Source organism: Acanthopagrus latus, chromosome 4 (assembly GCF_904848185.1).
Source record: "Acanthopagrus latus isolate v.2019 chromosome 4, fAcaLat1.1, whole genome shotgun sequence".
NCBI classification, from domain to species: Eukaryota; Metazoa; Chordata; class Actinopteri; order Spariformes; family Sparidae; genus Acanthopagrus; species Acanthopagrus latus.
In genome coordinates this window covers 26,960,825-27,199,032 of record NC_051042.1, presented here as the reverse complement: position 1 = coordinate 27,199,032, position 238,208 = coordinate 26,960,825, and the positions used below count along the sequence as shown (strand labels likewise).

At 41.5% G+C, this 238,208-nt stretch overlaps 16 protein-coding genes and 3 long non-coding RNA genes across 30 annotated transcripts; 7 read left to right on the top strand and 12 right to left on the bottom strand.

The window, feature by feature from the left end:
- Positions 1-7,915: 7,915 nt before the first annotated feature.
- On the bottom strand, positions 7,916-19,156 carry slc7a9 (solute carrier family 7 member 9). 3 transcript variants are annotated; one of them, XM_037096292.1, is made up of 13 exons: positions 18,475-19,156; positions 15,595-15,720; positions 14,524-14,671; positions 13,260-13,502; positions 12,304-12,429; positions 12,089-12,188; positions 11,701-11,745; positions 10,987-11,110; positions 10,743-10,846; positions 10,387-10,483; positions 10,020-10,169; positions 8,582-8,756; positions 7,916-8,397 (listed from the first exon to the last, which is right to left on the bottom strand). In XM_037096292.1, the coding sequence occupies exons 2-13, from the start codon at positions 15,709-15,711 to the stop codon at positions 8,300-8,302; spliced, it is 1,527 nt and encodes a 508-aa protein (XP_036952187.1). In that variant the 5' UTR covers positions 15,712-15,720; positions 18,475-19,156; the 3' UTR covers positions 7,916-8,299. The 3 variants fall into 3 exon arrangements, with proteins under 3 accessions (XP_036952187.1, XP_036952185.1, XP_036952186.1); XM_037096290.1 differs by lacking the exon at positions 18,475-19,156 and adding an exon at positions 16,521-16,644 and having other exon boundaries at positions 15,595-15,717; XM_037096291.1 differs by lacking the exon at positions 18,475-19,156 and adding an exon at positions 16,521-16,632.
- A 504-nt stretch (positions 19,157-19,660) lies between these two features.
- Positions 19,661-23,881, top strand: nudt19 (nudix (nucleoside diphosphate linked moiety X)-type motif 19). Its single transcript, XM_037096294.1, has 3 exons — positions 19,661-20,596; positions 21,924-22,128; positions 22,350-23,881. The coding sequence occupies exons 1-3, from the start codon at positions 19,817-19,819 to the stop codon at positions 22,568-22,570; spliced, it is 1,206 nt and encodes a 401-aa protein (XP_036952189.1). The 5' UTR covers positions 19,661-19,816; the 3' UTR covers positions 22,571-23,881.
- A 5,044-nt stretch (positions 23,882-28,925) lies between these two features.
- Positions 28,926-30,967, bottom strand: LOC119018255 (regulator of G-protein signaling 9-binding protein). Its single transcript, XM_037095772.1, has one exon. The coding sequence runs from the start codon at positions 30,053-30,055 to the stop codon at positions 29,312-29,314; it is 744 nt and encodes a 247-aa protein (XP_036951667.1). The 5' UTR covers positions 30,056-30,967; the 3' UTR covers positions 28,926-29,311.
- An 11,222-nt stretch (positions 30,968-42,189) lies between these two features.
- Positions 42,190-55,283, top strand: zdhhc7 (zinc finger DHHC-type palmitoyltransferase 7). The gene is made up of 8 exons (XM_037094308.1): positions 42,190-42,349; positions 43,563-43,663; positions 48,569-48,919; positions 49,777-49,901; positions 50,060-50,156; positions 50,863-50,944; positions 51,500-51,630; positions 51,820-55,283. Exons 3-8 carry the CDS (start codon positions 48,575-48,577, stop codon positions 52,000-52,002), a joined length of 963 nt encoding a protein of 320 aa, XP_036950203.1. The 5' UTR covers positions 42,190-42,349; positions 43,563-43,663; positions 48,569-48,574; the 3' UTR covers positions 52,003-55,283.
- Positions 55,284-56,084: 801 nt separating this feature from the next.
- Positions 56,085-65,391, top strand: terfa (telomeric repeat binding factor a). 2 transcript variants are annotated; one of them, XM_037094306.1, is made up of 17 exons: positions 56,085-56,376; positions 57,280-57,375; positions 57,846-57,976; positions 58,131-58,217; positions 58,476-58,616; positions 58,890-59,014; positions 59,520-60,047; positions 60,698-60,775; positions 61,233-61,377; positions 61,470-61,516; positions 61,850-62,003; positions 62,098-62,144; positions 62,284-62,406; positions 62,499-62,639; positions 64,094-64,176; positions 64,281-64,327; positions 64,726-65,391. In XM_037094306.1, exons 1-17 carry the CDS (start codon positions 56,226-56,228, stop codon positions 64,882-64,884), a joined length of 2,283 nt encoding a protein of 760 aa, XP_036950201.1. In that variant the 5' UTR covers positions 56,085-56,225; the 3' UTR covers positions 64,885-65,391. The 2 variants fall into 2 exon arrangements, with proteins under 2 accessions (XP_036950201.1, XP_036950202.1); XM_037094307.1 differs by lacking the exon at positions 60,698-60,775.
- Positions 65,392-65,455: 64 nt separating this feature from the next.
- On the bottom strand, positions 65,456-67,768 carry nip7 (NIP7 nucleolar pre-rRNA processing protein). The gene is made up of 5 exons (XM_037094309.1): positions 67,596-67,768; positions 67,399-67,485; positions 67,170-67,308; positions 66,156-66,296; positions 65,456-65,956 (listed from the first exon to the last, which is right to left on the bottom strand). The coding sequence occupies exons 1-5, from the start codon at positions 67,649-67,651 to the stop codon at positions 65,837-65,839; spliced, it is 543 nt and encodes a 180-aa protein (XP_036950204.1). The 5' UTR covers positions 67,652-67,768; the 3' UTR covers positions 65,456-65,836.
- cdc42se2 (CDC42 small effector 2) lies at positions 67,749-75,109 on the top strand. The gene is made up of 5 exons (XM_037094310.1): positions 67,749-67,862; positions 69,951-70,197; positions 71,099-71,200; positions 71,287-71,365; positions 72,368-75,109. Exons 2-4 carry the CDS (start codon positions 70,144-70,146, stop codon positions 71,359-71,361), a joined length of 231 nt encoding a protein of 76 aa, XP_036950205.1. The 5' UTR covers positions 67,749-67,862; positions 69,951-70,143; the 3' UTR covers positions 71,362-71,365; positions 72,368-75,109.
- A 1,789-nt stretch (positions 75,110-76,898) lies between these two features.
- Positions 76,899-84,621, bottom strand: irf1a (interferon regulatory factor 1a). The gene is made up of 7 exons (XM_037094318.1): positions 83,166-84,621; positions 82,947-83,046; positions 79,409-79,588; positions 79,149-79,310; positions 79,007-79,059; positions 78,777-78,867; positions 76,899-78,038 (listed from the first exon to the last, which is right to left on the bottom strand). Exons 1-7 carry the CDS (start codon positions 83,253-83,255, stop codon positions 77,923-77,925), a joined length of 792 nt encoding a protein of 263 aa, XP_036950213.1. The 5' UTR covers positions 83,256-84,621; the 3' UTR covers positions 76,899-77,922.
- Positions 84,622-85,062: 441 nt separating this feature from the next.
- On the bottom strand, positions 85,063-89,817 carry LOC119017580. Of its 2 annotated transcripts, none has more exons than XM_037094317.1 (10): positions 89,652-89,817; positions 89,483-89,556; positions 89,298-89,388; positions 88,913-89,061; positions 88,640-88,788; positions 88,391-88,550; positions 87,028-87,121; positions 86,816-86,894; positions 86,645-86,718; positions 85,063-86,541 (listed from the first exon to the last, which is right to left on the bottom strand). In XM_037094317.1, exons 1-10 carry the CDS (start codon positions 89,663-89,665, stop codon positions 85,575-85,577), a joined length of 1,851 nt encoding a protein of 616 aa, XP_036950212.1. In that variant the 5' UTR covers positions 89,666-89,817; the 3' UTR covers positions 85,063-85,574. The 2 variants fall into 2 exon arrangements, with proteins under 2 accessions (XP_036950212.1, XP_036950211.1); XM_037094316.1 differs by having other exon boundaries at positions 89,280-89,388; positions 89,652-89,815.
- A 522-nt stretch (positions 89,818-90,339) lies between these two features.
- LOC119017577 lies at positions 90,340-97,471 on the bottom strand. Its single transcript, XM_037094311.1, has 10 exons — positions 97,150-97,471; positions 96,983-97,047; positions 96,772-96,880; positions 96,366-96,514; positions 96,093-96,241; positions 95,841-96,003; positions 95,319-95,412; positions 95,089-95,167; positions 94,917-94,990; positions 90,340-94,831 (listed from the first exon to the last, which is right to left on the bottom strand). Exons 1-10 carry the CDS (start codon positions 97,161-97,163, stop codon positions 92,074-92,076), a joined length of 3,654 nt encoding a protein of 1,217 aa, XP_036950206.1. The 5' UTR covers positions 97,164-97,471; the 3' UTR covers positions 90,340-92,073.
- Positions 97,472-97,607: 136 nt separating this feature from the next.
- Positions 97,608-102,993, top strand: LOC119017579. Its single transcript, XM_037094315.1, has 5 exons — positions 97,608-98,165; positions 98,300-98,461; positions 98,846-98,954; positions 99,871-100,169; positions 100,260-102,993. Exons 1-5 carry the CDS (start codon positions 98,044-98,046, stop codon positions 102,007-102,009), a joined length of 2,442 nt encoding a protein of 813 aa, XP_036950210.1. The 5' UTR covers positions 97,608-98,043; the 3' UTR covers positions 102,010-102,993.
- A 157-nt stretch (positions 102,994-103,150) lies between these two features.
- Positions 103,151-107,968, bottom strand: LOC119017584. Its single transcript, XR_005074481.1, has 3 exons — positions 107,832-107,968; positions 106,463-106,555; positions 103,151-103,702 (listed from the first exon to the last, which is right to left on the bottom strand). It is a non-coding gene; the product is annotated as an uncharacterized LOC119017584 (long non-coding RNA).
- Positions 107,969-108,871: 903 nt separating this feature from the next.
- Positions 108,872-120,753, top strand: LOC119017578. 2 transcript variants are annotated; one of them, XM_037094314.1, is made up of 5 exons: positions 108,872-109,036; positions 109,396-109,414; positions 112,833-114,416; positions 114,904-115,043; positions 115,139-120,753. In XM_037094314.1, the coding sequence occupies exons 3-5, from the start codon at positions 114,411-114,413 to the stop codon at positions 117,906-117,908; spliced, it is 2,916 nt and encodes a 971-aa protein (XP_036950209.1). In that variant the 5' UTR covers positions 108,872-109,036; positions 109,396-109,414; positions 112,833-114,410; the 3' UTR covers positions 117,909-120,753. The 2 variants fall into 2 exon arrangements, with proteins under 2 accessions (XP_036950209.1, XP_036950208.1); XM_037094313.1 differs by having other exon boundaries at positions 109,396-109,578.
- A 151-nt stretch (positions 120,754-120,904) lies between these two features.
- LOC119017582 lies at positions 120,905-125,129 on the bottom strand. The gene is made up of 7 exons (XM_037094319.1): positions 125,010-125,129; positions 123,129-123,242; positions 122,802-122,915; positions 122,337-122,393; positions 121,953-122,114; positions 121,264-121,377; positions 120,905-121,152 (listed from the first exon to the last, which is right to left on the bottom strand). The coding sequence occupies exons 2-7, from the start codon at positions 123,240-123,242 to the stop codon at positions 121,105-121,107; spliced, it is 609 nt and encodes a 202-aa protein (XP_036950214.1). The 5' UTR covers positions 125,010-125,129; the 3' UTR covers positions 120,905-121,104.
- Positions 125,130-126,973: 1,844 nt separating this feature from the next.
- lpin1 (lipin 1) lies at positions 126,974-155,785 on the bottom strand. 3 transcript variants are annotated; one of them, XM_037096172.1, is made up of 24 exons: positions 155,425-155,785; positions 144,812-145,012; positions 144,237-144,332; positions 139,914-140,010; positions 139,601-139,823; positions 137,595-137,669; positions 137,309-137,401; positions 137,043-137,157; positions 136,684-136,921; positions 136,150-136,302; positions 135,935-136,028; positions 135,428-135,627; positions 135,134-135,227; positions 134,741-134,810; positions 133,844-133,930; positions 133,294-133,386; positions 133,145-133,209; positions 132,912-133,050; positions 132,478-132,626; positions 132,228-132,314; positions 131,915-132,067; positions 131,556-131,670; positions 131,342-131,445; positions 126,974-131,243 (listed from the first exon to the last, which is right to left on the bottom strand). In XM_037096172.1, the coding sequence occupies exons 1-24, from the start codon at positions 155,500-155,502 to the stop codon at positions 131,066-131,068; spliced, it is 2,997 nt and encodes a 998-aa protein (XP_036952067.1). In that variant the 5' UTR covers positions 155,503-155,785; the 3' UTR covers positions 126,974-131,065. The 3 variants fall into 3 exon arrangements, with proteins under 3 accessions (XP_036952067.1, XP_036952069.1, XP_036952068.1); XM_037096174.1 differs by lacking the exon at positions 155,425-155,785 and adding an exon at positions 148,398-148,583; XM_037096173.1 differs by lacking the exon at positions 133,844-133,930 and having other exon boundaries at positions 155,425-155,781.
- Positions 155,786-156,624: 839 nt separating this feature from the next.
- greb1 (growth regulating estrogen receptor binding 1) lies at positions 156,625-179,768 on the bottom strand. 4 transcript variants are annotated; one of them, XM_037095151.1, is made up of 35 exons: positions 179,644-179,727; positions 174,088-174,165; positions 173,402-173,562; positions 172,871-172,978; positions 172,259-172,435; positions 171,743-171,925; positions 170,477-170,590; positions 170,141-170,281; positions 168,993-169,154; positions 168,724-168,846; positions 167,632-167,817; positions 167,313-167,449; positions 166,793-167,069; positions 166,569-166,697; positions 166,290-166,484; positions 165,642-165,839; positions 165,342-165,525; positions 165,040-165,223; positions 164,812-164,948; positions 164,356-164,707; positions 164,140-164,255; positions 163,700-163,905; positions 163,044-163,605; positions 162,510-162,666; positions 162,312-162,414; positions 161,985-162,140; positions 161,735-161,871; positions 161,477-161,638; positions 160,286-160,490; positions 159,989-160,151; positions 159,730-159,848; positions 159,098-159,330; positions 158,537-158,737; positions 158,250-158,388; positions 156,625-158,009 (listed from the first exon to the last, which is right to left on the bottom strand). In XM_037095151.1, the coding sequence occupies exons 3-35, from the start codon at positions 173,553-173,555 to the stop codon at positions 157,846-157,848; spliced, it is 5,964 nt and encodes a 1,987-aa protein (XP_036951046.1). In that variant the 5' UTR covers positions 173,556-173,562; positions 174,088-174,165; positions 179,644-179,727; the 3' UTR covers positions 156,625-157,845. The 4 variants fall into 4 exon arrangements, with proteins under 4 accessions (XP_036951046.1, XP_036951045.1, XP_036951047.1 ...); XM_037095150.1 differs by lacking the exon at positions 179,644-179,727 and adding an exon at positions 174,739-174,795; XM_037095152.1 differs by lacking the exon at positions 174,088-174,165 and having other exon boundaries at positions 170,141-170,278; positions 179,644-179,768.
- Positions 179,769-179,831: 63 nt separating this feature from the next.
- Positions 179,832-194,962, top strand: LOC119017947. The gene is made up of 3 exons (XR_005074612.1): positions 179,832-179,969; positions 181,489-181,580; positions 193,899-194,962. It is a non-coding gene; the product is annotated as an uncharacterized LOC119017947 (long non-coding RNA).
- A 9,194-nt stretch (positions 194,963-204,156) lies between these two features.
- On the bottom strand, positions 204,157-209,024 carry LOC119017946. Of its 2 annotated transcripts, XR_005074611.1 has the most exons (4): positions 207,571-209,024; positions 207,247-207,391; positions 205,920-207,120; positions 204,157-204,696 (listed from the first exon to the last, which is right to left on the bottom strand). It is a non-coding gene; the product is annotated as an uncharacterized LOC119017946 (long non-coding RNA). The 2 variants fall into 2 exon arrangements; XR_005074610.1 differs by having other exon boundaries at positions 207,247-209,024.
- A 1,288-nt stretch (positions 209,025-210,312) lies between these two features.
- Positions 210,313-220,287, bottom strand: LOC119018070. Its single transcript, XM_037095423.1, has 7 exons — positions 219,754-220,287; positions 217,244-217,436; positions 216,728-216,826; positions 216,038-216,136; positions 213,931-214,029; positions 210,896-210,964; positions 210,313-210,429 (listed from the first exon to the last, which is right to left on the bottom strand). The coding sequence occupies exons 1-7, from the start codon at positions 219,789-219,791 to the stop codon at positions 210,313-210,315; spliced, it is 714 nt and encodes a 237-aa protein (XP_036951318.1). The 5' UTR covers positions 219,792-220,287.
- Positions 220,288-238,208: the final 17,921 nt, after the last annotated feature.

Sequence of the window (238,208 nt, the reverse complement as noted above, 5' to 3'; positions counted from 1 at the left end):
TTCTTATCTATTGCCGACCCCAGATAGGCGGGATGGGCTGTCATTGACTGGATTACAAGCAACATGTCACATCTTGTGGATTTGCCCTGAAAGAGGATTGCCTAGTTCAGTCCATTAACTGTGAAAACAGCGTTATTGATCAGAATAAACAGGCTATTTAGATTAGATATCGCTTTTATGGCTGTTTGGTGATATTTACAAAAACAATCCGGAAAGGAAAACAGCTGATGCAGTCTGACTTAAATCATTTCATGTGCAGTCTCTCATGTCGTTGTTCTGTCTGCATCCCTGTAAAAAAAAAAGAAAGAAACTCGGCAATCCATAGTCATGTACCGGTTATGCTTTTTGTTTTATCAATGTGTTGTTTTCTACAGCACGAATGCTCATTTGCAGACGAGGGAGACCATTTTTGAAGATGAGGCTGAGAGATCATAACTTGTCCGTGAGGAAGCAGTGGCTGCTGGTCTAACATTTAAAGTACAAACAGGCAGGATAAACATCAGAGTGGACCCTGCCAGGCAGCCAGTGAAGGCTGTCTGCACTCCATCGTTCAACGGCAAATTATCCCCCCCTCACTCAATTAATCCCTCTCATTCTCTTTTCTCATTGTCTCGTTTTTCCTTTCTATCACCATGAAAACGTTCTTTCTTTACCCATCTCCGCCTGTGCACCTCTTCCTCCTCTTTTTCCATAGAAAAACATACCACAAAATATGCACACACACACACACACCAACAAGCCAGCCTCCCACTGTGTGCAGCATGTGCAGCGGAGCCACCCGTGCATCGGGCGAAGAGCCAGCAGAAACCAGCCTCCCGACCATCTCCCCCCCGCGTGCTGATCAAAGAGCCGCTAAACAGCCAGAAACTACAGCGAGCGCGAGGGGCGAGCATGCACAGCAGCACAATTAGCAAGCAGTTGTGCATATATGTGCATACAAATGTTTGTGGAGCAGAAGCACAAGCATGCAAATACCTTTACTTGGGTCAAATATCTTGCTCACACACACACACACACAATATATATGCATTGAACCGGGTTTCACCTGTGAGTGACGGCATCACCCACTGATCTCTAAGTTGCTCAATTAAAGTTACTGAAGAGCCTCAACAGGGCGAGGAGGAGGAGGAGGAGGGGGAGGAGGAGGATCAAAGGGAATACAGAGAAAATCCTGGCAGGAGCAAGAGATAGAGAGAGAGAGGAAGAGTATGTGTAAGATAAGAGAGAGCAAAAAGGCAGGGAAGAGGTTAACAAGAAGGCAGTCAAGGAGATGGATAGTAGAGGAAGAGAGACACTAAAAAAGAAATAGAAGGGACGGCAGTGAAAAAGTCACCCTGATGTTTGGGTCATCTGTCGTAATTAATTGTTTCTCCACTTAGTGAGTCATTGCCGAAGTCGTTTTTATTGTAAAACCGTTGTAAGCTGGCGCGGCTTGTGAGAAAAACAGGGGTCAACTCGTGTCATAAACAATTCATCAGCAGCTCTATCCCTCCGCCTCGGGCTCAGCGCGTCCACACCTGGAAACGGTTCAAACGTGCAGCAAACAAACAAATCCACATTTTTATAAAAGTGTCTAACTGCGACTGTATGTGTGAGTGTGTTTGTGTGTCGGAGAGAGAAAAGGCCCCTCAGTGTGCCAAATGGTTTGGATCTCTGAAAAAGTGTAATTCCTTGAGTGCCAGTTGAGACAATCGCATAAAAAGGTATTTTAAATTAAGTTAAGTGCTTACTTTTACTTTGTAAATAGAGTGTCAGACATTTTCATGATAGAAATATGAAAAGGCTCACAATAACACCAGCATCTAACAAAGGTTTCATCATTGTCACAATTCCAGTTTTATGCAAGTCTGGCGAGAGCAGTGAATATGTGGCCTTCGGAAAGTCTTTCTCATACAATGTACAAGAATTATATTGAAGCATTGTAAGTTTTGCATTAGAATAGAACACATTTGGTTCCCACAAACTGAAAATTGAGTTCAGAAGCAATGAAACACCAATGCTTTATTCAGTCGTCCAATACAGCCTGGCTTGTTGTAATCCCACCATGACCCCACCCATTGGTTTGTTTACCACCATCATGAAGCTTCGAGTTTAGCATTTGGTCGCCGCCATCTTGGGGATTTTTAGCCACAAGTGACCATATTTGGACGAGAGGGGATATACTGATTGGGTTAGACCGAGAACCAGAGAACTTGTCAATGACAAGTCAGCCATGCCCCAAAGCATACTGTCATTATCATCTGTTTAATTCTTAATAGGACCATAAATTACAAAATGAACATCATTCAGTATTGGTGAAGAATGTACACGTTTTTCTGAGGTCATAAATCAACTGAGAAGAGGTGTCATTTTCTCATAAGCTTACATGAACCTAGAAGAGTTGCCACAGGTTGGCCTTCACATAAAATGCAGGTTGAGGGCACTTTTGCAGCTCCACTCATCAGTCCTCAGTTCATGTTTGATATAGTCAGTGGGTAAGACCAGTAGCTTATGGTCCCAAATGTTAGATAATACTTGCAAACTTCAACCAACATCATATGGAAGTCGGCATTTTATGTTATTTGGCACACCCCACAGTTTTTTGAGTGCATCACCACTGTCGTAAATGCAAATCCCAGGTCTGTAACAACGTGTCGAATGTAAAGTGGGTGCTGGCTACAAACAAAACTCATTATATCATAACATGTTATGTGTTGAAAACATGTATGTAGAAGTAAGCACGTATACAAGGCAGTGATCTGACCCTCTCATTGAAGTTACACAGTGCAGAAACAAATGATTCGTGGCAGAGTGGCTGACACATAGACACCATTCATCCTATTACAAGACACTGTTCCAACGAAATGATTTTGGAGCTCTTATCATTAGGGGAAAAAATGTTGCTTTAAGATGGATTTTGCAGTGTAACTGGCATGACTGAGTCGATTCAATGGCTCAAGACTCCTCTTTCTGCTTGTGTCAATGTTATTTTACAGCATTACCCCATGAACACTACAAGTGACATTATCCAGCGAAAGTCACATGGTGTGACTTTAAGAAAATGAGCAGCAGGCCTACGTTGTGGCTGGGATAAAGAGTAAGACAAACAGGCGTTCATAATGGCAAGTGAGAGGCTGTCAAACAAAGTTATTAATGCGACATTTGTGGGAGAACAGTCATTTGAAACATAATAATTCAAATGAAGAGCATTTTTTCATAATGTTCCTAACACTAAAGGCAATGCCGGGACATTTCTGGGAGCGGTGCCAGGTGGGGGTGAGCCACAAATCTGGGGAATGTGTCAGGGAAAAATGGATGTGGATCCTCTACTGTAAAAAGGATCACAGAGTACATGAAACAGCTCTGCCTCACTTCACTGCCACTGCTTATTCAAGTGTGCCCTCCAATGGAGGAAAACAGGTCATGTTGACAAAACAGACTCTTCTGCTGGTGCTCAAGTGAGACTCGGCTCTCTTCCCCACCTGTGTTTGGGCTCTTTTTCATATGATATTTCTCACTTGATTTCATCTGCCACCCGGTGCCAAAATCAGTGAGCTGAGTGCCTTTTTCTCTCTCAAATGATGGGCACTTCAAACCAATAAGTCTAATTTAATATTACAAAACACTCCACGGAGCAAACAGTGAAGAAGTCAAGTCAAATATCAAGGATGTCAGATAAACCCTGAGGCGGCCCAGGAAATTAAAAAACCAAAACTTTTCGCAAATTGAAATCAGCAGCAAATTCTTCTCCCTCTCTGAGGTCTTGAAGCATCATTTCTGATAATCCAAAAACAATCAGAACTGGGACTTCATTTTCTGGCATATGTTCATTAGTGACATATTATAATGCAGGTTTTGGAAAGGTCGCTGAATGATTGCGAGGTTCTAATCCGAATGCTAATTCAGTCGCTGATTGGAAAAGTGCAGTAATGTGATGCTAATGATATGCAGATGAGCTCTCATCAGAGCTGTCTACCCATTAATGAGATGATATTTGAGTGTACTGTACGTGTGTGTATGCGTGAGTGTGACTGTGTGTGTGTGAGTGTGCGTGCACGTGCAGGCTGCATGCATATGTACAGGGCGTGTGTTTGTGCTGGAGCGCGCGTTCACTTCCATCAGAGTATTTAGCATATTAATGTTCAATCAATCTGCCACCGCACTAATGCAGAGTTTGATTAAGACATGTCATAGCTGGTAATAAACAGAGACAAATGCACTTCACAGATGATATCACAGCCGGCTTATCTGCTTCAAGGAAAGTTTTGATATGAGGTTAGCATGTAAAAAAAACCAACAAAAAAAAAACTTCTATGTTAAGAATTGGTGGCAGGTTAGCATTAGCTACTGTATGTGCTGTAAAGCTCTTTTGATTACATATTGTACACACAGAAGTGTGTTTACAGGTCTGCAGAACTGAGAACTGAGAGAACTGCAGTATGTGTGAGAAAAAAGTAGTATGAAGCCTGTTGTGGCTCCAGAGGATGTATGGCATGTAATCGGATAAATTGTCTCAAGTAATGTCACTTTGTGGCTTAATTGCATTTTGGGTATTGTAGGCACCAGATTTTGAAAAGGAAGAAGAATGTGTAATAAAAAAGTGTCATTTCTGGCTCCGCTGCATTGATTCTTAATCGTTTGTTTTAACTCTCCATAAAGAGTCCGACAGCGTTATAGGAGTGCAATGTTGAACCAGGCGACTGCTTTTTAAAACCTGGTGCCTACATTACCAAAAGTGCAATTTAGCCACCCAGTGACATCACTGGAGGTAACTGATCAGATTACATGCATAATAATAATACTGTTTTTCTCATATTCTGTACACTCCAAGACCTTTAAACAAACACTGACGTGTGAAATTGATGGCTCCCCTTTAATTCACTGGCCCAAAAAAAGCAAACAACTGCCCAGAGAGTGTGGTGCTTGCTTGGATGTCAGCCAACAGAAATCCAAAGTAGCTCAACAGTGCAGTCTCATGTGCCTAGTTTGACTGCCTTATGTGCCTATACACTGCTACATGATTTATGCTATGCAATTTATAATATAAAGTATTATGAATATTTAAGAAAGTATTATATAACATTTCTAAAGGTTCATCTAAGGCAGTGGTGGAAATGAGCTAAATAGTTCATGCCCAATGGCTCATAGGGAACCAATCTAAATGCAGATGGTGTCATTATTCATTAGCTATTACACTGTACAGTCAACATTTACTTCATAATGATACATTAAAGTGACAAAAAAGAATGTGCCCTTTGCCAGTTTAAGTAGAAATGATTATTTGTACATTACTTGTGTATTTCCAAAGTAATAATTACTTAATAATTCTCTTCTACTACATTTAAGTGGTTGGATTTTACTTTTTAATCCACTACATTTATTTGACAGATATATACAGTATAAATTCTAATTTTAGATTTAAAAAAAACACAAAAACATTTGGTTTGTAAGCTCATACTCACTCTGCCATGATTCAGATGTCTCTCAGTTGTTAGCAGTTCCACCAGATTTCCTCTCTAATCTTCTCAGATGACTTGATTCGAATAACGGATTGAGGCAAACAATCAAGTTAGCCTATATTTTGTTTTTTTGTAAAAGCAAACATTAGAGAAAAATCCCCAAAATGGAAAATGAATGTTTTTACTACTACTTTTCTACTTTTATCCCCCATGAATCATCTCATCGTGACCCTTAAGATTAACCAGATAACCATTGTAGACGGGCTGTGACCCCCTGGTTTGAAAATCATTTGGAACATTGCTGTATTAGAGGGGCATTAAACTAGTTCCACCTCAAAAATGCTACTCACACATTGATGAAAATGAAATCATGCCATATAAAAAGATCTGCAAATCACACAGGCCATTTTTAGTACAGAGAATGTGATTTACATTGCTGATAATACCACTTTGCTTTTACATAAATAGGATGGAGAATGCATGATTTAGCTGTAGTGGAGACATTTTACATTGTTGTCTTGGTGCGCCTTCTACCACTGATCCAAAGTAACAAAATGTCAAGATGGATCTGAGTGCTTTTGACAATGGCAGCGCAGTAGGACACTATTTGTATTCAGTTTAGCAGGCTTATATTCATGACATGGAACTTGACTGTGAACTGCTACATCCGCCCCCACCCCGACCATCAGCAGCGAGATAAATGTGGCCTCATTTGTCAAACGTATCGCCAGGCACACTCAGGCCACAGAACCACAAGTCACATTTCAATGTGATATAAGGGAGTTTGGTTTGGATGTCTGAATGGAGAAGAATTATATCTTATCTCTATGAATAAGTCACTGATCTCATTCTGTATTGTCATCAATTCCCTGAACTCCCAGACACTGGACTGAGAGTTGTCTTGCATCATCTCAAAGCACCAACACCACACGAAGCCAAAACTGAAGACTTTATTTTTTGTACATTCAGAGTGGACCCAAGTGGAAAATGTTGTTCTTTCATCCTGAGAACCACTGCCCATTAAAGAGTGATGAAACAGAGAGCAATTGCTCATCTCCACTAAATTTCAGAGAGCCAAAAAATATAGGAGGAGGGTTTTGATGTAAGCCAGAGGCAGGGGGGAGTCATGCATTCTGCCAGCATACATTCAGTCTTAACGTGAGACCTGTTGAGCTGTTTCTGCAGGACAACGGCATCCTGCGATTAAAGAACCATGTTACATTTCAGCCGAGCCAAAACGCACCAGGCCACACAACCGACATGCTGCTTCTACAGACCGTTCCAACCTAATTTGGCGGACATCACTAAAACAGCAATTCTGAAAATGTCCTCTCATTGAGCACAGCCAGTGCAGGTTTACTGGCACCTCCTGTAGGAAGCCGTCACTTCACCAGAGGAGGGAGTGCACAGGGGAGATCTGGTGAGACTGTGTGCCACCAGAGGGCAACAAAGGCCTGCATTCTTTATCGTGGTGAGCTACGAGTGACATTATTCCCTTAACTTAGATTAATTTAGACGTAAGCTGTTTACCACTGTTACAGCTCCCACTGCTGCCATTAATCACAATAACATTAAAGTAGTGTGATGTTACCGACAATAATATCAAATATAAATACCATTAATGTATAATTAATGCATGATATATTAATGATGGGCATAAAAACATATGTTAATGATAAACATAGTCCCTCCATGCCTTTTAAGTTCCATTTATCGATACTGTACTGACATCTAGTGGACACTTATGACATCGAGACTGACTCATATAATCCTCTTACTAACAACTGTGGCTACAAATATAATCAGCCATAACTGCTTGCTTCAGGCTTCACAAATAGCTCAAGAATTTAAATGAAGAGACCACCATGCAGATGAGCAGTGCACATATTTCACACTACTCTTGTGGTAAATTTGAAATTAGCAAAGTTACATTCTGACATTCTGTACAGAATTCCTGTATTTTACCTGTAAAAACCGTATCTGTAAGTTCTACCAAACTCATCTACCTTTCCCGTCCAATGCAAATATATTTCACAACATGTCATAATCACACACCATTCGCCACACTTGGTTGTGTTGTTTGTGACTTTATGATATACAAGAATGCACAGTTTCACAAAAGAGTCAGAGAAAAAGCAGTCTGAACAGGAAAACACAGGAATCACAAATTTCTTAATTTCGTTAACCACCGACAAACACGATGCAGCACCGTTCCAGTGTGTTCCAGTGTGAACGACAAGACGGATGGCATCGTCAAACAACATGCAGACGTGATCATACACACAACCTCAAGAACAACAAAGATAAACATGTTTCCACATCGTGTTGCATGATCTGATGCCGAGCCTTCATGATGTTTCCCACAATCCGTTTCCCTTTGCCCAAGTGCAGATTCATACAGATCTATATCATCCAGAAGCTCTACATCGCGTCATCTTTAGCCCAGTAAAAAAAAAAAAACATTATTGCACATTAGCTACATGAAGATAGCTTACATTTTTTATTTCATTTTTTTCATTTTATAAAAAGGTTGTGTAGTAAACTACTGACTAACATCTTTTTCAATTGTAGGGGAACAATAACTAAAGGTATGTTTGTGTGAGTGATTTATTTTCCGTGAGGGGAGAGACATCATGACAATATGGTCAGTCCAGCTCTTCCGTAACATACTGCAACTACAGGACACATTTCAGAAACACAAATCCTCTTTTTTCATCAATGAACCCAAATGACAAACAGTTTAATCTCACCCTTGTGCACAGGATCATGAACACAGTGCACTCCCCGTTTACCGTTATCGTGCAGCTATTCAACAGAGGTGAGCTCTGATGTTTAGCTTAGAGCTGCTCTGAGCGGCACATTCACGGTCTGCTGTTTTCAGTCGCCTCTGTCCCCTCCCACTCAGCTTGCTCAGAAGGAACCACTTCCATCAGCAGCTGGAGATGCATCGTGATGGGTCCTACACGGAGGTCAGAGGTCACATCAGTGCCGCTCAAGCTGGTTAACTGTGAGGTCAGCACTCACACTGTATTTCAATAATTTGTTTCCAACCTTTTGAGCAACATAGCCGTGTTGAGCACATTTTTTAAAAAATCATATTATACTGAAGAACATTTCAATAAAGGAAATAAGAATGAACTTACTCATGAGTCTGCGTGCCCAGTCAACCTTCCGGTAGATAAAAGGATAGTAGAAGAGTAGCCCACTGAAGATGAAGATGGTACAGTAGAGGTGCTCTATCTGTGGCTCTTCAATAATGGGAGCCAGGACTAAGTAGCAGGACACTACCAGCATCAGACCTGGTATGACAATCGGTACCTTCACGTACCGAATCACACAGTTACACAAAGTCCACTGTTTACCTCTGCATCGTGATCACAACTCCAAGGGAATTCCCTTAAAAACTATACAACATTATAGTCAGATAGTGGCAGGGTTTTATACAGTTCAGCGTGGAGTTTCACATGGACACTTTCATACTTTCTGCCACAAACAAACAAACAAATGATCATGCTAATAGTCAAACGTGGTCATTTACAGCAAACAGACTCAAAATAAAATCAAAATATGAACTGAATCGGGTAAAACAAAAAGACAGTGTGTTCACAAAAGCTCAGTTAAAGTCCAAAATGAATCCATGTTCTCTGGACTTTCTATTTCCGTTCTTTTGTATTTCAGAATGGATACTTCCCTTTTAGAGACAGATTAATAATTTTGGACATAAAATGTTTTCAAAGTTGCTGAAATATAATTCATGCCACGAATTAAACTGCCCAACAGTTAATACATCTTTCCATCCATTATCTGAAACTGTGAGAGCCGAGCCCAGCTGACAATGGGTGAAGGCGGAGTTCACTCTGGATAGAACACCAGTTCATCACAGGGCTGACAAACAACCATTCGACAAGGACAATTTTGTGTAAGCGATTAATCTAGTTTATGCATGTCTTTGGATTGTGGGAGAAAACCCACACAGGCACAGGGAGAACATGCAAACTGCCCACATTTAATACAAGTAGGTCTTAAATGATTGGTAGATAAATCAGTTGGTCGCTGACAGAAAATAAAAGAATTCGATGTGTGTTTCATGCATTAACATCTAAAAGTTACAGCTTCACAACTGTGATAAACATAAGATATTTCAAAACTAGTCCGACCTTAAAAAAATACATCAGTATAATCTTGCTTTTCCACTTGTACATGCGTGAAATTAATCTAATAAATATAACAGTCACAGGGGCCATTTTTCACTTGTGTAACATTTCATTTTCCATGCAGGGATTTTACTTTACTTACTAGAATTTGCATTTTTACTTTAGTAAAGAATCTGAACACTATATTTTATATCTAACATCATCTGCTACCTAATCAGTTAATACAACTTTGAATTCATTCTGTGGGAGTCATTTTTGTGCTTTTTTAATCAAAGAACTACAAGGTTTTGCATTTAAGTCAAGTAGGACGCAACCACTGCGTGTCATTCGGGACAAAGGACATGCAGGTGTATGTGGTGACTGGGACACCAACAAGGCATCAGACTGCTCAATCAAAACTGAGAACTACTCCGTCAGCAGGCCTCACCTTTACTGGTCTATGCATCTCCTTCCGGGTGAAGCGCATGACTATGAGAGCAAGTGCCGCCATACCGTAAAATGCCCACTGGGCAAAGCTGAAGTAGTTAATGAGGGTGTTGATGTCTGCTGGGATAATGTAGAAAATGCCCAAAAAACCCTAAAACAAGGAGAAAACAAACTAGTTAGCTAAACAAATATCTTGTGAGCACGGTGGATAGATTCTTTATCTTTGAGATTATAATATTGAGGAGATATATTTATTTTAGGTCCACCCGCTGTACTTCTTAGCAGCTTGGAATTACCGAACTTACTCAACATGCATTGCACGATCACCTAAAGTCCAGATTTAAATTCAGTTAGCATGCAGGACTCACGTTGAATATGAGAGCAGGGGCTGGAGTGCAGCGCCTCACACTAACATAGGACAAGATTTTCACCATGTGTCCCTCTCTACCAGCCACATACGCCAGTCTGTGAGAAGAGAAAGACAGGGTTTCATGTTGAGTTCCTTCTTGAGTTCCTTTTCGTTCCCGACTCTTTCTTCTTGCCTGTCAAACTCCTTCTGCACCAGCATTCTCACTTTCCCTTTCAAATGTCTTGTTTATTTGCGACTTCTCCCTCAAACACACAAATGTGCACACCAAGCAGCTTTTGCACACACGTTCAGTTGGAAAACTGTCTTCTTTAGCTTCCGTGTCTCACATATGATGTGACAGTTGTCTTCTTTTACCTGCCGGCGGTGAAGCAGCTTCCGTTGGCAGAGCCGAATGTGGAAAAGACAACAAAGAGAGGAACGATCCATGACATAGGATAGAGGACTCTGTCTCCAAAGGTCTAAGGAGGCACAAACAAAGCCATCAGAAGAGACAGGGGAGCGGAGTAAAATACTGAAACGTTACCGACGTTTAATCTAAAATTCTCTGAGGTAAACAAAAAATTTTGCACATGCTGCAGCAACTGTCTACTCTTCTTACCACAGCTACGGCTGGAGACAGCAGCAGTTCAGTGGGAGTCAGAACAGTGAAGTAGGCGACGTTGACCATCACATAGCACACAGTCACCAGAGGGATCCCAATCATAATCGCCAGTGGCAGGTTCCTGAGATCAATTGACAGGAAATCATATCTTATATCATACACATTTTAACAGAAAATATAAGTGTATAGAACTAATTTGCCACAACAAAGTCATCCTGAAGAAAATGTAAAGCAGATCGAATTACTTTTTTGTGTAGACATTTGTAATGAAATGTTGTTCATTATCATTATGGGTAAGTTGCCAAAATGTTCACTAAGTTTTCGTTAATTTGTCTACCATAGTGGCATCCAAGAGGGCAGCCGTCATCAAGATCCACGATCAGCGGCTGGTGAGTCCGTGAGTGAGAACAGCTTGATGCAGACACTAAATCTGATTAGCTTAAATTCAATACAGAGCTATCAAGTTTGGTATTGGATGAGGCTTGATTGGATTAAAGGTGAATATTTAACCTTGGTAGAGGTACGCGCTCTACAGAGTGCCATATAAATCATCTGTTAGAAGACTTAGGAGGCTCAGCACTCTCGTTTGCTGAATGCACCTTTATGATCTTGAACGTGTTTTAAGGGTGTGCAGCCTACTTTCTCAGACACGCTGCTCTGACTTTGCATTAGGACCTATTATGAAATGACAAATGGTTTAGTTTGTCTTACCTGTATGGGTCTTTCAGCTCTTCTGTGATGAAATTCAGTTGATTCCTAAGAAATAAAGAAAAAAATGTAATGAGATCTGTGTCCTCGATCAAGTGTGGTCGGCAGAATTGGCTCCACCTCAACATTAACTGTAATGATGTAGCTATAACGACTGGATTATACTGCATATGACACAGTAGCTTTACATTAGTAGGGGCCCTTCTGCCTCCTGAGTACTTCTACTGAAAGGCTGAGTCGGGTCACAATGTTCCTTATATTAGGTCAGTTCAGCAGGAAAGGATGAAAGACAAGGAAAACCCCAATGCATTGCCTTAGAGAAGAGCATGGTCGACCATAACCATCCCATTAAGAGTAAAGTAAAGTGAAGTAATAGTAATAGAACAGTTACCATCCATCATACGCCCAGAGCCCATTATAAAACGCAAGTCCGACTGCTCCAACAGATGGCGATGGGCCATCAAATGCATTTGACAGAGTCTCAGTTTTTCCTGGACACAAATACACAACAATAAACTGTATATCCTTATTTTCAATCGATTCATCAAAAAACAACCATTTTTAATGTAGGGTATTAAAGAGCACTGATAGTGCCAGCAGGCCCACCTTGTGCCAACATGAAGATGCCAGCTCCTACTAGGACAAAAATGATGAAAAGTTTGGCCGCAGTGAAGAAGTTCTGCACGTAGTTTGCCAGTTTGACGCTCAAGCAATTGACGATACTGATCAAAACTGAGAAGAAGCAAGAAATGTGGTGATACACAGAACAACGTTAGAATGTTTGACATTTCAAATGAATTCCACTCCTAAAAGAAGAGTGATTATTTACATATTGTGCTTTTATGACTTTTATTTATTATTTTTTTATTATTAATTGTTGTACAAATGTAGCCTATAGTATTAGTTATCATAACCTGTAGTCCTCGAACAAGCTATGACTTACAGTATATATGATCACAAGATAAGCGCTCAAATATGCACATTACAAGTTTATTTTAAAACAGTTGGTTTTTCTCGGATAAACTCATGAAAACCTGCGTTCATTTATTTGCCACTAGGGGACAGTAGAAACACATTCACACTACAAATGTAGAAACATTAGAATTTATTTAGAGCTGTTTCTGGCCCTTTTAGCTGCTAAATGCTCCACTATCTTCCCGGGTTATTTCCTAACTTTGTCTATCTGCTTCTTGTTTGCTACCAAACAGTGTGCGGTGGATTTGGCAGAGCCTTTCACTGAAAACAATTTCCTGCAGCTGCATCCTGTTAATTCAGAACCATTCTCCGTATGATCTTTAAATGATTAACTGGTTTTACACGTGTTTACTTGAGTTGTTGAACAGCTAATTCAAAAGATTTTCCAGTGATGATTTACAGAAACTGCTTGAGTTCCTGTTCACACACACAAATGAGAAGGAAAGAACAACGTGGCCGGTCCATTTTTACAACTGTAATGTGGGACTTGATCAATGCCTAACAATGGCAACTAGGCTGCAGTAGTGTAATTTAGTGTAATTTACTGCTTTTTACCATTAACTGACAAGGACTCATGCAAAACTTACATATAGCTGCTGCTGACAGACACTTGGTAACAACAAGGGGAGGAGTGCAGCCGGAGTAGAAAGGAGCAGAGGCATATTCTGCAAAGCTCAGTGTGATGATGGCGAAGGAGGAAGGCTTCAGTACCATGACAGAGGTCCAGGTGTAAAGATAGGCCACGACAGAACCAAAGGCCTCCATTAAATAGGGATACTCCCCTCCTGACTTGGTGATCATGGTGCCAAGCTCAACATAGCACAGTGCTCCTGAGTAGCCGTGCACAAAAAAAAAAACACATACACAAAGAGACGAGGAGGGATTTCAAAAAGATTCATTATGAAATTCCTTCTGGTAGAAAGTTCAAGGAAAGTTCAGCGGCAGGAAAAATATCATCTTAAAAGTTGCATAGCATATTTTTTTCTAAGATGTTGAGTGAAATGTCAATAATACAATATTTTCAGCCAGGTGTAATTTTCTGCCAATTCAACCCACCAGTGTTCCCAGTGTTTTGGACGAACCTTGCTTTGGTGCCAGCCGGTGGTGCCAGCTGGATTGAAGTCACACTAAAACCCAACATATCTGCGACCTATAACTTCTGATGAAGAAATGCCTCCGAAAGATGAAAGACAGCTATTCAGACAGTAGGTTTTACAACTTTTTTTTTTTCCGATATGACTGACAGGGCTTATAATGTTGTGATCAAACTGTTTTCCGCTGATGAGACTGCAATGCCACGACGAAAAGGAGCCTTTCCTAAACAAAGTTGGGAAGAACATCCACATCAATAAAAAGACGTTAACCTATTCCCCGAAAGGCGTTCATTCATTTTCTGCAGGTGTTTCATCAGAAGTCATACAGCGTAGATATGATGTTGGGTTTTAGTGTGTATCTCCATGCCTCTCCCACTGGCTTTAATACAGCTGGCACTGAAACAAGACCCTGTGACATGATCCTTTCTTCTTTTTAGAGGTTCCATGTGTTCTTGTGCTGATGCCCTTTCTGACCGCTACATATGTTCAACACTTAACTAGTGCTTTTATCGAAGGGTTCTCTGTAGAACCTCTCATGGGGGGCTTTAGTTAAGACCTTTCACAGAGGGTTTTAGCTATAACACTTTATGTTGGGTTCCAGGTAGAACCCTCTGAAATAGGGTTTCATATGGGGACGCACAAGCCGAAGAACCCTTAATGGTTCTAGTCAGCACCTTTGCGTATAAGAATATACTTAAGTGTGTAAGTAAGCGTCTCTTTGTTGGTCCCAGAGTTATTTTCATGTCCTTGCTCTCACCGATAGTGGACAACACACCACAGGTAGCCCAGATGCTGAGGCAGGGTCCCACAGCTCCAGAGTACAGCAGAACAGCCTTCGGAGATATGAAAATGCCTGAACCAATCATGGTTCCCACAATCAGACAGACGCCACTAAACAGACCAACCTGAGAACACACGGCAAAAAAAAGGTAGGTGTTGTGTCAATGCATCACATTTTAATTGTGTTAAAGTCTATATACAGTGGAATTTAGCCAGAGGAAATCACAGGTGGTGTTCCTCAAGGGTCTTTCTTTGGACCTCTTCTATTCAACATCTCATGCTCCCATTGGCTCAGATTACAGAAAATTATAATATGCCCAACCACATTTACACAGATAACATCCAACTCTGCATTACAGGGTAAACACATGACAACAAGTCAATATATTTGCTGAAAGTGACAGGATTTTCTCTCCAAACAGAGATTGCACAAACTCCGTCTGGCAGTCCTACGTTTCCTGTCAGTACAGGCTGCCGTTGGCCGCTTGCCCACTTTTGGTTTTCAGGAAAAAGTATCAAGAACAACTCAATTTCTTTAGTGTTCGTCTGACTTTATATGTAGCACTGCCCAGAGGATCAAGTGGAAAGGCTGTTAATGTTTGTCTCATCTGAGCACATGAAAACTTAACGACCACTGTCTAGTGATTCTCTCCCACCTCAAACTGGAATGGATCCAAATTCACGAGTGTCACAGACATCTTTTGATTCCATTCAAAATAAACATGTATATTTCACCTTTTGCAGTACATTGAGGGAAAATTAGGTAGCTCAATTTTTTGGTGGGGGGGGGGGGGTTGGAATGTCATAATAATCCTAATTTATCCAGATAAACCTTTTCAGTTCCCCTAAATTCACTTTAGAGCTTAGGGAGCTTAGGGGGGCTGGACAGCAATACTGAGTGCATCACTGTGGAGTTAACAGGAGGAGACAGTTGTCGCGGTACAGCCTGGTACTCACTTCCAGCCCCCATTACTTTAAAAAGGCACAGACGGTAGGATCCTATGGTGCGAACATCTAATGAGGCTTTTTCTCAGGAACAGACACTCACATCTTTTTGAAGCACCGTCGCCTTCTCAGGTCGCTTGTCTTTAGTCCGACCGTTCACGCTGCGGCCGGTGGAGCCGTTGTGAGACTCCTTCCTCTTCCTGATGCTTCCTTCATCCATGTCAGTCTGCTGGTACACCAACAGAAATATATATGCACACATTTCACACCAGTTAATCTCTGTTGTGTTGTGTCCAAGGTCATCAGGGTATTGCAGGGAGTATGTGTCTTGATATTGGCAGTAAAGATTTCTATCATCCAGCAAAAACTACGCGGCAAAACAACTGAGTGAAAAACACGCCCCAAACCAAGAGTGTTTACGTTGTTAATCCTATAATCTGATTGTATTACCAGAAAAGACCATGATCTGGCTCTGTTGCATGAATTTTGACTTTGACTTTGCACAGTGTTCCTTTGGATGAAGACACTGCGGGACAGTGGTTCTGAGCCACATATCAGGCCTCTTCAAGTCATCTTTTATACACTTACTGTCAAGGGGATCAGCTCAAAGACTCAGTCTCTAGACAGACTTCATGACTGAAAGGTAGCTAAACTTCTTTATTCTGTTTTAGTGTGGATTATAAATTTGTTGTGAGAGGACCACCATAAATTCCAAGAAGTCAGGCACCTTGTGTAAACTGTTGTTTGTGTGGAGATTTTAAGTCAAACCATGGCAGATTTCTCTACTATCTCTGCTAAACAGGCAAACATAGTCACTTATTGAATTTTTGACTTACACACAATACACTCGTCCACATGATAATGTTTAACTTCAGTGTGAAGGCACATGCAATAAACATAAAAAACTCATTCTGTCCTGTTCGCTAAATACCTTTTAACGACAGAATCTGATGGCTACTTTGCTAACGTTCAACTTGTGTCATGACAATAAACAAATAAATAAATATTTCAACAGATTTTTTCACTTACATGAGTCAGACAAAAACCACCTCAGTGATGCTCCATGAACCTTTAACGTTGCTACTTTTGACCACAGCTGCAGTGATATGGCCCCTCAAAAATTAGTGAGCCACGTTACATGTAGCAGAGCAAGAATGCCAGATGCAAATGAAAACCTGGGGCTCCCTGCCACTGAGCCCACTCCTCCACTGGGAGGTTCCCACATCTGATTGGACATCCCAGCCCTTGTAGAGAAGGAGGTGGGTAAGGACAGAAAAGTGGAGTGTTCCTGAGATAGTTTAGTTTCTGGGAAAGAGCTCAAAGGTCTCATGTACAACTAGCTAGCTAGAAAAAAAGCAGAGGGCTTTTTAATCTCTGTTGTGAACTATACCACATTCACAAATTCTAATATATATATATATAGAATTAGAGTCTGTATATAGTCTAAAACACTGATCTATCACAATCATTTCATCTGTTGCTCAGGCAACGGTCCAGCAGAATCCCACGAAGACGCTTGATGGGCTCACAAAGTTAGATGTGGCTGATCCAGTAGGAGACACTGTATCATTTTCTTTATAGCTTCTAGTTTCTACACTATTGACACTTTCAGGGCAGTGTCAGTTTTCTTTAGAAACCCCCGAAAGACTTCCTCCTGTCTTGAGTTTACCTGTGACCTCCCTCACAATGCCTCTTTGATAAGGATACATGACACCCCTGCATGTGTATGTGTGTTACATTCCCTCTCTACTCTGCCCCTCCTTCTCCTGCAGAGTCTCCCTCTGTCCGACAAACTTACATTTTGCACTGTAATGTTTCTACCCTGAGCCGTCCTGTGCATCGGTGTGTCATCACGTTTCGTCAGTCGTATTGAAATGTCAGGCTTCTGCTTTGCTGACCAAAGCCTCCCCTTGCATGTGCATAAGTGGGGATAAGCTCCGGCAGAGTTATTGTTGCAGATTATTCGAGCCTTCAAAACGTTAAACATTAGAGGAGGTTAAAGAAAGATGTACACTAAAATGTTAAGATCTGTGCATTAGTTTCTGTAGCACATGTATGTGAGGCATGCTTTAGGTTGAATTTCTTAATCTTAAAATCAAAAGTAGGAATAATTTACATAATGTAATGTGTAGCTCTTTTTTCATTTTACCGACGTTTCAATTTGTGTTTATGCGCTTAATTTCAAAGATGACATCCTCAACAAAACATTACAGGACATTAATGAATGTTCAAGTTTTACTTTCTGCTCCACAGCTGATTTATAACACTGACTTCCTCCTGTGTCCGGTGGCTGAAATACTACGGATGTGTTTTTGTTTCTTTTTCTTTCTTTTTTTTTATGAAAAGAATTGGAATAGTTGTTACAGACAGACAGCCTCGCCTGCTCATGGTAATCTGCTAACACAAGAACACATTGGTGTATGAACTCAGTCACCCCGAGAGCGAGAACTTCTGACTAATAACACGGCGCAAGTTTCACACACATTCACTGGGGCTTAGGATCATGCATTTACAGCAACACTTTCGGTGAGCCTGTGTGTTTTTAGTGCTGCATATCAACCAAGTGAGGATGAAAATCTCCCCTAAAAACTGGATGGAGATCTCTGAGAAGGCGAGAATCAGTCACAGACTACACAACAACAACAACAACAACAACAACAACAACAAGATGACAATACCACAGCAACCCTTGTTGTTAAAAAAGAAGGAATATAGCATAAAAAGCAATATTCTATAATAAAAAAGAAGAAATGAACGTAATAAAATCATATAGATATGAGGTAGTTATTCAAGAGTTAGACAGTGCTCAGGGTAGTAAATGTGCAAGTAAGCAAAATCCAATAAGTAAAGAACAATACAGGCTGACAGAAGGAATATAAATGTTCGATATCTGAATCATTTACAGAAACATAATGTGGAGTGGATTAGGTTGTAAATGAATGACAACATTCAAATGAATTAAGAGAACTTTATGTTATAATACCTTTTAACTGCACAGGAAATGGGTTTATTTATAGTTTGTTCCACCATGCCAGGCTTCGCTCCACTGTGTGGTGGAAGTTATTCCATACACAGACGCAATCGCACTTTGCTGAGTGAACGCGAGAGCGAGGGAGGAGTATCAGACGGCACCGAGCACAAAGATTCAACAGTATGATCATCTATCGCCCCACACACACAGCAAAGCAAGTTTCTCACTACCAAGCGAAACATAATCAAGGTCACCAGCTCACTTCAGGTCAGACCAACACTCACACAAGCTTGTGTAAAGTAATGATGTGAAAGGTAATTAATATGAGGTAATTACACCTTTTTTTCTACACAGTGTAAAAATGTTTTACATGCCTTATGTGTTACATCAATATATAGATATAATATATAAGTATAAGAAGCCTGGACACACTTTTAAGGTCCAAAGAAATTAGCAGTTTTAATGATATATACAAAATAATATAAACAGGAATTTAAATGTTTTATTGATGAGTATAAGTCCCATCCAACATGTCATACAAATACAATGCTGATTTGAATCATTATTATTATTATTATTATTATTATTATTATTATTATTATTATTATTATTATTATTATTATGTTATTCTGTATACTGTGACATATTTCCAAGACTGTTATTGGTCTGTGTGAATCTCATTCTCTTATAGATCAGAAAGCAGAGAATAATTGTTATAAGTGGAGATTGTTTAGAAACAGGAGTTGTTTTGCACTTTTAAGTGAAAATCGATCATAATCATTAATCGATTTTTTGGAGGAAACATAATAAAATTCATGTGGGGCCTGTGGATCATTCAGCCAAATGACACCATGTTGTAATACCTTAGGCTTTACTGAGTTGTGTGGTGGAGTTATTGTGCTTCCCTGTAGAGAAGTGAACAAACAATAGGTTTTATTTTGCATCATCTAATAGAATAATTAAACAGTAAAATTATCAATTTCATTCCATTGCAAATCAGAAAGCAGAGAATTGACATGACTGACAGGTTATCGGTGGAGATTATTTAGAAACAGGAGTTGTTTTTGCATTTTTACAAGTAAAAATCGATCGACTGATTAATCAATTATTAATCATTCATACATTTTTTTAGGAAACCCACGTGGGTCCTTTGGGTCCTTCAGCCTGTAGGTGGCGGTAAGTAGCAGCTCGTGTCAGCTGTGCTCGTGCCCTTCCAGAACACACGTCACTTCCACCAAAAACAAATGTCGCGAGGCAGCCCGGTAGTAGAGCACCCTGTGAGTGTAACTTTCACAAACACTGAGTGAAAATTCATTGAATAAAACAAACACCACGACTGCGTGTTAGCTGTAGGATGAACACCACGCTGAAGCACTGGAAGGAGGCGGCCACGCTCATCTTAGCCGCCGGCCACAGGCTCGGCGCGGACAGCCTGTCGTCAAGGACACCGCTGTCCGCCGCTCCAGGTGCACCGCTGGCCGGCAGCCATGGGCGCTCTCACCTGCCGCACAGCTCCCGCTTCGATTACGACGTCCTGCTGCTCAAACGAAGCAGCAAAAGTGGCTTCATGCCCAACGCGTACGTGTTCCCCGGCGGCATGGTGGACGCCTCGGACTTCTCCAGTGAGTGGCTGGACATCTTCAAGTCTTTCACCAACTCTCCCAGCTTCGGGTTGAAAGGTGTGAAGCAGCCGGTGGAGAGCAGACCTCCCATCTTCGCCACAGACCGGCTGAAGCTGGGCTCCCCTATCCCGGGGGAGGTCGCCTTCCGGATCTGCGCGCTGAGGGAGACGTTCGAGGAGTCTGGAGTGCTGCTGGTGGTGTCCAAACAGGTGGAGGAAGGCTTGCTGGAAAGCATCCAAGACAGTAAAGTGCCACACAGCACGGTAAACGATCTGTGCAGCAGTGAACTCACCAGGTGGAGGACTCTGGTGAACCAGAGCCCCTCCAACTTCATCAGGATGTGCAGAGAGCTGGAGGTGTTGCCCAACATCTGGGCTTTACACGAGTGGGGCAACTGGCTGACTCCCAAAGGTCGATACGGTGTGACGAGGTTTGACACAGCCTTCTTCATCTGCTGCCTGCAGGAGATCCCCCACACCCTGCAGGACGAGAGGGAGATAGTGCGCTTCCAGGTGATCAATCAATCAATCAATCATTCAATCAATGTGTTCCAACAGCACACTCAAAATCTGCCAGTAAAGTAAATGGACACATAAGTGTGCAGTAAGAAATCAGATATGATCACTAGAGCTGAAAAAACTCTTTAATTAAACAGTCAGTAGAAGTATAATAAACCACTCTGGTGAGTGATTAATCAGTCACTTTTTTCCTTATAAAAGTGTAAAACAACTCCAGTTTCTAAATATTCTCCACTTATAACCTGTCAATCATGATAACCGTCTGCTTTCTGATGATATCTTCCAACAGTCTCAGAATTATATCCCAGTGTTAATTATTTATTGTTATTACTACAAATAACAGTCAGCAAATATACAGAACAACAAAAATCAACCATAAGGAATGAAAACAGAAGGGTTTTTATTTTGGGGGGTTGAGCAGAGTTTTTTCTTATACTTCCCAAAATAATTTGTTCTGATAGGCATGAAACTCTCCCATCCTGGGGGAGGTCAGTGAAGGCAACATTAGTCTATACTTAAAATATACGGTTTTGTATATTTTTCATTAGTCTCTACAACAGAAGACATGACATAAAGGCGGGAAGATAAGGGAGGATACAGGTAAATAACATGCAGGATTTTGAAATATAGAGATAAACTGTAGAGGAAATGTGTGGTGACTAGCTGATGTAGAGAAACAGCTGCATGGAACCAGTTGGGGCATAAAAGTATTTGAGTCAGTCTTATAAGTAAAAAATCATTTAAATTTAGAGGCAGTGTTTCCACTGTATCATTTGTTCACCAGAGAGCAGTGACAATGTTTGATCCTTAAAACTTCAGCATCCATCGATCACATGTTTTGGAAACATTCAAAGAGATCACAGATAGAAATTGTGTGTTTTACATGTTTGTTTTAGACAACAAAAGTTCTACTTACTATATTATATCATTATCAGACATTTTGAGCCCCCAAATATCTTTTATTGAATGTGATATCCATTTTAACAGCCATGTGAAAATGTCACTTTAGATTTATTTCTTTTTTCTAACATTTTACAGACAAAACTGTGAATCGATTAATAGATCAAATTGAATCCCTATTGGATATTATTGTTAGTTACAGCCGTAGTAGTCATGCTAATGATTGAAGGGGCTCAAAGGTGGTGTGAAAAGTTTTAAAAATGGATATAAGTTAGGTGAGTTGACAAACAACTCTCGTCGACTGTCCAGTACAAGGAGGACAGATTAGGTTGACACAGCTAGTGTTGTAAAGAACAGTTCAAAACATAACTCATTCCTTGAAATCAGAACTGATGGGCACCATCCCAAATTACTGTTTCAGTGGTCCACACCCTCTGAGGTCCTGCAGAGCTACCAGGCACGCGAGTTGTGGATCGCCCCTCCACAGTTCTACGAGCTCAGCCGCATGTGCCGCTTCCCTCAGCTGAACGACCTCCACAACTTCTCCAGCCGGCGCACCACGGAGGGCTGTGAGCAATGGCTGCCCGTCATCATAAACGATCCACACTACATATCGCTGCTGCCAGGTGCTGAACATCTGTCTCATCTATTGCACATCCAAACCTGCAGTGAAGCCGACCAGGCTGTCCGTTAAGTAAAATATGTATTTAGTGAAACACAGCTGAAAGAACACCTGCTTTCTTGACCGTCCCGTTACCCACGTTACCACTCATTTTTTTGCATAACATGAAGGCTTTTTATAAATTAACCATGTCTGTCTGCTTTTTTCTGTTGCTGTCTTTTCCAGGTGACAAACTTTATCCACTGGACACTTCAGGTGAGGCTGAGGCGGATAAGAGCCCAGACCCTCCGCAGGAGCATCATCAGCATTCTGGACTGCACCGCATGTTGATCCCAGATCCGTACAGTTTAAGTCTACAGGTCACCATCACGCCCAAGTACAACCATGTGCTGCCTGTCGCTGGACAAGCCTTAGAGAGCAAAGCTGACTCAAACAGTCAGCTTTGACTTGCCCGACCTATAGTACAAGCCCCACAACACCTCTGTTTGTGATAATGTCAGATAATATCTTCCTTTTATAGCAGATATGAGGGCCGCACAATTAATCAAAATCACAATACGACTAAGTGCAATATCCATATTGCAAGAACTGCAGTTGTTTTATAAAGGAAATGTGTCTCAAAACAATGTTTCAATGAAATGTTGTCATGCTGCAGAGATGCTCTGACCTACAAATGTTGTTCTACAGATGTAATAAAACATGTTTGTCACTTTTTGACCATAACGTGCAGCACTGGCAGACATTTTGAATCGTCATAGCAGGGGAAGCACAGGTGGTACTGATAGCATTTGAAATGGCTGTGTTCTGCTTGTGTGTCACTGTAGAGCAACAGTCATACCACAAACTGAAATATGCTCACCCAGGAAAATCAGGTTGGGCCGTCTAGTCAGTCACAACAGCTCCTGTAGCTTTTCTCAGTTTTCTCTCACCTGACACCGACACACACAATTTTGTTCAATAAAAAGGGTTTGAGATAGAGAATAAAGCTAACAACAGGACAGTAAGTTCCCATAGTTTATTTAGTTTAAAAAGACATATTTGTGCCGCTTAACTGTAGTCTCCTAACTGTCTGCAAACCATTTTTATTTTGTGAAAAACCACACTCATTGACTCATCATGGTGTGTCCAGGGCATTAGCCATGACAGTGTAACCATGAGCCAGTGTGCATAACATCAGGACGCAGCTAACTGGAATTCAGCCATCATTTATGTGATAAATCACACTTTTGATTTTCCCACTGTAACATGTCAGAGTGTGCAAGCCTGGATCTCTTCCAAGGAAAACGGCCTCATCTGAACATGACTGTATTAATGCCTGTTAAGATTTGTTATTTTACATTATTTTTGTTTTGAGACTTTAGTGTCACAGTCACTGCCATCCAGTTTAGAGATCTGTGTCTCTACCAGCATCGCTTCATCGTTTTTTAATATAATTAACAAATGTGTTGTGAATGCCAATGGCCTTATAGTACGCAGGACTGAAAGTTTTCCAGGTTTTAGTGAAGCATCTCTGTTTGCAGCACGTGTGAAGTGAGGAGGCCACAGAAGGAGGTCCATCAGACTTGAAGTGGTTCAGGAACTTTGTTTTGGTGTCGGCTGCTGAGTTCTGTGATTTGAGATTGATCCTTAAAACTGTAACTGTCTAAAAATTTGACTTGAAATCTGACTTTTTATAATAGTTTATTATGTCTATTATGAGCAACACTATTAAGCAGTGAGTTCTATGTGGAAATAAATATTAAATTGTTTTATACGTACTGGCTGGACCTTGTCTTTGTATTTTGTTTTGCTCCACACTATAAAGAAAAAACCTGCAGTAGCCATTTTATTTTGACCAAATTTAGCTTGTAAGTAACCATAGTAACAGGCTGAGTACTAAATATATTAAAAGGATAGTGAGACAACACCTGCAGCTAAATGGTGTGTGTGTGTGTGTGTGTGTGTGTGTGTGTGTGTGTGTGTGTGTGTGTGTGTGTGTGTGTGTGTGTGCGTGTGTGTGTGTGTGTGTGTGTGTGTGTGTGTGTGTGTATGTCGATGATTGCACTCCAGCTGAGAGTCCCTCTCAGTTGGAGTGCGTATGTCAGTGGTGGAGGCACTGCAGGACCTCCACCCTTACTCCTTTGGGTGACTTCCCTGCTCGCAGCGGTGTCCTTCGTGGCAAACTGATAACTCGTGAAAAATCATCCCTGTCATATGGTTCTTACCCTGTGTCTGACATTTAGGGATGAATTAATTATTAAAAGGATCAATTTTATTCATTATTAATAGGCTCTTTAAAAAGATGCTGTCTCAAACTGCTTCAAGTTTTCTGAAAATGGAGCCCTTGGAAAACTTCTGCCGGGGGGGAGAGATATTCAGAAACCCTGATTTTTTTTGACTTGTCTTGTTCTGATTGGCCACCGTGGCCTTGAGGTGGAGGTTATATCACTACCTGTTGCTTTGATGTACGGTTCACAGTCTGCGTTTTGCATTCTGTGGGTGTGGGCGGGTGTTTTTTTGGACAGGTCAGCAGCTGGGCATGTTATTTATCATGGCTAGTGAACACAATGGACATTTCCCTGTGTAGAATTATGCTTACTTGTAATCGCTTGGATTAGTCTTGTGCCCCAGTTTAAAACACAGAATGAGGACGTGCCTCTATATCCTGGTTGTTTACTATGATTTTTAATCGGTCAATGTGGAGAAATGATCAGTAGCAGTACCATAAAAACAAAAGCAGCAGACTCGATGGACGACCACCTGCTCACTCTGTAGATATTAAAAGCTTACTCTAATGAGGACATAATTATGAACATTACATTTTTGATAGATCCCCCTAAATCCTACACACTAGACCTTTAAGAAAATCAAGTAGATCCAGTGTAATGCAAACTGGTCAGTGCTGATCTTCAACTGTGAAAATCAAAAGAGCAAAATATTTTAAAACAAACTAATTATATATTTAAGGAGTCCAATTTCTGGCCATCATTTCCTCATCTTTTTACACTTTAGATGTTCAGGTCCATATATAGACTGATCAAATCAATTGATCTTGTGTGTGTATTATGACATCGCTCCTGTTTTAGCCAGGTAAGGTACCGTTATGTCTCCCCGACCTGATCTCAGCTTGATGACAGAACAGGAGAGCACCACTCAGTCTAGTTTCCATCGTTTTTTCTTTTTGACACATGTCATCTGCCAGCCTGGAGGAGGATTCTGAGCTTTCGTCCCCCCTCGACACCACCAACACCACCACCGTCGCCCTTCTGTCCTCACACCACACACATCTCCTTCTGCTCCGAGTGCTGTGTGTGTGGGATGGCGGCGTGGCAGAAAGGGGGTGAGTCGAGATAACGCCGCTCAACCTCCTGTGCTGTTTGCGCTGGATAGTCCGTTGAGGGTTTCTATGGCAACTCACAGCCTTGGAAACCCACCATCTTCGTCCAGATGAGGCGATGATGCAGCGGTCTGTCTCCACCAGAGCTGCGGCTCGCCTCCCTGTGAACCAGCCTGTGTGGTTTATGGGGTTGTTCCAAGAGATGGAGTGAGGCAGATAAATGGTTCTGTCATGCATACATTCAAATAAAATAAAAAACACCTCCAAACAGCTGTGGAGAGGGAGTGGACTTACTCACCTGTGAGGGGGGGGGGGGGGGTCAGTCTTCATACCTAATGAAGCACATGCTCTAAAACTTTGATGCCGAGGCTATTTTGAGGAGCAGCTTACATAACAGAGATTGCAGCAAAAAAAAAAAAAAATCCTTTTTAACAGTCTCAAAGTTGCACCGAGGTAGACTTTGTGTGTGAACATCCCCCCACCTTTTGGAGGAAAGCGCAGCGGGGTTTTTTTTTAGGAGGTTTCACCCAGTCCACTATTTTAAACTCCCCTTCCCTTTTTCCTCCCCATGATTAATTAATCGCCCTCATATTTTTGGAATCTCCGGATGACAATGTAAGTCTGTCGTGGATTCTCGAGAGGTTTCATGACTCATTGTTAGCAGAGAGCTCGGCGCCTCTGTGAGATGACAACAAGGAGAAACAAGATGTCAGAAAAGCCTGCCATGTGAATCGGGTGTGAGCGCAGCACGCCACTGATTTTTAGTTCTCCTTTTTTTTCGTGCATCAAAGTCCTGCCAAAAAATATGCACGGCTCAGTGGCCTCAGTGCTTTTAGGGAGTCTAGTTCTCTTTTGCGTTTCAGCTTTTTTTTTTTTTCACAGCATTCTATTAATGTTCCTAACCTCTAGGGGCTGAAGAAGACGCAGACAAACTGCAGTCAGAGTATAAAACACAGTGGGAAACAGGAAAAGGGCATTTAAGTAGCCTGCTGAATGAACATTTAATGTCCCAAATGACTGCTATCTCAACTTGAATATTTTACACTAAGATAGGTAGAGATATAATGTCGCTGCACATCCATTACTCCCACAAGGAGTTCTTAAAAGAAGAAGGTGACTGTAATTATATTTGATCCTTTTAGATCCTTACAAACCAGCAGCCTGCAACGACTGGCAACTGGACAGTCTTTAAATGCCAGCGGTCTACTGGCTGCATACAATTACTGGCTAACCTCCTCGAGGAGTGGTGGGAGGTCAGAGTCGATTTAGAGCTCATCTGACGTGAAACCATCAAGCTCTGAGCAGCTGTAGCACACTTTTTTTTAAAAAAAAATCAGGTTTCACGTCTGAGACGATAACTCAGCATTTGTACAAAATGATTCTCAGAATTGCTGATGTATTCAATGATAGCGGACCCGGTTGCGTATTCATCCTCCTGAGATCACTCTGTCCAGCTGCAGAAGCATCTTACAGTAACATCTCAGCACTGACAGTTTAAGGAGTATTTGTCAGCAGCACGAAAAGCCCTTTTGTACTATCGTCTCAATCTCACTTTCACATTTTCACCTCAACAGATTTCTACAGACAGATCTTCTCTTTCTCATTCTGCTTTTTAATTCAGCTCCTGGCGCAGACCTTGTAAACAGTCGAGCAGAGCTGTTCTTTTTCATGAATTCCTTCACAATAAGGGGCCATAAACTGAATAAATTATGGAGAACGTACTGGTTTTCTTATCTTGTCCTCTGCTGCTGCTGATCCCTGAGAGCTCCAGAAGCAAACACTATGTATGACCTCAGTGGAACATAAAAAGTCTAATCTTATCTTATCTTATCTTATCTCATCTTATCTTATCTCATCTTATCTCTTCTTAACTTATCTTATTCACTGATGGTTTCATCAATTCCAGTTTAAATCAAATTAAGACTATGTTACATCCACAGAGGGATTTGTGCCAAATAAATCATAGAGTTTTGCTGAAGAAATAAAGTAGAAGTTTGAACATTGACAGTTATTTTGGAACAGAGTTTTAAACATGTTCCATGAGCTTTACTCAACCCACAGTTGTCAGTTGTCCTCAGGTGAAGGGAAGGTGGGAGTAAAGTGACGTGAATCAAAGTGACACCCATATTTCTGGCACACTAAATTACCTGCCCACTGAAGCTGCATTTCTTTTCTTTTTTTTTAGGTCAGTCTTTCTAAACCTGTGATCGTCCAATGCAGAGCATAATCATTCACTTTGCTTCTTGCATCCTATATCATACAATCACACAGGGATTTTCTCAGTTAAAAGCAGCCACACTGTTGCAAAACGAGCAACTCTCCGTCAACGTTCTAAGATTGAGATGTCAGACTTCATGAAACCACACGTGATCCAGGAAAACCGTCCCACCATGGAGTCTCTGCCACCAGTGAGGCTTTGGCTCTTGCAGCTTTGAGCTCACCTACAGTATGTACCGTTCCAGAAATACCCTCAAAGACTCTTAAAACTAAAACCATTAGGGAGTTAAAGGCATCTGTGCTCGTCTTGTTTCCATTTTCAACCCAACCACTATTTTAACACCAAGGTGCTTATGTGCAAGACAATAATCCTCTGCGTCAAAAAAAAAAACCCACAATCCTCTGTGTACATCTGACGTACCGTATGTATGTCAAGCACATTAATATCGGCCCTCATCTCAAACCATTAGCTTTAACTCACAGGCCTCGCATTGCATTCATCAATCCGTGCAATAACAACAACAACAACAACAACAACAACAACAGCAACAAAAAAAGCTTGGAGCTACTTCTGCAAACCGCAAGCCCGTTCTCGAGTGTGTTGCAAAATTTTATTATAATAAATATACTTATGTATGTACATTATCTGACACAGCCGTCTGTATAAACCCCTCTATTCACACGTTGCGATGCATACATTCAACACTGTTTGCAACAAAAAAAAAAGAAAGAAAAGAAAAACCCTGAAAAGGAAGATGAACAGGCTTACAGTGAGAGGGTGCACTGATAAAAAGAAAAAAAAAAAACAAGAAAAGACTGTGGACAGTCTCTCAGGTTCCAAGGCTCCCATGAAGCACACTGTGATTCAAAGCGATGAAGTAAAGATGCAGGCCTTCTACAATCTGTCTGCGCAGATCTGATATTAAAAACTGTGCTAAAAGGAGTGTGGAACAGTGAGGAGCGTTAAAACTGCAACACTGGCTCTAATGGGCCCCCCATATAACAGGACCCTATACTTCTCTCACTATGGATTCACTGCGGATTGTAACCCCCCCTGCTCGCTTTGCTCAGAGCACATCTGACTGTGCTGGATTGAAATTCATAAACTGAAAGCATCAATCAGCAGAACATCAGGGGGAATACTTAAGTGTAGGCTACATTTACGCTTGAGCTTTTCCACTAATCCACTTGGATTACGTGTTGCTTGTATCATCCTGATGGCCAGACACTGTCACGTAATTTCATGACTTTTTTTTTTTTTTCCTCCATTTTTCTCCCCCACTCTTCCAAAAATACCACACACCCCCCTTGGCCTCTCATAAACACGTGGCTAACGTCCATTCTCACGCACACTGGCCTAAATTATACTTCTTTTTTTTTTTTTAACTTAACTTTTTTTTTAATTTTTTTTTTTTTTTTAATCTAGTGCAACTCCCTTCAACTCCACCGAATACATTCACAAAATCCGAGAAATAATTAATAACTTTCGTGTGTCCGCAATTTTTTCAGCCCCTCGTGCCCACAGTTCTCTGCCGGCTCTGAAGCCGCCGTGGCGCGCTCCGGCTGGGCGGCCGCGCAGGAGGGTGTCCATCGGGGGGGCGGGGAGGTGGGCTGCTGCTGGTGCTGCTGGTGCTGGTTCTGCTGGCTAGACACTTCAGGACATGTTGACGACCAGGTATCCCAGAACCACAGCGACGGTGATGATGACTAAGAAGACGAGCACGGCGCAGACGGAGGCGAAACCGGCGTCCCGGTTGCCGCCGCCTCCTTCCTCCTCCTTGGGCTCCTCTTCGCAGATGGAGATGACGCCGACCGAGGAGTTCCCCACGCTCATGTTGGACTTGAGCTCCGCGCCCGCCTCCTGCTTCGCCTCCACGGCCCACGGCGCCACCTGCACCTTCATCTCCATCTCCTCCATCATCTGGGTCACCTGGGAGATCTCGGACTGCAGGTCCCGCAGGTCGGCCGTGTCGATGTTGCTGTCCGCCTCGTACTTCATGTTCTGCACGCTCATGGCCCGAGCCGCCACGGTGGTGGTGCTGCCGGTCATGCCCGTCTGGATGAGGTGTCTCGTCGGCACCTTGAGGGGGAAATCCTGCCCTATCTCCAGGGACCTCTTCATGTCCACCTCCAGGAGCTCCATGCTGCTCGAGAACAGCACCCATAGGCGCTCGTACTCGGCCCGGTCCTCCTTGCTGATGCTCTTGTCTTTGAGCAGAGAGGTCAGTTTAGTCCTGTTGGCCACGGCCAGCTCCTGGGCCTTTTTGCGGGTCCTCTTCAGCTCCTCTCGCAGGTTCTGCGAGTCCGAGGTGCTTCCCAGAGCGATCACCAGGTGCCTGTAGCAGGCGGTCACTTTGTTCAAAGCGTCCAGCATTGTTTTGCACTCGTCTTTCCCCATGGCTGCTTGGCAAAAATAATCAACCTCCCCGTCGAGAAAGAAAATATGAAATGATAAAACAAAAAAGGGAAGCCTGGAGAGAAATGGCGAGCTGTCGGTGACGGCGCCTCAGCCACTGTCCTTTAGTTTAGTTTCCACAGGAGCACACCCCCACCTCTGCAAATCCCCTCAACGCACTAGTCAGAGCAAATTCCTCTCTATCCATGCTCCTTCCTGTCTGCAAGCAGGCACAGAGAGCGGCTTAGAAAATTAATGCGTCCGTAAATGGCTTTGGGCTCTACCTTTGCGCTCCCAGCCTCGGGATCAGACAGCGCCGGAGCTCCTCTCCTGCAGAGCGCGGAGGCTGACTGGATGTGAAACAATCCAACCTCTCTCTCTCTCCCCCTCACACACCCACCCCACTTTTCTTTTTTTTGTGTGTATGAGATTAAGATCCAGATTCAGCCACAGGTGTCATCCGGCCGGGGTGCAGCAGCTTCTGGAGAGTGGAGAGAGAGAGAGACTCTTTTGTTGTTGTTGTTGTTGTTGTTGTTGTTCCAGCCAGAAAACAAGTCCGTCAGCGGTCAGAGATGACGCGCGGATGGGAAAGATGGAGATCTGTAAAAGGGAGTTTTTAAAAAAAAAAAAGAGAGAGAGAGAGAGACGAACGGCGTCAAAAGCGTCCGGAACAGGGAGCCAAAGGAGCCATTGTGTTTTGATTCGGCTTTTGTTTATCTGTAAGTAGGGACGGGTGGGGGAGCTGTCCACTTCAGCACCCAATCGATGATGTTTAAATAGCACTAAGCGCCTTCAGTGGTCACATGTGCGCACTGTGACGGAGCAGCCGAAGCAGCCGCGCTCCTATTGGTCTGCTCCGCGCAGGGCGTGTGGTCGAAATTCCGCCATTGGCTGCCTCGTCCTCGAAGTGGGCGGGGCCCGTGAGCTCGAACGGCGGAGAGGTTGTCGGATCACAAAGCCCCTAACCCCTGTCCGCCACTATACCTGCCATTTGTCATCAGGAATCCCTGCTGATGATGTCAGACACTTTTTTTTTCTGGCAGACAAGTGCAGCGATGGCTGACGACGTCACAGCATCACTCCTGTGAATCCTTACGCATGTGCGTGTTTTCTGATGGTTTGAACACACCTGCCCAATGAGGGTGCAGTAAAGAAGTCAAGGGTAATAACTGTGCCAGATGTGTGCCAGCCCCCTCACCACTCACTTCCTCTTCCGCTGGGGGAAGTTTTTTACACAGTGTGTTTCGTGGTGCCAGTCAGGGAATCGTGGATAGTGTGTTCTCTACCTAGTTGGCTGCTCCCAGCTGTGTTGAGAGGCGAGAGGCGGGCGGATGAGGCTGCGCCGCTGTTTGCTTGGTTTTGCTCTTTTTGCATTATTGAAGCGGATGAAGGGGCCTAATGATCCGTCGACTGCAGCGTGAAAGCTAATGGATTGAAATGCAGAGGATGCCAGAGGAAGGGGCTCGTTGTTTGCTGTGGCAAGTTGGGGGGGGGGGGGGGGGGGGGGAGGATGGGGGTGCTATATGTGTTATTCTCACACATGTCCCTCACATCTGATGCATCATGACCTCTGCACTGACCCTCAATCATTTGTTTTCTCACTGTGTCTGTGTATTTCAGCTGCCGGCAGCCGTGCCGATGACGTCTTGACTAGCAAACATGTTGGCTGAGTCAGATGTTTTTGTTAAGATCCTGGCAGAACAGATCTTCTCTTTTTTTTTCCCCCCCACCTCTTGAATATGTTTCCATGGCAACCTCTTCACCTCTCGGCGAGCGCTCTTGAGTTATTTTTTTTCTTCCACAAGGTGTTCAGCTTAGCGACGACGCGGTGAGTCGTCAGCACTCGCTCTCACCGTCTCTCGCGTCGTAACCGCAGCTCAAGAGAGGACAAAGAGAGATTCATGAATTCCCTCCCTTTATTTTTCTGCGTGTCATGTGAACAAGGCGCTGATGATCTCTTCATGTTTATCGTAAGGGAAACAAAGCACGGTGTTAGGCCTGCAGTCCCCGAGAATCGCGGTCTTTCAGCTCAAGTCCTCAAGGCCAAGAAGACACGTGGCCTGCAAACTTACAAATCTGCTCAGTTTCCTCTTTATCACCTTGACATGGAACCGCTGACTAAACAGAGACAGAAATGCAGGATTACCTTGTAAAACTGGCCGTCTGTCTGCCTGCATTCCCATAATACGATTTCTGATAGGCTCTTCTCTTAGATTCAAGTGTCAGGGTGAGTCAGAGGCAACCGCGGTCTGATTGCTCTCACAGTCGATCCATCGCGGCAGACGCAATGTGATTTCCTGTGTTGCGGATTGCTGTTACACGGAGAGGAGTAATGAGGCGGGGAGAAGCTCCAGATGTTGATGTCGCATATTGGCGCGGTTGTGATCAAGAAGGCAACGCAGCCGAGGTTAAAGGAAGTGGAGGCCGAGAACAGCTGCACCACATAAATTCAGTAATAACAGACATGTCAACTTTGAATGTGTCTGGGGGTTTGTATTTTTTTGCAAGAAAGTGACAACGTGGGATCAATTTAGTCGCAAAGCAAGAGCAGGAAGTACAATATTTTTTGTAGATCTGGATTAAATCATTTCCAAACAATAAATCTCGATACAAAGCCGGTTAAATCAGTCATGAAAACGCAAAATCGAGTATGACAGCGAACATGTTTGCGGTTGTTGCGCACGATGACACGTTCCACTGACATGGCAGCCTTTGCGAGCGCCGTCTGACATCAGCCTGCCGCTTAAAAAACATCTAGTCCACTGCTGTGACGTTATAAAAATGGGGTCAGCTTTGCTCAGGCAGCCAAACGCTCCATGAGTGTCACATTTTAAAGTGGTGTGAGCCCCAGCTTGCTGAGCAGATCTGGCCATTAACCTTCAGCCCCGCTGGCGTAAAAAGGTGTCAAAATACCTTTCATAGCACCAGCATCCTAGATTATCGTATATGATACCTCACACATGCCAAATGATGATCTCTCCATACACCAGTGGCAGAGAGAGAGAGGGATGGTTAGCTGAGTTACTGTAGTTTTGCCTGACAAACAGACTCATTATCTGAATGAGGTTTGTGCAAGTTCGACTCCAAGCTTCCGACCGCGACGCTGACAGATCGGAAGCCTGACCGCGCTGTAAAATCGATAAACCCATGGTGCTGAAGTAGCGAACTGATTTGGGTTTCTCCCTCAGTCTTTGATTCCGTAATATTCTTTAAACTTTATATCAGTAATACTGAATTCCATGCTACATTCTCACATATATGCTCCATAAAGTAGTTCATTATCGAAGCGACAGCAACGTGCAGTCACAGAACAGCGAGAGGATCTTGGAGACACACTGCTGCCATTCAGTAACATCTGTGCTGATTAAGCCATGACTGAAGTTATTGATTTAAGGTTAGAGGTTCAAATTTATGTTTAGGGTTGTCCCCACAGTTAAAAATGACCAGTGTTGGTTGTGGAAGTTACCCAGAGCATGGAATTAAAGCACAAGTTAAGCAAAAACATCCGCAGACTCGAGAGGACTGAAGAGAAAACACTTGGTCTGAAGCAGCTGACAAACGGTGCTATGAAATTATCCACACACGACTGTAATCCAGATTAGCAACTTCCTGAAGGTCCCGGGCTAAGCAGTATAATGCCCACTAATGTATCTTTTAATGGATTCTGTTTTCTCTCTCTCGTGCATTTTCATCATATGGAATCAATGGTTTTACGCAGGAAATGGAGCCTGCTGGCACTCACATTTAACGTGAGATGACGGTCAAGAGGGGACGGACAGAAAGGTTTTCCCCCCACAGTTTGATCATTCCCTAAGCAAACAGCAAACACATCACAACTCTTGACTGACCTCTGTCAGCCCCCTAGATAATCCCAGTAAAAAGCTCCTGCACAGACATCCTTATCCTTTCATACTGCCAACTGAAGGCGGTGGGGAAATGTACTTTACCCCTTGAATGTAACATTACAGAGATGAGAGGGGGGGGAAGAAGACAGAGAACCGGAGTCTGTGAGTGCTGAATTCACTGGGAGTTGACCTGCAATTAAACACAAAAACACTCACACTTGATGTTTACCATTACCGCTAGTAGACAGCTAAGTTGGGGATAGTGTATGTGTAGTAAGTACACAACTCAACAATATATTTAAAGTCATTTTTAGACACTTCCATGCAGAATTCCTACACATTATGTCTTCAAATACAGCAAACCACTTTCGTTACGTTGCTCTGTGTGTGATTGTATGTGATAAATAAAGACTCTCCTTCTTCTTCAAGTCATCAGTGGCTGAAAGTACGAAGAAACATTCCACAGTAAATGAAGAACTATCTACTGTACACTGGCAGAAATAGTGCAAAATATACTTGATTCAAAGTCAGTACACTCAGTCTTTCAAGCCATTTCATAACAATCATTGGACCAAATCCAGTTCTGCGGCCAGCGCCTTTGAGAAAACTGACCCGAGCGTTCCTAAACATGCATGTTTTTAGAAGGAAACAAAATTGAAGCACCCAGAGTAAACCCACATAAACTCCTGGGAGAAGAAACCTCCACATAAAAAGGCCTCAGTCAGTGAGATCACGTACCCTTCTTGCTGCAAGGCATTAGTTAAGCGCTAACCACTGAGCCACTGTGTGGTCAAAACACCATCTCGTAAAATCCTCTTAAAAACCCTTCTTTTGACTCCTCCAAGTTTGACAACTCACTCAGTGATGCCCACATCTGAGATAACGTGTCCGGAACAGGATTAGCACTCTGTGTAAGCCCTAATCTTACATGATAACGGAGAGCTAACTTGATGTGTTGCAAGAGTAGAAGAGATCCGCTAAAAGCCAAAGATTACTTGGCTCGGCCTCAGATTTATTTGGAAGCGGCGTGTTTTAAGTGGTTTGGGGCGGCCGGGTTAGCAGAGAGTATCAGGCGCGAGGGAGCCCAGAGATGGAGGCTGTTTGTGAAGTACGAGGAAGATGCAGTCGGTTAGAAACAGGCTGAACACCGAGGGGAGAGGGCGAGAGAGAGAGAGAGAGGAAGTCTGTCTTTGTTGAATTATTGATGGACCCATCCACTATGTGGTCTCTTACACAGCACAGCATGCAGCAGAGGGGTAAACCGTGAGTCACGCCTCTACTCCATGAAGGTCCAGACTTAGGAGGCTGTCCACTGAACCATGACTTACACACACGCGCGCACACACACACACACACACACAATAGTGCTCCTCTCTCGGCTCCTTATGAAAAGAGAAAGGTAAGGTTACTCTAAAAGCCCTCATATAAACTTTGCATTGATCTTGGCAAATATGATGCAGCACTCAGGAAGGGTGTGTGTGTGTGTGTGTGTGTGTGTGTGTGTGTGTGTGTGTGTGTGTATAGCTGATGAAACCTGATGATGATGAAACCATAATAAGTCATCCTTTGCCAACAGAGACATGCAGTCGTCAGCAGCAGTGATGTTTCTTAAAACCAGGATTCTTTGAAAATTTGCTAGATGCGAGTTAGATAAGAAGAACGTTTCAGCTGTTAGCCTGCGAGATAAGTTTAGCATTAAAGACTGGAAAGGAGGGTAAACAAGTGAACTAGCTCTATAAAATTGGCCTACAAGCCCCTTTTAAAGCTCACTGTATCACACATTATATCTTGCTAATTTGATCCAAAACACAGAGTGGAAATTACAATTTGCCTTTCTGCCTCGGTAGCTGTTTCTCCCTGTCTCCTGTCTTTGTGCAAGTTATGTGAAGCTAAGCTAACAGACAGCTTGCTGTATAGCCTTATATCAAACAGGCAGATATGACAGCGGTATCAATGTTCTCATCTAACTCTCTGCAAGAACGTAATTAAGCACATTTTCCATTGTGTCAAACTTTGTCTAAATCACATTCTCTTTCAGTCCGAGAGGCAGGGGAGTAAAAATAAGCCTTGATTCTTTGGTCCAGGAGTTGAACTGAATCAGCTGGCACTGAAGCGTGAACGTCACTCGCTCGAAGCAGAGTGGAGGCTTTCTCGCGTGCTTCGGGATATGGTACACTTTCCATTCTAAACTGAGATGAGCCAAAATGATCCGTGGCATCTGCTGGGCCAAGGCTTAGCTCTAATCCCATCACATCAAGGCAAACTCCAGAGGAACCCCAAGGGAGGTTTGGGGCGAGAGTGAAAGCGATATTTTTGGGGGGAATAACGTCAAACAAACAGGCTGACGTGCGTACTGTTGTTTGTTTTTTGTATGGTGCAGGTTGGGATCAGCCTTGTGACCTGCCTCCTTTTGTCGCCAACCTTTGGCGTGACTCTCCGCTTTTCTAGTCTCTATAAAAACACAGTGAGGCAAAGCAGTTTGCCGCGTGTTGTGTGGAGTGTGTTTGAGTTAAAGGGGTGCTTGTTTGTCTGCTGGCTCTGCTACCCAAAGCCTTAATGTAATCCTTTGTACCTGCCCCTTTCAGAAAAAGGAGGACACGTCGAGTGGATTAAAAAAGATGTCCCTCTCAAAAGACATTCAACTCCACCAAATAAAAACACACAGGAGGAGCATTCTATAGTTAGGGTTGATTAGTGACCTTTAAACGACCCCGAGCTCTTTTCTGAAAAATGTATGTGAAGCTCATTGTGCTCTGGCCAAGCATCCTCCAGCTGTAGGTGTGTACAGTGCAACCAAATGAATAAGGAAAGCTGATGACTTCCAGGGAAGAAGGTCTAGGCCTTGACTGTTTTCCTCTTGCAGTTTGAAAAAAAAAAAAAAAAAAAGCCAACAGATTGCCCTGCTCAGAAAATCCCCTCTAAAAGGCTTCTACGCTGGATTTGCGCGGGTGAGGTGAAGGTAGATGCAGCAGAGATAAGCCTCAGCGTCGGGTTAGAGGCCATTCCATCATGGCCCCGGTCTCTGTCATTCTTCATGTCACTGCGGACGACACTCAAGCCGACGCTCGAGACTCTGGCGCCTCTCTTCCAGACTTCCTGACAAATCTGCTATTTCCCTCATGTCTGTCTGTCTGAAGAGGAGAATGTGCATGAATGTGTTATTGTTTGGATATTCACAGACAGATGGTGATGTACAGTCACCGTAGGGAGGTCAGTTGTGCGGAATGTGAATTAGCAGAATTAGGCCTCAATAGCCAGCGCGTCATGTGACGTTTGGACTAAATGTCACTGTAATAATACTGTAAATACTTCCACGTAGCATCCTGTGAATGCATTTACCCATCATGCATCTCACCCAACTGAAACGGTTTTCCTCTTTCTCCGTCCTCCTCCCCGCTGACCCTTTTTTTTATATATACCACAGATAAAGTGATGCCAGGTAGTTTAATTCAAAAACACCAAAGTCATTTCTTTTGAGGAGCTTCACTCTTTAAGAATTCATGAAGACGGTTCTGCTTCCGCTGCTTTTCCTTTTTTAACAAGACATTTTCCACAGGTCATAAGTCTCCACAGGCCTCCGCAGGCTGACGTCTCTCTGGTACTTTTGTCTCACAGCATTAAATACAGTGGGGGGGTTGGACCACTTGAACTATTGCTTTCAGAAAATTGCTGGTGTTTAAAGTTAAAAATGAAATGACAGTGATAATTGAATATGTATGTCATGCAATCCGGTTTCCTAACTTTAATTGCAAACTGCTGTCAACTGTAGCTGCCATTAGCTAGTTAGCTCTGGGAAGTGTTGGTGTTTAGGGCCAGGGCTTGCTGGTTAGCATGTTAAACATACTTTGTAACTCAGTAGTTACATGTTGCATCTTTGACAATCTAGCGCTTACACTTTATTTAAATGATACTTTCCTTAACTATGGAGCACAGTGACTCGTAAAAATAAAAAATATGAATAACACATTTGTGAGTTATGTATGAATTTTGGTTTATTATCAATAGAGTGTGTGAAGGAATAACAGTTTTAACATTACTACAAATAATGTTGCAACGTATGTTTAGCATGCTAACCAGCTAGCCATGGCCCATCCTGGTCCAAAGCTCCAGAGCTGTGAACACCAACACTCCAAGCTCCATGTCTAGGCCACTAGCTGCAAGGCTACCTGAGCTAACTTGCTCACGGCAACGGCAGCACTTAGCGGCTTCTCAGATGATATGCATTCAACAGGTAACTAATTCTAGCATTTTGTACCATCACATGTAAATAAAGAGCTATTTGATCTCCTCAGTGTGACTATCTTTAATTTATCTGATTTCAATGCATCAGGGACGTGTTGATATGTGAGGTTATTCTTAAAAACCTGTAACATCTTAATGTGTTGTTCTAGTGTATCCGCAGGTGTGGAGAGGTCACTGCTCAGCTGTGGCTAAATTTGGGCCGGGGTGGCCTACAGGTTAGAGAGGTGATCTTGTCACTGAAGGATCAGCGGCTCAATCCCCAGATAAATCTAGATTTGGAAAGTGAAAGGAAGCGCTGGCCACTGGAGTGGCCAACAGATCAGACTGTGGGTGAACGTAGCAGCTTCCAGGTGTGAACTTGTAACTGTGTTATTCTCAACTAATAAAAAACAAAAACAGTATTTCCCAGGGCAAATGGAAATAAGGTGCTCTCCACTGACTGACAGATATCTGTGCTAAAGAGGCTAACATTAGAGTTGCGCTATCCTGTCACGATCGCTTCCATTTGCTCATTTTCTGCTTGTTTTTCTGTCTCGTTCATACTCCAAATGCGTTTCTCTCTCTCCTCCCGTCTCCTCCCCTCTCTGATATAAGCAAAGCCCCACATCTTCTTTTCTCCCCCTTTTATTCCTGCCGCAACACACACACACACATACACACTGACAAGGGGGACCGGCAACAGTCACATCGCACACTTGCCCCAAACCACTCTGCTCTCCACTCCACTTTGCTTCACTTCATTTCACTCCAAAAGCCCCGCATGTCAACAAAGGGTGGCGGTGGCGGGGGTGACTGTTCCAAAATAATAACGCACATGGGAACCCAAGGCCCCCGGAGGTAGATTTTTATTTGTTACATGAGCACTTAGCATTCATTATTTAATCGGATACAAGGCTACTGATTACATCAAGAGACAAAATCAAATGCCCCTGCTTGCTGTTCACAGTCCTTACTGCACATGGTGGTACATCCCCATAGGAGATGTAGCCTACATGAGGTGGGGGAAGCCCTGAGGAGGACGCAGCAGACGGTTTACATGCAGCCGCTGTGACTGCGCTTTTTGGCAGCCAGTCAGATGCTTATCTAAGCATAATGGACAGAGAGAGAGAGAGAGAGAAGCAGTGCTGGAAATGGAAAGGGCTTCAGTCGCCTGATTCAGCCTTTAAGCTGCTTTAGAGGATTGCTGGGTATTTTTTTCTCTCCCTCCCTCTAAAACAGACAGCTGATATCGGCTCTGAACCAGAACAGGAGAGGGCAGAAGCCCTGAGCTTTCACTGCGCAGCTGCAGACACAGGGCAGGGAAGGGACAAGCTGCTTTGTCTTGGCTTTATAATCCACTCTTGGGAGACACGTGACAGCAGAGACTGCTGCCAGGAAGGTCCCGGCTGCTCCCTGCTGGGGACATGCTGCTACAAGTGGGTGTCTGTCCCCAGCTGACCACTGGCCAGGACCGGCTAAACATTTTACTTAGTCCCCACAATGTGCTTTTTCCTCAGCTGTCAATCCCAAAACTTCCCTGAACCCAAAGTGTCACGTGCATTAAAGTTTTAGGGTCCTAGAGAGCAGGACAGTTTGTTCCTTGGTCCTCCACTTGGTTTTTTTTGTGTGTGTGTGTGTGAAGTTCAAGGTCACGGTGACTGTGGCAAGATCAAGAGGATTCAGTAAGAGCGAGACTCAGACCAGGCGAGCACGGTAAAATATTCATCCCTATTCTATACCTGATTATCCTGGACAAGTTAAACTCACTGGAGAAGTTCAAGTACAGATTGATTTTTTCTAAAAGTGTCCATGAAATCTTAAAGAGACTGAATTAATGTAGACACAACATTCACTGTGAAGGTTTATCTACCATCAGTTTGTGAATACTGATTCATTACAACATAACCAGCATTTTACTGCTGCAGCTGCTACACACACATTCATACATATATTTGACTTCAGAAACCAAACCACCAACCCTCCAAGTGGTGGAGGAAGGCTCTACCTCCTGAGCCACAGCCATTTAGTCCAGTGGGCTCCCGTCTTAGGGGGTTAGGCCCCTCCTCAGGACAACCAGATACATCTTTGAGGTCATGCCTTTGGATTATTGAAATGAAACATTGTGCAGAAATATTTCAGTTTTGTGTCAGCACTCACAGAAAAGGACCACGTGAAGATAACAGACGATAGATCAAGATTAGAACAACAACTACTAGGTTTTTTACATTTATAGTTCCTTACTTATACTAGTTTTATAAGAATTACTTATAACTTAAAACAATTCCAAACTAATGAAATGCATTAGAAATCTACTGAATAAAACGATGCATAACTTTTGTTTGGGGTCTCAGCTGTAGCACAGGGATGAACAAAGATGATTCCTATATGCTAATATCCTGAATATGTGTATTGAGAATTATTTCTAACCTCAGTACACCACCATGTAGGTTAACATACTGTCTGTGAAATACTATATTTCAGACGAAATCAACATATCATGTTCAGATGTTAAATGGAAACATCAGCTACTTCAAAACCTGTTGGACCTTTAACTGTTAGAGTCAGAAGAGAAGAATAAGATCTAAAGTTTCTGATGATGTTATGATGATTTTTACAGATTCAGTAGTTCGGTGTGTTGGACCCCGAACAATAAATGAACAGAAGTCAGATGCTCACTGTTTTTTATTGCCTGAGCATGACCATAAGGGGGCAATGTTGCTCTATATTAGTGATTCACATTTATTTCAAACCATCTCCACATATGTTCAGACACAACAACACCTTCATTATAACAGTGGTACTAGCTGATCTAGACTAGATTCATTCTAATGTGATGCTTTCATTTTAATCAGAAGTTGCCTCTCAGTGTGAAGTCTTGGGTCAGTACATTACTGAGGTCTTGGGTGAGCAGCTGAGCGTCCATCAGTTTGATGAAAGGTGAGTCCATCAACATCATGTACAGCAAGCTGTTCACCTGATGGAACTGTTGGATGAGAGTTCATCATGTCTACACTGGGTTTTGTTTCTGCAGATTTCAGACTGCAGTTGGTGTGATGGCCCGGGTCTGAGAGGAGTGCCGGTGAACTTCTCTCAGGAAGTAGAAGTTCCAGATGTGAGAGCTGGCATGCTGAGCTGGTGGGAAGGTTTGTTCTTTGTTTTCTAACACAGCTCTAGAGAGTCACGTTGAGGGAAACAATACTTTTGAGTGTCTCACGAGGCTGTGTGGGAGTCTTTATCATGCATTTGAAAATGTAAAGGGGCTAGATGGCAAAAAGATTCATGGTTTGCAGATTGAGATAAAAAATGATGTCTTTGACAACAGCGAGACTGAAGATCCTGGAGCCTCTTTGAAGAGACATAAAACTGAACCAGAGTTCAGAGGTGGAATGTGAAAAACCTGCAAAAACCAAGGTCAGGTCGGGAGAAGTATTCTTTTCAACCATGAGGATAAATAAGGTCAGATGTTGCACCCAAGTATTTGTCTTAGATATTAAATATTAATGACTAAACAATATTTAGCAGATGCTTTTGTTCAAAGCAACTTACAGTAATTCATACATATATTCATGGCGATGGCTGCCATGCAAGGTGCCGACCTACAGGAGCACGTCAGGAGCAGTTGGGGGTTCAGTATCTTGCCCAAGGACTCTTCAACATGCAGACCAAGGAAATCAAACCAGCAACCACAAGATCACACGAGTAACAGAAATACCAATTCATCAAGACTGTGTGGGTGTGGTTTGATTAAGTTTAACTGACAATGATAAAATAAGATGCATATACATCCACAGCTACATGTATGGATGCACAGGCCCACCTTATAAAATCAGATATGCGTGCAAATATCCATGCACCCTCAGGAGCCTTTAACAAACTATAGATTATGTTAAGTAGTATTTATATAAGTTTACTTGCATTGTGTTTAGCCAGTAGCACCAACGAGTGGAGGACTGTGATTCTGGCATCTCTGTAGTTGCAATTCTGTCACAATCCACGAGGTGGGGCTGTTTGAGCAAATATTACTTCCCCGAGTATTCACGAAGAGTGACGGAAACAGCCGAGGTGAATCCCGGAAGCTCAGTCGTTAGGTTACTGGACACTGTCAGCCCCGTTGTTAGAGCGATGTGTTGCCGCTGAGGGAAGGGCTACGTCGGAGCTGGAATTTAGCACGAACGGGACAACAAAATGTACGAGGAGGACGTCCCCTGTAAAACGAATAGGGAATATTAAGGTATGTCATTTAGCTGTCACCCGGGAGGCTCTGCTTTTGCACTCGTCGCCCGTTTACAGTGTTAGCATGCTAGCTGTGTTAGCTAACGTGACTGTTAGTGGCTAGTTAGCAGTCGAGATTTGCCATCCTGTACGGATACATGTGAACTGTCAGGCTAGCGAGCTACTCCCTCTCTCTCTTTCTCTCTCTCTCTCTTTGTGAGTGTGTGTGTGTGTGTGTGTGTGTGTGTGTGTGTGTGTGTGTGTGTGTGTGTGTGTGTGTGGACAGTGTTCAGTTCCAGTCACGACCTTTACAGTTATCATTGCAGGGGATAAGAGGAAGGGCTCTAATCTCAGTCACACCTCCTTTAAGTTAATAATCTGATGATGATGGACTGTCTGGGTAAATCTTAGTGTTATGTGGTCGTTTTTTTAGCTTTGACAGTCTTTATAACCAACGTTAACCTCTTCCATGGATGTGAAAATGACAGCTGTATTTCAGTGTACACAGAAAAATGTACATTCTTCTGTAGGTCCCTCCTGTTGGTTTGAGCTTCATTAGTATTTAAGTCAATCCTGCAGGTGGTGGGTTGTGTTTGTCAGTACATGTCAGTAATTTGCTGCATGTCTGTATTAGCCCTTGACAGTTTGGACAAAACCGTTGGATATGACTGATTCAGTCATGTCAGTGAGGGGAAATCTTTGAGGCTCAAAAGAGTGATAGCAGAAAGTACTTGCAGTGTCACCACATTGCTATGAATAGCCATCATGATTGGGTGTGTTTTCCTGGGAGCAAAAAACGGGAAGACGAGCAAAGTCGAGGAAATCACACAGAGTCATCACAAAGTCATTCAGCTGAGGAGGAAGCAGTCTTCAAGATGTGTTAAATTACGGTAACCATGTTTATACTTGGTTGCTGGTTTATATAGTTTTATATAGACATACTTCAACAGGGCTCCAATAAATGCTCCCTTCACAGCGATTTTGATGTTAGGGTTTTGTTGGAACTGTCTCAGAGAGGTATCGATCCAACTGTATGATCATTTTTGGGGCTGTAGTTTGTGGTGCTTTTGAATTGTGTTGCATTTTATTCAGAGGCGTTTCGCCCGGTGTAATTCTTTAGTGTGTAATACACAGATAAACTCTCACTTGAGTGTTTGTATATTGATAATTCATTCTGAGCAAAAAGGTAAAATACATTTTGTCGGTGTGTCTTTTTTTTTTTTTTTTTCCAGGTGTCAGCCTCTATCTTCCAGTCTGCATATGTACTTCATCCTGAATGCTGGTCCAGGAGGAACCCTCCACAGCATGTTATTGTAAAGAGAGAACATATTAGGTATGTCTCCCCACACTTTTCTCTATTTGCATGTCTTTTATTCTCACAGAGCAAGAATGTGTAACAGTTGCAAACAGAGCTCAAGGGACTCACCTCATTTTGTCTCTGTATTTCTTATGCAACAGCTGGAAGAGTGACATTCCACATGTTGACTTCCACTTGCTAAAAGGTGGTTTTGTAGGGAGGTGCTAAGCTGTGGATTGTGACTAAACCATCTATTCCAGCATTTCAAGTCCTTTCCAACCTGGCTGAAAGTTTTGTAAACTTAAAATTGATGATGTATAGTAATGGATGTTTGCTGATTTCTGATATGCCATAGTTTATTCCACCTAAGTGAATCAAGTAAAATCAAGTCTCTCCAGAAGTGGAATTAGAATTTTATTATGCCAACTCTTTTGTGATGGTAGATACAATATTTTTTTTAAATGTACACAATTAATGGGCAAAACAGCTCCTTTGTCAACAGTTTGCAGTGCGTACCCAGCGTCATCTTATTGGCAGATCACAGCAGCAAAGGGGTTAATTTGGGGCAAGTATTTCATTTGAAAGCTATTCTTTGTCAACACTTAAGTCTCGAGCTGTTGTCAGTCACAAGGTATAGAAAACAAGTCTTTAAGATTGTTGGATGAAACAATGGAATGGCTTGTGTTTTTAGAGACACTTGTTAATAGAGCTGGAACAGCTGACTTGAAACAAAGGATTTTATCTAGTTGTGTGTGTTGTAGATTGACTTTTTACAGACTAGGTCATGAAAATAATATGTGTTGATTGTGTTCGTAGTTTTAATGACAATTTCGATTCTTTGTAATTTACTCAGTTTTGACAACATTCCCATCAAGAGGCGGTTTTATTTTTGTCCACTCACTGTTCTCAGTTGGATGGACATTAGGTTGGCCATTAAGCTGGTCGACAATCTGAAAATGTGACAGTGAAACATAAAATCACTCAGTAGATCGAAACCCATTTTTATTTCAGGGCTATTTTTGGATTTAGCTATTGTCTCGTCTAATTCTCTTGGACAGTAGATGCCAGCCCTCGCTATGACTTAGCATTTGATGACCCTGCAAAGTGATCTGAGCAGCAGGATGACACTGAGGTGACTGCAGGTTATGCATGCCAGAGAAAGAGAAGAAGAGAGATAAGGAAAGAAGGAAGGGGGAAGGAGAGAAGGACCGGTGGCTCTTGTGCTGCGCCCTCTGACCGGGAAGGGCAGACAGCTGGACAAACAGCTGGTGTGGTTTTAATGGACCTCCCTTTCATTGACCACAACACAATCAATACACCTTAAACTGGCCAAGAGCATTTTCTGTCCTCTTAAGGACAATGCTAACGCTCTTTTGTGTTTAACAGAAAGCCGTATACCATTCAGCTCTGGTGTTATGTGGTAAACAACACTGAAATTGAACTAAATACACTTACTAAAAATCAAATTGACAGAGGCGCCCTGTGGCACGTTCGCACAACGCTTCTACAAATAGCCTTGCCGACCTGTGTTCTCTTGTCAGGTCACATTCGTCTCCATCTCCATGATATTACTTGACATATTTCATTGCCATGTTTTTTAATCACAGACTGGGAGTGATAACGTAAGAGGATTTTTCTTCAAGAAAAAATAACATCTTCCAGCATCTGCGACTGTGAATATCAGACGTCATTTTAACTATAATCCTGACATGTGCGGCGCTGCCTTGACAGTAGATGATTGTACTGATAGAGCCTCTTGTGTCCAGTATTTCCCAACCTCAAAAACTGAATGCTTGCAGTTTTTCCCTCTCACTGCAGCATGCTGCACTGATGAATTACCACAAAGTGAACATGTGAGCCAGATCAGTCAGTCACTACCTTTTTCTGAGCTTACTCTTTTGATGTTCGAAATTTAGGCTGCATGGTTGTTCTGTGGTTTACACGCTACCTACTTTCTGACAGGTATCTGTGTTTCCACTGTTAAATGGTGTTTGGTTGGGCATTTTTGACAGCCAGGGCAGCTTGAGTATAAACTAAATGAACTGAAAAAATACTAGGCTTTACAGAGCCAGTACCAGTTCATCAAACATGCTTTGATTTGCTATGATCCCAATCAGCATGAGACCTCCCTCATCTTGTTATACGCGCAATGGAGAACAAACCTGCTGCTCATAATCATAAGGAGATTTTAGTATATGTTTTATATTAATAATAGAGTATAACATAATACCAGACTTCCTGTCATGAGGATCACATTCACCGGAAACACTGAATCATCCACGATCCCTCGAAATGTTATTTGCATGAAAGTGGAAGACCTGTATTTTATTTGTTATTGCACATACACGCCTACGTTTGCACCTACAAATTACATTATTAGCACCGCAGTATTTACTTTGTATTTTGTATTAGCTGTTGTATGACGACAAATATTTAAAGTTATATTAAAAGCTACACAGTGTTTGTGCAGTGCAACCTCAGTTACGCCCTTTTAAAGTCAATTGCACAGATTTAAAGTCACTCTCAATTACGTTTACTTGGAGAACTGTCACCAGTCCTTGCCAGACTTTACCCACACCGATTTACTGCTCTAAGATTAAATGCAACTGTGTTCAAAATTAGGTCCTACATTTGTTTTCAAAATCTGTCTCACTGTATTAAAATCAATTATATTGTAATATCATATAGATTTTATTTGTATAGAATACCCTTTTCAGTCTTAGTCAATAAAACCACACTATTGCCTGAACTTGACTCCTAACTGGATCATCTGACTGTCAAGAAGACATCATTCCTTGTTTGGGGTTTCATTTCAACTCTGCAGGGCAAAACACCTCTTGTCTTTGTTGGCATTTCCATTTTGCAAGCAACTTCAATGACACCCACTGACATGGAAAGTTTGGGATGCAAGCAGAAACCAACAGCAGTGTGGTGTTTGGAAGGCTGCCTGGCTGGCTTGTCAGCTAAAGACTGAAAGCTTAGCTCTGCACCAGCCATCTCACTGGAAATGTCTCATTTGATTTAAGCACTTAGCGAAAGGAAGCAGTCTTTTGCTTCAACGCATTACATCAGAGTCTGCCAGGACACCACACCAACAAATGCAATAAGCACCCCTACCTAACAGCTTGAGTCAATTGTATGGCTTAATAATGGCTGAATAATGAATGTCTGTTAAGATGTTACAGCACATAAAAAACAGGATTCCTCGATGCAGTTTTTTTTTTGTTTTTTTTTTACTGTTTCACCAGCTGTCATCTCAGGGATGGACAGCTGTATGTATGTGTCACTGGTTGATTAAGACAGTGTCATGAGTCCCAGCTGGTCGTGCAATATATGTCCACAGCACGTTTATACCATCTTTCCTGTATGAGCTCATCACAGGAATCTCATGGCTGTGTCAATCCATCCTCCATTTAGCTACAGCCTTTTTTAATGTTGAATATGCAGCAAAAGCCTCGTTCATGCTTATTGTCAATAGCAATTAATCAATCAGTAAATCATTTTGTCTATGAAATAGTGTGGCCAAAGTGACCTGTTCAAATTGCTTCATTTGTCCAACCAGCAGTCTTAAACCCAGAGACTCCTCGTTTACTGATGTCAAAGAAAAGCAGCAGATTCATAGATTACAGATCCTTGAACCAGCAAATGTTTGACAGTTTTTGTTTGCAAAATAAAGAAGCAATTAATTGATTACCAAAAGTAGTTGCAGCCGATCGTAGCAGCTCTAAATTTGAGCACTTCTTTAAAACAGATATAAGTGAAATCTCGCTGTGTGGTTTGTTTATCCAAGTTGCACTTTCTCTGCAGTAAGGGAAATACTGATCATTAATCTGGCTCTGTCAGAGGTGTTTATTGAGCAAATACACATAATAACGCTAAATCCACTGAAATAAATGAACTGATGTCTTTCAGTTTATTAAAGTAGTTCCTGACTTAAGTGGTGAGGAAGAATTAATGTTTTCTGGTGTATTATATAACAAAATTGATTTAAAAAAAAAAAAAACAGGCCAATTCACCACTGTGTTAGACTTTGTTAATATTTGTAGATGGCTCTGATCTGACTTCCTTCCAATCTAACAGTAAATTGCAAGTTGAGTTACAACAACAGGACCTTAAATCATAGATTATTAGGTATCTTTTGGTGCCTTGTGAGTCACAGCCAGCAGAGGGTAAAACTGGGTCTACAGATTATTATTAGCTGTATTCCTCACATGCACCTCAGCCTGAGGATCAGTTTCCTGAAGGTATCAGGGCAGCCATTGATTTATCTCAAGCTGTGGACACTGGTCTCAGGCTGGCCCTGAACGTTCTCTTGTGACCTTGACATGAAAACGGAGGAAGAAACTCCAATGACTCATGTCTCTGAATAACAGCAGCGAGGCTCGAGTCCAAGGTTGACTCACCCTTCTTCAAACATTTTCCATGCCCCACCAGGAGGTGATATTGGTTGGTTTTCTATCCAACTATCCAACTATCTGGTTTAAAATGACACAGGACACACTTCCATAAGATTTAAAAAAAACAAAAAACATATTCGGGGTCCTTGAGTGACGTTTTCTAGTGGCTTTTGTGAGCCTGCGTCATTTCCTTTGTCATCAGGACAAAATATTCTCTTGATCAATTCAGTTGTTACTGTGTGCTCTCTCTGAAAAGACCTCCAACACAAGTGCTGTGACTCATTTAGTTCATGAAGAAAAGGTCAATGTCGGATGATTTAGCTGGCTTTTTTGTGCTGTTTAGGGTACTTTCAGAGACTCTTGATAAATGTTATTGGCTGTTTGTGCAGTTTGTATGAAAATCATTTTACCTAACATAGTTGTATAGATTATTTTTACCTAAGGAAGGAATCACCAGTGTATATCTGTGTCCTTTTTTATTGTGAGGAGATGGAGACAGTAGGCCTAAATTTAGTTTTACTTTGAATGTTTCCCCTCTCCCTAGGGCAGGATGCAGTCTTCAAACCACCGACTGCGAGATATGGAGCAGCACCACCCACTGCTGTCGACAGGGGCAGATGTGGAGACAGGGAGCCTGGCAGCTGGAGTGATGGTCGGGGGTCCCCACGCGGGCCATGCTGCAGGAAACCGCACGCTGTGGTTCATTCAGGACAGTTGTGGGATGGTGTGCGCGGGCATGACCTGGTTCCTGGTGCTGTACGCTGAATTCGTAGTGAACTTTGTCATGCTGCTGCCCAGCAAGAGCTTCTGGTACTCGCTGCTGAACGGTGCCACCTTCAACTCGCTGGCTGTGCTGGCATTGGCCTCACATCTGCGCACCATGTTGACTGATCCGGTAGGCAAATTAAGGAGAGTAAGAAAAGAACTATAAACAACAACCGATTGGTGAAAAAGTTACTTTTTCTCCTTAAAGTTCAATTATGTTTTAACTTTGTAGTGTGTAACGTTGTTCCACTGGCAGCTGCTTTTTCATCCCCTTGTATTGTATGAAGCTGTCTTTTCAAACCAATCCTTAAATGCTGTATCTACTGGGGTGTGTGATGACACGTTGAAAAGTGAGTGCGACAGGGATTCTTCTCCACTGTGTTACTGATACTTTATGACTGCTCTTTGGTAAACTCCGCCAATTGATGCTTCAGGCGGTTGTAGGTCAAATATTGTTAGTGCTGCTGCTCCAACACTGACTCATTCCCGCTCAAAGAAACTAGATGTGTGATGACAGCTCCACTGGTGCTTACTAGCCTGACAGCCCAGCCTGAACAATTGCTCCATTTCAAATCCCAAAATAGTACACAGAAGGTTGAGCAGTAGTGTGTCAAACGGGGGGGGTTGACTATGCATGAAAAGGTCTCAAGTTTATTTGTGAATTTCGCTTTTGTAGGCTCCCAGACTGAAGAGATTGCATTAGTTAAAATCTGCCGCACCATTTGCCAGGCTGAAAAATAACATGCAGACCAAGTGTTTCTGTAAATTCAGTCAAAACATCTAATCTTACCTAACACCCAACTACAAGTAATTATTATGTCCAAGAAGTGGATGTTTTAAGCCTTTTTCAGAAGCCTAGGAACAAAAAGAAAGTGGTTAAATTGCTGCATACACAAAGAAGCACAGCTTGACTTAATGAGCCGTGATGCCATAATTAATTTATATGACTGAAGGCATTTGTCGGTGTCTGTCTTCCATCCTTCTTAGGGTGCAGTTCCTAAGGGCAATGCAACCAAGGAGTACATGGAGAGCTTACAGCTGAAGCCTGGTGAGGTCATCTACAAGTGCCCAAAGTGCTGCAGCATTAAGCCTGAGAGGGCACACCACTGCAGGTCAGTCTAAATGTGGTGGCCAGTTTTACACAGAATTACATTGTGACATGTTAAGCTAGCTCTCGAGCTGTGCTTTTAAAAACATCTGTAGAAGCGTATGTGATGTAAACAGGGACAGTACAGTTGATGACACATTAACGTCTCTCTCCTGCCTGCAGTATTTGTAAAAGATGCATCCGGAAGATGGATCACCACTGTCCCTGGGTCAATAACTGCGTAGGAGAAAAGAATCAGAGATTCTTTGTACTTTTCACTGTAAGTACACACATCGAGTTGTCCAGCTGATTTTCCATCTCCATCCATACCATATTATCATCACTAGGTTGTTGCTGCTGATTACATGCATCCAGACACAAATGTTTTCCTGGGTGTATACATGTTAACAAACATTAATTTCGTTATGCTTGTATAATGAAAAATAAATGACCTTGATACATTGTGTTTGGACCACAAAATTCAACTTGAGGGTAAATGTGTTGTTGTTGAAAATTGTGCCGCCAGTATTTCATGATGAAACAACCAGCTGAGGTTCACAGCTTAGCACTGATGCTGTGCACACTCGACACAGGCCTACTTCAAATGTTCTCTCATAGTCATTTATGGCTCTCATGACAGCATCAGCACTTTTTTATGGCTTCATATGCTGACTGGAACTTTTTAGATGACAGAAACGTAAAGCCGTCCTATATTGCTGAGCAGTGCAAGGTCACCTGTGTGATGACATGTTAGTTTTCTCTCCTGACAGATGACCATAGAGAGGTTCACAAGTAAAAAAAAAACAAAACAAAACAAATATGTTGAAACACAGCATCGTACACTTACCAGTTTTATAACAATTGCAACCTGAACTAGCCTACCTTAACACAGCATCTGCAAACCAACCCTGGGATGTCATGGAATGGCTCTTTTCTGTCGCCTTATCTCATTATCTCTGTCCTTTGTTCTGTTTTCCTTTCTGTAGATGTACATAGCATTGATTTCTGCCCATGCCCTGGGCCTCAGTGGGATGCACTTCTTCACCTGTATTAAAGTCCAGTGGAATGGTAAGGACGCAAAGCGTGTGTCATGTGTGTCATCACTGAATGGCGGAGAGATGTAGTTTGTGAGTCAGAAAATACAGATATTTATACAAGAGACTGAATCTGCTCAGAGAGTTTAAATGAGGTAGAGTAGAAAAAGGAAAAAGTTAATGATTCCCGTCTTAAGAACAGCTGCTCTGCGCGGGTCATTGGAATCGTGCTGCACTGTCATCACAGAGCTGCCATTGATCTTCCCCGTTCCCTTGTGGATCTCTGTAGGAATGAACCAGAAAATGAAGATAGTATTTCTTCTTAGAAGAAAGTCTTAGAACTCCAGCTTCTAGTCCCATCTAGAAGATGATGATGTGACTTAGCGAGGAAATATTTCCCAGCAGTTTGTTTTCAGTGCTCACCAGGCTTGCTAGGATTTTAACCAATAGTCTATTTTTTGCTTTTAGGCTCTTAAAGGGAAGAATTCATCCTCTTCAAAATGCAGTGTTACTTTAGTTGGTGTTTCACTTGACATTTCACTTGTTTAGTACAAAATAAAAACCTTTCTTCCTCCCTTCCTGTGACCAGAGTGCAGTGACTTCTCCCCAGGGGTGTCGGTGCTGCTGCTGATCTTCCTCTGTCTCGAAGCAGTCCTCTTCCTCACTTTCACAGCTGTCATGTTTGGTACACAGATCCACTCCATCTGCAATGATGAGACGGTCAGTATCCAGTATCCGCATGTCTCTCTGTTGTCTAATACAGTAAATGTTATATATATGTTCTCACTCTGGTTTTAATGTACCGGTAATTGTGTGTCTTAGCATGCTAATAATGAGCCAACGCAACAGACAACAGCAACAATTTGATAAGAAATCGTTCATTTACAGAGTGGTTTGAATGTCTTGCAGGAGATTGAACGTCTTAAAAATGAGAAGCCTACATGGGAGCGTCGCATGAGATGGGACGGAATGAAAACTGTGTTTGGCGGGCCGCCCTCCCTTTTGTGGTGCAACCCATTCACAGGCCTGCGTCTGCGGCGTCTGTTGCTGTTGACCCACGGTCGCCGCAGCGGATCAGAGTTCTCTGTCTGAGAGGAGGGCAGACTGATGCTGAGGCTGCTCACCAACACTCGACCGTCGCTAATGCAGGACTTCTTGTACGCCCTCCTTAGCTGGAGCTAATATGGACCACTGCTCCCTGAGGCTGTCCTTCATGTGTGGGTGACAGGGGGTACAAGCTGCTTCAGTTGGGCCCCAGCGCATCGCAACCCCCACTGAAAGTTAGTACTGTCACTTGCGAATGCTGATGTGAACCCGACAGCTTTGGTCTGCTAATTAAGTGGACTGTTGTCACTAATGTGAGCAGCTTTTTTGGTTTGTTTGTGTGTTTTTAGGTGAAGCATGCAGTATGTAACTCAAGTGAGTCTTTAATTCCTCGTGAGACCATCCGAGGTGCAGTTTGAACTCAACTCGTGCACCTTCAGTCAACATCTTCAGCAGTTGTTTTTTTTTCTTTGCTGCGCACATGAGATTCAAGAGTTGAGAGTGAATTTTTTTTTGAGGCAGAATCAGCTACATGTCTCTCATCATCACTGGACCCAGACAAGAGGATCTCGATGGGAAAATGCTTGAAAACTGCTCAAATGGACCCAGACAAGGGAATGGACAGTCAAGGACATGCGCTACTTACATGGCCCTTGAGAAAAGGTTTGAATATGGAGCACAGTGGACATCAGACATGGGACTGCGCTACCTTGATTTGCATGTATAACAGCTCAATCAGTCAGCATCTCGGCCAGGAAATGAGGCTTTCACTATCTTCAAATGAACACAAGCCTCATTCTTATTCAAGAGGACTGAGTGGCTATCTGTTCATCTCCTGTTTGTCACTCCTTGGGCTGAATTGGGTAGAAACTTATTTTCCCCTTTTTAAATTTCATCACTTTACCTTTCACGATCATGACCGCTCCTCAAAAGTTGACGATAATGACTCACTGGAGATGACTGCTGTTATTCTGATTCTTCATTTAGATTAACAAAAAAACAAAAAACAAAAAAAAACACCCATTTTGTATTAGTTGTATGTATGTGTCCATAATTTGCCATTTTATGACTCCTACATGCTGCTCCAAGTCTCATTCTGTGCAAACCGTCAGTGTTCCTCCCCCCCGGACCACTCATATGCCTCTCTGTGTTTTCATAACAAAGTGATTCAGGTTGAACAACTCTGGCTGCTGAAAAGACTGATTGTTTTCAAGTTTGAATGGTCATTCACTTTTTATTTTTCAGCGTGGAAGACTGGACCATCACTCTGACTGGAAGGCCACCTCTGTGTATAATAGGAATCCTTATGCAAGAACAGCTGGATTACACTTCATAGCATTTAAACTCTCAGAAAACAACCTTACAAACCCCTCGAGACAGAGCCAAGTCTCAGACACGGCGGCTTTTCATGCTCCACATTTTGAGAAGGAGAACTTAAAACACTAGCACAGCCTCTTCTGGCTCGTTGTGAGCTCATTCTGACCCACAGAGCCAAGCGCTATTGTGCAGTCAGCCTGTAGAATTAAAAAGGAACTGCTTCTCTGAAAGGGGCTGAGGTACCGGGCTCATTGTACAAGCTTTAATACTGAACAAAGTCTCGGGGAACTCAGCAAATGCTTGCAAAGCCTTTCCTACTTTACTCCAGAAATTTCAGGCCTGCAACATCTAGTGGTAGGACGGTAGCAGAAACTCTCCCAGTGTTATCAGAACATGTATTCATGCCTTTAAAATCATTCTGTCAAGTGAATTTATCAGCTTGGAAGTATTTTTTGCAGTTGTTGCTATATTTATCAAAGTGTTTTTTCCATTCTGTGACAACTTGTCTCCTATTTTTTACATAATCAACAGGCCTGTTTTGCACTGGAATAATGTGGCTTTTTGAATCTCGAGTTCAGGGTTTAAAGTCAAGTCCTGACCGATGGGCTGGTATTGTCGAAATATTGTCAAATCAAGATTCTCAAAGTCATATTGTTATCGCGTGTTGGACAATATACTGCTGTTTGTTCTCACCTGTGGTTGCCAGGAGAAGGAACTCCGTCTCCACTGTTTACACTAAATGATTATATCTGATGCTCTATGGCTATAATGTTTTAGAAACATGCTGTCATTAGAATGTAAAACTTCTCTACTTTGGGACAAAGGGACATAGCACTAAAAGCTAACTGTTATCAGGGGATTTTATTAATGCTGGCGTCTCGTGTCTCCTTTATTCTGCTGGACTGCACCTGCTTAGCAAGAGAATACTATCTCTTTAAAACAATGTCATATTTTCTCTGAATATAGCAAATCCCTTATCCTAACATGCTCGATGTATTGCTTAATTTCTGAGGTGCAAAATGAAGAGGAGTCAAGTTTTAGCCAAACACGCAATCATATCCAAGCTGTTTATCATACATGTGTATAAAACAGGAAGATTTATGCTCTTAAGTTTGGCAGGTGCACACATGTGTTGCCATTCATGCAAAAGCTATCATCAGGAAATAGTTGCAGGTTATGGTGGATAGATTGCATCAGGAGCCAGTAAGAGGCATAGAGTCTAATAAACACAAAATATCATAGAGTAGAAGAAAATATCTGAAGAAGGAAAACATTGCTAAACCTTGAGTTGTATTTGTAGGAAGCAGCAGAATATCGGAGCTAATTATGGATTGACAAATATTGCTGTGTTGTTGACTGAGTGTAAGTATTTGGTGTTGGCTGGTCTAGTATTGCACTGGCAATATTTTGGGATTTGGTTGATGTATTTCACAAATGGATAGTCCTGTAAGATGTCCATACTCGAATGCTGTGATCCTTTCCTCTTATATTGGTTTTCTCTCACAGGGTATGCAGTTTTACATTCACGCTCATCAACAGAATCAACGAATGATGAAGTTTAAATGGTTATACCGGTATTGTCCCCATTTTCTGCTGTACGACGTAAAAAGAATACAATCACCGTGGGGACAGGATTGTGTGAGACTGCAAAAACATGTGTGGCTCAATACAACACTATTCTGTCAAACACTTTTTCTAACTCCAGTTGGCATTAAAAGGAGATTTAGGCAGAAAATGCAGGACAAATAACATTTTGTGAAGTATAAAATGATTCTCAAAAGGATGGATGTTTGACCACAGAGTTACCACTAACATTGTCACACACAGTCAAGAAAGGTTTTGTTTCCTCAAGAACAAAAGTCCTTCAGCTTTATAAACAAAATATAAGGGTTGCTATTAACAATATATAAATGGAATGTTTTATTAAGTTTTTTTATTATTAATGTGTCATAATCTTATAATGTCATATCTTTAATGTCATTCTTTTACAAAATAAACTTGATTAAATTAAAGCTACAAATTGTGATTGATTGTCTGCCGTATGTAAATACTGTCTCTGCTGCTGTGCTTTGTTTCTAGATCATTTTAACAAGTGTTGTGGTGGTATTCACAAAACGTGAATGAGTAGATGGCAGTTCAGTAGGTTTGTCAGTTACAAAGGATAGGCAAACAGAGAGTGAGATACAGTTAGATGCAGTGGGGAATTGAAATTGGGGAAGCGAGAAAAGGTGTTGTTTCAGCATCAAAGGAAAAAAAAAATTAAGTAAAGAAGAACGGAAAGTGATATTCTGACCAAATGCCATGCAGATGCCCTCCTACGTAAGTCACAAAACAGGAACATAACAGTAAGGTAGTTGTTCATCCCTGCTGCATCCCTCCCAAGACACAGACATGCTATGGAGTAGAAGATGTCTGATTAACACTATTATAATTATGTGTAACAGTATAACACAATTCAAACATTAACGACAGTACTCCCTTAATTGCACCACTAGGTGGGAGTATAGTGTTGTCTGCAAGTTGTGCGACCAGCTATACACTCAGAAAAGAAGTATTAGTATTGGTGATGAGCAATCCCTGCACTTGGACTCTCAGGTAACTCTCTCCTCCAAATCTGTATCTCCTCGGATTCGCAGGTTTTGATTCTTCATCATCAACATCATTCGTAGATATTCCACAATTGTAAACGTTATTTACTCACGTGGTGGCACAGAGCTGGCTTGAAGGGCTGCCTGAACAGTCAAACTCGGAAGAATAAAACCCTCCTTTTCAGAAGTCGTGACTCCGGCTCTCCTGCGCTCGCGCGGGGCACATAACAGGTCCATGGTGGGCCCGTTCTGATAATCAGACGAAGAAGAAGAAGAAGAAGAAGAAGAAGAAGAAGAAGAAGAAGAAGAAGAAGAAGAAGAAGAAGAAGAAGAAGAAGAAGAAGAAGAAGAATCTGTGTTGTGAACATGGCGGCAAACGAAAGTGTAAACAGTCAGCCAACGGACGTCGAAACTATCGTTAACCGCTGGCTTGTTGATTATTATGTGTCTCTGGCGCTGGAGTTGTTCCAAAAGGAGCTTTACGAGGACTTCCGTGACATCAGAGCTGTGATAGAGAGTAAGTAACAAACCGCCACTCACTTATTACCGCCAAGCTAGTTTTGGACTTTGTTTAGCTAACTCACTCAACTTGTTGTGTCCGACAGACTTTGGTGATAGCAGACTGTTTTATCTACTGCATGTTACGTGTCCTAAATAACTGGCCAGTTTTGAATTGTGCACCATGCTCGTTACCGACAGCGTTGTTCTCCTGCAGATAGCTAAATTAGCTTAGCCGTAGCTTTAGCCCCCGTTCGCGACTGTCAGCTGAGTGGAAGACAGTCCAGGTCCCGTTGAAGGGAAGAGGCTGTGACTGGACACGCGTACATTTGTTGAATAAATAAGTGTCTGCTTTTGTAAAACCGCAACGTAGTGTTTAGAGTGGGTACTTCCGATAAAGTGTATAGTTCACCCGTGTGTCTCCGAGGCATCCGTAGTTTATTGGATCGAGTGAGTGGCCTGACATTTGCATAGATTCATTTGTAAATATTTCTAAAGGCTGTTTTTAAGCAAAGCATTTCAGTGGACTACACTAAAATATGTGTTAATACAAGCCACGTTAAAGCTAATCAAATTGAACACAGTCACCAGTGAGTGAGAATTCTATACTTTAAGGTGCGCAGTTATTTATGTATAATTTAAACAAAGTAGATAAACAAACTCGGTTCGCTTTCATAACTGAATAAACAAGTTGACCTTAAAGGACAACACATTACATATTCTTTTAATTTGTTTACATGTGGCGGACCCTGTCACCTTTAGAGTGTTGTAGGGAGATTCTTTTCCTCTGAGAACATCTTATTTATTCAGTTCATTAATATTGTAAATATCAAGATTCTAGCTTTTTAATTTCTTCTACAAAGTGCCCCTTTAAGTTTGTTTGTTGTTCCAGGTTTATTTATTGTTATTGTTATTGTTTCAGGTGTTCTGGATCTTCCTGTTGAGAAAACCGATGACTTGCATGTGAAGATTCAACTCCTAAAGTTCCTCTCCCGGATAAATGAAGGCGAAAATCTCAGTGAGAAGAACATGAATGCATTCATCATGACACATCACATCTTTAAAAAATGCTTATTGTTTGGGGGGCTAGTTTAGTTGCATCTGTGTGTGTACTTCTATGTCTGTGCATAGGATAAACATTAAAACATGCACCATGCCAAAAATCCAGTACAAAGAAATTCTAAGATTTTCTATTTCCAGAATTGACAATTAAAACAGAGTTATTCTTGGACCATATTAAGTTGTTGAACACAAAATGCAACAAATAAAGCAATAAAAGATGCATGAGCAGAAATGATGACTCCTCACAATCCCACAGTACCAAATTGTTATTTTGATTCCAAACAAATGTTTCACTACAAATGAAATGATCTATTATTGCAGCCCAACTGTAAGAACTCAACGCTTTTCTGAAATCAGTGCTTGAGCATACATGAATACTGCTTTCATATTGTGACCCAAAAGCAATGACTTTTTCTTTGTCAACAGACGCGGCATTTGGTCCTGAAAAGTCTACAAGTCCTCTGGAATCAGCCTTAAGTTTTCTGGAAGCAATTAACCGGGAAACCTCTATTCCACAGCAAGATTTTGAGAATGTATGCACTTCACTTAAAGAAATGGTATGTTTTGATTTATATTTAAATATGTTTTTTGTATAATTTTTGTTGTTATTCATTTACATTCAAATTGTACATTCGGCTGGGATGTCTGCTGACACAAGGACATACGCTTGCTTTCAGATTTGCTTTAACTACTTTTTTTCCCTGTCTTCAGATTGTGGTGATTTTCATAAAGAACAATAAGTTTGACGAAGCAAAAATGGTTCTTAACACGCACTTTCCAAAACAAATGATTGGCAAGGTGAGTTCAGTAATTAAAGTAGCATGTTGATACCGATAACCAATAACCAATCCATCGCATATAGATGTTGATAACCATATTAGTAGCTAAGCACCAGTGAAGTTTGTAAACATTAATCACAGCCTGAAGGTATTATGTGGATCAGGTATAAATTAGTCCTTTTCAGTTTGATTTTTAATTTAACATATGTCACTTCATTGCTGTGTTTTGTGTGCATAGCATGTGTTTCACATTGTTGAATGTCTGTGTTCTCTCTAGAAAGCTATATTCATGGGTCTCATCAGAAAGAAGAGTAAAACGCATGAAGTCATCGAGCAGAGTAACTTCCAACGGTTCAGAAACGAGATATTGGCCTTTTGCAGAAGGCTCTGCCCAGATCATACTCCCTTTCTCCTCAAGGTGTGTTATGTGTTAAGCCCAATTTAAAGGCTTGTTGCTTTGGAACTTTTCCTTTTTCTTTTAAGTTTTCTCTATGTTTTCAAGGTATTTAATTTCAATGAATGATTTAATTTGATATGTGTTTGAGATGTTATTGCACTACCAAGCTCACCTAATGAGTCCCCTTAAGACATTTTCACAAGGGCTCAATGAAAAAAAAAACTAGTCTCTGTTGATTTGTTGTTGAGGTACTTGTTTTTATAATAGTGATTTTGGTTTCTGTATATGTAACAGGCAGCAAAAATGCTGAAAGACAAAAGACTCTCAGGGGCAGATGAGGATGCAGCTGGTCCTGATGTGCAGGAAGAACCTGGTCCGTCCTCTTCTCCGCAAACAGTCAACATCCAGGTTACACTACGGTATGCTCTCTCTGCCTCTCAGCTCGTTTCAAACAAAGCTTATCACTGCTGTTAAAGCACTTACTTGCCAAAGATCGATGAAAGGTTTATGTCGACTGACATAACATGATGTGACACACTCCCACTCATCACCTGACTGAATAACACTGAGTTGAAATTGGCCGTTTTTGAGTTTTTCAAACACATCATCTGGCTAACAACAGACCTTTATTTTTTAGTATCCAAACTATCTGTTTTCCATTGTCTGGACAGATCAAAGGAAACAGGGATTTCCCCTTAATTGTTAGCTTGACTATTACTCAGATAGACACCATAAGCAGCCAGTCCAACCATTTGCATCACTTGTAAAACCACATATTACTGTACTGTATATTTTTTTGCACAGTATTTTTTCATATTTGATTAAAAAAAAAAATAATCCAGTAAATTTTGACTTACTTACTCTACACTCTTATTCTCTGACCTAAACACCCTAACCTTTTCTTGTCTGTATCTTATTTTCCAGTAATTATGTAATTAGCCCGAGGACCAGGCTGGAGGCAGCCTACAGGGATTTGGCTCCAGAGTTGGAGGAGAGAACATTTGCTCAGCTGGAGGTAGAAGTGGAGAGAGAGGAACAGGCTCGAATTGAAGGTATATCCCTGTGCCTTTCATCCGCTCCCACAAAAGACACCAGTCGGGACACAGAGCAGGATGGGTTATTTCAGAGAGCCTCGGGTAGCCCCATGGAGGCTTCCCCAGCAGACCAGCCACCACAAACGGACGTTGTTCCTGAAACGCAGGCAGGTTCACGTTCCAAGATACCTTCAGTGCAGAAGAACAGGCAGCTTTCCACTTTGGCACGACTGGTGGTCGAGCCAGACAGCCAACAGAGCACACCAGCTTCTCAGGAGCTTGAGAATGAAGTCGGGACAGAGGAGCTACAGTCACCAGCTGTACCCAGTGAAAAACTGCTGCAGAGCCCATTAACAGACAGTGAGATTGCTGTACCCACACGAAAACGACGCAGGCGGTCCGATCGACTGCGCAGCGGGTAAATACATATCTCTCTTTAAAAGGTTATCCTAGAACACATCTGTCATTTTTACATGAAGTGAGGATCAAACAGATGACAATGGAAATGCAATAGGCGATATTTATTTCTTATATTTCACACTTAAAAATAAATAAATGTTGCACAGTGCATCTCCACTGCACAGGCCTCTTCCTGTTAGCCCGCAGTTAATGGCGATGAAGGGGGTTTTTTTTTTTTGACTGTAGTAGTGTCTCAAGGGGTACACAGACAGGCAGTATCTTTTACCTGAGGGCATGAGTAAGCCACAAGCTAACAGTCTTTCAGAGGTGCAAGATGTAACATAATGCAACCATACATTGTGATAAGATGACCCATTTAGATTTTTTTTTTAAAAAAACAGGGGTTACAGAAGCAAAAACAGTATTTTACTTAACATACATTTTTAAAAACAGAAATTAATTGACAATTTTTGGCTCTTAACTACATTACACTGCTAATAAAGTTTGTTTTTCCTACACAGACTGATAATGATACACAGTACACATTTATGGACAAAAGTATATTTTACACCAGCCCTTGTACAGCAGTGTTTCATATTAAGTCAGCTGCTCATGGTCCTGTATTGACCGGTGAGTATACAGCACTGAAACTACTTATTTGCCATGCAGAGCCTCAACAAGTATTGCAGAGTTGTCAGCAGACGGAGAAGACGAGACCCCCGTACTGTCCAGAAGTTCAGTCCACCGGTAAGACCAAATGTACAATATCACCACGCATAGGGCTGTCACATGTGTTAATACCGTGTCTTAATGTTAAGGGTTCGGTTGGTCAGACTGTAGGATAGTGGCGTCTGCAGGCCTGTCATGATAATAACGTGATTGATTATTTTAACAATGATAACTTATTGGTCTTCAGTAGGCTATACTTATGCTATTATATTATTGCCTTAAAATGACAATAATGCAGTTTTAATTAATTCTGGGACAATAGCCCAGCAACACTTTGGGTTCAAATTGGCGGCAGCTACCAGGTTAGTTATCGTTAGAGCCCGACCAATACACATTTTTTGCAGTGTTACTCACTGTAAGGTAAGTTGGAATTAAAGTGGGTAGCTTAAAGCATCAGTTAAAATATGGCCATCGAATCCACTGATCTGTCTTTTCCCGGACGATGCTTGGCTAAGTTTCAGCTCTCATCATGCAGAAACTCAAGGCAGTTGTCATCCGACAGCGAGGAGGACCTGCAGGAGTCACCATCTTCCTACAGAGCTCCAGGGAAGACACCTTGTAAACAACTGGCCAACGATCCTCTGAGCAAGAGTTTTACCTCAACCCCAGAAAGAATATCAGTAATATTTTATCAAATATAATGATATAAAATAATTAAGTCTGTGAATCTAGTTGTGAAATGTTGTTTTATAATCTTTTTTTTTTCTCGAAGGATCGCATAGGAGGAGCACCTCCTAAAACTCAGGCCTCAGGAAAAAGGTGAATAAAACAAGACTTGCCTTTGTAATATTCAAGTAACAGATCTGTCAGGTAGCATTACATACTGGCAGAAGTCTTGAGTTGGCTATATTCACAAGTTACGTCATGGGAACAAATAGGAGTGTCACAATGTGTTCAATCACAACCACGATCCATGATCTATAATGTAAATCAACGATTCTCCTGAAAAGTAAATTGTGGACACCTACAAAATCGATCACAATCTAAAATTGTCAGATTGCCCACCCTTGGGAACACAACATTTTGTCAAGCTATTGTCAAAAAATCACTAATTTTCTAAACAGTGCATGTCTGTCAACTCTCGACACACAGAAACTCCACTAAATCCAATCAGAGGTCATCCAATAATGAGGAAGATCAACAGCTGCCAGTGGCTCCCTGTAAAACCCCAGTACAGAAACCTCGTAAACAACTGGCCAGCAATCCTCTGAGCAAGAGTCATACCTCAACCCCAGAAAGAATATCGGTAATATTTTATCAAATATAATGATATAAAATAACTAAGTTGTGAAATGTTTTTTAATGTTTTTTTGTTTGTTTGTTTGTTTTTTTTCTTAAAGGATCGCATAGGAGGAGCACCACCTAAAACTCAGGCCTCAGGAAGAAGGTGAGTAAAACAAGACTTGCCTTTGTAATAATCAAGTAACGGATCTGTCAGGTAGCATTACATACTCGCAGAAGTCTTGAACTGGCTATAGTTCGCTAATTTTCTCACCTGTGCTTGACTGTCAACGCTCGACACACAGCAACTCCACTGAATCCAATCAGATGCCATCTGATAATGAGGAAGATCAACAGCCACCAGTGGCTCCCTGTAAAACCCCAGTGCAGAAACCTCGTAGAGACCTGGCTAACAATCCTCCCAGCAGGCAAGTCCAAACAATACATTCATTTGACGTCACTATGTTGGTTAACAGTTCAAGGACTAACATTATTTATTCAACCTTACATTTTTATGCAGGGAGTCTGATAATACAGATGAGGTCTGTATCACAGATTCTTCTTTGGACAGCTCCCCCAATCCGTTCCCTCGTCAACATCGCCCTCGAAGGAGCTCCACCCCTCAAAAGGACTCTGCTAAAGGTCCTTCTACTTCAAAATGGTGAGTGAAGATCACACCAGCAGCTGCTTTAACTAAGCTGTTGTGTATGAATACTAGCAGTAAAAACCAAAACAGACAATACTTTTAAAGAGCTTGCCGGAACTTTAGAATAGAGGTCAACCGATACCGGATCTTTTGGGCTCTAGGGTTATGTTAAACATTGGAACAGCTGATCTTACCGAAGGCTGATAAGTGTGGCATTCAAATCATATTTAGTCTCACATAGCCAGACCCCTCTCATCTGATCCGTTTTCAGTTTATGTTGTCCCGAATATATAACACGACACCATCACCTTGTCCTGGATAGGGACAGGTCTCTATAGGCAGCCAGGCAGGCAGGAACAGAAACCATTCTGTTAAAATACTCTACTTGTTATCTCCTCCAAATAATCCAACCATGTAACTGTCCATCTATTCATGAAATAAAGTCACACTTTAGGATCCTCCTTACCCCGGGAATATGCACGAACATTAATGTTTGCAAGAGTGGTATGTAACATTGTAACAGGATGTGCAACAGAATGTAATCCACTAAATCATGTTTCTAGATCTTGTGACTTGATGTCAAACAGACAGCTACTGCTAGCTTTTCAACTCAAATTAAAGACTGTGTCCTGCACGTCTCTGAAGTTCCTCTATTATAGTAACAGCACTAAGCCAGAGTTTCACTGTAACTTTTCACAGAGAGGGTGGATGGCCTAGAGGAAGAGATGACCTTAATGTTCAGTTCAACTGTTCTAATAAGGTTTAATAAAAATAAAGTAATAAGAATGTTCAATGAATTAATTAATAATATTTCACACATGAATATGGATGATTATGTTGTAGATTTCACCAACAAAAATACTCTCCATTTTAATTATATTTATATATATTTTATTTTTTAAATTTCGGTTTTATCCTACTCCCAGCTATAATTATTTCAGCTTTAGAAGATCCACTATCAGTCGACCACAATTCTACAATATGATTTTTGTCAAATTGAGTAAGTCAAAAGTTCCTGTGTATTTGCATTCCTACCAGTAGTCATTTTGTTCTTTCCTTCAAGTTTCATTATAAACAATTAGGGCTGCACAGTTAATCCCAAAATAATTTCAATCGCTATAAGTGCAAGAACTGCCATTATTTGTAGAAAACAGTGTTTTAAAGACCTGTGCTTGACCTACAAAGCTTGTTCGCCAGATGTAAGAAAACATGTTTGTTTGGAAACTCTACAGCATCATGATTTTACAAGGTTTTCAATGACAATGAAAATTGTGATCAACCATGAATTATATCGCAATAGCACTTAAGCGTGCATCCCTACAAGTTTTACAAACCCACATCAAAGTGACCTGTTTATTTAAACAGCATGCCCTTGATTATTTAAAATGCAGCTCTTTGTTTTTGTTATTCACAGCTTTTTTTGAATTAGCATTATGAAGCATGAAAATAACTTTTTCTTTTGTTCACAGGAAAACGCTGTTCAATAATGCTAAGGAGAGTAAGGAAACATGGGATGAGGAGGACTGTTTGTTCATCTCTGAAAAGAATAGCGGTAATATTTTATCTTATCAAATGTCTGCTTCTTACTAATCCTTTATACATCTAGTTTAAAAAATGTTCAACGAGTAATGTATCCTTTTTTTCCCCCCCTGGAAGGATCACACAACGAGAGCAACATTTCAAACTCAGGCCACAGGAAGAGGGTAAGTGTGACAAGACTTAGATTTGTAATATCTAAAAGTCAAAAAAGAAGAAACAGATTTGTTGGGGTGCTTGCATTTTTGTCAGATCTCCTTAAAGTTGGCTACACTCACGAGTTATTGGAATATCAAACTACAATCAGAAAACACTGACGTAGAAAGGATAGCTTGAGTTTGGTTTGCTTCTGGCCTCCAAAAAGACTTGTGCTTTCATAGCTTTCATATGTCAGACAGTGTTAGCAGCTGATCAAAGTTCCATGCAAGCAGACTTCTCAGTATAGTCAGCTGAACTATCATGCATCAACGCTGACAAAAATAAAATGAAGTTATGTTGTCTGTCTTGTGCTGGTGTGCTGAAATAGCAGAAAACTAAGTGACCTCATGTTCCTGTTATATTGCAGAGGTGGACTGAGAGTGAGACACAGCAGCTGAAAGAAGGGGTCCGAAAATTCGGAGAGGGCAACTGGAGTAAGATTAAGTCCTATTACACCTTCGAGAATCGAACAAATATCAACCTTAAGGACCGGTGGCGCACACTGAAAAAGCTGAAAATGGTCTGAGAGGACTCCAAAAGGACAAGGCACTTTTTCTTTTCTTTTCATTTTTTTTTTACCACTTTTTGTACATTCAATGGTAGATTCTGTGTTTTTAAACCTTGACCATGTTTCTGTGTCTGAGTGATTTAATGGGGCAACAATTTTGGAAATTGGAAACACCTTTCACAGTTTACCTTGATTAAAAAAAAAAAAAAATGCAGCTTCTGCAAATTAAATGTAACACTTGGCCATCTTGCAGTTCAGCAATATTTCAGGTAGTTTCTACTGACAAGGTCTGTGTGTAGGGAAGTTGCGGAAGCATTTTCAGTTGTATTTTTACAGCATTGTCACCCAGAGGGATTACTTTGCAACATGCGTCATGGTTGCTTCACTCAACAGATTTAAAAAAGTCTTGTCGCCATGAGGCACTTAGACACAAATGTTGGAAAATGGAGTCCGGGTTGAAAAATATTAAAGGTAACTCCTTTATCATGTTCAAAGTTCATTAAATTGAAGTTCATTAAAAAACTGGATTGGTGTCTGATAATCATATTCACTGTAGCCCTGCATACAGTAGCAAGCTCACAAAGACACATTTTTACAAAGACAATGTGGATTTATTTGAAGGGTGACATTTACAAAAGAGAAACACAGAAAAGCATTCCCCTTCATTTTGACAAGATTTGACTTGGAGCCTGAGTGAAGGTATCGGGAGGTGTCGTAACAAGAGAATCCTTCAGACAGCATATAAGCAGTATCCCAAGGTGAGTCCAGAGAGGTCTTTGTTGCAGTCCTTAGACTGTAAATTGGAAATATGGACCAACTGTAGCATCTGCTGTTGAGATGCCCTAGACCAGACACTTCAATCCAACCATTTCTATTAAAACAAACCGCAGCGGTGAATTTCAGTGAATGTTCCTGGGCATTAAATGTGTCAAGAAAAGGGGCATGTGACAGTCCAGCTGTTGATGCATCTTTATGTCAATGTGTCCTCATTCCTAATGTACTCTCCCACATCGGCCTGGTGGAACACGACGATGGACATGGGATCCACTCGCCGACACTCCTGAGTGGACTTGGCTGCCACGCCAAAACCCTGAGAAATAAAACACAGTTTCAGAAATCCCATCAGTGAACACGGACAGAGATGACAATCTGTCATACAATCTAAAATGAAATGTGTCCTCCAGAGTTACACTAGCAAATAAATTGTTCTGAGCTTTTTCAAAGAGCTCGTTTTGATATAAGCACTTGACATAGCAATGTGTGTGGTGTCATCAGTTTTCAAAACTTACCAGGGGCACATCTGCCATAGAGTAGACCACGACACCCTGGTACTGATTCGTGTTCTCAGTGATTCTGCCAAGGCCAGACTTTAGCACGTGATTCCCATAGAGGTAAGACTGCTCTGCTCCGGGTTTCACCCATACCTTGAACTGATGACAGGACAGAAGCCTTCAAGTTATACACATGTGCATGAATTTTCCTGACTTAATGATAGACATGTAATGCTTCCACTTTTATTTTTTTATGAATGAAAACAGGGGGCTGGCTGTATGCACAAGTGCTACTGCCCATAGGATCAGTGTTTTGTTATCATGGGTTAATGTAATTGATCAAAAAGCAATGCAGCATAGACTGAATAACAATGGAAGTAATATTTAATGATCATGTTTTAAAATAGCCATAATTTATATCTATACATATAGGATAGCTTCAAAATGACCCAAGCTTGCTTTGACTGTAGCAGGTTTAAACGTGCAGGGCCCAACTCAAACGGAGAATAAATTTTAACTCAGATTGAGTGACATCAATATTCAATATCAGAGCTTTAGCTCTAGTTGTTTTTGAGTCAGCGACTGGCCTACTATACTAAGTCAAATTGTGTGCAGTAAAAGTCCTATTATGCTGACATTCTCGGCCGTATGGCTTCTAAAGACATTAATGGCAGATACCACCTGCATACAGATTCTCACTATTGGTAATTACTGCTAAATCTGACAATGTGTTGCCATATAGAGGTCAGAGGTTGTCATTTCTTTGTACCAACAAATATGTCAGTGGAAACCTGCATATACAGCTAGAGAGTGGCATCTTCCAATATACCATCTAGCAAGCAGGTCCTGTGTCAGCACAGGTGACGCTGCTCTTCCTGTAAGGTTTTAAAAGTCATATCAGATAAATAAATTTTAAAAAATATGTGCATCTCTTGATGCTACCTCCACTGATACGAGCAAAGGAGAGAGGAGAGAATGCAAATGATGGCGGCAGAGACATAAAGAAGAGCAATGGGATGCACCCATGGTCACCTTTGCATAGGGAGCCAAGAAGTCCAGAGCTGTGATGTGCAGGCGGAACTTGGTGGTCTTTGTGAACTTCCCAAAACATGTTCCCACTGACACGAGCTTGTCCCGGGAAATGTTTGTGGCCAACTTAAGAATTTTTTCACTGTGGGGTGGAAAACGAGGACACGTTCATTTCTGGAAGTGGAATAACTTGACAGATAGAGCTCGTGTATTTAAATGTATGCCACATTACCTCATGTAGTACACACGGTCGTTCTGTAGCCTGAAACAGTAGGTACCGTCAGGTCGGTCCACGAGAAGCTTGATGTTTTCCCCGATGCTGTTGAGGGGAGAAGACACGGCTCACACGTCAAGCTAACAGGTATGCTAACAAGTTCCATAGCATTTGAATCTTAGCAGGCGAACAAAATGTCCTCCGGGTTTACTTACTATTTTGACAGCTTCTCAAACATCGTCTTCGTCTCTTCTTCTGTTAGTGGCCTCATTGTGCCTGTTAAAAAACAAGTTTTTTTCTTGTATCGGCGTGTAGTTGTGCTCTCCAGTGAGAAACGTGAAAACGTGGGTCAACACGGAAGTAGTCACACTCTGGAGCGGAAGTCGTGTGACGTAATCAGCGAGCTCACTTCCTGGTTTATTGCATTCTTTAGCGTTCAGTCGATCGTTCGTTTTTTACTCCGGCAAACCGGCCGCCATCTGGTAAGTTTTTCCACTTATAATTATAACAACTCTTCGAATTATGTTCACTATACAGCCAGGAAACAGTTACTACAATGTTAATTTGTGTTACGTGTCGTTTTTGATGAGCTTTGAAGTCGGACTTTCGAAAACGGGTTCAGTTAGCCCGGTTAGCTGGTGCTAGCTGTCACTGGGAGAGAAAAAACACACACACACGGACCTGCCGCTATTAGCGAGCTAGTGAACGTTAGCTTGTGGGCTAACTCTGCTAGGAGCGGATAATGCTAACACTGGTTCGCCCCGCTCCACTAAAGTAATTCCCTCTAAATTAACTGTGAAACACTTGAATTGTGTCCATAACTACATTGAATTAAGCCAAATTTGTGATTGTGAGCCCGGACTCGCCCTGTGAGGAGTCTTTGCCGCAGCGGTGCGAAGTTACGTAACGTCCATTTGTTTGTAAATACCGATTAGGTTTCGTGTGATCCGAGGTAGAACAACCTAAACCTTTAAGGATTTCAGCAGTCATTAAAACCAGCATTTAGCACACCTATCACTCACATCGTGTTATGATTCACCTGCGCGGAGTGCACTGTAACACTTCAATGTCAGCCAGGGGCACCAATTAGAAAATCTACATTGTCAGCGAGCTCTTTGTATTTGGCAGATCACTTGATCCTCCTGTCACTGTCCTGTCCTGACTGCAGTAATGGCTGGAGGGAAAAAAAAACTGATGCAAGTAAAGTTATCCACAGCAAAGCCATTTTATTCACTGACATGATACATCTCAGGCTGTCTGGTCCTGCTGCTCTGTCAGAATTCACTGCGGTGCCTCTGCTCCTGATAAAGTTTGGGATAACCTTAAAATCCAATAAATTCCTTTCTCAGCCCGTTGTCTACAGACATTATGTCTGGGGAGCTTCAATGATTAGGCGATCAATCCATTAGTCGATCGTAGGAATATGAGTTGATCATTGGTTAATCATATCAGTCATTTTTGCATTAAAAATGTCAAATATTTGCCGGTTCTAGCTTCCTAAACGTGAACGATTTGCAGCTCTTGTCATTAATTGATAGTAAATCATGAGAATTTGGGTTCTGAACTGTTGGAAAATTGTGATGAGCATTTATCAGTCACATTTTCAACTTTTTCGACAGTGTGTAGACTAAACGGTCAATCCTGAAAATCACCAGCAGATCTGTGGTTAATAAAGATAATCCCTATGTGCAGCCCTGTGTCCTCGCCAGCAGCACACATTACACTTCTTTAAAATAAAAGTCATCTTGAGTCACCATTAGCAGATTCTGTTCCCCTTATGAGCAAGTCCGTCTCACATATAATATAGAGTCTGTAGCAGTCATGAAACTTAAAATGTTCGGTAGTGAAAGCATTGGTATTTCCAGTCATGTTGTCAGATGATACTCTAAATACTTTTGCTTGTCTGTCCCATTTACTGAAGAGATATGTGTTGGCTCCAGGGCGATATTAATTAAAACAGATACCTTGTTGAGGCCACAGTGTTAATAACAGTAGGATGAGTATTGAAGCATCTGCTGATCAGTAACCCAGCAAGCCTGGGGTTATAATCACAAAGCTCAGTTCTTTACCACAAGAGATTGTGTAGTAAAGTGAGCGAAAACGCGTTGATCGCGAGCACAGCCGGTGTTTTATAGTAGGTGATGCCCAGGATCCCTGACTGGAACATGCTGACCTAATTTCTTCCATTTTGACGTTTCAACTTTTGACTCCTACAACATTCCAAAATACACAAAAGTTTTGCATTTGTACAGCTCTTATTCAGTTTTTCACATTGTATATGTACACAAATGTTGGCCTTTGGTTTGACGCCATTACCTGTGGCTCTCGGCAGATGACAGTGACATGCCAGGCACAAAACCGGCCACTAAATCAACCAGCATTAACCACATGACACTGCTTTTGAATTCAAGAATGTGTCCACATGTCATTAAATCAAATCCATGATCTCTTCACACGGAAAACTATGTTTAGACATTAAGGATAAGCCAGACAGTAATAACCAGTTTGCCACGGTGTATCAGTATTCAATGGAAAAATAATGTTTTCCTGCATCTTTTATGTGTTGACAGGAGTGCTCTGCCCTGTGTTAGATGAACAGTTCTCGTGCCAACTGTTAACCCAGGATAAACCAGTGGTTTGTGCCTGTCATCAGTTTCCGGCGTGTGTTTGTGGCTCTGCTGCTAAGACTGAACAGGAAGACAGACAAAGAGAGACGTCTGAACTGAGAGAGGAAACTGCTGTGGCTTCTTTGTCGGCCTCAGAATGACTGAGTTCTGGGTTTGTTTCAGCTGCTGCATTGCAGAGCAGCCACAACCTGTGAGTATGAGATTATCATGGAAGAGCAATTAATCGACTCAAATCTTTAGTCTAGTTGCCTTGTTTAATGTTGAAGTCGGTATTAACATAAAACACAAACAGAGCAGTATTCTCTCTCTCCCATGTATCTTCCACTTTACACTCAAGTTTTGACAATAGTGAATATTCACATTTTTAAAAAATGAAAGCAACTTTATGTAGGAACTGGCATTTTGTACGATTTTGCACCCCCTAAAGTTTCTCTCTGCCACACCTTTGCCATGAATCCAAATCCCACGTCATTAACAGCTTCTCAGACATGACGCAGGGATCCTTCCCTCTCACTGAAGTTACACACTGCAGAAACAAGTGATGGGGGGGCGGTGTGGCAGAGACAAATCCACCATTCACCCTATTAAAAGACACTAAACCATCAAAAGGATTTTGAAGCTTTTTAAGGGGAAAAGGTTTCTTAATGTTCTTTAAGTGTTTTTTTTTTTTGGTTGTTTTTTAAATACTGTGGTGGGGACGCAACTGACAAAGTATGTCTACATCCTCTTTTTATTGGAGATTAAATAGAAAGTGTCAGCCTTTAGTTAACCACATCCCACTCTCAGTCACAGCACTTGCTTTCAATAATGAATAAATAAATATTATTCTGGCAGCAAAAAGAAGGATTGTGCCAAGTTGTAGTCAGCCAGTTTATCTACTAACAGATAAGATGAAAGGTTTCATGAATGTGGAGCGAATGATAAGAAGAAACAGAAGAGAAAAGAGAAAGCTCTGTTTCAGCTGCTCTTAACTTGATTAGTAAGATTGCATTTAACACATTTTGGGTGAAAGAAAAAAAAAAACACAATTTCGTGTAAAATAAAAAAAAAAGAAAGAAAGAAATTAAGTTTGTTTATGCATTTGTTTTCAGAAACGGCGGCGACGAATCGATCGCTCCATGATCGGGGAGCCAACAAACTTCGTTCACACAACACATGTAGGCTCAGGGGACATGGGTCTGGGACTGGCATCGGTGGGTTTTATTTTGTCCTCTTTACAGAATATTCTACCAACAGAGTATAGAAAACCAGCTAACGCGTACGCCTTGATGTTTGTTAGGTGGACCTTGTTCAGGCCCAGATGAAATCTAAAGGGGGCTACGCGCACGGAGGGTCTGAAGGCTCCCAGTTGTAACGAGGTGAGAACCACTTTTCATCTGTTGTTGTTGTTGTTCTTCATGTTCATCCACAGAATTTCCACTCCCCCAAAGCCATACGAGCCCAGCTTGAATGCGTTTTATGCAAATAGTTGCTTATGACTGGTTAGAGGTCACGTTTGTGCAGGGACATTTGATTACCCATAGATTTTATGTAAAACTGTCTGAACATGCAAAAAGTGTTCCTCTGCCAAATGTAATCGAGCAGCATTCATGGTGAACACAGATAAGCAGCTTGCAGTATGGGAGGGGTTCATATAGAAAGACAGACTTTTACCTCCATAGAAATATAGTTAAATCCTCACTACTTTTGTTCTTGATGAGGAAGAACATGCATTTTTAAATCCAAAGCCTTCCCTGTTAACATCTATGACTAAAAGTCCCTGACTTACCACCCAGCCAGTGTCGATATATGATGAAAAATCGTGTGTATGCACAGCAACAGGCTTGTCTTGAGTGGCTGTGAAGTAAAACCCGTAAAAGGCCACACAGCACATATTGTTGCTGTGCACCTGCGTGTACTCTTGTTTTAGGAGGGGAGTTCCTGACTTCGTCCATGAAGGAATTGACTTACGGTCACTGCTGATTCGCTTTGTTGTGCTGATAACCACTTTCTATTTCATAATGACACCAACTCAGCTGTCAATACTGTTCAATTGTATTGCTTTGATTTCTATTTTTGGTTTTCTTATTGCTAACGCAGCCTTTTGGCCCGTGTGGTTGCTTTCTAGTGGCTTGTTATGTGCTGAAGTTTTTTTTCCCCTTTCCTTCAGTGTCTAATATTGTTTCTTGTGCATTTAAACCATCTTTGAATTTAAAAAGGCCACGTTAGGGTAAGAAAGGGCCAGAGTCAGAGCTCTCAAATGCTGAAAGTGAATCCCTTCAGCTGAATACTTTGACTAAACTGGCTCAAATTTGAGTTGTACCAACACTTCATCAGTGGCAGCTGAGATCCTAACATTTGTTCCACTTTTCCCCCTACAGCCCTTCACAGTCTTGTGGAAACTACTGTTGTTGATATGAGGAAGCATTTTCAAAAAAGCAGTTCTGTCTGTAATGGACGCAGGACCAAAAGATGAAACTACTGCTTTTCCATAATGTTGTATATATTTTTATTTTCCATTCCTTTTTTTTTTTTAATGAAAGCACTGCTATCCATTTGCTGCCATACTGTTGCACTGTAAAGAGTAACTGTTAGGAGTAGATAAGAGGGTTTAGAAAGCTCATAATCTCAGTCAGACGTATGCTTGTGTGTATGCATGAGGAAAATAGTTTCAAAAATATTTGCTGTTGTAGCCCATTTGGATGCCTGTATTTATTATCTGATTTGTTAACGGACCTCATGGTGGCTGGGCCACGCTGGAGATTTGGAACATTCAGTTTCCTCCTTTATTTCTCAGAGGTTTATCAAAGGACAGGTAGAGGTAGCAAGGCAAAAAGCGACATGTTCATTGTTTTATTCTGAGAAATACTCATGATTGTCTGAGTTGCTTTCAGGGTCGAAGATTGCTGTCTCGTAATAAACTTGAAATGAGTAGAGTACACTGGATCATACGTTGTACACTCACACTTGCTTAGGAATTTTTTCGCATTGATTTCAACTGTTTTTTTTTTATACTCATTTAGATTGAAACATATAGAATTTTAATAAACTATGAACTTCCTAATCTGCCTTCTGAAGTCATGTTCATTATTTGTTTTTTATTAGTGTTTTCTGGCAGCTTGATGCTGCAAATGCTGAGCTTTGTAATGAGTCAAGATTCACATTTCTGTTGTGTTTTTTTTTTTTTTTTTTTTTACATGGCTTGTGTACCAACTGTTCCAAGAATTCCACTTGGAAGTAACCAAATGGCTGTTGCAAATGCTGCTGCGAATGTGGGTCAGGTTTTTTTTTTCTTATTAGAGTCAGCGGTGTTCTTAAATATGTAGTTTACCTATCTTCTTTTGATAGCTGAAACCGCTGTTCCTTTTTTTTTTTCTGAGCACAGTTTGCGTTGCACACTCTGTCCTGTCATGACTTCTTGGAGTATTTCTCAACATAAAATCATTGTAACGGTCTTTTTTTGGCTGATTAGCCCACAGAGATGATTTTGTCCCTCCTGTCTCAGTAGTTTCAAAAAGGGATGCACAATATCGGATATTTGTCTATTTTTTTCCCGCTCCGTTTGTCAGATATATGCACATATCCGTTTCCACCCACTTGCAAAGAACACCTTCATGCAGTGGGGTCAATGCATTACTTTGAACCAAATGATAAAATTATCAGGACAAAATGAAATATAGTCAGTGGTTCATCTTATTGACAGAAATGTTCCTTTTGAGCAGACGTTATACTTTGTAGGCCATTAAAGATGACTTGCAGATATCGTGCATCTCTAGTTTTGACACCACCTAATACGACCCACCTTCGTAGCAGTGTTTGTGATTCTGTCGCTTCATTGTTAAAAGATTTTTCCATGTTGCTGTTAATATTATTGTGTTTTAAAACAAAATGACTAAAGGTATTAAACCCCCCCCCCGACCCACTTTTGACATCAGATTAATTAAATCCCAGTTTGTCTGTTTGTGCAAAAGTTTATCCTCCTCCTCAAGGAGAGCTTTTTTTCTTCCCCCTCTCTTGTAGCTCTTATTATCTGATCACACTTGTTATCAGTTGTGTCAGTGATCGGACCCGAGTTAATGTTCTCCCTTTTTTTATTGGCTGGCTGGTACATTTTCGTCCCTCAGTATGTCATTTGTAGTCCAAATTTTCTGATCCAGGCTCCATTGAAAATCCCTTTGCAGATGGTGACGGAGCAGCTGCAGTATGATCGGTGCTCATGTGCACGCTGCTCATCGCTACGAACAGTGATTGTAAATCAATAAGGTCAAAGGTGCCAATCAAACCAGCAGGCCTGGATCTTTTATGACATGTGTTTTTCTTTTTTTTCTTTTTTTTTCTGTTCCATCGACATCGTATCATTTACTATTCCAACAAAAGAATGTGGTTGTATTATAAAGTCAAGCAAAAGTCTGTGTCAATTGGTGTTAACGAGTGCTATTGTCAAAGTTATTTATGATACGAGAATGAAATATTCGGTGTGTGTACCAGGCGATGTGAAACATATTATGGATATAGTCTCACTTGTGTTATTTTATCATTTATAGCCTTAAAACAGCCACTTTCCCCAACATCCACTGACTGACTCAATCATGTGATCCACCAGGCTAAAAAAATGTTGTCCGTCAACGGAGCTTAACTGTTCCTCTCTCAGTGTTTCTGTAGTGATTCCTGTGTGAAAAGAGATCCACATGTGTAGACTAGTTTGTTATTTCCAGCTCTGGGCTAAATGCTGTAGTATGTGCAGACATACTGGGATTGCAGTATATTATGTGACCAGCAGGCTGTGCTAGTGGACTGGTTGAATGTGACTTAAAAAAAAAGTTTCCTTCTGGGATTCCTGTCATAGGACTTATTTTATGATGATATTGTAAATATGTAACATAAAAGCAATGGATCCATGGTTTATATGTATTGAGGGTCATACATATTTTTGCTCACTTTTCTGTATAACGATACTGGAGAAGCAGAGTTGGTCCAGTGTTTTTTGTTTCTTTTTTTTGTTTTGTTTTTGTTTTTCCCCAGGAACTGCTTGATGTGTAGTTCCCACTTTAAGGGAAATTCATCTGTCTATTTTTTTTTTCAGAATAAAAAATGAGAAATAAATGTTTAATGTTGATGTTTGACCAACTGTGTGTTCCATGTCTTCACTTCAGGCCGAAACCCCACATCTGCGGGGTGAGGGAGGGGGTGGGGGGCTCTGGAGGGAAGCAGAAATGAAGCCTAGAAATAAATATAAATAATCCTTAACTTGAGTAAAAATATCAAAACAACTCAGAAAAACTCCACTGCAACTAAAGGTCCAGGTTTCAAAATCATACATAGGTAAAAATCGTTTTTCTGCTACTCATTCAGTGTTTTTATTGATTTATTATTTTTCAATCAAATAATTAGAATGTTAATCTTGAGGGTCCAAACAAGACACAGCAACAGCCACTGATTTAATCTTGACAGTGTGCAGTGGTGGAACAATTATTCAAATTGCGTACCAAGTAAAAGTACATACTTTTTAGTATCAGTGAGTAAAACCAGCCCCTGTCAGTGTTCTGTTATAATTTATGGCTTATGAATGAATGTGTAAGCAATACTTAAATGTTGTATCTAAGTTGGTCTACGTGAAGCAAATATTTAACTGTTTCATACACTACTGGGTAGTTATATTCTGTCATGACCCAGCTCAAGAGGTCACAACTATAAAGGGAGACGCGTCCGTTGTTAACATAGCAGCAAAGTGAAGAGTGAAGCATGTGTGTGCAGGTGTACTCAAATTTACACAATAAAACTCTCACGAGTGACCTGCAAGTGAGATGGTGCAGATTAGAGACACTCCTCCAACAGTTAACTAATGCTCCTCATGACCCTCTGGAGCATCACAATTATAAAAATGAATATATTTTTCATGTAAAATCTTAATCTGAAATGTTGCAATAGCTGTAAAATTTTTGAAGTAGGCAGGAAAATGTTACACTATTTGCTTCTGAAATGTAAAATAAATACACCCCAGCAAAGTAAAAGTACCTTAAAAGTGTATTTTGTGCACCTGGGTTAAATGGACATTGTTACTTTTCCCTCACTGACAGTTTTATCTTAATCTTATCATTCATTTGTTTGTATATGATCGCTGTTTATCCTGAAAAGTAACTATACCTTTCAAAGGGATGCAATGGAGTAGAAAGTACAATATTTGGCTGTAGTGGAGTAGACGTGGAAAGCAACAAGAAACTGAATAAGGCAAAGTAAGCGCTGCACAAATGGACTTAGCTTCATCAAAGGTCAGGTGTGTGTCATTGTTAGACATGTAGTCGTGCAACTCAGGAAAGGCTCTGATGTTATCAAAGACTGTGTTGCATTCAGGTGTGCCATGCTGACACACTGGAAAGGCATCATGACACTTCAAACAAGCAGAGCTACATCTAGTGATATTTTGACTTGTTATTACAGGTCAAACTGTCACGGCCTTAAACCATGAAGAGAGCCTGCAAAGACCAGCACGAGTCACTGGTATAGTTTTCAAAGAATGGCTTGTATTAAATCAAATTAAATTACATTTCATTGTATATTAACCACGCATTCAGTGGTTTCAAAGGTCCATTCAATTTCCGTTTACAACAGTGTTGTACGGCAATAAAATATAACTTTTAGTCCCTTTATGCTTTATGCTAATGCTGAATTAGGAAAAGAAGCTACTTCATCATGGGTTTTGTTTTTATTTGGCAGAGGACACTTGTGTATCTCTTATCCGAACGCTGCAGGGTGATCAGGCAGCGGCCAGAGTGGAAAACCTATAAAACATGTAATATGCTGGGGGGCCCTTTGAAGATCTGTTTGTCCTGGGCTCAGGTAAGTCCATCGGCACCCTGGGTTGATGGGTACCAATGATGTTCCGAGCGGTTTTAACAACCACATTAGACGGTACACATGGTCGAAAAATATCTTTATTAACATGTTAAAACAATAAATGCAAGTTTTAAAGTCAGTAAATAACTAAGAGCCACTATACAGGTCAGCTTATGTTTTTTACTCAAGACATCAGTTCAGTGGAGGACTGTGGGGATCTTCTTTATTCCCCAGTAGTTATTAAAGTTTATGTAATCAAGTAAGATGAACGAGGAGTCAGTCTTCTCACACAGTCAATGACATTGATATTTTTACAGTATGTTGATACATGTGCATTACATATGAGGGCAAATACAATCCGATATTGATCAACAGATTGGACCTCTGTTATTATTAATTGGGTGGTCGAGCAAGCTATAAAAACATAAAACGTGCACAATACAGGTTACACAAAACAAACTGCACCATCTTGTTGTCTTAAAAATTAAAAACACTTTCTTTTTTGATGAAATCCTTAAAGCTGATACAAAAAAAAGCTGCAAAAGGTATAGGAATCAAACATGTGACAGAAATATGTGTGTCCTGTATATATATTTATATATTGCAACATAAGTCAGCTTACTGTGTTTTGTGGTGAACATTGAGGGTTTTTTAATATCACACAAAAAGAACATAAACCTACAAACCTTCATGTTGCCTAAACATCCAGTAAAGCTCAGAGAAATAAGTGATGCTGCACTGAAGCGAAATGAGATCTGTTGACTCTGGAAGCTGCGCTGTGAGCTTTGTGTCGTATCAGTGAGTTTGAGCCGCTGAACCACAGTGAACCCAAGTGATGATGACAGAGGTGAAGCTTGGCTTGGAACAGGATCTTCATCTTGATCAGCGTGCTCAGCAGAGACAGTGACCGTCCGTCTGACTGGCTGACTGACTGACGGAGCAATATTCTCCGTCCGCTCCCCCTCTCCTGTTTCTCCTTTTCAGCGGTCAGCTCAGCAGACAGACGGCAGGAGAGGGGAAACAGCCAAGGGTTAGCAAGAAAGACCTGAAGGGAAGTATAAGGGCAGCGTGCAGAGCAGGAGGGTGAGGGGTTGGTGCACAGCTACAACATCAGTGTTTGCTGATGTGTGGACCAATCAGAGAGCTCCTTGATGTAGTTTGGACCAAACAGATCGTTGCAGTCTGTGTGCAGAGAGTACGGGTTATCGTCGGCAGCACCTGAGGAGCAAGGAAACACACATGGAGCACAAAACACACATGTAAATATGAATTGACAGAAACAGAAAGGAACCTCCAAACTTTTGTCCGTCCAAAGTATGTGATTATTCACACAGACAAACCATCTAACCAGGTCAGTGACGAAAGATGTGCTTATTTCCCACAATAACTCTCTTTCTGAGATCTTCACATTTTGACTTGAATTAGAACCAGAATTTTTGGAATAACAGTTGATTGTTGAGTCTCCTCCCAAGATCATCAAAAACTTTGGTTTGGTCAGTTCGGGTTTGACTGCGACCGGCGATCTGTCTCCAGGAATTTACATTTTGGTGCATTAAAGTTCTGACATATTGCACCATAATACAATAATGACACAATTCTGATGCAATCTGCCAGGTTTTTCCTCAGTGAATCAAGTATTGAAAGAAGTCATAAAAGTGTGAGGATTAAACTTCAAACGTACACCTCTTTGTTCAGCTGAAATCTAGCTGCTCAGCTAAAAGCAGTCTAAATATCGTCTTTTCAAATCAAGTTAGGATGTTGGGGCTTTCCGGAGATCTGGACATGCCATATGGACCCAATTAATGTTGTTTTTTACGTCCCCATCTATGTCAGAGAATGCTGCAACACTGTTTTACTGTGAGCCCCCAAAGATGTATGGTGGACCTTTAAGGAGTCGAACACAGTCCTTACAAACACAGACACACAAACTATAGATTTATACGTATAGTGTCATACAGTGCCACTGGTTCCACAGCGTGTTTGTTCTCCATCCTCTCTGCTCCCCAGTCTGGTTCCAGAGGTCAGCATTGCTTAAGTGGTCCATCAACTACAGGAAACAAAAAACCCACAGTCAGACAGACGGCGCCAAAACTGCATCCCACGAATGTGCAACTGATCTCTGAGCAGTGAAAAGAGCATGATGTTTCGTGTTTAGTCAGTGGGACTGTACAATAAAGGTCTGATACCTTAAACACAGCCTCGTTCTGCTCCAGGTCCTCTGGTTTGGCCTCCCACATCCCTGTACAACAACAAGAGCTATCATCCTTACCAGGACACACAGGCATCAATCAGAAGAACAACTAAAAGACTCGACAACAAGCATCTCACCGTGTGTCTGAGTGCTGCTGAATGTGTCTCCTGCGGGGGCCTCCACCTTCTGTGCTGTGTCTGATGTGGGTCTGGTGGTGGTGGGCTGCCACGCGTGCGCGGTGTACGCGTCATCACCTGAACTGGTCTGTCTTTCTCGAGGCCTGCTGAAAAACCGCAGCCCTGAGAGAGGACAGGACAGCGCCGTCACTCGAGGTCTGCCACGTGTCAGGACATGTTCACCTCTGAAGTGATGGACCCAACACGAAGGCGTCGCTTACCTCTCCTGCGTCTGTGTGTTTGCGTGCTGGGCATCATCCTGTAGACTCTGTAGGCGTTGCTGCCTCTCTTCCTGCTGTGCTCCTGCAGCTCACAGATGTCAGGCAGGGAATTCAAGGCACAGCGGAAGTTTGCCTTCCATGTCTTGGGATCTGGCTTGTCTTTGCCGGGACGGTACCGCCCTGAAGTGGACAAGCAGAAAGGCAAGAGTCACATAATAACTCAAAGAAACCGTAGGAGCATGTAGACCAGAAACTCTGGAGTTCTGCAAGGTAAAATAACAGTGGAGTCTGGACTATCTCTGTAGAGATCCTTTATATAATGTTGTGACACTTTGAATGACTATCTCAGCCTGTCATTAACAGTCACAGTTGCTCTCAAGGTTTCCATTGCAGCTTGTGATGTGACTGAGTCGATCTTCTGGACCGATTCCAAAATTTTTGTACGTACAAGTCATTTACACACCCAAATACGTACGAACATTCGGCTCAGCTTTAATTAAATAACGTAATGACTCTTCTTTCTGAGCAGTCTTTGCCCACTTATTGTACGTTTAAAGAGTCAGCGTTTTCAAGCTCTGATGACAGCATCACAGCTGAATGTGGGTTTATGTGGTTAGACTTAGGTTTTGTTGCAGCTGTCAGGGCGCCAAACAGTGGCATCACTGTGGCCCGGAGTAAACCTGTGCGTCACTGCAGCGAGGTGAGAAGCTAAGCCACTGGAGGTCAGCAAAAAAACAAGATGTTCAGGGTCCACAGCTCTCCAAAAACATAAGATTTTTTTTAGAAATCATTTAAAAAGTAAACATGAAGAAAGTTTCCTTGGAACAGCTGTGTTTTCATAGGTATCTGCATTATCCCCTTCATAGGGCCTTTCCAACTGGAAGCCTGCGGGGTAGGTGTTTCCTTTTAACAACCTCATTGTGACCAGTTCACTATTTATGCCTGTTGCCAAGCACAGAAATACCCTCTCAGTAAATAAACAGATAACCCCAGCTTTGTAAGCTGGGGAATTTGGAGACAAACTGGAAACTACTTCCAACATTGAAGGTGCATATTTTCTTGTATTTATGTAAACAGCAAGAGAAAAAGAGTGCATTGTTCAACATGTTTAAATTGCTAGCTCGGACCTAGTGAATGTAAAAGTCTGGGCCCTTGGCTGTGAGTTGCACAATAAAAACTAATAAGATGTCAAATAATCTGTATGGAAATGATCGCCTTTGTTACCAAGTGCGCTTCTTTGGAAGAGACACGGAACCTGATAAGAGAACTGCTCAAAAAAAAAAACAGGAATCTAATCGAATCAGACCTCCACTTGTCACTCAGTCGTACATATCTCTTTGTTTTAATATTCACACACTACTGGTAAAACTTGAAAGGTACTTCCTCCTTTGAAAAGAACGTTATCTATCACCAGCTGTCAGACCATTCATCGTCCACTGTACTGTCAGGTGACTCCATCCAGAGTCCTTTCTCATATCTAGTGTGATCTGGGTCTCAGCCAGCCCTCTGGATATAATTGCCAGCCTCAGTCATAAAATCAACGGAGCTTTAAAGCTAATGGATCACTTACAGCGCACAACTTCCACCTCCCAGAGTCATTAATGATGTGAGGAGCCATCTTCAGTTTTGTGTCAAAGAGCATTAGAATTTTTTTTTTTTTTTTGCACAGGGTGCTTCAGTGGACAGTTCAGATATATATTATCTTCTATTTTACTGTTGGGTTTGTTCTATTAAATTCATTAAGTGTTACCAGTTATTGTCTTGAATGCTGAGCTGAGTTTTGGAACGTAGCCATTCCAAACAGTTTGCATTTGTCATATAGTCATGTGTCTGTTGAATAGGTTTTCTGTAGACCTCTTGAAGAGCCGTCCAGCTGTACTTTGACAGCAACACGATCTGAACTGGAGCTTTCCCATGATGTGATGCAGTCACCAAGCATGACTTTCCCAAGACTGGAGTGAGTGTGTGTGTGTGTGTGTGTGTGTGTGTGTGTGTGTGTGTGTGTGTGTGTGTGTGTGTGTGTTGGTTAGAGAGCATTGTCACATTATTATTATATTAAAGGGGCATTATGTGGTTTTGGATAAGAAATTCACAACACAGAATTGTAATGTTGACAACATTATACAAACTCGGGCATATTTGTGTTTTCCGTAACTGAATAAACAAGCTGTTCTCAGAGGAAAATATGTTTGAAGCTAGAGAGGTGGCAGGGTCCGCCACATATAAACAAAGTAAAACAGTATGAAATTGTCCTTTAAGGTCAGTTTGTTTATTCAGTCAGAACACAAAGAGCATTTGTTTATTTAGTTTATAAATATAGTTTATAGGCATGGAAAAGTCAATGAAGAGCTTCTGATTGAAAATTCAAAAATAAATTAGAATCAAGTGTTTAATGTTCCATATTTTGTGGATTCCGGACATTAAGTAATGCAAAAAAAAAAAAAAAAGCAAATCAGATCATTCAGTTTCTTTGTTTATGATTGAAAACAGGTTTCAAAGATCACGTTTTTACTATGACAAGATGTCAATTAAATGAACTGAAAGGAATGCTTTAAATAATTTGCACTTGATTGTACTTGATTACATATCATGTGAACGTTGCTTGTAAATGCCAACCTGGTTTGTTTTTAAATGTGAGGTGTACTAACAGGTTTGTTTCTTTCAGTTCAGCATAGAGCTTTCATTGCAGGGAGTTGCCCTGATTGAAGTGAGAGCACATAAATATAATATGTTATAAGTGGCATTAGCTGCTGTTATTAAAAGGTTGTCGTGCATTTCTCATGGCCTAGCTGCAACCTGGGAATGTGGTAAATCTAGAAAAACGTGGACTGAACTCGTGGCGGCTCTTCACTGGAACTACTTGAGCTTAGCAGGAAACTGGTCTGCAGGTAGATGCGATCGGGGTGGTTGAAATCGTTGGCCAAAAATGCGATGAAAAAAATCCCAGCTGCCACTGTCCTTCTGCATTTCAACTTCACAGTTAGAAACTTTATTTTCTGACTAAATGTCATTGGATTTAATGCTTTCTCCTGAATGAAGTCATCCACTAATGCCGATTGTTTTGCGGGTGTTTTAACCTTTACTGACAGACCCCTGGCCTCAATTGAACCACTGATGTTATGAACACATCCTGTAAAAGTCAAAAGTCAAAAGAACCTGAAAATGAGGCACAGACTCTTAGAGACAGCGAGAGGTGCTCAGTCCGTTGTGTTGTTGGGCTGAGTGATCATTCAGTATTATTGTAGTCAGAGGCGTGTGACGTTTCCTTTGTACATGTATGAAAACATTCCAGTGGAATACATTTAAATACACAAATACTGGTGAATACATTTGGCACATTCTGATAAAAGATATCGTACCATGATAGTTCAACCATGCCGACCAGTCCAGTGATGAGGCTCTGACCCCAGAAGCCCATTCTGTCAGTTTACTGGGGACCACAAAGCTTTTCTCTGCTGTGGTTTTACTCCACAGAGCATCAGTGTTACACAACGTATCAGGCAAAGTGCCTCATACTAAAAACACATTTTGCTCCTACCAGTGTGCATGGCCCAGCTCCTGAAGAGTGTAGCATCTCGGTCAATACTCCAGCCGTGTCGGGCGGCATGTTTCCACGGGATTTGGAAGATTTGCGCTGACTGTTGAATAAAGCGCAATAAGATGATTCATGCTTTATTCTTTGTGCATTTCCCATAGTGCAACCTTCTTGCCCCCAGCTGTGTGTGTGCATGTGAGGGTGAGATGGAGAGGGTCTAACCTGGTCCAGCCAGCTGACTCCTGGATACCTCCCAGACTGAATCTGCTCCTCCAGCCACGGCCTCAGCCTCAGCCGGCCCGGTTGTTGCATGCTGCAGTCCAAAGCTTCAGGTGAGCAGGAAGGTGTTGGGTATAGACGTGTCACCAGCTACGCGGGAGCCAGTGATAGCAGTACACTTCTCTGGAGCTCAGATTTAATCATAGGTGAAGCCGGGGCACCCTTCATGCTTCACCGCATTCGTCCAATCACAGACTTCTCAGTTATTAAAATCTCCCTCCTCCTCCCAAAAGCCTTCCTCACTTCTAAAGTGGCTCCTCCAATTACAGGAAGTATTGTATACTGTATGTTGGTTTCCTCATGAGCGAGATGGAGGTGGAGTATGATGGAGTGGAGAGTGGTGAAGGTCCTGCTGCAGGTTTTTAATATTTCTCCTGAAACTGAACATGCTGAGGACGGACACTATTGTGGCACTGGTACAATCAAACATTTGAATGTGCGGCATTTAATCCGACCATGCACACGTCATCATTCTGGTTACTGTCAATGGTGATAATGTGGTTTCTCATGTGGTTCCGTGTGAAGTCACTGTGGCAGAGGTGGGAGACACTGTGTGTTCATGTAAAGCCACCAGGTGGAAGCAGAGTTATCACTGTTATGTGACAGGCGCCGCTGCAGCACCTGTTGCAACAGGTTCCTTCTGGTTCCTACTTACTTGTGAAATTCATACACAATGGCCCTTTAAACTTGCGAGCCTTCTGTTGACACTGTTCACACACAGTCGCATTATCAGATAAGTGTTAGATGAGACTATGTGCTATATGTTAAAGTACAGTATTTGTGCACAATAATGGAGTCTGCCAAACTACTTCTACTCAAGCACAATTTTGAGGCATTATTTCAGTTTGATTTTACTTTGTACTTCTGCTCCGTCACATTTGGAGGCAAATATTTTACTTTTACTCACTACATTGCCCATGCTGCATTTTCTAATCAATCTATCTTATAGACAACTAAATAGAAACCATACTGATCAGCCAGGCTGACAATTAGTATACTGTGTACACATGCATGATATGAACAATAAACTTTTACTTGGAGTACATTCAGTATCAGATGCTTTAAGACTTTTGCTTGCGTGTGATCCATATGGGCGACTTTCATTTTTACCAAAGTAATACTGTAACACAATTTCCTTACTTTGACTCAAGTATGACCTTTAGGTACCTGTTATGACACTGTATATTATATACACTGTCACTGCAGCTGTTGTGAAATATTGTATTCATTTTAGTGGCACTGAAACAGTGCACTGCTTGAAGTCATTCTCATGGTAAACTACACATAAATAACACAAATAACACATTTTAGATGATTATAAGCTACATTCTGAATCATATAAATAATAATGAATAATTTATACAATTGTGTATTTCTATTAACATGTTAAAGAAGGTGCTGTATTATTTGTGTTATTATAGACTGCAACATACAGTTTTACAATTGTCACATTGATATTCATAGAATTTATTTAGTAAATCAGTAGCTCAGTGTCTGAGTCAAAAAAGTCACACCTCTCTGGCCCTGCACATTCATTTTGCTGCGTGCTGTTCTTCACTCTTCCTCAAATTATGTCTGACACCAGTGACCAGTTTCAACAGAAAACACTTCAAATTACGGAAGGATGTGTTTGGTCTTTCGCAAGTTCCACATAATGACTACTGCGTGGGATCAATTTTATCTTGCCATTCGGTTGCGTTTGAAGTTATCTGCAGATGTACATGAGATATATTTTGTTACAACAATACAACTGAAATCAACAGAAATTGCTCCTTATGCATGGAAACAAGGAGAGCCCCAGCAGTGATGTCTCCCTGAAGCAAACAAAACTCGGGGAAAATCCACATCGAACCACTTTTATTTGACATATTGTTATTATTACATATGTATTGCCAAAACAATGGGCTCTAAAGTAACAGGTGTTTCAGTTCACTTAACAAGAATACAACCATTACTTAACTTATTCACACAAATACAAGTTCCTTTTAAGCTACACCTTTTTTGCTGTGAGGAGAATAACGTACTGTGTGACGCAGTTTTCCTTGGCAGTGACTCAGCACTTCCAGAGAAGAGCTATGAGGAAGTGATTTCACAACAATGAGCTGCCACAGCCTGCATGACAGCAGGTTGTGGTTGCTCGTCTCTGGCGAGTTTACAGTTGATCATGATGCATTTCTTCTTTAAAAAAAAGTCTCAGCGGTGGCAGAATTGGGCAAATGTGCCATGTCCTCGGTGAAACATGACTCCACCCCCAGTCCGATCTGTCCTCTTCCTCACTCGTATTTTCAACATATCTCAACATTGTTTATAATACATAAGCCCCCCAAAAATGAGTTCATCAAAACTTCAGCGTTACACACTTTGATAGCCGCCTTCTGTGAACGTTGGCATTGACTGGCCGGCAGATAACAAAGAGAGGAGAGGTCTTTCCAGATCAGGGAGACACTTTGCACCCTGGAAATTATCAAAGAAACCTGGACCAGCTGGGTTTAAGGATATTTCAGGCATCTCACTGATTGATTCCTCTGGATATTTGTCCAGATGTTCCTCTTCCTCATCGCTCCGCTGCTCTGTGAACAAAATGTCGGGCTGCCCCACCAGATTTTGAAATGCCTGATAGTCGTCGTTCACTGGAGGGAAGCTGTGTGAAACTGCGGGCACGCAGCCGTAGCAGGGATTTTCATCGCACTTAATGGCCACTTCATGTGTTCCATTTAACTTTGCAGCATCGCTGACCGCCTCATCAGACCTCTCACACCCGTTCTCAACCCTGAATGCAGGATCACATGGCGCAATTGGGTTGGTGCTGCTAGAGCTGGAGGACAAACTGGAGTCTTCTGCACAGGAAAATCTCTCAGAATCTAAACTGCACTGCTGATAGGACATGTCCATTGGAATAAGAGATGAAGCCGCTGGGGGGAAAGTAATAAGCGGACAAGCTGGAATCTGTTGGTCAGAGCTCTCCAGCGGAGCCGAACCTCCCACATCCAGAGTCGGATGTGGGAGGTTTGGGATGAGGATGGAGTAGGTTTTGTTGTCAAAGCCAGATGATCCAGAATTCACGTCATCAGCTCTGACATCACAAAGGTTGTAGGGAGAGGAGATCAGATCGATGGCTGGGTTCATTTCTTGAAATGGGCTGGTGGTCAAAGGTGATATGGGGCTTATATTGGGGAAGGCTTTACGAAGGGCTTCCTCAACACCGGCAACAATGTCAACAGGCTCCGTGTTAGCGTAGCTGGTACAAGAGGAGCCAGTGCTGATTCCACTGCTTTGCTGAGGGCTCCCGCTGCTGCCGTCATGCAGTGACCCCTTTGACCTGAACAGAGAAAAACTTGTTACTTGAACTGCCAATGTAATCACACAGAACCCCTTAAGTAAATGCACTGTATCGTTGATGCTGCTGATGCCGCCATACTGACCATGATTTGGTGTCGTCTGGAATAAGAGGCTCAACAGAGATAGTGGATAAGAGAGGTCCGACCGGCTTCAAGACCTGCAGAGAGGAGGATGAAAGGGTTGAAACTACAGGTGTGAACACTTCAGTGAAAAAAAGAATCAATCTAGAAACAAATGTCCTTTTTGTGCCTTACGTCTTCCTTGCGTGGATGCATATCAAGAAGTCTTGGATTTGGACATTTGGCAACTGAGTCCCACCACACTGTTTTGGCCCTAAAGTCAAAAGCAAAAATAAAAATTATAATAATTAAACAATGTAAGTAAATATTACTTGCGCCACATAAACACAACACCGGGGTGGTTGTGTTTAAGCTTTTCATATTATTCACTGATAGACGTGACTTACTTTGTATAACAGACATATATGGCCCCGCTGATGATGACTGCTGCAATACTGAGGCTGATGATGATAGACATGAGCAGGACGTCAGGGGACATAGCTGTGAAGCAACACGTACAAAGGAAGTTTAGAACGGACATGAGGTGAGACGGCATACCGAAGAGATAAACTAGAGAGAAGTTCAGCATGGGGGCCTTTAGCTTTGCACAAAGGAAGTCGTATTACAAGTCAGAAACAGGATCCACAAACACTGTTATCACTGTATCAGCAGCTGTTGGCATTATCACATATTCAAAGTGGCCCTTGAATAAATAGGTATTTAGATTTGAGCAGCCACATCTCAATACAGAAGGATGCATAATATGGAAAAGGTCTCATGGATGATGAAAAATCTCATGGATGCATAATATGGGTCCACCTGCCCGTGTTCCCCACAAAGCATTTACACCAGAATTTTTATGTTGTCCTAAAAGTTGTACTTCACGGCGCAGGTGAAAAGACCTTCATCCTACGTCCGTGTTTGCTGCTATGTCAACTCACACAATGCCACACAAGTACACACAAGAGCACATTACTTCTGCATTACTGAACAACAAGTTTTTGTTGTCCTGGCTCAGATCCAAGACGGTTAGAGCCAACAGATATGCTGCAAATCTAAACATTTTTCAAATCCTACACACGCTGCACCTCGATGCCCTTTGAATGTTTCATGATTTGTTTTGTTTTTTTGTTTTAATTTCCAGGCATTCCTGGGAACTACAAAACCCAGACTACATGCCAATTCCAAAGATAACATCTTTTTTTTTTTTAATGCCTAAACAGACTCAGACTAAACAAACTTCCTTCACTTTGATGACCAAATCAATGAGACAGATAAACTGACCTTGAAAGGACGACAACAGGGACTTTATTCACCTCTGAGAACAGCTTGTTTAATCAGGTTTGGAGATATAATAATACTTCTAATTGTATTAATACCTCACTGATATTGTAAATATTAAAAAAAAAACATGAAGTTTAACTTTCTTCTCTAAATTACACAGTGCCCCTAAAACTTTTTGGTAGCTCAAACTGCATTGAATAGAAGAAACAGCATCATAACAACATATACTTTTTTCTATTTTGAAGCCGGTTTTGAATAATTGGCAGTGTAGATGAAGTGAAAAATAATTTGTTGACTCTCTAACTTGATTTAGAAGTTTTCAGTGGTCCAAGACTGTGTCTGTATATTTTACACACAGTGCATGTGATTGAACTCTGACACAACAGGTCCATCCTCCACTTTGTATTGAGGTCTCTGAACCTTTTTCAGCAAAGGAATATTCAGAAACTGCTTAAAAACTGACAGGACTGTAAAGACGACACTCACACGTTGTGAACTCCACCTCTTGGCTGCTGTCGCTGGAGAGGTTGTTCCAGTACACGCTTCTCACACTGACCAAATATGTTGTACTTGGCTTCAGGTGTTTCACATTTATTTCATAGTATCTCAGTCCATTGACTGTAGTTGGTTTGAAAGGTTCAGATACCTGGAATGGATAAACACATATGACATAATTAAAGTCCATGTCTGTGTCTACATCTCCAGGACAAATGATCTCAGTCATGACACTGTTACCTGTGCTGTGTTCCCTTTTATACGATAAGTCACAATAGCTCTCAAGTCGTCTCTGACACTGGGCCTGTGATCCATGTTCGTCCTCCAGGTGACTTCAAAATTCCCGTTGGATTCCTCCACTGTGACATCTGTTGGGACTCTGGGCTTAACTGTGGAAGAAGACGAGAGGCGAGAGAAGTGAGACTCTCCTGCTCCACTCTGATACTCCAGGACTGGATCAGTCTATTCCAGGCAGATGCAGATTTCCAGTTCACAGAGAGGGAGTCAACTCACATCTATTGGCCACGCTGATGATTTTGGAGGCCAAGTTTTCATCTCCTTTCCAAACTGTTGCATTGTGATCGTCCCCATAGATAAGAGTCATCTGAGTAGAGCAACAACACTTTCCCCTGTCGCACTGCTTGAAAATGCAAGATGCTAAGCTGTGGAAAACAAGATAAACAAATTTAAGAATACATTATTATTTTAAATATGTCTGGCTTTTCATGCTGATTCTAACATATAAATACTGTATATAAATGCATGAGTGAATATTGTAGTGAAATGACTGATTATTACCATATGATTACTCAATTAGAACTACAAAAAATAAATAAAACCGTGTAGTTTCAGTCTGAAGAAATAAGTTAAATCAGTTTACTCATTAAAGCCGAGGGACCTGAGCGTCAGGTTGTATCCAGAGCAGTTTGGTGCGTCAAAGTCGCAGGACATATTCACGTAGTCGTGGGTACAATCAAGATTTTGGACAACTGTACGAAACGAACACAAAAGCCCGAGATTAGACTTAATTTCAAACACGGACCATCGTTTCAAAGCCGTCAATGTCCACCGGGCTGAACGTACCAGAGAGAGCGATAGAAGTCGCAATGTTTCCCACAGCAAGCAGGGCGACGCACAGTGCGCCAAGTCCACTGGAGCTGAAACACAACACAAACAATCAGCCTGTTTTTCTTTACCTAAAACCGACGGGTGAGATTGTTTAGGTGGGAAAGTGGAGAATAATCGACTTTACCTCGCTGACTTCATGCTGGGACGAGTTAGATCCGTGTCTGTTTCCTTCTAAAATAACAATCCAGCTGCGACACGTTCAGTCTGGTGGAGAGCGCAGCTGCCTGTGTGTGTGTGTGTGTGTGTGTGTGTGTGTGTGTGTGTGTGTGTGTGTGTGTGTGTCTGTTCCTCTTATGGAAAAGCTCTTACTGGAAATGTTGAGCCACTAATTCACTGGTAAAGAGATCTCCACTCCCACTTCCTGGTCCAGAGGAGGGAAAGGAAGCACACGGACGTCAGCGGGATCTATCGGGATTCTGTGAAACTGAGCTTCCCAAATAGAAAACAGTTCGACGATATTTTTCATTTTCTGCCAGATGTTTTTAACGCACAACCGCTCGGGACAAAGTTGAGTCATCTCACTTTCACCAGCTGTTGACATTTCAATGTCACTGTCATTGCTGACATTTCATTGTCAACAGGAAATCAGCTTGGCAAGTTGTGAATAAAAAGCAGAGATGTGATAAGATGAGATGTTCACAGTGATACACGGCGGAATACATTTACTCAAATACATGTATTTAAGTACACGTTACAGGTATTTTACTTGAGTAGCTCTGTTTTCCACAACTTCATTCTTTCGCGTTTTGCTTTTTACTCACTTTATTTTACTCTTCTGTAGTTACTTTGTAGATGACATCCTACACCAGAGCCAAAGGAAGAAGATGTTTATTTATTTAATTAATTCGGATAATCAGAAAAATATCAGATCTGACAATCAGTCGACACAGTATACAGTATATACATACATACATGTGAATACATGTATCATTTATTTTTATTTGTTCTTTAGATCAAAATAGACACTTTAAGACTAAAGTAAAACTTTTACTGTGGCTGTTCAATCGCTGCCTTAAATATTTCAGTGAACTTAATTTAGATTGAATAGCTCCCTTAACATCTTCTATTAAGTTTTCTTCTTTCTATGATTTAAAGTTAAATGAACTTTAGAATGCATGTTTAACAAACTTTAGACAAAAGTTGAATCTACAGCTGCTGACACTGACGATCAATACAAATATATTTGATATTTTTTGTCACATGTGATGATTTCTTTGAGCCATCAGTTCCTCATTTCACACAAAATGATGAAGGAGTGGCACCTTTATGAAGTTCACTGTCACAGGATCAGCAGGAAGACATTTTGTGAAGCAACTCACAGTGGCTTGATCAGAAACGCTGTCGTGTGATTGGCTAAAGACTGAATTCAATACTGACCTCTATCATGGTTAATTCACAGACTTAATGACATCACATCACATCACACTCTGCAGTAAAGCGCTTACATGAAGAGCAACATACTTTTAAACAGACCTATGTGAGTGCCTTTTAGACACATTTCCTATTAAACCTATTAATGACTTTCTGAACTTTAATGATTATGCAAACATAAACAATAAACACATAAAGGAAATTGTCTCTGGGACAGTTAAAACATGTTTGGTCTTTCGCAAGTTCCTCATAATGCCGGCCGCCTGGGGTCAGTTTAATCTTGCCATTCAGTTGTGTTTAGAGTTATCTGCAGATGTATATGAGATATATTTTGTGACAACAATATAACTGAAGTCAATAGAAATCGCTCCTTATGCAATGAAACAACAATCAAGAAACCCAGCAGTGTCTCTCTGAAGCAAACACAACTCAGGAAAATTCACATTCGATAATATAAACAACTTTTCTTTGAAATATTATTATCATTATATATGTATTACCAAAACAATGCACTCTAATGTAACAGGTTTTTCACTTTCACTTAAGAATACAAGCATGACTTAACTTATTCACACAGACACAAGTTCCTCTTAAGCTACGTGTTTTTGCTGTGAGGAGAATAACGTCCTGTGTGACGCATTTTTCTGTGTTGGGACTCAACAGACGGATCAAACACTCCACAAGAAATGGCTCCACTGTTAGATCACATTTCACTGAGATACTAATGACTGGATGAGCAGAGCACGATTCCAGACACTTGAGAAACTTACACTCCCCACGAGTTATCTCCATTTGCATGTGAAAATCAAAGGACTTATTGAATATGTGAAATACATGAACTAACTGCAGCTGGGATTTTTTTCACATTTTCTTCTGTTTCTCTATGTACAGGCTCGGGTGTTTAAACACAGTAGAAACAAAGCAACTGATCCTAAAGTGCAAAGATGTGATTTCCTTAAATCACATTACAGTCATGTCACTATCAAACAATCTTCATCAGCAGGCGTCGTCGGGGAAATGCAAACCAGCTTGTGGTGAGAGGAGAGAAGTCACAGTGCAGATTTTCGAACACCATCAGTCCGATCTGTCCTCTTCCTCCCTCGTATTTTCAACATATCTCAACAACGTTTATAATACATAAGCCCCCCAAAAATGACTGTATCAAAACTTCAGCGTTACACACTTTGATAGCCGCCTTCTGTGAACACTGGCATTGACTGGCCGGTAGATAACAAAGAGAGGAGAGGTCTTTCCAGTTCAGAGAGACACTTTGCACCCTGGACATTATCAAAGAAACCTGGACCAGTTGGGTTTAAGGATATTTCAGGCATCTCACTGATTGAATCCTCTGGATATTTGTCCAGATGTTCCTCTTCCTCATCGCGCCGCTGCTCTGTGAACAAAATGTCGGGCTGCCCCACCAGATTTTGAAATGCCTGATAGTCGTCGTTCACTGGAGGGAAGCTGTGTGAAACTGCGGGCACACAGCCGTAGCAGGGATTTTCATCGCACTTAATGGCCACTTCATGTGTTCCATTTAGCTTTGCGGCATCGCCGACTGCCTCATCAGACCTCTCACACCCGTTCTCAACCCTGAATGCAGGATCACATGGCGCAATTGGGTTGGTGCTGCTAGAGCTGGAGGACAAACTGGAGTCTTCTGCACAGGAAAATGTCCCAGAATCTAAACTGCACTGCTGATAGGACATGTCCATTGGAATAAGAGATGAAGCCGCTGGGGGCAAAGTAATAAGCGGACAAGCCTGAATCTGTTGGTCAGCACAGATCACAATGTCACCCTGACTTGGATGGTATGTGGAGTCACACTGCATCTGGACCTCAGAGCTCTCCAGCAGAGTCAGATGTGGGAGGTTCGGGATGAGGATGGAGTAGGTTTTGCTGTCAAAGCCAGATGATCCAGAATTAACGTCATCAGCTCTGACATCACAAAGGTTGTAGGGAGAGGAGATCAGATCGATGGTTGGGTTCATTTCTTGAAATGGGCTGGTGGCCAAAGGTGATATCAGGCTTATATTGGGGAAGGCTTTACGAAGGGCTTCCTCAACACCGGCAACAATGTCAACAGGCTCCGTGTTAGCGTAGCTGGTACAAGAGGAGCCAGTGAGAGGTCTTTCCAGTTCAGGGAGACACTTTGCACCCTGGAAATTATCAAAGAAACCTGGACCAGTTGGGTTTAAGGATATTTCAGGCATCTCACTGATTGATTCCTCGGGATGTTTGTCCAGATGTTCCTCTTCCTCATCGCTCCGCTGCTCTGTGAACAAAATGTCGGGCTGCCCCACCAGATTTTGAAATGCCTGATAGTCGTCATTCACTGGAGGGAAGCTGTGTGAAACTGCGGGCACACAGCCGTAGCAGGGATTTTCATCGCACTTAATGGCCACTTCATGTGTTCCATTTAGCTTCGCGGCATCGCCGACTGCCTCATCAGACCTCTCACACCCGTTCTCAACCCTGAATGCAGGATCACATGGCGCAATTGGGTTGGTGCTGCTAGAGCTGGAGGACAAACTGGAGTCTTCTGCACAGGAAAATGTCCCAGAATCTAAACTGCACTGCTGATAGGACATGTCCATTGGAATAAGAGATGAAGCCGCTGGGGGGAAAGTAATAAGCGGACAAGCCTGAATCTGTTGGTCAGCACAGATCACAATGTCACCCTGACTAGGATGGTACGCGGAGTCACACTGCATCTGGACCTCAGAGCTCTCCAGCAGAGTCAGATGTGGGAGGTTCGGGATGAGGATGGAGTAGGTTTTGCTGTCAAAGCCAGATGATCCAGAATTAACGTCATCAGCTCTGACATCACAAAGGTTGTAGGGAGAGGAGATCAGATCGATGGTTGGGTTCATTTCTTGAAATGGGCTGGTGGTCAAAGGTGATATGGGGTTTATATTGGGGAAGGCTTTACGAAGGGCCTCAACACCGGGTACAATGTCAACAGGCTCCGTGTTAGCGTAGCTGGTACAAGAGGAGCCAGTGAGAGGTCTTTCCAGTTCAGGGAGACACTTTGCACCCTGGAAATTATCAAAGAAACCTGGACCAGTTGGGTTTAAGGATATTTCAGGCATCTCACTGATTGAATCCTCTGGATATTTGTCCAGATGTTCCTCTTCCTCATCGCTCCGCTGCTCTGCGAACAAAATGTCGGGCTGCCCCACCAGATTCTGAAATGCCTGATAGTCGTCGTTCACTGGAGGGAGGCTGTGTGAAACTGCGGGCACACAGCCGTAGCAGGGATTTTCATCGCACTTAATGGCCACTTCATGTGTTCCATTTAGCTTTGCAGCATCGCCGAACGTCTCATCAGACCTCTCACACCCGTTCTCAACCCTGAATGCAGGATCACATGGCGCAATTGGGTTGGTGCTGCTAGAGCTGGAGGACAAACTGGAGTCTTCTGCACAGGAAAATGTCCCAGAATCTGAACTGCACTGCTGATAGGACATGTCCATTGGGATAAGAGATGAAGCCGCTGGGGGGAAAGTAATAAGCGGACAAGCCTGAATCTGTTGGTCAGCACAGATCACAGTGTCACCCTGACTAGGATGGTACGCGGAGTCACACTGCATCTGGACCTCAGAGCTCTCCAGCAGAGTCAGATGTGGGAGGTTCGGGATGAGGATGGAGTAGGTTTTGTTGTCAAAGCCAGATGATCCAGAATTCACGTCATCAGCTCTGACATCACAAAGGTTGTAGGGAGAGGAGATCAGATCGATGGTTGGGTTCATTTCTTGAAATGGGCTGGTGGTCAAAGGTGATATGGGGCTTATATTGGGGAAGGCTTTACGAAGGGCTTCCTCAACACCGGCTACAATGTCAACAGGCTCCGTGTTAGCGTAGCTGGTACAAGAGGAGCCAGTGCTGATTCCACTGCTCCCGCTGCTGCTGTCATGCAGTGACCCCTTTGACCTGAACAGAGAAGAACTTGTTACTTAAACTGTCAATGTAATCACATGCATTAGGTTGTTGATGCTGGTGGTGCAGCCATACTGACCATGATTTGCTATCGTCTGGAATAAGAGGCTCAACAGAGATAGTGGATAAGAGAGGTCCGACCGGCTTCAAGACCTGCAGCGAGGAGGATGAAAGGGTTGAAACTACAGGTGTGAACACTTCAGTGAAAAAAAAGAATCAATCTAGAAACAAATGTCCTTTTTGTGCCTTACCTCTTCCATGCGTGGATGTATATCAAGAAGTCTTGGATTTGGACATTTGGCAACTGAGTCCCACCACACTGTTTTGGCCCTAAAGTCAAAAGCAAAAAAAAAAAAAAAAAAAAAAATGTAAGAAAATAATATTCGCGCCACATAAACACAACACCAAAGTCTTTGTTTAAAAGTCTTTCATATTATTCACTAACAGAGACACAAGGCTTTTCTTTTTGATCTTTACTTACTTTGCAAAACAGCCATATATGACCCCGCTGATGATGACTGCTGCAATACTGAGGCTGATGATGATAGCCAGGCGTGGAACGTCAGGGGACATAGCTGTGAAGCAACACGTACGACGAACGTTTAGAACGGACTTGAGGTGAGACGGTGTACGGCAGAGATGTAAACTAGAGAGAAGTTTGTCAAGTGTCCCTTTAACTTTGCACCAGGCAAGTCTTACAAGTCAGAAAGATCACAACAACATTTGCTTTTTCTATTTTGAAGTTTTGAATAACTGGCAAATCAAGTTTACAGTGCAGATGAAGTGAAAAATGATTTGTTAACTCTCTAAATTGAGTTTTAAGTTTTCAGTGGTCCAAGACTTTTAAATATTGTGTCTGTATATTTTACACACAGTTCATGTGATTGAACTCTGACACAACAGGTCCATCCTCCACTTTGTATTGAGGTCTCTGAACCTTTTTCAGCAAAGGAATATTCAGAAACTGCTTAAAAACTGACAGGACTGTAAAGACGACACTCACACGTTGTGAACTCCACCTCTTGGCTGCTGTCGCTGGAGAGGTTGTTCCAGTACACGCTTCTCACACTGACCAAATATGTTGTACTTGGCTTCAGGTGTTTCCCATTTATTTCATGGTATCTCAGTCCATCCATGACTGTAGTTGGTTTGAAAGGTTCAGATACCTGGAATGGATAAAGACATATGACATAATTAAAGTCCATGTCTGTGTCTACATCTCCAGGACAAATGATCTCAGTCATGACACTGTTACCTGTGCTGTGTCCCCTTTTATACGATAAGTCACAATAGCTCTCAAGTCGTCTCTGACACTGGGCCTGTGATCCATGTTCGTCCTCCAGGTGACTTTAAAATTCCCGTTGGATTCCTCCACTGTGACATCTGTTGGGACTCTGGGCTTAACTGTGGAAGAAGACGAGAGGCGAGAGAAGTGAGACTCTCCTGCTCCTCTCTGATACTCCAGGACTGGATCAGTCTATTCCAGGCAGATGCAGATTTCCAGTTCACAGAGAGGGAGTCAACTCACATCTATCGGCCACGCTGATGATTTTGGAGGCCAAGTTTTCATCTCCTTTCCAAACTGTTGCATTGTGATCTTCCCCATAGATAAGAGTCATCTGAGTAGAGCAACAACACTTTCCCCTGTCGCACTGCTTGAAAATGCAAGATGCTAAGCTGTGGAAAACAAGATAATTAAATTTAAGTATACAAGATGGTTATCATTATTATACATATTGTTATTTCTACATGTATTGTTATACATATTTCTAGCTTCTCATGATGATTCTAACATATATAGTGTATATAAATGCATTACAGAATATTCTACTGAAAATAATGATTATTAACATTCGATTACGCAACTAGAACTACAAAATAAAGAAACAGAAGTTTGTTGTTTATGTCTGTAGAAATAAGTTAAATCACTGCACTCGTTAGGGCTGAGGCACCGGAGCGTCAGGCTGTATCCAGAGCAGGTTGGTGCGTCCAAGTCACAGGACATCCTGTCGAAGTCGTGGGTACAATCAAGCTGTTTGACAACTGGTACGAAACGAACACAACACCGGGAGATTCACGATAAGATTTAATTTCACACATAAACCATTGTTTTACAGCTGTCTAAATCCACCGTGCTGAACGTACCAGAGAGAGCGATAGAAGTCGTAATGTTTCCCACAACAAGCAGGGCGACCGACAGTGCGCCAAGTCTACCGGAGCGGAAAAACAACAGACAATCAGGCTGTTTCTCTTCACTTAAAAGCGACGGATGAGATTATTTAGGTGGGAAAGTAGGGAATTATCGACTTTACCTCGTTGACTTCATCCTGGGACGAGTTAGATCCGTGTGTGTTTCCTTCTAAAATAACAATCCAGCACAGCCATATTCCGCCTGGTGTCAACAACCGCGGCCTCTCCTCTCTCCCTCTCTCTCTCCATGTCTTTCCTAAACTTTATGGGAAAGCTCTTACTGTAAATGTTGAGCCACTAATTCAGTGTTAAGAGATCTCAACTCCCATTTCCTCCCCCAGCAGAAGGAACGCTAAACTGAAATGTTTTTCTGTGGTATAACCGGAATAACACCCCACGCAGGCCCTGGTGTTGTGATGACATCACCCCCTTCACGACTCAGTTGTTGCCGACATACACATAATCATGTATTTGCACCATGTAGTCTCTGCAAATGACCCATCTATCAAAGACCATGTGATTTACAGCTGATATGTGCATGGAATTTATTCATTTATTTATTTTAACAATAGAACATTTTATTTTTAGGGCACTGCACATTTTTTTTGTCCAAACTTAGACAGTAAAAGTGAACGAAATATCCTCATCGTCCAGTTGTTAAGTTAACACCACATACAAAAACGTTTTTCATGTGTTTTTTTTTTCTCTCTCTCAGATGGCAGAGCTGCAGTTTCCCTCTCACACCAGCAGGTGGCGGTAACGCGCCTACAAGCGGGCAGACCGACCGCCGGTCAGTCACAACAAGGAGAAGAAGCCGGTGGATTCAGCCTGTTGACGAGAGCAAAGTTCGTGAGTGCGAAGTAACCTGCTTTGTTTGTTTTTGAAAAGCATTGGCGCACATTTGGACCTCTGCTTTCGGTTGCTGCTGTGATAACTGCGTTGCTATGACTCACCTGCGTGTTGTGAGAAATCTTCGGTTAGCCTGCTAGCGTTAGCAACGGCTGGGAGAGATCCGGATGTCGGTGAGACGGGTTCTGGTGGACTGTGTTGTGTTGTCCGTCCAAGATGCCCGCCTGTTCTATCCCTGCTGCAGAGGCTGTTTGTCGAGGGTCGATGTCGAACAGCAGGACCCGACGAGGTAACGAGACAAACAAACAACGGGAAAGACTCGTTTGTGTGACTTGTAAAGCGGAAACAGTGGAAACTGAGTAAACAAATCCTCCTCTTACTCTGTTACATGGACACATGTTTATCTGTCTTTTTCCACCACAGATGCAGATGTTCCAGGTGTGGCTACAGCTGTCTGAAGGACCAGGTTGAACACAGGTATCGCCTCTCACTGAAGGTGGCCCGGGACAGGTGTATATTTGGAGTAACAGTGTTTGGAGCCTGCTTGAACCCATTCTTTGGCATTCATGCAAGTGGTTTACAGAGGTGAGCATGGAAAATCACCGTTTATCTGCTTCAGATATCTGCAATGTATCACCCTGGTGTATGCACATGATTTATCTGTATTATTCCAGCGTTATGTAGTTTTAGCAAAAGTTATATGTTGTACTAACAACTGAACATCTAGACTACATATGGAGCACCTTACATACACAAGGCAGTTGTCAATGACCTCTCCAGTTATTATCATTACTTTTTGTCGTTGTTGTTGAAATCGTCTCTATGTGGATTCTTACCCACACAGAATGAGGCCCCTACTCCAAAGAAAGAGTTGTGTTTAGCTAGATAACGATAGGTTTAACCAGTACCAGTGTGGCACATATGATAAGCTCAATTTGTGGATTTATGTCGTGCCTGTAACTTGTGTAGGTTAGTGGAGGACTTGGATGGACCAGTCGGAGCATCAACCAGATCCAAGTTGTTGCTGAAGTCTGTAGAGGACTGTTTCATCGGCAGGCATTTCATCTTCGGTTTCAAGGTACGATTGCGATGTCTAAATGAGTGATGCTTGTGCCACTACAGGAAATGGATAGGTTAGTTTCCAAATATTATTGTGTATGTGCTCCCCAGAGACTTGCGTAACACATTGACAGACATCAAGAAATCTTGACAAAGAATATTTTATTCAGCAAATATCAACTTACACGAACAAACTTTTGTGTCTGATTATGTTTTAGATGATTTTTTAGTAACCACCTGGACCTTAGAAGACTGCTTTCCTACAAACTACCAATGGTCTAAGAGTCTAAACTGGACTAGCCACTGGCAGCATTAATCCATCTTTCGTGGTTGATTTTAATATTAAACAAGTACTGCCAATTTATATATGTATTATTATGATTATCATACAAGTTAGATGAAAATAAGCTTGCAAATCTGCCAGATGTGCACTCCCACCAACATGAACAGTGGTAACTGTACAATTCCATGAATTTCCAGACGTAGTAGTGAATTTACAGTGTCCTCTGTTTATGTATAATTCTTTTGTGTACTCAGATATTTCACAAGATAAGTAAGTTGTGGAACAACAAAGTCAGTATTACTCATCCTTTGGGAATCAAGGATGGCTGTACAAAGTTTATGTGGCTGTAGTTTTATGTTGTTCAGCTATTTCAGTCTGATTGACTCACCAGCTGACAGACTAACATTGGCATTCATAGTCTTCCTACTAGCCTGGATAAAATCGAAGGTGTTTGTATCAAAACTGTTAGTTAATGTAAAAAAATGCATACTATTGACTGATATAAAACCCAGAATCTCAATATTGGTATTGGCATCAGAAATCCTGTTCTGGTCAGGCTATAATCATACGTATTTAAACAACTTTTCCAAAATTACTTGTATACATCAGCAGCTTCTTCTCAACCATCCCTGCACTTGTTTGTGTCCTTCAGCTGCCGGAAACAGAAAGTCGGCCTTGGCTAAGGGAACCTGTTGGGAATGGCTCCAGCAGCAAAGACACGCCTCACTTTATCGCCAGTCAGATGATTCTCCCCAAAGCTACAGGCCTGGGGGGTTGCACAGTGGTCAGTTACTATCAGATCCTTCTTCAGAGAGCTGCATCCACTGATCCCAGTAAAACCTCTGGATGCCCAACAACAACCCTGCTGCTGCTTCCTCATCAGTCTCAAGCCAAAAGCTTCAACGATGTCACACTTTGTGCATCAGGTCTTTTTTCCCAGTCACTGCTAAGGTAATGACAATAAGTTGTGTCAGGTGGTGTCACTGCATAAATTGTTCATTTTGTGACATTTCTTGACAGTTGCGTTTGACTTGATCCTAGGTCACAAGACAGCACCCTTGCTCCAACACCTCCGTGGCAACAATCACTAGGACTTGTGACTTCATCAGCAGAGCAGGAGGAAGGATGCTGTTCCCAGGACAGTGGCGGTGAGAACAGCCGACAGACAGACAACTTTAAAACACCACATCGTGCACAGGCTGTCTGCCTGGAGGACCATAAAGTTGAGGAGCAGACGGTGCCTTCACCTGTTCTGTCTTTGGAGTACAGTTCTTACAGTCATCCATCATTTGCCAAATACCTACACCAGTCCATTGAGGAGGCTGTTGGAAAGACCCCCACCCTGAACAAATGGTTCAGTCCCTCCCCACCTGACCACAGCAGCTCCAAGGGGAAATGTTTTTTGACCAGTCGAATCAACAAAACCTTTATGCCAAGCTCTTTGGACTGGGAGGATTTACCTTTCTCTGAAAGTCTTACTGAGTTTTTGTGTGAGCAAAACAAAGATGTTGACATTGTTTATGAAACAGAGCCACATCTAAATGTGCAAAATCAGAAAGAAATGTCAAGAAACAACCCGGAAGACAAGAACTTATCAGTTACCGCTACTCCTGTTTGTCAAACTAACAAAGAGATAACACATAGCAACTTACAGATGTTACTGGATATCTCTAATTCACCTGCACTGAATGGAGGTGGCAGACATGATTTATCTGAGCAGGTGTGTAAGAACCCTGTTGGATGTACAAACAAGAGTACAGCCATAAACATTTGTCTCCTTGAGTGTAATCAGGAAGATGAGAAAGCTAGTTTTCTGTCTTTTGAAAACGAAGAAGAGCAGCTTGAAGGGGATGCCTACGATTGTTCGGCAGACCTCTTCAGTAGCTCGCTCATGACCGATATAAACTTAAACACCACGCAAGAAGACACTGTCAGGACGACCACAGAAGTTTGTCCCATGCGTTCAACACCGGACAAACAGAGACCAAAACGTAATAAACGCATTAACAGAGACAGTTTAATTCCACTAGGCACACAAGATCTTGACTTCGTCCCTCCCTCTCAGTCCACCCCGATTGTTAAAGTAGCTGTTGTATCAAGATCACCGGCCTACTTGCACAGAACCTCGACTTTAGGTCAAGATTCACGTGCTTTTAATAGAAATCAGCCTGAATTGGACATTAAAAGGACAGCCAAAAACACCACTCCTCTTAGTAGGTTTTACTGTGTCGGTGGTAACCAGCTAAGCCAGTGTGACAGAGAGTCTACAAAAGAAAACCAGTTGAGGAGGAGGACGACATCGAGCAGCCACAGATTTACACCAAAAAGGAGCTTCTGGAAACCAGACAAGCATCAAATCCATCTTCTGGCTCAGCAGCACCCGCGGGTCCAGAGAGAAGCTTTAAAGACAGCCTCAACAGGAGGGATCATCCACAAGTGTGACTCAAGTGCTTGTGATGTGACTGTGTGTGAGTCTGAAGACAGTGAAGAGATTATTGTTCCTCCCACTCCTGCTGTTACAACTCAACACAGTGTAAAGCTCAGAAGAAGAAGGCTGACTGATGACAGTACTTTGGGTTCCATTTGGGAGGGGCAGCAGGGAGTTGGAGTAAAATGTAAAAGAACTCTGTTGGATCAAAGTCTCACATCATCACAGGGATTTCATGTGCAAACAGGAGATAGTGACAGTGTTGGAAAGACGGGTCTGGATGCATCAAATCGTTACCCCCTCGATGACGAGAATGAGGCTTGTGATTGGTCCAGAGATCTGTTCTCTGACTCTCTTGTCTGACAAGTTCTGTTGCAGATGGACTTTAATTGTTCCAAAGGGTTTTTTCCTGAATGCATTCCACACTGACAGAACAAGTTCGAGCTACCTTTGTTTTGTAAAGACACGTGTCACATTTACATTCTTTGCTATCGAGCATCGGTCGAGACCTGCCCATTGACTGTAACCCTGGCAACAACTGTCACTCTGAAAACATACATTGTCACTCTTAACATCCATTTTAAAAACACCAACAACAGGAAGTGGTACACAAGTTCGGAACTTTAATCTTAGATTTTGGGTTCCTTTTTTCACAACTTTCAGAAAAGAATGAATTAGAAATAAAGCAATTTGCTTCACTACCCTTTTATATATGTCATATATATTTTGTACATATCTTTTCCTTTCGGCATATTTACTTGTAAAAAATAAGTTAAGACAACAATAACAAAGTAATGACTATACATCCAGGCATGCAGTTATAATTCCAAAAATGACAAAAATGTTAACATGTACAGTATAGTGACTCAGTGTACAGGACTGTGAGTTTTAGTTACGCCTCTCTAAAAACCAAAAACAGCACACATAGGTAGGCTTTCAGCTGCACTGAATGATTGATTATTTATTTATTTTTGGTTGTTGTATGGCTTTATTGATAAGACAGCTTCAGAGTTGACAGGGTTAGGCCAGGACTCAAACCCAGATCTGCTGCAGCAAGGACAAAGCCTCTGTACATGGGATGCCTGCTCCACCAGCCAGGCTAATGGTCTCCCCATTAACAATTCATTTTACCGTTTTTTTATCAGAATTGTTGTCATTTTGACAAGTGGATGCCAGAAATTGACAAAAACTGTAAATAGTAACTCAAACTGTGTTGTGAAGGCTTTTTGCTGCAACTGTCATTGTCTCTTACCCTGACTGCTCTCCAGTGATTCTGCTGTAATATAACTTTGTGTATGACTGCATATTGCCGCTACATCCAAGGACCAAATTAAAATATCAAATTCTTGACAGACTTTTATTTAATTTTTGTATGATTAGCGCCAGAGCACTCTCAGTGTGAGTACCCTAAAAAAGCATTCAGAAAAAAAATATACATGGCGCTGGGGTGTGACATGGAATGCAGTCTTTATTCCATTAACAGGGGTCATGGGGATGGGTCTATTCGTCACCCCCTCCTATTCAAAATGGGCCTCTTTTTATGTAGTTGGGTTTTTAGATTCGGTGGAGGAAGAGTAACTGTTTGAAGACACTGGAGACACTGAGCTGCTGTTAGCTTCACTCATGTGATAGGAGATGGAAAGAGGCTTACTCAGACATTATTAAACAACACATGGTTTCTAAATCAATCATTCCCAGAATAGAAATAGATAATGAAGGTAATGGAAGCCCTGGTCTCCATTACAGAAATAAAATGTATATATCAAATATAGTTAAAGGTTTGAAAATGCCACTGAGAGGAGACATTGGACTCCATCAAAAGACTCAACACGTGCTTTAAAAATCTATAAAAACCACAATAGAGTGTAATTCAAAAAAAGTTTTATTATGTAAATAACCAGCAAAGACAACAATTCTCACTGTCTGAGCAGGTGAAACCAAAGTCAACAAACAACTGCAAGACCTGAAGGAGTTTCATCAGAAGACGGATACTCAGTTTTCCTGCTTCAGGTCCTGTGGCGGCTCGTCTTATTCATCTTAGGTGCTCGTCCGTCACCTGCAGGAAGAGAAAGAGGAGCAGTGGTAGTTTGATGTCTCTTTGTGGAGGTTTTGTGTTGTTTTATGTTTGTTTTTAGAGGTTTTTATTTTTATTTTTAGACATTATGTGTGTTTGTTTTTAGAGGTTTTTGTTGGAAGAGCTTTTGTGTGTTTTTAAGGTTTTTTGTTTGTTTTTAGGGGTTTTGTGTGTTTGTTTTTAGGGGTTTTTGTTTGTTTTTAGGGGTTTTGTGTGTTTGTTTTTAGATGTTTTTGTTTGTTTTTAGGGGTTTTGTTGGAAGAGGTTTTGTGCGTTTGTTTTTAGGGGTTTTGTGCGTTTGTTTTTAGATGTTTTTGTTTGTTTTTAGAGGTTTTGAGTGTTTTGTTTTAAGAGGTTTTTGTTTGTTTTTAGGAGTTTTGTGTGTTTGTTTTTAGAGGTTTTTGTTTGTTTTTAGGGGTTTTGTGTGTTTGTTTTTAGATGTTTTTTTTGTTTTTAGAGGTTTTGAGCGTTTTGTTATAAGAGGTTTTTGTTTGTTTTTATGGGTTTTGTGTTTTTGGTTTTAGAGGTTTTTGTTTGTTTTTAGATGTTTTTGTTTGTTTTTAGAGGTTTTGAGTGATTTGTTTTAAGAGGTTTTTGTTTGTTTTTAGGGGTTTGTGTGTTTGGTTTTAGAGGTTTTTGTTTGTTTTGGGGGCTTTTGTGTGTCTGTACAGGTTTTTATTGTTTTTAGAAGTTTTGTTTGTGTGTCAAGGTTTTGTTTTTGTGGTAGTTGTTTGTCCTCCACAAAGAGACCTGGGTCTATTTTTGATGAGTTTTGAGTCTCCTTGTGGAGGTTTGAGTCTCTAACTCAGTTGTATTTAACCTGAAATCATTTTTCATAATTTATTTACATGGAGTTTTAATTGAATTGAATTCAGAAGTAAATTTGAACATTTACAGGTTTTGTTTTACTGAGATGAAATATAAACAAGTCTGGTTACAGTGCCTAAACAAATTTATTTGATCTAATTCATAAAGAATTTAACATGTATATACACTGAGAGGCACAACATTAGAACCAGTAACAGGTGAAATAAGTAACATGGATCATTGTGTTCCAATGCCATGTTCGGCTGTGAAACCTTGAGTCCTAGCATTCGTGTGGATGTCTCTTTGACAAACACCAGTCACCCAAACACAGCTGCAGACCGAGTACACCCCCTCATGGCAGCAGCACTCCTTGATGGCAGTGCCCCCCCAGCAGGACATTGCACCTGCAATACGTGGGAAAGAGCTCAAGGTGTCAACCTGGCCTCCAGATTCCCCAGATCTCAATCCAACTGAGCTCCACGGGATGCAGTCTGAGCCAAGAACGATCCACGGGGGCCACCAACATGGATGATAGTTGGTTCAGGCGCATCCCATAGATGCTCAACTGGATCGGGATCTGGAGAATGAGGAGGCCAGTTTGACACCTTGGGCTCTTTGCCATGAGGGGGTGTAGTTGTTCTGAGCAGTGACTGGGTGGGTGGTGTTTGTCAAAGAGGCTCCACAGAAATGACAGAACACAAAATTTCCCAGCAGAACATTTGATTGTAACAAGATGATCAATGCTCACTTCACTTGTCAGTTGTTTTAATGTTTCGGCTGAACAGCGTAGATATACATGTTAAATACTTATCGTATTTTGTATAAACAGAGTTTTAGACTATATTATTCATAATTTCACTGCACTTTGTCAAACAGCTTTAGTTAATAGTTATTTTGCATATGTATATAATAAACAGTAAATATTTGCTGATCAAACAATTTGTGGAGATTTTGTGGATATTTATGGAAGTTTTTTTCTGAATTTGTGATTTTGTTTTTCTTTTTTAGGAAGTTTTAACTGTATCTATAAAAAGCATTGAACATGTGCATATACTGAGAGTCACAACATTTGAACCAGTGATAGGTGAAATAAGTAACATGGATCATTGTGTTCCAATGCCATGTTTGGCTGTCAAACCATGAGTCCTAGCATTCATGTGGATGTCTCTTTGACAAACACCAGTCATCCAAACACAGCTGCAGACTGAGTACACCCCCTCATGGCAGCAGCACTCCTTGATGGCAGTGCGCCCCCAGCAGGACATTGCACCTGCAATACGTGGGAAAGAGCTCAAGGTGTCAACCTGGCCTCCAGATTGCCCAGATCTCAATCCAACTGAGCTTCCACTGGATGCAGTCTGAGCCAAGAACGATCCATGGGGGCCCCAACATGGATGGTAGTTGGTTCTGGCGCATCCCATAGATGCTCAACTGGATCGGGATCTGGAGAATGAGGAGGCCAGTTTGACACCTTGGGAACTTTGCCATGAGGGGCTGTAGTTGGTCTTAACAGCGTTTGGGTGGGTGGTGTTTGTCAAAGAGGCTCCACAGAAATGACAGAATTCTAAGTTTCCCAGCAGAACATTTGATTGTAACAAGATGATCAATGCTCACTTCACTTGTCAGCTGCTTTAATGTTGTGGCTGAACAGTGTAGATATACATGTTTACTTCCTTCTGTTATTTTCCATTGAAGTTACTTGTACATTGCTTGTTTGCAAATTTGTTTGCCTTTTTAAGTTGTTCTTTAAAAGACAAACAGAAAAAGGAGAGAGACTAGTGTCCCAACAGTGACACTGTAGTGGCTTCTGCCAACGCAAACTGTCGGTATTCAATGACTTGTGAATGAGACTCGACTATCCTCTAGAATAATTTACATTAATGAACACTTTCTCACACTTTCTGCCTTTAATTTTGACACCTGCACTGCACTGACCTTGTTGGACCAGGTGTCTCTCCTCTCCGGGTCTGATCACCATACAGGTCAGAGCTGTTCCACTTGAAGCTGAAGACAAGTCTCACTGTTCACCTAGAGAGAAGAGCAGGTACTTTAGCATAACATGATGACTATATGCGTGTGTGTGTGTGTGTGTGTGTGTGTGTGTGATTATGTTCTGACTGTAACAGGAAAAAAGAAGATGTAATCACACATCAGAGTACAGACACATCCACCAAAAAGGGGATTTCTTACAGGTTTATCATTTCATAATAAAGAATGATATAGCAGTCTGTAACCATGTGCATGACATCACTTCAGGGGTCTCACATCAGTCTGCAGTGTAAAATCTACTATAATATGATTTAATAAATGTGTTTTTAAAGGTAAACCAAAAGTAAAGCAGATGTATTAAGTCCTGATAAAATGTAGTGCTTTATACATGAGTAATATGATTTTAAAGTCTATCTTTTGACACAAAGGGAGTCAGTGCAGTGGTTTAAATAACACATTAAACCAGAACCGAGACAAACAGACAGCATACATTCTGTGCAGGCTACAATGAGGCTGCATACTGTGTGTATAAACTACCGGTACTTTAGCTGCTGAAAATGACCTTGCAGATGCTGACATACTAACATACTGAGACAACACGTGGAGCCTGTTAGCTAACTGTGATGTAGTCAGATATTCGGTGGTAACGATGCTGGTATTAACATTCCACAGTACGACAATGGCGTCATGCTAACACTCTCCAACAGACATACACGTTAGCTAACATGCATACCTTTCTGTAAAAACACTACGATTAAATGACTGAAACGTCTTTATAAGCTCGTTATAGTGTCAGTACCCGGTTCGTGTGTCCTTACCCGTTAATAAAAGCAGCTGAGCCGCTGCTAACATGCTTCCCAAACCCTGCAGTGCATCTGCAACAAGTTTAAAGTCAGCTAGCTAACGTTAGCTAACATAATATAACCACTCACCTAAACTGATCCGCAAAGGTTAGCTAACCAGATTTCATGCCGATTTTACCAAAACTACCGAATTGTTTTGAGAAAGTGACCTACATTTAATTAACTGTGCATTATTCATGTTATAAACAGGGCAGAGAAAAAACGGACAAAATCACGATGGAGTTTGGCGCACCAAGCAAAACACAAAGTCTATAGCAGGATTAGTTGGATGTAACTGGAGGATTAGGTTCGAGCTGAATTTACCTCAACACCTGATATACAAGCAACATCACCTTGGCTTATTACCTGAGATTGGTAACTGATCTGTACACCTCCCACACCGACATGAATACATCTGTACTGAGCAGGTAACTGTACACATAAAGCAGATTCATACATAGCAGTTTACTGACCATGTTCATGTCCTCAGAGAATGGCCACTTGGACCAAAGTGAAGATCAGTCAGCTATTATTGTAGACATTTAAATTTTTGGAGGGAAATGCACCTAATTCGCGCGGGGAAACGAGCGAGACCGCCCCTTTTGGCGCGCAGCGCCTGCATTCGTCAGTAAATCAGTGGGCGTGGTTATGGCCCATCTAACTACAGAGTCCTCAGTAGTGCATCCTATTCAGCTCAGTTGGTAGAGCCAATGTCTAGTGAATGGAAAGTTTATTTTCACTGTGGGTTTATTTTCGACCGGGGGTCCTGTGCTGCATCCTGTTTCCTGTCATCTCTTGATCTGCCTTGTGAAAAGAAGGGAAAATGAAAATAAAACAAATATCAATTGAACCAACACAGATAAACAATTTGATTAACAGGATTCAAAAAGGTCACTTTTTTATAGATATGTAATTTCTCTGGCCTAAATTTGTTACTAATGTTATCAAGTTACATTACCTTAATATTAGCCTATAATCAGATGAAATCAGGTAATTTGGACACCTCAGCTCACGTATTGATTTCTGTTCTGTACTTTTACCATAAAATTAATGAAATTCAATTTGAATGATGACTTCATGTGGGTGGTATCACTGGGGACATTCTGTACAAATTATGTATATAGGAATCTATTTCTTACCTTTTTATTATTTTATTTATTTCATACTATTATTTTTGTTTATTGTTAAATTGTCCTTAGGCTGGTGATGACACACAAATATCCCCGTTTGCATGACCAATAAAGGAGTTCTGATTCTGAATCTCATTCAATCATGATCCATTTCATGACTGAATATATTTCATATTTTATCACATTATGTTTGTGTTGGGTGTTTGTCACATAGTTGTGATGTGAGCGCGGCATAAATTGCACTAAAAAAGGAAAGTGCATCAACCATGATGTCCAGTAGGTGGCGCCTGCTTGACACTGCAGTCCCCCAAGGTATTACAACGCTCCCATCTCCCATTGTCTGAGAGCGCACCTGAATGCATCGCTAGTTCCACAATGGCCGGAAGAAGAGCAACGGCGTGTCCGTTACCATGGTTACGACCCCAGTTCCCGAGTTACGTGCTGTTGGAAGCATCAGCTCTCGTCAGCGCAACCGTCAGTCAAAGTTTCGCCCAGTGATGAAAAAAGAGAACAATTCTGGGAAAAACGGGACGGGTGGCAACTCCAAAGTATGTCCCACTTTTTATTTAACGTTAGGCCATTTAATTTCCAACTCTAAACCCATTAATATTGTCTTGTGTTTTTTCTGGTTATTTCCTTTCTTATTTCGTTGTTTAATTTCTCATTTAGCCACACTTGGCTGCTTAGCCCCACCATTAATCTGGTTTTGTGTTTGTTTTGTTAACTGTATGTTATTTATTTAATTGTTCTGCTGTTAATTCAACTTTAAGTGTGTCATTTAACACAGGCAGGAGGCCTGGTATACTGTTAGTTACCAACTGACATTTTGTTTTGCATCTACTACTCGGTGCATTATTGTATAGTGTTTTTGTCCCACTAATTGTTTTTTATTCCCTCTCCATATTAGAAGCTGAGAGCCTAAGATGGTGGGTGTTGATGTCTCCCTGTGGTGGTGTCCCCTTCCTGTGTGCTGTGTTGTCGACCCCTGGTGTGATCCTTGAAGTGTGTGTGTGTGTGTGTGTGTGTGTGTGTGTGTGTGTGTGACTCTCTCTCCTGGACACCTCACACCTGGTGGCCCACCTCTCCACTGGTAGGCCTCAGCTTCGGCCATTTCCTTTGCCCCCCCTCCATAACTGTCTATATTGGTTTTCCTGATTATAAGTATTGTGTGTTTTAAGATAAATAATTATTCAATGGAACTGCGTCTCTCGCCTTGTAGTATTATGAACCTCTGTGCCTTTGAATATTATACTGTACTATACTATAATGTTATACTTTGCATATTCAACATAACATTAAATAATTGTGATTTACAAAAAATGTCTTAAAGTAATTAACATGATCATGAGGCCTTCTAGTTTACTTTGCCAATTTTTCCCATCTTATTAGGGTCCGAGCGCTATCAGCGTGAGGTACTATTGTATCGAAGTTGAAATTTTTCTTTCTGCCAAAAGAAGCACATATTTGGAGGTTTAAACATACCCCCAGACTTATAAAACTCTGCACACATGCCAAATCTGGTGAAAAAAATCTATGCTGTGGCCAGGGGGCTCCATAGTGCCCCTAACACCAGGTCATTTGACCAGAAACTTTCTTTGATCTTGAAATTTGCAGGACTCATAGGTCCCAAACAGGAAGTCGGCCATCTCGAATGGCGTGCGCTGATTTTCATTTTTCCAAGACTGTTTAGAGGACTTTAGGATGTTCACAGACTCACCAAATTTGACTCATGAGTACTTTAATTTGATACCACAACAGCCCTCGGGTGCGACACAACAGCTCAGCAGCACCCCCTAATGGCTTTTTTCATTTTGTATGTACAGACAAACTCCTACACATGGCAAAGTCTGCACACGTCCAGTATTGGTGTGCACATGCAGAAATCTGTGCGTGGCAAGGGCCCAATCATTGCTGCTTGCAGCTTTAATTATTTCTTATTCTTTTAACTTTTATAAATAGATAATATGTACCAAGAGGAAATAATAGAGAAAAACATGCATGATTAGGAACAAGGGACCCCAGCTGGAACTGAACCAAGAACATCCTAAATACATGTTGTGCATCACAACACCAACAAGATTCTGTTGCTCTTGAATGCTCCCCAGCCTAATTTGAATCACTCTGCTGCCTGGTACTTCTGCCGGCAGCCGAGTCCTTAAGCTGACCCGTTGTCCCCAGCTACTGTGTGTGTTTTCCGCTGGGGTGTTAATGCGCCGATGAGTGTGTGCTGTGCCATGCCAGGGAGCTAAGAATAGTGTGATACCAAATATCATGACTACAATGTTCTGGATGTGTGAGCTTGCATGTTGAAGATGATGTTACATGTGTAAAAACGGAGCTGGGACAAGAAATAAACAGCTGGACCCTCATACTGTGTGTGTTGCAGAAGCAGGGTTGGTATGTACTCAGCTGACGTATCTGGGTCGATGTTTCATCGTGCTACTTGATGGTTTTTATTTGAGGTGCCATATGTACATTTTTAACATGGAGGATATTCTTGGAGGACAACTGCGGTTCCACAGGAGGTCAATTTTGTCGTTACAGCATGGTCATTTACTGAAGGCTTGGAGTCAGAAAGGCGGCGTGCAGGGCATTTCCAAGGATGGCGGGTTGAGTTAGATGTTGGACTGTCTCTCAGGCAGTCAAGTGGTCCAGACTGAAATCTCATCTACATGTGAAATAGGCACATTTTTGCGAAATATGTAAATGTATTGTTAGCACCTTAGTTCTTTAACTTTTCTGGCAACTTTTGCCAAAAAAGTTGAGTGCCTAAATGCAAAGCATGTAACATTTCCGCATTAAATTGTTTAAAGTCAACTAGAATTTTGTTGCACGTCTGTTAAGTTGTTTACTTAAGTCATCCCCAAATTTTTGTCTGTCTGCTCAGACACATTACTGCAGGACACAACTGCTACTTGTTACACCCTCGAAACTGTAAAGTTTGGTTTGGTTTAAGCACAGAAATGGCCTTGTTAGGTCTAAGAAAAGATCTTAGTTTGTGTGAAAATAAGTCAGAAAATCCAGGAAGTTACTCTCGGGGTATGTCATGTCTATACGATAGAAGATACCTTCCTCTTTTGTAGCTTCAGTTGACTTCCAGGGAAATAAGAGAAAAACATGTGCTATGTCAGAGAGTGAAGAAGTTATGACTTTGTCAGCTAAAGGTTATCTGTGGCTATATCATTAGAATGTAATGAGGTATGTGAACCAACCTTGGATTAATTAACCATGTCTGTGTACGTGGTTTCTGCATGAGTCACATTTGCATCAGCAGCCGTGGTTAGCGATGAACAGATGACAGTCATGATTTCATGAGACTTCTCAGTGTTATCAAACCCCGTCTTTTGTTGTTGTTTGGATTGACTTTCATACTGTGTACTTGAACACAAGTCTTTCAGTAGATGTAATGTATAAACCACTGAGCTATGTTACACCTGTGAGGAGCACCAGTCCCTAAAAATAAGGCAAATTTTGCAAAATACCTCTCTATGTGCAGTGTTCTTGCAGTGCTTCTGCTGGCAGAGACATCATGTTGAATCCTTCTTATGCATTCATGTCTGTACAGAGAAGGATGTGTACCTTGTGCTTGCAGATACAGTAGGATGGAACTTTAGCTATGGGAGTACTCAACCACTTGAAGCTGTGTCGTTTTGATATTCGGTGTGTGTCTGCCAGAGATGTTTGGCTTCAGTCGCTTCAGTAGTAAAAATAGTAAATATAACCTCGAGTGTCAGTATATATAACCACCACGAGTGTCAGTTCTCACTCTTTTTGGGCAATTATCCCACTCTGGGGTTTATAAGATTTGAGTATAAAGACGTGCCTGATGGTGGAGCCAAAGGGAAATACCCAAACACCTGAAAAAATACCTTTTAATTGTGAGTGTATAACGATGGAGGTTGTTGGCAGTGGCTGCTTTTTCAGACTTGTTCTTGTGTGGTCCTGATTCTTTGCTGCTACAGCTCTTTGAGCTATTTTAATTTTTAACTGATTCAGGAACCATGTTAGTCATTAAGTACAACAATAATAATTTTAAATGAGTATTGATTTGACCCCCCCCCCCCCCCCCCCCCCCTTTTTCTAAATTGGCCTACTGCATTTAGCTGTAGTATAAATACAGAACCAGAGTGTGATGTTTCCAAATGTTGCCACCGTGTGTGCCAAGGGAGACCCTCTCTCCTTAGCAACCAGTACAGTACGTGAGCTATGTCACCAATGGAAATAAAATAAAGCCACTGTCTCTCCAGCATACGCCTTGTACTTTGTGTGTGTGCCTGTCATTACAGCTTATTATATAACACAATTTATATCATCTATCATGTTTTACTGCTTATCGTTTTTCAGGGCACGGGCGCTGGAGCTGATCCCAGCCGATATTTGGCTACACCCTGGATAAGTTGCCAGTTCATCACAGAACATGCAAACTTCATACCAAGCCAGGCCTCATACCCAGTTAGTTAGTTATTATCATCATTACATTTGTTCTTCATAGGATAGTGCATCTGAATTTTTAAATTAAAACTGTTTGTTTGTTTGTCTTTATTTGACGGTTAGTCCGTAGCAAATGACAGGGACAAAAATGGGAAGAAACAGAGAATGGTTTGCAACTGGAATAGCGCCTTTACCATTAGCCTACAGGGACCCCAAATATTTGTGCTTTTTTGTTAAATATTTTTCGGAAATTGCATTCTGGCACAGTATCTCTGTGTCACACTAAGGCATAAAAAAATGGCACTGAAGCACCATTGTAAATTTAAAAATGTATTACCCTCACACTATAAGAACACTTTTTCTGTATTAAAGATTACTCTCTGTGTTTTTGAATCGGTGGTACACCTTAAAAGGAAGTGTTTTCTAACTGTATTTTTATAGGCATGCTTTGCAATAATGATATACATATTTTGCTTTATAGATATGATGGGCATGTTTTTATTTAGCACCAAACATGGTCAAATTTGTAACAAGTTCATGCCACAAGATTCATAGAATAAGGTCACGATGCGATAGTGCGTGTTGAAGTAGTGTTTCCATTGCACAGCTTCCAGGGAAATACTGCGTGGCGGGCAGCTCGTACCATGGCTGTAACATCAGAGTGCCGTACAGATTAAGAGGCATGACAAGCACATGGTGTGGAAGGGTGGAGAGATGGCTTAGTATGGAGTTGTCAACAAAGCGTCAGCCGGGCGGGGGGGCGTCTCATAGTCCTGACACTGGAGAAGCCTTCTCTCATAGAGTTAGAGCAGACAGACATGATCGGACGGACAGATGCACTGCTGTGTAAACTCGCTGTGGGTTCAGGCGTCTTGTTCCTCCTCCAGTCCCCACAGCTCACACTCACTGCAATGTGTCGATAAACTGTTCTGTAACAGACCATGACCTTTGACCTTCATGCAGGAAAAAGACAAAAAGGGAAGCTTTCATGGAGTATCAACTCATTTATTTCATGGTTGTATGACAGACACTGGCCTATATTTGATTCTTTTTTTATAAGAACAACTTGGTGAAAAAGGAACATGCATATTCGTGTAATTAAAAAAAAATGCCTTTTGTTTGTGCCAAAGTCTCTTGACGTGAATAGAAACGTTGGCTCTACTATCTCCAGTTCTGTGGTCTCCCGTTGGCGCTCCGGGGGCTGGTCTCAGAGCCTCTCCATAACGGGCCATGGAAACTCTGACGTTAGACCCCAGCGCTTCTTATAGGCACCTGTCCTTCCGCGTCACGCCCAGCTCCCAATATGAAAAGCGTGTGATTGTTTTCCGAATGAGAGTGTGCGTAGACTGGCACTATATAGCTTCCGTGTAGTTTCCTTTCTCCATACAACTGCAAGGAAGACACTGGCGGGACACTTCACACTGGGAGCTTCACACTGCTCACCGCTCACCAGAGGATAGCAGGAGTTTGTTGCTCTGCTCTCAATATAACATGGAGGTAAGATCATTTTTATTCCTTCTTGATGGAGATGATCTAGCAGTTTGTATAGCTGCAGTGACTTGTGTGACTATATGCTTACTGATAGGTTTGCTACAAGTAAAGAAACTGGTAAGCCTTGTCAATGAATGTCTCTACATGATTTAAACTGTTTCGCAGAAGAGAAGATGCCTGCTTTTACACATTTGTTTGGCATTTACGCTCGTTCCGGCAGGTATATGGACACAAGGTTTTGATCAGTAGTAGCTTTAACTGCCTTGGAAAATCTAACCACCTGTTTTAGTTTTGAGCAGCGACCCATGGTGCATGTCAGGTCTATAGAACAATCAGAAAACCCCTTAAATCTGTATTACCCCAATAAAAGTTAGAAAGAAAAGACAGACTGTTACAGTGGAGTGCATCTGGGCTTTATCAAGTGCACTGCCTCTGTTAAATCTTGTTGTCTGAGCAGCAATAACTGCTACTGACTGAGCTCTGTACTCTCCAGGTGGCACCTTATGTCAAGAGAGCTGGTGGCCACGCAGCATCACTGTTGGCATGTCTGAGCCTCCAACGAGAAGAAGCTCAGTTCTGTGACTGTGTGGTCAGACAGACACAGAATCCGGGTCAGCTTTACCCTGCACACAGGTGAGCATTATAAACTGGTTTCATCCTTGGTGTCATTCTGGTTTGTATAGTTTGCTGCATGCCTCATGCTGCATCGCCTATCCTTGCTCCTGCAGGTGCGTCCTGGCAGCTTCTAGTCCAGTGTTCGCGTCTCTCTTGTCCTCTGCTGGTGCCCTGGTGGAACTGCAGGCGTCGTATCTGTCTGGCTCTGTCCTGGGCCTTGTTTTGGACTACATTTACACAGGCGCCTTGCCGCACGCTTGTACCCAGCAACAGTATTACAGTCTGCTCACTGCTGCCCACCACCTACAGATGGATGAACTGCAGGAGGCCCTGAGATCTCAGGTGAACCTTGCACATGATAGAAATGCATCCACGGGAGCTGAAGGCCAGTCACATGAGGACACTGAAAATACTTACAGTAAAATGGTGAACACGTATCTGCCATTAGCAGACACTTGCAGAGAGAATTCACTGGAGAGAGAGGCTCAATTTTCCGATGTGAGCCCTTTAAGCAGTGTCAGCACCAGCTGTAGTGCACCTGAAAGCAGTGAAAGCAGTGTAAATACAGGTATCTGCAGCAAAGTAAGTTGCCTAACACCTCAGGATTTGATTCAGAGAATCATATGCACCGCTGAAGTGCACAGGGTATCCAGAGTGGGCAAAGATCTGCAAAGGGATCAGTTTCATTCAGCTGGCACTGTAAAAGCAGAGGGTTGGCATCTGAACACAGAGAGGGAGCTACTGAGGACAGCTGAAAACAGGAGGAGCTTGTATTTACTCCACAGTGCTGAGGTGCAAGGGGTTAGCAAAGAGAAGACAGTGTGTTCAACGGCAAAAAGTCATGCAGAGGTAAAGCAAATTTGGAGGAAAGAGGAAGACGAGATCCGTCACTCCCCACTTCTTCATTTCTCAACCGCCCAGCTTAATGAGAATGATTCTCCCTCAGAGAGCTCCTTCGTGTCGTCTCCCTCATCTCCGCGTCCATACTGTAGTGCAGTGCCCGTTATCCGCCACAGCAGTATAGCCTCTATGGCAGAAGTTTCTATGATGCCTCCTTACCATCCAGTGTCCAAGGTCTCAGTCGGCTTCAACAGGCGCCCTGACTCACAATTAGGAAGCACAGGCACTGACAGAATCACTGAGAGTATTACCACTAAACTCAAAAGACATAATAGGGCACGGATTCAGGATTACAGAAACAAGAGTTGGGAGCATAATGATAGTTCAGATCAATGTAGAAGAAGTGATTCATGTCCCAAATCCAATGCAGATCAATCTGACATCCTGAAACAGGATTACCCCAGCAGCAGCACAGATCATGATGAACATATGGGCAATGGATTAAACCACATCACAGATGATGATGATCGCCTTGTTCATTGTGATTCATTTACGTATAAGAGTCACACAAATCATCCCAGGGGTGAATCAATGCCAACGATTAAGGATTGCAGCAGTTTCTCAGGAGGATCAGAGAACAAATCTGATCTCAGTTTTGATGATTTCCCCTTCAAACATCAGCGACTGGATTGCTCTGATTGCCACAGCGTCGCGATGGCACCTGCAGCGGAGGAGCAGTCCAATCACCCACAAGGTCAGAGAGCTGTAGTCTCACTTCCTGTGCAAGATCCAGAAACAGGAAGTGACCCTCACTGTGAAGATGTGTGCCCTGAGGGAGAAGCGAAAGAGGAACACAGTTACTCAAGCTGGTGTCCATCTGAAATAGAGGGACAGGACAGTCAATGTGACCTCTATGGACCGAAGAATGACTGGTACCCAAACTTGCAAAGAGCTGAGATGGGCTCAAAAGATTCTGCCTCTAGCCAATGTGAACATGATGACAAAGATTCAGCTACGGAAAACGATAATGGACGCACATATCTGGAACACGAGAACCCAGGGCCATGGACAGTTTTTACCATGCCTCTAGACGACAACACGTCTGACCACACGTATAATTTTGTTGGACAGTCATACCGTGGACATCTTCGTTATCACTGCCTACCCCAGGATTACTCATACTCATCGCGCCGAGACTCTGATCAATCAGCCAAGTCAAGCCACCCTGATCGATCAGACCAGTCTGGTGATGAGGAGGCGGTTTGTGCCTCTGCAAGTCCAGGTCTCAGTCCTCTGAGGCAGCACTTTGCTTCGTCAGACCAGATACTTCTGCTGGACATCAGCACCAAACCATCAGAGTTGCTAGTGTCCTACAGGCACAGATGTGATGAACAAGAGAAATGGGTTTCATTCCGTCAGAGGGACACATCTGGAAATGGTCTTGGGGATAATAATAGAGAGCATGAACCAACATCTGCAGCTGGGGTTGTAAAGAGAAAATTCAGAGCTAGGGCCAGAAATGGGGCTGAAAGTTGCAATGAGGCTACGACTAAACCTTGGGCTGGAGAAACAGATGTTGAAGAAAGAAGATCTGTTGTTAGTGAGCAAAGCAGGCCAGGAGCTGAGGTCATACACAGAGCCGATGCTGTGGAGAGTGAGAACCAGCCAACTACCTTGACAGTCTGTTCTACTCCTAGTGAGTTAGACTCTGTACAAGCCCCTGTGTCATCTACCTTGTCTGCCTGCATGCCTTCTACCCTTTCAACCAGCATGCCAACCAATATATCAGCTCATCTGTCAACTCCTGTCCACCACCCTTTCCAGTGCTCTATGTGCGACCGGTCCTTCAGCCAGCGAGGCTCTCTGAATAGACATGTGCGGAGCCACCTTGGCGTGCGGCCCTTCCCCTGCCCTCGCTGCCCTATGACCTTTTCACGCCAGTACCGTGTCTCAGAGCACATGCGTGTTCACCAGCGCTGTGTCATCAGCAGCGACTGTGAAAAGCCAGCCGCCACGCCCATTGAGAAAATGCCACAAAAGTGACAGTATCATTCGCTCTCAGGATTATGAGAAGTGGCTTCCATGACAGGCGGATATGTGGAAGACGGTAAAGGCATTTTTTTTAAGATAAAGTTCTGAGATGAGGATCAGAGGTCAGAACTGATGGGTATCTATAACCTCAATGCGAGGAGCCTGAAAACGCTGCGGTGCAATGAAGAGCGGACATTTTTAATTGAGGAGAAAAGTAAGCAGTGAGTACATTAAGAGCAATACATTTTTTATTTGTGCTCACAATGGAACATGACCATCATCGTAGCGTTGAAAAGCACATCAACAACAATCAGTTACTGCATGTTTAAGATGCTCTATATCTGCTTGACGTGTGATGAGGTATATAACTATATCATATATAATATTCAAGTTCACCTCAAATTCTCTTGATGTTGGTAGCTAAATTTCGGTCAGACTGACATTCTGACTCCATTCCATTTAGTCTTCTACTGTGTTTTTGTTTAATAGGTACAGCATTACTCATGACCGTTTTCTTTGGCAGCTGAATTGAAGGCTGCAGTCCCAGTTTCGAAGGTTTTCTAGAATGGTTTTCCTGTCACATGTGTCATTTATAAGGCTTTTACTGTCTGTTCAGACTACAAGATGTCAAACAGTTTTCTCATGACGTGTAATTAATGACAGTATTCAAATGATTTATTTTCCATTCCTTTATTCATGCATGTCATTGTTTTCCCATTGTTCATCGAATGCTGTAGGGATTGTGATCTAAAAGAGATTAACATGACAAACTCATTACAGTGTCTTATTTTGTAACAGTGATTAAGAAATTGAGTCTGTCCTCTAGATATGTCAGTCAGCCACATTTAAACCCCACCGCCTCATTTTATGTGGGTCCTCCTCGTTCTGCCAAGGCTGCTCTGTCCCATCGAGGTATGAGCACAGGACCTGTTGTATCTTGCTCCAGGACGTTGGCTGCAGATACTTTGGGTCCTGTGGGTTGCCAGGTGGCTCCTCATGGAAGGGACTCGTTCCAATACATCCCAAGAATGGCCGATCATATTGAGATGTGGACATTTCCTCAGTGAATGTCTTTTGTGGTGCGTTAGGACACATTGCCGTGCTCATGATGATCGGGGAACACTGCATTGTAATAAGATGATCAATGTTATTTCTGTCACCCGTCAGAGGTTTTAATGCTGTGGCCGATCGGTGGATATTGTTTTATGATCACACGTGATGGACATTTTAGATCCATTTTTTTTTGTTATCGTTACAGTTTTCAGATTTCCATCATACAAATGTATGCATGCGAAGTTTAGTATCATGTAAAAAGTCTAAAAGTTTATCGACACAATCTCAACCCACTGTGATGATCATAATGAACGTCATGTGTGCCTGACTGTTGTGTGAATTTGTGTTGCTACTCTGTACTAAAACATGAAATGTTTAAAAAAGAAAACCTACAACTGTTCTACTCTGAGACAGTTATATATATTCTAAGTTGCAGCTTGTTTTCCTAAAAAACTGGTAACAGTGGCACAGAAAGTGTACAGGCGTGTCATGATTTGCACTCCATGTTCTCCCTGTTAACAGAGAAATTTATTAGGGACTCATCTCACATGCTGTCCCCTGTGAGGACAGTACGTCGAGTGTTGCAGCGTTGGTACTTCATGTTGTTGCTCCTGAAACATGAGCCGACATGATATCAAGGGCAGCCATGAGACTCAGTGCATGTTCTGTCTTGTCTATGCCAACGTTTCTTCTGTAAGCGACTGAAAGGCGGAAATGGCTCGTGTTCTTCTGTGTTTAACACTTCAGATTGTTTAAAAAAAAAAAAAAAACAGAGAGAACATTTTAGAGACCAGATGTGATTTGTATTTATGGTTGGAAGTCACATTACATTTTATATGCATATTCATTTTCATATTCCACTCTGTTGTTTGGATAAAAAAAACAAAAACAAAAACAAACATTGAAAACAACTCACATGACTTTGTGTTTTCATTTAGTAAAAATGAGGCTCTAGATTCAAACCATTAGTAAAAACTTAATTTCAAATAAGCTGTCATATCAGTAATTACGAAAACAAGTAAGTATTGATCAAGAATAAAGGTTTCTCATTTTAAGTCATAAGTATGAATTTGTTAGTAAGTCGTTGTTGGAAAATAATTAGGGGGTTTAGTAACAAACTTTAAATCTGCAGTTAATATGTTTTTAATTTTGGTCCAAAGGTTATTTCACTGTTAACAAAGGTTTATGAACATCACTTGCAACAGCTCCATGAACAGTTGTTTAACAAATAGTTTATAAAGTATTTCATTGTTTGTTAGAATTAAAGTCAACAAAGACAAAGCAAATAAGGTCATGCTGTTAGAGAGAAACACCATCTCAATCCAAAAGATGTTCCTATTAATGGAAGATATATATAAGAATATATTATAAACATTTTCTATGTGGTGCCAGATCAAAACCTGGGACCGAGTCTGCCATTGATTAATATGATTGTTTATATGAGCGCACAGAAGGTATCTCAGACACTGGCTTCACACAGACCTTTGTCCTGTGGTGTAGTAGTGCAAACAAAGTGTTGAGACAGGTCAGCCAGAGTAGGCAGCAGATCATTATCTACACAGTGGGGAAAGTTGTAGCTTTAGCAACCTGAGTCTTAATACTTCAACACAGAAACCGAAAGTTAGTCTTGGGATAGCACCGTCGGAAGACGGATCACAGAGTAATGAATATCAGATGAATGACAAACTGCAGCTTAAACCTGCTCAGTCTCACTACTGAGTGCGACAGAGCCAAAGGAAAAACATCTGGTTCACAGTTGTGGTTCAGTAATGATCTGGGGTCACTTACACTTTTCAGTACTGGAAAACAGATTCACAATAGAAGAAACTTTGTGGGAACAATATTTCCCTCATGTTAAGCTTCACTGTGGGGACATCAGCTAAATAGACATTTTAATCATTTTGCAATCCTTCTTCTGAGGCCCAAACTATTTCAATTGTAAACAATGCAATTGGTGTCGGCATTTAACAGTTTTTATCTATGTCGAAATAACCATTATCGAAGAAAAGAAGAAAAAAATTGACAGTGAGAAGTGGGTGATATTTAGGAATCATGTATCCTGTTGCACCCACAGAGAGAAAAAGAAAAATTGCTGTCTTTGTTTGCCTCTTTATTCTTCTCTCGTCACAGTTCATCGTGCTTCCTCTCGCACTCGTCATTCCACTGGTGTTTCAGTCGCCATTGTGCTCATCACAACAATGGCCTGAAGAGAAGAGAAAGAAGAGCACTCTAATACCGATCCTTCGTCAGATATTCTCTAAGCGAGTGGGACATGCACAGCAAAGTTTGCAATATGTGTGGAGGTGGTTTTTACCTGGCTCTTCGAGGAACGCAGCGCAGACCCGGCCAGAGCTGACATTATAATAAGAATAATCAAACCAACAAAACTGTAGAACAGGTAGATCGATTCCAAAGAAAGTCCCATGGCCTGGACGAAAACAGGTACACAATAATGTTGTTAAAGACAAACACAAAAAGAAACAGCTATAGATAATTGAGCTCACTGCGGTTGACTTTCCATTCTGCTTCTTTCTTTATGTAATTCAAGTAATTAAAAAAAAACTTTTTGTGTGTGTGTCAATGCAGAAAAAAACGGTTATGTGATTGGCTGGCGAGGCACCAGCGAATCGCATAATTGCCTCCGCCCTCCGACGGCGTGATGAAAAATGGTAATATGAAATTATTATTATTCATTTATCTTTGTAGTGTCTTATTTACCTGTTTAATTATAAACATGGTGGGTCTTTGTTGATAATGAAGCAGTTTAATAAATAGATGACATACAGATGTGATCTCATTAGGGATGTTTTTATCAGTGTACGTATTTATCGATCATCAATGTATAAACCGACCAGTTGTCATATCAGGACAAAATACACCAACTGTATAATATAGAATATAGTTTGATATCATATAACAAAGCCATAAAAATTAAAAGCTAAAAACTTGCGTAATATTTCTAAATTAATATCAAAATGGGCGAAATGATCATATATGACTGACCTCATAAGATGATGACCATGTGTCCTCCGTCTCTGTGATGTTGTCCTCTAGGATCTCGTAATGTTTGTAGGAGGAGGTGTATATTACGCTGGGAATGAGGTGCAGGATGGTCCAGCAGGACCCCAGTAGGGTCATGATGCTCAGAGCCAACGATGCGGTTACCTGAATGTAGACGCCGACAGACGGATGAGAAGGACAGAAGCTTACAAATGCTGCTAACAGGTCGTGCAGCATATTGACTCTGTGTTAGAGCTCTGCACAACAAAACATGTCAGAAGTGGATATTTAACATATTTCATGCACAGGGCCCTCTTGGTCCTCGAAATGAATATTTTTTCAGATAACTTGTTGGTATTGGCTTCAAAATGTAACGATGGATCTTACCGTTTTTTTGGTCGGGTTGTGCTCTGTCACGATAAACAGAATACCACACGTGATGAACTGCAAGAGGAGTCAGAAGAAGCTGTTTTAAAATCTATACCCTTGAAATGTTTTTAGAGCACCTCAGTGCTGCTTAAACATGAGGGCAAAATCACAGACTGTTATTGCTGCAGAAGAGCTGATGTGAGCTCAGGCTGGCAGTTTCTTGGTTTTGCCTTGTTATTTGGCTACTAAGTAAATAAATAAAGGTGCAAGAAGTAACTGTGGATACAGATAGTTCATTGTCTCATTCACAGGTTGTCAAATACGAGATGCTTTAGCTTAGTGGGCCGGACTGAACAACCATCCCACTGCATCAATATTTACTTGAGAATGAGACTCACTTATCTACGATCGTACATATCGCACCATTAAAAATAAAGCCCTGAATCCATCAGCCATGATCCACTGATGAATTATTATTCTTACCAGTGTCCCCAGAAGCAAGCCAGGTGGGATAATTGCCCATGAGTGTAAAATATTTAATTGCCTGAGTGAGATGGAAATGATGAAGAAACCTGAGCCCAGAACCAGCACGATGACCTGACGGGAAAAAACAGAAACAACCACAAGCGTGACCACTTCACATCTGTTTGGTTTCTAACTGAGTACTTTCAAAACCTGTCATACACAAAAATCAATATCATATGAATATGTGTGTGTTTGTACACACACAAATACACACACGTGTGTGTGTGTGTGTGTGTGTGTGTGTGTGTGTGTGTGTGTGTGTGTGTGTGTGTGTGTGTGTCTCACGCCAACGTTCTTGGGCTGCCCCTTCATGAAGCGGTGTAAAGGTTTGCTGCCTCCGATTGTGGTGTCTTGAGGACTCGCATTGTTCCCGGTCGCAGGGAAGAGCTCAGCAGACATCTGACAGACAGACAGACACGACATCGATTGAAAACACTGATCTTGCCGTTGGCTTGAATGCGCGGCATCCAAGTTGACCTGAAGTGAGTCAAGTTATCTGTCATCTCGTGTCTGACTGATCTCGATTCCTTGATACTTCAGTACAATAAAGATATCAGGATAAAATATTACTTTGGTAATCGTGAAAGTCATTGTTACAAATAGAACTTGAATCTTAAAAGTTAATAAAGTAAATTTCAAAAGTTATGGCACAAGTAAATGCATGCATATATGGCTGATCACTGGATTAATAATGCCCGATTCTGGCTCTGATGTAGCATGCATTGGCAGAAAAGTCAGAAAGCAACACAAATGATCTAATTAGAGGTGCAATGTCTAAGAATTTCTGTCCACCTGCCAATTTCATTCTCATAACAAACAGGGGGCAGCATATCTCCAGGGTCACTGCTAACTGTAGCAGCTGTTAGCTAGTTAGCTCAGTTAGCCATGCAGCTAGCATTTCAGCTGCGTGCTTGGAGAACTGGGGGAGCATTAGTGTTTACACTGCTAGTAAGTCTGCAGCTTTAGACTTGGATGGGCCGGGGTGACCTGGTTGGCCGGTTAACTTCAGCAGATAACTCTGCAGCACAGCAGTCAAGTCAAATCAATGTGTTTCTATATCTGCATATTGTAAATACGTCATAAACTTAAATGCAGTTTCTTCACAGTTTCTTCTTTTGTGCAGTCTGCTTCAGTTCTTTCACACTGCCCCTTTAACGTAGTCGGCTAAAAAGTACGATAATTGCCCCCAAAATGCTGTTTAGTGAAAGAGTAAAGTGGTGAAATAAGGGAACAAAATAACTGTGTAAAAATGTACCTAATACTCCTTTTCCACTGGTTAAAAATCCCACAAAAATTGCTAAGAACGCTGCATTTACACCCGGGTCAATGGACTCTGCAGAAGACTCACCTCGGCTCAGCTTTGACCCAAAGTAAGACCCCGCTGAACATGTTAAATTCCAAAGTATTTCCTGCCATGCAAAGTTATGACGTGTTATTATAGAGGACAATATTTGTGCCCTTTTAATATTTAATATTTTTTAATATATTTGTGCCCTTGTTTGTGTGGGTGTTGAATCCAGACATGAATCCACAGATACTTTTTTATGATTTGTTAAGTAGAGCCGAAAAAGAATGTTTCTCGACAAAATTCAGACATTTCATTCGTGTTTGTTACTCATCAATTGTTTGAACTAGCAGCTCTCAACCCCCTCTGATCACACATGTTGTTCATTTAAAAAGCCTCTGATGGACTACAGCCCCCATGAAGCTCGGACAGCAGGCCGAGGGGCTGAGACTCATGGGATATGTTGTTGTTCACAAAAGTTTGTCATTGTATACTTTTAGATAACTTTAAAATGACAAAGAATATAAACTTGTAGAAGACTCAGATAGAAAAATTACAAAACGTGTTGGGAGTTCATCTGAAATGTAAATAGACCATCAAATCCTGATGCTGACAGCAAACTCTGCTGGGGAAATGCCTCACACACACACACACACACACACGAGACCTGAAGGCTAGAGCCGTGTTTTCTGCGCTGCAGCTGCAGAGATTTAACCAAGTGTTGCTGCGGAGTGGCGGGCTGTGACACCATGTACATCTAAAACCGACACATTACTGTCCACACGATAATGCGACGTGGACAGAACCAGCCTGCTGTCAAACCTACCGAACCCGTGAGAGAAACGAGAACAGATGTTAGAAAAACAAAAGGGGGAGCTGACCTTGTGCAGTCCGGTGGTCGCCGCTGTGGTTCGGTCCTTTGTAACGACTCACGTTCACATCTGCAGCAGCGGCGTGAAGGGCGGTCCGTGAACGATTCGTCCGTTTTGAACCCGGACTCGTTTCGCTGTGACTCGGGACGGACAGCGGCCACTGAGCGCATTAATGTGACAGCAATGATCCGACAACTTGAAATAATCAGGCTATGATAATAATGTGATTTTTCACGCAGTTTAGTAATACTGGAAAAAAAAAAATAGGGTTTACATGATTCAGTTAATTTGTTTGATTTATTTCCGCGTATATGACATAAAACAGTTTTTTTGTTGTTGTTTTATTTTATTTATTTTTTTTAAAGATTGGGCTTTTATGTGCAATGAGAATGTGCAAATTCTGCATTTACATCCGGGGTCAGTTGACTCATGGGTTTTTATAATTCAGCTCAGCTCAGCCTTGATCCAAACATCACACCCGGATGAACGTGCTTAATTCCGCCGTGCAAAATTACGTTTGTGGTGTAATTTCATGGCTGTGTTGCTATTCTTGACTTTCCAATGTTACTGTGCCAAATGGCTCAAGTTGTGAGTATCACAGTATAACAGTGTGTACTGTTGGAATATAGAGCTGTATAACACTTGTCTTAATGAGACTTCATGACCTACGGCAGCTTTAACCCAGTGTTACATTGTGATGACATCAGAAGAAACACTGTAAATTATTGTATTGATTTTTGTTTGACCGGGAGTGTGTTAGCGTCACTGTGTCGACAAGAGGTGGACAAAGAACCAACAACATGAACGATTCTTGCTTTGACAGCCAAAAACGGTCAACTCCTAAAGGAGGAGTCAAACTTTCCTTTACTTGGATGACCCCTCTCTCTCTCTCTCTCTCTCTCTCTTTCTGTGTGTGTGTGTGTGTGTGTGTGTGTGTGTGTGTGTGTGTGTGTGTGTGTGTGTGTGTGTGTGTGTGTGTGTGTGTGTGTGTGTGTTTAATAGGGTCAAAAGGGGGCAGAGCGAGCTGAAATGGAGAAGCAGAAGGAATGTGTTGAAATAATGCGAGAGAGAGAGGCAGGAAAAAGAAGGCAAGATTTCCTGTTTATTCCAAAACCAACACAGCTGTGAGGGTCTCTGCTACTCCATTCACAAAAAAAAGAAGAAGAAGAAAGAACTGAGACAAAACAAGCAGAGAGGACAGCAAAGGATTGTGGAAAGCAAGAGGGTGGTGAGGGGAGACAGCAGAAATAGGAGGAGATGGGTGGGGATTTATTTAAAAAGGGGGGCTGGTTATTAAGTACAAAACAGCTGCTATTGTTTGAACAAAACAATGTGAATGTTCCTTTTCTTCTCTCGTGTGATTCACATCATCATCATGTCTTCCAGTGATTGGCTGAAACAACAAGTTAAGCATTATAAATGGTACATAAGGGTAAGTAAAGGTGCTGGATTGGATTTCTTTGTATTTTGTACTTGATTTTCCTCGTCAGTCAAAAGAATGTGACTTTCTGCATGTTCCTGAGTGCCTCTCTTCAGTGTGGCAACAGTAGCCTTGCTAAAGTTAACTTAGAGATGGAGTCTGCTAAAAAATAACAATAGAAGAAGCAGTAAAATCGAGTTAAAAGAGCTTTTTCTTATTTGTCCCATTTGGTAATTCAATTCAGTATTATTTTGGAGTCACTGGGTCACAGGACATGGAAGCTACTGAAAAGAAATGCAGAATTTTCAAAACAATTATTCATATGAAATAGAAAAAGCAGTAAAATGTAACAAGTCAAGTTGCCAACGATACAGCACTTACAGTTACCATGACCTGGATGAGTGAGAACCTTAATCAAGAAAATCTGGAGGGAAATCTCAAGTATTATGTTGTTATACCTTGAAGTACGACCTGATGTGCCTGACGTGACAGGAAGAAAGATCGCAACAACAAAGTACAACAAGCCAGAAATAACAAGAAGCATAACACAAAGTAGCAACCACTTTGAGTTTATTGAAAAATGTGTCTGTTGCACAGATTCATTCAAACTACATTGTTAACAATAGTTTGCACTGCACACTGCTCTGGGAGAAGGCTCCCGGCCCCAAAACATAACCTCTACACGGGACAACAAACTGGATCAACATCCATGTCAACACAGAGACGGACTGGATAAATGGTTGAAGACTTTTAATAGATCTTTCACAGAAAGAATCAGGTGATAATCATCCAAAAGATGACTTACTCTAAAAATCTGGGAAGAGCGTGCCGTTCATTAAAAATAAAAAATAAAAAAATCATCTTCACTTCCTTTTGACTTCCAGATTTTATAACAGAAGATTAGGAAATCTTTTGTGCTGTTATCACAAAATAATGTCATGATGAGTGGATAAATAAAGGACACTGACGTCACACAGATCAGAGCGTGTTATCAGTGAATAATATACAACTTTACAGTGGCACTGTGATGACAGCGGGGAAATAATTCTGTTACTATGAGACACAGAAACCAAATTAATCTTTGTCTTTTTTTTTCTTTTTTTGGTTCTTCCCTAAAATTATCATGTGGCACAAGACAGTAATCAGTACATCCATGTCAATATGCATCTTAACACTACAACAACATGCTTCCTTTGTGTCTTTACCTCTCACACAAATTACACTGGACTCCCTCCTAAAGGCATTTCAACATCAATAGTTTGAGATCCGATTAAAAGGTTCATTCCTGATTAGTTTTCCTTTTTTTTTTGGCAAAGTCAATCACAGTCACGGTACAGCATCAGACGTATCTATCCTATGTACAAAGAGTAGCATATAAAGTATGACAAACTCAGTCTGTGAGCTTGTTCACAGTATTCTGCCGTTTAATTTGACTTGTTTCCATAAAGTACACATTCATATTAGATTACAAATATCCTTGTTAGATTCTAACTAAAATCTGGTAAATTAATTTAAGAATAACTTTTTTTTTAATTCAGATTTTTTTAAAATCAGCTAGTAGAAATATCGTTCTTCTCTTTTTCTTGAGGCTGTCAGGCATTCTCTTGCAAGACTCTTTCAACTAACTTCTGTATGTTTTAACGTGTACACACACCGAGCAGGTTGTAGTTTGCACATCATGCTCGTGATCTTACTGTCAGTGTGTAAATCAGAGGCACCAAATGAAACAAAATGATGCAGGTTTAATAGAAAAGAAGCATCTATTGTTTTTTGTCTAAAATACCTTCATATTGATGTATCGCTCCAGCGGTCACTGCCACATCTTAGTGCAACAGCTGGCTTACAAAAGACATTTACCGTAAAGCATAAAAATGGCCGTCAGTGCAAATAATTGAGCACCAGTAACAAAGTCTTTAAACAATATACCAGCCCTCGAAAAGGGTAAGCATAAGCAAAAGGAAAAGTAATGGATGATGGATCAGCTCCCGAAAGAACAGCAGAGCTTTTGTTATTAAAAGGTGTAATACGTAGGATATTTCTTTTGTTTTGTTCCTGTATTTTTTTGTTTTTCCCTTAGCTTCTCGTGTGTGTGTGTGTGTGTGTGTGTGTGTGTTTGTGTTCGTTGGAGTGGCTTCCTGGTTCCTGATCATCTCATCAACGGCCTCTTCATGACCCTGTTCTCTCCACAACTCCAGTGCCAGATGTTCGGTCAAGCTCAGCGAATAAACCTCACACTCACATCTCAGTCTCAGTAGTTTTCTCAGTGTCATTCTAGTGACCACCAGCTACGTTGTGCTCGAGTCATTTTCTAGCATGGACAGCGTTCAGTGCTTTGTATTTTTTTTCCCCTCTCTCCTCCTGTGCTGATCCTCCAGCGTCTCTCTGCTCAGCCTGCAGTCTACTCTGCGTCTCTGGAACCTCACTTTGCTGCCATTAAGCCACTCCATCCTGCTTCTGAGTTTGTTGGTTGTAAATCAACTCTTTTTTCAGCTGCACATCTGTCTCTGTTCTCTGTTTTGTCGTTATGACGTCCCTGGCCCATCCCTGTCCAGAGCTCTCAGTCCGGACTGCTAGCTGCATGACTGAGCCTACTAAAAGCTGCTTACGAATTTGCCAGGGAGCCAATTTTTACAGATTGCACCTTTTTTTTTTTTTTTTTAAATTTACTTACATTGTCACAAAAATGAATGGTATTTGTTATTTACAGTGGTTTCCCCCATTTTTAAGTTGTGCGTGTGGTAAAAACAAACATAGATGCAGTACAATAGATGTGATTTTGATCAACGGATGAAAACATAAACATTCGATCAGGAAAGAAAAAAGATACACAAACGACAACAAATAGACGTGTTTGTGAGGAGGAACATTCTCTGAATGTGCTGCATTAAAATCCTCCACTACGGGGACAGATTAGTTCTGTACATGAAAAACATACCGATCGGCGCAGTAACATTATAAAACTGAAAATATCTGACCGCAGTCCTGTGTGGGGTTATACAGTCATTGCATTGATGAGCATTAGTCATTAGAATAACACACACTCTGAGTGATTCACACACTACATTCTAGCATATCACTGGTGTTAACTTATTCGTACGTATAAAAACAGAAGTTAATTGCATTGTCCTGCATTTATCTTGAGTATTGTCACTGAACACTAGTTAGAAAATGTGTCGGAGCCACATCTTTCACAGTAGCACGGTCGGATTAGACCACACACGTTAAACCGGAACCTGCAAAAGGATATTGGCATAGAAGATGATTGGATACACTATCTGTGCTATTTTTGCATGGTTTTTTTTGTTTGTTTTTTTTTTTAACTGTAATGTAATGAAATGTAATGTGGTGTGAGGTGTTTCTGCTGCACTTTGAGGTCAGAAAAGAAAAAACACAGCCACATATCTGGACCTGGAAATATATCAGCCAAGATTCTGAGTCTGTACTAACTGTTTGGTGAACATATTGCATGTGATGAGTGAAATAAGCTGGTACTTCTAAACAAGATTAGAAATAAGTGATGCACCATCAGGCTGATTTGAGATTCTGAAAATTGATTTTCAACAATTGAGGCTGTACTTTAGGATGTACCGAAGGGTTCAAGAAGGGATGAGCGAGTACTCCACTATCTGTATCTGTTCAGTCAAGTAAATTATCTGTATCCATATCTGTACTCGAAATGGGCAGGATTTAATCCTTGGAGGGGGAAATTACAGAAAAGAAATCTGTATGACTGTATGACTTTACAGGAAACCTCAGAGCTGAGCTTCAGATTAATGATCACAAGAAGAAGAGAATTAAACTTTGATCAGTTACACATGAGGATTTTCACTCATCACGAGAGCAGATATAGACACATTTTACTTGGATGGTACTCGTTCAAATCACTTTATCTGCTCATTTCGAACGAGTAATCGCATAAAATCTCTGCAGGGCAAGATAGGCATAAACACATGTTTAGCATAGTATTCTGAAAAACAATCAGTATCAGGTGATGAAAGTAGGGACAAATCGATATTGCACTCATATTGGTGTTCACCCCTCTTTGTTTGGCAGCTTTTTCTACAAGCTGACGTAAATGAATAATGGTGTGAGATGCAGGAGAGATTAGTAACAGAATATTTTAGGGTGCTAAAATATAATATACAGTAACTGTTATATCGTACTGATGTTCTGCATTGTTATGCGTGGTCTATGGAATGACTTCACAAGTTTTACCTTTGTTTTCCCTGTGCGCCAGTGTAGATGCAGATGTGTGATATGTGAGCTGGGGACTTCTTTTTCTTTTTCCTTTTCTTCCTCTCTTTTCTTCTGACTCAGCAGTCCCTCTCGTAATGGACCTCTACGTCTGAATGATGGCGAGGTGATTTGTTCATGTGGGATACTGAAGACACATTCACCTACTTTGAATGACAGAAGTGTCTCAAGTAACGTCTTGCTTATCAATCAGGTTAAGTCTGAGGAAATGCTTGATGGCTGTTTCCTAAGTTTTTTGATTCGGAAATAATCAGCACCTTCACCCTTAGATCTGGGCTGCTGGCTTCACGATGAATCCCAAAACCACCGGGCACAGTGTCATGCCTTACTGGGATGTGGAGAAAAGCTGGAATGCAGCGTCCTAAGTGCTGGATTTGATGTGGGGTTTTCCTCAGCTTGTCACAAGTGGATGTGGGTCTTCCTCCTCTTCCTCCTGGCTGGTGCCCTCGGGAAGACGTTCATTCCAGTAGTTGCACTGGCCGAAGGTGTCGGAGCAGGAGAAGTCTGCTCCTTGACCTCGAGCTAGGAGCGGGAAGACGTGGTCGACCATCTCACACAGACGGCCGTAGCTGAGAGGGAGACACATAGCGGACAGTCTGTTCACATGTGTCTTGAGTCAGATTACATGGATTTGAAAAGATCAAGTCAAACAGAAAATGTGTCTTACGAGGAGATATTGGTTTTGGCGTGCTCCTGAACCAGCTCCCCTTTGGGATTGACAGTGAAAATCCTGTTCAGAGGAACACCCACCTCCTTATAGGAATATACATCCTGAAATCCCACAAAACACAAATCAGCATCGCTCACAGTTCTTCAGAGCGTAGTCGTCTTTGTTAGAGACGGATTACATGCTCATGTCTGCCGGTGTGCATCAGTCTCACCGTAGCTCTGTTGCCGAAAGCAGCGTAGAAAGGTTCAGTGTTTGGGTAGAAAAGGTTCTTTATGTCTGTGAGACATGCGATCTTAAACTTCTCCGGTTTCTTCTCAATCACCTCCCTACGAAACACGACACAACACAACATGACATCAAACACGTTACGAATTCACTTCCTGCAGTATCACTGATGCACATTTGATCCCCTGCAACTGGGATTTTACATGGGATCAATCAGCCAGGAGATGCAAAAGTATGAATGAAATAAAAGCATGAACATCCCGGTATTTACAGTATTACAAGTGCAGCAGTGCAGCACAGTAGCTTGTATATATGTATGTATGTATGCTCTGTTGTGTGTCTGACCTGTGCAACGCAGAGAAAAGGCTGCTGGGGCTGAGCAGCACCGGCCCCATTGGCAGCATGGTTCCCCTCTCATTGACCCAGTGCAGGTAGCCTCGAGTCATATCAGCCATGCCGATGGCCCTCGCCGAGCAGTACATGAATTTATATCCATTCCTGACAGACAGACAGACAGACAGACAGACAGTGTGCTTGTATCCAGCCTTACACTGTGGTTCAGATTTATTTCAGTTAAAGGAACGTAAACGGTGAGCCAAACAACATGTGTGTTATAAAAGCTAATCAAGCCAAATTTCCTTGGGGAGGCAGCACTCACTGGCTGACTTTGTGATAGAGCCGTGCGATGCCCTGGTGGGTCCAGTCTTTACCCAGTGTGGGGAGGATATGACCCAGTGTGTCTGACCTAAAGAGAGGAAACATCACCCAAAACGGATGCACTTAATTACACTGAAGAGAGACAAACTACAAACACCAAGTCTGTGTAAAGCCTGACATCTACTGGTGAAAAGCTGAAACTGAGCGTGATTTGTCAATGGGCCAGTGATACGGGCTTGCTTCCCCCTCACCTGGTGATGGTTCCATCTATATCAGAGATGATTATCTTATCATCCCAGCTCCAGAGATAGATTGTGCCATTGCAGCGACAGGTGCCCTGATACTGGGTGGTCACACTGAACACCACATCATTAGGACCCTCCTTCAGCTGTAGGCTGGCCTGTGAACACACACACACACACACACAGTGCATGAAGATATGAACGCACAGATTATGCTAAAGATGTAAAAATCTGCTGCAACATCACATATTTAAGGAGGGGCAATAAAAAAAATACTTGGTGCCAACTATCAGTTGTTCCAACAGAGATACAGCACTGCTTTGCCTGAATTATAACTTGGTCATTGTGAATCATGTCTGAGGTGCGTAGTGAGTCATTTCAGATCTTGTTTTCACTACCTCAGTTCCATAAACGTCAATAAATCCAACCGGAGGAACACATACCAGCTGCTCTGAGGTGAGTCGAAGAGTCTTCTTATAGTAGACACTGCCAGAACTCACGAGGAGCTCTGACTGACACGACGCTGATGCCTGATTGGACGATCTGTGGTCCTCATCACTGGAGGACGACTCATCCTTCATCCTGAAAAAAAACAAAGACAACCAATTTGGGGTAAAATGAAGTACGAAAACTGATGTTTGAGAAAGAAATGTGGCAGTTTAGATTCTGAAGTCACCTGCTCCCTGAGGGCATCGTGATCGAACTCTCGTCTCGGCCTCCTCCTGCTTCTGTCACTGATTCCTGAAGTGCAAAAAGTTAAAAGAGCGGATGACGAATTACACCTAAAAAACATCTCCGCATTAATGTGCGTATCAGCGTACTCACTGATTTGGAGTCGCTGTTCCTGCTCCTCCATGAGAACCACCAGCGTCCTCCTTTCTTTGGCATCTTCTCCTTCATGATGTTCTCCACTGAGGCCTGGAGACAACCATGCACATACAACTCAAAACTGACCGAAGATGTAACTCAAAATTGACACAAAAAACACATGTAAACTCATAAATAGATGACCAGAAATTAACAAACCAAAATACGAAATAAAAACATGACAGGGCGGCACATTTCAAACCACACTGAACTCCAACTGAATCACCAAAAAGAAAGGCAGTCACAGGTGAAGATTCAATGGCACACAGACAAAGAATAAAGGATGCAAAGTCTGAAAAGGAAGAGACTCGAGAAGATCGGGACTGGATAGCAGTGGGAAATGCGATGTAAGGATGCAACAAGAGAGACCACAAGGAGTAGGAAAGAGACATGCAAGACAGAGAGAGGCAGACAAACAGGCTGGCGGTGGTGAAATGATGGTGAGCAGACAGATGAAGACGTGCCCCAACCAACACACAAGCAAAGCAAAGCGAGAAAAGCATCGTACAGGCTGTGCAGGACCGGAGCCGAACAGACCGGGGAGGCAGTACGAGAAGAGGCCGAAGGCAGAAAACACGTAACTCAAACACCAACACTTAGTCCACACAAATGTCAGATGGGTGGTGGGAGAAAGAAAATGTGCAAATAAAAAAGGAAAAAATAAGGAGGGGGGGGATAAAGACATGACATCATTAAAGTGTTAGGAGAACAGGTTTAAAAGCCATATTTCACTGTGGTGTACGACTTGCAGCTTTGATGCGAGCTTCCTCATGTGTGTTCGAAACCAGCCAATTTCCACTGCTGGCACATCAAACTATCTAGATATCATATGTGCGAAAAATGATACAAATGTAAACACACGTTATTTGGTAGCCTTTTTTCGTGGAGCACTATCGTGAAAATAATGAGAGGATGCTGGCAAGTTGGCAACACTGAACCAAAGTGAAACATCAGATTGAGGAGAATTAATTGCAAAATGCTGGAGGTGCACAGGAGAAAGTGATGCAGGGGGGTGCAGAACACTAAAAAAGACACCAAACACCACCTAACAAATATAATGGTGACAGAATCAAATTATACAAACAAATAATATAAAACAAGGACATTGACCTGAAGTTCAGGTATTTTGTAGCCTAAAATGACTCACTTGTGACTATTTTGATTACACATTACAGTACTTCCTACTTCTTACTGCGTCTTACTTTTCTTAAATTTCAGATATTATCAATATTGTACATTTTACTCTCCTGCATGTACCTGACTGCTGTAGTTCACTGTATCTTAAAGACAAAAAAGCTAATATTTTTTTACATTAACACAGGCTAAATATGTTTTAAAACATACAATAAATCAAGTGAATAAATAATAGTATATTCTTCACTATGAATCACTGTGGAGGTCTTACCTGCGGCAGTGGTTTCTGATACACCTGCATGGCCAACATGACGGGAGCTGCTGTGCTCCAGTTGTAGTACCTACAACAGAGAGAGGGAGAGCGCTATAGGCATTCTTACACCTCAGAGAGCTGGCACATGCCTCGTGTTAGATGAGAACACAGATGCCGTCCTCATGTCTGTTCTCTGAATTTAAGCAGTGACTTCCTGGAGTCCATGCTGCTGGCCTGGCAGCCTCGCAAACCACCACAAGACTCCAGGAAGTCGCTTCACCCGGCCAAGAAAAAGTCACATTCAGACACATCTTTAGAGGTTTTGGTGGCAGTTTTGGTCACTTTTGAACAGAGGGATGCTAGCTAGCTAACTGTGTGTAAACTATGAAAACCAAATGTATTAATACATACTTGTTTCCGATCTTGACCACCAGGTTTGGGTCATCGATGATAGAAGGGTTTTCAGAGAACTGCTGGTAGGTGATGGCCCTCTCCTGGAACTCCTCTGTTGGATGAACACACACAGGTGGTATAAACAAGGGGCAAGCACACACACAGAATGACACACATGCATTTTAAAAAGGATTCTTTCTCTAAAGGTAAAACTGCTGATTACAGAACGAGACCTGCACTTCAAAGTGAACTGCACCGTAAACTTATTTTCTTCCTTCTGTCATCGCCTTCTTGCTCAGATTTCTATCCTACCTCGTGTGATCTCCCTGTTGTCGGTGAGTCCTCCGCACAGAGAGATGGCAACGTGAGGCAGGTCGCCTATTTGGTCAGACAGACTGTCTACACCGCTGTCCATGCCGCTGCTACCCACTGACTGCGGGGACTGATTGGTGCTCCTCACTCCCATCATCATCATCTCCGAGTCTCCCCTCATGGAGCTGCTGCCTCCGTCACTGAAGAGAGAGAACCACACACACATGTAACACAGTTACGGTCAAATAGAGCGTAATGTACCATAAAGTACCTATGGAGTGGTAGATTGAATGGAAAATAATGTTTATGTCAGCCAGCGACAGCCACTACAAATATTTAACTGTAATAATCAGTGACTACAATAAGGATGTGACGGTCAGCTGTAGGCGTGAATCCTAAAAGTAGTCATAAAGTCATTTATTAGACACAAACAAAAGCCATCTCATCTCAACCATGGGGCATCAAAAGGCACAAACATGTTCAGCACATCTATATTTGTTACTGAACCTTTTGGGGAAGTAGAGAGCAGCTACTTCAGGCTCCAGCTCTGTGATGTCATCCAGGTATATCCCATCAGCACCCAAGTGTTGGCTTCTCTTTTCTAACAAAAGATCAGAGGCATCATCAGCAGCCGACATAAAAAAAAAAAACATCACTGAAGCATTTAGACACTTTGAGTTCAAGGAAATACTTTGAGGTTTTTGTTGACAGAGCACTGATACCTTTCTTCTTGGATGGTGAGTCAGTTCTTCTGATGGGACTTCCTCTGTTCCCGCCTTCGTCGAGATGATCAGGGAGAATCCTGGGAGACGTCGAGCAGGCCGTTAAACCCTCCATCTCTGCACACAGTGGCCCGACACTTTCCACTTCTCTCCCTGAGGGAAAAGAGCAAAAATAAACTCTTAATTTAGGAGTCATCCATGGACTGAGTTGCATCTGAATCATTCAGCAGTCACATTTGCAAAACATTGAATTTCCCCGGAAGTCACCACCAGAGGTCACTGAAGGGAAAGTGTAAGTCTGACAGAGATGTGTTGAAGATGTTTACAACCTACAAACAACTTCAGCCGCGGCTCAGAGGGCACTGATCTTAGAACGACCTCACACAACGACCTCACAACAGCTTTCACTTGCAGTAACGCTCGCTTGTTGGGGGCATTTAGCTTGATATATGAGCAGTAACACAAGTAAATAATTATTGGTTATTTTAGGCCGCTTGTCACCCTTGACACCATATTTGTCCTCCATCTAACTACCTTGCTCTCCTCCAGCCCCGTCCCCGGTGTTAGTGGTTAGTCCAACCCTGGCTCCATTTTTACATTCTTCAGTGTCCTTGTCTCTACCGTGAGCAGCGGTCTCCTCCGGCTGGGGAGCGTAGGTAGTGATGGAGGGAGCTCCAGTGCCACTGATGGCTCTGAAGTGAGTGCTGGCAGACACTGGGATGGAGACGGCCGGGACAGAGTCCTGCTTCTGGTTGGCTGTCAGGAAGGATGGCTACATGGGAAACAGACAGAGATCAAACATTTGACACGTCATATACTCAAGTATGTTTCTATCCTTTGTTTCCTTATTTCCCCTTTCGGACATATTCTTGTTTGGTTTCTGCATTTTCTACCTGGGCAGCCTGTGGCAGCTCCCCCCAGGTCCACAGCATCTCAGGGTTGTCTTTGTTCTGATTGGTTAGCTCTGAGTCACTCTTCGGTGTTGATGACCGTGAATCGTCGGGGCTGCTGGGAAAGTGACAAATGTGGTATATTTCACATACAGCAGAGATATTAGAATTTAATAAAGCAGAAATCCTGATAAAAATCTTTCAATATTTCCCATAAATTGGATGATTTCATTTGAAGCATTCAGAGAGGCTAAAATCGAAAGTGATACCTAATAATGGAAGAGAAGTGAGAGGTCTGCTGAGGACAAGAGATGGACAGACCACAGTGTGGAGGGATGGAGAGAGTCTCCTTAATCACAGTACTACAGGAAAAGAAAAAAAAACACAGAAAAGACAGACAAACACAGAAAAAAGGAGACAAGAACAGAGAGACGGCGAATCCCGATGATTATCTACTCGTTGTGAGCAGAGAAGTTGTATTAAAAATGCTAATACAATATGAATTTTACAAAACAGTTAATCAAGACGATAAGTGTGTGTCAAAACAAATCATACCTCTGTGAACGGGTCCAATCAGTGCCGGGCCGTGTGTGCGTGCTGGCTGTAGACCCCTGATCACCGTAACCAGGTCTGATCACAAACACACACATATGCAGGGAGATGTCAGTCACATACAAACACCATGCTTTATACGTAAATACGCACTGTCTCTGCAAGTCCAAAAAAGTCAAACAAGTGATTCGTTTTGAATTCCCCCACCCGCCCTGTCTTTTGGAAAAAATGTCTAAGAAAAGCCTGGGACCCCTGCAGTCAGAGTCAGGACGCGCTGCATTTTTTCAAAAGAGTCAGCGAACACTGTGGGAACAGGACAGATCCCTGGAGAGAGTCACACAAGTGGAGCAGGTGTTCAAAGAGCCCTCACACACAAACGTAAACTCAAACATGCACATACATGCAGAACCCACATCAATTCTTATCTCACTCAGTTGTCACTAAGCATTTAACCACTGAAATGGTTTTACTATATTAACTCCTTACTATGAGTAATGGTTTATTGCATGAACAAGGTTTTGTGCCAAAAGTAAGGACACATTTGGATGTTTCACATCTAATCATGGCTCCTGTTGAAGAAAGATGATGTCATGCGCCTGCGCAGCATGATTTGCATCCGATGACAGTTCGTGGGTTGCTTTGTCGCTATCAATCAAATCAGGGCAAACAACACCCACACAGTGCTGGTGAAGCAGGTTGGCTGAGTTTCTGGCTCTTGAACTTGAATATCAATCAAAGCTACAATATGTATTCATACTTTCACTCTCAGACTATCAATTCCTGAGGTACAAAGTGCTGTTATAAGACAGGAATGTTATAAGACAGGCCAGCCGATTAGCATGCTAACGTCAGTAGACAACTCTGCAACACAGTCGACAGACATCTTTGACTTAATGTCAACACTGTTATTTTGTCACATTATTGAATGTTTTTGACAAAAATTCTTACATATTGCAACTTTAGGCATACAGATGTTTCAGTTGCTACTTATAAGTCCTGAATATTTCATGTGAGAGAGAAAATGCTCAAGGTTTACTGCCGTGACACAGAGGTTGTGTTGACACTTGATTGCTTTAGACTCATTCCCCTGAGTTTAACTTAAGTCCAACCCTCACTTCTTCACTCTAAAGTGCAAATCCTTAAGGCTACAGCCTTTGAGAACTGCTATGTGTGGCTGCACTTTGGCAGGGCGTAGCTTTGTGCTGAACACTAATGTCAGCATGCTACCAATGCACACATCTACAATGAAAAAATGCTAATGTTTACCAGGTCATGATCGAGGAGCTGTGACTACATTATCACCATTTTCCACTTCAGTATATTAGCATCTTGGTAATTAGCACAAAACACAAAGCACACCTGAGGCTCATTTAAATGTCATTAGCCTCACAGGTATCTGACCTGATGATTACAACTGGAAATGTCGTAGCAATCCAACTAATAGCTGTTGAGATATTTCAGTCCGACTCAAGTGTCCGACGTGACACAGAGCCACTAGTGCAGCCCAGAAATGGACGCATTCCAATTTGAGTATTAGCAGAACGTCCACAGTTTACAGAGCTTTTATTGTGTCGTCGCTCTGATTCAGCTGGTATGACCACTCACACACTCGCTCATGCATGAAAGAGATAAACACATACACACGCTGTCTCACACAATTAGTTACTGGCAGTGGTCCTTCTGTTCACAAACAACATTGTGACTGCTGACGAACGTTGTTTACCACAGCACAGGAACACACTTGCTGGCATTTAATAACCTTGTTCTCTCCCCTCCCACCCCCCCTCTCTTTCTCTCACGCACATGTCAACAAGATGACATGGCGAAAAGGACTTTTCAAACCCATTTAACGCTCTGCTACAACAGAGACAAACACCCATAAGCTGTCGTCTCAAAAAAAAGCTTGAAATGCTGAGATTTTTTCCCCCCATATCTGTCATCCCTGGAAACCTAAAATATTCAATCTGCAGCCAACACATTCAAACTGTGGCGTAAACACACACACACACCTGCTGCAGTCCCCCTCTCTCTCCTCATCAGAGCTCAGATCGATAGTAAACATGTCCTCGTCCTCCGAGAACTCTTCTCCGCTCTCCTCTCTCCTCCCTCCTCCTCCCCCGCCTGCCTCTGGCCGGGCCTTTCTTCTCCTCTTCCTCCTCTTCTTGGTCATCCCGCCGTCGCTTTGCTGCGGCCCCATGCTCTGGACGGGAAGCGAGCTGCAGGGCATGGTGTCTGAGTGATGAGAGCAGAATTAAAAGACAGTTAGAAAAAAAAAAAACACTGATTACAAATTCCAAAATGTCTGTTTTGAACAGGGCCTACCATGATGACGAGAACTGCCCCTGCCGAGCTGGGACTCCATCAGCTGCTCCCCCACTGACATGATGGGTGATGTTGCAAGGTAGGACGGAACCACTTCCTGTCAACGGAGGAACATGACATGAGATTTTGAGGTTGTTGAAAGTCATGATTAACCTTCATACTTCGAGCTGAAATTAAGATAATGGATGGATGGAACCACGGGGGAAACCGAGTGCCAAGTTAAATTGAGGTACAAGTCTGCAGCACTACTGTGTGAGGCTGGCACTGCTCTGGGCTTAATGCTAATGCTAGCATGGCGATATGCTTACAATGACAACGCTAACAAATGTTCAACAAGCATAATAATGTTTACCATTTTGCTGTATTGGTTAAGTATGCTATTATGCTAACATGCTCAAAACAAAAAACCCGACAAATTAGGCTTATCAGAATATCATCAGTGTTGCAAAAATGTTATTTGTTCACAGTCCAAATATCCTAGCTGATGATATGTTTAGCTGGATATGTCAACATTTAAATCAGGAGAGCAGCAAAATCACTGGGCACCTTCTCAGGGGACCATGAAAGTTTGGCTGCCCAATTTCACACCAGTCCATCACATAGCTGTTGAGATATTTCATATGAAACTGAAACTGACTGACAGGCAGACATTTGCTTCCCTGGTGTCGCACCGCTAGCACAGCTAAACAAGACAAGACTGAACAAAAGGCTGCAACCAAGCTAGGTGGTCTGCTTTGAGCTAAATGCTAATGCTAACATGCTGACAAGCTGGTATAATGTTTACCATGTTCTCCATCTTAGTTTAGCATCTTCGCATGCTAACATTTACAAGTGAGCACTTAACACAAAGTACAGCAAGGCTGCTGGGAACGCAATTCATTTTGGTTTTAAGCGTTTGGCCAGATTAGGTATTGGACAAATTGAAAATGTAGTTTTTAAGACATTTTTACTTTAAAAACACATCATGCTTTTGTCGCTAAGGGCAAGGAAAGTCATGGAATAACTCTGAGGATGATGAAGGTCTGAACAAAAGTCCAATGCAATCGCTGAAATAGTTGTTGGAATCAGACTGGAGCCACACTGCTGAACTCTTCTGAAGGAAAAATAAAAATGCACCACTAAAACAGAGAATTGCAGAGTACAAACACAGTGTTACTGATTGGTGAGACAGAAACGTTTTTTCTCCCTTTGCGCAGATCTCCGTAATCCGGTGAGAATTTAGGCTTTGAGCTCAGATTAGCAAAATCAATCGTAGTGTCACCACAGTGACCACGTCCAGAGAGCCAAATAGAGAGCGGCATGGACGGAGAGATGATCCACACAGCGCAGACTGGTGTCGTAATACAGTCCAACACAGTTTATAGCCTTCGCCTGGCTGTAAACATCCACCCAAAAAACAATGTTCGTATTCATTTAAATGTTAATGGAAGCTGTTTCTCTTCAAACTGGTTATTCTAATTTTTCTGTTTTCACTTGTGAGGAAGTTAACTGTACTTGACATAACAGGATAAATTACACCGCGTGTTTTTTTTTCCGTTCTTTTGTTTGAACCACAGGTATTCAGACACTTCTAGCCTGAAGACTGATTTCTGCTGAAACACTTTGCTGGTATTTAATGGTCGGGATCTTTATGGCAACACAAGTCTCGACAAATCCTTAAATGTAAACAGCGAGCGAGAGAATAAATGGGGGGGGTGGGGTGGGCAGCAGCAGAGGCACAGAAGACTGGGCTCGATGCCAAATAGTTCTTTCAAAATGTTGCTGATCTTTTCCCATTCACGTCAGTGAGATGGAAACTTCAGCCGCTCTCTGCGTGTCTTGTTTTGTCCTGCTCCTCTTTCGCCGTCCGTATGTCTCTCGAGGCGTCTCGCCTGTCCCCACGTCAGTTTAGACGGGTGCTCAGATCGGTGACAGCCAGCTTCTCAGTGCAGTCTCTGTGCAACCGACTGCATCATGAAGGTGAATTTGGCAGAGCTATAAATAGACCGCTGGCGGTTTTCCACTCTGCGGAGGGAGAGTTATGTCAAGCAGAGGATTTGACGCGAGGCCCAAACAGCACGACAGACACGGCCGAAGAGAATTTGGAATTCATTCTCTTTGACAATTGTTCGAATCTCAAGGCACTGATGGATTTTCCCATCCATTAAGGACATTACAATGAAGGCAGCTGCTGATTCACTGACAGTTGGATAAAGGCTCCCAATCTTTGATACAGACAGTAAATAATGAAAGCGGAATTAGACCAATGTAATCTTTAGATTAGGAATTATATCCTCTCAGATTTATTGCCGTTAATCCCTGACTGGGAAACACGGCCAACCCTCACTGCGCTCACCCCCCTGACCCTCTCCAGCTTCCCATGAATCCTCTCCTATCGCCTTACGGAATCAGTTGTCAAAACAAAAGGAAGCGTTCCAGGGTCGGATTCTTTCCTGCTAAATCTGCATTAGTGCCACAAATTCTTCCTCATTATATAACCTAGTATGGATTGATGCATAAAAAATATTTAGCGAGGACTTGTGTATTGTTTTCTCAGTAGGAAACCTCCATAAAATGGGCCCCAGCGTGTCATTCCGGTTGAACTTGCATTGCATCGTTGAAGTTATTTGGGGGATTTTAAACACATTTTCCATTGGTGAAGGATTATCCGTAGCATAACGGACGCTGGTTGGGGGGGGCCCCAAGTAAATCTGTGTCTAGGGCCCATTACTGACTCTTATAGTGACCAAAGGCTATGACTTGGATTGGACGCTTGTCAGGTACTTTTTCCTCATCTTAAAACCAACGCACTCTTCACTTTGTCTGTGACTTTGTCTTGTTTTGTCACAGGGCACCAGAGTGAAGCCCTGGGTGAGCGACACCAGCTTTACACTGCTCTTTATTCCTTGAGTTTGATGTGCTGACCACACTGCAACTCCCTCCCTCTTCTCTCCTTTCTCCTCTGCAGTTGGTCAGGTGCAGTTCTCACAGCACATACAGCAACTCACATGGAATATGAGTGCCTCATGGTGCTGTCAGAGCATACGTTTTTAGTTTGTACTGAGGACTGAACCCTGACCTCCGGTGATGTTACCTTCAGTGTAGGTTACATGAATAAAACAACCACCAACAACTGACAATGGTTAGGAAGACCAAATATAAGATGTAACTCAACTTTCAAGAAGAGAAATTGAGATTTATTTTCCATATTCACAAGTTAAAATGTTGCTGTCCACTGCTTGTATGTGTGTATGTGTGTGTGTGTGTGTGTGTTTGTGACCCAGCTGACCGACTGGTATGTGTTTATGCTTTCTGTCAGACCTGATGGTCCATTTCCAGGAAACTAAAGTCATGCTGGCCAACAGCAGGATGCCACAAAGGGACAGAAGCTCCTGTTCCATCTTTTTGCTCTTCTTATATTTCAGTCGATGCGCTGCTTTTGTACAAACACAATCTCAGGCCAGCAGGTTGTTCTCTGTTCAAAACTTAACGATGACATCGCCTGTGTGTCTTGTGACGGGTGAGGTCATCCGTCTGTCTGCCAGTGTTTTTTTCTCCATGTGATCACATTATTTTATCTCTCCCATCTGTACACCCCGGTTCTAATATGGTGAACTTTGTTATTGACTTTCATTCCAACAATTGCAGTGTGGCTCTGGGAAAAAAACAAAAAATGTGGTTGTGCAGAGAAGCGGCACTTTTTTACTTTTTCATCTCACAGCGCTGCATTGTCCAATTAAATCCATGCAGAATTCACTGTAGTGTGCACCTTAAATGCAGCCATAACTTACCTAGGCTGTTTTATAAAAGTGCCTTTTAAGTTGTTTTATTGTCAAATTGTATTACAAATGTTATTCATGATCTTATCCTTGCATTTCTTTTTGGGTCTGATTTTGTGCCATACTGAAGTCATCTGTAGCTCACTGTTATCTCTGCCTATGTGGGCCAGGACGCTCTCGACTTGGCACTTAGTGAATGCTCAGAAAAATGTCCTCGAGCTCATTCTGTTTTATTTATATTGGTCACGCCTCGAACCGCTACTGTTCGATGGTGACAGGGCGTCAACCATCGAAGGAGTCTCATGTTGAGGAGGGGCACACGAGCAAGTCTGTGCATGGAAGCTGCACGGCGTCACGTATTTACAGATTCACAAAGTGGAGAAATCAGTTTTGAACCATTACAGTGCGAAGCGGGCAAGAAGTGAATGACCGCCAGTCCAAGTCAAGCGCTGCCGCCTGTATTGAAGTTCAGCCTGAGAGACCTTCGTGTCAGTAAGATATGCTCCGTCCTATATTTGTATGTGTTTACTGACTCCGAGTAATGACTCTGTCAATCATTACTCACCAGTGTGTTCTCGGTCTCTCTGACGAAGAAGGCCTCTCCATTCTCTCCCAGCTTCATGTGCAAACTCACCGGCTCTCCATTAATCTCTATGTCCACCTGCACGACAGAGTCAAGATTGTCATGTTTTAAACCTCATGTGCATCAAAAAAACAACCTCCAACATGTTAAACAAATATCCATCTAGTTTAACAGCTAGCGGTAACTGTAATATTTTTCCAGCTCTGTTGTTATTTCTTTAAGTATTTCTGTATTGATCTATTGCCTTTAACATACCCACAGGTATTAAGAAATGTATCCTTTTACAGTACTGCAATGCACTACTTTTTTAAAAATGTGGTATTCAAACACCTTCGAACTGCTACTATTACTGAACACATCTTCCTCCAACGATTATTAAAACGTATGTCATCATCTCTCAGGCAGCTTTATTGGCTTCTGCTTTTGTGCTCTTGTCAGATTACAAGCGTGAGCAAGGGCCTCTAAACTCTCCAATTACCCATTCACAAGTCTACACTTTGCATGCAACGACAAAGAGAGCGATAGCGTGCAGGAGGCAGGGCACCCTATAATCTCACCACTTTCTCACGGGACCGCAGCACACCCATCTTGCCGAAGCGGACGTGGAAGGGGGAGCACTGCATGGAGCCATCGGGCTGCCGCACCACGATGACATCTATACACCCGGACAGGGTTGCAGGGTTGAGTCCCCTGTACAGCTCCTTGACCTGCACGAACACCTGGCCTGCCAACTGACCCACATAGTTCATGGTCTGTAACTGGAGACAGACAGGGAGGGAAAGAGGGAAGGAGAGTTATTATTTATTTTCAACAAAATATGTCCTCTTATTCTTCTCTTGGTCCATTAAATACAATTTATTAACATTTTAAGCCCCGTACGCATGCAGAGCCTCAAACACCGGCACGACAGATGACCCTTAATGTCTGTCAGGGATCAAACCCTTGATTGATGCAATGTTTTGTGTGGCCACCCCTGTCATCCTGCCACGTTAAAACACATTATTGATCCACTGAGTCAAATTACTGCCCACACAGGCCAGCCACGCCTGCGATCTCAGATATTTGGCAGGTTCCTGAAACCTTAAAAACATCGACAGTTCTCACATTCTCTGCCCTCGCGTTGTTGCGGGTATGTTTGTGGTTGGTGTTGGTGTGTGGGTGAAAACACTCTGCTGTGTTCTTGTTTTTTTTCTTGTCTGTAGAAGACAAAAACTCCTGATAGAAAAAGGCTCAAAAGTGCCTTATACTCTCTGTAATGCAAATAGAGTCCATCAGGAACGGCAGTAATCATGGGTTGCTGTGCCAGTCTCTCTGATCCACAGCCTCTAATGCTCCCTGTCTAGAATGCCAAACATGCCCCTGGAGAGAGACACAAACAGGGAAATGCATTCACCGAGCTGAGAGACGGGTGGGTGTTGATTCGGGGGGCAGAGAGGGAAAAAGAGATGGAAAATACATTCAGCAACCAGAAGGAGTCAAAAATATTATTTTGACTTTTTAATAGATGAGTTGATATTTAGTGCTTTCATACAAACTTAAAAACACAGCAGGACTATGACACTGATTCCGATTTCTGTTTTGTGGACTGGCTCCACATCTAAAGCCACTTTTCATCCGAATCAGTTTTGTGTCTGATCACCGCAAACGTGCGTTATTATTTATTCAACAAAATATGTGCCATTCGTTTCCTTGGCTCCAAACAGGGATGACAGCATGTCTGATTTGACACATACGAATTTGCAAAATGACTTGGATTGAAACCCGCTGAAAGGGACGTGGAAACCAAACGCAGCAGGCAGATTAGACGAGAGAGGAGACAACGGGCAGGAAGAGTGGATGAAAGAGGGAGTTTAATCGTGCCATTTTTATTTTTTAATTCCTGCTTGTAGAGTTTGTTTGTTTCTCTGGTAGGCACGGGGCCAAAGTAAAAATGTTATGCCAAGATTATTCTATCCAAATATAATTGCAATGCATGATGATTATCCTGATAATCATCAAAATATTCTACAAACTTTAAAATAAAACTAAAATTGCACTGAAACATGATGGAAGCCCCGTCCCTGCCCTGCGCTTGTGTCAGAGTGTTTGTTATGTGTTTGACCCCTTAAAAGCCTGACCAGGGACAACGACTGCAAACTGGCTAAGGTCAGAACACTGGTTGCATTTTCTTTGAACGTAACACGATATGCCTTAGCCCTTTCGAGTAAATGTATAAATAAATTACATTTAAAAGAGTGGGGTGAGAAAAAAAGGGTGAAATTCTTAAGGAAACAAAAAGAAAGAAACAAGACGGTGGACTGTTAGGAAAAATGGATGGGATTAATTAACTTTAGCTTCAGTCTACAACACATTTATCATTGTTTAAAAATGGAATCTGTACACACACACACACACACACACACACACACACACACACACACACATACCTGAGAAATGTGACATCGCTCACTTCCCTGCACAACAATTTGTCCTTAAAATCTCCACCTGCCACCTGCTTGTGCTGATTCAGATACTGGCATCCTCTAAATCTCAGTCTCCGCACACACACACACGCACACACACACACACGCACACGCACACACAGAGGACAGATGGCTCATATATTTTTGGCAGTCCATGTGAGAACATCCTAATGACGAGGATGATTTGTTAACACCCATCAATTACTGAGAGTAACAGATTGGGGCTCTTCTGCTCTGATGACCGAGCATTATCCTGTTCTGCATCATCAGACCCACTCGGGGCGTCTTCACAGGCTGGTCCTGACCTGCCCTGCCCGCTATGGATTCACAGTACACTACACCGCTTCATACCAGTGCATAACATTAAATCAAATGTGGGTGTCTTCAGACAAAAATGTCACATGTGCTGTGGGATATTCAAGTAACAACGATGCTGTTTACTGAAATGAACTGTTGATTTTTTTTCTAAAAATGTTTTTCCCCCCTCGATTATCTGGAGCAGAAGGAAAAAAAAAACTGAGCAAATAAAAGCAAAACTGTGGAAACATGTTGTCCTGTTTGTCATTTGGAAAGGTGAAGTGACCCTTTAATCTCTCTTATCGCTGGAGAAACTGGGAGTGACAGACTGTTTGGCAATGATTGCATGATTATCTGACCTCTCTTGTCTCACTTGTCACTGTCTTTGTCTCGCAAAACACACACCCGCACATGCAGCCAGTTCAGGGACATGCCACAGACTTGATTTCACTATCAACATGGACCACGTGTGAACAGTTGAAGCCATTCCTGTGCACACACACTCACACGGACACAACCAAAGCCTGGCCCACTGTTCCAGGAAGCCTCTGTTTAACAGCCAATCCCAATGTTTCCCCTATTATATAATAGCCAATCACGAGACTGCTCAGGGGGTCTTTGACTGTCATCGAATGCAGCCACTGCACAGACACAGCACAACATGACAGGGGGACGTAAATAACATCTAAATAAATGCAGCAGAGGCTTCTTCATTAACAGCTGTGCAGTTTAAACCACAGTATAACTCTCAATACAGCCAAGACAGTGAGGTCAGCAAAGATCCACAGAGAGGAAGACAGAGGTGACAGGGATTCATACCCAGATGATGATGATGATGATGATGATGATGATGTGGAGATGATCCAATTAAATCAATCAAGTGTGACACTACAGGATTACTCCCTCTTACAACCAGGACAGATTGACTGTAATTCAATGTGATATATATATATATTTTTAATTTTCTAATATAACATTTTACTATGACCTCATTATCCTCTATGAGCAAGAAGGAAAATATGTTTTTTTGTTTGTTTGCGTGAAAACATCTGTCCAGAAGCTGTATAACACACACACACACACACAACGAAAAACCATCAGCCCGAGCCTGCTGATGGTTTGATCGTAGTACTACAGTAGTATCGTGTGTGGCCTGTGGGGTCGACATGTAAACATCTGCACACGGGGTGAGGCTCTGCAGTCTGCACCGCAGCTCCGCTCCATTCAAACACGGTGCAACACACACAACACACGTGAAGACACCGCCAAGACGTCAGAACCTACAGTCAGATATATATACGCATCTATATTTAATGCTTCAACTGCTTTTGCGGGTACTGAATATTTCCCCGGTTACTGGTCACAGTCCACAGATCGCACTTACATTATTTATTGACGTCGCTCTCTCTCTATTTCCGCGATATTTCCATCCATCCAGATGTTGCTCCGCCGGCCCTTTACACTCCGTTACATGTCGCTCCTCGCGTCAGACACTCGCCTCGAAGCTTCCCTGACATCTGATTCTGATCTCTCCTGCTCGAGGCTTCTTCTCTATTTAAACCGCACTCAACGTATTCCTCCCACCGCCACCGGGACTGCGGGAATGCAGCGACGCGATTGGCTGAGCCGGCGCTGACGTCACACAATGTTGACAAAAAGAAAAAAGAAAAATCCCTCTTAAAGTCGGTGGATTTATGATTAGCCTACAATAATGTAGGCTAATCATACAGCGTTTACTTTTTGGGGCAGAATTTTAAAAAATTCACATTTAAAGAAATAAATCAGGTGAAGATTAACGCATGTTTTAATAATCTACATATGGATATTTTATTATTGTTTAGGATGAGATGAAGCTGAAAATCTTCCTGGGTGTTTAACACATTTCTGAATGAACTTAATCATCTTTTTCTGACTTATGCTCTGTAAAAAAAGTTTCAGAGAACATCCCCGCTCAGCCGATGTCGTCCGTTGTTCAGGATTCAGCTTTTTATTATCATTGACTGATATTTTTAAATCACTTTCAAGCCGTTCTGAAGGACCACTTCTGGGATGCCATGTTATACTCAAGCAGAGTGACACTTTATTTAATGTTTAAGATTTATTTAATCAGGAAGAGCTGTCCAATCAACCGTTTGACCTCTGACCTTCTGGGAAAGAGCTGCAGGGCATCTGGACCACAATTCATGTATCAAAAATGTATAAACTATTAAGAATGTAGATTTGGGACTTTCAGTTTATTGGAACATTAGGAAATGCTCTGTGATTGACTTTTTAAATGAGTTGGATATTAACGACACAAAATCTTAAACGATTTTATCAACACCTAGTTTTTATCAACTGAGTCTGATTTATTGAGAATTTTGAAATGATTAATGATCAGTTAACAAAGCCAGTAGTTACAACTTTTAAAGTCTTTCTAAAGGACGTCTTATTTGAAATAGGACAACTCTCATTATGTTACAATCCTCCAGTGCTGTAGCTGATTTGTTTCAGCTGTGCTTCAAGTATGGATGTCTAATCTGCTGCATTTTTATCATCATTAACAAGAGTATAATTCATGGAGGGGCGACATTAAATATCTTCCTGTTTATGTTTTTTGGGCATCAATCCACAGCGCTATCAGGGAAAATCTCAGATATCAAACAGGACCGCGTTAAATCAATTAAATGCACTGTCCTGTCTATAATATGTCAATGTTAAGTGCTTAGCTGTCATATGATGAAGCTGTGACTGAAGCCACAAGAGGTTTTAACTCTGAGCCGAATAGCAAACAACATGTGACAACCCATTAACTCAAACTACATACTATGATGCACTTAGTTGCAGCCTACAAAAGCCAAATATAATCATCGTACATTTCTTCCTGTGTGACACTGGCAGAGCTGCGACTGTAAAAAGGATCCAGCTCTTATTCTACAGGAACACGCATCTAGTATGTGGAGCGGAGGAGACGAGAATAGCAGTGACATTCAGACAGCTCGAAGGCATCTGTATTTGTGCTACGGACTGTCTCCGTTTTCAAAATGTAATCTATTCACATGCCCTGACACAACCAGGCCAGACTTAGGCAATGCTGGCATGGTCTTTTATTTTTAGGAGGTTTTGATTCCCAAACGGTGGACTTAGTTTACAGCTTACAAGCTTTAAATGTGCCACATGCTAATTAGAGTTATTTGAACTGTTCTGATGAAGGAATCACCATTAACTGCAACTCTACTCTGTACATATATATATATATATATATATATATATATATATATATATATATATAAGCTGTAGCTGAACACACACTGATGTAAATATAATTCTGAATATTGCATTCCATTTCTGCCTCTAAACACTACATACAGGAATATAACATCTCTTTTTTGTCCTCAAAACTACAGTTCATGGTTTCATGAGTGGTCATGTGCAGGATTATATCTTGGCAGGGAGCAGCAACTTCCTAAAGTCTTGTTTTTTTCCCCCCTAAAATGACCGACTGCAGGCTTGAGCTAGAGGCTGAAATGACCGACAGTCTGATATGAGCGTGGGATCAATCTCCTCGTATAACGCAAGAGAGCTCAGACCATATAACTACTGTATGTGTTCAGCATACACACACGTAAGATTATCAGTCTCCTGAACTGTTCACCTGTACATCACAACACCTGTGCTGTGCTCAAGGCACAGTAACCTGTAGAGCACTGCATACTGTATGTGTATGAGCCCTTTAGACAAATCGAAGGCTGCAGACTGACAGCACTGTGATAGTAAACAGAGAAGCGATCAGGAAAATGTTCACCCAGGGATGAGTTGACTAAACAGAGTGCAGCAGAGCGCGATGATGACAGGAGATCGATCAGGCGAACAGCATCAAACTAACTGATGACATCAGGCAAACACTTCCAGACACGCTCAGACCTGCTTCAATGAACAAGGACATGTTCACACGTTTAATAGCTGTGACACTAAAAAGAAAAAAAACAATGTGCTCTAATGTTTTGGATAATTGCTGTTGTAAGCATGTTTCCTGTGATTTAAAGGTTTAATGCACGGCTATGGCTGCGAACCAAATTACCTCTGGGCTAACAATAAAGTTATAGAGATAAACACTGCTGAGCACACTGGCAGAAAAATGATCTAGATTTATATATTCTTATATTAGCTGTTATCACAGTTTGCAGTATGTCCCTGACTTATACTGTGAAATCAGATTATAAAAAAAAGGTTATGCAATGTTCTTAAAGTTCTCAGTATAAAGAAACAAACACAAAGAGTCTCCCCGGCTGAGCCTCATGGCTTTTGTCCTTGCCCAATGATTCTAAGAAACAGCCCTCCGCATTTACACTTCAATCCAACTCTTCCCGCGCTTCTGTGTGCTATTCTAGATTTTTTTTTAAACACACACACTCACACACACACACACACACACACACAGACACACAGCACACGGTAACTCTCTCAATGTGTTTGCACGTGCTAAAAGAGACCAAGATGAAGATCTCTCGAGGAATGAGGCATTTTTTAAGAGAACAGGTTTTGTGTGTGTGTGCGTTCGTGAAACTCCAGTCTCAACATGTGATACAGTTCATGTGTCTCGAGGATCGATGTCTGCCGTCAATCAATACGTACACACAATTGCAGTGTGTAGCTGGTAAACATGTGAGTATTCACTTTGACAAAGTTGCTGATGGACACACACGCACGCACACGTAAACACACACAGACACACACACTATCAGCAGCAGGCAGCCAGAGAGGGAACAAGGAAACACGTGTTGGGTTTTTCTAAGAACTGAGTCGTTCATCAGGGAGCAACAAGAAGCCAACTAGAGCTGGAGAGGGAGGGGAGAGGGGGAGACAGAGGACACAGAGGTAGGGGAGTCGACCACAGGGGGGGTTTGCAGGATGTTGAAGTTTGTGTTGATGTGTGACAGAGTGAAGAACTGGTTTATTTACTCTGTGGTGCAGAGTGATCAAGTCAGGTGTTCTGAGGCTACAGTATATATTTTCTATATTTAAAGTCTTATAAGTCCATTATGGATAATGCAATAAATGGGTTTGTTTTATATATTTTAAACTAAGGTATACTAATATTTTATCTGTTGGTTTTATGCCATGCTTCAGTATTTATTATCATTTATTATCCTGATGTTTGTGTGGCAAATTTCAAGCTGCAGGTTAGCTTAGCTTAGCATATAGACTGGAAACAGGGGGGGGACAGCTAGGCAGGCTGTGTCTTATAGTAACAAAATCTGCCTCACAACACTACAAAAGCTCACAAACTAACAAGTTATATTGTGTTTGTATAAGAATTGTTGTTGAATACCTGAAAAAAAAACCCCAACTACATTTATCACCAGAATTTGAAGAAAAAACAGACGTCTGTATGTTGCAGAGACAATGACTGAAGTTAGCATGCTAGCCAGTTAGCCACGGCCCATCTTGCTAGTGATGTAAATACCAACATTTCCAGACTGGTGAACGAGACCTCTAGATCCTTCCTGGGTTGAACCTAAGGTATTTTATTGGATGTCATGTTGGCTGCAGGTCTTTGAACAGGGCTGGCAGTGAATCAAACATATTTAAGCATGAAGGAGGTGAAATTGTAAACACTGACACAATACTTGACTCCTGTGACATTTCAGGAATTTCATTGAGTAAAGCACATTTGATGCCATGTGCTTTGTTTGTTTGTATGGGTGAGTTAATATTTGCTTTTTTTTTTGCATGTGTATATGTGCCTGTCTGTTAACAGTATAAGTGTTTGTGTGTGGGCCGGCTGACTCTCCATCGCCCTGCAGAGTGTTACCTCATGGCAGACACGTGAGGAGGGACGGAGAGGAAGGAAGAAGTTGGTTTGCTTGGAGAAGGGTAGCCTGATCTCTCCCAGGCACCCTCTCTGAGGTCAAGAATGCATTCATTTCATCACCAAGGAGACGGGGGAGTTTTGGGGGATGGGCTGCATGAGCCAATGGGAAGGCTGCCTGAGCCACACATACATACTACTGAACCGTTCGACCCGCCCACAAGGTAGAGTGTCACCAGACAAGGTCCTGGGCTTTAGAAAAAGCTGATTAGTTTAGTTGTCGGGGACAGACATTCCACCAGGCCTGTTTTTGACCCAAACAACAATGTCTGACATGGGACACTGAACAAATATCTTCCCTTTAATTCATTAGTAGAAGAGCAACAGTGGTACATATTGTTCAGTGGTACACACTGACCCGAAAAAGGGGTCAGTCCTTCACTACTCTTCACAGAAAGCGAGAGCAGCACATGCTCTTTGCGTGGCCACTGCCTGACCCACTGCAGCAGAGGACAGATTTAACTAATCCTATTACATAATGTTTAGAAGTTGTGACATTCCAGGTTTTATTACCATCATAAACATGTCATAATTATGTCTGTACTGTACAAATGTGTTATTAGCATACACGACATGCTCAGGGGCCAGGAAGACACTTAACCAGAGATAATGAACAATCATAGGTGCAATATGTTAATGTTAATGTTGACTGGCCACCTGTCAAATTGATATGCAAAACTCATAGATGGCAACATATCACCAGGGTTATCTGTTATCACCAGGGGAGTCTTAGCATAGCACAGGAGTTTCCCTTTGCTAACTGATTAGCATGCTATCTTCAGTCGTTGCTGATGATTTCAGCTCATATTTTGGTTGCATCTCTAAAGTTGTGCTGTTACATGTGAACACGCATCATTGTAATGTGAGAGTAAAAAACATTGCACAAATATGTCTTCCACTCGAGCCTTCCATTGACTCCTAGTTAGCAAATTTATTGCAGTTTAAGATTCTGCGAGTTTTGGAGGAAATTTCTTTCATTCTGATATTTCAGCTCTTAATCTAAGGGTGTGATGACCTCACTTATCATATATATCACAAAACTTATTTTTTCCATTTATTTTCTATTTAACTTTATGCATATTTGTCTGATTCTTTTTTGTACTTGTTGCATCTTGAGCTGTTCTAACAAGTGTTGTAATTTGTGGGATAAATAAAGCCTGTCCAATATAATGTAATGTAATTTAATGTAATGTAATGTGATCTAAAATTAATCTTTTCATGTAGTTTGAGGTTTCACAAGGTTTGCTTGTGTTTACATTGATTCCAAAAATGTAGTTAAAAAAGGATTTGGGGAATCTACAGTAAACTTGACACATAAAATCTTTCCCTCCAAAATATTTAATAGACAATAAATAATCTGATTACCATTTGAACATTTCCATACGGAGGGACACAGTGGCCACAGGGGACAAAATAATGGCAAAAATGCCCAGTTAAAGATTAACTCCAGACACATATTATCTAAAGGAGGACGAGGGAACGTGGAGGTGCTGCCTGAGCCCACAGAGCTGCTCACAGGCCCTTGCATAGCTGGACTATTATGTAATGCCTTTCGCTAACTGTGGTGTAATATGCCTTTATAAGTACCTACGTGGGCCGGAGGTCATGCGTGGAGATGTGAGCTGTTGATCTAGCACATGGTTATACTGCACACAAACAGAGACCAGCGCTCACATGCTCTGAGCGCTGAAGCAGCGTACACGGCGCTCAATAAAGTGCAGGGTTGTACAACAGAGCACAAACAGACACACAGGCTCAAATATAAAACAGACCCACAGAGCAAGCGTGTTATCTAATCGCACTGTTTTTAAGGACACAGTCCAGTTTTTGTTTTTTGTTTTTTCGAGGAAAGTAAGTGAAGACCTTCTGAGCAGTAAGGTGATCCCTCCTCACATCCATCCATCTCTGTCCATGCCAAAGTGTTACTGTCACAGATTATTCTCAGTAAAAAGTGTCACAGCGCTCTCCTATTCTCCTGTCAGACGACAACGCCGTCGTTTCCAGCAGAGATACTTCCACTTTGCTACAGAGCTCAGTTTAGGACTGTGTTTTCCATTGTTCACTCCTGTCTTGTCATATGGGCAATCCAGGCCTACTTCACCTGTCTCTGATTGTTTCCAGAATTTTAGGAGCAATTTTTGTTCTAAGCCAAAGTCTACAGAATAAGTCAAAGCTCGCTAGAGTGATTTTTGTCATATCCCCATGATTTTCTCTCATATATATCAATATTTCCCTTTTTCTGAGGGGGAGACGCTGCAGGTGAAAACATATTTTTGTTTATGCATTCGCCAACTTTGAGATTTTGGGCTATTTTGCTTCAGTAACATGTCATCTTTCAGAATAGTGGGAAGGTAATGCTAAAAACTTCTGTTCTGGACATTAACGCAAGTTGGCACAAACTTAATAAAATATTGATTTGCATATTTAACCAAAAAACTTGTAATCCAAACTAATTGTTGTCATCAACTGAGGAAGTTTCGTGGTGATATTTGTCAGTTAAACTCCCCTAACATCACATATCTACATGAGATACAGTATATTATCATGGTGGTGTTGTTACCAAAGACCAGCTGTCACTGGGGCTGCCATCCTCACTGTAGCTGCTGAAGTCTTGCTTTAGCTCTTCCATGGGGGTCATTTCTCCATGTCGCACCCCTCACAGTCCTGTGCTGTCCTGAGTCTCTGCTGATCTGCTGTTCGATGAAATACGCTGCGAGGAGTCTCAGAACACAGCAGGATGTCTGGATGAATCCACTTGAGAGGTCTGAGCGGAAATCTCCTGAAAGACGTCACGCTCTGAGGTGATAACGTCAGAAATCTTTGATTTGGTGACTGAGCCTTTCACGCTCAGCTTTTTCAACAATCTTTAAGTGTCTTTGTTAAACCTACAGCAGTTCGTCGGTACCTATTGATAGATACAGAGTGCCGTTCAAACTCTGTCTGACAATCCTACTCTACTTCTAGATGGTGCAAAAGCTCTCTTCTAGATGGTTCTGAGTCCTTTGCTTTTTAAATCTGTGGCACTGTTTGAGTAAGTGGCTGCTGCTTGTGCGACATGCAGCATGCTTTTAGACTAAATTTATCGAGAGAGTTCTGGGAATGGACTACTTGGAGGAAATCTGAGAGGGTCCAGAGGTGCTGGACCTTACTGCTGGTCTGAGGCCAAAATCTGATTCCACACACACACACACACACACGCACACACAAATTCTAGCAAACATACATGCATTGTGGATTTGTGAATTGACAACATATGACAATTCATATGATCAAACTGCACATGACTCAAATCTGTCAGGACATGGAACAGACACCATCTATATATATCCCTCTCTTTATGTTTTTATCATCTGTGTGACACTGACTGTCCAAAAACAAAAACAGTTTCTGAAGTCACTTTGCATCACATGCAGTCACACCAGTGAGCGTTCATGTGGGGGACATGGAGGCTGCGTGGTAACTGAAGTGTATTTACCATTTGACTCTCATTGCTGTTGATACTCAAGCTAAGAGAGGCTTCACTCGTGTTCTCCGGTATCTCTTTAAGACCGGTAAAGACACTGCTGGAAACAGTTGCCTGACAGGCACAAGATCCTTTAAGTGCACTTAAGCCTGTTTCAGCCAGGATGCCTTTCTACAGTGTAGATTCATTCATATACAAATAACTGTAACTTAAAAATAAAGTGGGCAATTAGTGCTATATGATATTCTTGTAAGATTGATCATAACAGCTATGAAAACATTATGTCGAGAACAAATTAACTTTGCGTCTGGCCTGTTTTTAATTTACATTGACAGTTACAGCAAGCTCCCGTTCAGCTGCAAACCTCCAGGATCCAAAGTGTTTGAACCATCTGTGGATTGTGAAGTTCAGAGAGATCAGTACGATCCGTCCAGTTCCGTGTTCGAAATATAAATACAAGGAACATATGAACACGAAACACAAAAGAAATGTAAAATGTCTGTACATTTATACAATTAAAGGCAAACAGACGTGAACATTGTGACACGCGGCCAACACAAAGTTACCAACAAAATCAACACACCGTCTACTGAGCATAACAAATGTTCTACATACAAAAAGAATACTTTTTTTTTACATGCTGACAAAATATATTCAAAATAGTCATATGTAAAAACAGACATGCAAGACAAACCTGTAAAATCGTCCAATAAAATGTTTGTCACCAAAATCGGCTACCATTGCACACATATGATTGTGTCTACCTTTTTTTAAAGCGTCTCATATTGTGTGCACCTGCAGGGGAGCGTGCAGAACTCTGTGATAGTTCTATAACGATTTGAACACAGCCAAACCTGCAAACACAGGTGAAGACATACGGAAAGCAGCAAGGAGAAGAAATGCAGTCATTTCACCTTTCACCTTTGAATACACTGTATTGTTTACAAGATGAATCCTTTTATCTTTTTAATACCATACTATTCTACAATTTGTATTTTTTCTTTAGATTATGTGCGTTTTTTAATCTTAGTTTGAGTGGATCAAAAAAATACTCTCATAATTCATGGAGTGTAACGTAAAACACACTAAATACAAACAGTACCATTGTGTGACCAGACAGAGCCTCCTAAAGATGGTCTGAATGTTTCCTCATCAATGTTTTGCTCATTCAGAGTACAACCTCACCTAAATAAAGCCCAGATAAAAACAGATTTAAAAACGATTTCCTCTTGTTTCCTTCCCCAGAACTGATCCTCAAAGATGAAAGTCTTTACTGGAAGAACGTGTCCTTCTTGATTTTGGCAGCCTAGACCGGGACCTCACCTCCAAAATACGGTTTGTGTTTTATATTCCATCGACAACGTTTATGTAGCATTATATGCATCATTTACTGTCTTTTGCATATGTTGCATTGTCCATTCAGAACCCAAGTTAGTTAAAAAAAACATTCATTGCATTTCTTCTCTTTTGCAACTGAAGTGATTTCACTCATGATTCTGACTGATAGACGTGTTTCAGTCATATGTGTTTTCCAGTCAGAAAGAAGAGCGGCCGGTCCTCCTTGGCGTTGGCAGTCTGGAATTCGTCGCTGAGCCTGAATCTCCACTCCTCCTCGAGCTCCAGCCTGCCCACCGTCTGCCTCAAGGAGCTACGATCTGCACTGATGACACACAGAGTCGCACCTACAGGACGGCAGACAGGAGGGAGAGGGACAGAGACTTTAACTATGACATGGAACTCAACATTACTTCAGGATGCCTTCCTCACTGTCTCTCATAGCCAGAGCCAAACAATGTTGTTCTGGTAATGTTTTTACATGCGCCAACATTCAGGCACTCAGAAATACGTCATCACATGTGCGCCACCTATAACACACATACCAGTATATGTTTTCATTGTCTGTATTTGGTCTGCCTTTGTACCTTTGAGGAAAGAGAACTTCTTGAGGAAGCCGGGAGTCACAAAGGAGTCGGCGAAACAGAGGAGAAGGCCACTGAACAGCAGCCCTGTGGTGCTGATGTTGACGGAATGAGGTCTGGAACTCACAAAACACACCGTCACCTGCAGGAGAGGAAGGACAGTGTGATGTTTATATACTGTACGTTGAAATCTAAGGAATGGTTAAAGGTGAATGTTTTTCTGCAAACAAATACTGATTTTGTATGTGTGTGTGTGTGTGTGTGTGTGTGTGTGTGTGTGTGCTGCGTACCTCATGTCCCAGGTTGAGGTAACAGTCAACAGAGAGTACAGGGTGTGTGTAGTTCTTGGTGCTGAGTGGAAACAGCTTCTGGCTGGTGTGCTGGAGGTATTTTTCCAGCAGAAGCTGAGCTGGTGTAGCCAAGAAAAGGTGCTTGCTGTCTGGAGCGCAGACGTACTGCGAGGGCCCCACTGAGGTGGGAACATCTGTCATCTGGAGAAACATCAAACTTTTGTTTATAATCTAAAATACACTATCTTTCATAACAACTACATGCATGGAACTACTACAAATACTATGATGTGTTGTCTTTCTGTTATACATATTTTAAATTGAGGAACTGAATGTGGAAACCATAGAAATCATACAAGTGATTGATTGTTTTAAGAGCAAAACAAGTAATAATTGTTTGTTTTTGGGGATTCATGACGGTTGAATTGATCTTTTTTTAATTGACATTTGTTTATATGTGAAATTCAGTTTATCATTTGTTGTCTGGGTTACATAATGCAATCAGTTTCTTTGTTCCCCTCTATGAGTACTACACGATGTGCTTCACGTGTCACTCTCTACCTTGGTCTTGATGATAAATGTCCTGTATCCACCGATGGCGATCTGCTTCTTCATGACACTGAAGCTGTTGAACCGGCAGACGAGCAGTCCAGCGCTGTGTAGCCTCAGGGTGAAGTCCACGTCGTGACAGGTGAAGCGGTTCTGGTCGTACTGGATGTTCTGACTCCGGTCCACATTAAGGAGGAGGAAGTCATGAAGGTGACCTCTGGAGAAGGGCTCCCTCTGTTTGTTACCTGGATGAAACACAATAAATTGCAAGTTTAAATATATTGTAATTTCGCTTAATTCCACTTAATCACAAAAAACAATATTCATATGTTTGTCATCATGATAAACAGAGTTAAAATGCACTACTACAACGCTGATTTTATCCGCCTTACAGGCCGTGAAGTGGATAATCAAAAGATGTGAGATAAAGCTTGGAAAATATCTGTAGTCTAAAAAGCAACCAGTGAAGGCGATGAAGAGATAACAATCAATGTTTACAGTTAAGATTCCTTGTTGCTCAAGAAGATTGAGAAGTAAGAGTCTGCCCTGGATGTTTCATGGAAACTTTATGAAGACTTGTTGAGTTGTCAAAATGGTTTCTTGACTTTTCAAGGCTTCTGTGATTGAGTCATTGACCTCCTGACCTGTTAGTCCACGGCTGCTCCACTTCCTGATCCCACAGAGTCCGTGGTGAGCCAGGTCTGGACAGGCCTCCATGTGCTGTAACACCTGCTTCAGTGACACAGCATGCTCCACTGGACCGCTAACGACAGCAAAAAGCAAACAGTGGTTATGTCAAAACTTATGCATACAATTAACCAACACATTCTTTATTCAACTGCAAGTAACGGCTATTTATCCAAGAGATGTATTCACGTAATCAATGTGTTTGTATGCACATACTTGCGTGCGTCCAGGTCCACTGCGTTCCACATAACACAGGAGTCATCAGCCAGGATGATGAAGGGCCAGACGTCACCGGCTGGGCCTCCTCCCTCCACACGCCGACTGCGCTCCAGCTCCAAGTTATGATACGAAAGCTCTTTAATCAGGAAGTGAGCAGCACCTGTAAGAGATTGGGGATCGGATACTCAGGTGGTGGGTCCTGACAGAAATGGCTGATACTGACATTTCAGAACCGTATGTGTCAGTGTGAGTGCTAGAGGGGAAAGAATCCTGAAAGTATTAACAGCTACATACCTATTCCAGCTCCATTGAAGACAGTGGGCAGTACCAGCATGATGTGGTTGGGCCAGTACTTCTTATACACAGCCATCTCATACTCCTTGACCACCAGGATGTGTAGATGTGAGGCTCCGTCCATAGCGTGGTACAGGTTGAACAGGCCGTGCTCATGACGGCCAGTTGTCGGGGTGAAGATTGGACTCTTGATGCAGTCTGGGCTCTGAGGAAGTGGAAGAAAAAAAAAATACACATTATACTATCATGACAAAATAATGTTAAATACAATAGCTGCATATATTTAGACATTACAACATAATTTTGAAAAGGCAGAAGGGAAGGGAAAAGGTGAAGAAAGATGAGGAAGTAAGTTTTACTTGTAACAAGAATCATGAATTTCTCATGATTTTTTGATTTCTAGTAAAGCAAGAATGTATAATAAATGTATAGACAAATGTACAAAATATGTACTCAAACAGAAATCTTCTGTGCCACATGAACTCTGATACACTTGCCTACAAGATGATCTCAGCCATAGTCTGGCCTATAGCACCACCTAGTGGAGCTTATGGGTGTTGCACTGTGGTCAACCCTGAAAACCGCCACTAATATGCAATGACAATGTGTTGTGTTCTGTAGATGACTATGAAGGAGCAAATAACTTAACAATAATAACATTTCAGGAACAAGAATTGAATATCTAACAATTTCACTGTTCTACTGATATGTTAAGAAGGTTTATGCATATCACCTTAAATCTAATTATCTAATCTAATACATTTTAAAGCATTTCGTGACAAGCTAAACTATTGATATCCTCAGTAATGGCTGCAGTCTCTGCCAGCAGGCTCCACCAGAAATGCTTGTTCGATCACTGAAGTGGGAGGTGAATGTGTCAGAGGATTTCTGCAAATTTCCAAATGGCATCTGACATTCACACCCACTTCAAGCTGCATTTGTTCAGCAAGTAAGTTTAGAGAGTACGCTGGTTTGAAGCACTCACAAAAATAGTAGATTATTTTCATCTGTTTCACCACTTTATCTGTTACTTTCATGAGTAAAAACAAGTGCAACAAAACGAACAAATGGCTTTTTCATCCTGTCTTTTCAGAGTTTGAAACAGTTTGAGAATTCTTTTCTAACATAAGCAGCTGGTAAAATGAACTAGTATGATGTGTGATTCAGGACTTCACTGAATAAGGGACTTACCCAATCAGATGTGAGTGGCAGCCGCATGCTCTCCAGCTGGCCTCCTGGTTGGCTGAAGCTGAAGTAGTGCTCCTTAGACTTTGGGATGATGAAGTACAGCTGGATCTCTTCCCCAAGTAGCAGATGGGTGAATGTGAAGGCATGCAGTGTTGACTCATACATCTGGACATGAAATCAGAGGGGACATTCAGCATCACCTTGTGACATTCACATTTTTTAAAAATACATCAGATTGTGTGTTTGTTGTGTCCTGCTCACCTGATATCTGGGATTGAAGCCCAAGTACTGATGACACTGTTCACAGTGGTGGTAGGTGTTGTAGGCTGCATATTTAGACAGCTTGATCCTAGATGTCCGTCTGCGTAGGTACACATCCTCCTGACGAACAGCCGTTCCTTGGAAAGACAACAGGGGAAAGACAGGTGAGGACTAAAGCTCAATATAATGGTAGTTTTGGATTTACAAGCAACAAACACTTGAAACATTTGAGTGTTATGTCTGTACCTACCCTCAGCACTGGGTTTATATCCAGGGCTATAGACAGAGCTGATGTCATCATATTTGGGGTCATGGATGGTGTAGTCAAAGGGTATCGTCTTCATAATGTCTGGGTTTGGCCAGGAGGTGTTGGGAGGGTGGTACTGCACCCCCTCTGCCTGGGCACCTAAATACCAAACACATTTACAAGCGTTTGACATTTGTTGATGGCACGGAGAATATTGTAGATCAGAATCTTTTCCAGACAAAATCCTAGAAAGCAAAACACTGACAAACAGTTGGAGAAATATATAAAATGCATCAGAATAATGGCAGCTAGTGCAGCAGATATACTGACTGTAGTTGATGTCTTCTTCATCGTAGATATCGACCTCCATCAGCCTGATCAACATTCGGGACAGAATACCCAGGAAGTGCAGGTACGCTCCTGTCTTACCCACCTGACCGTGGAAGGAACAAAGGGAAATGAGGGTACAGATCAAGCAGAGCCTGAGCTTGAGTTTGTATAAAAGAAAGAAGTGAAGATGGAATATACCTGTGGGGGTCCACTGAGCAGCAGCCTACGAGGGTGAAAGTTGTCACTTCGTCCTTCGGTGCGGTTGCTGCTGTCCATGTGGTAGGAGCGGGGGATTGTCCACTGGCGATAGTACAGTGACTGTTCTGTACATGTCATCATCTTACTCAGCAAGGGCCTATAGGATAAAGTTCATTATTACATTTCTTCTAGTGAGATTTCCAGCTCAGAATATTTCCAGGATACACTGAAACTACACTATAGAACAAATCTACATAATGTCCATTCCCATTACAGTTGAGTAATAGAGTTTTATTCCTTCAATACCATAATTTCTTTAAAAAGCAAACAAAATTTTATTGATAAATTTGGACATTTTCAGGGATTTATCCAGTTGTTGGACTGCTAGATTCTTTAAAGATAAAGCAAGGAGACCATTATATCACTGTCTTTTTTACTTTTACTTACACATGTTCAAATAATGCTAACTTTGCATAGCGTTAGCTGTCCATGAAACTTCTAAATATGGTGAATGTCGCATTATTTTAGTTTTACCTGAAGCTGCTTGCCCATGCGACAGACATATGTGGCAGGAAGGAAGTACATCTTGGAAGCCCGCTGCTGTCACTAGCTGTGATGATTTCATAGAGGGCACGGGGGAGCAGCACAGAAGGCGGGCGACTCACCCCCCGCGCCCAGGAGCAGCTGAGGTGAGGCGATGAGGCCCGTGGGGACAAAGAGCCAGAGGAGGTGGATTTGGAGTGCTGGCGGTGAGACTGCGCAGGGGGGTGAGGTTGAGGGTAGGAGTTTGTCTGAGATAACAGCTGATTTTGACTATGAATTTGTGGTTGTGGTTGTAGCTGGGAGGTTGTTTGGGCCTGGGAATAACTCTGCACTTGAGGCTGGGTTTGGTGGTGTAGTGGAGGTTGAGGATATGGAAAAGACTGAGATGGGGGCTGGGGTTGAAGTTGAGTCTGTGATTGTGAGGGATTTTGTATGGTGTCCATGGTCCCTTTCTGGACATTTGGAGAGGCAGTGCTTTGAGTGGGGAAGGGATCTAAAGCTCCACTGTCTGGGCACGACTGGAGCTGCTGGCTGGAAGACAGAGGGGAGTCCCCTGCAAACGGAAAGAGAAAAAAGAGAAAAATACATTAGCCACTACATCTGTGAAGACATTTCACATATTTCAAAATCATTTCATCTCTTCTCACCATTCTCTTGTCCCTCTTCCTCCTCATTGTCAGTGCTGCTGAGTTTCTCTGCATCGCTCTCCAATAAGTCACTCCCTGGTCCAGGGTTGTGTGGGGGTCGTGACTCTGCTCGCACAAGATAAGCAGCCAGTCCAAGCTCTTGTTCGAGTGTGGTTCGCTGAAGGTAGGAGCAGTTTATCACTCTAAGATCGCAGTACTTCAATGACCTGTGGGCAAAATGAATTCACTGTTGAAACTCCAGAACACATATCCATATTGAAGTTTTTGTCACTTTCCTGAGAAAGACAAAGGCGTTACACATATAAATAAGTACAGATTGATAATCTAGATGTTGCTACAGGTTCTCTCATAGAAAAAACTTGGTGGTGAAGGGGTGATGAGGGGTTGGGAACAAACAAACTCAAGTTTTTAGGTCCAAAGTCATGATCAGAACTGTGTACCTGGGCAGTGACTCTCCCAGTGGTTCAGCTCCTGACAGGATCAGGATGCAGGGAAGGGCCTCCAACTCCAGGTAGCTCTGAGGAACCCAGTCAGCATCCTGGATCTTTAGCCATGTCTGCAGAACAAACAAACACAAGTCAGCATCTTTTCATCTCTATAACTGTGAGGAGACATTTCAAGGAGGAGCAGACTTTGCAAACTTATTTTATCCACACCTTGATCTGATCAGTGAAGCTCTGTCCAATATTGAGAGCTTGGTTTGGATTCCCCAGTATGATTTCGAAGCTTTCCTCCAGACCCAGCTGCCTCCTAACTCTGGACAGCCGTCGGTGGGCCCATGCTGCCAGAGCCAAAGAGGGGATCCGCAGCAAGACCATGTGACCGTGGTGGGCGGGACATTGCTGGGCAGCATTAAGCAGTGATTGTACAATCTCCAGGGTCTCCACGGAGCTGTGTTTGTGGAGATTTTGGGAGCCGCTGATTCTTCCGGATGCTGCCATCAGAGCTATGCAGTAGTGTTGGATCAGAACTGTAGTCCGGATCACAGCGCTGTGCAATTTAGGGAACCTGGAAGACAGATTTTGTAAGGCTCTTGTTTTTTACATGTCCATCTGCAAGTTAGTCCAAATTCTTTGTGAAGTGTGTTTGTGAAACATGTGTGCATATGCTACCTTTCTTCCAGAGCAGACGCCATGCTTTCAAAGGAGGAGTCATAACGCATCAGAGGCAGGCTGCTCCCTGAACGGGTCGACTCTAAAAGCTCTGACACGCCAAAGTACCGCGTCCTCTCATGATACAGGTCCACATCCTACACACATACACACATGTACACAATGTTAGCAAAGTAAGCACAAATTCAAGTGAACTCCCAGTCAATCACACACAATCATCTGTCTTACATTACTGAATGCAGAGGGCCAGTGGATCTCATTGTAGGGGCTGATGCGAGTGTACTGTGTCTGTAGGGCGAAGGGGAAGGAGGTGACGTGGAGAATTAGGATGTTTGGAGAATCTCGGACCTGTCGGGAGTTTAACAGTTGGTCCACCAGACCCAAACCACTGTCTGAGCTACTGCAGGATGCACTGAATGAGACAAAGAGACAGAGACTCAGAGAAAAGAAACAATGATACCAGGCAGACGCAGCCACAACTCTGCATCATTTCTGATTTCTCTTTTATCTTCTTTTTCGCATACACACACCTGTTAATGTCGCAGTGGGCGTGGTCATGGACCAGGATGTAGAGTGTGTAGGAGTTGCTGTATGCCTCCTGGATGAGGCTGTCAATTCGGGCATGAGCGCACTGATCCATCTTGACCACGTAGCGCTCAGCCTCCCGTTGAGACACACAGTCCTGGTCTAAACTCCCAAGCTCCTGGAGGACACCTGAGACACAGACAAAGAGAAAAAAAATGAATCAACTAGCACACACACAAATAAACTTATTCTGCTTGTCTCTCAAGAAGAATGACTTAAGAACAACTGCTCATCATGTAGCTAACCAGAGCTCCAGAGATGGCGAACAGTCTGCTGAAATGTGACCTCGGAGGGCGGGACCAGGATGAGGAAGCTGACTCTGTCGAAGGAGCCGAGGTCCAGGTTCTGTGTGCTGGAGTCTGCTATGGCACAAACATGCGACAGCAGCTTCCTGGCGACTGCGAGCTGGATGGGCCGAACCTCACGCCACTCTACGGAGTATTCTGTACACATACAAACACATAATGATTGTTCTGGTCTCAAATTTACACATTTTCTGGTAAAAAGAGGGAGAAATATAAAAAAACATGCAGTTGTTATCTCTATTTCACTTTGTAAAGTCATTCAAATAGATCTCATCCCAGGGAAGAGTTGCATTAGCATGTGGATAAAAGCGGGCAAATCTAAAAAAAAATACAACGCAAGTAAAATGAAAGCAAATGGAAAGCTTTAAATTCAACCTATATGCTACTAGGTAGAAATCATGAGCCCAAAACTGTGAACTAGTATGGATTATAGCTTTGGGAAAATCAGATGTGATTACATGACCGCTGCCTAAAAACAAAAGTTTATCATCTTATCCAAGCAATATTCAAAAGGGTGTTTTCACACTGTGGTGAAGCAAGGAAATCCATTACATACACAGAGAACTTTGCAATCTGTCTGTTTCTCACCTGAACAGGTGTCTTTGGGACTTGAAGCTCTCTCTTTAGGGCTGGGTGAATCTTTTGGACACTGTGTCTGGGAATCCTTTGGACTGTGTGTGGTTTTGAGACTCCTCTCTTCAGATGACTCCTGACTGCTGGATAAGGGAGATGGCTCGCTGCTGTCCACAGTAGCACTATCCAGCAGGGAGTCCATATCACCATCTGAGTAACAGCAAGGCCCACATTAATATGAACGCACCGCAGAAACAGATGTGTACGCTCAAACAAGCAGACAGTCGTACACACCTTGTCCGAGGGAGTTGCAGTAGTGTATGAGTTCCTGGGCAACACCAGTGGAGAGCTGGTGGTTGATTTCTTTCAGGCCCTCATTAGGGGAGAACATACTCTCTGCTAAGGCACGACACTGATGTTTACCTGAAACACACAGCAAAAAACCCCCACGGCTTTTAAATATTTTTGTCTCGTCATTAGGGCAATTTAATAATGCTCAAACTGGTATCAACTCCTACCTGTGACGACCACACAGGACTGTGTTTCCTGACCAGGCGCAGTGACAATAATGACCACATAGTTAGTGTTGTCAAGTCGTCCTTCCATTAACCTGCTGAACGTCTGCTGGATGCCTTGAGCCAAAGATCCAATATGCTCCCCCAACACCACCACACCCTCGCCACAGGATGACGCAGCCAGCTGGGCAAGCCAGGGAAGCTGGCTGGGGGTCAGGGGTTGATGGCTCTGGGGAGGTAAGGACAGATGCTGGGGGAGTCCAGGCAGAGTTGATGGTGTCTTGAGAAAGAGAAGATAATTTTAAACAATTGGCTCTTTATTCTGTGCTTTTCTGCATTTAGTTAATGTAGTGACATAATCTGTTTTTACTACTACTTGAGCTGTATTTTATGTATGAAAAATGCTTTCAACATAAAATATCTTGATATAAAAGGTCTTTCGGTCTTGTCTGAAGCATTTTACTTCTTGTTTTTCCTTATTTTGAGTTATTCTTTTTACACTAGGAAAGAAGCTCAGTCTCACATCTATGCCATAGTGCCTCCCTTGGGTGGCTGGTGTTTGAGGCTGCTGGTACTGTCTGATCTCGCTGAGGTGGGACTCCCTCCATGACCGCATGAATATCTGCTCCAGGTCCTCTATCAGGGGCACCTGGTCAGGGCCTTGGATGAACATAGGTGAGAGTGAAAAGAAACATAGTGAGTATTCTGAGGAGAACTTTGAAATACATTTTAATGGTATAACTTAGTTGAACATGTTATTATGTCTGCCTCCCAGTGGCTATCGTCACTTGCCTCCTCTCTGCAATCCAAGAGTGTATGATTTATTGTGGTTTTAGACTGACCTAGCTGAACAAGGTAGTAGACAGTGAGTAGAATCTGCATCTCAGTTGACAGTGGCTGAATGGGTGAAGGTCCATAGTGCTGGTAGACTCTGGGGAGTGTCTGGGAGCTCAGGTAACAACTCTGGAGGAGAGAACTGACGAGCACTTCACTGACATTGCCAGTCAGCTGCGGGAGTGGGCCGTGTCCTGTGTCAGTGAGGGGCGGATGGATAAAATAGATGAACGCAGAGAGGTGGCAGAGATTTAGAAGTTACCATTTCACAAAACACATGTAGTGATGTAATATGACAATTATAATGGATTGGATATACAAGTCAGCGCCATCAGGCTCAAAAAACATAAAGACTGTTTATGATAAGTAAAGAACATATTCATTATGACCTATGATATATTTTATTTTGCTGTTTGCAGGTAAATAATGTTTTAACATGTTATAACATTATGAAAGTTTTAAACTGCAACAAACCCAAACAGATATCAGTCAGTCAGTCAAGTAAGTGCTGGGAAAATGCAGTTCTATTTACTCCCAAAGCAGAGACGTTTAATAACAGGGATAGGAATAAATGATGGGAGACACAAAGAGAAGCTAAAAGTGGTGGAGAACACAGCAAATTACAAGATGGTTGGTGAAGTGAAGGGCACATAGATAATAAATGAGACGGGAAAACAGGAAGAAGGAAAGTACACACAATACTACATAAAAAGTCGATGGAGCATAGGGACGGTGGATGAGTTGATAGGTGATACAAAGGGGTGAAAAGATTGGAGGAAGTGAAGGGTGGAGGGGAAGGGCAAAAAGGTTGAGAGAGAGCCTCGGGTTTTAGCTGACCTCTAACCTGTGAGGAGAGGTGAGCTAAAACGACCACCTGCTGGGTCATTGCTGCAAAAACCTTACCTGAAAGTTCAGCCCTGACAGCTGGGTAGAAAATGGTCACAAAGCACCAACAAGTCAAGAAGGACTTTGACTGATTAGTAAGTCAGTCAGTGGTATCTATAATCTACAACTGCATGTACTGTAGGTGTCTGTTGTTGCTTAAGAAAAACAAAGTGCACCCTGTCGTCATAAATCACTTATACAATTGCTCATCTGACCTTTAAAGATGACAGGTTGTAGTCTGCAGGTGTGTAGCAGCTGATCAGGGATTGTTACAGACAGCCCTGGGGGAGCGAGTGGGGTCACGGACCCCTGCGATGAACTCAGCGGGGCAGCAGTCTCTGAAGAAAGCACAGAAACACATTTACATTTACACAAAGACACACAGAAACACCGCAGGCAACAAAACACAAAATCTTATCTTCACATATAGCATTAAATAAATATCTCTATCAACCGCATGTTTTTTGTCTGTTAATGTCTCTACCTGATCTTGCTCCAGTTGTGATGACAGAGGGCACCGATAACGTTGTTAAGACTGATGAAGACGGTGGTGTCTTCCCAGTGCTCTCCGGCAGGCTGTTGGCAGATGACTCAGGCGACCAGCCTTTGTGTCTCTTTTTTGGAGGTCCAGTATTTGTATGGGTGCCTTCAGGGTAAAAAATAACATCATACAGCATATTAGCTTAAAGCATTTTTTCTGGCTTGGAAAAAAGATCTTGATGCTGCACACAAGTTATTTGCTGTTGAATTGAATTTTGGATATATCGCTTTCTTGAGTTTAATTTTTCTTGAGGAATGAGTTCCTGTATAGCTTAAAGAAGTCACTTTTCAAATTCCAATAAACCGCAAATCAATATAATATGCTCTAAATAAAGTATTAAGGATGAACGTCTGTTAATAAAGTAATGGAAAACAGCTGTATTTTAGTCAAACGTTAACCCGTCTCTTCCTCTTCCTCCCTGTTGAAATGCAGCAATTGGGAAACACATAAAAGCTCCACTTGTTAAAAGGGCCATGAAAAAAAAACAACATTGGCAGGAAGGAAGCTTTTCATTCAGCGAGACAGCAGGAAAAAAGATGAGACGGAGTGGGAATTTTACAACCCTGGGTAATAGAGGTGACAGACAGAGGGAGAGGGAGGGAGACAGACAGAAAGACAAAAGACAACCCCCAACACACTATGCAGCTGGCTGGCTCCTGTATAGCAGGGTTGTTGTAACACACACACACACACACACACACACACACACACACACACACACACACACACACACACACACTGTTAGGGTGGCTCTCCCTTTCAGAGGTGTGAAGAGACCCAGGGGGAGGGGCTTAATGACAACAGACACAAACTGGCCGTGTTTACATGAACACAAGAAGTCAGCAAACAGTGAGAAAACAGATCAAAGTTACACATTAGATGATGACAATACATAACATCACTACAATAACTGTAAGTATTCAGCTTAATAAAATCCATGAATCCATCAATGAACCCCTCTAATGATGAGATCAACTGTTAACATAACACAGAACTAACATAACTAAAACTATTGTGTCAATAATTCCCAGATTCCATGTCATATATACACATGCTATAGAGCTCAAATCACCAGTGCATACAATCTATACCTGTAGCTGAGGGTCTCCCAGGTCCTGACTGAGGCTGAGGCTGGGTGACTGAAGGAACAGCGTGGTTGCCATTTGTCAACGAGTGGGGGACGTCAGCTATTTGTGGCAGACCAATTTGGTCTACGTGTGATCCTGATCCTGCTGTTTAAAGATAGAAAGAAGATTAATTCATAACATAAAGGCTGTGACGTTTTTCCTGAAAAATATTTCTGATTGTTACTTATCATAATGTTTATGTGAACTACAGGTGTCCATCAAAATACCACAAAACACAGGGGATTCTTGATTTTGCTTTTCAAGCGTGTTGTCATCTCTGTGTATTTTGGTGTGCATTACCTGTGTAGCTGCCAGGTGTTTGTGACGGGTGAGTCAGTGCCATGTTTGGTGGATGTTCATCTGATGTCACATGGCCTTCTGAGAGGCTGGACCCCATCTGTCTCGTCCTGCCATCTGAAACACACACAAACAAGTTTGATATCCCGGGAAACAGAAACTTTAGAGAGGCAAGGTCATTTTTAAGATTGTTTTGTTCTATGTGTGTGCGTGCGTGCGTGTGTGTGTCTGTGTGTAAGTGAACTGTGATTTTAGTAAACTGAGTTCACACACATTTCATACACACCATGGTCTGATGCAAAAAGACCTCTTCAGCATATTTTACAGGTAACTCAGAAATCCTGCATCTTGAAACAGGCTAAACTTAACATGACTAAATAGCTCTGGAGTGTTCAAGGTAAAAAAGAGGAGGAGTGAGTTAAATGAACGACTGGTATGGAGGGATTTTAAGAGCGATCGCACGTGTGATTTTTCTTAATCAGTCTGCAGGAACAACACTGTATGCTTCTCTCTTTCTCTTACTTCATACCCTGCTAAGACCAAAGCAAGAATCCAGGAAAAATTTTCGTTTTGCCAGGAATGAGCCCTAACCCTGCACTGTCTTTACTCAGGGTTGACACTAACAGATGACCTGACAGGTAGCATTATTTCTATTTAAGTAATCACAAAGAAACCTCAGGGTCTGAATTTCTTCACCCTGAACTCTTAAACTTCACTCTTTGTGTCCCGTTATATAAAAGAACAAAAAGAAGCATCATGCCGAAACAACAGAATAAGGTTAGAAACAGGGTAAGTGTCCCTTCTCACTGGCCGGGTCCCTTTGCACCATTAATTTGAATGGCTGCCTCTGGGCTGTGGCCTCGGCGTACACTCACCTTTCACCTGTGCTGCGGGCTTTACTACCTGTCCATCTGGTCAGACCCATACATCCAGAGCTTCCAGATCAATACAAGTCAGATTTTTGTACACTACAGCCTACAGCATACACTGTGTGTGTGGACTATTTCTATTGTTCACTTCTCACAGTCACAGTTACTTGAAAACCATGGCATTACGGTTAAAAATACAGAATATGATTAAGACCTGACTTTTCCAAGCAGGTATGTCATTTAAAGGATCTTCTCTCTCCGTTAATATCTCATCCACATATTCATCTGAAAATAATATTTTTTTACATTTTTCAATAACAAATATGAATGCTTGTAACACATTTTTAATAACTCAGAATCAGTTTGAATGCCAAATACGACACATGTATGCATCTCCTACCGTATCCCCTCCAGCAGATGGGAGCTCCTTTGACCAGCACGCCCTGGTTGTTTCGGTACAGATGGTATTTCAAGTGCTTCTGTTTCTTGGGCTGGGTGCTGAGCTTCAGGTTTATGTGGTTGGAGAACTCCGTGAAATAGCGAAAGCCTTTCTCTCCACAGCCCACACAGTTCCCAGAGAAGCCTGGAGGAGGAGCATGCATACAGAAGATCTATGAACAGTATTCATACAGTCACACCTGAAACCATCTCAACTTTAAACAAATAGTTAAACATTGATATTAGGAGTAATAACATGTGTTTAATTGTTCATGTGTCCTTTCTGATATGAAGCTAGGCTAAAGGTCCTAATCTTGTCAGTAAATAAATAAAAAAAAAAGAATCAAATAAAGGTGTTTCCCAAAATAGTGGACATTTCCTTATTTTTCAGTCCTGAAATATGACGATTTGAAAAACATTTTCACTCTTCACCGACAAACGGTGATGTCAATGTGTCTCTCTTAGTCTCCAGTCTCACCCAGCAGTGCATTGTGACCCCGTTCATCTGGCAGGAAGCGACGGTCCACGGCACACACAAGCAGGTTCTCAGGGATGGACGGGGACTTCACCCCGACCAACATGAACCCTGGAGGCACGTCCAGTGGGTCTGATGCCAGCGAGGACAGACGGAGGTCTCTGCCTGCCTGACAGAGGCCTGTTTGGTGAAAAAGATGAGAGAGGATGGCCATTTTTCACTAAATGATGTAGTAACTTTTCTTTAAAATTTAGATTATGTTGTCTTACTGTAGCAGAAAGAAGAAGAGTATTAATACATCGTATTCAAACAGCTTTTCTGCTGCTCATTACCATTTATCTGCTGTTACTGAGATTTTTAATACACGCCAATCATATTTTCTCCCTCCAACTACAACACACAATCCACAAAACTGACCCCTGCAAGCTGTGTTACAACAAATCCAGCAGAATGCACAACCAACCACAATCATCACATTTCCTTTTCATCACTGGCATGATGGTCAAGATGTGAATCTCCTGGTGCCATGTGTTAGTGTACTGCAGTGCAAAATCTTAATACATGTGGCTCTGGGATTGTATGTTTTTGAGTACATACATGTGTATGTTTACAAACCATCTGTGGTGCAGCATCCCTCAGGTGGGGGCTTCATCTGATAGGGTATTGGAGGGCTGTTAGACTCAGATCCATCTTCATCATCCTCATCATCATTCTCTGTGCGGCCTGTTGGAGACAACAGTTAGCATTTTATATTGAGAATTAGCAGGCTTTACAGAAGCTCAAGGAAGGAAGGGGGAAGAGAGGCTTGAATGCTTGAACAGTTCTCAGTTGTGCTGCTGTGTCACAATGTGTGACAGAAAACTGCAGGAGACAAATGTGCAGGGAGTGGAGGGAATTCATTTAGAATCAAAAAGGATCAAAATAACATTAATTTCCATTCTTGCTCAAAATATATACATTCAGGCACATTCAACGCCTTGTGTCCATTTATGTCTATTTTGAAAAGCTTGATTAATTTCCCCACTAAATTCACAAACTTTCAAGGACCCATACGAACCCTGATAACATGTCTACAATTTGTCTTGGGGAACAAGAGTGACAAGCAGAAACAGATGCAATATCAGGATTCATATTGGAAGAACCCACCATCATGCGCCAACAGCTGCTCTGACTCGAGGTAGAGCTGTGAGAAGACAGGACGAGGCACAACAGTGTTCGACCTCAGTGACGCCTCAATGGAGTTATGAAGGACCTCTTCAAAGCGTGTGGTCCGCAGCTGGCCCGCATAGGAGTTCCCCATTAGTTTCCTGCCAAATGGACCCAGTAACCTCATGTTAGACACTCAAAACATTCTCACAGACTGACAGTATTTTTTTTGTTTGCATTAACCATTTACCAAAAACCCCAATGTATCCCGCTGAACTTTAACTGCACTGAAAGTCAGTCATGCTTTGCTGCTTTCACGTACTTCAAGTACAGATTTACAGCAATATCTCATCAACAAAGTATTTCAAGAGCTGTGACAGTAGAAGGGACTCTGTATGTGATAAAAGAAAGAATACAGAGGAGGTCTAAGACACACATCCCCACAGACAGACATACAGACAGACAGACAGACAGACAGACACACACACACACACACACTCTCACGCACCAATGAACACACACAAACACTGAACAAAACATTTACTCACACAGGAACACACACAGGCCTGCACGCACATAAACACTGGTTACTCATGGATGGCATCTGTCCAGACAGCATGCCATAAAATCAGCTGCACTGACAGAGTCAGGGCACCCTGACCTAGACGCTATTCCCTCTCACTCACAGTTTTTCTAGTCTCTCTCTCCTTGATTCTCTCTCACTCGTGTTTTTTTTTTTCCTGGTTTGCCTCGGTCATCTTGCTCTTGAACAAATGAGAAACAGACAAAGAAAGCAATTCTTTCCATATACTATTTCAAAACTTGCGATGAAGACTGCTGTTGTTACTGTCAAGGTTAAGATTATCACCACAAGTACATTTTCAGTGCACTTTAAAAGACTGTTGAATCATTTGTTTATCATTTCCACGACACCCGAGAAGGGACTGATGAACCTAGCTGCTGCCATCCCTGATTAAAAAAAATAGCATGCCTTTGATCATAAATAAGATGCTGAATGAATGTGTGATAAACACTGACTTAAGTCTCAAGGCAGACCCAAACACGTGTACAGCAACAAAAAAAACTGGGTCAGTGAGGAGGGAAATAACAAGGTTGGATTGTAAACACTGACTTAATCCCCCTCCTCTAAACCTTGGACTGCCCATATGCTGGCTGCCTCCCCCCCACCCACCCACCCCACACATACACACACAAGAAGCTACACATGACTGAAAACTGGGGGGTAATAGAGTCATTGACGAGTCAGCATCATGCTAACGAGCCTAATGAAAAGACTAGCCTGTCAGATTAGAGATTTAAAGCTGTTTGTGTCTCACCATTCAAGTTAGCAGGAGTTCAGCTTCTCCTCAGAGTGATGACTGTATCTGTTACAGAACCACAAGTCTTGTGACTAACCACAATTCAGGCCAAATCATAGACAATGTTAGACAAACAACAGCACTTTGACTCGACTAAATACTAAGTAGCACAGATGAATGAAAACAAAGCTTTCTCTGTCTGCAAAGTGTTGCATTGCTTTACAAACTATTGTATCTAAAGAAAATAACATTCTAGCAGCCTGGATCACCACCTCTTTTTCATACAGGAACCAATGCAGCTGAGGGAATCTTAGCACTTACTCAACACCAAAAATGAATCTTCACTTTCTAAATGGCTCCACATTTGTGCTATGCCGAATTTTTGTTCCACACTGAGTCATGGGTTTTAATATTTGTCCATGAAACCTTTTGATAAATGTGTTAAGACTTCATTCTCTGGTATAACCCTAAACTGCAGGTTTGGCCCAAACAACAAAAATAAGACCAAGACCATGACATATTTGCACTGCAATGCCATGTTGTTCTTATCAAATTTTCATTTTGTTTCGTTTCGTTTTGTTACTGGTTTACGATTGCATCTAGTTGTTAGGCAATATTTTTTCTGACAATGTTTATCATTAAATAGGGATCAATTTTTGTCGTTTTTGAGTGATTTCTTTACTATAGACACGGCAACCAGTCTAAGTTTAAACTCTTATGTAAATGTTATGGAAAAAGTCAACAGGAACATCGTTCCACAAGACAAATGAATACAATTATGAGGCAACAAAATTCAGCTTGGCCAGCTCGGGCCAGAGATGCACATTAGAACTGTACATCATAAATCTTTGTCCTAAAATCCCCTTAAATCTCACATATCCACTCTCAGCTATAATAACCTGCACTTCTGACTTCTGAAGTCAGAGCACAGCGACGGCTACATTGTTTCAGCTACTCTTGGTTGAGATTTTCTTCCGGACATCTGCATGTTTTTTGAACACACAGACAAATTCCCTCTTTCTCCACACACACACACACACACACACACACACACACACACACACACACACACACACACACACACACACACACACACACACACACACCTCGCCAGCCACCTTCTGCTTCCACACTTTCATATGTAAAGAAGCAGTGTAGACTTTTAAGGCCTTGCACCACTTTGTAGAGAGACAGAGGATGGAAGACAAAAAGCCCTGTCATAACACAGCCGGCACTGACAGGAAGTAATCACACCTTCTACCAAAAAGCAGACTGATCTTTTTACAACCAGAGAGGAGAGACAGGGAGGGAAACAGGGAGAGAGGAGATGAAAGCCGAGAGGTGTATTCCACCTTTTATTGAATCCTGACAAGAATCCTAAACTTCTGACCAACTGGCAATTGAATAATTAAGAACTGTGGGTCTCAATCTGAAGCCATTTTATATGTTTTTTGGAGACAGGCTTTCCTGCCAAATATTTATCAACTGTGTAACGCCAAAGAGAAAAGATTCTGCAGGTTTTGATTGGAGCTGGAAAAAGAAGATGATTAACTGATGTGTCGATGGAAGAAAACGAACTGTCGGCTACTTTGCAAGCCAGTTTTCAAGCAGAAATGTCAAAAATGTTCTGGTTCCAAATTCTTCAGGGAGAAGTTTCTGCTTGTCTTTGTCATTAATGACAGTAACTGAGAAGTCTTTGGGTTTTGGAATGTTGGACAAAAGAAGCATGTTGAAGACTGCGCTTTGGGCTCTGATAATAGTGACGACGAGCATTTCTCAATGATGAGAAATTGCAGCCCTAGTGTCAAGTCATCATACAGTAGATACAGATGTGCCTACTGTGGTTTCATCAAATGTGATTTAAAACCTGAGGGCTGTAATGATCATTCATCATCACATCAAAATGTCCATTTTAATCTCTAGCTGCACATGAACTCTTGTACTGTTACACGGCTTGCTAATTTATTTGTAAGGAATCTCACAATAAAACACAGAGAAGAAGACATTCAGCAGCAGATGTGATGAAATAAGATGAATGCAAAACTTGTAATGAAGCTTTGTTGATCTTTTCTCCTCCCATCTCCCCCTCCTTTCGTCTCTCCCTCACGTGGAAGTGGGAGATCCTTTCATCCCCCCCCCCCTTCTCTTCTTCTGTGTCTTTCTTTCACCCTGGGGAGAGAGACACTATTGTGGTGTTTTATGACCCCTTGGACCCCCTTCCCACCACCACCACCCTCAAACACACAACCTCCTCACACATACTTCCATGTAGTTAGGGTCCTTTTTAAACTATGAGCCCCATACAAGCCACAGATAATACTAACTACCATGCCACTGTTTTCTTACTATGTATTTTAACACTTAAAATAACATAAGGGAGTTCTTGGAATTTTTATTATTTTACGGATTCTGTCAAATGATAAAAGTTGAACAGATTAAGACATAGTATATCATTCTTAACTTTATTAATCCGAGTTAGGACTGTTAGCATCAATTCATATGCTACCAAAGATAATACTTATAGAAGAAAGTGTTTGATGTCCTGCTTAGCTCCTTGCTAATGTATGCAAACCCACATATGCGCTCTCTGCTTTGAGGGCATGGGTGTTTTAGTTTGAGGGATGTCTCATGACCGCAGAGGTCAAAGGTGAGTCCAGATAACAATGTTTAAGTAAGACTTTGATGTGGCCTATACCTCTAATACACATGCACACAAACATATGCGGATGCGCACACACATATAGGCACCCACGCACACACGCTCTCCCATGGGCTCATGCTCAGCGGACACAAAGGGCTTGTCTTGAGGGGTGAGAGGTCGTCCTGGGAGAGGTCAGATAAGAACCCCAGGCTCTTTCTCTGTCGGACAGGCCCACATACCAGTCGCACACACACAAACACATCCAGCATCCCTGCTATTCTTTCTTTCTGTTCAGTCTGACATGCCGGGCTGCAGTGTCCAACCTCCACCCCACCTTAAATAGCTGATCATATTACACAGTCACACACACACAAACAGACACATGCACAGTTAAGTGAATGCATGCCTATGAATATGTCCCAAAAAGGTTCTCGAGTGGTGGAGATTGTGTGTGTGTGTGAGAGAGAGAGAGGGAGCGTTAAGGCAGAGAACTGTGGAGCAGTGTCAGCTGGTCAGTGCAGCGATTCTTTCAGCCCCAAACTGGAGAATTAAAAGAGAGAAAAACTCTCAGCTTTGCAGATGCTCCGTGATCGCTGACCCGCTGCAACACATATGCAAAGGGGTGTCAGTTGTACACACAAGCACACACACAGAGGACCCTCAGATGGGCTCATCACTGACCACTGACCCACATTAAATCTCCCATTCACAGTTTGCTCAACAGACACTGGATCGATAGCCAGCCAGCCAACTGGCCAACTGGGCAGGCGGGCAAATCCATCCGTCGGCCATTCAGCCACACATCATCACACTCGTCCCCTCACGCAAACTGAGCTGGCCTTACACTCAGCTGCCACACCATAGAATTTTAAACTTTCATGTGCAAAAGATTGTTTTTTTCTTCATATACAAGCCTGTATAAACGTATGACCTTTACAGTGGCAATTTATGAACAGGCAAACATACAAATATACTGTCACTGTTTGACTACATACACGGTGGTATTCAGTTGGTGTAAAGGTAAGGTCAGAAGAAAAGCTCTACAAAGCTTCAACCCTGAATATTCAACGGCTGCTACCCTGCACCACGTCCTTGAGCATTTTTTTTCCCTTTTCTGCTCTCTCTATATCTTGGATAACTCCAGTGTGTGTGTGTGTGTTGTCTACAGGCATGAAAATCTGGCTGCAAGTGTACAGAGGCATTTAAACCTTTCAGCTGCATCCTCATGATTTGCATCAAGCAACTGTTTTTGCGATCAAAATGTTTTAACCATCGGCCACGTTAGATGTGAAGATGTTATGAGCTGTATCAGGAGTCCATACAAGAAGTACATGGACACACTTTGTATACACATCAACAAACAGCAGCAACTCTACCTTTCTTTCTGATTTTTTTTCCCAAGACACTGCTTTATTTAATGATCAACTATATGTTAGTAAAACAATAATAAAGGGCCTAAATTTATTGACACATATGATAATAAATCTCTAAGACACGAGGTTATCTCTGGACACAACTCCACACAGATTTGATATCATGTTTTCAAGTATTTTTTAAAAGACATCCTGTTGTCTTATAAATTAATCAATCAATTCATCTAATAAATTAATAAATTAATTAAAAAAGCAGTCACCCCACTCTTATATAATGCCACGTTGTTACTAACTAAGGCAGCAAGTAGAAGTAAAAACAAAATCATTAAGCACATTACATAAGAGCAGCACACTGAAACGCCTGACATTTTTTTTTTCTTTTTTGGTTACATGTTTATGGTAGCAGCCACATTGTTTTGGACAAGATTAATTAATTCAAGTCAGATCTGCATTTTAAGTAAGAGCTGAGTCTCTATTTAAAATCTTTCCATCAAAATGACAAAAGCCTGCGTGGCTTAGCATTCTATCTGTTTATAAAATACTAGACGGATTTGAGAGAGTGTACCGAAGTTTTTTTTTTTTTTTTTTTTTTTTTTTTAAGCCATGTGGGAGAAACATGTTGTGGATAAATGTGGACCGCCTCTAATTATGATTACAGACATGTTAACATGAACAGAAGAGTGACGTGAATAGGTGAATTTTACAGCTAAATACCACAGCGACGCAGTTTAAAACCCCCCTCTCATTAACAGCATGATTGTTTCCTGCTTCCTAACAGCAGCAGCAGCAGCCGAGCGGACAGTGAAGGTCTGATATTCATAATTAAGAAGCCACATAATTTCACGCGCTCTACCTGCGGAACATACTAACGTAAAGTTAACTCCTATATATTAAAAAAATGCGACTTACCTCTTGGCTGCAGCGGGACAGACCCGGTCACTACTCTTCACCAACAGGCTGCAAGTTGCAGCAAGGCGCTGTCATCATGTCTCCGGCGCGAGACCTACGGCGGGACTGGGTGTCGCGCGTGTCATCACCTCTGATCCTTGTGGAAAGGTCCCTCCCCCTCTTCTCCCCCAAAGTGGTACGGTCCGAGCGGCGGTTGACTTTTTTTTTTTTTTTTTTTGCTAATTACTGCGTTTTGACTAATTACTCTTATCAACCTTATTGTCACATCGTTGAAGTTGATTTTATTGTTGTTTTGAATTGACGAAGAACAAGCAACAACTACACAGGTAGAAATAAATGTCCTTAAAAACCGTAAAAGTTGATAGTTGCGTCAGGAATTTATGCTAAATCAGGCAACACCCCTGACAAATAGTTAGCTAAGGCTAGCTAAGATAAGGAAGAAGTATGGTCAGGTGGGCCTGAGGATTAAAGTCCCTATTTCTGTGTTCCTCACTCGCTAATTTAGTCAAACCGTACAGGCTTTTAGAATAAACTGTAGATTTATTTTTTCAAACTTTTCACGTGTCTCTAATTGAAATGTCCCTTGTAGAGGTGCGTGTGTTAAAGGGACACTATGCATTTTTGTAGAATCAAAAATTGAAAATCAAAACTTCAATTTTTACTATATTAATGAGGTAATACAAACTCATAAGTATTTATTTTTTTCCATTACTGAATGAACAAGCTGTTCTCGGAAGAAAATAAAGTCCCCAGTCTAGACAAAAATATAGTCATATAGACAACAGTACATAACTTTGTTGTCCATTAAGATCAGTTTTTCTGTTCAGTTGTGAAAACAAACAGTTGTATGAAGATCTTGGATCATGGATCAGAGTTGTGTGTAAGTACAGACAAGTTGTGTAATAACAGACAGAGACACTTCTCCCAGTGATGATAATGAGGAAAAAGCATGTTTAAAAACATAATCAGTAAACCACCTTCCCTGACATTGTTGGAAAAAGTAACAACAACAATCAAATGAAACTGTACCATTAGTTCTGTGAATTGTATCAGCTAGTCAAGCAAATCAAAATTGTTTTGAGACTTACAAACGCTCCACTCCTCAACTCATATCTATATATCTGTCGCCCTCTACTGGATTAAAGGTGGACTTTCCGTCTGCAGCTCCGAGCAGGAGAGGAGAGGGGATACCAACTATCACAGTAATGTTACAGTGTTGTTCCCCCTCACACACTGTATCTAAGTACTTCATCTGCATAACTGTAGTTTTTAAAAAGTAGTTTTGTTTAGTAACATTAGACAGCGAACACATTAATGGTAACAGCTGATGAAAATGTAACTTCTATTGAATGTTGTGATGAGTTCAGATCTTAAGATGTTTCATCATTATGATTTCTTATCTGATGAGCCAGAAAAAAAAAAAAAAGCCTGAAGAACTGAACAAATGTGGTAGTTTTAAAGTTCAGCGTAAACCTTTGTGTTCATTATTTTGTAATGACTCTACCTGTGTGAGACTGTTAAATATCTATATGTTGTTAGTTTTCATTAAAAACTTGATAATGGTGATAACAGAACAGTATCTAACACATTGGGCAAAATTTAATCATGATTATTTTCATTAAAGATTTTAGTTACAATTTTAATAGTTATCCTTTGTCATATGAGATTCATACCTGCCCAAATGGCTTTTTACTGATGAGAGCAAAAAAAAGAAAAGAAACCTACCTACATGGGCAGAATTGTGAATATGTGACAAGTTTACGTCACAGCCTGAATGGTGAGAACCCACCAATGCGGCAATGCAGATGTTAATTTCTCATTTGGCACCTCCCCTCTCTCACCCAGGAAATCTGTCATGCTGATGGGACAAGAGAAAGACCCCCCAACCCCCCTGTGCTAAATGTCCCTGTGCCCACAACAGACCAACAGACAGACAGGTGAGTACACAAGGGCTGCTAATATTCACCTCTCAATGTCGTGTTGGTAGAAACGCATGGATCATAACAGGTTTATATTGACCTTTTGTCACTGCAGAATGTCACCACAAAATGAGGTGTTTCATGCGGATGCTAATGTATTAAATTGCATTTTTCACATTTTCTAAATTATATGGCTTCATATACAGTACATCTCATAATTCCCCTGCTGTATTCCCATCTGCCACATTAAGTCTTGGTGCTGACACAAACTAAATTATAGTGAGAAAGAAGACAATTAAAGGTCACCAATCAATGAATTATTAGATATGTGGGAAAACCCTGGACTCTGATGAGCAATTTCAACTGCTGCAATATTTTGGAACTGTATATGTATCCTTTGCAACTCTGCAGTCTTTTGAAGTTTTACAACTAAAACTACATTAGACTATTTTGGCAACTTGATGTTAGTTATTTCAGTAATGTCCAATATTTCAGTCAGTTATGGCAACATTTTAATATTTTTTTTGCTGAGATTTGATGCAGCATCTTTTTTCTACCCAGTGTTAAGAGTTAAGTCTTGAGGGAAAGAAACATGAGCGGTCCAATTAGCATGTAAGTTGTAAAGAAATTCTCTGTATAATCATATTATCTACATCACTCATTTAGAGAGATAAAGTACTTTAAAAACCTTGTCTGTACACAACTGTGATAAGTAGGGAGAGTTCAAGTTTAAGTATAAATTATTAACATTAAAGCTAAAATATAAATTATTAAAGCATTTTTTAAAAAACATATAGAATGTACATTATTTATCAATTATTTTATAACTATTAATTATATCAATTTATTAATACATCATATGACAGCAAGACTTTAGGCTTAATTCATGCAACTGATGTTTTTACAGTGATTTGAGAATACTGTGCAAATCAAATCCAGCAGCAGCTGAAATGGTTCATCCATCTGCTAAAATAATAATGTAATTTATTCATAATTAAGTTGATTAATGTATTGTGTTATCAAGACTCTTATGTCTTTTATTCCAATGTGATACCTAAATCCTAAAATGCAGAGGATATTTATAAGTCATGGCCGTTTTCCACTGTGGTCCTCCCTCCTAATTACAGCTTACATTTAGTCACTGGGAATCTCATACTTCATCCTTTCTGCTGCCCCAACTGGGCAGTGCCAATCTGTACAGTGGCATAGCCACGCCACGCCAACACAACATCCCCTGATGGGAGAACAGGTGTTGGACAGGGTCCAGTGGAGCAGAGCGGAGCGGGCTGCCATGATATATCAGATGAACCGGCCAGCACCGACTCCTCTGGCCCGAGGGAGGGGGACCCAGCCATTTATTAAGTGTGCGCCTGTGTGTGTGTGTGTGTGTGTGAATGTGTGTGTGTGTGTGTTTGTGTGTGTGCACGTGCACAGAGGTTCTGTGAGGGCAGCAGCAGTCCAACAATGGGCCCCAACAAAACTGATTGGGACCCAGAGACCCGACTCTGAGGCAGGCTAATCTGGGAAATCCCTGAACGAAAACTATATGTTTTTCCTTGAAGCAATTCAAAATGTTACCACCCACGAAGGACGCTCTGTTTTGACATCATGTACCCTGATATGAGACATCGAGATGTCCAATTAAAAGATTGCAAACTTTTAACTCTAATTAATTAACTCTATATAAATCTTTTGTTAGCACTACTTAAACAAAGCAGAAGTCATAAAAAAACACTATTTATTAGAACTCTCTCAATAGAAACACCATATTTTTTTGCATTGCACTTAAAAATATTTTTCTTAAATAGTGGGTGGCCTTAAAACAGGCCCCGATGACCCGTTTCTGTTTCCTGACTCAGACCTTAAGAAACTGCTTTATTGGGTTTTTGAGATCAGTTTCTCAAGTCCCTTTACTGCTAATTTTACAGCCAAAATGACACTGGGTATAATGATTTGCTCAGTCGCTGTGGAGCCATATTGGCCAAGGCAAGGCTTGTAGTTCCTGTTAATGGGTCGAATATAATATTTTATGTCCCGTTGCTATAGCCACGCTGCTTAACTTGTGATGTAAAAATAGTCAGGCCCATTCATTTTAGTATAAATACTTCACTTCGCTTCAAGACACAGACTGAGCTGTATGTAAAACATGTCTGTTTGAATGTGCCCCGGCAGAGGGAAAAGGTATTGCTACTTTACACATAATGACGGCCCAGGTCGTTTGGCTGAGAATAATGGTGGTTTGGCTGTAAAGCATATCACTCTCATTAGGTTTTTACACACTGGTCGTGCCTAACTGGAGATGCACTTGTCTGGACACACACACACACGCACGCATGCGTGCATTCACACAGAGAGTGCACTCACGCACACAAACACACACACATCCATCTCCAAAGTCATTAAATCCCTTTGAAAAGAGGCCTCATTTGAGAGAAGCAATAAAATTTTTAATCATTTTATTACCAAAAGAGTATTTAACAAGTGGGTAATGAAACGCCAAAGGCAGGTTAGCTGAGTTTAACCTTCATAGAGGAAGCCATGTATCACATGCTGCCCCGAGGCATGGTGGGACAGAAATGTCATCCTCCATTATCCACCATACCTGAAGTGTGGCGTTGTGCGGCTGGCAGGCAGGCGTCTCGCTCTGCAAGGCGAGGCTGACGGGAAATTAGGGGGAATTCAATTAATGGACGTTTTTTACGCACCAGGGAGAGGGCACAGCTGCACACACACACACACCTTAATGCGCGGTGCACACACATCGTAACAAAGGTAACACACTTGTGAATGTGCACACACGTACCTCAAAGCGTATCCTACACATCTCCCACTGTGAAGGGCTACAGACGGGACAGGAGAGCAGGAGGAACACATGTTCCTTCCCCGGTTTACAACCGTTCTGTCTCTTTCTTTACTGTTTCTCTCTTTTGATACCTCTGCTACTTAACTTTCTGTCTTCCAAACTCTGCCAATAGAGAGTTGGCTCTGTTGAATCTCCTTCTCCCTCCGTCTCTCTCTCTCTCCCTGAGGTGATAGTATAGCGGGGTCGCTCCACTGCTTTCCCTCAGCAGGTCAATTAAGGAGAAAATGAGGCAGAGGGGGACACTCTCAGTCTGTCACCATAAAAGAACCATACCTTGCTACCTACCTGCCTGCCAATTGCTCATATAATATACCGTTAAACTGCCCTGCAGTGTAAGTGCAAGTCTGACTGTGTGTGGATGTTAGAGGAGAAAGAGAGCGTCTTGTAGAAAAGCAAAAAAAAGAAAATGGGAGGGGTTGAATTGTAGATGTACCTGTTAGTGAAAAAAAAATTGGTGTTTCCCGAAAAGCAATCGCCAAGTCCTTAAGGGAGGGGAAATACACTAGCCACCTCTGGAAGCGCCAGATACAGGCCCATACATTACATCTTTCAATTTCTTTGACATGCAGGAATAATTTATGGCTGATAACAAAAATACTCTATTTTCAATAACAAGCTTCTGCGGTACTTAGAGGGACTGGCCCCCAAAGTTAATTGAAAAGTGTCCTGGCTCTCATTTGCATAAGAAACACATTTAAAGGTGAAAAATTATAAATAAATATGCGGCCACCTGTGAAATATGGCTTTTGGCCTGCTGGTCATTTATAACTTTGCCTTTAATTACGTGACAGGCCGGGGTTCTGCAGCTGTAATGAGAGGCTGGAGTGATGGAGAGGAGTGTGTGAGAGACAGAGGGCTATAGGTCATTTAGTGTACGAACAGAAAAAACATGCATGCAGACACACACAGATGGACAGACGCACACGCGGCAAAGAGATATTGTAAATATACAGACATACATGAAGATTGGAGAGACACCTGCATAGATTTAAACACACAAACACAAGTGGACGGATATCCACATGGTCACACACACAAAGATGGACAGAGAATACCTATACATAGAAACACACACATATAATCCTATTTTGTGATTTTAAAGGTGACGAACAGGGATTATACACACTGTAAATGTTAGGATGTATTTTTTTCACCAAATCAAAGACGATAATTTGTATTTAAATTTGTGACATCTGTGATGTGAGTGACTACTCAGTTGGGGGAAATTTGGCTTTATATAATTTCAATCTAAATCCATGAGTGGAACTGACAACAAATTATTTTTATCCCCTAGACATGAGACATTTTGTCCTCTTTTACTTGTTCGAAATTAAAAATAAACACAGACAACAAAGGAAGTAGTCAAAAAGCTTACAAAACAGGACAAAGTAGAGGGGAAAAAAACTCAACACCCTGCCAATGTCCTTCCCAAATAAAGGAAGGATAGGATCCTTGTTAAATATTAATTATATAATAGTTTTTCACTATTCTAAAAATGAACTGTAGGTTATCCTGACAGATACTTTATCTTGTAATGATTCACAAATTTTCACTGTATTTTGAATTTACTTTGACCCAACCCATAAAAGAAACATCACATGTCAAATGTGAGATATAAATTGTCAGGAAGTAATAAAAATTAAAGCTGATAAATAAAGCCAGTAATACGAAGTTTCAGTGAAGAAAACAAAATTGCAATTCTCAATACATGTTCCACTAGAGTTCAGAGAAGAGGGAAAAAGTTTTGACCAAAAGAAGATAGAGAAAAGAAAAGAAGAGATTTGAGCAAAAGAAATCCTATTACAGTAATGGAATATTAAATTATCACTACATTTTCAACTTTCTTACTCCAGGTTATGAACTTCTCTCTTATTGTTTTCATATTGTTATTGGTCATTAGAAGCATATAATTATTGCTTGTTGGTGTCAGCTGACAGAGATCCCCATCGCACGTCCCTTATACGGCGTGTTTATAGACAGTAGCACATTTCCCACAGCCAACCCAGTGCATGAAATGACAGGCATATTTTAGTTTAAAGAATCATAGAAAAGTCAGTTGGAGACACAGACAGGTAGGCTTTACAGAACATCAGACAGATAGATAGACAAAAGACTTGGGTTGTGGATATGCGGTGTGGGGCACTTCTGTCTCGATGTCTCCTCCTCCCTCCTTCTCTTTTATGCATAAAGAAAACAGCTTGCATTGCCCTGCAGGTACTACCAGAGCGCTGTGCCGCCACGCACCGCTTTCACTTTCACCTTCACACCTTCTCTGCGGTCACTTCCCGGTAGAGCTTGCGTCGCAGCAGAGGCACTTCCTGGGGTGTTCTTTCTCTCTCTCTTTCTCTCTCTCTCCCTCCTCGTTTCTCTTTTTTTTTTTTTGTTTAACCCTCTTTCTCCATCGCTGAATAGCAGTAAGGGGGGAAGGAGGGAGTCACAAGAATGCCCCGGCCCAGCTCACTAAGTCCTGTTACAAGTAGAAGAAGGCGATATTTCACCATTTCACCCCCCAGAAATATTACAAGATAGACAAGCAAGCGGGGGCTAATCCCTGGGATGAAATTAGCAGCAGAGGGGTTAGCGGCAGGATGGAGGGATGATAGAAAGGGGGGTTGGGGTGGGTAGCTGAGCCCAGCTAGAGGCAACTCGTCCACAGGGATAATTACAAGATGCTCCCGGGATCTTTCTGTCTGTCTGTCGGCTGTGCTGGGCTGGCCTTCATTTTTGATGGCTCTATTTTCAACAAGGGGGACTAGTTCTCTCCCTGGCTGTGTGTGTGTGTGTGTGTGTGTATGTGTGTGTGTGTGTGTGTGTGTGTGTGTGTGTGTGTGTTGCCCTTTCTTTCTATGTCTCCAGTGCTTCAGATACATAGTAAAAGCTATTAAAATTGAAATTGTTCTAGGGGCAGTGAGCGAATGGGGGAGAGAAGCGACACACTCAACCCCCATGACAGACTGTTTAATAATGCTCGGACTGTGTGTGTGTGTGTCTGTGTGTGTGTGCTTATGTATGTGTGCATGTGTGTGTCTGTGTCCGTGTGTGTGTAAAGTGAGCCCATGACCCAACTGGCAGGCTTGGTTTGAATATTTTGTCTTATTTCTAGCTGCACTGAATGCCTTTTTACAGAAATATTAAAAAGTGGATATTTCTCTCTGAGTTTCCTCACACTTCACATGTCTTGTTCTTCTTCTTCTTCTTCTTCTTCTTCTTCTTCCTCTTCTTCTCCCTTTGACATAACATATGCTGCTTACCTTCATTCTATTTCAGGAGAACATCTCAGGTACTTCTCTTTACCTTTGTCTATCATTGTAAATATTACAAATCAAATAATATAGAAAAGTTGCAGAAGAAACAGTGAAAGATCAGACTGTTATTTTAATTTCTCTACATTACAGGTTTATGTCAGTGCGTCTCCCTCCCTCCCTTCCTTCCTCCCTCACTCCCTCTCTCTGGTCAGTGGTGGGAGGTGAGCAGAAAGCTTTGACCAGCACACTGACCCCTCTCTAGGGAAACAATGACTTTGAGAAGGCTGGAACACACACGCACACACAAAAACACACACAATGAAGAATGGAATGGGCAAACTCATTCATCACTTTAACAAATATAACAGGCTATTGTAGGAGCTAGAAGAAGACAAAAGCTAAAGCAGTTGCACTTAGGCCGACGGCTTCATTTGCTCAGCCACATACAGAATATGTACGTGCGGTGTGCCACACGCACACACACACACACGCACACAGAAGCACATACAGAGTCTATATTCCCATGCAGTTCAGTGCATTTCCCCAATTTATAATGATACAACTTCTCTTTTAAACTTTTATCTAAAAGTACTTTGTAATAATATGAGTTGTAATTGAGTAGAATATGAAAAGAACCAGTCTAAGGTATGTCAGCCATGAAGCCATACATTTATTCTTTCCAGCTGACAAAGTCAGGGATTCATAATATAATCTTGTTTTAAAGCACACTTCAGTTTTGTTCTTCACACAGCCTATTTTTTCTACCAGGCCATTCATTGCAAAACATTATGTTTAGTGTCATCCTTTGCAGAAGATGGCTTTTAAAATAATGTATTGAATTCCATCTATTTATAGATAGTGTGCCTGTGTGATGACACTTATCAAACATCACAGTCATTGCTGTTAGGAGATGGGAGAAATGGGGAGATTTGAGTTGCATCTGAGATGGTGCTCATAGGACCTGTAGATGGCGCTCTATACCAGGAAATGACACTGGACTTTGATGGAATGCGTACCATAGCGCAGGACAAATGTGTGTGTGTGTATGTGTGCATCTGTGTGTGTGAGAGTGAGAAATAGAAAAATAGAGCAAGAAAGATGGAAAGTGTGTGTGTGTTAGCGAGAGAGAAAGGGGGAGAAAGAAATAGGGAGAGAGAGAGAAAGCGGTGTACAGTACCTGATGTTACAGAATAGTCTAATGACCGTCCTTCTTTGTCTTTGAGCTGGCAGACAGAGTCATCCAGCACATTCAGCACCAGAATAGCTACAGAACAACCACGCATAAAGTGAAGTTATAAACAAAAAAGAGCGCACTAGATCATCGAGACAGGCAGAGCAAGGATGACATTTTCCTTCTGATAACTGCAACCTCTCACATAATTCACAGATTCATCCAAATGCTCGGCTTGCAAGCTCCTGTGGGTTCAATTAGTTTTGAAAGGTGTTGTTTTGCTGCTCAACTTCTATTAAGTATGGGCAGGTAAATGGAACAGGCTGAATATATAACACTGTAACAGGTTTACACCTCAAATCACACTAAACAGGCCCACACTAAGTTTCGGGTAAGACGAGGCATTTTAATGATGTTGAGAGTGGGATTGATATTTTCCTGATGATCAGATTGACTTGTTTTTATTGAAACCATATCATCATGACATTTCCATTATGTTGATTCCTAGTCGTGCTGGTTACAAAAGTCATTGGACAGTAATTAAATGTAAATGGTGAATTATGAGTTGTTCACCAGGAAGTACTAACATGTGAAAAAATACAGGACAGCTGGTGTATTTGTCTTATGGTGTCACCACGTCTAACAGTGTGATTAGTAAATTCAGTCAAGGTCAGGTGAATAATTGGCCTGGTGGTTGAAGCAGCTGTGTCACATTTTGTTACATGTAGTTATGCTGTAATTATACTGTAATTACAGAAAACAATTAATAATAATAATAGTCACTAATACTAAAAACAATGTGATGACTATAGAGATTTAATTCTTTGTCATGTTAAGTTGCATGAAAATGCGTTTGATTTTTAATGACAATAGTTATTTAATTGAATTTTCAGAGGGCATATCACAAGCTATTACTTCTTTATAATAATTCACATGTTGTGACAAAAGAAAATCATGACTGCCAGTGTCTTTTTTTGTTAAGCTTTTGAATGAAGATGTTTCAGGGTGAAATCTGTTTATTATTGTGTTAGTGGCAATGACATTCGTCTGACTGCGTTTCCAGTCCAAAAATAGAATTACAGATGTGACCACATAAGATGCAGCGTGCTGCAATCTTGACAACGACCTGCATGTTGCAGAAGCATGAATGTATAGACAAAATGCTGCAAATATAAAAATGTTTAGAATTAAAAACAAAAAGACAGAGACTAGAAATATATATTTTAAGATTTTCTGCCACAGCCGTATATTTATTAACAACATGAATATGCATGCTTATTAAAATTAATAGAGCCAATCAGTGGAAATGTTATTCAAGTGCATTCTAAACAATCTGTATTTTTTATTTTTTAGCTGACTTGGTCTTTAGTGAATTTCATTTGAATCAGATGATTAAACATTTGGTTGATGCTCCATGCACAGATCGTGAGAAAAAACATTGAGATACGAGGCTGAATCTCAATCACCCTGACTTTTAATAAAATCCTCAACATTTGGTTTGAATGAAATATACATATGCAGAAATTATAGATGTCAGATATTTTGTCTCTTAAGAATTTGGTTGCTGATTAAAAATGGCAGAATCCTTTTGGACCATATGCTCTCTTGTTGCCGGCAGTACAGTCACAGTTTTGTAGTAGCTGCAGATGCATGATCACATATGTCCTACCCGGCGCTGAATATAAAAAAGGTGCCCTTGACAGTGACTCAGCCTTTCTGTATTGATGCCTTCTCTCCTTGTTTAATCTAAGTTTTCTAAGATTTATTCTTTTGTGCTGTTCCAGTTTAGAAGCAGGTAAGGTTTCGTACTTACAGAATAGTTAAAGGCAAACTTGTTCTCTCTTCCACCTTCTCATCAATTTAGTGACTCAAACTATTTTGAATATTGGACTACAATATAACAAGGGCAATATTCTTCTTCAAGTAACTATTTTAAAAAAAAAAAAAAAATTGGACTTTGTCAATGTTTTCTATTGTGATTTATATGATACAGCTGCTAGCATGGCTGTGAAGTTGTGAGTGTCCACTGAATGAACATATCACATTAAAAGGCATTAGGAAAGTTTTATATTTTAATCTGTCATTCCTATATTTAATTTGCTGTCTTCAAAGAGGTCAGAGAGAAAGGTCAACTGTTAAAGAGCACCCATGGGAACCAGAGGGGTCCAATGCTTTTGCTCAAGGACACTACAGTCATACTGCTTACTGAAAAAATTGGGACATACAGTATTTTGTAAAAAAAAAAAAAAGAAAGAAAGAAATATGGGACATACACAGCTGAATCTTAAAAAAGTGACTCCATATATGTGCATAATTTGGTAATAATTGTTTTTGTGGTAGATTAAATGTTTTCCCTAAACAGACTGTCATTTTGCTGAAATCAGCACATTTTTTTCTGCACCAGACTGTGAAACTGTTGCAGTGTATCCCAGGGACCAGAAAATGTTTATGTCATACATTTATAAAGTGTTAATGTCCTAATAAATAACTTAAATCATGTGCATGGCAACAAAAATACAATTTTTAATTTCCTTCATCTTGTTTATGGTTCAAACAGGCTTTGACTTGACCATCATCACCTTCATACCCCCTCAAGGTGTCTCTCACATATAAGGATGCTCACACACACACGCACGCACACGCACACACACACACACACACACACACACACACACACACACACTACTGGCTCTTTAGCACTCACCATTTTACCGTTCAGCATGTCCCACTCAGCAGTGTATGAAAATAAAGACAGCGCCCTTGACAAAGACACTCCAATATGGCGCGCATGCTTTCTTTCTTCTTTTAAGTTTTCTGATGAGATTCTATGTTCAGCGCTGCTTTAGCAAAAGTCAGAGGCTGTTCACAGACAGCCGTCGTTACATGTGTACTTTGCCAAATGACATGGTGAAGTCACATTTGTTTTTCCTCAAAATGAATGTAGTCTTTCTCTACTCAAGTCTTAACTAAAGCCCTTTTATTTATTTTCAGTACTACAATAATTGTCAAATTCTTTTATTTTAATACATCTTACTTTTATCATTTTAATATAAATAGTAGTAGTATAGTCAGTATAATAAGATGCGTATCACATTCTATTTACCAGTTAGTTTGATGATTGAAGTACATCGAAACACAAAACCATGGGATTTCAGTATAAGAGAGCAGTTAAGTTACAGGATAATAACAAGTAATAATAAATATGTTATTTTAGAGCAGTATTTGCATCGCATTTTGATAAAACATTAATTTATATGTTTTGAGTAGCTTTTTGATAAAAAAAAAAAAAACACTGAACTACTTTTTTCATTTATCATTTTAACAGACTTAAGTTTGAGCTCTTTTTTTTTACTGCTACCTAGAATGATCTAGTGTCGTGATATTTTTTGGAAATTCTGATTTGCTATTTATGACACGTCTCAAGAGTACATGAACACAGGCATGCAGCCGCACACACTCTTCCTCTCCTCCTCTCTGTCTCGACGCTCTGACTTTGTTGTGTGCGTAATAGTTCCTAACGGTTACAACTAATGAATTGACCAGCCTCGGGGAGGTATATATAAACCTATTAGCTTTAATAAAGTCTGAAGGTATAAAATTACTCTCTGAGGTATTTCACTATACACTTAGTACTCTCCCCAACCTAATAATACCAGCTTCACTTCCGACTACATTGTCCTGCTCTTTGATTGCATTCTGGGGTCTGTCTGCACAATTATTTTCAATTTAACCACTTAGAGGACAGTGGAGAGAGAGAGAGAGAGTCAGGAGAAAGAAAGAGTGTGGGTGAGATGTCCTGTCTCCCTGCTCTGAAATGCATGTAACCTTACAGTCAACTAAGAAATAGAGAGTGGTGGAGGGAATGAGAGAAATTAAATAAGTAGACTGAAATGGAGAATGAGAGGACAGATGAGGGGGAGAACATGATGAAAGAGAGACAGAGAGAGGGGGAGAGAGAGAGAGAGGGAGAGAGAGAGAGAGAGAGAGAGAGAGAGAGAGATATGACTCCCCTCCAGTTAGCTGAATATGTGTATGTGTGCTCATTTGGCTGCTTCCTAATCCCTGATTCAATTTCCAGCCTTTAAACATGACGAATTACATTCCTGTCCTCACCTAATGCTTTTAACACATCCCTATAAGAGGCCTTAATCAGGTGAGATGGGCCCCAATGCTGCTGGCTGTACACACACACACACACACACACACACACCTACACACATATAGGCTGATTAGCCTAGCCACGGTGCTAGCCACCCTGGATAAGCCACCAGGTGGATAATGTGCTGCTTTAGCGCCTTAATTACGCCATAATCTGTTCAGCGCCTCAACCCCCTGCACAGAAGGACAGAGAGAAAGAGAGCGGGGCGATGGTAGAGGTGGAGGTGGGGGTTGGGTGGAGGTAAAGGGGGGCTGAAAGACGGGACAAGAGAGGAGCGGGTGGAGGGAGAGAGGGAGTTGGGAGAAGGAGAGGAAAAGAAGCCTGGAGGCACTCTACTTCTTAACCTATACCTCCGCCGCCCCATCTCATCTCTAAACTATCCGTTCCCGCTGCGTTTTACCAGCTTGTAATGTCCCCTTTCCTTCTTTCCCTCCTTCCATGCTCCCTTTCTTCCTAATTTACTTCATACAACCCCCAAGACACGCTTTTTAACCCGTTTTGTGACCTAACACTCCTCAGCTCTCTTCTTCTGTTTCCTGTGCGTCTTGAAGCCCTCCTGTATCTCACGTAAGCCTCCCACTCTCTTTCTTTTCATCCCTCCAACCCCCCCATGGCTGGCCATTCTCCCTCCATCCACCTCTCTCCTTTAGTTGCTCTGTGTCTCAGTATCTCGGGTCCTCCTGTACCCTGTACCTGTCACCGTGCGCAGCCCTTTGACAAATCACGTGAAGGGCAGACTGAGTTTTGTAGGACGAGACAAAGCTTAAACATATGGCTGCCATGTCCCCAGGTGCTCTGCTGTGTGCTGTAGCAAGTCCCTGGGAGTTCTTATATATAACATTAGCTACCTGTCTTTGTGCCTTTCTGTCTGTCTGTTTCCCTGTGTGTGTCTCACCAGGTACTTCTGACTGTCTGTCCGGAGAGGCATAATCTGACTGTGAGCCTTACAACTGTTTTTCTTCTACCTTGTGTGAATTTGGCTAGCTGTTCACTGTAATGACTTTTCCCATTTCCCGTTTCCGTTTTCTTGTTTTTCAAACTTTAAAGGTGGTAATATGTGCCTTTACCCACTGAGTCATTATATCCCTGTTACTGATGATTATCATAAATCTAAGTCATCGCGACAATATTGTTGCATTATAGATATCTAGGTATTTGGTAGAAAATATAGAGATATTTAATCTTTTCACTCAATCCTATCATTTCTAAAGTGCTTTTGAGGACATTTAAAAAATATTGAAACATATCTTGTATCTGGATACAGCCTAAAAAACCCCACACAACCCATGTTACTACAGGAGTTGGTCTTCATTCAAGCAATCTGTGATGTTGCACTGCCGTTTTCCACAATATCCCTGAATAGACAAACCAAACAAGACATTTTTATTTGACCTTGTAATTTTTTTTTATATCAGTCACTGTAGCATTGAAACTGCTATAATATAATAGTTTACTATTTATCAGTGTCATGTAAATCAAAATAATGTCTTGTTCAGCTGATGCATCTTGTACCATCAGTAATATAAGAATGTGTTTTTTTCAAACTGATTCTTCAAAATTTGCAAGAAACAACCCTGACTGAAAAGACATAGTAAATACATTTAGTTTTTATCAAGTACATGCATGCACACACACACACACACGTACACAACACAAGCATCTCGCATCCATTTTTTTCCCACTAATGAAGATGAAGTAAGATATGAGTGTTTTCTCACCAAGCTCGATGCCCCATTTAATGCCAATTAGCCATTGAATATCTATTTGTCTAATGTTATTTATGCTTTTGAATTTTTCTTTCTTCGGGTAACATCAGTCGACACAGGAGAAGAACTGTCTTTCCTTCAATTGACACTAACTATATAAATATGCTTCAGGGACAAACAAACTTTTTTCTGATCTTCATTCTCAAATCAGGGTGAAAAGTTTACATTATGGACATGTTCATCTTAAGTGTTTTGATGTCTTTCAGCACATAACATTGTGTGTAATGTAGCAGGAGTGCTTTAAAGTGCTTTTTAGAAGCTTCCAAGGATGCTTTACTACTTTTTTTATGTCAGGAAAACTTGTCACCACTTGAGTTCAAGCTGGAAACTGCCTATGAGTAAACAACCAACTTTTACTGTAATTGAACCCTTTCAACCGGGTGTGAGTAAAATGAAAAAAAAAAAAAAAAACTGTTTAAAAGAGGTAGATTACATACTGTACAAAAAACATTTATTTGAGTAGTGCTTGAATACAGATTTATACATTAACATTACTAACAAGAAATCAAGCAGCCAACACAGAGGGGATGGATCAACATCCAAGATTTAGTTGTCTGTTTTATTTTTACAATTATTTTATTTTATTTTTTTTAAGTCTAATGTCAGATGACATCGAGGAATAACCTGCGCAGTTGTCATGTCACTATTTTACACATAACAGTAACGGTTAAGGTTAATGTAGTCACTTAAAGTTTTTTTTATTGAGGATCCTGTGCCATTGTCTGCGAGGGATAAGCAAAGGATACAAAAAGCAATTTTATGTTGTTTGAAAATTTACATGGCTTAACCTTTGCAAACAAATTATAATGGGGATAGATAGATATAATTCAGGGTGTGGGGGAAGCTAAAGGGAGAGGCAGAAGGAGACAGAGAGAGAGAGAAAGACCGATGTTTGGGAATGTCCTACAAAGTTTTAAAGTTCTTTCCTTTTTCGAACTTTACCAGTATTTGCTGTCATGCAGAATAATTTTGGGCTTTGCTCGTCTCGGGGGCAATGGCCTCAGGGGCAGACAGACCCCCATGGGGGACAGGTGTCAGGCAGGTGTGTGGGCATGCGCGTGTGTGTGTGAGTCTGTGTGTGTGTTTGAGAATGTGTGTGTGTCAGTGAGTAATGGCGCTATCAACTGGCCTGCACGATCCATCATGCGCGTCCCTGGCCTAGCACCTCTAGGGCTGCTGCACACATGCACAAACGCACATTTAAATGAGCGAACACACACACAGATACACACCCACCCACCTCCTACTCATATATGCACATAAATACACGCCTACACAAGCAGATGTACTTAAGCATGAAAAGACTGAAAAAAGAGATGATGTTGCAGCAATCAGTTTCATTCTCCCCTTCAGACACACACACACAGTAAACATCACATACAATGTACGGAACTTATGTCTCTTAGATTACCTTCGTAAGACTTTTGTTACACCAGAAAGAAAGTTTCACAATTGTTTGTTGTATGCTTCTTGATTTTATGCTTTTAACGTTGTGAAACTGCGTCTCCATCAGCAGAGGGCAAACATTTTAAGAGGTTGTCTAGATTTCCATCAGCCATCACAGACACTTGCTGCTTCAAAGGCCATGCTACTAGAAACTTAATTAAACACTAATCACAAACGCTGTTGTACTGTTTAGTGTATTTGAGCCTGAAAAAAAAAGGCCATTCTGAATTCTCACTACCACACATGACCCTCCACTTCCTGCTATTTTCTCTCAGCTCATTTATTTTGTCTCTTTTGTTTCCCGTCTTTTCTTCTCTTTGTCCTGCTTCGTCCGTCGTCTTTTTCTTCATGTAGCAGAAAATCTTTCTGAACAAATCGCTCTGTTCGGTTATTATCTCAACGGGGGAGGGTGGTATTATAATTAACAAAACAATAAAAGTTTATTAATGAACATTAAAATGCAAAATAGCAGGAAGAGAAGACGGTGGGTGCTATCAATCAAAAAGAAGTGACTCCCTTGCTTTTTTGAGTCTTAATTAGCCGTCCGCTCATTAATGGGATGAGTGTGTTTGTGTGTGTGTGTGGGTGCAGGGGAGGTTACAAAAGGACTTTAATTGATCAGTGGCCCCTAAATGGGCTATCAGCAAGTTAGTGGCAAAAAAAAAAAATGTAATTTATAGAACAGTGTCAGTTTTATTTCCACACCAACTAATTATTAATGCCAAGGAGTGTGGCTTTTACTTGGTTTAAGGCTTCATCCAATCAGCCGAAGGCATTATGAAAAATAACCCACAGAACGCTGGACTGCAAGTGGCCATAGCATCAAAACCGATGCTTTATGTCGTGCTAATGGTTGAACTGTGGATGTATGAAGAAAACTGGATACTGTGTCAGAACTGGAGTCCCGTTCAGTCCTTCAGCAGCTGATCAGTGACACATGAAGTCAGTAATGTTACCGGGTAGACTCGTTGGGTATTAAAATTACCCAGATCTTTCGCATTGTGGAGCCCATAGATTGTATGCAGTAGAGCTGACTGAGCTGGATAATCCTGTGACTCCAAAAGACCTTCCAAATGTTATTAGACCAAATGGATCAAACAGAGAGGTGAAGTTTGGTCAGAGCTGAAATAATATGGATTACAATACTTCTTAAACACCATAAATGTGCTGTGGGACTGTTCTGAATCACTGCTGCACCTTTTGGTTTACTTCAGTCAGTACAAAGAAAAAGAGAGAGGAGGTGGTGTGACATGACTCTGTGGTTGTAAGTTGACTGAAGAATATCACAAGCATGTCATGCACCGGTACATCACTGGGCTGTCCCGATGAACCTATATTTAACAGTTTACTTTGAACCAATCAGAAGCTGCCTCCTCCTATACCTCTCATGAACACACACACACACACACACACACTCATGCACACACACAAAGGCACACACATTCACACATTATTACACCAGCACAGACACACCTGAACACATATACAGCCCAGCTCGATTTATAATAGTTGGCATGACCTGGTGCCCCCTCTCAGGGAGGAACTAAGAGAGTTCAAATTGTGGCCTAATTACGCCCCGCTTCGCTTCGCTCCCTCCGCCCTGTGCTCTCAGAAAGTAGAGCGCATAGCTACGGCACACACACACAGGCAGCAACATGCACGCTTGCTCTGCTTTGAGAACAGACGGCCTGTTTCAGAACAAACTCCCCTGTTCACACTCACTCACTCACTCACTCACTCACTCACACACACACACAAAATTGCCTCATATAGCACTCTATATCAATTATACACACACATAAATGCTGGGTAAACCTACATTTTTCTCTCAGCGAGACCCAGTCACTGTACCGCAAGTTCAATGAAGTGTAAATTCAGATGCTTGAGAAAAAAGCAAAGGAGAGACAAGTGATACTGAAATCTACAGATAAAACACAAAGTAAACATCTGTTTGGTTTGGCTGTTCTGGGCACCTGTAGAAACATGGCTCTGCAACATAGAGGAACAATGTGTCATAATTTGGTCACAAAATCTTCAACATCCATCAAGACTCTCCATGCAGCTTATGTTACTGGCAGAACCTAGACTGTTGTTTTAAGATTTTAATTTTTTTTAAAGAAAGACTCTGTTTTAAATAACTATTCGGCTTTAGTTGTAATAGTTTTGCCACTGAAAGCACTATGGCCCCAGACATTTCCAGTGCTTCCTGACAGCTTACTGACGAGCTTCAGCTTCTGGGAAAGTAAGAAAAAAAAAAAAAATCTGGGTTCTGACTGATGTTCTTAAACATCAAACTGTAGTTGAAGGAAGGAAAAATGGAATCACTGGAGGCGAAAAATGTTCCAGACCTCTCAATGTCACAACTTTGCAGACACAAAGCTTTGGTTTAGATTGCCTGACTGTGTTTGAGGATTGGAAGGCTTAAAGTTGTAGAAATCTGCCTGGAGAAGTTTAATTTTCATTTCCCATCAAACATGCTCATACATGTGCTCTTTCTTTCGCGCTCTCTCTCTCTTTCTCTCTCTCTCTCTCTCACACACACACACACACACAGGTAATCTCTCTCTGTGTGTGAGGAGAGCAGACCTGATGAAAGAGGCCAGGAGTAAATTGGACACTGAGTGTTTGATAACTCCATTTCTTCTTCTCCTTTACATTTCTGCCATATGCTCACTTTCCCTCGACACCAGTTTGTTCGATGACATTCTGCACCACTTTCCACATGTCCCTCGCTTCAAACAAGGATTACTGTAAAATAAAATCAAAAAAAGATACATGGCGAAACAGAAGGTGAATGAGGGAACCAGAAAACCAAAGCAGAGACTTATATATGCGTGTGTGTGTGTGTGTGTGTGGGTAGGTAGGTAGGTGGGTGTGAGGTCTCACTAGAGAGAGAGATTTGAATTGGCCCAGTGGAGTCACAGCAACTCGACGGCTCTATTCTATTTTTGCCTTTTTTCTCTGGCCAGACCCACAGGCTTTTCCCACAGAGCTGCCACAATACATACAGTACTACCGCCTCTATGTGTGTGTGTGTGCACGCGCGAATGTGTGTGTGTGTTCACGACTTTGACCCGTCCTTGAGAAGATGTGGCTTCCACTGAAACTGCCGGGAGAGAAAGGAACAGAGAAAAAGATGGAAAAAGAGGAATTTCAGAAAAGGAAGAAAGAAAAAAAAACTTAATTTTTTCCTCCGTCATTTTTCACTTTGTTCACATTGTTTACTGGCTACTGCAGAGCTGGAGAGGTTTGCAACTATTATACATTTATGAACGTTAAGGATCTTTTATTAAGAAAACACAGCTTTCTCAAACATCAAACTGTACAATAAAGTAGAAAGTATGAACAATACTTTCCAAAGACTGTGAAACCACTATTTAACAAATCAGACAAACCACAAGTTGATTTTTTTGTGTTGTTGTTCTCAGTCTGAGTCTGATTTGGCCTGAGAGAGGTTTCTCTTTAAAATGTATCCATGAGTAACTTTTAATGCTACAACTAAAATATCCGTTCCAATTCACTGTGTTTTATAGATGACAGCTGTCATTATTTGAGTAGAAACACAAGAACATTGTCAATGGAATGCCATCTTGTGTTGGTTGTAAGCAACACTTTCATTTGAGTAGGTGACTCTTTTATTTTGATCCCCTATTTACACAGCTCTGATAGAGTTATTAGAACGTTTACACTGTGGCAATGAAGTCAAGCTTGTTAACTTGCAACTGTGAGTTCAAACAAATTACCTTAACTTACTTATCCATGTACAGTGTTTTAAGCTTTCCCTTTTCTGCGTCTCTTTAACTCTTCGCTGACAATCACACAATGTTTTCCAGATTTTCCCTTCACTTCCTTTATCAGTGTTGAGTTAATGATAGCCTGCAGTGTAATATGTCCCTGTCTCATTTCACTGCTGTGCACTGCTTGACTACATAGTAATGCAATTGTTACATGGACACATGCTTGCAAACACACGTTGCTCTAAATACAAAGCCTTGTACACACGTATGCACACAGTGACTCTGATGAAAAAGGACAGATGAATGTGATTTGATTCTCTTTATAAGCCTGCCTGTGACGCTGGCTGCGAGTGGGGCTGATGATATGGCACATCGCTCTGTGCGCGAGTGCATGTTTGCTCTGTGTTGACATCTTACTTCAAGGAGCACAGACAGAGAGATTGAGATTAATGAACAGAAGGGGAACAGAGGAAGGGAAGAGAGATGAAGAGAGGTATAGAGAACAGAGCAGGAGAGATGGAGGAAAAGACAGGAAGAGAGCGATCACAAGGAAGAGGGGATAAAGAGGAGGAGGAGAAAACTGTAAAGTCTGAAAGAAATGGACAGTGGAAAAAGTTGATGTATGCATTTGCTTGTCTGTCTGTCTGTCTGTGTGCAGTCTGCTCTTGTTTATATGTCATTGGTCAGTGATGTGAACAACAGGACGATGAATTAATACTTTTTAAATGAATTCAATTAGCTTTAAAGGATCAATCAATAACTGCAATTATTTACACTGGACACAAACTGCTCTCTACTGGGCAGCCAACATTAAATGCTGTGTGTTTATGTGTGCTTGCGTGCGTGCACATCTGTTTCAGCACTCAGACACACACACACTCAAATATGTGTTTGTGTGTGTAAATGGATTCTTTTGGTAATTTGGCATCCATTATAAATGCTCCGCAAATGTCTTTTTAAGCTGTTGGGGGTAATTACTGTTTGTATGAGTGTGTATCCGCCCCCAATGGTAGCATGTGCAGTCAGTTTAAGTGTGTGTGTGTGTGTGTGTGTGTGTGTGTGTGTGTGTGTGTGTGTGTGTGTGTGCATGCTTGATCCCTAAGGGAATTTTTTTCTCCTGTTGGAAATCAACTGTCTATCTCTACAGCAGGCTGCCAATATTTCAGTCTGCTGTGTAATTAATTATTTATTTAATATAATGTGTGTGTGTGTGTGTGCGCGCGCACGCCTAGAAAAGGAACGTCTCATCTCATTCAGGTATTGATGTGCTTCAACCTTGACGCCTCCCTTTGTCACACAACACACACACACACACACACTCCTACAGTATACCTGACTGAACAGAGCAAGGTGTAATGGAACTCAATTCATTGGGAAGCAGCACTGAGAATAGATCACTCATTACTTGTCCTGAGGTCATCACACACACACACACACACACACATACTGGTTTTCTTAAGTCATGGGGACCTGTGTCCGAATCATCATTTGTGGGGACCACACTTTCTGGAGGTTGTAGAGAGTTGAAAAAAGTAAACTTGTCATAGCTTAGTTAGCCTATACACGCCTTCAAACCCCTGAAATGATGAAGTGATGGTTTAAACAGGTTTTATGGGGACTTCCGGAAAAACTAGTAAACATGCTTTCAGGGTACCTCATTTTACATAAATTAGAATATATTAGAATATTTCACACAGATTATTTGGTGATTTATGGGGACCTACTTTTACATAAAACAATTAAAGTTAGATACTTTTCTAATAAGCCAATTCTGTAATTATTGCATTTGCAAAAAAAAAAAATAGTGAGCTGTAAAAAACACAAATGACAAAATTATGTTTAACTTAACATGTTCATATTTTACAAAGCATTTTCAACCAATATACTGAATGCATCGATCTTATTGTCTGAAAATACTGTCGGGGCAACTTGAATGCGAAGAACTGAGTAATGAATTATTGTTCAGAAAGTGTTGCCCAACTCATATCTGCCAACATTCAAACCTTTTACATTCCACAATAAGAGTTGTTCTTCACATCTAAGCTCATTTTGTTCTTGTTTTTAACCTCTGTCAACTAGAGTTGTTCTACTATATTTAATGCTACATGAAATAGTGGATCCTGTGCATCTATTGCAATATAACAGATTTGTTAGTGCACAAGTAGCCAACATCTTTAAATTGCAAGCAACTTGTGTTTCTAAACATGTCGGAAAATGTACATTTGTTAATATTTGTTTTCCCTTCTCTTATGATTGTCAACCAAGATAATAAAAGTCATATGGCACTCATGCATTTGTTCATCTTTTACAAGGGGTTTTACCCTAAGTCCGTCCATACAACAATAAAAGCATATCATATCCCACCTGTACTGGGTTAGTAGTACACAGCTGTTAATGCATAATAATTATAATAATAATAATATTGGACCGGTACCCTACAGATGCACAAGTTCGGATATTGAAATTGGTATCGAAGAGGAAATAATGCAAAAGTGAATCACTACAGTCAACTACAAAAGGGACCACTGTATATTTTGACAACTACCTGAGACATTGTAGAGAGAGACAAACATAATTAATAACATATTCCAGCCTTCCCCCTCCCAAAAAAGCCAATCGCATGCTCTTACTTCAGAACCAGGAATCCTGACAGCGAAGTTGCATTGATGGGGGGGAATGCAGTTTCAACGGATTTGGTGCGGCTGCAGATGTAATTCCATTAAGCATGAAAAAAAGTGTATCGCACTAATACACAGCATTACCAAGAAAATTAAAGGTTTTCAAAAACTACATGTTTTTCATCTAACATTTCATGGGAAGCTGACAATGTCACATTGCAGTAGTGTATCAACCATGAAAAAGGTGGTATGATGAGAATTCAAAGTATAAACCAAGAAAAGGGTGTTTTAACCTCTTAAGCATGAGAACCCCTGGTACCAGAGGCGGCCACAGGCTCCCACAGAATCCGACATAAAAAGTTAGACTAAATATGTATCAATCTGTACACGCTACACATTCAGACAACCAGAGGTCACTCGGCTAAACGCCCATGTAGCATTTCAAACAAAACTATACACAATTCCAGCAATAAGCCTATTATTGTTTACACATACAACTGAGGTGCTCAGTGAGAGCAAGGCTCAACTGAGTGCAGACATATACGGCATGTCACCCTTACCCCAGACACTCAGCCTACCAGCCAGCAAAACTGGGAAAAAAAGCTGTGGTGAGAGTGTGCTATTGGTTCCAAATGTAGTCAATTCATCCAAATTGACCAATCCAGTGCTGAGATATTGCCACACTAGGGCCAGCTGACTGAGGAAGAGCTGTTCTTTCAATGGGAAAATGCACTGAGTTATGAGGAAAAGACTGAAAACCAGCCACACACTGTATCATTTAGAAACAATGAACACTTTTAGTGATATTTAAGTGAAATAAAAGTGTATATATACACCGGATAAGTAAAAGCTTAATAGCAGAATAGCACATTTTGAAGTCGCCTAATTATTCTGTAATTAAGGCTCTATTATCTGCTTCACTTTATGAGCATGACAGTTGTTAAACCTTGAAGTGGTTTGTTATGATTCTAGAGTATTTTAACTACCACTGTATCATTCCAGAGGGATATTCATTCTAAATGTGTCTTTTCTTCAGGTGAAAATGTAATATTTAATTTTTTTCTTCGTTTACTCTGACCCAGCAACATATATACTGATAATTTCACATCCCAGTAAATATCTTAAGTGTTACCTATCTTTTGAGTCCAGAATTATTCAAATATACCTTGTGGTTGCTGAATTTTGCCTATACAACCTGTGGGCATATCATTTTTGAGCACAGGCCCAAAATAGAGGCCAGGCCTTAATAGGTTAAACTTTGTTATTGGGCAAAATCACCTATTTTTGAAAGTAATTTTCATCAGATTTGGCCAATGATTCTGTATATGCAGTTATGTCACTATTACAATTAAAAGATGAATTTATGCCACTCCTGTAGATCGGACCCTTTCCTTGTCAACCTGAAACAGTTGGCCAGGGTTGTTCACAAGATATCTGCCGAATAGCAAGACTTGTATGAAATGACTTTGTTACTACTCAGTCAGCTAACACTTAACAACACATTAATCCAAGTGATACTCATCAAAATGAGTTACATTGAGTTTCCTCTTAATATAAATTTCAGAAGATTAACGAGGAATCCAACCCACTTGAATTGTATGACTCAACTTTTTTATTCCAGCAATGCTGCAATAAAGTAACACTGACTAAGAAACAAAATAAACTGCTTATTCAATGACAAAGAAAAGACTTGGCAGTATGCATTATGACTAAACATCAGTCAACCAATTATATCACTGACAACACCTGAAAGAAATGTGGCAGTATGCATTAGAACTAAACATCAGTCAGCAAATTATACTGCTAACAACACTTGAAAGAAACTTGGAGGTATGCATTAGAACTAGACATCACTCAGCCAGTTATATTGCTTACAACACCTGAAAGAAACAGGACATGTCCAACCTACTTTAGCGACATCTTCCGTTTGTAGGCGGTAATACGGTTGTAAACAAAAAACTTCACGTTTTGCCAGTCTCTGTTCTTGAGAGCTTCAGGCTCTGCTCTTAAACACTTTTCGCAATCGCTTTTTGATGGCACAATGCAACCACGGATTAATGCCTTCATGTGCTTCTCGACTGCCTTTACCTCTGCTGGCTGCCATGGATTCCTTTTGTGTGGAGTCTTACCTGTAAATAAGAAGAAAAACAGATGTTTACATAAAGGTACAAGGGAGGTGCTACAGTTCCTATAAGTTGCAAGTCCCGCATCAACCATCCTCAGTGATCTGCTAATTTGTTCACTGGTGGCTGCTCTGATTTTTGTGGACCTTATTGAAAGGTGTCGACTACAAACTTTTCATTATTTTTTCATTGTATTACATGACACACTTACATTTAGGGCAGCTTTCTTTTTCTTATTTTTTCACATTTGAAATTTCTCATCATAATTTTTTTGTCTGCGATTTGATTGTCAATCTTTTATTGTCTTATCTGTTCGTCAGTCATCTGTTAAGCAATTAAACTGCCCTAACCTGTATGAAAGATACTATACAAATAAAATTTGATTGACTGATTGAAGTGTTCAGCTCTCAGTCTGTTGGTTCACTCCTGCATTAACATGCATCTAAGTGGCCATGAAAATTAACGTACATCACAGGGACAAGTTCAAGATGAACTACACCTCGCCCAGAAAGCCAACGAGACCAGGCAGTGGTGACAAAAAGCTGCAATCGAGTCAGACATTTACAAAAAAAGTCAGACTGTTTCTTACAGCTGTCAAAGAATATACAATTTAACAAACTGAACCTTCTTTGAACACCATGAGACTAATAGTCTATAATCCAGTGTTAAATATTAAACAAATATCTCATAAATATTATGACACAGAACATTTGGATTTTCTGGATCACAGTGTGTTTGTGGTCCAAACTAAGAGCGGATCAGCTGATTGTTCTCTAATAGCCAATGCTGGCTAAAAACGTTTTGCTTGTATTACAGTACCAACAAGTGAGACATCTTGCATGAATACGATTTTGCCTGCTGATTTTATAAAATTATGTTTAAGTGTTAAAGTCAGCAGATGATTAAAAGTGCCGAGAACATCATTGGTACATCTACTAAGCATTAGAGAAGTGAGATGTCTGCACAACAGCCAAAGATACCATCTACCCGAGTCATAGTCTGTTCACCCTAATGCCACCTGGCAAATCATATAGCAGTATCTGCTGACGTACTACCATACTAGAGAGCAGCCTCTTACCTCAGGCTATGAGTGACGCTCACTCATAAAAAACTGTTTTCATTTTTACATATATAACCTTAAATTTGTACTTTACAACATTACATGATTATGTAGTCCAATAAATGACGTTACTCCAATAAGAAAAAAACAAAAAAGTGGAAAAATTCACCTTTGGAAGAATGCCTCACAGCACTGACTCCAGAAGATGCTCCATCTTCTGCTGGTTGCAGTCTGCGTCTCTTCTGTTTTGGTGGGATTTTATTCTCCTCAGCGTCTGCAATAGGGCTGGGAATCGATCCAGATTTCCTGGATCGATTCGATTTCGATTCATTAGGTCCCGATCCGATTCGATCCACGATTCGATCCGATTCGATTCGATATCGATTCATTGTATTAATATTGCTGGATTAAATAAAAACTCACCCTATTAAAAGATAGCCCCATGTGTGTTTGTGCTTGTATCTGTGTATGTGTAAGAAGGACACACAGAGAGACAAGATTTCAAATTTGAAAGTAAGGTTATTTATTTTGAAATGAAAACATATCCAGGTTTTATTTGAAGTCTAAATAAAAACTGACATTTGGTGGCCCTCTTTTAGTCAAATAACATACCCAGGGCTGGGTTTCTGACCTCAAAGAAAAAAAAAAGCTCATCAGTCAAGGAATTGTGCTTGACTGATAAGTCAGAGTGTATCTAACCATAACAGTGGGTGGCCATCTCTTGGTCGAATAACATACCCATAGCAGGATTAAATGAACAGAAAAACTGATCTGCCTCAGAGTGTAACATGACAGTTGGTGGCACTCTTGGTTGAATAACATACTCCTGGCAGGAGTAAAACAAGACCAGAACAAACCAACAATGACCATAAAAAAAACAAAAAAAAGCAGTAGGTCCACAACCACTGCAAGTAAGAAATTATGTTTCACAGGTAAAAGTTCTAGTCTTCAGGAATTTTGAAATTTTTCTGGAGAAAAAGAAGCTGGTCTACGTGCTGTGGAGTGAGGCAGCTCCTTTGAGCACTAACAATGTCACCAGTGGTTGAGAAAACTCTCTCTGATGGGACACTGGTCCCGGGTATACAAAGATACCTTTTTGCTAGGCCTGCCAGAAGAGGAAATTCCTCTGCATGCACCTGCCACCATGTCAGTGGATTTTGAGAGAGATGAATAGAGGGTACTTTCCTGTAGATGGTGACCTCTTCCTCAGCCCTTTCAGAGGGAGTTTTCCTTTGTGGTGGAGTCTCTGGTGTGTAGGATGACCCCAGTAAAGCCATAAGAGCAGATGACTGTTTTTGCCTCTTTGGTTGAGTTGGTACAGGCATCGCCGCATCAGTTGGGGAGGTGTCTTCTTGCTCTGGTGTAGTTTCCTGATGCAAAAAAAATATTATAAAACAAAACAGAAATTAATCGGAATTATGCATTATCTTGCCCAATAAAACAAACATTCCTTCTAAATATTAAAAATGTACACACAACAGAATCTGCAAACTTACATCATTTGATTGCTTCAGATGAGCAGCTTCAGAGGACAGTTTCAGGAAGACAGCATCACGTGCCTCATCAGACAGAAAGGGCAGAGTCTTAAAACGCGGATCCAGTGATGATGCTACACACAAGGCATCCATCAGAGCTTCATATCTATACAGAGGGACAAATATCACTTTAGATAAATAGATAAATAGATAGATAGATAGATAGATAGATAGATAGATAGAACATACATGCATGCATTGTATATACTATCATGTTATGCCTACAGTAAATGCATACAGATGAAACAGGCATGTACACAAACACGAAATGTTAAATGAACATACCTTGAACTCAAGTTGTCATGAACAGCTGTTTTGAGCTCCTTGATCACAGCAGAGTCCCCCATCCAATGCCATCTGTCTCAGAAGTTGGAACTGCAGTGGTGCAACCATGGGCATAGTTGGAGATGCTTCCTCAGAGATGGCGAGTGTGGCAGTCTTCATTGGGCTGAGGCATTTCACCATGTCCTCTGCGGTGGTGATGTCTGTCTCCGTTAAGGTGCAGATGTCGCTTTCCCTCCTGCGGACTTCGGGTGAAAGCAGCGCTGCCGAGATGGCAGGCTGCTGCTCAAGGAAGCGTTTGATCATATCCAGGGAGCTGTTCCATCTGGTCGTGACGTCCACCACGAGCTTGTGTTGAGGCAACTGAAGAAGTTGTTGCTTCTCCTTTAGTGCGTGGCTTGCAGTGGGGCTTCGGTGAAAAAATGACACAATTCGCCTTACTCGCCCGAGCAGACGCGCGGCAGCGGGAGTTTTTAGACCTGCTTGCGATGCCAAGTTGATGAGATGCGCAAAACACCCCATATGAAAATTCCCCGTTAATTGCACTGCTCTCACGATGTTCGCTGCATTATCTGTAACAATTGCGGGGTCTTTGTCAGATATGTCCCATTTCTGTATGGCTTCAGTGAGCAGGTCAGCGAGGTTACTTGCAGTGTGGCTCGTTTCCACTGCTCTGGTCTGTAGAACACTAGAAGCTAGCCTCCATTGTTCGTCAATGTAATGGCACGTAATCGTCAGATATGATATTGTATTTCTAGATGTCCAGCAGTCGCATGTCAACGCTACTCTCTCAGCACAGTGCAACGAGTTGGCAACGGCATCTTTTGACTTTGCATACATATCTGGAATGACTCTCTCGCTTAGGTGTTTTCGGCTGGGCAAGACGTAGCGTGGCTCTAACCTTTTTACTAGTAGCCGAAACCCATCGTTTCGACTACGCTGTAGGGGCGGAGGTCTTTACAAATAAAGATTCCGACTCCCTCTGTAAGGCTCAAAGCACGCTTAGACTGTGAGGGGAATTTAACACCAAAAGCAGCGTCAAGTACAGTCTGTTTCGTGTCAGATAATTTAGCACTAGCTAACTCGGGGTGATGCCTGGATATATGGTTCCTAAGGTTGGTGGTATTGCCCAGATATTTTATTTCTAGTTGGCACAACTTGCACACTGCGTTTATTTTGTCCAGCTCATCTCTGTCCCCATACCGTTTGAAGCCGAAGTGTTTCCACACATCTGACTTCATTCCCCGCGGTGTTCTTATATCTGCAGCTTCGTCCATCTTGATATTTCCTTAAGTTTCGTTTTGCCGGGAAGCGCTTCTTATAGTGCTCCTTGCACATTGGAGAAAATAGTCCCTTTCGCGTTCAAGAAAATAGTGCAGACACTTATTTAAAAAAATCGATCCACATGTTTTTGGATCGATGACGCGTTTTTTCCCCGTGAATCGATATCGAATCGTGGATCGATTTTTTGAACACAGCTTTGGAAGAATGCCTCACAGCACTGACTCCAGAAGATGCTCCGTCTTCTGCTGGTGGCAGTCCGCGTCTCTTCTGTTTTGGTGGGCTTTTATTCTCCTCAGTGTCTGCAACAGTTTCCTCTTCTGATGATTCTATGAAATACATTAATATATAATATTTTTAAAAAGATAAATCAAATGTGCTACAACAAAGCAGACCAAAATAAACAATGCTGCAAGAATGCTTTAAAACATTTAAATTCATCAAACGATTAGACACTCTAGATTCTATATGTGTTTTTCTTTTTGTTAATACATCTAAACATTATAGGACTGATTAATGATCCATTTGAGGTTTTCTACCCCCATACAATCTACCCCAGTCACAGTCTGTTCACCCTAATGCCACCTGGAAAATCATATATAAGTATCTGCTTAAGTACTACCAGACTAGAGAGCAGCCTCTTACCTCAGGCTATGAGTGACCCTCCCTCATAAAAAACTGTTCTCATTTTGACTTATCTTACCTCAAATTTGTACTTAAATATAGCACTTGAGTAAATGCACTTTGCAGCAGTCCAATCCTGCTAGGGGTACATCTGCTGACATTAGTCCAATAAATGAATAAAAAAAGTGGAAAAATTCACCTTTGGAAGAATGCCTCACAGCACTGACTCCAGAAGATGCTCCGTCTTCTGCTGGTGGCAGTCCGCGTCTCTTCTGTTTTGGTGGGCTTTTATTCTCCTCAGTGTCTGCAACAGTTTCCTCTTCTGATGATTCTATGAAATACATTAATATATAATATTTTTAAAAAGATACATCAAATGTGTTACAACAAAGCAGACCAAAATAAACAATGCTGCAAGAATGCTTTAAAACATTTAAATTCATCAAACGATTAGATACTCTAGATTCTATATGTGTTTTTCTTTTTGTTAATACATCTAAACATTATAAGACTGATTAGTGATCCATTTGAGGTTTTCTACCCCCATACAATCTACCCCAGTCACAGTCTGTTCACCCTAATGCCACCTGGAAAATCATATGTAAGTATCTGCTGAAGTACTACCAGACTAGAGAGCAGCCTCTTACCTCAGGCTATGAGTGACCCTCCCTCATAAAAAACTGTTCTCATTTTGACTTATCTTACCTCAAATTTGTACTTAAATATAGCACTTGAGTAAATGCACTTTGCAGAAGTCCAATCCTGCTAGGGGTACATCTGCTGACATTACTCCAATAAATGAATAAAAAAAGTGGAAAAATTCACCTTTGGAAGAATGCCTCACAGCACTGACTCCAGAAGATGCTCCGTCTTCTGCTGGTGGCAGTCTGCGTCTCTTCTGTTTTGGTGGGCTTTTATTCTCCTCAGTGTCTGCAACAGTTTCCTCTTCTGATGATTCTATGAAATACATTAATATATAATATTTTTAAAAAGATACATCAAATGTGCTACAACAATGCAGACCAAAATAAACCAAAAAAAAAAAAAAAATGCTGCAAGAATGCTTTAAAGCATTTAAATTCCTCAAACGATTAGAGACTCTAGATTCTACATTTGTGTTTCTTTTGCTAGTACATCTGAACTTCATACAAATGATTAATGATCCATTTGAGCTGGCTTGTTGACACGTCCTGGTAGTGTTAACCACGGTGCAATGGTAGGAATGTCAGGGGCTAAGGCCCTAATTATATAAATAATTACTTTTTTCTAATATAATACTATGAGGACGCCAAAGCTTGAATACTACACTAGTAGTAAACCTCAGCACCTATACAGGAAGTACCTCAACAAACTTAAACTAAAAAGACAAAACGACAAATTGTACAAGCACCTCTCTTTTTGGCACTGAATTGCTGACACATACCATGAAGAGTGGATTCACGGTTTTCTTCTTCTCTGCACCAATCTTCCTCACCCCTACCCAGAACTTCCTCTGTAGGGAACATACCATGCAAATAAATATGTCCAAATAAATAATGAGAAACATTTAACAAAAATTAAATAAAAATCCAACACACCGTCTGGGTCTATTTCGATTTCATCCAGGTTCTTTCCATGGAAATCCACTAATCTTCCTTGCTCAAGAGCCATCAGGACTTTACTGATTTTGGCCAGTTGCAGTGTCTTGTCTGGGAGTCTATAGAACTCACGATGGATCCGAATATCATGACCAAGGAAGTTGGCCAATTGGTCCATCTCGGTATCAGTCATGTTTAGGACGGTAGAAAGTGTCGCAGCATGCTTCTGTAGTTTAGTTGAAGTCAGTGCTTTTGGACACTTTGCTTCACATGCTCCTGCCATAACACGCATGCAGTCTGAGCCACGCAAGTGTGACATCGCTTCGGGTCTTGCAAACACATAAATGTTGTCCTTAAGGACCCCGCAAGCACTTCTCTGCTCAACAAGAAGCTCAAGTGCACAGAGCATTTTTGGAGTTAGCAGAATTGGCACCGGTCTACCTCGTTTTCCTCTGGTGACAATACGTGTGAAATGCCTGCAGAGCTTTTTCTCAACCTCAGATAAGGCCCAGTCCAAATCCTGATGGGGATCAGTTCTGTCCCTAGTCAAAAATGCATGCAGGGGCATGCTTGCCACCTCTCCTTCCCGGCGTCTGTTAAACAGGATGGTCTGCGTCAAACATACCTTTGCCAAGTCTGTCCATGCCTTTGTAGAAGGACTTTCAGACAGTGCACTGCTGTACTCCTCTTGCATTTTATCAAGAAACTGGTGCAGTTTTTGAACATCCTCGGTGAACGGCATTAGAGTGGGTGCATTCCATTTTGCTTCAGCGAGGTTCCTCAGTGCTGTTGCTGAAATGAGCGCATTCCATTTCTCACTGTGCACATCTTGGAATTCAGTAGCATGCTTCACAAGCTCTTGGTTATTGGCTATTAGTCCCTGAGCTTTCAAGAGCTTGCTGACTTTGACTAAGGCATTTCCCAGTTTGGTTGCCAGTGAAGGAATGGCAAATGTGTTGGTTTCACTCTCATAGCCACAGGTAAATTTGACAGCTTTGATCATCTGAAGGTAATTTTTGGGGTCAATGAAATCCTCCAGTTTCTTTAACTGCGTAACTTTCCTGGCACTGACAACCAGTCGTCCAAGTTCACGCATTTTTTCTCTGACACACTGTTCATTTTTAGCCGTCGCTCCACCTTTACTGAGCAGGTGCTGTCCAACCTCCATAATGACCCTGTCATGTTTTATTATGTCTGTGACCGGATCTGGATTCATTACACTGACGACTTTCCAAAGTAGCTTGCTCATATGTGAAGGCACAGGGCCAGTGTATGTACATAAAGCCTGAACGCGGTTTTGTCCAGGTTTGGGGGTTTGTGTTGCAGGCTTGAGTGCACAAATCCGAATGTGTCTCCACAGATTCTTTCTGGAAAACAGTCCTTGGCAGTACGCGCAGTGCATGTACTCTACTCCTTGTGCTAGTTTTGGTGGTCGTTTACATGGGACAAGTTGCCCCTTCCCCGTCTCCATTACAGTGGCATTATGAGCATAGTTGCCTTTTTTCAGGATGTAATCTAATTGTCTCTTTCTTTCCTTTGACCCCTTAGGAAAACTAAGAGCTTTTGCCACATCCATTTTATTGTTGTGTATACTTTCTAGATGCCTTGCCATTTTGGCATATGGCTTGCTGCAATACACACAATAGTGTCTCTTATTGTAGACTCTCTTGCCGTCACTCTTTTGGAATGCACCAACAACCACATCGTCATTAGGATCCTGACTTGAGCAGGGTTTTTCATCCGCTGTGATGTCACATGTACTACTGTTGATGTCCACATTGGGTGTTGTACTATCACATAACATAGGACTACAGTCACTTGGTGAATAATCCAGAGACTTGCGTGTTGTTGGTTTTAGTTTAAGGCTAGCATCGCTGTCCTCTGTTTCTGCGGTGGAATCAGGAATATACTCTTCTTCACTGGCTGATGTACTATCGGACAGTTGAGAATTTTCGAGACATGTGTCTTTCATCTACAAAAAAAATAGTATGATGTTTATTTAATCTCTTCATTTAAATACTTCTGTAACAGTTTTATACTGTTTCTGACTAATGTTTTGCAATTTTTTAATGTAGTAAAACAAACAATTTAAAAATGTTAATGAACATTTGATGATCAAAGATATAGAACAGCTAACAACTGAAAATCAGGATGACCGTTATGATGATGATGATAATAATAATAATAATAATAATAACAATAACAATAACAATAACAATAATAATATGAACATGAAGTGCTGTTAAATAAAACTGTTGATGGAAATATTAATATACAGGCTTGTAGTGAAAGGAAACAAGCCTTGCTCAGTTCTACATTTTAAGTGTCTACTTACTCAAACTACCTTTTGAATCATCAAAACCTAAATATCACTTAATCATTAGTTGTTTGGCAGACCTCATGTATAATAAAATCCCCTCTTATTGATCATGTCATTTTCATTTACCTGCTAAAGTAATATTTTGTCTGTCTGCTTTCACACACCTTGAATAAACCATGCTTAGTGGGGACATTTCACACATCTTGAATAAACCATGCTTAGTGGGGACATTTCACACACCTGTATGATATCAGATACTTAAAGTGTTACTGAAACAAAATCATAAAAGGTGCATTGTGGGGACGTCGTGAATGTCACAGACTACAGTGACATTCTGCCCCAGAAGAAAGTCTCATCAAGGTTCAGACGTGTCCAAATATGCCTTAATCATCAGCTTTATACAAGCATTACAGAAAACTGTTTGGCAGACCTTATGCATAATAGATTCCCCTCATAATGATCATGTCATTTTCATTTACGTGCTTAAAGAAAACAACAGCAGATATCAAAAGTGACTATGAAGACACTAGAGGTAAACTTTAAGTGATGGACATGAATTACCTGTTGACCAGTGTCACACGAACTGGATGATTCACCCAACTCTGGCTCTGACATGATCACGGGCTGGGAGCTCACACAGGGCGTATCATATGTAGTCATCTGCAATGGTTTGATACAAAGAGTAATTCAAAATATGTAAACCAACTAGTCAATTCCATGTAAACACAGTATAATATTCTATTATTTTAATACATTCTCTAAAGGACATGTCTCTTGGGTCAAATACATACCCACACACCAAACTAATGAGAAATAATCCTATTGTAATGTTTTGTCTGTCTGCTTTCACGCATCTTGAATAAACCATGCTTAGTGGGGACATTTCACACATCTTGAATAAACCATACTTAGTGGGGACATTTCACACATCTTGAATAAACCATGCTTAGTGGGGACATTTCACACACCTGTACGATATCAGATACTTAAAGTGTTACTAAAACAAAATCATAAAAGGTGCATTGTGGGGACGTCGTGAATGTCACAGACTACAGTGACATTTTGCCCCAGAAGAAAGTCTCATCAAGGTTCAGACGTGTCCAAATATGCCTTAATCATCAGCTTTATACAAGCACTACAGAAAACTGTTTGGCAGACCTTATGCATAATAGATTCCCCTCATAATGATCATGTCATTTTCATTTACGTGCTTAAAGAAAACAACAGCAGACATCAAAAGTGACTTGAAGACACTAGAGGTAAACATTAAGTGATGGACATGAATTACCTGTTGACCAGTGTCCCCTGAACTGGAAGATTCACCCAACTGTGGCTCTGACATGATCACGGGCTGGGAGCTCACACAGGGCGTATCATATGTAGTCATCTGCAATGGTTTGATACAAAGAGTAATTCAAAATATGTAAACCAACTAGTCAATTCCATGTAAACACAGCATAATATTCTATTATTTTAAGACATTTTCTAAAGGACATGTCTCTTGGGTCAAATACATGCCCACACACCAGAGTAATGAGAAAGAATTCTACTGTAATATTTTGTCTGTCTGCTTTCACACATCTTGAATAGACCATGCTTAGTGGGGACATTTCACACATCTTGAATAAACCATGCTTAGTGGGGACATTTCACACACCTGTATGATATCAGATACTTAAAGTGTTACTGAAACAAAATCATAAAAGGTGCATTGTGGGGACGTCGTGAATGTCACAGATTACAGTGACATTTTGTCCCGGGAAAAAGTCTCATCAAGGTTCAGATGTGTCCTAAACATCCCTTGATCATTAGCTTTATACGAGCATTACAGAAAACTGTTTGGCAGACCTTATGCATGATAGATTCCCCTCATAATGATCATGCCATATTCATTTACGTGCTTAAAGAAAACAACAGCAGACATGAAAAGTGACTTGAAGACACTAGAGGTAAACATTAAGTGATGGACATGAATTACCTGTTGACCAGTGTCCCAGGAACTGGAAAATTCGCTCAGCTCTGGCTCTGACATGATCACGGGCTGGGAGCTCACACAGGGCGTATCATATGTAGTCATCTGCAATGGTTTGATACAAAGAGTAATTCAAAATATGTAAACCAACCAGTCAATTCCATGTAAACACAGTATAATATTCTATTATTTTAATACATTTTCTAAAGGACATGTCTCTTGGGTCAAATACATATCCACACACCAAACTAATGAGAAATAATTCTATTGTAATGTTTTGTCTGTCTGCTTTCACACATCTTGAATAAACCATGCTTAGTGGGGACATTTCACACATCTTGAATAAACCATGCTTAATGGGGACATTTCACACACCTGTATGATATCAGATACTTAAAGTGTTACTAAAACAAAATCATAAAAGGTCCATTGTGGGGACGTCGTGAATGTCACAGACTACAGTGACATTTTGCCCCAGAAGAAAGTCTCATCAAGGTTCAGACGTGTCCTAAATATCCCTTAATCATTAGCTTTATACAAGCACTACAGAAAACTGTTTGGCAGACCTTATGCATAATAGATTCCCCTCGCAATGATCATGTCATTGTCATTTACGTGCTTAAAGAAAACAACAGCAGACATCAAAAGTGACTTGAAGACACTAGAGGTAAACTTTAAGTGATGGACATGAATTACCTGTTGACCAGTGTCCCAGGAACTGGAAAATTCGCTCAACTCTGGCTCTGACATGATCACGGGCTGGGAGCTCACACAGGGCGTATCATATGTAGTCATCTGCAATGGTTTGATACAAAGAGTAATTCAAAATATGTAAACCAACCAGTCAATTCCATGTAAACACAGTATAATATTCTATTATTTTAATACATTTTCTAAAGGACATGTCTCTTGGGTCAAATACATATCCACACACCAAACTAATGAGAAATAATTCTATTGTAATGTTTTGTCTGTCTGCTTTCACACATCTTGAATAAACCATGCTTAGTGGGGACATTTCACACATCTTGAATAAACCATGCTTAATGGGGACATTTCACACATCTGTACGATATCAGATACTTAAAGTGTTACTAAAACAAAATCATAAAAGGTGCATTGTGGGGACGTCGTGAATGTCACAGATTACAGTGACATTTTGTCCCGGGAAAAAGTCTCATCAAGGTTCAGATGTGTCCTAAACATCCATTGATCATTAGCTTTATACGAGCATTACAGAAAACTGTTTGGCAGACCTTATGCATAATAGATTCCCCTCATAATGATCATGTCATATTCATTTACATGCTTAAAGAAAACAACAGCAGACATCAAAAGTGACTTGAAGACACTAGAGGTAAACATTAAGTGATGGACATGAATTACCTGTTGACCAGTGTCCCCTGAACTGGAAGATTCACCCAACTGTGGCCCCGACATGATCACAGGCTGAGAGCTGACACAGGGCGTATCATATGTAGTCATCTGGAATGATTTGATACAAAGAGTAATTAAAAATATGTAAACCAACCAGTCAATTCCATGTAAACACAGCATAATATTCTATTATTTTAATACATTTTGTAAAGGACATGTCTCTTGGGTCAAATACATGCCCACACACCAGATTAATGAGAAAGAATTCTACTGTAATATTTTGTCTGTCTGCTTTCACACATCTTGAATAAACCATGCTTAGTTGGGACATTTCACACACCTGTATGATATCAGATACTTAAAGTGTTACTGAAACAAAATCATAAAAGGTGCATTGTGGGGACGTCGTGAATGTCACAGACTACAGTGACATTTTGCCCCAGAAGAAAGTCTCATCATGGTTCAGATGTGTCCTAAATATCCCTTAGTCATTTTTGAATTTTATTTACTAGTTGTGACACGTACCTGCTCTCGCCATGGGCAGTCCTCGCCTCCATAATCATAGGTTATTTCTTCACCTTGTTTTATGTCTTTTATGGCAAAAAGACAAAGGTGTGGACTTCCTGCAACGTCAATTCGCTTCATTCTGCAGTTGGGATGTCTGTGGTCATCGTTTACCAAGCGGCCGAAAGACCCATCTTCCCGGGAGGCATCAATGCTTTAAAACCACAAAAAAAAGAGAGAAAAGGGGAAAAAAAAAATCATAGAAATTCAAGGTCTCCACCAGGAACTCTGAGATTTTTTTTTCAATACAACAATATTTACTAACATGCAAGATCACAGTTTTACGTGACAGATATTGATTAAGTAAGACTATAAGTTAATGTCACAATGGATTCTGGAAGGTTGACCCAAATGCAGGGGAACACAGGCAGAAAATTTAATGACTTAGGTTTTAACACAGAAATAATAAACACAGCAGGTCAACAGTAAGAGAACTAAATGAAAACAACAGGCAGAGAATCATAGTAATCCACAAACAATGATGTGACAAAGACTGCACTGAAAACAGGACTTAAATACCAAAGAAGAGTTAACGTGGAGAACAGGTGTGGGAAAGGCGGAGACAGCGAGTGACTTACTGAATCAAGGGGACTAGGAGGGAAGGCTAACCCCTTAACCCCTAGTTAAATAGTCACCCCTTATGTCCTTTCCTAACCACCTTTCCCTAACCCTAATGAAAAATGTTAATGCGGTCAGGGAAAGGAGAATTCAAAAGGATTTAGGAAAAAACAACTGCTGTGCTGAGAGGATCCGACTGCACCCACCCTCAGCTATGTCATGAAGTAATGACTGCAGACATCACTGATGTGCAACGGCAGTATTGTTGGATTAGTTTTGCTTCGAAGTTATTCAGGTTGATACAGACTGAACTTGTAACAAGCTGATCAATCGTTTTTGGGAAACAGTGGTGCGCTGATTTAAATGTTGCTGCTGCTAAGAATTGTGGTATGAAATCATCTCCTTTCCTTTCGTAGAGGATGGTCCAGTGGTTCCTATGCTAAAGGAGATGTGAATGGAAACATTTAGACACCTTTCCTTAGAATTTAGAGAATCCAAACAACTCTTATCATTGCAACAACGTAACTACTTCCAGGTCACTTCCGCTCAAGGAGGAGCATAGGAAAACAGGAGACATAATATGGACAGGTGAAACTCATGAGGACAAGACAAGAGAGAGAAGAAAAACACTGTAAGTGTAAAGTAAAACATGACAGCACGAGAATCTACAAAATAAAACACAAAACCAGAACCAACACAAGAGCCCAAAATACAAGAATCTACAACAGATACACAACAGTGACACAAAGCTATGAGAAACTTATAACTTTTGTTTTTCATTTAAGGTGGCAAGTGGTTGTTATATGTGGAGAGCTTCCTTGTGGCAGTATTGTGTGTAAAAAAACAAAACAATATAACATAACCTTGCTTTGGGACACTAGTCATTCATTATAGTAGAAATGATTTGAAGATGAATGTAGCTTATAAAATACAGAATAAATACTTACAAAAAACAGTTATTTGGGTTATCTATGTTGTCAGATTTAACTGTGACCTTTGGGTTAGGGTTAGTAATTACTGTTACTGTGGTTACTGAGTTACTGAGTTACCCCTCACTGAATATCAATCTTCCTCACCGGTCTTAATATAATCAGACTCTTCCCAACTCTGGCCGCTCTAGCGAGGTGCACTGCACTTTGCGCTCCGAGACATTGGTACCGTCTGAGCAGGTATTCTCCGCAGCTGCTCATTGTCAACACACTTCACACCAGACTAACCCCACAGTAGACAAGCTGCTGGATAACTTTAGGACTGAGGTCGGCCAGGCTCCTTCTTTTGTTTGAGGTCTGAAAATGCAACTGCATGTCCGTTCTGTTGACCTGCTGGCTGTTTCTTTTTAGTTCAGTGCAGATGACAATGTCTGGCTGCTGTTTACTATTTATCATGTTAATAAGTTACTGTAGGTTATAAAATGTTTCCTACAGGAGATCGGTTAAGCAATAGGTTTTGTATTTATCTATGGTGGTCTTGGTGCTGGATGATTCGATGTGTTTCCTCATTGTTAACGTGTTTGTTAATTAGTCTGCAGCTACCACATACTGTCACAAAAACATATATTGAAGTTCTATTTTTCATGTCAGCCTGTATTCATTTCACAGAGCTGAAGGAGAGCCTGTAATCTACAATGTGTGAATCCTCTTGGTTCATGATGCTGCTGCAGCATTAAACAATCCCTTTCTTATGGAAAAAGAAATACATTTGTTGTGTTGGTAATTTCTTTAATTGGCTACATTGGTTCCTCCTACATTTTACTCTTGCTGGTTAACGGTTAATGGCCTGTTTATGAGGGTCGGTTATCGGCAGAAAAAAATATGAAAATTAGCATCCCCATTTTACTGTGATTTATCATCACACTTCCACCCTTTATATCCATCCGTTCATCCATCGATAGATACCATATGACATAATTTTACCTTTCACAGCATTTATGTGTTTCACCTCCAGTTTCCATGTTTTGTCCGTCTTTGTACTGACATGATGACAGGCGTCTTTCATAGGCGTTAGTCTTGGTGGCATTTCAAACTGCAGAGAAATAAAAAAAGTAAGATAGCTGTGACTTTTAGTTCTAGTTAAATTGTATTACAGCTATACTATAGCTGAGTAACACAGTTGCATTTGCGAAATGTTGAGCATTTTCTATGCTTGAAAAACTGCAACTTTCTATTCTTATTACATCCCCCCAGCTGCAACTTTTGAAACACACACACCAGGCAAAAATGTCATAGAAACACAGAAGATGAGAAATAATGAGGACACCCTGAAAAGCCAGCACCTTCTCTGGTTTTACCTGCTCTGGTCTGTTTCCTGTCTACTCATAGTAAACATATTTCCTGTGCTGTGCTATGCCAATCCAGCAATCCTGATCCAGCCTGAATGAAGCCGTGAAGTGTTGACTTTAAAGAAACTTGTTTTGAAATAAATCAGGCCAGGCGTAAAATGAGAGGAATGTGGAATTAACCCTATTCCCCTTCAACTGGGGAAAATGTAAAGATGGTACAGCAGCCCTCCCTTCGCCCTTCACTTAACAGTAATTTTCAACTACTGTGAAATGATCAGATGTGCCCTGGGAAATAATCAAATTCAACTTACTATGGCCCAGAAAAGTTAATCTTAAATTGCAGCAAATGTGCTAGATAATAAAATATGCTAGACCTTTGGGCAGTTTGGGTCATCATACTGTAATATTTATATTCATGTCATAGGCTACTTAGGGAATTTCGTTTTTCTTCTCTGGTTATAGTGCTCTCACACAGCCACCATGAACTCCCCTGCATGGGCTTGGAATGAAGATTCATCTACTATTGTAAAGAAATACTATTTTTATTATTTGTTTGAAGAGAGGAGTTATCTAAGTCAGAGTCCTGCACGGGTGAAAAATTATGTACCATGTCGGACACAGATGCGCATCGGGTCGGACGCCTGGAGAGACGGGTCGGGTTTTACGATTGCCATTTTTAAGGAGTCACTTATCATCAGTCATTACTAGCGACACAAATGATAAGCATTTATATTTGCAAAATAAGACCCGTGTAGACACCTCCCGTCTCCCCCATCGGCTTCAGCTGCTCGTCTGTATATCATGCCTCGTAAGGGTAGCCATGAACATCTGATTCGAGCATCAGATCTTCGAAATCCACTTCTTCCATATCATACTTTAGCTGTTGTCGTTACTTCACCAGCTTTCTCCACACCACCTGTTATCTTAGCTTAGCTTAGCTTCCAAGTAAGATGGCGGTTAGTTTTGGCAAGTAAAGTCCCTCCCACTGATCTGTAATAGGTCTGTAGTGTCAGTGGGTCCCACCCCATATTTAAAAATAAGGAACTACTACTTGCAGTTTCACCGGAGCCTGTCTCTCTAACATTCCACACTTTAAATGACACAAAAAGATGATTTTGAAAGCATTTCAAGCAGGATGTGTTTCAAGTAGATACAGCTCTCTTCTGTCAAGGAAAATGAGGAAATGATGCATGACCATTCAAAAATATGACTGGGTTCCTAATGATAGAAAGCCATGTTCATACTTACTTCTCATGCCCCAGGTAGCCTCTCTACCTGCTTCTCATGCCCCAGGAAGGCTCTCTCACCGCTTCTTATGCCCCAGGCAGGCTCTCTCACCGCTTCTTATGCCCCAGGCAGGCTCTCTCACTGCTGCTTACTGCCATACCACCAGCAGCATGCCCTATCTAATCTGATCTTGGAAACCATGCAACGTCAAGCCATAAGGAGCCTGCTATGGGGCTTTCACTGTGCTCTAAAGCCTCTTCACCATCCAACATGCTCCAAGCCCAGCTAAGCATCACACCCCTAACCCTGGAGCTCCCAGGAACCATGCCCATTAGCCGGACATGTGCACCCACACTTAAGCACTGCCAGAGTTTCGTGCCCCTCGTAATGCTGAATGGCTCCAGGAGGAGCAAGTGGACTCAGGGGCCAGCACAGAGCCCCACTCTGTCTGGAGGTTTGACTTTGCCATTTTTTCCACAGTTTCACATTGAGGACAGCTCACATGGCTGTGTACCCTTACCAAGAGGATTCTGGTTTAGAATCATCACCATAGAAAGTGAAGTGAGGCACACACCACCTGTGATGTACAACATATGGGACGCATAACAAATATCCCTAACATATAACTGTCAGCTCTATTATAACAAAATGGAAGCGTTTGGGAACAACAGCAACTCAGCCATGAAGTGGTAGGCCACGTAAAGTGACGGAGAGGGGTCAGCGGATGCTGAAGCGCATAGTGCAAAGAGGTCGCCGACTTTCTGCACAGTCAATTGCTAGAGAGCTACAAACTTCATGTGACCTTCAGATTAGCCCAAGTACAGTACGCAGAGAGCTTCATGGAATGGGTTTCCATGGCCGAGCAGCTGCAGCCAAGCCACACATCACCAAGTGCAATGCAAGGCGTCGGATGCAATGGTGTAAAGCACGCCGTCACTGGCCTCTAGAGCAGTGGAGACGCGTTCTCTGGAGTGATGAATCACGCTTTTCCATCTGGCAATCTGATGGACGAGTCTGGGTTTGGAGGTTGCCAGGAGAACGGTACATTTCAGATTGCATTGTGCCAACTGTGAAATTTGGTGGAGGAGGAATTATGGTATGGGGTTGTTTTTCAGGAGCTGGGCTTGGCCCCTTAGTTCCAGTGAAAGGAACATTGAATGCTTCAGGATACCAAAACATTTTGGACAATTCCATGCTCCCAACCTTGTGGGAACAGTTTGGAGCGGGCCCCTTCCTCTTCCAACATGACTGTGCACCAGTGCACAAAGCAAGGTCCATAAAGACGTGGATGACAGAGTCTGGTGTGGATGAACTTGACTGGCCTGCACAGAGTCCTGACCTGAACCCGATAGAACACCTTTGGGATGAATTAGAGCGGAGACTGAGAGCCAGGCCTTCTCGACCAACATCAGTGTGTGACCTCACCAATGCGCTTTTGGAAGAATGGTCAAAAATTCCTATAAACACTCTCCTCAACCTTGTGGACAGTCTTCCCAGAAGAGTTGAAGCTGTAATAGCTGCAAAAGGTGGACCGACATCATATTGAATTCTATGAGTTAGGAATGGGATGGCACTTCAGTTCATAGAATGAGTAAAGGCAGGTGAGCGAATACTTTTGGTAATATAGTGTATGTAGAAGACTGTTTATTTTAGAGTATTTTATTGTCATAATCAACAGTATTGTAAACATGCGGGTGATATTCACAGGCGGAGTTTGACACATTCGTCTGGGTAGGCAAACGCTTCTTTAAATGGTGATGTCAGTACAGTCCATCTAAATGAAAGAAACCACACAGCAATTAGAACTTGAAAATGTGATATTTTAATCTAGCCTCTGCTATAATACACTACATAAAATCAGTTTTTGACAACTTGTTGCCCTGGCTTATCAATATACAGCACCAGTTTACTCCGTTGTTAAAACATGTAATGTACATGTGAACTTGTTTCATGTTAAATTGAGAACTCATTGATATCGACCTTACTTCGTGCACATAAGCACACAATTAGAACATTCTCAGCCGAAGTGTAATTCGCATATGGTGATATGCGTCCAAGTAGGCTATATACAGCATGAGAGGTTTAGAGTATTTGTCTTTCCAATAAGAGCACAGTGAAATGCACTTAAGTGTAGGCTACATGTGAACTTATTCCTCTGTTAAATTTTAAACTATCATATCCCCCCACACACAGTTAGAACAACCTCAGCCAAAGTAATCTGCCTATGGTGACATATTGTCCAAGCAGGCTATATATATTTTCATATATCTTATACAGTGCAAGTATTTAAGAACATGACAGCTATCCTTATTCAAGAAATCTGTTGTAGCCTATCTGTGTTAATAATGGTCTTTGAAGCATCCTTCCCATAATATGTTCAGACATTTTAAATAAGGTGAACTTGTCAGCAGGGAGCTAACTAGCTAAGTAGTGGGGGCAAAGTAGCTCTCTTACTCACTAAGCCTCTGTAGTCAGTCAAAGTTAACTAATTATCCTGGTTGTCTCCTTGTTATTTTATAAATAGCTTACTTTATGTTTTACTTTGCTTCTCTGCACAAGTTCTTAGCAGTATAGTTGACATCTGTTGCAAATAAAATGTCTCCAACAGCCTAATTGTTGATCAACTCTGAAAAAAGTTCATTTTTGAATATATATGCTTTATGGGGACCAGGAAGGGGCGGTACTTACCATATTTGGTAGTGGAGTGTGTGAGAACCAGTACGTGCAATACCAGCTTTTGATTTATAGGGGGCGATAGTGAGAAATCTGTGTGTGTGTGTCCAAACAGAAAATGGTGATTTATGGGCCACAGCTAAAAATCACATAGGCACCTTTAGAATGACTCCTGCATTCATTTAAAACCGTTTCCCTTATGGGGACCTCGATTTTTGTCCCCATACTGTCAGAGGTCCCCATGACGTGACTGTGTAAACAGATTGATGTCCCCATAAGTATAGGAATACAAGCACACACACACACACACACACAGAGGCACACACACTTGGCTGCAGGTGGCTGCTGGCATACATCATGTCTACCTTCACTCTGAACCATGGCAGCAGATGCTTTTTCGTTGCCGTTGTGTGGCACAGAGAGAAAAACATGACACTAACACTGCTGGGCTGAGGGCTCAATTTCCAGTCATGCCACCTGTGGCTATCATGGATTATATGTAACTGACATTTGAATGTGTTCAAGTTCAAAGGTGCTGTTAAATCATCACAATATTACTGTTTTGATTTTTTTACCGGTCCTATGCACAAAATGATCATGATAATAACAAAGTGGTTCACGCTTACTGCAACAGATCCGAGCCGTCACTGATCTGTAGTAATATTGGTAACTCTTGTGATTTTCTTACTGTGGCGAGTCAAAATGTCTGCTGTGAAAAAGACCTATATCTTTTACTAAATGTCTGATGGGTTCTGTCTTGTCAGGCATCAGTCCACTTTGATCTACAACTGGTTTAGTGGTGCAAAACTAGATTATATGTGATTATCTTTGTGGCTCGGTAACTGTGACGTTGCTAAAGATAATGACAAAAGAAAAGCAGGGCTTGTTGTTACTGAAACGGTTATGTTTTCAATAGTTTTCAAGCACAACTAAATTCTTATTCCCTAATTTCACTTAATTTATTACCATGAATTAGTTCATTATACCAGACTAATGCACTTATTTTGGTGGGTTAGACTTAGACTGGATGAACATGTGCCAGTATAGACTGCACATAACACAACACCCGTCTGACTCTTATATTCATGTAATTGCATCTTTTAGGATTTACTCCTTCACCATGAATCACTCTTATTGGTTCCTGATGTTGTTTAACATAAACTTGAGCTGTTCGAGATAACACAAATCTAAACACAAACAGTAACAAAGCTTAAGTGACTTAATTGTTTTCATTCTGTTTGCAATTATTTTAAAATTCCATTGATGAATCCACACTAAATATTTGTTTATTTTTTTGTAGGGCAAATTTAGTCTGGTAAGAACAGTGTTGTGTGTGTGTGTATGTGTGTGCCTGTGTAGCTCCGTACGTGACGTCTGTTGAAAAAGGAACATCTCCGATCTAATTTGCCACAAAACTGACATGTGTTGGTTGTGTGTGTGAGTTTGTGTGCGCGCGCAGTGCCAGTCAGGGCGAGGGCCTGCCACGCACTGCTGATGACCTGTCGAGTCCAGTCAGACCCCAGTGGGTGTGTGTGTTTGTGTGTGTGTGTGTGTCAAAAGGGGGGTGAGAGGGGAGTCTTAAAATGTCACTTGGCCGTCTTCCCTGCAGCTGCATCTTTGACCTGATGGTAACCTCAATACACACACACACACACAAACACAGATGCATACGCAATCTTTTCTTGCTGTTCCTTTTCATTATAAATTCTGTAAACGGACAGAACATAAATAACAACTCTGGAAGCAGCACATGTTAAGATTTAAGTTATAGCTTCTCTGTAATGCTAATGTGATCTCACTGACAGGTGAACCCATGGACGTGCCTATGATAGTTATCTCTGTCATCTCACAGTGAGTAGTTTGGTGTAACCGTCCTTGATATGTGGTGACTGGTGTTTTGGCAGTTAATGTTACATTATCGACACAGGTTTTAACGTCAGGGTATTGACGTTGTAAGAGTAGTAGTGGGCTAATTGATCAACCACTTGCTTAACGCTGACAACATTAAGAACATATTGGAAGTCCATTAGGCTCTGAGTAGCCTGACAGCAAACACATGCACCGACACACAGGCCTACCTAAGATGATTTGAACATGCATAAGCAGAGATGTGTATCAGTGAAAATTCAATTTTCCAACTTCCCAATGTGTCTTTGTTTTATGTTATCTGAAAACAATCAACTGTACAAGAAAGTTCCTTATATGTATTGGTAAAAAATGAGGAAGGTTGTTGTAGTGAACACAAACTGTCTTGTCAAAGAATAGATAAACAAAACCAAAGCATGATAATTGATGTTCCGGACATATTTTGGACACACAGATGAAAGAAAACTTCCTTCTCCTCTCTCTTTCTCTTTGCGCCTCTCGGAGATATTAAAACAACTAAAAGCAACATCTCGGACTGCTATCAATCCCCTTCTCTGCCGCTTTTTGCCCCTCTCTCTCCCTCTCTCTCTCTGTAAGATGCCAGCCATAATGGTAGTGCCAGGCAGGTGATGGTGATGCCAAGCTGGAATGACACGCACACACACACACACACACACACACAGAAGCAGACACAAACGTATCCCTACGGACGCTCTTAATTAGACTCCACCCGTCCCCCACGGTCCCTGTGGCAGGCGAGACAAAGGGAGGCTCACTCGTTTGGACGTGTGAGTGTGTCTCTGTGTGTGTGTATTGCGTGTTTGTGTCTGAGGGGCCTATCTTTAGCAGATGCTCATACCTCTCCCGTCTCTCTGTGTGCGGAGCAGTGGTGCTATCATTAAAGTGTCATTGAGAAGTGGCACCACTTAATTTTAGCTGCTCTCACTGGGGGCACTGAGGGAGACGCTGGAGACTGAGTGGGGAGGGAGGGAGGAAGGGGGGGAGAAATGGAGACAGAGAGGGAAGCTTGTTGAAAGATACAAAGGTTAGATGGAAGGGATTAGGAGAAGAAAGGCATGTAGGTTTAAGAAAAAAAAACGCAAAAGAACCTCGCTAAGAAAACTTACTGCAGCCACATGCTCAACCCTGCAACACACCTTCATCAGATGTGACAAGGTTTTCTCTGACTTTCTTTTATAATCTTGTATTGTTGCCTATTTATTTTGCTCCCAAACAACAATTACACAACACGGTATCGTGATCCAGTCTCTTTACTTTACCAGAAGTCGGAATTAAATCTGTTCTTGAATTCTTCAAAAGAACCATCTCGATAAACACAGGAATTCAACAAAGTGATATTCAGTTGCATTTAGAAAGACAAACTTCTAATTGGGGACCTTTTTTGCATCTTACACTTAAATAATTTTTCTGTCTGCTGCTATACCCCAGCAATGCCAGAATAAAATATTTTAAAATGAAAATAAAGAGCTGTGAATATAGAAAACACAAGTACAATTTCTTCCTCTGGTTGAGCTCATTCCTCTGCTTATGGTGACCCCTTTCAAGCACAGTATTTTCTAACGTTGTCATATTTCAAACCAACATTCATGTTTTTTTTTAATCTGCTGAACTAAAATGTCCATCGTGTTTTATCAAGAAACCCATTAGCTACCTTAGTTAACCACATTTCTTCATAATACTGATTTATATTGTCTGCTGTTTGTATGAAAGAGAAACGAAAACTATGAAACAAAATATGATGTACAAAATAAAGAGAGTGACAGAGAGAGTGTTACAATGTCAGGAAAGTTGTTCAAATACAATTTTGGCATTTTACAATCATACAAACCTTGGATACATTTAAATAATTACATGTTTTCCCAGGTCTAATCAACTGTTTTTTGTGCCTAAACTAAAAAGCAGAATGTATAAGCACTGTGTTGTTGCAACATAACGTTGAAAATGTAGACATAAAGTTGCAACATATTGTGCTATAAAGTTTCAACATATTTGTGGTTTGCAGACACGTACACTGACAACATATATTCTGGTGATTAGGTTTGGAATGAAAGAGGTAAAGAGTGAAAATTACAGTGAGCAAGGGAGCATATTACACCTCCCTCAGCAATTTCCCAAACAACTCATTGCCCTGAGATGAGTTACATGAGACACGCACACACACAGCATCTTAGTGGCGTCGGGCTCAGTAATGAATCCATGTCTCAGGGACGTCAGGTGAGAAGCAGCACTTCCTATAGAGAACCCAAAATAACCGAGTGTTTGGAAGAGAGGGCAGACACACAGAGAGTAAGAGATACTGTGTACCTGTAGAGTGATATATAAGTGAATGTGTTTTCCTCCGTGAGAGAATGACAAGTCAGAAGTGTGTGTTATATGTACGTATATGCTTTTTCATCCCGACTTTTCTCATTGATTTATTGACCTTGACCTTGGCTTGCCCACTCTTTCCCTCCCTCCTTCCCATTTGTCTGTCTGCCCGATGTGTCAGTAAAATGTTAGCACGTTGTCGTCGTCTTCAAGAGCAGGTATAGACTTGTTAATGCTGCCCCCATCCTCCCTCCACTGCTATCTGCTATTTAGATTTTGTCTGGAAGGCTCATGTGTTTTCATAAGGCAGTTGCCAACACATACAGAACATTCTTCCACAGTTTCCACGAACTGTTACTTTTACTGGAGGGACTTTAAAAACTTTTTTTTAATTCCCTATTATCACATAATCTTCTCTTTCTCACCTCTCCAGCCTGCCATCACTACTCCATCTCCATTCAAGGTCTTTCAGTTTTTAAAGTTTTGTGAAGTTCTGACGACTTGCTCAGCTTTGGAAGTGGCACTGAGCCGCAAAAACATCTGTCATCGTTGTTTTTATTTCTCAGTTTTAGCTGGCTTGATCTTGAATGTCCACTTGATGGACATATGCAATAATCTGGTCTTTCTTTTCTTGTAGTGCAGTGAACACATATCTGCAGTACTAAATGCATAAGAAGAAGATATCAAAGACAACATGAAAAAGGGTCTCATTGACGTTTTTTTTTTTTTTTTTTTTTTTAACGTTATGCTAATTACTTGAAGTATAGCCTCAGTATGCCATCAGGACAGAAATCATGAGTTGAGATAAGAACAGTAGTTCTTTGAAAAGTTATCCGCTTTCATTGATGATGTTATATTTCTTTTTAGTGACCTTTTACAAACACTATTTCCTGTAAACCCTTAAACTTTGTGGGCTAAATGTTGCGGTTCAACAGAAGATATGTGTTTGTGGGTGAGTCACAGTGAGCTCAGACATTTCTGTAATATCAGGACAGAGGCACAAATGCCATGAAAGTTTTTCTACAGCAGAAACTAAAAACCAAGTTAAAATGATAAGAGCACTCAAGCTGCGTGAGGTTTAACTTTCGCTGTTCACTTTTATACCTTCATGTGAAACACCATAGTGAGACATAACCAAGGTTAATGTTTTAAAGAATACAAAAGCATAAAAGGCCACACAACAACGTCAAGAAATAAAAGAAAAGGTTTCTTTTAACAGCTGATGTAGCTGATACCAGTTTGTCTTAGAATGTGGAAAGTAAACCCCAGGGACATGTTTTATTCTTTATCAGAGATGGCTCTCTATAGTGTATATTTGTATAAATTTATTATTTGAATGAATAGAATAGAGAATAGAGACAGAAATGATTTTAAAAGTCCCGTATTATAGAGCCCCGGATATCCCTTCCTTTTTTGATTAGAACATCTTGTCTAGGTTCTGTTTAAACACTGTGTATCAAAACACTCAATCTACAGAGAAATTCACACAGCCCGTGTTCAGAAATGTTACCATCAAACAAGCCGCCAGGATTTCCCCAAGGTTGTGATGTCACAAATATACAGTCACTGCCTTCAGCAAAGCCTCCAGCCATGGTCGCAAATACACCAACTGAGCTGATGCAGAAGCTCAGTACATGGAACCTGCTCGGGGATGCGAGAGACGGCCAATCAGGGCACACTAGGCTTTTCAGAGAGACAGGAGCTAATACAGTGTGAATAGAGGGGGTGTGGCAATGGACAGTATAAAATAAGAATGTGTTTTTTGAACAATAAAGCAAGTAAACATTTTCTATGAAAGAATGAACCTCTAAAGGAACACACTAAAATCCCATCGCTAACACAACAGTCACCTCAGAAGCTCAATCAGTTCCACCCAAATGTCTCCTTGTGATTTTTGCGTGCGTGTAACCTTTGCTTGCTTTTTACTTAATGTCAGGCCCGTGTCAGTAAATCAGACAAATGTAATATAGTGGGGAGGTCTAAAAGCTTTTTTTTTCTAGTCTGCTACAAAAGCATGTTCAGTAAACACAATATCAGCATTTGTGATGACCCGTTGAGGTCAGAATCACCGTACAGTATTATGAATACAAAGCATGTATGTAAGTCCTTTTCCCAACCACAATGTCCTTCAGTCTTGTTTTAATACGCACTTCCCACAGTCTCTTCTCTCTCACCTCTCCTTGCAGCCACCCACTGCTCTCCCTCCACCCTCATTGTCTCCTTGTTTGACACTCACTGTCATACATTTTTGGCATCTGCTCTCTGAACCACCGCCCACATGTCTCCCTTCTTTATCCCAACAATTACAACTCCATGTATTCCTTTACTCACTTTACATCTCTGTCCTTCTGTCTGCATGCTGTGTCTGTGTCTCGTCTCCTACCATGTGGTGTACTCGATAGGGCAGCTGACTTCAATGTCCTCATATGAATCTCTGTGTGTTGTTGGCTGGGGTTTAATTGTCGTGCTTAGTTGGAACCTCGAGTGTCTTTTAGCCCTGGCTTCTGTCAACATCTCTGCTAACGCTCTCTGCTAACTTTAGTCAGCCATTTTGGGTAGCATTAAAATATTTTGAATTAACTAAAATATATCCCAGCAAAGCAAATTAAAGGGGTTTGTGTTGTCATGAAAAAATAACCTTCTTATACGACTTTTTTTTTTCCCCATATAGCTTCTTTTGTCTTCTCTGTTTTAAATACAAACACATTTCTGTTTTTACCCTGACTGAAGGAAGCGAGAGGCAAAGATGAGAAATATTTAAAGCTGCTCTATTTGTTCATAAACACATTTCTAGATAGATTTTATAAAACATTCATAGACAGTACGAAAAAAAATCTATACAGCTAAAAAACATTAATCAATAAATGGAAAAACAAGTTCCATGAAAAAGAATTTAATCCCAGAGAAAGATAATCCAGACAATAATCAGCTCATTAGATTTGTGATTTCTGTAGAACATAATTAACAGGTTTTTTGTTTAGATTCACTGAGAAATGTAAAGTAGTGAAAGTCAAATTTTTCTAAAAGGCGCGAACAGTCCTCAAAGTCACAGGACTGATTATGTAAGTGACTGTGGCGTACCACAACATCAAGGTGATGTAATGAGTCTTCAGTTGGTGTTCAACTGCTGCGTTTGTGCGTTTGGACCACTAATTAATGGTCCGAAGTGTTTCCTTCATTTAATCACAGAGGGTTACTTGTGACGGCTGCAACATCTGTCCCTTACAAGTATTTCTAGCACCCTACATCCTTTCTGTGTGCGTGTGTGTCATTTACAAAGATGCAAAGGGTCACAGGATCTGTGTTATGGGTAGATCCTGATAATCTGCCACGAGAAGAGATGACAGTAATTAAAGACTGACGAATGCAAACACCAGAAAAAGATGAGATAACAGAAAGAGACGGAATGAGAAGAAGATTGCAGATGAGGAAAAAGGGAACTAAGAAGGAGGCGTCAGGAGGTGAGAGTGGAGACGAGCGGGGACCTGAAGAAGGGATGAGAAAGGAGAGGATGAGGAGGAAAAAAGGAGTGAGGCCCTCTTCATTTATTGCTCCAGTGGAGAAGAACGTAGAGCTCTCTAATGGCGCTGCCGTGGTAATAACAATAAAAACCAGGAGAACAAGAGGAAAAAGAGAGACGGAGGAAGAGAGACAAAAAGAGAGAGGTTAGGACAGAGGAGGAAACATAAAGCATGATTGTTTTCTTTCTACATTTCCATATTTCCCCGTCTAGCTCCCCCTCTCTTTCTTTCTCCTCACCCTTCCACCCAACACACACGCACTTTCCCCCTCTTCCTCTCTCCTGTCTTTCCGCTGTTGGCGCTGTGTGTCCTTGCTCTATGCTTTGTTAGGCAGGGCAGTGGCACTGCTGTAGTTGCTGTGTCAGGGCTTTCTATTGGTGGTGATTAATGTATGGAGATGGACTGATCGTCACCAGCCACCAACAATATTCTCACCGCCGGCACAGTGGAGGTGCACACAGGGGGGTAGGGGACGTGAAGACAGCCTGCGCGCGGGTGTCAGCAGCACAGAATCGTAGGTGCTCGCTCTATTTGGACACGGATCAGAGACATACACATATGAAGCATTAAAGTAGGTTTCATTTATTAAAGGTAATCAACTTTTTTCCCATATTTTCTCAGAATTACAGGAAAAAGATCACGGAAGTGATTAATTGCTGAATTTATATCTACCGATGAGAATGAAAGTTAATAATTCATAACTTTTCATCTCACACTTATGAGATTTAAAGTAACAATAACATGTAACATACATGTTTTTGTTACAAATGTGTCTTAAAGTTCCCATATTATACTGTTTTTCATCAATTTCACACAGCTGTCAGAGGTCCAACAACACTGTATTCAATATGTATTGCCCCAAACCCATCAGTGGTCCTGAATTTCAGCTGTCTTAAAGTCGCTTAAGTGAGCTCTACTGAGAGCAGGCTGTTTCTGTGCCTGCACCTTTAAATGCTAATGAGGTCTGTCTGTATGCCTGCCTTGCCTGCTATGTGGCCCTCTCAGGAAGACGATACCTCTTACGCTAGCTGTAGCATGCACTAATGTTATGGTGGATGTACATATATGTAAAGCTATGGCTCGTGGAGATGCTTTCATTCAACCATACTAGTTTGACCCAGAATTGGACCCAGAAGGAGAAGCTCCCGAAGAAGTACAGACTCTGCGGCTGCAGCAGGATGTTTCAGAATGGTTAGTGTGTCTGATTATGTCACTTTGTTTGTTTGTATGTGTTGTTACAGTTACTACCATGTAGCTAATGGCTAAGAGCTAGCGAAAGCTGTGTTTGTCTCCAACATAATTTACAAACTCTTGGACACTGTTAGCATCGTCTCTGTCTCCAGTCTGCATGTTTTCAGACTTTTTACTGTGACAACCAAAACTCCCTCGTAATATTATTAACAAGCTTCAAACACCATTGCATAGCAGACCGAAGGAGAGCTAACTAGTTAGGCAATTTCCAGCTGACTTCACCATACTTAGACAACTGTAAATACTATCAAACCGCAGTGACGCTTTTCAGTGGCTCAGGCGCAGTTGCTGGGTCCCATATGGTTGGGACTGATCCTTTTATGAGGGTCAGTGTCGAGGCAAAGCTGGCTTTGTACTGACCCTCGTTACTGGAGCAGTCCGATGTGAAGTGTTTAGCACACACACACAAACTTACACAAACCACAGCCGGCATGTTGTCGTTAAAAAATGAAATGCAACCCTGTCTCTTCTGTTGTTCTAGAGCTGGGACAGAATACAGGCATAGTTGATTTTTACAACCAACAACAGAGCAATTTGCATGTCTAGCTCTGAGCGACAACATTGCAAAACACTGCTATCTTATTGCTGGACACACCGAACTTCACCTTGGGGATGAACGCCCCCCTCTCGGATATCTCCTATCACCGCGCAGAGGAGGCCTGTCTATGAAAATGACTCCTTTCGTTACGTAACAAAAGGAGCTGATTCTGAACAGCCTGTAGGAGCGCAGCATAACTTCACTACGTTTTTAAGTTAAAAGAACTCACAGCGGTCTCCTGAATGAAAGTCCTGTGCTTGTTAATCCTGAAAATGCTACTTTACCTCATTTAGTCCTGTGCAGCTGCTACAGTCGCTAGAAGTCGCTACCTTACAACAAATGTAAATATGGGTCACAATAGGCTGCTGTCATTTTCAAAATGAATGGCAATGGACAGGCTGATTTTAGCTGTAAATATCCATATCATTTGTCATTTGACTCTACTCTGCCAGCTCTCTACTACAAAGCCAATATAATGTCCGACTGAATAGAGTGTGTGAATAGAGTTGGTCAGTGTCCAGAGAATTCACAGCAATCAAGTGGGCATGTTGATGACGTTTCACAGAACGCCTAAACCAAATGAAGTACTTCCAGTGGGTGAGAAAGCGTCTTGACATAGGCAATATCCTGTTGTGGGCTACATATGTGAAAGGGCAACTGCAGACATGAGAAAAACACTTTTTTGTTATTTTAGAATTTTGATTAATTTTTTTTAAGCTGCATGAAGGCGCCGAACTGGAAAGCATTTCTTTTTCCAGCAAGTCCCAACATGACAAATCTCACCTTTGGGGATCAATGGGCGGAACATCTCGTCTCTTGTGTTAAAAATAATATCAGTCTCCACTAAAGATGTGTTAATAGCAACACCAATTTGACACAGCAGACATTATCAGGCCAGGGGTGGCCTCATTACATCAGATCTTTATGAATGAATCTAAGACACTGTGGTGCTGAAAAACAGAACTATAAAATAAAATTGAGCGCCAAAAACAGTTGTTGTTTAATGAGCGTAATTAACAAGTAGAATTTGCGCAATATCCATGTACCAAATGATGTGCCAGCTTGGTATTTCTGCCCACACTGCATATGTGTGTGTGTTGTGATTAGGCCACTGAGACAGTAGATAAATTAGCTTTGGGAAGAAAATGAAAGTGCAAGATATACTGAATTGCCCTGTGAGAGTTCATGTAGTAAGTAGCCACACACACACACACACACATACACACACACACACACACTGAACCTTCCCTCCCTTCTTTCCTATCCACCTTCCCATCCATCAGGCCATCTCAGGGAGCTGCCCGCGGTTCCACTGGCTGGTTTAATTGTTAATGCTAATTGCTATTTATTGGCTCAGATGCAAATGATAGGCTGGCCAAAGTGAAATTTTATGAGGAGTGAACTCCCCCTCTCACACAAATTGAAAAAGTGAAACAAGAGGAAGAGGGAAATGAGGCGAGAAGAGAAGAGCTTAATGGCGGCTCTTTAATGGCAGAGAGCAAAAATTAAGACTGATTTAAGACACAGAGCTCAATCCCCCCCAAAATCCACTGTGAGCCCCTCTCAGGGAGACTCATTTGGCACAGAAGGCACAGAATGAGAGGAGAGAAGGGAGGAGAATTTCCAGTTGTTGCCAGTATTACGTGAAAATCTGCAAAATTCTTTGTATTTTTAAGTTGTTGCAAAAGTAAAATTAGCTTTATTTTCTTTCCCTAAGTCCTGAAAGACACATGAAAATATAAAACATTACATTCAGCATTAAAAATGTCTAAAAACAACAAGACATGATCTTTGTTGCATATTATGATGGTCAAACATTATTGAACATCAACAACAGAGTAAAACTTTAATACGTCACCTCGTTCATTAAAGCTTCTGCAAGTGTTGTCGTTGTTTAACTTAAATATAGAATATGGATTATAGAGCTATTTAACACTTATTTTAATTAAAAAATAACGCTTACAGCTACTTTAACATTTCTTGTCGAATAATGTAATGGATAGATAGATAGATATATAGATAGATAGATAGATAGATAGATAGATAGATAGATAGATAGATAGATAGATAGATAGATAGATAGATAGAAAGAAAGATGGATAGATGGATAGATGGATAGATAGACACCTCTTGTAAAGACACAGAGGAATAATTGCATTAGAGGAGAGCATATGGAGACTGACACTGGGCTGAGGTCAAACTTAGCCAGCGGCAGCCTATATATGAACTGAGCTTGCACTTGAACATCATCCACTTTCTAATACACTCTAAAAGGCAAAGCAGTATTTGCACAGCACATTATCTTAATGTAAGCCCACAGAATATGTGTGTGTGTGTGTGTGCGCGCTACCAGAGTCCAAGCCAGGACACAACGGTGTCCTCTTTTTAGGCTCGCTCATTTGTTTTCCATCCATCCGGTGCTGCCGTCCTCCCTCCTCTCAATCCCTCGCTCCATCACTCCGTCTGATTGAAGGGTCTTCTCTCCATCCTCAAGGTGTGATCGCCCCGCCAATTAAAGACCAATCCAATCGCATCTGAGCTTCTGTGTGTTTATGTGTGGGGGAGCGGTTAGTGTGTGTCTGCATGTATACACTTATACGTATGAGAATGCATGCATGTGTGTGTGTTAGAGATGTGAGATCTGGGAGGTTAATGCAGTTAGGGTTATTTCACAGTCCATTAAGAAGCTTATGTTGACCTCCTGACCCTAAAGCCTACAACACAGAATCCATTATCATGACAATAGGACTGTGCGCACGCTTGTGTGTGTGTGTGTGTGTGTGTGTGTGTTTAGGCTCTACTTGACATGGTTATGCCATGTGGAAAACCTAAGTTAGCATGCATGAGAGGAATGATCAGACGGGGGAAAAAGGTAACAAGAGTAAAAATACAGACACCATGACAGCAAGAGAGCACAACTTCCTGTTGTGTTTCGCTGTCATTACTGAAGGTTTGGTGAGTTCATTCTGGCCTGTAGAGTAATTTGTACCATTATAGTTTACAGGGTGGAGGAGGAAGGACAATCAGTGGCCATGCAAAAACGAACAGGAGATGCTGACGCCACACTTTTTTTTTTTTTTTTGGTGGTGAATTTGATTCAATTACGTAGAGAGCAAATCCTAGTAGTCCCATACGTGCTGGAGTGTGGTGTGTGTGTGTGTGTGTGTGTGTGTGTGCCTGTGCCTGTGTGTGTGTGTGTGTGTGTGTGTGTGTGTGGGGCTGACAGATGAAGCCATCACTGGAAAAAGAAGTTTGTCAGCTGTGAAGGCAACCTGAGTGACTGCTACAATAAAAGCACGACTGAAAGAGAATTCTTTTTCCCACTTTGCCTGAACACTCCAGATCTTTGGATTGTTAGATTGATTATTCTTTTTTCTAAAGGTCATTATGATATAATGTGCAGTTGTACTGCATAAATATTTTATATTTTATTTTATATTTTATTAAATACTGTTGCACATTGACTGAAAAACTGCAATCTTGAAAAAAAGAATAAAAAAGATAAATACAATGTAGTAAATCCATCATTCATAAGACGTTACACAATTCCACATTGAGTCAATATCCCCTTTTCTCAATTTCTCTCCTGTAATTCATTTACTTCAGTCTTTCTCGCTCTCTTTGTCATCTGTTTATCCACTTATTTCCCTAACACTAGGCAGCTAACCCTGACCCTCACCTTGCCCCTGACTATCCACACCTCTAGGATGGTTATTGATCCACTTGTGCGCGCGCACACACACACACACACACACACACACACACACACACACACACACACACACACACACACACACACACACACACACACATATAGGTACAAACGGGGCCAGTCTGGGTTTGGATGGGTTATGGTTTGGAGGCCTATAAATAAACTTACAATACCTGAGGGAATGGCAAGATTGACACTACTGCATTTTTGGTAACAGCGTTAAAGATGTATTTTTTAAGGTATTTTCTTAAGGTTCAAATTTACAGAATTGAAGGCGACCTCGTGTTGTGCAACAATAACTCGCAGGAAACAGCTTAACACCATGAAATGCCACCAGATAATTTAAAAAGGTGCATATTGGGAAAAACAATGAACAAAAAGTAAAAGCTCTTCAACACAAACACACATAGACACACAGATCTTCTCTTCCCTTCCCCCTGTACCTCTGCCTTACCCTCACATGTTTTGGGGTTGAGTGTGTGTGTGTGTGTGTGTGTGTGTGCATGTGTGTGTGTGTGTGTGTGTGTAGTGTTTGCGCTGAAGTCAGTCAGTATGTGTTTCACCCTGTGTGATTATGTGTCTCTGACAGTACGTAGTTATGTGAGTGCGTGTGACACCACATAGTCAGATGAAATTGATATCCCCGGCCGTGTCTTTGCATCCCAGGCAATATGTTGCCTGTTCAGGAACGGATCAAACTGATGGATGGGAGGGGGGCCGAGCCTTGGGGACTCCCGCCTTAATCAACCATACACACAGCAAAACACACACACACACTGCAATAATTTAAGCACTAACAACTTAAGACAGTATGTCGCCGTGTGTGCATATGTGCACCTGAGTCTGTTTGGAGTAAAAAAACTTGAATAATGGTCCTGAAAACCTCTTAAATGTACTCATGAAAGCTCTGTTGATTGTAAACAAACATGCATATAAACACACAGCACACACATTCTGAAAGAACCATGTTTGCA

What these genes read in the sequence shown, in the direction of transcription:
- terfa (XM_037094306.1), top strand. Translation starts at nt 56,226, where the DNA reads ATGGCGGCAAACGAAAGTGTAAACAGTCAGCCAACGGACGTCGAAACT. An exon ending in GCACTTCACTTAAAGAAATG is followed by an intron (nt 57,977 to 58,130) that starts GTATGTTTTGAT and finishes CCCTGTCTTCAG; the next exon opens with ATTGTGGTGATTTTCATAAA. An exon ending in GCTAACAATCCTCCCAGCAG is followed by an intron (nt 62,407 to 62,498) that starts GCAAGTCCAAAC and finishes ATTTTTATGCAG; the next exon opens with GGAGTCTGATAATACAGATG.
- LOC119017579 (XM_037094315.1), top strand. Translation starts at nt 98,044, where the DNA reads ATGTCGGTGAGACGGGTTCTGGTGGACTGTGTTGTGTTGTCCGTCCAA. An exon ending in GAACAGCAGGACCCGACGAG is followed by an intron (nt 98,166 to 98,299) that starts GTAACGAGACAA and finishes TTTCCACCACAG; the next exon opens with ATGCAGATGTTCCAGGTGTG. An exon ending in CATGCAAGTGGTTTACAGAG is followed by an intron (nt 98,462 to 98,845) that starts GTGAGCATGGAA and finishes TAACTTGTGTAG; the next exon opens with GTTAGTGGAGGACTTGGATG.
- zdhhc7 (XM_037094308.1), top strand. Translation starts at nt 48,575, where the DNA reads ATGCAGTCTTCAAACCACCGACTGCGAGATATGGAGCAGCACCACCCA. An exon ending in GAGAGGGCACACCACTGCAG is followed by an intron (nt 49,902 to 50,059) that starts GTCAGTCTAAAT and finishes TCCTGCCTGCAG; the next exon opens with TATTTGTAAAAGATGCATCC. An exon ending in TATTAAAGTCCAGTGGAATG is followed by an intron (nt 50,945 to 51,499) that starts GTAAGGACGCAA and finishes TCCTGTGACCAG; the next exon opens with AGTGCAGTGACTTCTCCCCA.
- LOC119017578 (XM_037094314.1), top strand. An exon ending in CAGCTTTACCCTGCACACAG is followed by an intron (nt 115,044 to 115,138) that starts GTGAGCATTATA and finishes TTGCTCCTGCAG; the next exon opens with GTGCGTCCTGGCAGCTTCTA.
- slc7a9 (XM_037096292.1), bottom strand. Translation starts at nt 15,711, where the DNA reads ATGGATGAAGGAAGCATCAGGAAGAGGAAGGAGTCTCACAACGGCTCC. An exon ending in TGGTGTGTTGTCCACTATCG is followed by an intron (nt 13,503 to 14,523) that starts GTGAGAGCAAGG and finishes ACGGCTACTCAG; the next exon opens with GAGCACTGTGCTATGTTGAG. An exon ending in TCTGTCAGCAGCAGCTATAT is followed by an intron (nt 12,430 to 13,259) that starts GTAAGTTTTGCA and finishes GCTTCTTCTCAG; the next exon opens with TTTTGATCAGTATCGTCAAT.
- irf1a (XM_037094318.1), bottom strand. Translation starts at nt 83,255, where the DNA reads ATGCAACAACCGGGCCGGCTGAGGCTGAGGCCGTGGCTGGAGGAGCAG. An exon ending in GAGTCAGCTGGCTGGACCAG is followed by an intron (nt 83,047 to 83,165) that starts GTTAGACCCTCT and finishes TTTATTCAACAG; the next exon opens with TCAGCGCAAATCTTCCAAAT. An exon ending in CAGCAGCACTCAGACACACG is followed by an intron (nt 79,060 to 79,148) that starts GTGAGATGCTTG and finishes GTTGTTGTACAG; the next exon opens with GGATGTGGGAGGCCAAACCA.
- LOC119017580 (XM_037094316.1), bottom strand. An exon ending in ATATATGTCTGTTATACAAA is followed by an intron (nt 86,895 to 87,027) that starts GTAAGTCACGTC and finishes TTTTGACTTTAG; the next exon opens with GGCCAAAACAGTGTGGTGGG. An exon ending in CCAGACGACACCAAATCATG is followed by an intron (nt 86,542 to 86,644) that starts GTCAGTATGGCG and finishes TTCTCTGTTCAG; the next exon opens with GTCAAAGGGGTCACTGCATG.
- LOC119018070 (XM_037095423.1), bottom strand. Translation starts at nt 219,791, where the DNA reads ATGGAAACTGGAGGTGAAACACATAAATGCTGTGAAAG. An exon ending in ACTGCCCATGGCGAGAGCAG is followed by an intron (nt 216,827 to 217,243) that starts GTACGTGTCACA and finishes AAATCATTCCAG; the next exon opens with ATGACTACATATGATACGCC. An exon ending in CCTGGGACACTGGTCAACAG is followed by an intron (nt 214,030 to 216,037) that starts GTAATTCATGTC and finishes AAACCATTGCAG; the next exon opens with ATGACTACATATGATACGCC.
- LOC119018255 (XM_037095772.1), bottom strand. Translation starts at nt 30,055, where the DNA reads ATGGGGAAAGACGAGTGCAAAACAATGCTGGACGCTTTGAACAAAGTG.
- LOC119017577 (XM_037094311.1), bottom strand. An exon ending in GACTTCTATCGCTCTCTCTG is followed by an intron (nt 96,881 to 96,982) that starts GTACGTTCAGCA and finishes GTTTCGTACCAG; the next exon opens with TTGTCAAACAGCTTGATTGT. An exon ending in CATCAGCGTGGCCGATAGAT is followed by an intron (nt 96,242 to 96,365) that starts GTGAGTTGACTC and finishes CTTCTTCCACAG; the next exon opens with TTAAGCCCAGAGTCCCAACA.
- LOC119017582 (XM_037094319.1), bottom strand. Translation starts at nt 123,242, where the DNA reads ATGTCTGCTGAGCTCTTCCCTGCGACCGGGAACAATGCGAGTCCTCAA. An exon ending in GCTTGCTTCTGGGGACACTG is followed by an intron (nt 122,394 to 122,801) that starts GTAAGAATAATA and finishes CTCCTCTTGCAG; the next exon opens with TTCATCACGTGTGGTATTCT. An exon ending in ACAACCCGACCAAAAAAACG is followed by an intron (nt 122,115 to 122,336) that starts GTAAGATCCATC and finishes GTCTACATTCAG; the next exon opens with GTAACCGCATCGTTGGCTCT.
- lpin1 (XM_037096172.1), bottom strand. Translation starts at nt 155,502, where the DNA reads ATGACCCCCATGGAAGAGCTAAAGCAAGACTTCAGCAGCTACAGTGAG. An exon ending in GCTCCGGTCCTGCACAGCCT is followed by an intron (nt 133,387 to 133,843) that starts GTACGATGCTTT and finishes GGTTGTCTCCAG; the next exon opens with GCCTCAGTGGAGAACATCAT. An exon ending in GGAACAGCGACTCCAAATCA is followed by an intron (nt 133,210 to 133,293) that starts GTGAGTACGCTG and finishes TTTGCACTTCAG; the next exon opens with GAATCAGTGACAGAAGCAGG.
- nudt19 (XM_037096294.1), top strand. Translation starts at nt 19,817, where the DNA reads ATGAACACCACGCTGAAGCACTGGAAGGAGGCGGCCACGCTCATCTTA. An exon ending in GGGAGATAGTGCGCTTCCAG is followed by an intron (nt 20,597 to 21,923) that starts GTGATCAATCAA and finishes TTACTGTTTCAG; the next exon opens with TGGTCCACACCCTCTGAGGT. An exon ending in CTACATATCGCTGCTGCCAG is followed by an intron (nt 22,129 to 22,349) that starts GTGCTGAACATC and finishes TGTCTTTTCCAG; the next exon opens with GTGACAAACTTTATCCACTG.
- greb1 (XM_037095149.1), bottom strand. Translation starts at nt 173,555, where the DNA reads ATGGGGAACTCCTATGCGGGCCAGCTGCGGACCACACGCTTTGAAGAG. An exon ending in GTCCTGTGTGGTCGTCACAG is followed by an intron (nt 166,698 to 166,792) that starts GTAGGAGTTGAT and finishes TGTGTGTTTCAG; the next exon opens with GTAAACATCAGTGTCGTGCC. An exon ending in TGCTCAGTGGACCCCCACAG is followed by an intron (nt 162,415 to 162,509) that starts GTATATTCCATC and finishes TTCCACGGTCAG; the next exon opens with GTGGGTAAGACAGGAGCGTA.
- nip7 (XM_037094309.1), bottom strand. Translation starts at nt 67,651, where the DNA reads ATGAGGCCACTAACAGAAGAAGAGACGAAGACGATGTTTGAGAAGCTG. An exon ending in TTTGAGAAGCTGTCAAAATA is followed by an intron (nt 67,486 to 67,595) that starts GTAAGTAAACCC and finishes TCCCCTCAACAG; the next exon opens with CATCGGGGAAAACATCAAGC. An exon ending in CTATGGCAGATGTGCCCCTG is followed by an intron (nt 65,957 to 66,155) that starts GTAAGTTTTGAA and finishes TTTATTTCTCAG; the next exon opens with GGTTTTGGCGTGGCAGCCAA.
- cdc42se2 (XM_037094310.1), top strand. Translation starts at nt 70,144, where the DNA reads ATGACTGAGTTCTGGGTTTGTTTCAGCTGCTGCATTGCAGAGCAGCCA. An exon ending in TTGCAGAGCAGCCACAACCT is followed by an intron (nt 70,198 to 71,098) that starts GTGAGTATGAGA and finishes ATTTGTTTTCAG; the next exon opens with AAACGGCGGCGACGAATCGA. An exon ending in TGGGTCTGGGACTGGCATCG is followed by an intron (nt 71,201 to 71,286) that starts GTGGGTTTTATT and finishes GATGTTTGTTAG; the next exon opens with GTGGACCTTGTTCAGGCCCA.